The sequence below is a fragment of the Perognathus longimembris genome, chromosome 23 (assembly GCF_023159225.1).
Source record: "Perognathus longimembris pacificus isolate PPM17 chromosome 23, ASM2315922v1, whole genome shotgun sequence".
Taxonomy (NCBI): domain Eukaryota; kingdom Metazoa; phylum Chordata; class Mammalia; order Rodentia; family Heteromyidae; genus Perognathus; species Perognathus longimembris.
Window position 1 is genome coordinate 25,392,175 of NC_063183.1, and position 287,772 is coordinate 25,679,946.

At 39.6% G+C, this 287,772-nt stretch overlaps 1 protein-coding gene and 2 long non-coding RNA genes across 5 annotated transcripts; 1 reads left to right on the forward strand and 2 right to left on the reverse strand.

Moving 5' to 3' along the window:
• The first annotated feature begins 219 nt into the window (after positions 1-219).
• Wdr72 (WD repeat domain 72) lies at positions 220-162,760 on the forward strand. 3 transcript variants are annotated; one of them, XM_048333018.1, is made up of 20 exons: positions 220-389; positions 14,453-14,626; positions 18,578-18,684; positions 22,147-22,225; positions 23,738-23,909; positions 24,652-24,728; positions 25,858-25,977; positions 26,807-26,952; positions 27,335-27,431; positions 32,336-32,477; positions 32,962-33,207; positions 37,116-37,336; positions 40,607-40,802; positions 62,700-62,902; positions 95,126-95,943; positions 98,855-98,946; positions 101,893-101,972; positions 103,017-103,212; positions 157,478-157,582; positions 162,670-162,760. In XM_048333018.1, exons 2-20 carry the CDS (start codon positions 14,474-14,476, stop codon positions 162,723-162,725), a joined length of 3,306 nt encoding a protein of 1,101 aa, XP_048188975.1. In that variant the 5' UTR covers positions 220-389; positions 14,453-14,473; the 3' UTR covers positions 162,726-162,760. The 3 variants fall into 3 exon arrangements, with proteins under 3 accessions (XP_048188975.1, XP_048188976.1, XP_048188974.1); XM_048333019.1 differs by lacking the exon at positions 220-389 and adding an exon at positions 4,160-4,610 and having other exon boundaries at positions 24,655-24,728; XM_048333017.1 differs by lacking the exon at positions 220-389 and adding an exon at positions 4,162-4,610.
• LOC125341031 lies at positions 76,446-78,246 on the reverse strand. The gene is made up of 2 exons (XR_007208865.1): positions 77,083-78,246; positions 76,446-76,776 (listed from the first exon to the last, which is right to left on the reverse strand). It is a non-coding gene; the product is annotated as an uncharacterized LOC125341031 (long non-coding RNA).
• On the reverse strand, positions 80,549-103,009 carry LOC125341030. Its single transcript, XR_007208864.1, has 3 exons — positions 102,466-103,009; positions 80,905-80,915; positions 80,549-80,560 (listed from the first exon to the last, which is right to left on the reverse strand). It is a non-coding gene; the product is annotated as an uncharacterized LOC125341030 (long non-coding RNA).
• Positions 162,761-287,772: the final 125,012 nt, after the last annotated feature.

Sequence of the window (287,772 nt, forward strand, 5' to 3'; positions counted from 1 at the left end):
AGAATGGGCGTGGCATGGGCGATAGTGGGCGGGGTTTGGGCTGGGCCCGGACGAAGATAGGCGTGGCATGGGTGGCAGTAGGCGGGGTTTAGGCTGGGCCCGGGCGAGGATGGGCGTGGCATGGGCGGGACCGGGGGGTGGGGGCAGTAGGAGCAAGTTCTGGCTGCCTGGGGCGGGGCCTGAAGACCCTGAAGGCCACGGGCCGCTGACGGTCGCGGGCCGCGGGCGCGCGGGCTGAGGCGCCTCTGCTGCACTGCGGTCGGGCCGCTCCGGTGAGGCGACGACGCCCCTGTCCTGGGCACTAGGTCCTCCGTGGTCCCCGCCGCGCTGGCTCCACCTGGGGGCTCTCTGAGTCCCCAGAGCCGGGCGCCGGAGGACCGGACAGTCAGGTGGGCGCGCGGAGCAGTTGCTAAACTTTTTTTCCCTGTGTTTTCCCCGTTCAGGCCATGAATTTGGGGGGCGCTGGGGATGGTGGTGAGAGCGCAGCTCTTGGTCCTTGTGGGGGGAATCTCTGCTCCTCAGGTACTTTTAGGGACCCACCCCCCACTTTTTTTTTTTAACTGTTAAACAGTTTCTGGGACTCAGGCTTCTCAGTTCGTAGGGGTGAGGAGGGGGGCTTGGGGGGGGTCTCCTGCTCCCCGAAACAGCTGGGGCTATGGGGGGGGAGGGATGGTCAACTTGCTGCACACCTGCGGGCCGAAGAGCCTTAAAGACGCTCGTTACTTCAAGGCTGATTGAGAACGGGTTTTTTTTGTTTTTTTTTTTTTTGTAAAATAAAGTAGGGAAGGGTGCCCTGGGGGAGAAGAGACTGGGAAAGGTGACACACTAGGATAGAATATTCTTTTCCAGGTGCTTCTTTATCCCGCCTTCCTCTTTGGTCCCAGCATTGTGTATACACAGTTCACAAAGGTCTAGAATGAGGATCAAGTTTAATCTTTCTCCTCCTCCTGGTCCTCCCTGTCCCTTCCCTCTCCCCACCCTTCCCTTCCTCCCTCTCCTCCTCCTCCTCCTCATCCTCCTCATAAGTTGGGGATATTATTGCCTGATGGAAGGACTGAGAAACTTGTCTTTGTTCTTTTTCACTTCTCCAAAAAAAGACTGCAGTTCTTTTTTTTTCCATTTTCTCACATGCTCTCTGGTCATGCCAGGTACTTGTGGTGAATTTGGTCTTGTGGCCTTTTTTTTTTTTTTTTTGTAAACATCCTTTGTTCCTTAGCCTTCTTTGAGTTCCTTCCACAGGGAAACGCGCCAGTCATGTTTACTGTAAAGCATGCAGAGGGCTGAAGGAGAAAGAAACTGCCCTTGAAATAAACTACTGATTTCTTTTCCCCTAAAGCCACCAAGAGCCACACTGTGTTGAATTCCAGTATTCTCACCAATTTTGGGAAAGGTGTTTGTTTTTCAAGATATCAGCTGTTGAGCTTTTCGTATGTGAAATCTTCTGTTTATAATAGTCTCTAATGGAGGGCCTGGTTCTAGAAACCTGAGGTTATAGTTTATAGAAGACTACCAGAATAGGAGAATATATTTAAGTTATTATGTGATAATAATGGACTTTGAAAACACTAGTATCAGGAATATTTCAGGTTTCATGACTGCTGGATTCAGCTGTCTTTTGGGCATGACAATTTACTTAGGTTTTCTGTTATTTGTTAATGATAATATTCCTTAATATTGCTCACAGTGGGTGGCCTTCCTTATTCTGGCTTGAAAATTTACACTTTTTACTATTGAGCAATACTAATCTTAATAGTACTTAATATTGTTTACAAGTAGATGGCATTCCTTATTAATAATTCCATCAGTCTATTATAAAATGTATTTTTCTAGAGCTTTGTTTAATAATTTTTTTCTAGTTGTAAAATTTCTAGATTCAGTTCATGTCTAGGCCAAAATGGTATTTGGGATCTTAATTAAAAGTGTTTAACTGCATGCTAAGTTCTAGTCTCAGATCAGCTATGTAGTCTTTGGGATCTCAGCAAGTCCTTTAACTATTGTGTGTCATTTTTTAATCTTCAAAATAGGGGAATTGTCTCTGGTTGGAAAGGACATGCAGTCCCTTGGATCTCTTCCTTAGATCTTATCTTAAAATGTAGGTATTTACATTTAGAGTAGGTATCATTGTTCTAGGAAAGTTTTCACTTTTGTTGACTCTTATTTCCAGTAGGTGTTCTACCCTCTGGACACTACTCTTGCCCTACTTTAGTATAAGGCAGTAATTAAGAGCTCTGGATTGACAGGTCGCTTTCTTTTCTAGATCTGACCTTATGTCTCATTTACCTTGAATCTAGGATAATGTGTAGGTGCTTTCAAGGATCAAATGAAGCAATTAGGTAATACAAGCAGCACATAATCCACAATTTAATAGTCAATAATTCTTAAATTTTACATGATGACTTTTTTGGTGTGTGTGCTAGGACTGCGGCTTGAACTCAGGGCCTCATACTTATTAGCTTTTTGGTCAAAGCTTGTACTCTACCAGTTGAGCCACATCCTCATTTTCAACATTTTGCTAGTTATATAAGAGTCTCGTGAGCTTTCCTACACAGGCTTAATCTGTGATCTTCATCTCAGAAGGGTGAGTTAGCTAGGATTGCAGTCATGGGCTACGGGTGCTCAGCTTCTTTGTTTCTTTTAATAAGATGAAATTTAACTCAATGTAAAGTCTGACATAGAAGTGTTTTAAAAATACAAGATAGAGTTGTGATCTCTTAAACCAATTGAGCTCATGGTTAATTGATGGACTGCCCATGAGTTAACTGTAAATGGTGAGGGTCTAGCAAGTTGGTGGGATTTTTGATGACATTGGAGAACTTAGAACGCCAAGGATATTTTCCCATCTGCCCTTCACTCTGTAAACTCCACAGCTACACTCTTACGATGAGTATATAAACTAACCTGTCTGAAGAAGGAGAAAATATTTTTGAAACTAAATTATCTTCATTCAGAGCTAATATGTTAATTCTCTGACTCCCTTCTTGTTCTATGTAAAACTCTTTGCCAGAGGATTCAAGTGGAGAAAATGGACAGGTTATACCATCAAAGCACCGGGAGTAAAGTTCAGTTAGTACAAATGGCTAGAGGAAGGGGGTAGGTACTCTAATAAGGAAAGGGAAGGCTAGACGCTGAGAAGCATCAATCAGGGAAGGCTCAAGGGGACTTAAATTTAGTTCCACTTTTCAAGAGATCCATTTTGTAGGCATGTGCTCGGTGGAAATACTGTACTGAGAAACACCCTAAGCCAAGCAAAAAGTGTGAGGTAAGGTGAGAGTGTGTGACAAATTCAAATCTTGGCAAGTTATTCCTGTACTGTCCCATCCTGTTGTGGTGATGGAGAGATGCTGGCTAACCATTTTACTGCTGAGCTTTGGTTTTCTGAAATGTGAGCTGGGGGTCTTGTTATTGCTTTACATAATCAGGTACTGATTTAACCTTCAACTGTGTCCTTGGGGCGGGGCTGGGGGTGGGGTGGGGAGGAACTCCCTAACATTGTGGGAAGACAGTTTTATATAAAGTACTCTCCTTCCCAGTAGGCCCTCAGCCTGTGTGATATTCTCTCCTTCTCTCTTGATTAGAGGCAGTTGGTAACCTAGACCTGAGAACTGAAGGAGTTTATGATTTTTATTCTTCATCAAAAGCAGACCAAGAGCTCTTTTAGCTGTACTGTTGGCTTAGAATGACCTATGGGGATTCTATATGCTGTCATCCTTCCTTAACCACTATGGGCTTTCCTTCCCCCACCCTGTGTTAGTAGCCTATGTTTTGGCTCTATGAAAGAATCCCTCCCACCCCCATTGCCTCCACACACACCTTGAGTGTTCTCTGCTGGAAACAGGTCTACATTCCTACCTGTACATGATAGGATCTCTGGCCATTTTACACCCAGCGTATGTTTCAGTTATTGCCTTGGCTTGAGCTATTGAAGTGAGTCTTAAGAAAAAAAATTATAATTATTTTAATTTTTTGTTGGCAGTTGTTAGCCTTGAAAGTCCTTCTAAGTTATGATGAATGCGCCTTGAAATTCTATCTCCCTTGCCAACATTGTACAAAGTAAAAAAAATGGATACCTTTTGTCTCTCTTTCTTTATAGATTTTGAAGAAAACACAGTTTTGTTAAGAAAACACAATTTTGTTTTGTTAAGAAAACACAATTTTGTTGGAATGTCCTGCAATTTCTTTTTTGGCCAATTTAATGTTTCATTAGTTGTTCATGTCATGAAGTTTACTGAGATTGATTCAAGTTCTGTAGCCTCTGGTGTGAGTGTCTTTGGAGAGGAAGCCTAAATTCAAATTCCCGGACTCTGTCCCTAGAGTTTCTAACTCATTACACCAAGTGTGGAGCCAAGAAATTTGCCTTTCCATAGATCTTTGAGAGGATGTCAGTCTGATCCTGATGAAACTTCTCCTCCTAATACTCCTCTGTTTTTCTTTTGCAGTAATAGTGATTGAACCTAGGGTCTCGTGTTTGGCAGGCAGGCAAGACTCTACCTCTTGAGCCACACCTCTAGCCCTTTTGTTTACATTTTGTTTTTGAAAGAAGATCTCATCAACTTTTCCTGGACTGGCTTCAAACAGGCTAACTTCCACCTCCAGAGTATAAGAGAGTACAGGTATGTGTTACCCCAGTTAGCTGCTTTGTTCAGCTTTCAATCAGAGGTTTTTCTGCGGCCTTAGTGTACACATTGCATGGGCACTTAGGAAAACAAGATTATCTCGCTGTCATGTCAGTGGCTTCCAAGTAAAGATGTTGGTCCTACTTATGTGGGGAATACTGATACACATCTAACACCTGTGCACTTGTCAGATGTGTGTATGTTACAGTCCTGTACTGAAATGTATTGCTTGTTGTAGAAACTAGATCATAATATAATAATTGACTCTTGTAGGTAACACTTTTACTTGCTTTTAAGGTTAAAAGTAAAAATAAGTAAAAAGAAATGACCTGTTGAGTCCTGTGAAGTCCTTAAACTTCTTCGTGTGTCAAAATACCTAATTTCTTTATTTCCACCTTCTTATGTTAGGAAGTACAAAGGATAGATGATTTCAGAACTAGGAATGTAGGAGGTTTGGTTTCTAGTGATTACCTCTTTTATTTTACTGAGACTTTTTTTAAGTGACAGTGATAGCCAATTTTATTTGGAAAAGAATACACTTTTATTAGACAGAAAGCAATTCATCTCTACGCTGAGAATAAACACTATATTCTTTTTTTAAGGTGTGGATATAAATAGGCAGCTGGACATTTCAGCCTTTAACAGGCCCTCTGGACCCCCTGTTAGGAAGGCAGGTACAGCACAGTCCTCTGCACACCTGTGAGAAGCAGGCTTCAGGCCTTGTGCCATAGGTTCCATGGCCTCAGCATCTTGGGGCAGGGGTAGGTCCCTTCATTTCAGCCTCAGAGAGCAGAGTGAAGCATAACATACATATTTCATATAAATTTACCTTCTGTTATTATTATTATTTTTTACCAGTCCTGGGCCTTGAACTCAGGGCCTGAGCATTGTCCCTGGCTTCTTTTTGCTCAAAGCTAGCACTCTACCACTTGAGCCACAGCGCCACTTCTGGCTGTTTTCTACATATCTGGTGCTGAGGAATCGAACCCAGGGCTTCATGTATATGAGGCAAGCATTTTACCACTAGGCCATATTCCCAGCCCTGATAATTTTACCTTCTGAATGACTGTTAAAGCAGAATTCCCTTCTTTTCTTTTCTTAATTTGGCCTTTTCTTTTATTATTATTTTTTTTTGTTGTCAATGTACAGAGTTGCATACGCAAGGCAGTAAGTACATTTCTTATCAAACTTTTTACCTCCTCTAGAATTCCTTTATTTTCTGTAGCATATTTTGCAATTCTTCCTCTCTTTTAAACGTTAAAAAAAAAACCCTTTAATTCCCATACTTGGTTTTTGTTTGTTTAGTTTTGGGCCTTTTTTGGCCAGTCCTGGGCCTTGGACTCAGGGTCTGAGCACTGTCCCTGGCTTCTTTTTGCTCAAGGCTAGCACTCTACCTCTTGAGCCACAGCGCCACTTCCGGCCTTTTCTGTTTATGTGGTACTGAGGAATCAAACCCAAGGCTTCATGCATGCTAGGAAAGCACTCTACCGCTAGGCCATATTCTCAGCCCTCCCATACTTGCTTTTGGGAAATACAAATGTATTTAGCTGCAATGATTACTTCAAAATTGAAAATAAGAGGGATGTTTTCTAGCATTGTTTTACTTATTTATTGAAAAATATTTAAAATTATCCTTAAGGATATCCGAAGAGGTTTCAATTCCATATGTCAGTTTGTGAATGCAATGAATGCATTTTGAACCCTGTCACCTTTTCCATCATTCTGCCTCATCTCTCCCAACCTCACCCATTCCTTCAAACAAGGACTATGACTTTGTAAGGCTTATTATCACACACAAGAAATAAGTAATCTCTCCTCTTCTTGAGGTACTGACAGGACCATTAGATGCTTCCTCATTATCTGTCTTTTGACTTCCTATTGAAAAACAACAGCAGAAGCTTCATTTTATTTTTTTTCCAGTGAAATCACAGGGGTAAACCAAATTTGAGTGACTCTTGAATTGTTAATGAATGTTGGTTGCCTGCAGAAGGAGAAAATTATTTTCTGCCCTCCATGTCTGTGTGTATCGAACATGTGTTCTGAGTAGTTACTCTCTTTACTGCCTCTCTTTCCAGTTGAGGTGCAACATAAACTATTTTAATTAATACTATGCCACCAAAAGGGATTGAAATAGCCAATTGAATTCTGCCAAGATAGAGTCTTTTGATGAAAACATATCTTTATTGATTGTGGATGAAGAAAATCATTCTTAAAATGAAATCCAGAGAAAAATCATATCCCTCAGAGAAAATTTCTGAGTGGCAGGCTGAGATTAACATCATAAAATTGAATTTGTGCTGCAAGCCTTTGATGTAATCAGCAGCTGGGAGATGGTGTTGCCCTTGCTGTGTTCCTTCTGATTGTGGTGAATTATTGTGTGGAATGAAATAAGTGTTTCGGGTGTCCCTCCTCCAAGAAATACAAACAAGGTATTACTAGGTAGTTTCTTCCTAGTTCAAATGGGTTGGATCAATTCCAGGCTTCTTAGATTTTCATAGACCTTGGAGTATAAGAGTTGGGAATTTAATGCCCCAGGGACAGAGTTTCTGGTTAGCACTAGATACTTACTTGTTCCATAGAAGCCTAGCAAAGCAGGACAAGAGGGATACTCCTTGCCAGGGACTGTTTTGGAATAAGCAAAGGCTGAGGTGTATTAGAAGGTACACAAACTGTCTGGTTTCTGTTGGCCAACAGATCTAGCTAGCTTCTCTCCCTCTCTCTCCCCCCCTCCTTCTCTCGCTCTCTCTCTCTTCCCCCTCCCGACACATACTGTATTGAAATCATCTCAGAATGAAATTTTCAGTTTGCATGCTGACTTGTTCCATGAAAACAGGATCACAATGCACTTTTTGCTGTTTTTTTGTGAAGTTATTATGCTTTGAAAACATGTCTTCCCATACACATATACATATATCTGTATATATGTATATATATATGCTTCCATACATGTAATTGGTAGGCTATGTACATTAAGTAGTGAAAACCTACTTACAGACTTACTCTTAGACTATTAAGTTATGGGCACCCTAACAACCCTCCCCATGGTTGAACTAAATTGTGTTAGTTATGCTTTGTTTCACATTCTTTACAGAAATGGGTGACTAGCTTGCCTGTGTGGAGTGCAAACAGCTGATGGCATCATCCTTATGTGCTCTCACTCTCAAACCCTTTGAAAAGTAGGAAAGGCCTTGAGTAATCAGTACTAGCAAGGGACTCAGATTAGCCAAGCCCCCTTTCCTAATGGTACTAGTGGTAGGTGAGCCACTGAAATGAGAAAATGCACAAGGAAGCTTCAACACAGTAGCTAGAGCATAGCTGACATTTAGCAAAGACTTGGTGAATGGAATTTGTGATACTGTGCCTTCAGACCAGGAAAAAAGAAGGACATACAATGAAAAGAAGGACATGCGGAAGTAGAGACATGTTCTGAAATAAGAACAAGTAGGAAGAGCCAGGACCAGGTAGAATTCTCTGGTCCTGCAATGTGGAGACTATGAAAAGGAAGCAGAGCTTGTCTTGGCTGATACCAGAAAACCACAAAGATAAGAATGGTTGGCTTCTGGGCACTAGTGGCTCACACCTATAATTCTGACTACTCAAGAGTCTGGGATCTGAGGATTGGAATTTGAAGCCAACCTGGGCAGACAAATCTGAGAGACTTTTTATCTCCAGTTAACCAGCAAAAGATTGGTTTGGAGGTATGGTTCAAATGGCGGAGCACCAGCCTTCAGTACAAAAACTAAAGAGAGTGCCCAAGCTCTGAGTTTAAGCCCCTGTATTGCTGTGCATGTGTGTGTGTGCACACATAAACACAAAGAGCTGTAATTGGTTCACCTCTGTGTTTTCACTAAGTGCTAGAATGGGCTGGGGTCTTGTAAAGTCTTTTTCAAAACTTGAGCATTCCAGTCAGGCTAAGATCCATTTGGATTCTGATGTTCAAGTGTTGGTCCTTCTCTACTCTTCTTAGAGAAATGGGCCGGCGATTGTTTTAATAAAAGTTTCCCTAGAAGATGTTTCTGGTTACTAAGTTGAGCCAGAAAATACTAGAATCACAGATGTTAGGGAATCTTCTCCAAACAGGTCTTGTCGACACAAGCCAGTATTCCTACTAATGGGAAAGCCTGCCATCTGCTTTCTCTGGAAGGATGGACTTAATAGCAGTGGTCTGACTTTCATTGTTGGTTCAGGGTTGAGAGAAGGAAAGTAGAAGTCTGGGCTGAGGAGGAACTAACTAACTCCTGGAAAAGCATAATTTTTTTTCATGACCAGTCAAGTTATAAGGGGTGAACTGTTGGTAAATTTGGGAATGAATCCCTCTTCAATGCTGTACCTCAGAACCCTAGTGTTTTCTGGCCCAGCTCAGCAACCAGAACCCTCAGGCCAGTGCATTGTACACGCTTAGGATCTGATTCAGAAGAAATCTAGAAGGCAAGACCCTGTGTTTTTTTTTCTAAAAATCTTTCATTAAGTAGGGTCTACTGAGTGAATAAATGAATATATTCTTCCTCATAGTGTGGATAGAGATTTATTTCACAGTAGAGAATAGAATTTGGTATGTGACCAATTGGGTAATTCAGATTAAAATTTAAATATATGCTGCCAGAATTAATGTAATTGTTAATATGATTTACCTTCTGATGAGAAACAAAATCTCTCAAACTGGGTGCTTGTTTGTATAATATATTACCACAGTCTGAGTGGCTTGAATAATAAAACTGTACTGTACAGCTTGGGATGGTAGAGGTCAGAAATCAAGAGGTGGGTAGGATTAGCTCTTTCTGAGACCACAAATCTGTTCCTGTCTGACTTTTCTCTTAGTGATTGGCCAGCAGTCTTTTTGCCATCCAAATCTAGTTTGTAGAAGCATCATCCTTGTCTCTGCTTTCATCTTCACATGGCTTTCTCTGTACGTGTCTGTCTTCACCATTTCCTATGGCACTAGTCATACTGGATTAGGAGTTGCCATGATCCAATATGGCCTTATCTTCATTGAATGACACCAATTTTTAAAAGTCACATTCAGAGGTATTTAAAGTTTGGAGCTTAAATGTTATAAGAGGTCAGGCCTAACTTGTGAATAATAAAATGAATGTAAATGACAAGGATTTCACTGATCTTGTTACTGTTTACTTGGCAGGATTTCTATACAATGTTTTGTGATTTTAAAAATCCAGTTTAGTGGTACTCTGAGTATAATCTTAGCACTTGGTAACTGGAAAAAAGCAACATCAACTAAGGACGTCATTTATTTTAGTGGTCATTTTGAATATTACAGCCAGCAAGCACTTCAACTGCCATGATTTGGACACTCATGACTCCAAAGATACCATGATTATCACTCAAAGTCCTGGAGTTTGGTTCTAGTAAGAAGTCACTGTGCTTGATTTAAATACATATGATGGAGTGTGTATGATGATCATATCACCAAAGTAGGAACCAGAACATGCATTAGGACATAGGTTAATTTATTATTTACAATACATTAATCTGAAGAGATGTATTAGGCAAAGTTTTTCTACATTGTTCTTGAACACAGGAAAAACAAGTGACTCAAAGAGTGCAAATATGTTTATAGCATTCACACATACCAAAAGACAATTGCTTGGCCAAGAAACACAAATATTTAGTTAAAAACAACTACAAGGTGACTCAGCTATAAGTACTCAGAGGACAAGAGTTGTTTTCTCCTCTGCTCTCTTCGGCCCACCCCAACATCTTGTTTTTTGCTTGGTTCTCAGTAACTATTTGTTGGATTTCATTAAGACTGGATTAGATAGGTGGTTTTGTAGATATTAAACACTTTAGGTAACAGCAATGGCTTTCATTATAAATTCTCAGAGTATAAATAGAGTATAAAGTAAACCAAAAGGCCTCATAAAGCTTCAACACTTGGAGGTTTGGAATACGGAAAATGTAGTCTCATGACACTATTGGTTGAATATACATTCATACAGGTGAAGATTCTGCTCAAAAAGAACACTTGCCTTCTCATACTTTTCTCATTACTCTTGTTCATCTCTTATGTAACTATTCATGGAGCACACTAGGCCTTTGGCTGATTAGCTCTGTTGCTTTCCAGCCTCATAGGCAAGGAAGCAAAGTTCGAAGGTAATACTTTGTGAAAATCTTCACCTCAAACAAAGCCCTGGAGAACTTTGAACATCCAGATTATAATATAGCCTCCCTCCATAACAAGCTGATCTAATACTTCCTGATCTTTTTCCATCCACATAGTACCAAGCAAACACAAGAAAGGTAACACACCATTCCAGCTCCCATCCTCCTGCCCCCTGCCTTCATCTTCTCCCCTTCACAATTTGTTTATACTTTTCTGACTTGTCTGAGGCCAAAGAAGGAGTATGATACAAATGTGGTTTTGTGGCTAGTGTCTGCTGGACACACCTGGTCATAAATAGCTTTGTTAAGAGACACACCCAGTCATTGCTTTGTCTCACTGACCATAGGCAAGACAAAGTACTAATATTAAATTCTTCAGAAAACAAAATATGAATTTTAACAATGAAGTAAACACCCGTGAAGGAAGTAAAAAAAAAATAGACCAGCTAATAAGATGAGTCTTGGGACAACAATAGAGACCGGAGTTAGGCTCTCACACAACTGTGTGCCTTCTTGGAATTCTGTTCCTTAAAGAGCAAAGAATCCTGCCTACTTTCTTCAAAACTAGCCACTAAAAGAAACAAAAGTCACTTATCGCATGATTCTTCTCTTTGAGAAAGATAATTTGGTTATGGCCAAAGGGATTCTTGTTCTTAAATTTTGAGGTCAAAGATTAAAAAGGGTTAAGTGTTCAAATCCTTGGAATTGTACCCTTGAAATGGGTACACTTTGTTGTGTGTAAATGATACAGGTGTAAATCTGAAGAAAAAAGGGAGAGAAGAGAGAGACTAGAGAAAATGCTTAGCTCTATTACACAACTAGCTATACCATGCCAATAATTTAGGAGAGGGCAAACTATAGTTCTAGGAAGGAAAAGAAAGCTGAAGAAAGTAAGAGGCCATTTGCATAGACCCTACTTGAAAACTTAACTACTTAATAAAGCAGAAACCCAGGAAAGTTTGTGCAGCTGCCATGCGCTCAGCAGAAGTTCTGCCCCTCCAAATCTGTCTATTTGCAGATGGTCCTGAAGAAAAAGTACTTATCAGTACACTCTAATCAGACTACTCCTTAGGCAAGGTAGAAAATGGATTCTGCTAAGTCAAAGGCTCCCAAAGCATATATGAATAACACATGAAACTCTGTTTGAGCTGGTCACCAGTGGCTCATGCCTGGAATTCTAGCTACTCAAGAGGCTGAGATCTAAGGATCATGATTTGAAGGCAAGACTGGACAGGATAAGTCTCCGAGATGCCTATCTCCAATTAACCAGCAAAAAGCAAGAAGTGGAACTGTGGATCAAGTGGCAGAACACCATGCTTGGTAAAAAAAAGCTAAGAAACAGCACTTAGGCCCAGTTGCATGCACAAACACATTCGCATACACACACACACACACACACACAGAGAGAGAAATAAAAGTGGTCTACTGGAACACGATTATTTCAGAATGAATCCTTCTTGATTAGTGTTACCTCTGTGGTGGGTTCTATGCTAATGAGTAGGAATGGAGCTTTGCAAGGGTTTTCTTCACTGATAAATGAAAAACCCATAAGGGTTCAGAAGGTGGTCAAGGATCAGATGCATGGCACAAGTTGTACAGCACCTGTTTAGCAAGCTGGAAGCTCTGCATGCACTCCTCAGTACTATAGAAAGAAAATATCAAGAAGGAAGGTGATCAGGCATTTCCCATTATTAGCAACAGTAGACTATTGCCATTCCAAATTATTAAAGATACATTTTCTTTGTTTGAGAACCATTTGGGGACTAATGCTGTGAAACTCACTATGGGAGGCGAAGATGTGGTTTTGTAAACTCTGCAATGATTTGACCCCTCCATAGCCTTACATTATTCATGTCCCTAGGCATTTTGATCCAGTACCTCCCACTCTTCTTCACATCAAAGCACAAATACTGAACATGGTTATTTTGGTACACACAGAGTTGAGAGTTTCAATTTCTTTCACACCTTTGTATAAACCTTTCATGGCCTTTATGTTATGTGCCAGGGCCCACTCCTGGGAGCTCCAATTTAATTCCTATCACAATGGACAATTGGTTTCTTGTTGAAATCTTCTGTGGTAAAAGAAGAGTAATAATTCTGCAGATTTCATTACAAGAATGAATCCTCTACCTGTGGGGTACATTCATTATGTCACAAAGTTTTGGCCTCGTTTGACAAACATCTGAATGTCAGTATATTTAAATGTGTGATAAATAAGTAGTTTAAATTTAATATTAAAAATTCAGTTATATGTAATTATATTTGTCTCTATAATTAAACTTGGTCAAAATTAGCTTTGTAGTATGCCTTTATTATTAGACCTAATATACCTAGAATTATTATATAAGTATTTTCCTTAGTGTGCTCATGATGCCATTGAAAAGCAGCACAATTTTATGTATATATATGTACATGCACACATTTATGAAAGAAGATTTTGTTCTTTTTTTTTTCTGCTGTTACTAGGGCTTGAATTCAGGGTCTGGAGTTCTTGATCAGATTTTTCACCCACGACTGGTACTTTACCAGCCTAACCTTCTGTTGGTTAATTGGAGATGGAATCCCATGGACTTTTCTGCCCAGGCTGGCTTAAAACCATGATACTCTAGGTCTCAGATTCCTGAGAAGCTAGAATTACATTTATAAGCCATTAGCATCTTGTTTCTGGGTCTCTTTTTTTTATGTCTTTTTTTCCTTCTACAACAGAAGTATTGATTTTAAATTTCATTTAAGTAACCTAGATCTAAGAATCATTGAAGGATGCACCTTTACCTACAAGCTGTTTTTTCAGACATTACAAAATATCATTAGGTGGTAGAATGTGAAATAGAATAATTATAAACTAAGGGCTATAAAATACAGGTTTGCAATCCCTTGCAAAAGTTTGGAAACTTGTCTAGACATATAATTATTTGAAATAAGATAGAGACTTCACTTTCCCTTGCCACAGTGATTTCACCTAATTTGAGATGCTATAATTCAGTTTTTTTTCTTTTTAGGTTTATTTTTGACTGGAGAATTCTGGAGAATTATAAGGGATATCAGAATACACAGGTTTTCCAGGTTGATCTGTTGATGGCAGAGCCCTAGCTTCCTGGAGTTACTCTCTTGGATTTGACTGCAAATAATGATACAAAGAGAGAAAATCTGATGAAAGTTGCTTCTGAGCTGTTATTTTGAGGGCAGTACTTGAGTATGAACTTGGCCTCCTGTCTGCTGGGCTGGTGTTTTATCATTTGAGCCTCATTTGCGCCTGGATAGAATATACCTATAAATCTATAAGTAAACATAGTGGGTGATATACAAGTAGTTTACAATGAATTACCCCAAATATAATAATCACTATGGAGAGCTCAACTAGTATAACTTTTTAGAATGACTAAATCAAAGCCCAACAAAATTAGCTTCAGAAAATGGGTCCATGAAAGAGGGTAGGTGGGGCCAAGGGGAAATGGGTAGAGGAATGAAGGTGGGAGAGAAGAATGCAGTTAAGAATTCATTTTATGTACCACAAAATTAAAGTAAGGGCAAGGGTGGGTAGGTAGGGCATGAGAATGTTGAAGAGAGTGACACCTAGCAAGATTCATTGTATTCATTAATTGCTTTGTTAAATAACACCATGTTTGTACTTAAAGATAGTAAAAAAAAAAAAAAAAAGGAAAATCCACTTTATAAAATGATCAATTCCCCTAACCATAAGAGGACTCTTTTCACCTTCCCAGTGCATCCAAGGTTCATGCAGCATGCGGCCTTCCATGCAGGCAGTGGCTCTCTGGGGAAAGAAGGCCCCTCCCCACAGCATCACAGCTATCATGATCACCGACGACCAGAGAATGATTGTGACCGGCAGTCAAGAGGGTCAGCTCTGTCTGTGGAATCTCTCCCCTGAACTACAGGTTAGTTGAACCTTACTGGTTTTGAAACAGACATCCAACTCCTGGCCTTTCCTACTTGCAGTGACAGAGGAAGATATGTGTGATGCTTATAGATGCTCATTAAGTAAATTAATGATATTAAGATAAATTAATGGGTTTTACCTAGGAATTTACAGAAAGTCAAGTATTCTATGCTAGATCAAGATCATATTTGAAAATTATGGATATGGCTAATCTTAGCTATCAGCTAAGTGTTATCATCCTTTAAGCTTTGCTGAGTTTTACTATTTTATGTCCTGAATTATATGTTTAAGTAAGTGAACTTACAGACACATAAGTATAGTTCTAAAAATTATGGCTCATTAATTGAAACAGAGGGTACTTCTGAAAACCACTCTTAAGTGAGTAATATCTTAATTATCTGGGTATTTCTGCTGGTTTTGCCTTCTTGCTTTTCTTTAAGTCTTTGCTTTCCTACGACTTGCCCACCCCCCAGCACGTCAAAATGCTCCAACTCCAATTTACTATTGTCTTCGTATTCCCCAACCTAACCTCACCTAGGATTCAGCCCATCAATTAGCAATTAATTGTCTCTGTCCTAAGTCATAAACATTTAACATATTGGAATAGATATTTGCTTAACTCTAGAAGCCTCTACACCCAATTTGAACATTTTAACTAATGATGTACTTAAAGTATACTGCTCTCATTAAGAACCCTTTTAAAGATCAAAGACTATTTTTAGCCTTTAAAGTCTGTCACTTTAAAACCTAAATTAACAATTAATTGTAATTCTATTTTATAGTGTAATTAATTAACATCCCTTATCACTGAATAGTTCTACTGCAAGACTGCCAAGAGCTGCATAGCAGACCAGCTTTGTTCAATGTTTAGGAACATCATTGAAAGAAAGAATGAGTGTTATGGAAACAGCTGTACTTTGAAAATGGTTGGCCATGTGTATCTGTAATGTTTTTCTATTATGGTTTCAATGTTTTTGTGTCTATAATGGGGCTTGAATTAAGGGCCTGGGCATTGTCCCTTAATTTTTTCTCTCAAGGCTGGCATTCTACCACTCTACCACAGCTCCACTTCTGGCTTTTTGTTGGATATTTGGATATGAGTCTTAAGGACTTTCCTGCTAGGGCTGGTTTTGAACCACAGTCCTCAGCTCTCAGCCTCCTGAGTAGCCAGGATTACAGGCATGAGCTACCAGTACTTGATTGCTTTAGTTGTTTGGTGTTTTTTTTTTTTAATTTTTCTGCCAGGCTAGCTTTTCTTTCTTTTTTTTAACCAGTTCTGGGGCTTGAACTCAAGGCCTAAGTGTTGTCCCTGAGCTTCTTTAGGCTAGCACTCTGTCATTTGAGCCACAGTACCATGTCTGGCTTTTTCTGTTTATGTGGTACTAAGGAATCAAACCCAGGGCTTCGTGCATGCTAGGCAAGTACTCTGCCACTAAGCCACCTTCCCAGCCCCTCAGGCTAGCTTTGAACTGAGATCCTCAGATCACAGCCTCCTGAGTAGCTAGGATTATAAATGTGAGCCACTAGCTGGTTCAAATCTAACTCTTTAATGGCTTCAGATGTTTTGTTAATTTTTTATTGATAAACTATTGTTTTCTGGCTGGAGTAGCTGCCTAATAAAATTTCTGTCACTGTAAATGACAAATTTACAACCAACGTATTCTTATCTTTTATGATATGTTCCTAGTATTCAACATGTGAGTCTTTTATGTGTGCCAGTACTAGAACTCAGGGCCTTGCACTCTTCTTTGGCTTTTTTGCTCAATATTGGCACTCTACCACTTGAACCACAGCTCTACAACTGGCTTTTTGGCCGTAGTCTTGGGTATTTGTCTGCCAGGATTGACTTTGAACTGTGATCCTCAGATATCTCAGCCTCTTGAGTAGCCAGGAATACAGGAGCAAGTCACAAGTGCCAGGCTCAGCAGGTATTTTTAAATGTGTATTGTCTACTAGTTACTTGAGTTGAAACATGAATGAGAAGTCGTCTTCTGGCTTCCCCAGAGGGTGCAGTATAATAGAGGATGTAGGCTATTATGGTGCAGATACGTTTGTAAAACAGGGTACTCTATGTGGTAGTGGTCTGTACTGAATATTCAGTGGAATAGTTGGGCCATGTTTTTTTTGCCAGTCCTGGGCCTTGGATTCAGGGCCTGAGCACTGTCCCTGGCTTCTCTTTGCTCAAGGCTAGCACTCTGCCACTTGAGCCACAGCACCACTTCTGGCCATTTTCTATATATGTAGTGCTGGGGAATCGAACCCAGGGCTTCATGTATACGAGTCAAGCACTCTTGCCACTAGGCCATATTCCCAACCAGGGCCATGTTTTTCTTAAGAGCATGTCTTTGTTTGGGATTAGAGCAATATTTCTATTAAGAAAGCTATCACGCAACCTAAGAAGCAACTGGTAACAGCTGCATACATTTTTGATTGTAAAAATTGGTGGGGGAGGGGGTTGGCATCTACTGGGCAGAAGCCAGCATACTATAAAATCATCTATCCCTATGACAAGGAATTTGCTCATCCAAAATGCCAATAAATTGTGTAGTGGGAATGGGAACCAGATAAATAATGGTACAAGAGAGCAAATCAATCTGTTAAGGAAACATATTATGCCTGCAATAAAGTGAAGAGATGTAGCATGTGGAAATTAGATGCCAGTGAATACTTCAAGCAAAGAAAACCACTACTGGGATCTAAGTTGGGGATAGGGTGAGATTTGTGTTTTGGAAATTAACCATGAGATCTTTGTGAGAAACTAACATAAGATAATGGTATACATTTGACATTTTTATCTCTTACGGATTTAACTACTCTGTATCACTTACAAGTGGAATCACACAGAATTTGTTACAAGCTTCTTTCACTTTCTTTGTTACAATATTTGTTACAAGCTTCTTTCACTTAGCATAATACTTTCAGGATTCATTTATATAGCCTGTAGTCATTTTTCCTTTTTTATAATCTTGGATAGATATGTATTCATATGTTTGCATGCACATTTATATGCTATATTTAGTTTATTCAGCCTTCTAGCAATTAAAACTTAAGAGTTACTTCTACCTTTTAGCTATTGTAGATGCTGCTGCTGTGGACGTAGATGTGCAAATATGTGTTCACATCACTGCTTTCAGTTCTTCTGACCATATACGTAGAAGTGATTGTCAGTTCCTATGGTAAATCTGTGTTTAATTTTGCAAGAGAGTCTTAAAGTGTCAGTGTTATTTTACATTACCACCAGCTGTTCACATGAGTGTAGAGTAGTATATATGTATGTGAATATATCTATAATATACACACGTGTGTATATATGGTTACTAGGCTATATGATCATTCTATTTTTAATTTTTTGAGAAATCTCCATACTGCTTTTCAAAACTGCTGTATCATTTTATATTCCTACCATGGTTAAGGTCTAGACCAATGGTCTATCTAGATGATAGGATGATTTCTCTTGTATTATTTTATGAACTCACTTCATTTCTGATGTCTGCATAGATTTTTATTCTGTTTTTGACATAAGGTCACACTATGTAGCTGACCTCAAATTCACAATCCACCTGCCTCAGCATCCTGAATGCTGGGATTACAGGTGTGACCCACACATTCATGTGTTACCATCATCTGGAAAGTTATTTTGTACATAATAAGCATGAATACTGACTTATTTGTGTTTAAAACCTAGATGCTATAAAATAGGTCTGATAGTCATCTAGGTGTTTGTGGTAGGCCAAAACAAACAAAAAGTATAGACCCCAAACAGCATAATTCTGTCCCCTAGAAAGGTACTGTTCGGCAGATTTTAATATATCACATAATGGTTTTCTAAAACATGTGTCCCACAAAGGCATAATATATAAAAGGATTTGTTAACCAGAAAATATAGTATTATGCGTTTATTTTTTACATCATTTGTAGTTGTTTAATAGCTTGTTTTCACCATTTTCAGATTTCAGGTAAAGAACTCTTATTTGGTCATTCAGCTTCAGTCACATGCTTGGCAAGAGCAAGGGACTTTTCTAAGCAGCCCTATGTTGTCAGTGCTGCTGAAAATGGGTAAGTACGATGTGTGGAACTCGTTTCCTCCCTTTCCTTCCCTTTAAAAAATCACAATGGGATACAATTTCAGGGCTGAAAGACACTTTAAAATCAACCTGCACCTTTTATCTTTTTTCCTTTTTAATTTTTTTCTGAACTTCAAGGTTGTGCAATTTAAGACCATCTAAGAGTTCAGTGCTTCTTGATCAGAATAATCAGAGTTGTCCCTTAGCCTGTTCCTTTTATGTATAAGAAAAAGCAGTTTTGAATGGTTGTATATTGTCTCTTGATCTTAAGAAATATAATCAGTTTTGTGGCTCTGAACATGATACTCATTTTTTGCTGGGTAGCAGGCATGATAACATCCCCATGCTATATAAAGAACAATGACAAATGCCTAGTATAGAATTGGCAATGGAAAATCCTAGTTATTTATCTTTAATCATTAGCAGCTCTTTTTGACTTATTAGGCAAATTCTTCATAGTTTATGAAACAATTCAACAGTCTTTGTGTTGTTCCTTAGCCTATTGCTATTGTAAAGCTTACTGAAGACAGGACTTAATTTGTGAGTGGGATAGTGAGAGAGAGAGAAGGGAAAGGAAGATACATAGTGATTTGGGTGAAGTTCCATGTAAGTTAGCGTGCTAGGGTGAGGGAGAACTTAGCTGTAGGAAAGAGTCCATTGATGGATTAATCAGAGCTTGTTGGAGTTACTTGCAAAATTATATTATGTAACTGTGGAATTGCTTCATCATGTATTTGTCAATGAAAGATTTGAGTTGTTGGTTGAAACAAGATAAACTGCTTTTGTTATAACTCAAACAGATATTATATATGTGTGTATATAAGTATTTATATGCCTCTAAATTTTGAAAACTAATAGAATACCGAAGAGCCAAATAGCATACTTGCATAAACAAACAAGTTTATTTATTGGGAGGATTGATATCATAGAGGCACCTGGTTATCTTCCCTTGGTTTATACTAAAGCAATAGTAGGTTATCTTTAGAGAGATTGAACACTGGCTAAATCTGAAGTGAACTATCCTACTATGTTCAGCTTTAACATTGACTTGAAGCTTTCCCACACATGCTGAGATATTGATTCCTGCTCTGAAGCATTTGGAGGATGGTAGAGCCGGGGTTTAGAGATGCTAGTTTAGAGATAGATCAACTGCTCAAGAGATTTTAAAAGCCACACATGACAGGACCCCCCAACAAGATCTATGAAATTGGAATCCCTGAATGTAATTTTTGAAATACTTGTCAATGTATTTTAGCAAGCATTGAAAAAGTCTAATACCTTGAAGAACTAAAAAATTATTTTTTTCCACTGGCTACTTAAAGTTTAATTTCTTTACCTGTGAGATGTATTTATTTACATTATAGGTATATCGTTAGCTGCCTTACCTCTGGGATACATTATATCAATTTCTACTTGGCCTGGTTATCTTATCTTTTCAGTGCATGTACATACACACACGCACACACACACACATACTTAAATGAATATACCTACATATACTCACAAATGTTCCCTCCTGTTTTATGGAGCTACCTGCCTTTTCAGGTTACTTCAAATCTTTTCTGAAATAAAGTTGAACATAGAGGGGGAAAATGAAATATTTTCTTTTCCTATAGAACATGTTTCTTTGTTTTTTTTTTGTTTTTTTGGCCAGTCCTGGGCCTTGGACTCAGGGCCTGAGCACTGTCCCTGGCTTCTTCCCGCTCAAGGCTAGCACTCTGCCACTTGAGCCACAGCGCCGCTTCTGGCCGTTTTCTGTATATGTGGTGCTGGGGAATCGAACCTAGGGCCTCGTGTATCCGAGGCAGGCACTCTTGCCACTAGGCTATATCCCCAGCCCTAGAACATGTTTCTTAATCTCAGTACCAGCCATACTTTGTAGTGGGCATTTCCTTTGTTGGGAGGGACCTACTGTAGAAGGCTTAGCATCTTTTCTGATCTTTCCCCACTAGAAGCCAGTAGTGTGTTCCTAGTTGCGACCCTAGTTGCAACACAAATACTCCAAGTACTGCTAAGGACATGCCCTTTTAAAGTGAAAAAGTGGGAACAAAGTCATCTGAGCTTAAGAACTGTTGGTTTAGAACATGGGGTAGAAAACTGAAAAAGCCTGCACTAAACCACTAAAAATATGTTATTTATCATTAGTAGTGACTATCTTTTGAGGCTGGCCTCTAACTCATGATCCTCCTGCCTCTGCCTCCCAAATGCTGGGATTACAAGTGTGTGCCACCAAGCCTGGCAGGCTTTGTTTGCTGTGTAATACAGCATTTCCCTTATAGAATTAGGAAACTTTTGATGTTTTTCCTATGGACATTGTTGTTTATGTCTTGTAACTGTGAAAACTGAAAAACTGGGGGGCTGGGGATATAGCCTAGTGGCAAGAGTGCCTGCCTCGGATTCACGAGGCCCTAGGTTCGATTCCCCAGCACCACATATACAGAAAACAGCCAGAAGCGGCGCTGTGGCTCAAGTGGCAGAGTGCTAGCCTTGAGCGGGAAGAAGCCAGGGACAGTGCTCAGGCCCTGAGTCCAAGGCCCAGGACTGGCCAAAAAAAAAAAAAAAAAAAAAAAAAAAAAACTGAAAAACTGTACCACACAACTCTGAAACAGTCATGCTAATAATTGTGAGCCAAAATGCTATTAATTTTAAATACCTTCTCATTGGTGTATTTTGTAACTGCATCTACTAGACTGCATCCATTTAAGCACCAAATAAGAGTTTTTCAAAATGATGGAGAGGGTTCTAAATATTAAATTAACAAGGATGATTTCAGGATTTCATATCGCAGGTGAAGAAATGAAGTAGTCAATTTATTGTGTAAACCACAAAATTAAGAAAAGTAAGGGATGCAGTGGGTCAAAGCGGGGTGAGAATGTTGACCAGGGTGACACTGATCAAGGCGCATTGTATTCATAAACTATTTTGCTAAATGGCACCTCCCTTGCACAACTACTTAAAGATAGTAAATTTAAAAAAGAAGAAATAAGTGGCATGAATGAGAGACCAAATGTATCCTCTGGGTGGCACTGTTTGCTTTTATAAAAATAATACCTTACTCTGGGAGAGGCAGAGCTTGATGCATTATGCTTTTCAAAATATGTAGTTTAAGTTCACTTTAAAGAGGAGGCAGTTTCCATGGAAAGATTGTTGGACTGTCACTGTCATGGGCAGTGATCTCTGTATCCCCACAATTTCTTATAGGCCAGAGTGGCCCTAAAGTCAGATTTGCAGGCTGGTGGCAGGGTATAATTACCCAAACAAAAAGATACATATACGGTATGTCAACCCTGCTAATGACCACGACATTTTCTTGCCCAGTAATCTGTAACAAAAAGCCATATAAACGATCAGGTTGCATTTAAGTGCAACGCTCAAGAAAAACTTGGTGGCACAAAAATTATTCTAGCCAATTGAGTGGAAATGACAGCAAATAATATAGAACTATCTCTTCTAGAGAGATGTGTGTTTGGAATGTCAGCAATGGACAGTGCATGGAGAAAGCCACACTTCCCTACAGGCACACTGAAATCTGTGTAAGTACACCCATTTCCTGCAGGATATTTCTGGATATTGCAACACATGTACAACATCTTTATGAACATTGAAAGAAATAGCTTTGAGGGATATTATTTTCTTGGTTTTTCTTCTTCTTGAGGGTAAAAATATTATCAGTAATCACCTGCTACTTTTGTGTTCTTTCTCAAAGATACTGTTATTTTTTTCCCACTGATTCTTTCCTTTCTTTATCTTAACCTTTTGAATGACCATTTTGTTCATTTTCCTTAAAGACAAAAACCAGACAAAAACACGTAAACATTTGGCTTTAATGATGTGCTATTTTATAAAGCATAAACTCCCCCCACCCCATTCAGTTTTAGTTTTAGACCTATTCTTTTGGTGGATAGATTTTTGTTGTTGTTGTTGTTGTTGTTGTTGTTTCTATCACTACTGGCATGTAAACTCAGGACCTCTTGCTCTTGCTTGACTTTTTCTGTTCAAGGCTAGCATTCTACCACTTGAGTCTTATTTCCACATCTGGCTTTTTGCTTGTTAATTGGAGAGAAGAGTCTCCTCAGATCTCAGCCTCCTCCTACCCATTTAGATAGGCTTTTAAATTTCCATCTTATTTACTTACAAACAGAGAACAAGAGGTATAACAATAACCTTTTTAATAACCTCTCAAGTTTTAGTGCTGTTTTCTTATTCAGTTCTGGGATTTGAACCCAGAGACTCACACTTGCTAGGCAAGTATTCTACCACTGAACTATGTTTCCAGTCCTACTTCCCAATGTTTAAGGTAGGATTTGGCTTTTATAGGATAAATTTCAAGCATGTGGAAGGTATGTCAAACACATAAAAGGTAGGTGCACAATTCCATCCACTGGTCCTGACAGTATCTTTTTATATCTTATGCATTGCTTTTATTATTATTATTTATTTTTTTGCCAGTCCTGAGCCTTGGACTCAGGGCCTGAGCACTGTCCCTGGCTTCTCTTTGCTCAAGGCTAGCATTCTGCCGCTTGAGCCACAGTGCCACTTCTGGCCATTTTCTATATATGTGGTGCTGGGGAATCGAACCCAGGGCTTCATGTATATGAGGCAAGCACTCTTGCCACTAGGCCATATACCCAGCCCCCACTACTTGATCTTTATAAGGAGCAATTTCAGAAATTTGGCACCAAAACTTTTCAGTTGTTCTTTCATATCTACATGTAGCAGTATAGCTGGGGTAAAGAACCAGGGTTTTGTGTTTAACTCAAAGTCTACAGAAATAATATACATGTGAACTTCCCATTATTTGAAATGATGTTTCTTCTTTCCAAAAGATCTCCCTTTCTGCAGAAAAGTGATGAAATAAAAGTATATCTGAAGTATAAAATCCACACATTGCACGAGTCTAAAATAAACTAAAAGTAATTTTAGTTCCTATCCAATTTATTAGCGTAGAGCTAAAACTAAAACTTCAGAATAGTCCTCCACACAGCTAAAAGTTACGTTAATTTGGTCATGAATATTAAATTTTTCTTTGAATTCTATTTGCACAGTATTACCATTGCTCGTTCCGGATGACAGGAGAAGGCTGGCTTTTATGCTGTGGAGAATACCAAGACATTCTTGTCATCGATGCAAAAACTTTGTCCGTTATTCACATGTTCACATCCCAGTCTCCTGATTGGATCAAATGTATGTGCATTGTTCACTCCATGAGAATTCAAGGTAATGGTAAAAGGAAGAGAATCTACGCTTCCATTCCCCAGCTCTGCTTGGTACTTATAAGATCATCAGGCAAGTCTTTGCCTGGAATAGCAGGACTCTCGAAGCTTTGGCCTTACTGTGTTTTCTGGATATTGGCATGTGAACTCAGTTTCTGTAGTGACTCATGCCAGAGGGACGTGGGAGTAGTTCCTTTCTTACTTTGGAAGGTTAATACTACCGATATGTAATGGATAACATAGTTCTTTCAATGCTATTCTCTATATGTGCAGAGATCACATTGAAATTTCAAGCAAAGTTGGAATCAGACTGAAATGTTTATTTAAAAAAAAACACACTCAAAGTCTACTAGGTGTGGTGATACTGAGTAATCTCAGATACTCAGGAGGTAGAGATGTTAGGATTGTGGTTTGAGGCCAGCCTGGGTTATAAGGTTAGCAAGACCTTATCTTAAAAACAGGCCCAAAGTGGTTGTGCATAGCACTAGTTGGGACTACCTTGGGAAGTGGAAGTAAGAGAATGAAGGTCCAAGGCCTGCCTGGGCAAAAAAACTAACTGTAATAAAAAAGCAAAAAGCAAAAGCACTAGAGAAGATCACTCAAATGGTAGAGTGGTTACACTTGCTAAGAAGTTGAGTATTTGCCACCCACAGAGACCTGCATAATCCTTAAATGATTATGAAACAAATTTAACACCAGCAAGTTATGGAAATAGTTACCTCATGTGTGATCTGTTATTTTTACAGAAGATTCTCTTCTTGTGGTATCAGTAACAGGTGAACTCAAGGTTTGGGATCTCTCCTCGTCTATCAATAGCATTCAGGTTGGTTGGTTGGAAACTATTCCTTTTCTTTTTTCATTTCTGTTGAAATGTTTTAAATTATAAGATTGTGACTATGTACTCAAGTGCATGATTAAAAGTTCAAATGATATAGAAGTATATAAATAACTCTATTTCCCCCCCAACTCTTCCTAGAGAGGGAGGGAAAATGTGGAGTTGGATTGTATCCTTCCAGCCTTTTCACCATGCATATATAAATGATGTTATCTACACATGCACACAAACACACTACATTATTTACTTTAAAACTTACAGCAGAGGGGAGAGGGGAGGGAAATGGGGATGGAGGAAGGTGGGAGAAAAATGAGGAGGGAGATAACAAGTTGGATAAGAAATGTATTTACTGCCTTACATATGAAACTGTAACCCCTCTGTACATCACTTTGACAAATAAATAAATAAATTTAATAATTAAAAAATGATAGCAGAGTATCTCTGTGTCACAACATGAGAAGACCCTCTCTTTTCTAGGAGTATATAAGTAATTTCAGGGAGATGACCATGGGGGAAATCACAGACCCTGAGCATATAGTATATTCACATTTCCTGTCATTTGGCTACAAGTCAAAGAAATGAACAAAGGAGCAGATCCCGTATTTGTATTGGTGACAAAATTATTCAGGCTATTCCAAGGAGCTCTTGATAGAGCTCTTTCTTTGATGAGGAAACCTAAGATATTGAGCTCAAGAAATGCCCCACCCAACATCATCAGAAACTTATTGAGATCCTATTATTATTTGTATCTGTGCTGCTTTCTCATGTCTCTTTTTTAAAAAAAATAGCCATTAAGATACTCCAGGTTTAAAAATATCTTGCATATTTTGTTTGATGTTTGTCTTATGTCTGAAAGTCAGTAACATAATGATTGTATTCTCAGCATTTCAGCATTCCCCTCCCTCAGAATGATTATATAGAAATAAGTTCTCAAATCTACTAGGATTTTTCTACTCAGAGTTTTTTTTTTTGAAAGTATCATATTAGTTTAAAACACTCCAAAGAAACTGGGGTACTTTGCCTTTTATAATGGTGTGACTTATGACAGGCAGGTTATCTTGTGGTTCCATAAAAACTTCGTGGAATTAGTACTAATGTGTTTTCTTTCTTTCTAAAGGAGAAGCAAGATGTCTATGAAAAAGAATCCAAGTTTTTGGAATCTTTGAACTGCCAGACCATACGATTTTGCACATACACAGAGAGACTTCTGTTGGTGGTGTTTTCTAAGTGTTGGAAGGTATTCTAAAATAACAGTAAATGGCAATAATGTGCAATGTGATTTTTTTTCTGGTCTTAGTACAATTATATGATGTAATTTATGAAACGGTTTATGACAATATCATTAAAACTTAGAATGACTTACTTGTCATTTATACCTGATTAACCAGTGTCCAACTTCATATATATAGCTATTTTGCTTGCCAAGAGATTACATCTATACATTAGTATATTCTAATTTTATCAGTAACAATACATCATAACAGCATTTGTCTCTAAAACTATTTTCAAAAACTACCTGTACAGTAGTATCAGAAAACTAGTACTTTTGACTAAAGTAGGTTGACTTTTATTTTTAGATTTTTTTTGTCTTTTTTCCATTTTGTACCTGCTCAGTGTTTATTTGGAATATATGTTTTTTGCTCTAGACATATTCACTGATGTCTCTTAAGAGTAAAATAAAAGCTAACTTGCCATCACTGGATGGCACTTTCTTCTCCTTACATTTTCCATATAAATGATTCAGCAAAAGTATGCAGATAGTACATTTATGAACAAAGATTTAAAGTATATGTTCTAAGGACTTCTGCTATGCAAGTATTTTATGCATATCACAAATTTTCGAATGTTAAACTTGGACTACATATGAGAAAAATAAAATTAGCTAAGTTTGGGATTTGGAGTTTTTACATTTAATAAGCACAGTCTGGCAATGAGACCACCAAGCTAGACTATTGCTGCATTGTTAATATTACCTAAATAATCTTGATCAGCATATTTTATATTTTCATCTCACTAGAGGATTATATTGTAAGCGTTTGTTAATGAGTGTCAACACTGTGTTCTAGGTCTATGATTATTGTGACTTTTCCCTTCTGTGGATGGAAGTAGGCGGAAATGGACAATTTTTTGCCGGTGGAGAGGTGCTTGGGGCTCACAGAGTCCTCATCTGGACGGAGGATGGTCACAGTTACATCTATCAGCTGCTGAACAGGTGGGCTCAGATGGGAGCAGCATACAAAACACTCAGGTAGAAAATGAACTTTGGGAGGTTTATTATGGAAAAATCCCTGCATGCTGCCCATGATCAAAAACCAGAACAAAACAACTTTGGCACTGGAAGATTTACTGTGGGCTTGGTGGGCTTCGGCTTTTGTGTGGAGCAGCAGGGGACGGAGGAATGAGATTAACCATGTATAACTTGTACAGCTGGTGCTAGGTTTTCAAAAAGTCACTTGTAATTATTAACCCAACATTTTCTAACCAGAATTTAGAAACTTGAATGGTTCCATCCAGCTTTTGAAAGTGGAAGAGGGAAGGGGGGAAAAAACCTTCAAACTTCTAAACTTGGCTTTTTAAAAATTTTTCTTATGCAGTGGGCTTTCAAAAAGCATATACCCTGCTGATGGAAAGGCGCTTAAAGAGACAATTTATCCTCATTTACTGTGCTCCACTTCTGTAGGGGAGAACAAGGTAAAGCAGAACATGGGTGGCTGCCTCAGAGCTGTTTCTTAAGCGTGGCTTTGTAACGCTCTTGAAAAAAATTAAATTGCATCAAGTTGTTAATGAGAAAAATCAAGCTTGTGAATGGGGTGAAGAGAAAATTCTGCCTTAAAACTGTTAGTGCTCTTTGGTTAACAAAATAATTTCTAGTTACAATATAAGGTGAGTTGCAAATGTTTTGGGAAATAGAGGTAAAATTCAAATTTCACCACCACAAATAATTGCTGTGAATTTAAAAATTCATTTCATGTGTTACTTATTGCAGTTGTTTGTTGTAGTTGGAAAAATTTTAAGTATATAGAATGGTTATGAAGATTATACAGTGATTGCATATGTTTTACCTAGATTCACCAGTTATTAATTTGTCATATTTCTTGTCCCTCTCACATACAAACCCCTTCCCCAATCTCCACACTTGAAAAACAATGTTCTCTCTGGTGGGTGGTTTGGCAGAACATGGTTAACATTTCAGTTTATCTACTCCAATTTTAGAACTTATGAAATGGTTTTTATACTGATTTTTAATTTAACTGGATATCAAGATTACTTTTACATGTACATAGCTGTTCTTATGAGTAATTTTCTTATTAGAATAAATATAATTATGATTTCGGTTAGAGAATTGGAAATATAATTGTGAGCTTGTTACTTTGCTGAATTATACCGTTGATACTCTATGAAGTCTGAACATCTAAGCAGTTAGTTTATTTCAGTGGTGTCATACAAAGTAAGTGAACTTTTTTTTTTAAACTTCTAGACTTAGTCACCAGTTAATTACCCAAAAAACATATTTCATGGAGTGAGGAAGAATTTTGAATTATTGATTTTTCAGCCATGAAAGTGTGTTACTTTTTTTTTTACAGAATGATGGTTTGCTTAATTAGGCATCAGAGTGACTGGACATCCTATACCTGGTGATGGTCCCTTTAACATATCCATGAAGAATCCATAAGAAACCTCCATAAGAAACGGTCAGCCAAAAGAACCCTAGGTGCCACTGGGGGTAAACTTTACAATAATGACATGCACCCAGGGCTATTTCTAAAATTATTTCTGGGCAGAAGTGAAAATGACATTTTTAGTTATTTTAAAGGATCTACTGTTCCCTACCTTTTAGTTCCAGAGTGGTTTGATTTATTGAATGATTTTTTTTTTTTTTTACCAGATATTGTTTTCCTAAAAGCCAAATGGAAGTTGTGCCCTGCAGGAACTTGTCCCCTACTACAAATGTCAATGATAGGCATGGCAACTTAAAGAAAATTAGGACACGGTTTTGCTTTGTTTCTCAAGACTTAAATTTGAGAAGCTTCTAACTAAGGATTCTTGTCCAGACAACCATCATTAATTCTATATCTTAAAAGTAAGGAGTAGATAGAAGCCAGTGATGTGTAAACAGAAAAGTGTGAAATTGAAGGAAGTTTATCTACCTACTCTGAGACCCTTGCTTGCTCTCTATGCAGTGAATAAAGTCAGACATTCTCCTTGCTCAGTATTCACTGAACATAATACTTCAAAAGTCTCTCTTACAGGGGGCTGGGGATATAGCCTAGTGGCAAGAGTGCCTGCCTCGGATACACGAGGCCCTAGGTTCCATTCCCCAGCACCACATATACAGAAAACGGCCAGAAGCGGCGCTGTGGCTCAAGTGGCAGAGTGCTAGCCTTGAGCGGGAAGAAGCCAGGGACAGTGCTCAGGCCCTGAGTCCAAGGTCCAGGACTGGCCAAAAAAATAAAAAATAAAAATAAACAAAAGTCTCTCTTACAGATGAGGAAATGATGGAGGCACTGTGGCATGATAGGGAAAATAGGGTTGATAGATGCGGTAACTATAGAAAAAGTTGCTGTCTAAACACATAATCTGGATTAGATGATACCATAGAATTAAAATCTCCAGGTTTGACAGGTACATGTTTTGAGTGTTAGCCTTTGCAATATATGTGAACATACTAAAACTACTTAGGCCTGTGACACAGGGCTTGTTGAGTTAAAGACCTGAACTCAATGTCTCTGCTGATATGGGAGTAAGTCTTCAGTACGATGGTGGTGGTGGCTGTAGTAGAAAGAGCCTGAGAAGAATAGATAAGGAATTTGGTAATATGAACTAATAGAGATGATGAGGATGATGAGGATGATGAAGATGGTAGATAACCTCTGTTGAGTCCTGTCAAACATAAACATTGCCTCATTGACTTCAGCTGCCAACAAGATGCCTTAGGGTGGACCTGCTGTTCAGAGAAGTTTATTCCTAGATGTTAAACAAAGGCAGTCAATCTTAGATAAGAAATCTGTTAGAGTAAGTTTATCAACTGTTCTGAGAGAAAAGAAAAATAAGAAATGGTTACTACTTATTGAGTAGGTACTAAATGCTAGGCATCATTCTAAGAACCTTCTCTTTCTCCACTCATTAATTCTCACAATAAACACTTCCCCTTACAGAAAATGCTTTTATGAGCCCTTTTCACAGTTTGAAAAGGTGAAATAGAGAGGTTAGGTCAATTTCTTAAATTAAGAAACTTGCTCTTTTTAATAGAGCTACAGGAATGGAATCCAGCTGGGTCCAGCAATTACAACCATGTGTGTGCGTGCGCACGCGCACACAGGCCAGTTCTGGAGCTTGAACTCAGGGCCTAGGCACGGTCCCTGAGCTTTTTTTCCTCAAGGCTAGTGCTCTAATACTCCCACTTCCAGCTTTTGGAGGTAGTTAATTGGAAATGAGTCTCACAGACTTTCCTGTTTGGGTTGACTTCAAGCAGTGATCTCTGCCTCCTGAGTAGTTAGGATTATAGGCATGAGCCACTAGCGCCCAACTACCAACTGCAATCTTAATGACTATTTTATTGCCTCTTAGAGGAATGGCATCCTCTATGATTCCTGAAATGAAAAATCAGAACTCATGTTGGTAAGGGCCTGTGAGGGGTAGAAGTAGGTAAGAAGCAGAACTAGAGAGGAAACTATTGGCAGGAAGGAAGGAAGGTGATCAAAGGGCGGAGGACTGGGTATGCCCCAGTGAGGACTGGTGGCATGGATGGAATGGGAGGGTGTTGGACATGGCAACAATGGGGAACCTTGTCTGTAGGAACAGAGCAATATATTAGGGAAGATGTGCTGCCACCAACTTGTGTAACTCACAGGCCCTCTGCAGCCTCATTTCCAAATCCAAACCACAACGAGTTGGGATAATTCTAGTCAATTCAATGACATTTGAAGGACACCGTTTCTCTACAAAAATCATACCTGTACAATCAGACCGCAAAATGACTTCTGAATATCACACACATGTACACACTCTGACTTCACTGGAACTGTTTACATTGCTGTATTTCTTTGGGATTTAAAAGTAAGCCTATCTTGGACTTGGTTTGTTTTTTTATTATTTTATTTTTAAATTTATTTTAAAATCATTATAAAGGTGATGTACAGAGGGGTTACACTTACGTAAGTAAGGAAATGAGTACAATTTCTGTCAAACATTGATACCCCCTCTCTTGTTTACTCCTGCTGTTCCTCCCCCCAAGTCCCCCCACTTCCAAGTTGTAAACTTCATTTCCAACATAGTGTCTTGTAAGTTTGCATTTTTGGTTTGTTGTTGTTGTTGTTTTTAATTTTCTGTGCCTCAGTTCCATCACAGTGATCCTAGCAGTACTTAATTCCTAGCTTCCTAGCGGGGATTTCATGTAGCACTGTTCCGGTCCTCAATATTCTCCAGACCTAAAAGCATGTCAAGGAATGGTAGCCTCCTCAGCTTCTTTAATTCTGGCACTAGCAGTTGGCTTCCTTTTAAATATGCCTTTTATTTGGTTTTGGTTTTTTTAATCACTTTATTTATTTTATTCTTGGGTCTGCACAAAGAACAGCTGCCCTGCGCTGTGCTGCATTGTGAATGGGAGGACTCTAGACATGTTCTTTGATTGGAGAACAAGATGCCTAAGGCTCATAAACTTCTCAGCAGGGCTAGCATATGTATATATGTATATATATATGTACATATATGTAATATACATATATACACGTGTGTATAATTTGTTTACAACACATGTGCATAATGCACACATGTATAATATAGTACATTTTATATAATAGGTAATGCATATTAAATATAAATTAGGGACACACTTTTCTTTGTAAACACTTAAGACATTGAAAGTTATACATGTGAGAATGGTCAATAGATGGTAATAAGCCTATTCATGACACAAAATTACCCTATACACATTGGCTGTTGTTACTGTAACTTAGATCCAAAGGGACTATGGAGAGATTAGAGCTCCTTAGGGGAAATCCTAGAATTAAGACATGGGCTCCTGAGTCAGATTTACTAGATTTGGAATCCATTGCTGTCTCTATCACCCTTTCATGTGGTTTCCTTATCTTTAAAATGAACACAATGATAGCCTTAAGTTCATACACCTACTCTGAGGATTACTTAACTATGTATAAAGCTTCTATCAGTAATTACATGTAGATAGTGTGTGTAATCCATATTCAAAAAAGTTAGTGATTAGTTACTCTTATCAACTCCTGAAGTCTAGTTCATAATTTTTTTGCTTATTTTATGAAAATCATCTTTTGCAATTCACTTGAGAATTTTGGAAGCAGTGGCAAATAAATCACTTAAGATCTAGTTTAATATATGAAAATGGGACCATGTAACTTGAGAGGACGGGTGGGGAAGAATGATGGAAGGTGTGACACTGATCAAGATGTTTTATACTCATAAACTGATTTATTGAATTGAAACCCCTTTGCACAATTACTACTACTACTAAAAGTTTTAGTTCATCTATGAAGTCTTGATCCTCTATTTAAAAACAGTGGCTGTCATTGTACAGTTAGAACATTGCCTATATAAAAGTTCCAATTTTTGTTTTGGCACAGAGCCTCCCCTTTGTTATGGGCTACATGAATGAAAGAAAAGAGCCTTTCTATAAGGTACTTTTCTCTGGAGAAGTCTCAGGAAGGATTACTCTGTGGCACATTCCAGATGTCCCTATATCTAAGTTTGATGGCTCACCCAGAGGTAGGATGATTTCTAATCATATGACTTTTGAGAAGTAATGTTTTCAATTTCTTTTTATAAATTAATTTACTTTATTGTTATTATAAAGGTGATATAGAGAGAGATTACAGTCACATGAGTACATTTCCTTTTGTACAGTGTCTTTTTCCCTCACTCTCCCTCAGTCTTTCCCTCCTATAATTTGTAAGTCAAGATTTTTCTGTGTTCAGTTACATGGGGTTATAACCAAAAAAAGTTTTCTCATGACCCAGTAAGTATTAGATGCCTCTATAAAAGTAGGCATGAAAATGAATCTTAGAGATCAGATGCAGTAGTACAGCTATCATGATTCAACATCAGTTGATTAAAACATAAGATAAATGTTGACAGTATGAATGTGGGTTGAGCTGTTGTACCATATTCCTAGTTTGAAAGAGTTGATGTCTTAATATTATCTCTACTTAGTATGAATGGGTATTTTTCATTTTTGTGTGTTTTCCTTTAGAGATACCGATAACTACTACCTGGACCCTTCAAGATAATTTTGATAAGCATCAAACAGTATCTCAAAGTATCATGGACCATTTCTCTGGGTTTAAAGATGAAACAGGTAGTGTGATAGTCACATCATCAGAATATGTGCCAAGTCTTGATAAGCTCATATGTGGCTGTGAGAATGGGACAATTTTCATCACCCAGGCTTTGAATGCTGCCAAGTCAGGACTTCTAGAAGGCTGTTCTTTTCTAAAAGGTAACTGAACTTTATTTGATCCTATTTATGTTATTAATGAATCTTCAACTTCAATATGCTTTACTAAAGAAGAGGCCAAAAGGAATCTATCAGTATTTGCTGGAAAAGTGTGCATATTTTAATATTAAAACGAAATATACCCTTAAGTTTTTTCTCTTTCTTTTTGTGTGTTGGTACTGGGGCTTGAACTCAGAGCCTTATGCTCTAGTTAAGCTTTTTCACTCAAGGCTGGTACTCTCCCACTTCAGCCACAAGTCTACTGGTTTTCTGATGGTCAACTGGAGATAAGAGTCTCCCAGACTTTCCTGCCCGGGCTGGCTTTGAACCATGATCCTCAGATCTCAACCTCCTGAGTAGCTTGGATTATAGATCACCTGTGCTTGGTTTAATGGGAAGTGTCTTTCCTTATTTAATCCTCCAGCTCCTTTCAACAAAGGAAATAATAGCTTTTATATTCTTTTTGAAATTTTATGTATATATGTACAAGCACACTGGCATTGCAGTATATTCTTTTAAATTTAATTTTATTGTTGAGGTGATATACAGAGGGATTACAGTTACATACATAAGGTGTTGAGTATATTTCTTATCAAACGTTGTTACCCCCTCCCTCCTTTTACTCCCACCTCCCCCCCACTCTCCCCCTAAGTTGTAGAGTTTATTTCCAACATATTGTCTTGTGAGTATCACTATTGCATTGGTTTACCCTTAGTCCATTGTCTCATATTTTGTTGTTCCCTTTCCCTTCCCCAATTCAGATAAATGTGTATACAAGGCACAGGATACCAAAATGAAATACAGTGGCAACAGGGGATAAACCAAAGGGGGAAAAAAAAACAAAATAAAAAAGAAATAACTTCACATAGTACATTAAAAAAACAACAAAGATAAACCTTGTTTCCATGCAATTTATAATCTTTAATTCAGTTACACTACTTTAAATATACCATTTTCTCTCTTTTGTGTGTGTATGTGTGTGCACGCGTGTGTGCACTAAGACTTGGGCTTGAATGTCCCTGAGCTTCTTTTGCTCAAGGCTAGCACTCATCACTTGAGCCACAGCTCCACTTCTGGCTTTTTTTTTTTTTTTGGCCAGTCCTGGGCCTTGGACTCAGGGCCTGAGCACTGTCCCTGGCTTCTTCCCGCTCAAGGCTAGCACTCTGCCACTTGAGCCACAGCGCCGCTTCTGGCCGTTTTCTGTATATGTGGTGCTGGGGAATCGAACCTAGGGCCTCGTGTATCCGAGGCAGGCACTCTTGCCACTAGGCTATATCCCCAGCCCCCCCCCCCCCTTTTTTTTAAAGCAGTTTAATGGAAATAAGAGTCTCCTGGCCTTTTTTGCCCAGGTTAGCTTCTAACCAAGATCCTCAGATCTCAACCTCCTAAGTAGCTAGGATTATAGACATGAGACTGGCTGTAAATGCACCTTAATAAAATGTTTTGGTGTTACTGTTTTATGAGCTTGTTATAAATGACCACCTATAATAAAATATTAATTTTTAAAAATTTCCATTAGTTGGTGTAGATTTTTTACTCTTTAGCTACTTTGGATATACAGAATTAATTAGCTTTTTCATATACGTGGACATACCTGTAGGATTACTCTCCCCAGGAGTAGAATTACTGGAACAATAGTTGTTCACATTTTTAATTTTGGAAATGTATCTAAAACATTCTGTGAAAAATATGCTTCAGTATACATGCATATCCAAAAATAACCTGTGAAATTTCCCCAAATTTGCTAAAGTTTTGCTACTAAACTTTTTAATTTTGCTAAATTTTTGTGCTACTAAAAATTTTAAGTTTTGCCAACTAGGAATAAAATATATCCTCCTAGTTTAATTTTTGTTAATGAAATATATATATATGTACTATATCTTTGTCCATTACAACAACAGATATCTATGATATGAATCCTATTTTGCAATAAGTTTTTTTATATTGGAAATAAATCTAGGAAGAAAATAGAGATTTTGAGGTATGTAGAAAAATGTCTATCATTTTTCAACTAAATAAGTCCCATTAAAATGTAAATTCTTTAAGAGTAGAGACTAAGCCTCAATTAAAAAAACAACAACCAAAAAAAAAAGCTGATGCTGGTGGCTCATGTCTGTAGCCCTACCTACTCAGGATCTGAGATCTGAGGATTGCAGTTTGAAGCCAGCCCAGGCAGGAAGCTCACAAAGACTCTTACCTGCAAAAGGCAGGACATGATTCAAGTGGTAGAGTGTCAGCCTTGAGCAAAAAAGCTAAGCAACAACACCCAGGCCCTGAGTTCAGGGCCCAGTACTTGCACACAGACACACACACACAACACACATACACACACACACACACACAAACACACACCTTTCCTATCAAAGTGTCTTTTTTTAATGTCTGCTTTTGCTACTAAGTAAATGCTACCACTGACTCACAATTTAGTGATTGAAGTAGAGGAGTAAGTGGTAATGAGCCGAGGAGAGGTAATGTACCAGTATACAGCTAAATGGTTGCTGTAAAAGTCAAATAGTGAAAACCTAAGCATTTATTTAAATCTAGGCTAATGTACCCTGATCTCCAGAAAACAAGCAGAAACATACCTCTGATTTTTAGCATCTGGATTAGTACTCATTATGATTTCCTAGGGAATAGAAAGCAACGATGAGCCTGATAGATGAGAAGTAACAGAAATAAGGAATTTCTGGAACTTATTATGATCTCCAGTTTTAAGGAGGTTAATGTTGAAGGCAGAAGTAGTTAATGGGAAAAGAAATAACTTATCAGTACTCCTGTATTCTAGTAATAGATACAGTTTGAAACACCTATGTGTCTACTAAGTGCCAAGCAGGGTGCTGAGAAATATTTTATTCCACTGGACAGTCTCTTTGAAATAAAGATGACAGTTATCCTGATCTTTCAATGCAGCATCTGTGGCTAAGAGGGGAAAGGCAACGTGTCCATGGTAAAAGCATCTAGTCAGTGATTGACCCAGAAATAAAAGGCAGCTTTGTTTCATAGCAAAGTTATGCTTTTAAACATTAAGGCTGAGTTTTGACGCTTGGAATGAAGTGAGTTAATCTACCTGAGCCTCTGATACATTATCCATAAAACAAGCAGGTAGAGCTAGGTAATCTCTAATGCCTTTCATGGAAAAATGTTCTTTGAAACTTGCTTAAGTTTTCTACTTGATCAGTTCAATTAAAGAATGATAGAAATAATATTAGCTTATTTGGTAGAGGTAGAGCAAATGAATTGTCCACTCTTTTAGAATAGTGTTTGTTGTTTCATGTATCCAGGAGTTGTTAACTTACATCTAAGAGAATTAGACTTGAACAACGGCTTAAGTGCTGCATCAAAAACAAGATATAGCTTCTGATGAGGTCTTTGCCTGTTCAGGTAGCCTGAGGGTTGTTTACTCATTCTTGTCCAAGTGTTTGCTAGATTAAAAATTGACCAAAGAAAGCCAGGCACTGGGTGGTTCATACTTGTAATCCTAGCTACTGGGGAGGCTGAGATCTGCAGGATTATGAACTGAGATCAACTGAGGCCAAACAATTTCAGGAGACCCCCTTCTTCAACCAAAAGCTATTATGTTATACACCTGTCACCTTAGCTATATGGAGGCTAAGAACAGGAGGAATGTAGCAAAGTCTGAAGCTAGGTGTGATAGTATGCACTTGGCATGCCAGTTCCAATTGGATACAAAAAAATGGGAGGGTCATGGTCTAAATATACTCCTTAACAGGAAAGAAGACCCAACTTCAAAAATAATTAGTGCATGTAAGGGCTGGAGGCAGAGATCAACAGAAGAGCCCTTGCCTAACAACAAGCACAGGCCCTGACCTCAAAAGAAAAATCATAAAATATCATAATTTGTTCTTGACCAAAAATAACTTTGTGCTATTTTATGTTGGATTATTTTTCAGATTCTCCCTCTAATAGAGTTCTTAAAGGACATCACCAAAGTGTTACTTCATTACTTTACCTACATAGCATCTCTTCAAAATTAGACCAAAGTTGGATGGTGTCTGGGGATCAAGGTTCATGTGTCATATTGTGGGATATCTTTACTGAAGAAATATTGCACAAGTTTTCTTTGGAAGCTGGTCCAGTAACAAGTCTTTCGATGTCACCAGAGAACTTCAGAGTAAGTTGAAAGAGTTAACACATGATGTGATCTGAATGTTATGTAACATTACATAATATGAAAAGAAAACCAAGGGAAAATAGCCCATATACTTGGTAAAATTTTTTCTGTATATCCATATATGATGGGATATTTTTTCCTTTCTAATCATACACATAATTTTATTCTAAAGCAAATATGTAAGCAATTCTAGCTTCCCCAAAGCCATTTAATTATTTCTTTGAGTACCCACCCATTTTTCCTCTCTAGTTCTAATATGAGATTTGAAAAGTCAATGTAATGTACAAAAATGTCCAAAAATAAAGTCAAATAATGGGTGGAATCCATAAATTAAAATTCAGTTTTGTCTTCAATAATTTTCTTTAAAAAATATTTATGTTTTTCCCATGTGGATTTTTATTTGCGTATTTCTTTTCAAATATATTATTAAGGTGGTATTCAGAGGGGTTACCATGTCATAAGTCATGTAACAAGCATATTTCTTTTCTGGTTAATGTCACCCCTTCCTTCACTTTTTCCCAATTTCCTCTTCCTGTCCCGGTGCTTCTTTCTTTTTTTTTCATGTAATATTTACCTTAAATTACCTTACATATTTTGGCCACATAATTTACAACTTACCTTCTCTACTTGAAACATTTTCTTTGAGAAGTTGGCAAGAAGTACCACCATCAATCACACATACATAGTAGTTCCACAGTTTTGTGTTTCTGAATAGCTGCTTAAAGATAAACCTGAATTATAACTTAGTCTGTCTTAGTAAAGAATTCAAAAAGTCTCTATTTTCTCTATCTTGATCACTTTTAAAAGCATCTGAACTTATATACCAACTATACAATGTGAGAAGTGTTAAATATTTGACAATTATACACAAGCCACACAAAAATACCTTTCAATAAGTAAAAGGAAGATTTCAGAGATAGGGAATTCTAATTAAATTGGCATAGTCAAGCCCAAACATATAGACATTGCTTCTTCATTTCAACCATTGCCTTTAACAGGTTAATGATCGTAAATTGAAGCAGGTTAATCTTGCTTGGTTCTAAGACAGTGAAGGGATTTCCCCAGTGGCTATTTCTCATTTGTAATTTTTTTTTTTAGATAATCTATCAAATCTTCTCTTTCTCCCTTATTCTTAATGCCAGTGAAGATCATTTTTGCTCCAGGGATGTACTTTTTGGGATTCTCCACATTCTCCATTAGTGTCTCATATCCTCAGGTGATGCCTTTGTTCTTGCTGGCATCTGCATAAGAGAATCCAACTGCTTGACCTGCCTGTTGACCAAACAGATCATGGAGATTGGGCCTAGTCTTGTGCTTGCTTCCCTTTTCAACGGTGTGGCACTGGGCACACTTCTGAACAAAAAAATCTTCTTGACTTTCTCAATATCACCCATTTTGAATTCGCTCTTTCATCAGTAGCACTAGAAAGATAACAGCTCCAAAACCAGGCACCCTGCTCTCTAGCCCAAGGGCATGCTGGCCCTCACCTATGTACCACTGTGGGTGCAACTGCACTCCCTTGTGATTATTTCTTTAATAAATATTGAGCTTCAGCAAATTCATGAGCATCAACTTACCTAGAGTTGGGCTACATGAAACAGGTTTATTTTCTCATGAAATGTCAATTTAAATTCAGCTTCCATAGAGCTTATGAAAATATAAAGAAAATATATACTGTGTTTTGTAGTAAGACATAAGAAAAACATTTCAACAATACAAATGATTTTTTAAAACAACAAAATGATGGTGAGTCAGTGTTTAAAATATTGTTATCTGATTTGGAACACCTTGATAATATCTTTTATTCTTGAGTCTTTTTATTATTTATTTTTTTACTTTCTGCTCCAGGGCAGAAGTCCAAGTCAGTTTCAGTCTTAATCCCTTTTTCTCTTGATTTGATTCTAAGGCTCAGGGGCCATTCAGCCCACATTATAAGGTGCTTGACTGAAGGAATAAAGCAGCAATCTTTTGAGGCATTCAAGACAATCAGGGCCCAGTGGAACTTGAACGATAAATTCACCAACTAGGGACCTGCACTTCAGAAGAATATGCTTTTCTGTGATTACTCCCTTCTCTTGATTATTCCTATGAATTCTTTCACTTTTCACTTTCAAATGCTTAGAAAAACAATCTGATTGGCCTAGTGTAGGTCCATCATGGGTATCTACTCCTAGTCATAAGATTTGTATTCTCTGCCTCTCTGTCTCTGTCTCTGTCTCTCTCTGTCTCTCTGTCTCTCTCTGTCTCTCTCTGTCTCTCTGTCTCTCTCTGTCTCTCTCTCTCTCTTTCTCTCTCTCTGTGGAGGGAGGAAGTCAGGAAAGTCAAGGAAAATATGACACTGGATTTACAAGTCCAACATCCTATGTAATTTTTTTCCCTCCGTATTTCTGTAGTCTTTTTAAAGAGAATTTTTCAGGGAAGAAATGTTCCCTAAAGCTCCACAGGTGGGAAATAAGAGTTCTAGGAAAATCTCAAGAGAGCTCAGCTTTAAATACAGAAATTGAAACTATGGGTAGATCAGCAACACCCAGCATGGATGGGCTATAGTTTCATATAGGTCAGATAATGAGTACATTCTTTACAAACAATGTCACCCCCTTCCCTTGCTCTCTCCCAGTTAAAAAAATTTATTCAAGATTGTTGTCCTGAGAACCTATTTTTGGTCCTTGTATCTTTGGGGCTGTACATTCAGTTGAGCTACCTAAGCCTTACCCCTTTTAGATTGTGTCTACACTGAGTTTCCTGTTTGGATTAGAATCTGTATAGTTCTGGGAACACTACCAAATCACATTTTGAGGCTTTAAGTGGAAACTATCAGCTCATGATACCCTTGGGCCTAAGCTTGTGTCTGCAAATAGCTTCTTTTTGCGGCAACAAATTAGTTCTGGGGTTTATTTTATTCTACATTATTTCCGATGTCTGCCTCACCACCTGAATTTGCTGAGTGACGATCAAGTCCTTCATTTATCTTCCAAGTAGATCTAGCCAAGAATTTTCCCTTCAACTTCTGTCTCTTGACCTTCCTAAGAGGTTGTTGAGTTTAACTCTACTCTGTATTTAAAGGCCCTCCTTAAGAGCACCACATGAAGAGTTTCTCTAGAAAGTAGAAATGTCAAATAAAAAATCAAACCTCCCCAAAAGTAGAATTTTTTACTTTTTATATAAATAGAGTTTTAACCAAAGTGACATGTTACTAATGGGGAAAAAGTTGATTTCGTCATAAAGAAACCATCTGATTTTTATGTAGACCCTCCTGTTGTCTTTTCACAGTTCAGAGATGATCGGATAATCTGCTGTGTGTGCGGTGACCACTCTGTGTCTCTCCTTCACTTGGAGGGGAGGAGCTGCCTCCTGCGAGCCCGGAAACACCTTTTCCCTGTGAGGACAATCAGATGGCACCCTGTGGAAAACTTCTTAATTGTTGGATGTGCAGATGACTCTGTCTACATCTGGGAAATTGAAACAGGTAAGTTGAAATTTTGCTCTTGTTTATTCTTTTTTTTTTTTTTTTTTTTTTTTTTTTTTTTTTTTTTTGGCCAGTCCTGGGCCTTGGACTCAGGGCCTGAGCACTGTCCCTGGCTTCTTCCCGCTCAAGGCTAGCACTCTGCCACTTGAGCCACAGCGCCGCTTCTGGCCGTTTTCTGTATATGTGGTGCTGGGGAATCGAACCTAGGGCCTCGTGTATCCGAGGCAGGCACTCTTGCCACTAGGCTATATCCCCAGCCCCTTGTTTATTCTTTACTTATTTATGATGCACCAGCATTTAGCTAGGTAGAAAGCTCAAGAGATTACACAGGATTGACTTGTTTCCTTTAATCTTTGGAGGGGCTTTATCTATGTCTTCTATTGAAGGCGTGTATGGAAAATAAAGTAGAAGCTTAAGTCACATCCTGATAATCTGATGGTTAGCTGACAGGGCAGTGCAAAGGAATGAACCGGATATTTCTGGAAGCTATAAATAAAAATATAAGTTATCTACTTTAATTATTAACAAGAGAGAAATTTAGTGTCCTACTGGTCTCAAATTATCATTAAATTCTGCCGTCTTCAGCATACTCACTATCTCAGCAACATTTTGAGCTAATTGATCATCAGGAATAATGGAATATAATTAATTAGAAAACTCAAAAGAAGTTGAGTCAGGAAAACTGAAAACTAAGTGGCTCAATTGAACTTTTCATATCGTACCACAGAGAAAGGAGAGTTTGAATTGTAATGTTTTTTTGTTTAATTTGCTATATATATATGAAACTAGAGATTGAGAAGAATGTATTTCAGAAAATTCTGAGGATGTATCAAATAAAGTGAGGTAATTAATGAATGGGAGTCAGGGAGGTAAGCTTTGGAGTATGTTTCATTAAAAAGATCACTTGGTTCTTATTGATTAATCAGTAGTGGTTTTACATTGAGGGTTAATATTCCAAATAGTTTGTAGTAGTATATTTTGGAGCTATGCCTCATCAAAATAATAGCTATTTTCTTTACATTGGACTACCCTGTATTACTGATGACAATTGATGTCCTCATCATTTCAAAGGGTCAGCAGAGTATTGTCCTTCATTTGCCAGCTCGTTTTGCCTTAGAGTTTTGATGTCTTTCATGTGTGTTAGTTATGTCATTTGTTTTTCACACTTTCTAAGATACCATAGGAGAAGTATTATTAGCATTTCATTGATGGAGACTTGCAGATCTGTATGTAGATAACCAAGAGTTCATAGCTCATAATTAGTGAACTAGTTGGACAATCCTAGTGGTTCTCCAAAATTAGGAGAGTTTCAGGGCTGGGAATATGGCCTGGTGGTAAAAGTGCTCACCTCATATACATGAAGCCTTGGGTTCGATTCCTCAGCACCACATACATATATACAAAAAAGGCCAGAAGTGGCGCTGTGGCTCAAGTGCTAGCCTTGAGCAAAAAGAAGCCAGGGGGGCTGGGAATATGGCCTAGTGGCAAGTGTGCTTGCCTTGTATACATGAGGCCCTGGGTTCAATTCCTCAGCACCACATATACAGAAAATGGCCAGAAGTGGCACTGTGGCTCAAGTGGCAGAGTGCTAGCCTTGAGCAAAAAAAAGCCAGGGACAGTGCTCAGGCCCTGAGTTGACGGCCCAGGACTGGCCAAAAACAAAACAAAACAAAACAAAACAAAACAAAAAGAAGCCAGGGACAGTGCTCAGGCCCTGAGTTCAAGCCCTAGGACTGGCAAAAAAAAAAAAAAAACCCACAACAAAACAAGGAGACTTTCGGTAAGTCTTATGCAAGTGACCATTGAATTTAATGAATTAAAATAGGCTTTTAAAACCAAGATTGCCTCCAGGACCTGCTTGTGAAGAAGTATATATGACCTTGGTCTAATCACATGGTTTTTCTGCATGATAATTTTCTTCTCTGTGAAAGGGGAGTCATAATCCTCTCTGCAGAATTAAATAAGCTACTATGCACAAAGCTTGTAAATTAAATGAACTACTACTTACTATCTATAGGCAGTAAGCTCTATGATTATCATAGAGTACAGTGAAATCTTCTGCTTGTGAAGTCCAAGTCTGAAACATGCATAATTATAAATGTGCACAGTTGCCTGTATAATTGTGAACACTTTGTCACTGAACGTATTTCTTATAGGTAACATATTTCTCATAAAATAAAAGTATCTGGTCACAACCAAGTGTTCATGATACTATCAGGATACTTTTAAGTAATGCAACATTTTATTTATGTAATTCTTGATGTAGGAAATAGAGGAGGGAAGACAACCCACTAGTATTTCTTGAGATTAGATTTCCATTTTACATTTAATTTTATTATCTTTTATTTCCCTTAAATACATAATGAAATGTTGTAGACATCTGAAAACCAAAAAGACATAAATGAAAAAATAATCCTATCCCACTACTTAAACATAAATGGTTAATATTGTGATCTACTTTCTGTCAGACATCTTCTTTATGTTAGTAAGTAGATTTCTGTATCCTATTTCAATCAGTCCTGGCAGGAAACCGCATTCAACTCCGATTGGTCAAAAAATGAAATTTCAGTGAAAAGTATATTTATAAGGCTATGGGTAATGATTAGAAAAGCAAGAGCAGATGGTGAAGTCCTCAGCACCTAGACCCTGGCAGCATCGGGAAGTACTTGCTACCTGTAGAGCTGAAAAAGAAAGAGAAGAAAATAAAGTGCTAAAACCCAGCAAGAGCTGATATTCGGGGAAGTAGGTTCTCCTAAAACCATAGAGGAAAAGCAGCTTTAGCCCGATCCACAGGACTGAAACAGACAGTGTTGAAAGATAATGCTTTCACTTCCTTGAGACACCTCCATTCATTTAATCCAGGAGTCAGGGGTGAAAGGTGTTCCACTGTGGGCATCAGCTTTGTTGTCCCTGAGGTAAGACAACTGAAAGGTCAGAAGGGATAGAATGTACAGGAATCACAAGAGAGACTGTTAAGAAGATCATGTCACGGTTTAATTCATGAATCTCCCAGAGCTGGATTATTGGCAGTATTTTCTATGAAAAGGCTGGTTTTAGAATTGGCATGTTGAAAGTGTGTATGTCTAGTATCCAATGTGTTCCAAATGTAGTTCCTGTGAACTACATTGATGTTTTGTTTTGTTTGGTTTGGTTTGGTTCGTGTTCTGGGGCTTGAACTCAAGGTGTGGGTGCCATCCCTTAGCTTTTCCCCCCAAAGCTGACACTCTTCCAGCTGAACCACGGCTCCTGACTGTATCGATGTCTTCATAATGGTGACATACTCTTTCCCAAAACATTACCTCATTCCTTCTAAGTGTGTGTTCTTCCTCTTGGTCTTGTGTCTGGAACTGTCTTTGTTACCAGTTGCCTTTAATCTCTGCAGTTCCAGTTTTGCTTAAAGTTGAACAAACTACCTTTTTTTTCCCCCTTGTGTGTCTTTGTTACCTGTTTTTTTCCGGGGCCTTTGCCTCTTATTCTGTACTAATAGATATTCTCTCTGTAGCGTTCAACACTTGCTCCAAGCATGAACTGCCTTAGAACTGTGTTGTACTTCTTCAGTATTCTGCCTTCTGAAAATAAATGGATGTGAAAGTGGACATCAGATCTCTTAGCCAGAGCTTGTGCAGAAAAAAAAAAAGATGTCATTGGGATAAAGGGGAGGAAGGACACTAGAAAGGAAAAGGAAGAAGACACCGAACCAGAAATACTAATTTGTATCTGTTTTCAAAATCTTTTTTTGTGTATGTGCTGGTCTGAGTGCTTGAACTCAGGACAGGGCACTATCCCTGAACTTCTTTTGCTGAAGACTAGCATTCTATCACTAGCGCCACAGTGCCACTTCTGGTGCTAAGTAGTTTATAGGAGATATGAGTCTCATGGACTTTTCTGCCCAAGCTGGCTTTGAACTGTGATCTTCAGATCTTAGTGTCCTAAGTAGCTATGATTACAGGTATGAGCCACCAGCACCCAGCTAGGTGCACAAAGTATATGTAGTTGATGGATGGGTATGGATAAGGCTTAGAATCAATTCCTGTGCCACCTCTCCCTTCAGGTGTGGAGGATGCCAGTGAGGCCTTGTCAGTCTTTCCTAAATACTTCGTTACCGGGGCTGGGAATATGGCCTAATGGTAAAGTGCTCATCTCGTATAGATGAAGCACTGGGTTCGATTCCCCAGCACCACATATATACCAAAAAAAGGCCAGAAGTGGCGCTGTGACTCAAGTGGCAGAGTGCTAGCCTTGAGCAAAGAGAAGCCAGGACAGTGCTCAGGCCTTGAGTCCAAGGCCCAGGACTGGCAAAAAAAAAAAAAAAAAAAAAAACAACAAACAAAACAAAAAAACTTTGTTACCATCTCCTGGTACTTTACTCCTGAGACTCTTTGATAGAATGCACTTGTATCTTAAAGTCACTCCTCCCTCCATAGCTTTTTGTGTCTTAAAGTGGCATGAGGGCTATCTTTCAGTGGCTGGTGTCATCATTAGATGCATTCTGGACAAAACTGGGGATTCTAGGTGGGCATCTAGGTGAACATGTGCATCTCATGGAAGTGGCAAAGGACGTTGGCAAGTGTTCATGCTAACACCAGGGGCCTTTGTCATGGCAGAAAAGTCAAGGATGCCAAGTTGGGAGTGATTGTAAGCATCCAGTTTTTCTTATTGATTTCCTGGCTGCCCCGTGATATTCAGGTCTGATTAGGAAGGGAGAGAAATTGGAGATGTCATCTTGATTAATATTTGCACTCCCCCAGTATGTTTGGCACTGACGATGATGGGTAGATCTGTGGCCCGCATTTCTGTAACACAAAAGGGACAATGTAATACAGATTTCCCCACTAAAATGCACCCTGAAAATGACTTTTAGCAGAGTACCTTGTCCTTTTATATATTAAATTTTAAATTATTCTCAGGGTTTTTATGCTTGCAGTAATCAGTTTACATAGCAAAACTTGTGAGATGACTTCCTTGTGTGCTCTGAACTTAATGATAACTCCTAAAGGACATCTGTCTGTGTTTTGATGTATGCCATGCTAAGCAACTGGCTTGTTTTGTAGTCAAATGAAACTTTGTTTGCTTGAAAATAAAAAAAATATAAAGATTTTTTTTGATAAGATGGTTCAGTGAAACTCTCTACACAGGATTGGATAGTAAATATTTTCAGCTTTGTGAGCTAGAATGATTAAAGTATTCCATTGTAGTTCAAGAGAAAATATTTGATAAATACATAAAGAAGTAGGCTGTGCTTTAGTAAATCTTTTTGATAAAAACAGATAGCAGACAGCCTTGGCTTCTAGGACTTTGAGAATGAAGATGATTCTTCTCTTCTTCCTTCTTTTTTTGCCTTGGCTTCTTGAACGCTGGGATTATAGGCACACATCACCATGTTCAGTAATTTTTTTTACAGGAACATTGTTTTTATAACAGGCCATGTTCAAAACAGTTTATAATTTTTAGTACTCCATTCCTCTGTGCCATGGTGTGGTAAGCAGGGTGATGTGGTTATTTCCATCTTTGAGGAAATGGGCCACAGATAGGTTTTTAAGTCTGAAAGTCCCCAGGCCAGGTGTTTGCCCTTACAACAGGACAGATGTCTCCTCCTCCCTCTCTGGTGTGTTCTCCGTTGTGTCTCACAGTAAGAACACCTCCTGCAGATGGGGGCCAGGTCTTTTAAGACTGCCACGCGGGGAATTAGATAAGAAAAGCTCTGAGAAGAAAGGAAATGGCTGCCAAGAAGCCTGCTACAAGCTCTTTTGAAGAAGGGTCTCTGGCTATCTCTCAGAGCTTTGACTCTTAATTTACACAGAGTTCTAACAGCCCTGGTCATCTGATTTCTCAGATGACAGATTAGAAGCAGCAAATTACAATTGGGAGGCTGTTAGTGGCAGTCACTTCACTAGCAGAAGGGACAGCTGAGGAAGGAGAGAGGAGGGAAAAGCTATGCATCACTGCTCTGGGCAGTTTTTCCTCAGCTCATAGGAAGAGCTGCCAGAACCTAAGTGCTGAAATGGTTTCTCCTGTTCAGGAAGCACATGCATAACTCCATTGCTTCTGTTGGAGAAGAGCGGGCTTTCTCCTTGCCAGATACTTCCGGGCTCCAAAAGGCATATTGAAAGGTATTGCATTCAATGGATTCCAGATCTGAAATCTCAGAAACAGCTTAGGTAGGACCTCGAGTTCAGAGTGAACTCTGACCAGTGAGTGGGAGGAAATCAGGGTCCATGTGAGTCTATTTTAAATCCTTCCAGTTCCAGCTCAAGTAAAGTGGGCCATGTGATCTTGAGCAGAAAGCTTTCTATCTACAGCGTGGCTTTGAGGATCCAGTTCGTAGTTATAGTGTCTGTGCAAAGATATGCTCCAGCTATGAACCACTTTATAAAGAAAGCCTATTAATTTCAGTACAAAATTAAGAAGTAAGGAGTCTAGTGCCAGTAGCTTACATATGTAGTCCTAGCTACTCTGGAGGCCAAGATCTGATGATCATACCAGCCCCGGCAATTAACCAGCAAAAAAAAATGGAAGTGGAGGTGTGGCTCAAGTGGCTGAGCACCAGTCTTGAGTGAAAAAGCCAAGCAAGAGCTTAAGGCCATGAGCTAAAGGCCTAATTTAGGAACATACACACACACACACACACACACACACACAAACACACGCACGCATGCACGCACGCACGCACACACACACATACACGATGAAGAGGAAAGGAGGGAAAGAAGAGAGGGATGGAGAGAAAGAAAGGAAGATGGATTAAAGAGTAAGGGAAAGATAACATATTCCAGAGCTATTTTCACCCTGTACATTAAGTTTTTTAACTGTTAATTTTTTTTAATTTGTATTTTTCTATTTGTTACAATACTGGGGCTTGAACTCAAGGCCCTGTTTTTGCTGTGTTAACACTTGGGCCTTTTTCAAGGTTATTTTTCTGTTAAGGTCTTGTTTCTTTTTTTTTTTTTTTTTTTGCCCACGGCTGGGTTCAGACCATGATCCTCTTATTTCTACCTAATACATAGGGAGGATGACTAAGTAATTTTATTTTGTTACTGTAGTTAGCAGTGCTTAGCCAGAAAAGGATTCAGTCTGTAGTGATGGAATATAAATGAATATATTTGTCTTTTCCATGGTTTCAAAACACATGATCTAAATTTAAAGTTTTTTTTTTTCAGAGCTTAAGGAAAAGAAAATGAGTTTGGTCAACTAATAGCTAGTAAGCTATATTTTAAACAATACCTAGTTTAATCATCTATCGCTTTGAGTTTGATTTCATTGTTCGCAAGTGAAGATTATGTACAGGGCCTGATGTTTGTTGATGGTTCGCATCTGTCATCCTATCTTTTTGGGAGTCTGAGATCTGAGGATTACAGTTTAAGGCCAGCTTGGAGCTCAGGCTCAAGTGGTAGAATGCCAACCATGAATGAAGAAAAAAATGAAGGGATAGTGCCCAGACTCTGAGTTCAAGCCCCAGCACCAACACAAAAACAGAAAAACAAATAGAATATATTCAGGGCATAGTTGTGTAGAATTATAGTCATATTTTCTCCAACATGACACAATCTTGTGGTTAAATTCTTGGTTTGCTGTAAGGAAATGTCTCAAAAGTTTACCATATGGACAAATCACTTTCTAGTCTGTAAGATCTACTTGGCCACTTTCTTCTGTAATCTATAATGATGAGAACTGCTTATAAATATAAACTAATTTAAGAAAATTACCCTAGTGACAACCATATCATTCTGAAGGCCAATTTTACTTGGTGCTCCTCAGGGTTACTACTTTCTAGAGAAAGGATCAGAGTTACATTGTCTTCACTGACGAGTGTACAACTCGCACCGCATGTGTGTTAAAGGTAGGTGCTGGGTATGCAGCGTCTTGCAGATAATAGTCTCTCTAGTATGTCATTTTCTCAGAGCCACATATTTTGCTGGAGAAGATTACAGATGAAACCCTCTTGGGATGATTGTTTTTAGAAAACAAAAATAGGATACATTAAAGTACAATGTGGGATTTTTTTTCCTATATCACCTTTTCTAAGCTCCCTTTTCCTTTACAATAATATTTACTGATGTTATTTACACAACACATACTTTTAGTTTGCACTCTATTTTCTAAACCTTCCTGTCTTCCTTGTTGGCCCTAGTTATCATAACAACATTATAATTTGCTATTTTGGTTTGTGTATTGTCCTGTGTGCAGTATGAACATGTTTTGTGTGTATATGTACACAGTTGTGGGGATGAACTCTGAACTCTGTTTGAAGTTTGGCAGCTAAATATTTGCACAGTGGTCCAAGTTAAATCTTTTATGTAGGAAGTAGTGGACTTAAAGAACAGCCTTGAGAGTCAAATTGCTAAGATTAAATTATTCCATCATTTCATGTCTGGACTTCACAAATCAAGTTTTACCTCCTCAAAGTGGAGTTAAATCTCCATAGCAGACAGCATGCTTTAAATGTTAGCTATTATTTATTATAAAGTCTTTGTAAATTTCCACCTTGTTTATATATGAGGTTTCATTGCCTCTGATTCCTTGTTACACAGTAATTATAAAATACACACACGAAAATATCCTGTCACATGCTTACCATAATAAACGAGAGGAACCAAAGTCAAATAATAAATCAGAATTTATAAAATCAGAAAGCTTTTGTGCATCAAAGCATCCTATTAAGAATATGAAAAGTTCTGGTGCCTGTGGCTCCTGCCACTAGAGGCTGACATTCAGAGGATCACAAGCCAGTTTTTACTTCAAAGCACACTAGACTTCATCTCCAAAATAACCAGCAAAATGCCAAGAGGCATGGTTTAAGCAGTGGAGTGCTAGCTTAGCAAGCTGGCCAGTGAATGTGCAGCCCTGAGTTCAAACCTCAGTACTGGTGTGGGGGAGGAGAGAATATGAAGAGTTTACAGAATGGAAAAATTATTTGCTAGTTACACATCTGTTAATGGCTGAACAGAATACATACAGAACAACAAAACCACCCAATTTTGATAAAGCCGTAAGATTTGAATGTATATTTATCCAGTGAAAATTTGTAAACATTCAATATGCACAGGAAAGGCTTATCATCGGCCTCCAGAGAAAATCAAATCCAAGTCACAGTGAGATTAGATAGTGCTTCCCATTAACCAGGATGCCTTAATAGAAAAAGTAGAAGGTAGCAAGTGCTGACAATGAGGCAGAAAGTAGGAACATTGGCATGTGGCTAGTGGGAACGTTAGTGCCATTATAGGAAACAGTGACATAACCTCCAAAAACCGAAAACATAGGGTTATCATATGACTTAGCAACTCTTGCATACACAAAAGAAATGTAAACATACATCCACATAGATAGGACCTTGGGTACAAATGTTTTGTCCTGTACATAATGACCATAAGGTGGAAACTGCCCAAATCCCCGTTGACAGAGAAATGGATAACTTGTGGTATATACATTCACTGAAAGATTAGGCTGCCCTGAAAAGGAAAGAAGCGCAGGCCCATGCTACTACTTGGATGAGTTTTGAAAGCACCTATATGAAACACACAAAATATCACATAGTGTGATTCTTTTATAGGAAATACCCCAAATATAGTCAAATCTACAGAAAGAGCATGATTGACAGTTGTCATAATGGGGTTAAGGAAGACTGGAGAGTAGTCATTACTTAATGGGTACAGGGTATATTTATGGGGTAGTGAAAAAGTTTCAGGAGTAGAGTGAGGTGGTGCCTACACAGCATCGTGAATGCAGTAAATACATCCTGTGTTGTCTAGCAAGTGCATGGTATGTAAATTCCATATCAAGGTCAAAAAAATCACAGACATTCAGGAAGTATTCTAAAGACATTTTTTTAAGACAATAGAAATCCCAAGTCCCAACATTTGTAGATAACCATGATTAAAGATTGGTATAGTCTACTCTCAATGACTTTTCTTTTACATAGTGACATTTACAGAGCAATGCCCATATATTTATGTGATGATTTTAACATCATAATGATTGTCTTTCAATATAATTAATATCCTTTATAAGCCTATGCATCTTATTTACATTCCAAATAAAAGGTTTATTGGCTCCCCCCAGATGGATGAAGTAAGATTCATGGTGTAAGTAAGGGCTAAGGGTTCCTGTTAGACTAATGCCTCAGAGTTACTCAATGGGCTCAGTCCAGTTGGGGAGGGGAAGTCAATACCTGTGTTATTACTTGGCAGGCTGTCTCCATTTGCCTTTTATAACTTAAAAAAATTTACCAGTACAAAAATAATAAAGCATTTGCCCCCATTGAAAGCAATTAAATCTGATAATTAATACTTCAGCACTGGAGAGAAGCAGGTAAGTTTCATGGAATGTGCGTTTTTGCTTCTGTAGAAATCCTCAGTGCTTGTTTTGATATGCACAAGCAGGTAAACATATTCTGTGCAACAACATTGTCATGATATTGGACTATAATTCTACCTGGGGAGCAAGAGCCCACTTTAGTGAAATTATCTAAACATTCATTTGATTTTGTAACTGCACACATGCCTTGACATCACAGGAAGTTCCAAGGATGGAGTAATGCAATGATTTCCATGTGTATATTTTTTTGCTATACTGTTAATAATTTTCTTTCCTTAAATCTTGGCTTGCTTTTCTGTCAGTCTTGATTAGATATACAAATTTGAAGAGTTATGGAACTATGGCTAATGCTGTATACAGAACTACAGAATGATAATTTAGGTGGACATTATTCTGTTTTCAAGTACTAATAACTTAATTTTAAATTCCAGATGATGTGATTAACTTTTTTTTTACTAAAACACAGAGGCAGCTTTCTGTGCAAACATTTTAACTGATGTATTACTCAACTCCATCTTTGTGTGTGTGTGTATGTATGTATGTATGTATTTGTACAGGATGTTACTCAGGCTTGAACTCACAGCTTGAGCACTGTCCCTCAAGGATGGCACTCTACCATTTGCGCCACAGCTCCACTTCTGGCTTTTTGTTGGTTAAGTGGAAATACTGTGTGGGTGTCACAGACTTTCCTGCCTGGGCTGGCTTCAGATTGTGATCCTTGGCTCTCAAGCATGAGGCTGTTATTCTCCATCTTTTTTTTTTTTTTTTTTTTGGCCAGTCCTGGGGCTTGCACTCAGGGCCTGAGTATTGTCCCTGGCTTCTTCTTGCTCAAGGCTAGCACTCTGCCACTTGAGCCACAGCGCCACTTCTGGCCATTTTCTGTATATGTGGTGCTGGGGAATCGAACCTAGGGCCTCATGTATACGAGGCAAGCACTCTAGCCACTAGGCCATATCCCCAGCCTCCATCTTTTAATTAATGTACTTATGTACATTACTAGGAAATGAACTCAAGGTCTCCCTCTCCAAACTCCACTTTTGTTTTTTAATTTTTTTTCCTCTCTCCTGGCATCTTAATATACATTAAGCATACATTGTGGTATTTTCAGAATGTCTTTGTAACATTTTGTATGCTCAGAGAAAAAGTAGGAAAATCAATACAATCTCATCTGAATGATAAAAATAAATGTTCTCTGGTCATAAAATCACGTTTACCAATTAAGTCCCACTTTTTGCTGCCTTATTGTTTCCTTTGGCTGTTGCTGTCTTCCTGGGTTTTCCTTTGGTGAAGAAAGTATAGCTGTGATTGTTTTTAGTGATTCCTGTGGTCTGATTCCACTTGAGGATCGGCTGCTGGCTGTGCTGGCCGAGCAGCACATACCGTAAAAGTGTGTTAGGGGACTGTTTGTTACATGTTGACAGTAGATGTGTAATGGGGAGGGGGTGCTTCCGCAGCCTTGAGAGAGACATACTTCAGGACGGCTGCTCTGTGGCTGGCTGCTCCTTAGCTAGGCCCCACACATGGTATAGGGACACTGGGAACATTAGTGGATCTCCCAGCTGCAGTGCAGAGTGGAAATAAGCCCAAAGGAGCCATCTGCCCTCCCCACACTGCCTCTTTTCAATTCCCTGGCAACTTCCCAGTAGCCAGCTGCCACAAAAACGACCAGAAAATAGCAAGACTCAGTGGACTGTAATGATTGTTATTCTCCGGGAAAGTAGGTTCTCTGACTTGGCGGAGAGATAAAGGATATTGAATGCACTCGATTCATCTCAAGGTATCAATAACATCCGACTCCTACCATCAACTCACTTACTGTTGGGATTAGATGGGAAAGGTCTTTTGTGTGTCTGGGGATGAACCAGGTGAAAACAAATCTGAAGGTCAAGTCCTTGGCATGGGAGGGATGAGCAGAGAATGTTGTCAGATTTTATCTTGTGTGCTGCAAATAATGTTGGTTATTAATCTCAGACTTATCAATAAGCCCTAGGTATAGAGGGGCTCAGTGGCTTTCCAGGCCCTTTTCATACTTGCATGAAGCAAATTCTGTTGACTTAGATCTATAGCCCAAGGAGACCTGGGTCCTGCTTCTGCTCCGGTCTCTGGAAAGCATCAGAGCCCTGAAAGATCAGTGAGGACATTATAGTTCACCATTGTGAAAATTCATCAAAGGAAGTGAACTTTATGCAGACAGATCACAATTGGTAGCTATGAGTTGAAGTTCTAAGAAGAAAATGGCAATACAAAGACTTAACACTAGTTTGGTTTGAACCCAGAGTCTCTTCCTCTTGAGCCATACCCTAGCCCTTTTTTCCCCCTATAGTTATTTTGCAGGTACGGTCTTGAAGTTTTGCTCAGGGTTGACTTCAGACTGTGATCTTCCTATCTATACCTCTCACATAGCTATGGTTACAGATGTGACCCACCACTGCTTGATTTGCCTTGATTTGAGTTGTCACGTTGAGAACTTGTTTCCTTGGATAGCCTAAACTATGATCGACTCATCTCTGCCTCTCCAATACCTGGGATTGCAGGGGTGCAATCCCATATCCTGTCCCAACAGTTTACTTTTCTTCTTTTCTTCCTCTTCCCTCTCTTCCTCATCTTCTTTCTTCTCAACCTCCCCTTTCTTCTCCTTCTCATATTCTTTTTAGTTTTTGTAGAGTGAAGTATTGAACCCAGGGCCTTGCACATGCTAGGCAAACTATCTACCACTGATACATCCCCAGCCACCGACCAGTTTACTTTAAGCAAATAATTATTTGGTTCTGCAGATTTTTCTTTGATCGGAAGTTTTCTTCTAAAAGTATCACTGTCTAGTTTTTTAAAAATCACATTGTTGTATATCCTTTATTATATGCTTTGTTTTTTAAAGTTCTTATATCTCTTTGTGACCAACATGAGAGTTCTCACAAGATTGATCTGTTTGCAAAGATAGCCTTCATCAATGATTTTGTAAGGGAAGTTGTACTTTTCATTTTAAGGACTGAACTTCACAGAATTTTCAGGAGGTTATAATCTAATAATCTTATATGGCACAGACCATGCGGTTAGCCGAAGTGGGGGTTTGAATCATATGACAAAGTGTGCCTGTGTAGGATGCTTTTACAATCATTCTAAGGATTTGTTAAATGTATGTTCTAATGTCCAATGTACAAAACTGAGCATCCCACTAACTCATTTCAGTCTTTGTGTCTTTGCCAGTGAGGTGTGCCCCAGCCACAAGATGTACATACACCTTAGCACTTACTTTTCCTTAACCTCAGTTTCCTTGGGCTTTGCTGAAATGACTTCAGTAGGCTTGAAAATACCCAGTTAGCAGCAGTTGATGGCAATTTTGGTGATGATTACTAAATAGTAACACGAGAAGGCAGTATTTTACATCTTCTGTATGATGCCTTTGGAAACAGGATGCTTTCATAGGATTTTTTAATGACATATTAAATAATCATCTCTCCTGTGTTTATTTCTTTATTCATTTAATTATTTCAGAGGCAAGAATTAACGCTAAAGGAGAGGATGGGGAGGGAAGCTGGGAGGGGGGAAGGTGGGAGAAAAACGAAGGATGAGGTAACAAGTTTGATAAGAAATGTGCTCACTGCCTTATGTATAAAACTGTACATTACCTTGACAACAAATTAATTAATTAAAAAAGAATTAACACATAAAATAGTGAAAAAAGATTTGAATTGTAAATACAATCCAGAGTAAAATATGGCCATTTCCTGGTTGTATTGGCTTCCTGTTTCTATATAATAAAAACAAAATTAATAGCTTGAAACAATATCCCTTTCATATCTGTTTTGTAAGGGCAAAGTGAACTGGGTTCTTAGGATCTCACAAGGCCAAAAGAAAGGCATGTGGGGATCTTACAGGGAATCTCTAGGGAAGAATTCACTTCCACACTCATTGATATCCGTCGCAGGACTGACTTCTGTAATAGCCGTAGGTCTGAGTCCTTGCTGGCTGAGGCCAGATGCTGCTCTTAGCTCATAGTGGCCACTCCCCGATTCTTGTCCATGGTCTCCTCTACTTTCCAAGCCAGCAGCAGCATACCAAATTCTCCTTACCTTGTTACTCTTTCTGAGTTCCCTTTGTTCCAACAAATAGACCTCATATCGAGGCCTCAACTAATGAAGACTGACCTGCTTAAATGATCTACTTCTTTTAAGGTCAATTGATTAGAAACCATAATTATATCTGTAAAGTCCACTTTGCCCTGGGACCTGAGGTGTTATCCCCTGATATGCTCAAGGGAGGTAATCTCATTTGAATGAAAACCATTTGGGATTATTCTTAGACTTCTACCTATGATGTTGGTGTTTGGGCCAAACAGTCTGTAGAAGATCCCATGGATGAGTGTGAGTCATGAATTGAAATGTGAAGGAATGGGCGAACATTTCTGGGTCCTGTGGTGCAAACCTGATTCAGGATTGACTCTTGTGCGGGTATGCCGAACCATGGTGCTGTCAAAAGAAACTTAACATGCCCACCGGGGCTATAGCCACCCATATTTATTTGCCTGACACAAATAGTTCCCATGAATTGAGGGAAAATTGATGTCAGTTAGAATGCTCCATCCTCCTATCTCCACCCTATCTCCTTTTTTTCAAAAAATAAAAAAGGAAAAACAAGACTCTCAAGACTTGGCATCTATCTTCATCCCTTGCCTAGCCCCTTATGTGGAAGACTGTACCTCAATCTTCCCTTTCCCAGTACTCTTCCTCTGTCCAGTGAAAGCTACAGATAACTCAGCAAGATAATAACCTAATTAAATGAATTGGTGCCTGAAGTGAAAAAAATAATAAACTCAAATCTCTTCAAGGAGACCATATCCAAGAAATAATCTAACCTTTAACGAAGGGCAAGGAGGCTGAATCAATATACTTGGTATAAAAATTCAGACAATACACAGCAAATATTTTTATAGTACACAGAAGCAGGATAATTTTTTATGTTCTAGCTATGACAGATAATTATTACAAATATCAGCATATTCTTTGCATTGTAATACAAAACGTACTTTTAAAAAATTCTCTTTAGTTCCAGAGTAAGGTTACTGATGAAAATTTAGTCATAGTAGATAGATGCTCTGTTGCTCACGTGTTAGTTTAGCAAACTTTATCAAGAAAATAACTGAAATCTGTTGAAAGTTAAGGCATTTTATGTAATTCTTCTGTATATCAGCAATTTTAATTCTCAATATGTTTTCTTTGCTTTTTTTTTTCTTCTATCTCCCTTGCCACCCCTCCCTTCTGTTGTTCTTGTGGTTCGAATTAGATATGTGGGTTGAGCATTCCTCTGCTGATGAAAGCCAATGTTCTGAATATCTTCAGGCTGTGGCAGAGCCAAGGGTTTAGGTCAGTGGCTAGGGACTTTTAAAAAATGTATTCTATACCCTTAAGGTATAAAAGGTTGATGTGAAGCCAGTCATGAGTTTGTTAGCACATCATGGCTAGTGTAAAATGAGCCCAGTCTTCAACATTCTGTTTTATGGCTGAATTTATATTCAAATATGGTTAGGAATGAAAATAAGTACTTTTACGCTTAATTTGGTCTTTGTACATTCAGTCCTTTTCCTACACTTGCATTTCTTTCTAGTTGGTTATCTCCAGGACTCTGATCAGTTATATATTTTCTAGGGTAATATACAGTAACTGGGAAATGGTTTTGTTAGGAAGGGGGCACTGGGTGGATGTCTACATACTGCTGCAATCAAGGCAGTGAACTTCATGTGCAACTGAAGATAAATGATAAATTTCATGAGACCCAATGGTCAGATTCCTTGAAATGTAGAATTTGATTATAACTACCAGTCCGCTGTTGGGTTGAAGCCTGCTTGTATGAGTTTGACTACCAAATGTGCTAGTTAGATCCCTTCTTTAACCTGCTCTATTTTATAATTAATTGGAAATGTAGCTGTTCTTAGATACTGCCCAGTGATCAGGTATATTCTGTTAGAAAATGCCTTCTAATGTGGAAAAAAAAATCTAAATTTATAACAGATCTGTTCCATGTTCTTTTTGCTAAGCTTTGTTTATGTAAATAAGTGTTTATTTGTAATCACATGATCACAACATTTAGGAAATTCTGATATTTTCACAATAAATAAAAATATTTAAGTGACTGGGCTTCCAGCTTTGCATGATACAAATTATTTGAAATGTGTTAGGTTGCCATAGATCTGCTTTTGGTAGGCTGGGAGACTTTTCTTTCCTGTAGTAGTTAGTGCTTTATCTAAAGTATTCTGAGGAAACATCACTTATTGTTTCTATTTATTTATTTATTTATTTATTTATTGGCCAGTCCTGGGCCTTGGACTCAGGGCCTGAGCACTGTCCCTGGCTTCTTCCCGCTCAAGGCTAGCACTCTACCACCTGAGCCACAGCGCCACTTCTGGCCATTTTCCATATATGTGGTGCTGGGGAATCGAACTGAGAGCTTCATGTGTAGGAGGCAAGCACTCTTGCCACTAGGCCATATTCCCAGCCCCTTATTGTTTCATTTTTATTTATGTTTAACATTTAAATGTTTCTGTACAATGTGGCCAAGTGCAAATCCCCATTGGCAGTGTTCTGGAATATCAGTTATCTGTAGAGTAGTTCACCAAGGGACTTTTCATTTAGTTTTAAGCCATTTCTGTCCATATGGGGGAAAAAGCTAAGATTTAGAGCATCTAGTTCTTAATTGACAGGAGGAAATTTGAAGGGGATAACTACCACCTAAATATGTACATTAATTGATAATTTGTTGGCGGTGGAAAGCAAATACCAATGATGTTATAAAAAAAAAAGTTTAAGTAGAAGCACACTGTTTAAAACGTTTGCATTATTAACAGGAAAATCAAGTGAAAAGAGGAAGTGTTTGGAATGAAATTAGAATGAATGTATTGCAACTTAACTTTATGTGGATATTAAGGACTATTGCATCTACAAGTCGTATTCTACAGGTGGTCGTCTTATTCTCTACTTTTGTACCAAGTTCTGAAGGCAGGATCTCTTGTGATAGATGAACATTGCTTTAGGTAGAGCGATACTTCGCAATCAGATCTCACAACAGGTATATCATAAGGTGATTATTTGCCCTGGTGTTTTGCACTCTCACTCACTCTCACTGGTTTTTTCCACACAAGGCTGGCACTCTATCACTTGAGCCATACTTCCACTTCTGGCTTTTTTGGTGGTTAATTTAAGATAAGAGTCTGGGACTTTTCTGCCTGGGCTGGCTTCAAACAATGATCTTTGGATCTCAGTCTCCTGAATAGCTAAGCTTACAGGAATAAGCCAGCAAGTCTCTGCAATTACTTGCCCATGTAAAAACAAAACAAAAACAATCAGGACCCAGTGAATATAGACATTCCTGATGCACTGACAGTGCAGCTTGGTTTTATTCAGGATATCACATTTAGTGGTTTAGGAATCACCTTCCTTTCTGTTCTCCTTTTTTGTGCAGCTATTGTTTGAGCTAGACTCTTAAACATGTCACTCCAGATTCCCTATTTCCTTGGGATTTAATCTTTGCCCACCCGCTGGCAGTGCCTGGCCTCTGCCTTTCTGCTGAGATTTCTACGTGGAATGCTGCATGATGTATATTTCAATAGCTGTTCTCAGACTTGTTCTGGACTACAGTGGAAACATCTCCGTCTTTTTCAGGGCCCATTAGGTAGCTAACAGGCAGTACGAGCCTGTTTTTCAATCAGACAGAGGTATTTATAATAAGTCTTCAGAGATGTGTGGCACAGACCTTAACAGTCATTAGGAAGGCAATAGAAACAAAGCAAGAAAGTTATAAATCCCCACCCCTTCTTACCCCTTCTCTTATTTCCTCTCTGCATCCCTTTACTCGCTCATGCATTTGTTATTTATCTCTCTTTGACTAGTACGTCTGGTTCCTCAGTCCACTGGGGGAAAAATGGTGAATACTCAGGTCAAGTTAGCATGACCTACTCAGAGACTGACTTGAATGTCTCTAGTTCACAATTCTTGGGGCATTGGTAATGACTGGCACCACATGCAGCTGGGAGTTGGGCCAGGTATCTGGCTTGGGAGTCTAAACACCACCTTGCCCTGTGTTCACCTTCTCTGGGCTCTAGGTCCAAATGTGTTCTGATAACAGTTGGTGCTAACTCATGTGGCACGGAGACCTTCTGTGTTCTGGATCCTTTGTAGCTGCCCCTTCTGCTTCATACATGAAAAGGGTAAAATTTGATCAATCCACTCATTAAGGTACCATTTATTGGACCCTACTTTGTTCCACACAGAAAGAACACATACTTGTCAAACAGGGGTTTGCACTGGGTGTGGAAGGAAACTATAGTATGCCAATGAGGAATGTCCTGTGTGCTGTAAAGAAACTGAGGTAGAAAGTAATGCAAGACAGGAGAGGAAACTGCTTTAGAGGAGCCTATTCTGTGGAGGTGAGATTTGAAGCTAATATCTAAAAGATGAGATGGAGCTGGTAGGAAAGTATCTGATGGTTTTTAAGGAAAGGAAAAGGAAATCTCATTTATAAACATAGTGAGAGAAGGGTGTGGAGAAAAAAAAAGGGGGGGGGTGAGAATAAGACTTGTAGGTCAGGAGTTTGGATTTAATCCCAGTGTTGCCACAGTAGAAAAAACATCATTAGTCAAGCTGCTGGTGTCATATTGCCCATTAAAGAGTCTTATCTAACCTTTAATTTACTCCAGACCCCATTCTGGTTTACAGAGAAGGATTAGAAAATAAGTCAAATCTATAATTCAACTTTGATTTTGATTATCACCTCGCCTTGGAGGTCAGACTGACTATGGAAAGTGAAGCCTCAGTTACAAGGCAGTTGGGGGCTCCAGGTGGCCAGAGGATCAATGACCTTGAGTCTAGTGATCAGTCACATGCCAGAGCTAGAGAGCCATGGATATTTGTTAAATAGCTCCCAGGGGGCTATGTAGTACCTCTGCCATGTGTGCCCAAACTCAAAGCATTGTTCAGATGGTGGTTCAAGTCAATCTTTAGCGACACCCTGAGGTAAAAGTTGTGATCCTCATTGTTCAGACAGAGACCTAAATAACCTTGATGGAGGCCATGCAACCAGTAGTAGTGAAAACAAGATTTGACACACAACCCTCTGTTGGGAGAATCGGCTATGACCCATCCCACAGTGAGGCCACCCTGCCGCCATCTTGACAGACAGGGACACATCAGCTGACACAGGACTGCACGCATGGTCATAGAGCTCTGGCTTCAAGAGGTTTAATTAGGGATACTGTCAGACGCATTGCTTTGATAGTAAAAACAAGACACACACATGAAAACAATGTAAAAAACATTTTCCATGTGCTTCTAGGAATCCACAAAGAGAGATCTTGGCTGTTCCTTGTTCCTGTGTACTGACTAGGAGGCAGATAAGAATAATTCTGGGTCAGACAAATTTATTTATCACTTTCTATCAGGATATTAGTTGCCTAAGTACTTCTCATGATTCTTACACTTTTCTCATGATTCCATTATTTCATGAACCAAAGGTTAGGAATCCCTTATTTGAAATGAGAGATACCTTTCAAGTTTCAGATCCTGAAGTGTTTTTTAATACAGACTTCACCACCTCAGCATCTTAATCTAAAAATCTAAAATGTTTCAAAATCTGAAACTTTGAATGCCACAGACTGCAGAATAGTGTACAATTATTTCATAACTCACATGAATAAAATAAGTGGAAATGCTATTTAATGAAAGGAATTTATACAATTAAGTGTTTCTTTTGTTTGCCTTTTTTTTTTTTAAATAGAATGTGCATGTTGGTATTGGGGCTTTACCTCAGGGCCTGGATGTTGTCCCTGAGTTTTTTTCCTCAATGCTGGCACCCTACCACTTGAGCCATGGGTTGTACTTCTGGTTAATTGGAGACTTTCTCCAATTGGAGACTCAGACTTTCTTTCCTTAGCTGGCTTTGATCCTTGATCCTCAGATCTCAGCCTCTAGAGTAGCTAGGATTATGAGCTTGAGCCATGGGTACCTGGATAAAGATTTTTGAGTGTGTGATACATTGTGGTATTTGTTATACATGTACTTGGAGGAAGCTTTGGTATTTTAATTTTCAATACTATTTCACTCATGTTTTGCTACACCTCTCGGTTATGGTCAAACTGATTGAAAGTAAATAGTTGCATAAGTACCATTCAACAAGTCAGTTTATGAATATAATGCATCTTGATTGATGTCACCCCTTTCATCAATCTTCCTTCAATTTTCTTAGTATCTTAGGATATGCATTGAATTTTATGACTGCATTCTCCCCCCACACTTTGCTCTCTTTATATTCTTGATGGTGGTAATTATTTTTGCATTTACTTTGGAATGCAAAAACTATAAGTTCAAGTGATTTTAAAAAAATCCACACTTTTTGGTCTTTCTTTAATATCAGAAAATCTTAGAAGCATATGTTTATAAGTTTTATATTCAGAGATGTCCATTTGTGAATGTGTAACAGAAAATATTGTGAGGACACTCAAGACTAAAGCTCTGCCTCTGTTTTAGACTAGTAGCTGTTACTGCTTCATATCCAAACTACCAACTAATGGTAATTTAGTTGCTGTAAAGGAAAGAGAAATGGAAAAGTGTTGAATAGTCATGATCTGCCTATCTGTCTTCTAATCTGAAGGCAACGTACTCTACACATTTGCTTACTGTTTTCTTACTGTAATGACTTCAGTTGATCTTCGCTTAGTAGTACAAATAAGAATTAATTAAGAAGCTCTTAAACAATAGTTTTTTCCTCATTGGTAGGAAAAGAATATGAAACAAATTCAGTATTTTAGTATTATAAACAAAGTTAAACTCCCTTAAACTCCGTTGTATATAGGTTATATCATTAACAATACAAATGAATTCATAACTGATAGAATGATTGTAGTGATGATTAATTCACTCACTGAGATGTCAGTGATTTAAACCACTTGACTATGAATTGCTTTCTGATAACTTTTCTCCACTTGATACTTTTTAACTTCAAATTGGGCTTTCTGGCAGAGTGCAAAGCATTGTCCTCTGATCTTCTAGTACCATAAGAAATAAAAGCCAAGGTTGACCATAACCACCAACAAAACAAGTTATGACAAGAGGACAAAGGACAGAATCAGCAATGTTCTTATCCTAATCGTTAAAATTATATCTTACCAATAGAAACAGTTAAAGCTGGGTCACAGAACACTATGGCTACTCTGCTGGTTGTAAGTTGAAACACTAGGTGACAGCACTACAGTATTTTATAGTTGTTTGTTATTGATCATTGCATACTGCATAATAAGTAAGAGATTTTACTGTTAAGGACTATTGAATGCACTGTTGTTTTCTGTGGGTCAAAGAACTCACAAGGAAATTGAGCTTTTCAAATCCATAATTTCAGCCTTGATAAAACAGTGATTTAAATAATTTAGCAAAAGTTCCCAGGCTGGCTCTTTTGTTTGCATATTTATTGGTTTATTTATTGCTTTCCAGAGGATAGGCATGATAACTAAAAGGATTGTGATTTTTCTGTTAAGGGAATTTTATTCTCTTATTTGTAAGAATAAATATTTTGCATGCAATGTTTATTTGTAATCTTATTTTCCAGGTACTTTGGAAAGACATGAGACAGGAGAAAGAGCAAGAATTATTCTTAATTGTTGTGATGATTCAAAGCCTCTGAAGCTTGAACCAGTTCTTTCAGTTGCCTCAGAAACAAATAAGCACAAAAGTCTAGAACAGAAATCCTCCAGCTCCCACCAGCTTGGGTCAGTGTCCTGCCTGGGTCTGCAGGTGGACTCTTCAGGTAAGGTAAGTTCAAATCAAGCTGCTGTATCCCAAGAATATTATCAACTGGTTTTCAGGATATCCCAAGATGATTATCAACTGATTTTTCAAAGAGAGGATTGTATCCTGTACTATGGGTTCACTTTTGCTTTATTTTATTTGACCTCTTATAAAAATGCTTATTGAAAAGAAGCAAAAAGGTATCAGAAAAATTCAAGCATTGGGTGGACAGTTGTCTTGATTTGGTATCTATAAGATTTGCAGCGTTCTGACTCTGAGTTACATGTTGTGAGATAGTCTGAATTTTTTCTTATGAACTGGAGTATCTAAATGAACAGAAATGGGAATTAGCTTTTTTAAGTTTTCACCTCTAAACTTGATAAAAGAATCTCATTCTTTTCCATCTTTTCATCGTTGTACCTCCAAGTCCCCCCTAAGCATTTTGTACCTGTTATTGATATGCATATGCCAAACCTTTTTTCATGGAAACATTTTCATAATATTGTCCTCTATGTGTAAATTGTATTTTAATAGCTGAATCATACTCTGTATTGTGTTCCTACCACTGCTGATAGATAGTACTTTCTTGTAACTATGTTTCAGTTATGAAATTATATGAATTATATGAATAACACCTTTATGAGCCTAAAATTGTTAATCAAATTTTTAAAAGACATGTTAGCAGAAGTTTGAAGTCAAGCTTTGGCTGATTTTTAAAAAAAATTTTATTGTCAAACTGATATACAAAGCGGTTACAGTTTCATACTTTAGGCATTGGATACATTTCTTGTACTATTTGTTACCTCCTCCCTCATTCCCCCCTCCCCCTCCCATGAATTGTTCAGTAGATTTACACTAAACAGTTTTGCAAGTATTGCTTTTGTACTCGTTTGTCTTTTTTACCCCGTGTCTCTCGATTTTGGTATTCCCTTTCAGTTTCCTAGTTCTAATACCTGTATATACAGTTTCCAATGTACTCAGATAAGATACAGAGATAGTGCAGGCACAACCACAGGAAGGGGATACAAGAGGATCATCAATAATAGAAGCTACGGTTTCATATTGCATGTTGAAAGTAATTACAACAGTGATGTAGCAGTCGTTTCCATAACATGGAGTTCATTTCACTTAGCATCATCTTTTGTGTTCATAAGGGTATAGCTATTGGGCTCTTGTGATCCTCTGCTGTGACTAGCCTAAACCTGTGCTAATTATTCCCTATGAGGGAGACCATACAGTCCATGTTTCTTTGGGTCTGGCTCACTTTACTTAGTATAATTTTTTCCAAGTCCTTCCATTTCCTTACAAATGGGGCAATGTCATTCTTTCTGATAGAGGCATAAAATTCCATTGTGTATATGTACCACATTTTCCTGATCCATTCATCTACTGAGGGGTATCTGGGTTGGTTCCAGATTCTAGCTATGACAAATTGTGCTGCGATGAACATTGTTGTGCTGGTGGCTTTAGTGTGTTCTTGTTTGTGGTCTTTTGGGTAGATGCCCAAAAGTGGGGCTTCTGGGTCATAGGGGAGCTCTATGTTTAGCCTTCTGAGGAATCTCCATACTGCTTTCCAGAGTGGCTGAACCAGTTTATATTCCCACCAACAATGAAGTAGGGTTCCCTTTTGGCTACATCCCCTCCAACATTTGTCATTGTTAGTTTTCTTGATATAGGACATTCTTTCTGGGGTGAGATGGAATCTCAATGTTGTTTTGATTTGCATTTCTTTTATGGCCAGTGTTGTGTAGCACTTTTTCATATGTCTCTTGGCCATTCTCATTTCCTCATCAGAGAAGTCTCTTTTTAAGTCTTTAGCCCACTTTTTGAGGGGGCTATTGGTTCTTTGTGGTTTTGTTTTGGAGGAATGTAAATTTTTTAGTTCTGCATATATTTTAGATATGAGGCCTTTGTCCGTTATATGGCCAGTAAAGATGCTTTAGCTGGTTTTTACATGTTAACATTCTCCATGACAACCTGGTTTCTTGAAGACCATTTAAATGTCATTATTAAGGACATGAAATCAGACTTTATTTTATCTCATGTGTACATTTAGAGTTAGAGGCAAAATGATAGTATTTTCATTAAAAATTTTTTCAATTAAAGCCAAATGTAGATCCACACACCTGTTTATCCTGTCACTTAGGAGGCTGAGGTGGAAAGATCACAACTTCTAGGCCAGTTAGGGCAATTTAGCAAAATAGAAATGCAAAGAGGCTGTGGATTGAGTTTAGTGGGAAAGCACTTGCCTAGAATACTTGAGGATCTGGCTTCAACCCACAGCATCAGAAAACGTCACCTGGTTGCTCCAGCTACATGCCAGCATAGCTGGGAGCTGGGTGCTAGAACATAATCTTCAGGTTGTTAAGTTTAGATATTTTAGTTTTAAATCTTTAGATTTTACCAGCAAGACTAGAATTTTCCATCCTTTTGAGAACTGAGTCACCTTAACCAAACACCTAAAAACCTGAAGATAAAAATTAGACATCTGTTTATTTTACAATAAAGAATATGATCAGAATGCTGTCAGTCATTCATCCCATTGTCACAGTTAGCAAAGCTGGAGGGGAGAGATCAGAGCACAAACCACAGTGAAGAGTTCTTTGAAGGCTATGAAAGTCGAAGAGAAGGATATTCATTCACTAAGCTCTGAGAGACAAATGCAGTCAACTCCCAGCCCCTTTGGCTACCATCTCCCTGATTCAAGCTGAAATACAATGAGAGATTTCTTCTAAAAATTTAATTTGTCATTTCCCATTCTGTGTAAGCTACCTGCTTTTGTTTATACCCTCCTCCTTCAGATGATAAAACAATGATTAGAAAATAGCTTTCCCCTTTTCTCATTTAGTCAGTTGATTTTTAGATAATCAAAAACAAACTTTTTTTTGTCATGGAGTTGAACTCAGGGCCTGGATGCTGTCCCTGAGCTTTTTCACTCAAGGCTAGCCTTTTACCACTTTGAGCCATAGCAAACTTCTGTTTTACTGGCGATTCATTGGATCTAAGAGTCTCAAAGACTTTCTTGCTCAGTCTGTCTTTGAACTGTGATCCTCAGATCTCAACCTCCTGAGTAGCTAGGATTATTGACATGAGCTACTAGCTCTCTGTTAAAGGTTATTTTCAAAGATTAATCATATACATGCAATGAAATTTTGAAATTTTAATTCAGACCACTGAGCGTAAGGTGGGAAATTGAATCATGCATGGTAAGGGACCCCAGCTGACTCCTGTGCATTCCTCCAAACATAGATGTGTATGTGGCTCTCTGTTCATACAGAGTGTGATTGGGTATTAGAAAGTGTGGACTAGAGTGGTAGATGACAACTGGATGTCCTTTGGCCTGTCCAGGTCCTTTGGCCTGTCCAGTTTTAATGCTGGGGTCTACAGGAATGAATCTCATTCATCAAGTGCCACTTTTACTGGTTTAATTCCCAGAGGGCAAAGTGTTGCTATTTCCTTGAATTCCTTGGAGAATCTCAGAGCTACTCCTTAGGAAATGATTATATTATATATACATTTCATTTTCTGTGTATAATTTTCTTTCTTTCTGTCTTTCTTTCTCTCCTTCCTTCCTTCCTTCCTTCCTTCCTTCCTTCCTTCCTTCCTTCCTTCCTTCCTTCCTTTTTTTCTTTGTTAGTCTTGGGGCTTAGACTCAGGGCCTGAGCACTGTCCGTGGCTTCTTTTTTGCTCAAGGCTAGCACTCTACCACTTGAGCCACAGCACCACTTCTGGCCTTTTCTATATATGTGGTGCTGAGGAATTGAACCCAGGGCAAGCACTCTTGCCACTCGGACATATTCCCAGCCCCTGTTTCTTTCATGAGTTCAGGAAACCATAAAATGTCTGGGTCTTGTTTGCCTACTTGTAGGTTGACTTTGACTTTATTTTCAAGTTGGTACTCTTAACAATTTCCATCCATTCTTTTCTTTCCTTTCTTATTTTTATTTTTTGATTCATTTTTATTAGCACAATTAATTGTTCAATGTGAGAGGTTTATGGATATTTCCATACATACATATAATAATTTGTATCACATACACCCCTCTATTATTCTTATCAGCCCTTCTTGTCCCCTCTACTCTTTCTTGCACTTTTAAAAATGTTTCTGTTATAACCTTTTTATACATGCATAAAATGTACTATTATTGTATTCTCTCCCACTCTTCTTTCTCTTTCATGGGAAAGCGCTAAATTAGACTGCCCCATCATCTCCTTTCATGTATGTCCTCTACATCTATTGTTGAATTTAGTGTTACCTACTGCTATTTTTATTTGTGCTTCTCAGTTATATTTTTGCCAGTTATATAGTAGATTTCTTTATTGTCTGTTAGATAGGTTTTTATCTTTTCATGTTATGAGTATTGAGATTATGTTTATCTTTATTCATTTACAAATTTGTTAAAAATAAATTTGAAAGATGTTTATAAATCCCTTCTCATTATGTGGGATAGTAAGCCTGTGGAATTTAGAATATCTAAGATCTGTGTTTATATCTCTGTGTGTGTGTGTGTGTGTGTGTGTGTGTGTGTGTGTGTGTGTAATGGAACATGAAATATTCCCCAACAATAACATAAATCATGTAAACAAAATACCATATTATATCCATACAGTGAGCTCTTTGTGTTTGTCCATCCTTAGTCCTCTTGGAATAGGGTATTCTCTTTTACTTCTTGCATTCAAAGAGTGCATACAGATGCAGGGAAAGGTTTAAAAGAGAATAGAAAATACAGTGAAAGCATTTGGAAAATGGGTCCAATTTGAAATGCTAGAGGAATCGACACGCCACAAAGAAAAAAAAAGTCTTCGGAGAGTGGGAGAGGAGGGTCAGAGTCTTAAAGGATTTAAAGGAATACAATATTATATTGGTAATGGGGAACTGCTTTTCTTAGGTTCAGCTGAGGATAAAACAAGATAGAACCTGTTTAAATTGCAGTGGGATGAATTTAGCTTCAAAGCAGAGAATAAACAGCCTCGCTGAAATCATTTCTACATGTTAGAAGTCTTGGCAGCTCATCATATTTAAGGAGAATGGCTTATTTGGGCTATTGGTTGGTTTTAAATTTTTCTGAGTTTTGTGTCTGTAAAATGAGTTAAAGGATAAGGAGGATCATGAGAACTTCCGCCACTTAGGCCTGTTGGACATTCTGGGCATGGCCCCTTCCTTCTTTGTGGCTGATTTCCTTTAGAATGGATCTTCTAGCAGCTCTTCTGTGCCTGGCTTATTACAGCTTCTTTGTCTAAATCAACAGACCTTTAAGCACAATTGCTTACTGAGCACTGGAACTATGGCAGAACTAACTGTTTGTTGAAATGAGTATGTTTGGATATACCGGGCTCAATGAAATATTACTTTCTTTTTATGTTTTATTTTAATGTATATTGGGCAATTTAAATTATAAATGTGATTTACATTTATTTTTGTATTGGACAATGGTGAACAGGCTAAGGGAATGTAAATTTTTTTAGTAAAGTGCCAGAAACTAAATATATTAGGCTTTGCAGGTCGGATCTTTGTGATTGTACCAGTTTATTTCCCCTATACTAGCAAAACTGACAGTCTCTCTTAATGGAGTAGCAAGGGAAAATTTTTACACAGTGATTCTGAAATTACAAAATGGGTGTTACAACCACTTGTGAAAACCATTTGGGATGATTGCAGTTAGCACTGAAGAAACTATAGACAACTTCTCAACAAAAACAACTCCTGCTAAGGAAAATAGGAAGTGGGGCCAGAGCTGGTGCACTGGTAAGTTTGCCCATTAGGGTTCTAGATAATTCTCTCTGGACTGAGAGCTTAGGAAGTACTAGCAGGACCTGGCAAAAGAGTGAGTAACCCCTTCTTCCCTCCCTCCTTTTCTGAAATTAATAAAGGAACTTATTCTAATCTTTTATGCACTAGTTGCAATGTAACTCAAAAGACCTTGCATTCACACTGGGCACCAGTGTCTCACATGACCCATCTGAGGATCATGATTCTGAGCTAGCCAAAGCAGAAAGGTCTGTAACAGCCTTACCTCCAGTGTCACAGTCTTATCAATCCAATTATCCAGCATAAATCCAGAAATGGAGATGTGGCCCAACTGGTAGAGGGATAGCTTTGAGTGAAAAAGTTAGCCAAGGGCATGAGGCTCTATGTTTAAGCCTTATTACAGGTGCGTGCTCACCTGTAATGTGCTCACACACACACAGACACAGACACAGAGATACACATGAAACTACCTTGTACCTAGTGAAAGTTTGCATGTCACTTTATGGGTACACTGCACATCAATCAAGATGTATTGTGTTAATACATTGACATGTTGAACTAAAACCCCCTTGTAAAAACTTATGGATAATTTAAAAAATTTAAACTATTATAGTTTTTGTTAGAGAACCTACTTGCTGCGAGGTCAATTAAAAAAACAAGAATTTGTGGTAGGTAAACTATCTTTTGTATAAAAGCAAATTTGTAAATTATGGCTCCCAACTGAATTGTGTTGTTGCTTCAGTTTTAAATAAAAAGGAGTTTTCTTTAAGTAGTATACTTACTTGTACATCTTTATCTAGATGTATGCAATTGATTACAAATAAAAGAATACAGTTGCATTTATCAACCTTTTTAAACTTCTATCTGACCTTAGGGTGATATCTTTTTGATGTCATTTGCTGAAATATCTTAATAGAAATTTATGCTGCTATCTCTTGTCAAATTCAGAAGGTGCCCTGTTTGATCATCGGCTGAAAATTGGATCCCCACAATTACCTATACTTTATCAGAATGAAAACTCTCATAATTTATGACTTGTAAAGTAACCAAAGTAGAACTCATGAAGTTCCTAAATAGTGACATTTGAAAATACCACCTGAAAAATTACATGGTGGCAATATTGCATGCTATCAATTAACTCTATTTTTTAACCTATCTTTATTCACTTATCAAAAGTTTATCAGTTCAAAAATGAATAAATACTTATTTGGAAATAATTGCACTACATCAGATTAAATGTTCCAAGACCAATAAAAATTTTGACATTTTCTAATCAGGAGCTAATTAAATTGGGCTTCATGATTTTCTTAAATAATTAATGGCATATCACTTTCTTTGTGTAAAATGTGTTGCCTCATTTTTACATAATTTGGGGAGAAATGTATTTATTATTAATGCCAAAAGCATTCAAAGAAAATACATTGGTTTCCTCTGTAAACACTAGGTAAAATGTTTTTCTTTTGAAGATTGATTTACTTAATCTCAACAAGAAAAAAGCACCTACACAATACTCGTTCTATTAAACAGAATAGAACACAGGAGAGAAAGGTACAAGTCAATTTGTTTTCTGAACACAGAGTGACACAGATTGTTGACAGTAAATAACTATCTCTCTTTAGCATTATGTATGTCATTTTATCTACTGCAAGTTAAGCTTTTAAAATAATCACTTGATGAAGAAAAACCTTTCTTTGTCTCGGTGGCCATTAAACTTTTTTTTTTTAATGCAAAAGTTACCTTCATCATTAGGAAAACTGAGAAGCATATCAGAGCTTTGTTGCAAACCTAATTTAGGAGGTCTGATTCTAATGGCTCCAGCTGTCCGCCTTGTCCACAGAAGCCGCTCTGAATTTCCTCACAGAACTTCAAAGCCTGGCTTGTATCTAAACATCCGTTGTCCATGTAAATCAGAGGCACAAAAGGAGAATGCTGCCTCCTATTTCATGGTGCACGGCTGGCGTTAGTCCTGCATTGTGCTACACGTGCCAGAGGGGAGTGCCAGCCGCAGAAGGACACTGTCCCAGACTTGTGTGACAAATGTAGTTAACACCAGATCCATATTAATGTTGTCAAGTTCCCTTGATGTATTCAAGCAGATTTTAATTATTTCCAGCATCCATGGGGCCTGGAATATATAGCCTAATAGCTCTTCAAAGGAAGCCTACTTAATGTGTGAATGTAAACCCTCTCATAAAAAAATGAAACTTTTATACTGGTCTTAGTCATTGACACAGGTTGTTCATCAAGTCAGCAATTTGTGTGGCAAAGTGCCATTTGAATAGTGTATTGTTAGGATACTTATGGTCCACTTGACAAGGGCTCTTGCTGTAAATAGTGCAATTTGACTCCAGCTGTTCAAGAGTGCCTTTGACAGTAGCACATTGAATGGAGATGCTTTACTGCACTGCTGGAAAATCAATATTGGGTTCTTGTTCATAGTAACCTGTTCTTTTCTCTTCTGTAGATTTATAAAGGACGATCAAGGGTTTCTAAGTGGAAGTTTAAATATTGTTTTAAACGCAATTCACTTTGAGTCTCAAATTAAGACCTGTGATAAATGGTGTAAAGGTGGCGTTTTGGGGGACAGGATTTCAAAACCGTGATTCATGGTTTTCGTCACAGTGACAGTGAAGTTGATTTTGGAATCTCTACACCCAGTAGAAAAGAATTAGTGTAAAATATGGGCTCTTGTGTGTCTATTGTATATTGCCAGCTCCATTATGTCTTGGTTTTGATTTTTCTTATCAGTTTCCCCTGTGTGTCCCGCCCATCTTCTCCGTGTGTATACCTTTTTGTATAGAGTGCTTTGTGGTTGTGCCCATGGCAACCCCCACAGATGTTGACAGCCAGTTCCCTCCCCAGTGTTTCTCAGAAGCCATCTTGCTGGTTTTGAAGAGTCTTCTAGCACTTTTCAGCAATGCAATGTTGCTATGATGCCTAGCTGGTGGTTACATACATTGCATCTGTTAATTAACAGTAACTACACGTAGGGCTCTTTCTTTAAATTCATGTTTCTCTACTGTTGCTAGAGGTTATGTTTAAGATATAGAAGAAGAAGTGAAATTATATTCTTGAAACAAGAAAAAAGTGTTTCAGGGTAAAATTGAGCCATAAGAGTTTTTTTTTGTTTTTTTTTAGTTAAAACATTTTAGCTGACTACTGATGTCCTATGATTGAAGATAGAATTTATTTAAATTATTTCCAGTCTTGACTGAATATAATTTTGAAGCTTCATTGTTGTTTATTTGATATGTCTAAGTCTTCTTCTTAAGTGTACTGAGTGGAATTTGAAAAGGCTATCATTTTAAACATGGGAAATGAAAATGCCAGTGCAGTGTGTACTTTCTTAACTGTGTACGTGGTTTTTTTCCCCCCATGGAAGCTGTTAAAAATAACTGTTTTGTGATTACTGAAGGACTCAACATTTATTGAATTGGGGCTGAGATAGCAACTTAAAAATTCATAAAGTTGATCATATAATTGTGAACAAAGACCTTGCAGGCTGATTCAAGGTCAGTGTTATTGTTTTTGTAATTGCTGATAGGCGATTGCGATTCCTACCAGAGAGAGGGTTTGTTCAGCTTTGATTTTAGCTGATTTCCAAAACCCTTATCTCTTCTGTTAATGTTAAAGGAAGATTTTTCAATGAATAAATGTTTATATCATTTCTTTAGTGCTGGATTTAGCCTAGATCTACCTCAGTTTCCCTCCCCCACAATATTTCATCAACCCAGTTGGAGATGTGGAAATCTAGAATTTTAATCTTTTCTGGAATTAAATTCTGTTTGTAATAATCATTTTACTTGTAGTATGGGGGAAAAAAAATCTAACATTGAACATGGAGAAAAGACAAGTATATCAGGCATTTGAATTTTGTGCTTGGCCTAATCCAGGGAAAGTATTAATGTAATTTATAAAAGCATGCCTTAAACTTATATTTTAGTACATAAATAATTTTATAGATACATTATAAAATATGAATCTTGTGGTGGTCATACCACATTATCTATACCTACATTTAACCATTTAGAGGCTGTTTTTCTCCTTCATTTTTTGTTTTTCTTTCCTTTTTTCTTCCTTTCAGTTTTTGAAACTTATCTGTTACTGCCTTTACATAGTTGTCCAAAGGGGTTTCAGTTTAACCTGTCAGTTTGCAAATACAATATATCTTTTCATTTGAGATGGTTGCTGCCTTTGTGAGAATCTGTGACTTTTCAAAATTTGTTTATCTTCTTCTTAGAAGGCCCAAAAGATGGACAATGCAAACTTACTTAAATTGGCCTATTGCTGAAGTAAAAATTCACCACAGTGGATCTGGTTGTTCTGTTATCAAGCAGTTTTCTGGTTCTGAGTAAGAGATCATGATACATGTTGTTTCCCTTTTAAGAAACTTGGAATTTTGTTAAGTGAAACCATTCTCCTAGGAATATCTTGTACCTGTAACATTTTTTATTTTGTTTTTGTACTATTACCTCACTAGCTGATATTATAAAGAATAACAAAAGGTCTTTGGAAATTCAGATGTTGATGAACTTATCACAGAAAGGAAGAGGAAGAGAATAAACATCTTTCTTCTTGAAAGCTGGTAATATCACTTATTGACTGAGCGTACCATCTGGACCCATTTACAGAAATCCTAACAGGAACACTGCTGTTCTCAGTGACTTATGTGGGAACAGGCCCTGAGAGAGCAGAAAATGTAAAAAAGTTACAGGAAGCAATTCTCAGAAAAGGAAAAGCATTTATTATCATGGAATATTCCCTCTATATGATTAAAAATAAAATCTACTAACACTTTCGTATTATTTATTGGAACTAAGACTATGAATGTGCCTTAACAGAAAAATATATTCAGCCAGTGACTCATTTTTCGGAATAGGATCTTAATAGTGGTATCTTGAAAGTTTCACTACTAATTTATAATATTCTTCACACCACTTAGCTACTACCAAAAAATATTTTCATCCTACATTAAAATATCCTGTGTAATGTTCTGGTCCAAGTATTAGTACTCCTACTAGGTATAAAATGACCCTAACAGGCTGTAAAGGGCCTCAGGGTCTTTTCTTATGCACACACTTAGTTCAGTGCACAAATAGGACTGTTGTTTATCTCCACATATTGTATAAGACCTCGTGGTTTTTTAGGAAGTGTTGTGAAAGCTTATAAAATATAAAACTCCTCTTCACTACTTTATTCCTGTCTCCCACTAGAGGTCTCTTGTCATTATACAAAACTAAGCTTTCTTCAGCTATTTTCTCGTGGCAAATGCTTTGTCTTCCTTTTGTCTTTTTTTCTTCTTTATTTGTTTCTTTTTGTTGTTGTTGTTTCTCCAGCCAATCTGTTTTACAACAACCACCACAGTATAAAATATAGAAAGAATAACGTAGGTCCTATCGTCCTATATGAGTATTATGAGAGTGAAATGTGAATATTGTTTGATTCTTGATAGTTCTCCCCACATCTAACAAGATACTCAGATATTATCAGCCTAATATTTTTAGTTACTAAGGACTTTTTTGCCTTTCTGTCTTTGATGTTGACATGCTAATAGACCTTCAATCTTTGATTCTACCTTCATTCCTGGTGATTAATCAAGGTTGAAATTAGTATAATAATAGCAGAAAACTAAAGGTTTAGAGTGTTTTATGACCATTTTACTAATCTATAAATTATGCTCTAAAATACGCACCTCTCTTTAGTGATCTATTCTAACCTAGTCAAGATAGCAGTGGAGATCTGATAGGAAAATCACTGAGTTACACACTAATGCATAGCAATTCCATCAATTGTTGGTTTTCCTGCTTTTGTGAACCTGTGACCAAAGGCCTATCAGTGGACATACAACTTGATAGTTAATGTTCTATGCCAGTAACTCTGAATCCAGATTCTTGTGTTTTAAATCACTATATTATTATTTTATTATCATAATTCAATTTGTAACAAAAGTAACAAGTCAATATTTGTTTATCCTTCACTAATGAATAAAATCTAAGGATTTGGGACCTCACTATATATCTGTAAAAAGGTCATAATAAATGGCCACTTAATGCATAAACAAGTTATGAAGTCCAATAAGACTAAGAAATACCATCTACTGGTCTCATTATGTATGAATGATACATCATAGCTTTTAAAGCTTTTGCATCCCTCCTGCGGTTACCTGTCTTCTTGATGAATCATTTAATATGATTGCTTTTAATTCCCATTCTCAGGACATGCTGAATTTCATTCAGAGTAAACATGCAACAGCAGGTTATAATTACAAGTTCTAATTGATTTTTTACTGTCCACTGGTAACTTTTTATTTACAATTTCTACACCCATGAATGCATGTCAAAGCCTAGAAAAAGACTCCTCTTAATATTTCAGGATGCTCATAAACTTGAATTTGTTAGTCTATAGTATTAAAATGTAAATGGTTTTTTTTTTCTCCAGTGAACTAGGAATTAAAATTAGTGTTCTCTTATCAAGAGTACATTCCGATGTTTGTTTCGTTTTGTTTTTGTGCCTGTACTGGGTATGAAGTCTTCCCAGGCTTGCATTCTAGCCCAGCTTTGTACATGCAGGGTTGGCACTCTTACCCTTTAGCCACAGCTCCACTTCCAGCTTTTTGCTAGTTAGCTGAAGAGTCTCTTGTATTTGTCTGCCTAAATTGGTTTCACCATCCTTGGATCTCAGCCTCCCTGAGTAGATAGGATTATAGCGTGAGCCACCAGTGCCCAGCCCTTCTGAGTTTTGTTAGGTTTTGAATATTAGCAAAAGAAGGTAGGTGCAAATGTCTCATGAGGACACGTACCTTCAGTCAGAAGAGTTTCCAGTCTGCTCACCTCAGACTGTGCTTTATGAATCTTTTTAACTTCCACCAGCTTGGATGGGATAAAAAGAACCTAGAAAAATGAACATTCAGATTTTCTCAACCTGGATTATATTCATTAAAAAAACACTACAATGTACATATGGAAAATATTTAAAAATGTGAGCTATACTTGTGAGACCATAGATATAGTATGCTTTGTTAAATGAACTCACATTTCCAGCATTTGGAACCTTGTGCAGATAGTTTTTCTTTTTGTTTTTGTTTTTCAGGTGCATTTTCTTGCTCTTCAAAACTAAGGTCAAAATCACTTCCTCCTAATGTCAGTAGGAGCCCACTTCTATTACTTTGTTTCTCCGCCTGCTTTCCATTTGTTTATTTTCTTTTTCTCTTTCCTACCTTACAGTGTAAAGTCAACTGTATTGTTGACCTGATTTAAGTCTCTCAAGATATCCCATCCCTTGTGACATGTCTACTATCTCCTGTTCAGAAATATTTCTTGCATTAAATCATGGACTGACAATGCCTAAAGTCTAAATATAAAAATATAGACAATAGGGGCTGGGGATATAGCCTAGTGGCAAGAGTGCCTGCCTCGGATACACGAGGCCCTAGGTTCGATTCCCCAGCACCACATATACAGAAAACGGCCAGAAGCAGCGCTGTGGCTCAAGTGGCAGAGTGCTAGCCTTGAGTGGGAAGAAGCCAGGGACAGTGCTCAGGCCCTGAGTCCAAGGCCCAGGACTGGCCAAAAAAAAAAAAAATATATATATATAGACAATAAGAGGGCTGGGAATGTGGCTTAGTGGTAGAGTGCCTGACTAGCACGCATGAAGCTGGGTTCAATTCCTCAGCACCACATAAACAGAAAAAGCCAGAAGTAGCACTGTGGCTCAAGTGATAGAGTGCTAGCCTTGAGCAAAAAGAAGCCAGGGACAGTGCTCAGGCCCTGAGTTCAAGCCCCAGAACTAGCAATATATATATATATATATATATATGGAGAGAAAGAGAGAGAATAAGAAAGGAATGGATACTTTCTTTTTTGGAATAATAAAGGAAACAGTTCAAATACTAGAAAAGAATGTGTGTTTATTTTGCCAGTTAATTGCTTTCCATCTAAATTGGTCTTTGTGTAACTTGATTTTATAGAGCGGATGACCTCATAGAAAGTATTCGATACCCAGATGCCAGTGGTTCATGAATATAATCCTAGCTATTCAGGAGGCTGAGATCTATGGACCACAGTTCAAATCTAGGGCATACAGGAAAGTCTGTGTGAGACTCGTACCACCAAAAAAGTAGAGGTGTATCACAAGTGATAAGATTGCCAGCCTAGAGCAGAAAATGATAAGGGAAAGCATGAGGCCTAGAATTCAAGGTCCAGGACCAGCATAAAACAAATAAAATCATATATTCAATAATATATGATTCAATAATTCAAAAATTCAATAATAGCCAAACATATCAGTTATTTTGAGCATTTAGATACAATTCTCAATGAACCCCAAAGTTTATTAGGTATATGGAGTGTTAAACCAGTCTAAATCATTTTAAATGTTTATAAGAAAATGTTTATTAATCAAGGGTAATGCAATGTTTAGCATATTAGGGAAGGGTGCGTTACCATAGGAGGTGAACTTAACAGTGAATAGATTAAGACTCAGACTAATCAGTAATGTGGTTAGAAAGGCTTCTTTCACCAGGAAAGTTTTTGTTACTATCTCATTTACTTACCCGTCTCAACTTCAACTCCTTTTCTTCTAGCAGTAAAGTTATTTAAAATAAGCACTCAAAAATAGCCTCAGGATTCTATTGCATATTACAGGTCCTCTACTTCCCTAGCATAATTACTTTACTAAGCCCTCACCTTGATACCAGGCCCCTGAAGCCAGCAGCAATCTAACCAACAGGTTTGTAATAACTTTTAGAAATGTAAGTATAATAAATATGAAGAGGCCTTATTTATGTTTCATTTCCCAAATGCAAAGACTTTGGTAAAATTTTACATCCCTCTAGTAGCTAAACATTGCTTCCTGCTTTTGTAAAAAGATGATTTGAAAATTGTTTAACTCCCTCTCATGAGGGGATAAGAAAGAGCTGGTTACACTCTGGTATATATGACATTAAATACTTTTAGATAAATCATTGTTTCGACTTAGGGTGGTACTGGATTAGCTATCCCCAGAGGTCCCAAGCCTTATGGGATTGATCTCTTCTTTATTGTCTCTTATTATCCCATTTAGATCCCAGTCGTGTGGCTCACAGTAATTTCCACTAAGCCAATGATGCTGGAGCTGCTGATGGGTCTCCATAGGTCTCTTTCTTTCTCAAACCAGATTTTCTTCACTCAGTCTGGTCAAGTCCTACCCATTGAACATGCACATGTTAATTAACTTGTAAATTACCTACGGATTGCCTAATTATTTTATGAACAGTAGACCTTAAGCTTCCCCAGTAGACCTTAAGCTTCTTGAAAATAAAGAATTACTGTGTGTGTGTTATAAGCTTATAGTGCAGAAGGCAAAACAGGATATCCATTCAGCAAGTATTTTGTTATGTGCCAGAAAGTCTTCTTGATACTAGGAATTTAGCAAGACTTGCCACTCATGGTGTTATGCTTACATTTCTAATGAGAAGGGCTAGATAATCACTTCAAAACCATTCCCCTCACTCTCTCTTTCCCTTCCTCCTCCCCCAGAAGTTAGCAGACTTTTTCTCTAGAGGGGTAGACAGTAAATTATTGATTTATTTGTTTAGGTAGTTAGTGCTGGTCCTTGAGCTTGAACTCAGAGCCTGAGCACTGTCCCTAAGCTTTTTTCCTCAAGATCATTACTCTACCATTTGAGCCACAACACCACTTCCAGCTTTGTGTTGGTTAATTGAAGATCAAAGTCTCACAGACTTTCCTATTTGGGCTGGCTTAGGCAGATCTGACTGGCAAGCCATGGTATCCTGCACCCTCATCAGGCAGTGTTATGGTCAGCTCAGGCTGTAACCGAGGGGAGTAGGCTACCAGAAGAGGAGAGGTTTTCCACTGGAAGATGTCTTCTCTTTGTTATCAACAGATTGTAATATTCTCTTTCTTCATTTTTGAGTGAAAATTATTTTCACTGAATTTGAGAGCACTAGTTTGTGAGCTCTAATTTGGCTTGTCTCATTCCCTTCCTTTCTTAAGTTATACTACAAGTTTCATCTTGTGCAATTCTGAGATAGGTGACAAGCGACAGTAATTTGGGGGCAAAAGAACTCATGTCCTCGGTTAGGCATCTCATAGACTTTACATACTTTTTAAGACAGCATGCTCTCTAGGTATTGATTTCAATTTTAAAAGTTCTTTATTGAGCCATATATCATCTAAAATGAAACCTAATTAGAAGCCAGGCTCGGTTGGCCCATGTTTGTAATCCTAGCTACTCAAGAGGCCGAGATCTGAGGATCAAAGTTTGAAGCCAGCCATGGCATGAAAGTCCATGAGCCTCTTATGTCCAATTAACCGCCAAAAACAAGGCAGTAGTGGGGCTCTGGCTCAAGTGGTAGAGCTCTAACATTGAGCAAAGGAAGCTCAAGGACAGCATCCAGGCCCTTAGTTCAAGCCCCAAGAGGGACATACACATACCCACAAAAGTGACACATTTAATTGAATGGACTAAAATGTCAGGTGGCTATTTGGAGACACATATCCCAAATTAGCATCATAGCTGTTAATGCTTTGTGTAAATACACATGAGAATCATTCAAAAGACAAGGAACACTTTGTAAAAATTTGTCCCTTGATCTATTGGGTAGTAAACCATTTCTGACTAGGTTGTATTTCCTTGAGACCTACACCTATCCTGACCTCTTGGCCATTTATAAGCTTGTTGGTCTGATGTTTAGAAAACATCAACAAGATGCCAGTTACTTCAGCATCCTCTTTGGCAGCAGAAGTGTCTGGAGTAAGTAAAATCAGTATATCTATAGCACATCTCTTTAATTGCTTTTCATCTCTAGAGGCTGAGTTCAGAGTCATTTACCAACACATGCTTGTTATCTTAATTGACAATATACTGAGAAAGAAGTGGAAAGAAATTTAAAGAGTTGCTTCTTGTGCCAAAGGCACCTGCTAATTATATTTTTTGTCTTTCCTTTTTTTGCTGGTCCTGTGTCTTAAACTCAGGGCCTGGGCACTGGGCATTGTCCCTGAGCTTCCTTTGTTCAAGGCTAGCACTCTATTACTTGAGCCACAGAACTACTTCTGACTTTTTCTCAGTAGTTTATTGGAGATAGGAGTCTTATAGACTTTCCTTCATGGGATGGCTTTGAATCATGATCCTCAGAGCTCAGCCTCTTTAGCTAGGATGTAAGCCAGCCACCAGTGCCCAGCTTCTAACTAGATTTTGTTTAATAGGATGCAGAGTAGACCAATGTTAATTCTGAAAAATCTGTCCAGATGGCTGGGATCATCTGTGAGAACTGGGTGAAAATATTATTCTAGCTTTCTAGTACTTTTATGGGAAACATGAGATAGGTCATTTCATGTGGTAGAGCACTGGATTTGGAGTCATCAATTTGTGTTTTAATTTCAGGTTGTCACACACTTAAATGAATGAATGATATTAAACTAGTCACTGAGCCTCTGTGGACTGTCTCTTGTATATTTGTCCATCTGTTGATATCAAGTTGAATAATCCCCAAATGTTGCAAGCTTACAAACAACCTAACTTTGCGGATTGTACACTACGTGTGCCAGTCTGGAGCAAAATTGGACCTGTATTGGGCATGGGCGGCTCATGTCTGTAATCCTGCATATTGAGGAGGCTGATAATCTAGGGGATAGTACTTAAAAGTTGGCTGGAGCAGAAAAGTTCACTGGTCTCCATCACCAAAATAAGCAGCACAAAACAGAATTAGAAGCATTGCTCAAGTGATAGAGCCCCAGTCTAACAAGTATAAGGACCTGTGTTCAAATCCAGTACCACCAAATAAAAATTAGTAGGGAGATGGTCTTTGTAGTCACACAAAGATCAGGATGAATCACCAGAGTCCATGTGTTTGGAAAGGTAGGAAAAATAGAAGCCTGTGTAAGCATACTAATACCATACAGATAATGATTTCTAAGATTCCCCTCTCCCTCTCCCTTCCTCCTTCCCTCCTACCTTCCTTCTCTTCGTCCCTTCCTCCCTTCCTTTTTTCTTCCTCGAGCAATGCTAAGGTTTGAACTTAGGGCCTTGGCTTGCTAGCTAAGCACGCTACAACTTGAGCCACACCTCTGGACATTTTGCCTCATTAAACTTTAGGTACAGTCTTGGCACCATTTCAAGGATCAGCCCTAGACCACAATTCTCTCATGTAGTTGGAATTACAGGCATGCAACATGGTGTCCACCCTGTTTTTCTAGATAAGGTCTCTGTAACCTGCCAGTATTAACCTTCATCCATGAGCTCCATCTCCCACATAATGGAGATTATAAATATGCAACACCACACCTGGACCTACTGAGCTTGAACTCAAGACCCAGGTGCTGTTCCTGAGCTTTTCTACTTATGGTTAGTGCTCTACCACTTTGAGTCACAGCTTCACTTCTGGTTTTCTGGTGGTTATTTGGAAATAAGAGTCTCACAGACTTTCCAGCCCCAGCTGGCTTTGAACCACAATCATCAGCTCTCTTCCTCCTAAGTAGCTATTGGATTACAGGTATTTGCTCCCATTGCCCACTTCCTAGGATTCTATCTGTAAAGTTTGTGAATAAGCATGGTTTCTCTCCAGATTTTAACTTCAAAAAGTTAAGCATCTCCCTAAATGTTGTGATTATGAATGATTTAATTTTCATTGGCTTATTTTTTAAGATTATATAAACACTAATAGTACTGTTCGTCAAAGGCAAAAACTTATTTTAACTTTAAGCTCTTTCAAATGTATTTTATTTGTATTGACTGTGTTCTCCCCTCTACTCATCCTCATTCATCTACCCCCTCACCTTGGCCCCTCTCATCCTTTTCAATTACCTGCTTCCTGGTTTTATTTTGTTGAACTGTTACTTTGCCTTTCTAAGGAATTACGTCATTTGAGTTCTCCCTCAATCTACCATATTTCAGTTAATACAATTTCATACATTTTCTTTTTTTTTTTGGCCAGTCCTGGGGCTTGAACTCAGGGCCTGAGCACTGTCCCTGGCTTCTTTTTGGCTCAAGGCTAGCACTCTGCCACTTGAGCCACAGCGCCACTTCTGGCCATTTTCTGTATATGTGGTGCTGGGGAATTGAACCCAGGGCTTCATGTACACGAGGCAAGCACTCTTAGCCACTAGGCCATATCCCCAGCCCAATTTCACACATTTTCATAACACTCAACATGTTCATTATAATTGTAATTTTCAGAATAGTTTCAGGTTGTATAATAGAAACACTGGATTTTTTAAAATTCTTTTTTCATTGTCTTATGTCTTTAAGAAAAGGTAACTTTGCATCCACATTTACTAAAATCTTGGCTCATACCTATTGTTCCATTGTAATTACTAATAACATTCTATCACGCTGGGCACTGCTAGCTTTTGCTTATAATCCTAGCTATTCAGGAGGCTGAGATCTAAGAATTGTGGTTCAAAGCCAGCCAAGGCAGGAAAATACATGAGACTCTAATCTCCAATTAACTACCAAAAATCCAAAAGTGAAGCTTTGGCTCAACTAGTAGAGTGCTAGTCTTGAGTATGGAAGCTCAGGGACAGACCTTAGGCCCAGAGTTCAAGGCTCAAGATTGGCACCAAAAAAAGAAAAAAAAAAGTAGCCTGCTTTGAACAATGAAAATGCCTGGTTACTTCATTTAAAGGAAACACACAGCCTTTAATATAAGTGAAGAAATACATATACTTTCATCCTTAAGGCTTAACTGTCAATTTCAAAATACTTTAGTAACCACAATGATATACTAACATGGGGTGATCAATATATACAAAAATAAAGCTGACCCTAATAATTTTCCTGTTACATCCAGATAGCCAGAAGTATGAGAACTCCTTCCAACAGGTAAATGATGCAGTGAAAGAGACGAATTGTACATTCCTAAGGCAAATTAAAACCTTCCTTTTTACTTCGTTCCACACTTGCAGTCTTAATCTTCGCATGACATATCTGCCTTACTTCATCATCAATTAAGAGCTAGTATGCATGACAAAACTTAATCTGCATTTTAAAACTGGCTATTATATTAGTTAGCCACTTCTCAAAATTCTGCTGTCTCAGACTGAAAACAAAACCTCCAATTAAAAAGAAAACATGCTGTGTTTGCCCATTGATCACTTTCAAACTGGAGGTTTTGTAGGACTCTGTAATAACATTTTATACTCATAAGCCAGTTTGAAGCCTGAAACACATTTTCATTTATCTTGATAATTCTAAGCTTTATAGGGTCCTGGAAAAGTGTCCATCTGTTCAGCTGAGATTGCCTGAAGTAGTGAATGGTCAGAAAGACTTAGATGAGAAAGGTCAAAGGGGCCTCTTGACCCTGGGGTCCTTGCCAAAGCAGTGTGAGCATAGGGGCTGATATATAGATATATAGTTAGATACAGTTTGCAAAAGCAGGCTCTACTTTAATAGATAATGATAGCAGGAATACACAGTAAAGTCATGGCAGAAAGAAAACAAAAAGTATCCAATATAGTAATTTATTACCAGTCAGTGGGTTTCCCTCGCTGGGTTGTTTTACCCCTGCAGTGGTGAGAGAAAGCAAAAAGGTACTCTAACACTTAGCTGAAAATGGATGCCCTGCTGATACCCAGATGTGTGGTGGCCCAGAGATTGCCTGTGCCATTAGCTTGATAATGTCGCCTCTATTGTAAACTCAGCTCCCCATGTTCTTCTCCCTGTATATCCGCCTCAGATTGAAGGCTTTCTCCTTTGTCTTCTATTTGCACTGCCAATCATGCTGCTCTTCACCTCACCAGATGAAAGAGATGGTTTTCTTGCCAACAACTCTCTCCAGCCAGGTAGGGCTCCAGGAATCTCAAAAGAAGGGCCCAGCACTTTTCATTTGCCCCTGATGGTTTGATTTACACATAGAAGAGGTAGGTGTTTCTTCCTATTGGTCAACTGCTGGTCCCAGGTTTCTTCTCCTAGCTTTGTAAGATATATGCTGTTCACACCCGTGCTTCTCTATCTGTGACCTTTACCTATGAAATTATGGATGTGAAAGTGTATTTGGTACAATATGAGCAAAGCTCTGTATAGATCTTTCTCATTTGGTTAAGCTTTTTTTTAAAATCCTTTTTAAAAAATAGTTGTTGTCAATGAAGATAAAATTCCTATGGAGAAATATAAATGAGCTCTTTGAACATGGAATTTTTTTTTTCCTAAAAATAGGTTAAGATAGCCAGGTGCTGGTGCCTCACTGGCACCTGTAATCATAGTTTCTTAAGAGGCTCAGATCTAATGACCAAGTTCAAAGCAATCCCAAGCAGAAAAGCCTCTGAGATTCTTATGTCTAAATAACCAGCAAAGAGAGTTGGAAGTAGAGCTGTGGCTCAAGTGGTAGAGCAAAACCAGCCTCAAGTGAAAAAACCAAGTAAAGACATGAATCCCTGAGTTTAAGCCCCAGTATCTGCACACACACACACATACACACACACACACACACACACACACACACACACACACACACACACACCACCGCTTAAGCTAAACTGTGTAAAAAAGAAAGGTTAACAAAAGATACTTTCCTAATTGCAAGTGCAGACATGGTAAAATAAGTAAATGTTACTTCGTTGACAAAGGTAAAAGAAAGGTTCAGTTGGTGTTTTTATGGTTTGTGTTTGTGCATTAAAATGGTCTCACCCCTACAAAAGGAGTAAAAGATCAAATCATTCTTACGCCAAAAATCTGTATCTGATATTTCAGTGAAAATTGTGTGCAAGTCTCTTAGCACTGGATGAGTTTTGGTTTATCATTTAATCTGTTAAGAATTCTTTTGCTTTTGTTTCCAACTTGTACTTTCTACTTTAGAATCTGAAGCGGGGCAACTTTCTACTTTAGAATCTGAAGCGGGGCAATGAAGTAGGCAAGGGGGAGCTTGTTTGTATTTGTCGGAAGCATGTATCTTGTCAGGAAAAAGAACTAGTCTTAGGAAAGAGGTAAACCGACATGGGACACTCCATCTGCTAATGGAAACTCGTGTTTTAAGGGAAATAGTAGATTTCCCAGAACAAGGTGAATCCCAGTGGTAAACAGCCTTCAGAGACAAGAAGGTTAGATAGGTAAAACAGCATTTAAGTTGTACTTTCCATGAAATTTTTATGTGGTTATGTGTATTAAATCAGTTAATGCCTTGATGTATTTGAGGGGGGAAAATGTAAAAGCATTCTCTTTTCCTGGATATCATGTCAGTAATCCATGCGGCCACCTGACTTTTCAGGTATGGCTATGTTGTAATTTAAGACTTTCCAAAACACAGTGTAGCAGTATTGGTTTTCGTGTATCACTAATGGATCAAGGCTGAACTTTAGGAAGTAAGTGCTTGACAGTACTGAGAAGACCCTGACATTTATAGATAGCAAAGAAACCTCTCTCACTCTTCAAACCACAGACATCTGCTAGCCTCTGTTACTTTTTTTTTTAAGTGTATTCATTCCTAGAGCATGAAATATAAACTTATGTTGGTCTGTGTGAATTCCCTTTTTACATAGAATAAGATTGTTTTACAGGATTGTTTACAGGATTGTCAGGAAGTTGCTTTTAGTTAAAAAAAATTGGTAATATCTGGGTGTGAACACAAATGCTCATAATGCTAGCATTTGAGGGCTAAGGCAAGGAGATCACAGGGTTAAGGCCATCTTGGGCCACACAGCAACATCCTGTCTCAACAAACAAAAATTAAACTTAAATCCAAACAAAAGTTGAGTGGACCTTCTGTATCAGTCCATTCAGCTGAACTCTGGAGAGGCATTTAGTCATATATCCAGAAATACTACTTTAGTTTTCTCCATCGGAAAATCTTTAATGGATGAAGTTACTCAGGACTGTGGGACAATATGAACATTACTCACTGTATGTGTGTGTGTGTGTGTGTGTGTGTGTGTGTGTGTGTGTGTGTGTTTGCGTGCGAGCTGGTACTAGGGCTTGAAGTCACATTTACTTCTTTCTGCTCAAGGCTGAGACTCTACTACTTAGTCCACAGCTCCACTTCTGGCTTTTTGCTGCTTAATTGGAGATAAACAGTATTATGGACTTTTCTCTAGGCTAGCTCCAAACCTAATCCTCAGATCTCAGCTTCCTGAGTAGCTAGGATCATAGGTGTGAGCCACTCCATGCCAGCTCATTTATACACTGTTAATGCACAAATGGACATCAAACAATAGAAATTAATGAGGAATAGTTAGTTACTCATGTAAGTAGGCCTAGAAAAATGATTCCAACTTACTCAGAATAATACTAAGGACACATATAAATCAATTTTTAAAGCAGCAATATATTGAAATCACAATCTCCCATTCTACTACTTTTTAACTGTTTTCCTGGAAAATTTAGCAAATGCTAAAAGATAAGAGAAAGAAAAATGGGTAACAAGTGTGATAAGAAATGTACTCAGTACCTTATGTGACTGTAACCCCTCTGTATAGCACCTTGACAATAAAAGTAAATTTAAAAAATGGAAACAAAAAGTTCCCTTTATTTGAATATAATAGGAGTGGAAAATCTACATAAAATATTAATATAAATAATAAAAATGCTAAGCAAGCTATATTATGCCTTAGAAAATATAAAAATGGATGATAAAAATCTAAAGCAGGTCCTATCCAGGTATAGACATTTATGGGAGGAGAGAAGGTAAATGGAGAACATCAAAGAGGTATAAACATGGCAAAAATACTTGATGAGCATGTGTGAATCTTGAACAGTGACACTAGTTGACATTGGAATGAAGAAGAGGAAAGAAGGGAAGTGACAGTAATGGGGTGAGTCTGATTAAGGTACATTGTATGCACATATGAACAGGTCACGATTAAACCCCTCTCCAACTAATTGATGATAATTGATGTAATGGGAAAATCCAATGTAATTAAAGTTCAAATCATAATATTAATAAAAAATAAAAAGTAAAGAGAATATATTTTATCACTGCAAGGCCTATACAAAACTCTATTTAAAATATGATTAAAAGTCATGAAAATCTTGAACTCGGTAGTCTCAAAAGGAAAACACTTTAAAATGTTCTATACTCACAAATCTGTTAATTTAATCATCATACATTTCAAATCTCTCGGGAAAACTGATGTATTGAACACAAAATTCTTCTGGAAAAATATTTATATAAATCGAGACAAGAAAAATTAGAAAATAGGGTGATAGGGATAAATATGATTGAAGCACTTTATGTGAATATATGAAAATAGAATAGTGAGTGTTATTAAAGGGGGGAAGGTAAGTAGCAGAATGGGTGAAACTGATCAGATATGTCAAATATTTGATCAAATATGACCAGGGGTATAACTAGTTCTTTGGAACGATAATACTTCATGTCAATGGTAGAAAGACATCACTTGGCTTTTGTACAATCAGTTTGTAATGTTTGTATAAAATACAAAGTTGTGACCCTGCCTTGTACAAAATTAAGCTTCACAACCATAGAAGATTACTAGAAGAAAGTATTTGATATTATTTTCAGTAATTTGCTTATAAAGGACCTAAAAAGAGGACAAAATTTCAAAAAGATGCATTAAAATTATTTTTAATAAAGATCAAATATATTATAAACACCTGCAATGTAAATTAAAAGCCTAATGACACTTGAAATAGCTTTGCAGTGTATTCAATACAGGAGTCATATATTTAGTTGTAAAGATACTCTTAAAAACTGATGAGAAAATGAAGTAGTTAAATAGAAAATTAGGAGAAGATTAGCATGTAAATCACACAAAAAATACAAGTAACTATGAAGTATTTCTCAATGTAAACTAGTAGTGTAAGTTTCAGATTAGATTATTAAGTAATAAAAGAAGTGCTAAATTCTCCAGTGGTATGGCAGAATCATAACAAACACCTGTGTTTACTCCAATGCGTTCTGAAGCAGCATCACTAGAAAATTCTAACAATTTACTCAAGACTTTCACAGTACATATCACTCTGAAATTTCACTTCAAAGATTTCAAAGGGAACGTGGGACATATTCAATGGCCTCCTGTACACGTATGTTCAGAGAAGGCTATTTGCATTCTGTAGAGAAACATCTTACTTAGCAAAACTCTTGTTCTCTATATTGCTTTGCCTTCCCTAGCAGTAAGATTTGGAAGGGAAATAATCTGAGCAGTGGCATCAGAGACAGACTCCTAGGACCCAAGAGTAAGTGAGGGCTGGCTGAGGGGAGCTCTGGAGAGATGGGGCCATTGGTGCTGACACATCGGTTACAGAGCAGGTTGACTTTTGACAGAACTGTAATTAGGTGCTTAACAGGGCTAGTGTCCAGAGACACTTATTTTTCACTTAGGTGACAGTTTCTTAAGTGAATTCCTCTGGTCACATAGAGGTTAGAGATGGACTTATGGTAATGTGTAGGACTAATGCTTAATGGCTGAGTTCCAAGTTAATGAAAACAAAAAAATTATCTAGGATTCAATAGCTTCCTCTATCAGGTAGGACCACTGAAATCTCCATTGGCCTTTCCTAGAGATCCTGATTTAGTTTGTCTTCAGTATGATAAGCTCTCACAAGGTAAATTCTAAATCTATAATTAATGAAGATTAGTCAGGTGAATTAAAAGTATTTAATTGCATAGTTACATTTGAGGGCGGAGTGGGGTGGGGTGGTCCTGGGGCGTGAACTCAGGGCCTGGGCACTGTCCCTGAGCCTATTTGTGCTCAAGGTTAGTGCTCTACCACAGCACCACTTCCGGCTTTTTCTAAGTAGTTTATTGGAGGTAAGAGCCTCAAAGACTTTCCTGCCCAGACTGGCTTTAAGCCACAATCCTCAGATCTCAGTCTTCTGAGTAGCTACAATTACAGGCGTGAGCCACTAGCACCCAGCCATAGGTATTAAATTATAATATTATAGTAATGTTTGTGGTAGATAAACTATGGAAACTATGGTAACAGACTTGATGGGGAAAATCCATCCACTAGATTTAATTTTTTTTTTTTTTAGTTTCAAAGTAGTTTGGTTATTCATTTCAAGGTTTATTCAGAAGCTTAATTTAAAAGATCGTTTTGCCTTTATTATTAGTCAAAGTAAACCTAAATGTACATTGGCATGGTAGACAGGGTTATGATTGACACAGTCAAGCATCTTATTAGTTTTAATAAGCTGTAGGTATGTGTTTCTAAGAGAGAAGGAGACTGTTCATCCTAGGGTTTTCTATATGTAAGATAATGCAATCTACAAATGAACAGTTTACTTCTGTCTTTCCAATGTGATTGATTCTCATTTGTTTTTCCTTTATAATTGCCTGGGCTAGAACTACCTCTACAGTGGTAAACACAAGTGCAAGGGAACATATTTTTGTCTTTTTCCTGAGCTTAGAGGAAGAGCCTTTTTTTTTAATTCCCTTTAATTATAATAGCTATTGGTTTTTCATAGATGTATTCCATTAAGGCCAGAGGCCCATGGCTCACACCTGTAATACTGACTAGAAACCTGAGATTTAGAGAAGTAAGTAAGGTTCAAAGCCAGCCTAGGCAGAACAGTCCATGAGGCTCCATCTCTAATCAGCAAAATGCCAGACCCAGGTGTAGCTTTTCCTATCTTATGGTGTCTTTGGCTTGAGTGTTAGGGTAATACTGGCCACATGGCACGAGTTGCAAAGTGTTCTCACAGTTTTGTCTTCCTTGTATCTCTGTGAGTGCCATATCTCATAAAACAAATACTTAACTCTCAAGGACCCTTTCATATTTTAGATATAATAAGTGGGACAATTGTTTTATTCTTGGAGGATGTTACAGTAGAGAGAGTTTTCTGTAGAAAAGTTGAGAAAAGGAAACAAACTCGAGAATCCTAGCTTGGCTGTTTTCCAAATAAGTCACTTTGAAGGAGTCATTTCCCTTCTGCCTGTCATTTCCTATGATGACTCCTCCATAAACTGAGGAGCATGTCTAAATTCTTTGTTCTCTAACATAACTAAGTCCCTAGTGTGTTTTAGCATCTAGTATCTGTATGTTTTTGTCATTATTTAAATATTTATAGGGAAGTGTTATTGCACAAAGTCATGAGTGTGAGAAGATAAAAAACATTTTCCTCAGCAGGTTACATACAGTATGCTTGTGGTTGGGGTTGGTTGTACCGGTCAAAGCCTTTTGTATCAAAATCAGTACGGGATCTGATATATCTTGAGAGTGAAATTTTATCAAAACATGTTGTTAGAAAGTACATTTCCATGTTCAAAGGGAGGGAATAAAACCAGTATTGTTTGCCTATTTTGTCTCTTTTGAATCTGGTAGAAAGGAAGAGGCAAGCACTGAACAGTGGGAAGAAGGGAAAATTAAATCAATGCACACTATAAAGAATACACATTTAAAGGTGTACTTTTACCTTCACACCTATTATATTTTGCTTCAACCTTTCCGGTCACTTATTTTTCTTTATTATTTGTGCATCAGGTTGTTTCAAGATTGACTTTCTGTTGTTGGCATTCATTTCATCATTTACTTGGGGGTACTTGTAGGGAGAAAAAGAATAATTTCTGCTCGTTCGCCATCTGGGCTCCTACTTCACAGACTTTCTGACAGACTTTTTTTTTTTTTTTTTTTTTGCTGAGAGTCTGTGTGGATTTCAGACAAAGAAGGCAGCCCAGTGTGCCTCATCCTACTCCCCACCTGCTGCTGGAGCTTTCACATGTAGATGTGTCTGCTTGAGTTTACTGTTAGCCCTTCCAAAGCTCAGAGGATGCACTGTATTGTTCTCTTGCTTTCCTCATGGAAAACAATACCTTGCTCCTGGCTCAACCTGTAACTCCAGAGAGTGGGATTGAAAGTGCTGTCTAGAGCCTGGGAAGCACAGGATGGGGAATTACCAGGTAATCCCAGTGCATGCTGTTAAGCAACAGGCCAATCAGTAACATGAAATTTTCATCTGGTAACATAAAATTCGTATCTAGCCCTCATACTTCTACAGTGGCCTATGGGATGATTGAATGATAGACCTTTTGTATTTAATGGCTTGTTGCAGACTCTTTTTTTCTTTTTTCTTTTTAAACAGATTGGTAAATCTTTTCAAAATAATTTTGTTAGAATGTTTTTGGTGTCTTTCATCGTTCTAAAAATTAATATGTTTATATTTTAATCACATCAGTCATGAGTTCACATGCTACTTTTTAAAAATAATTTTTAAATGGCGAGAGAATAAAGTCATTATATGCAATGCATATCTTATGAAACTGGGGAAATTGAGGGGAGAATTTGGGTTGGGAGGGATGGGAAAACAATGAAAGAGGTGATGTTCATAAGAGGCATTGTACTTATGGACTGATTTGTTGAGTGGTAACCCCTTTGTACAGCAACTTGAAGATAATACAAAAATAATTTAAAAATAAAGAAACTTTGAGAAATATACACAAGTAATGTAAACTAGCTGAAAATTTACTATAGCCATTAATATCATATTTGCCCCGTCTGTAATGTATGAATTACTAATGTAAGCAGTGAATATCACTTTTCCATGTTACTTAGGTATAAAATAGTGGCAATTATATTTTCAAGGACCTTTGGTAGCAAAACTTTATGATTATCCATAAGTAGCTGCACAAAGGAGTTTACATTCAACATGTCAGTTTGTGAATAAAAGGACTTTAAAAATATGCTTCTAGCCAGGTGCTGGTGGCTCATGCCTGTAGTCCTAGCTACTTATGAGGCTGAGATTTGAGGATCTTAGTTTGAAACCAGCCTAGGCAGAAAAGTCTGTGAGACTCTTAGCTCCAATTAGTCACAAAAAGCTAGAAGTGGATCTATGGCTCAAGTGATATCCAGCACAAAAGCTCAAGGACAGCACCCGGGCCCAGACTTAACAGCCACAAGACTAGCACCCATGTATACACACACACACACACACACACACACTGTAAAATTTTACATGGTGATGATAGACTATAGTTCTTTTTAATGATAGTACATTATTACGTAGCAATGATTTCTAATTATCTAATGAACTTAATTTCAAATGAAACCAACTTTGCTTTTGGAATAACATTGTGGATTTAAAAGAAAGTATCTAGGACTTCTTGAGATAAGGTGGTCACATTGGGGGGATACAAATTTAGGATTTCTGTTTACAGGTCAGTGGGTTTAATATGGCTGAATGGATCACAAAATAAAAATATTGAGAACAAGGACTATGTCAGATTGCTAGAATCTTTGCAGAGTTCCAGATAAATTTTAGATTTGGGAAGTAAAATTGGGAAGAGGGCAGACAGACATCTGTCCCCAGCCTGTGTGATGAAGAAGCTACCCTAACGAAAACGTGGAAAGAATCCGTGAGTGCAAGAGTTCCTAGCTTAAACAACCACCTCAAAAGCAACAGCAAGGGGCTGGGGATATAGCCTAGTGGCAAGAGTGCCTGCCTCGGATACACGAGGCCCTAGGTTCGATTCCCCAGCACCACATATACAGAAAACGGCCAGAAGCGGCGCTGTGGCTCAAGTGGCAGAATGCTAGCCTTGAGCGGGAAGAAGCCAGGGACAGTGCTCAGGCCCTGAGTCCAAGGCCCAGGACTGGCCAAAAAAAAAAAAAAAAAGCAACAGCAAAGTTGATGGGAAGAAGCTGAATGCTAGTTAATCCCTGGGAATTTGTACTTTCTATTTTCACTACTAAACATTAAAGGAGACAGGTCCAAGGCAGAGGTAGGAGCCTGGGAAGACCACTCGAGGGTGTTATGCTCTAAGGCCTGTGCACTCATCGAAAGAGGACACCAGATCCAGGGACAGGTTTCACAAAAAGACAATGAAAGTATTTATATTTGTTGGCCTTGGCACTACTTAGAAGGTTAAAAAGATTTTTTTAAATGCTACTTACCAGGTTGGTAGCTCATGCCTGTAATCCTAGCTATTCAGGAGGCTGAAATCTGAGGATTACAGTTCGAAGCCAACCTGGACAGTAAAGTTTAAAACTGTGGGACTCATCTCCAGTTAACCATCAGAAAATGGGAAGGGGTGCTATGGCTCAAAGTGGTAGAGTGCTAGCCTTGAGCAAAAGAACTCAGGGACAGCACCCAGGCCCCAAGTTCAAGCCCCACAAACACCACCACCACCACTAACAAAAATATTGATATTATTAAGGTGTTATACAGAGGAGTTAGCATTTCATAAGTCAGGTGATGAGTACATTTCTTTTCTGAACCATGCTACCCCTCCTTCGCTTTCCCAGAGTTTCTCCCCCTTCCCAACCCTACCCCACAAGTTACATAAATCATTTTTGACATAGTGTCTACTGAATAGTGTTATTTCATTTGTTCACCTTTCTTCCCCCATTTCTGTTCCTCCTTTGTGCCTCTTAAAGAAAAAAAAATCTAAGCAAAACCAAACACTACTACCACCAACAGGGACAAAGGTTTTCGTCTGGACCTGGGGGTCTGCATTCATAAGAGCTGCAAGGATTGAAAAAAAACTTTATGCTGAAAATCTGTTTAAACAGGGGCCTGCTGGTAGTGCCCTGGGTACCAGACAGTGACACCGCTCTTGAAGAATGTGCCTTCACGGCTCATCACTTACGAAATTACACACACTCACACACACCTCAACTACAACAAGACACACAAGGAAAGCACCAGCAAAGCACAAAAGCAGAGTCATTGCTAGAGAGATTTTGGAAACTGGAGCTATAAATACAGGATATAAATAAACATGTCTTAAAAAAATGAAAGAAGGGGGCTATGCTACGAGTAAGAAATGACTGGCTCTAAGATGACTATATATTTTTTAAAGGACCCCATGTAACTTCTAGATATAAAAATAGGTAAAAATCAAAATTACACACTTGGTGAATGGAAGTAGTAGGAAGGGGCATATTAGAGAAAAGTGAAAATGAAAATTGCAAACTAAAAGAAATTTTCTGAAGAGATTGTGCAGCATGATACACAGAAAGACAAAGAAGGAAAGCTTGGCCAAATGTATAAATCAGTGCTCCTGGAGGAGATGGCAGGATAGGCAAAACACTCCAAAAGATAAGTCCGATTATCTCTGGCTCATTTGGGGAAAAACATCCATATCCACAAGAATCATAGTTTGTTGCAGAATATTGAAGACAGAAAGGATCTAATGGGGAAAAAAATGTAGAGAGAAAAGACAGATGGAGTGACAGTTAGACTAGCAGCTGACTTCTCCAGTGAATGAAAGGAAGCCAGAGACTGCAGAATAATGCCTTCCAAATTCTGTAAGACAGTAAGTCAAGCGAAAACCCTATACTCAGCAGAGCTGTCTCCAGAAAAACATGCCACTTAGAGGCCAAACAGAGTTAAAAGTTGATTCTCTGAAAAGAAGATCAAAATCGACAAACTTCTAGCAGGATAGAGACGACAACAACAACAAAAGTAATGAGAAAGGATTCATAGTTGGCTCAGAGTTAAACAATAAACCAATAATATAGACATTCTTATGAACAGTTTAAAAAACTATCAGATGAAATTAAACATGTTGTAAGTCGGTGAGAGATAGAGTCTGGAAGTTCAGATAGATGTTCTCAAATGCCTGTGAAAGAGTAGAAGACATAAGTAAGACCAAGGGAGGGAAATTAATGTGACCAGGTGCTAACTAAATCTTTTCTCAATGTCATTGTACAATTTAGTGTTCTGTAATAATAGATGCACTGATGGGGCACCCTTGGTAGTCAGATCACTGAGAAAAAGACAACTGGCATGGAAGCCATTGGGTATCTAAATAGAAAAACACAAAAATTATTCCATAATGCAAGCCAAACACAAAAATGAAAATCAAGGGGCTGGGGATATGGCCTAGTGGAAGAGTGCTTGCCTCGTATACATGAGGCCCTGGGTTCGATTCCCCAGCACCACATATACAGAAAACGGCCAGAAGTGGCGCTGTGGCTCAAGTGGTAGAGTGCTAGCCTTGAGCAAAAAGAAGCCAGGGACAGTGCTCAGGCCCTGAGTCCAAGGCCCAGGACTGGCCAAAAAAAAAAAAAAAGAAAATCAAATTACATGAGTTGTACAAATCTGTAATTACTGTGAAAATGCAAGGAAATATTCATATTTCTACTGGTTTACGGATTTTTTTCCTTCAATGGAAGACAAAAAATGTACAATCTGTAAAGTAAGAGTTTCTTAAGCAACAGAATATTAAAAGACAAGCTATGTTCATCAGTAAACACTCACTATGGTTATGTGTAGAATTCTGTGATAGATCTTTGGCCTTACATGTATACAGGGAAAAGAAGAGATGGTTGGATGTAGGATATTTTCTTTTGCATATACTATAGTAGGAAGATGTGTATTTCAGAGGATATATAAAGCTTGTGCCATCTTGTTCCAGAGGCCTAGTTCAAATTTCCTTAGAAAGTAAAACTTTTAGGAAAACCAGAATAGTTTTTAAGGAACATTAGATTATAGAATATTTAGGAAGGCAAAATCTGCGGAAACATTTGTCTTTAGTTGAGCTCAGCATTACTTTGCTTTTAAGTGTAACTCGGTATTTTCTTTGTAGAACACTTTGACGTCGTGGAGTCTTTAATACAATTGCTTAAAAACCAAAATGAGAATTTTGACACAAAAATCCTTTTTCCCCGTAGGTTACTGATGCCAAGCCTTTCCCAAGACCTTTTAATGTCTTGCCTGTGAAAACGAAATGGAGTAGCGTTGGCTTTCATATTCTTCTCTTCGACCTGGAAAACCTTGTTGAACTTCTGTTGCCAACTCCACTTGGTGATGTTGATCCTTCCAGTTCCTTCTATGGTAGTGACATCCTGAGGAGAGCCAAGAGCACAGTAGAGAAGACCACACTGACCATAAAAAGAAATAAAGCTTCCTGCAATTCCCTCCAGGCAGAGACACAGGCCAAGTCTACCTGTGACAGCCCCACCCTGGGAGATAATACCCTCAGATTCTCTGAAGAAAATGATAGCATTAAAAGGCAGAAAAAGATGAAGAACTCCAAGAAGATGAACCCAAAGCCATCAAGAAGAGTGGATGTCAAGGTCACAATAGACACAGCGAAGTTGTTCCTGTCCTGCCTGTTGCCCTGGGGAGTGGATAAAGAACTTGACAACCTCTGCATTAGGCATCTCCACATCTTGAAGCTGCAGGGTCCCGTGTCTTTGGGACTTGCTGCCAGTGAAGACCACTTCTCACTGATGCTCCCTGGCTGGGACTTATGCAGCTCGGAAATGAAGAAAGAGACCTCGAGAGTAAATTTGTTTTCCAGAAAAGTTTTGGACTTATCTAATAAATACACAGCTGCTCTTCCAAACCAGGTCACTGCACCAACAGGATGGGACAATAATTATGATTCTCTGTCAGAGTCAAATACTATAGTCTATTTGTTGAGCAGACTGTTTTTAGTTAATAAGTTAGTCGACATGCCTTTGGAGTTGGCCTGTGAACTTGACAGGTAAGACATGCCTAGAGATTTTGACTATACTACTTAAAGACATTAAAAAAGCTGTTATTTCTGTATTCTGCTATCTCCTCTTCCTCCTTCCTAATGAGTAAGGCAGTTACATGACTTCTTTAAAATATGAAAACTTTAGTTTGAGAAACTCTTCCTATTGGAAGATAATTTGGCAGCACGTCTAAGTATTTTAAAGTTTACAAATATCCATTGTTCTCTTAATGTGTGCTCAGAAAGACTTAGTGCTGAGTGCTAACCATTAGACTAATAACATATCTAGAAGTACATTATATATTGTTATATTGTACAAATTAAGTATGAACAAGAAATACTTATGATGTAGCTCATATATGATCAAAAAAGGGAAAGATGAAATTTTTCTATCTTAAATCATGCATTGAGCTTATATTTTGATACACACACACGAGCTTATATTTTGACACACACATATGTCTATGCTGTTCTGAGCACTGTCCCTGAGCTTTTGTGCTCAAGGCTAGCACTCTACCTCTTGAGTCACAGCTCCACTTCTGGCTTTTTCGGTGGTTAATTGGTGATAAGAGTCTCATGGACTTTCTTGCCTAGGCTGGTTTCAAATCACAATCCTCAGATCTCAGCCTCCTGAGTAGCTAGGATTATAGATGTGAGCCACACTGATGCCCAGAATGATATACGTTTTAATGGCAACTATCTAGTACTTCATTATAGAAAGTACAGTTTAGCAGTAATAACTATTGTTTTTCAAGTGTTTAATATTTGCTAGTCACTGTGTAATCCCTTTACCTATATAACTTAATACGCATAACAGAGCTGGTATACAGATAGTGTTATTTTGCAAGTTGTACAAGTGAAGATACTAAGGTTGTAGAAAGAAAGCTAATTCAGCTCCTGACCATCTAAGACTGAACACCAACCTAATTCCAGAGAGTGATTAACTAGTTGCCTCAATTCTCTGTGCTTTTTTTTCACCACTGATAAATTCCTGTTTAATTTTCCACAGACTGATCTTACAGGATTGAATTCAGTTCCCCAAATTAAACCTGTTTCCTTAGCTTATGACCTACAGAAGACATAGAAAAATAAATTTTAAGGTTTGGTTAGTAATGCATTCAGATGATGAAAATACTGCTCATGAAGCAAGTAAAAAACACAGAAATAAAAGAATAAGGCAAATATTTGTAGTTTAAATAAGTAGCGTAGATGATGGGAAGCAGAGAAAATCATCTGTGTATGTTGGAAAGCCTTTTAGGAGAGACACTGTTGCTTTCACCCATCACTGGGAGGTAGATGGTGCTCAACCTTTCTGTTCTTTGGTAAGAATTCAAGTCTGGTGGAATTCTATGGTCCTTAGTGTTAGCTTCTTTCTTCTAATGCGTTTGTAACATGGGGCTTTTAATGTTCAGTTTGTTAAGTCTAACAATAAAAAAACAGTGGCTGGTAAATTTCTGTGGCACTTTACATAATTTCCCTACCTCTTGTTTATTTTAAATGCTCCAATATATATTTAAAAAGAATCTTAGATAAGACTTTTTAACAAACACACATACATCGCAAAAGTATGGTAGGAAAAAAAGGCAATCGATGTGGAGCCTAAAGACCAAGGGATAAGCCCTAGTTTTGTTGTCCCACTAGCCATATGCCTGTGGGCTAAGCATTTAGTCTCTCCGGGACTCATTTCCTCATTAACAAAATGAGCTGAGTGGGATAGCTTAGTGCTAAGTTTTCTCAATTCCTAAAACCTGGGCTGCTAAGAAGTGTTTGTTGTCTGCTTAAATGTGAGACCCACAGGGCAGAACTGTTTGACAAGAATTTGTTTCTGACCAAGAGCAGAAGATGGAAAAGTGGACTGGTGTCCTGTGGGAGAGCTTACAGATTTTCCGAATGCTTTTCCTGGTGTTTAAATGGTTGCCAAACATGGTCTTTCTTTACAGCATCTCCATCAAACATTCTAGAACGGGAATGGAGGTGTCAGCATTACACTGCTCCTCTAAATCAGTCACTCCAAATCTGATCTATTATCAGAGTCTGGGTATCTTTTATTTCATTTTACATTTTTTTTTGAGAAATAAAAATTGTGTGTTGGATTTGTCACACCAAATTCTTCCGCATTTTGAACTATTTAAGTAAATTGTTGTGAAGGCGGAGAATCGCTGAATGCTTAAAATAAGGTATATAACTCACCTGATTTTTAAGGAAATGGTTATCTGCCTGCCTACAGAACATCCCTGGTGGTGTCTAAAGACTACCGTGACAGAAATCCTGGCCCAGCACAAAATCTAATGGCACCTGGGGAGAATTCTTTGACAGAAATAAAATCTTAGGATCTGGTGTAGGGGCACATGCCTGTAATTCCAACTACTCAGGAGGCAGAGTGCACGAGAATCATGGCTCAAGCAGCCTGGGCAAAAAGCACGTCAACAAACAAGCTGTACACAGAGGGAGGTATATGCCTGCCATCCCAGATCCATAGGAATCAGAGATAGGAGGCTCATAGCCTGAGGCCAGTACAGACAAAAGTGTAAAACCCTAGGTAAAAATAAAAAACTAAAACAAAGGGCTAGGAGCATGACTCCCAAAGTAGAGTTCCTGTCTAGCAAGCAGGAATCCTTCAGTTCAATGGTGGTAATATCCAGAAATCCTCTTTTAAAGAGTTGGTCACAATTAATTCCAGCAAACTTAAGACTCCCCCCCCCCCCCCCCCCCGCCATTCAGTTGGGAGTTAAATTTTAAGTGGTTGATTGGGGGAGGGAGGCCTACAGAAGAGATGAATGTGGAAGGTAATGCTTGAAAATAAAACTGGGTCTCAGTCCCAAAGTTGCTAATCAGTAATACCTGTGTCTGCAGCTTGTTTTCTCAAGTTATTTTTTCATGCGTTTAAAACAATATCTTTTTAATCTTTTTGTTTTAACAGATCCTTCAAAACCGAATCTTTACATAATAAGATGAAAAGTCCTGGGAGTGATGGTTCAAATTTTTCCAGCTTCTATGGTTACTTAAGAAATGGTGAGTTATATGCACAGATATGATCAGACTTGTTTTTTTTCCTGTGACCATCCATCATATCTCTATAACTGGATAGAAATGTTTAAAATAAGTAACATCATTAAAAAAAGAAAATATGGGCTGGGGATATAGCCTAGTGGCAAGAGTGCCTGCCTCGGATGCACGAGGCCCTAGGTTCGATTCCCCAGCACCACATATACAGAAAATGGCCAGAAGCGGCGCTGTGGCTCAAGTGGCAGAGTGCTAGCCTTGAGCGGGAAGAAGCCAGGGACAGTGGCTCAGGCCCTGAGTACAAGGCCCAGGACTGGCCAAAAAAAAATATATATATATATATCAAACTTTAAAATGCCTGAAAAGTCTGAAACTTTTGAAACTTTTGAATATTAAATTGAGTTAAAAATGGATTTTACAGAGCCAAATCCTGAAGAACCACGTAATGCTATTGGTGCTTATTTTAAAGGATTCACAGAAACCAGTACGCAATTATGTAAGCAGAAATAGTGACTGAGTAATATTGGCGAGCCTGGGATGTTTTTATCTATCCCCTGAAGTTGCAATTAATTCCTTAACTCACTGACATTGCCAAGAAAAGTTGGCTCTCATTTTCTATCCCATATTAAAATTTTAATATCACATTAAAGTGTGCTCTGAAGTGCCCCATGATGCCAGTAAGTAGTTAAGGTTGAGACCAATCTTTAGCTTTGATGGTTGAGTCCCCCGGTCAACAAGATGAGAGTGAAAGAAAGAGATCAAAAGATACTTTTCTCTTTCCTTCTGTGCCTGTGAAGAAATGGGAACTATGACTTCAAAATCGCCGTGCCCTGTCATATATGTTTCATGCCCTGGATTTGGTTATGTCAAATTCATAGTATATACTTCTTCAGAAAAACATGGCATTAATTGTTACAGTTTTCTCATATATTCCTTTTATGTTCTTTGTTTATATTATATCTAATTGCTTCTGGTACATTTTCCTTGATTGTTAAGATGATAAAACAAATATAAATATGTGCTATACAAACATAGGTTACTATCTCAAGTGAAGATATAATCAAAAGCATCTTGGAAAAATACTAATTTAAATAGTTGATACCGGAATGGAAATGTATATTAACATGCTAATTTAAATTAACAGTTGTAGTAACAATTTTCCTGCCTGCAAAAATCCTCTCCATTCTTTCCTATCTCATACCTAGAATCAAACACCAAGGTAATACATATTAGTGATCAAAGAGCCTTGATTCGTGGACTTGTCATCAGGATGATTATGTGTACATTTTCAGTGAATGAAAAGGCACTTCATAAGTGCTGTTTTTTTTTTTTTGTTTTTTTTTTGGCCAGTCGTGGGCCTTGGACTCAGGGCCTGAGCACTGTCCCTGGCTTCTTCCCGCTCAAGGCTAGCACTCTGCCACTTGAGCCACAGCGCCGCTTCTGGCCGTTTTCTGTATATGTGGTGCTGGGGAATCGAACCTAGGGCCTCGTGCATCCGAGGCAGGCACTCTTGCCACTAGGCTATATCCCCAGCCCCATAAGTGCTGTTTTTGAGTGAGGAACTTTGTGGACCGATTTGAATAGAACAAGCCCTACCTCACTCTTAACATTTCCACTGAACATTAAGAAAAAGACAAGAAGGACAATCAAGAGGGAAAAATGTAAACCATACATAGCAAGAGAAGCCAAACTGAAGTGTTAGTGCTTTGCCTATTGATCAGATTGGAATAGCTATGTAAGGATAAATCAAAGGAAATAGTTTATTAGGTTTCATACATGATAGGTACTGATTCCTAGAAGGATTGAATTTCACAAGCCATTTGTATAAGGAAGCAATTGTTAAGTTTGGTGGTTCATCTTAGGTTGGCAAAGAGGCACAGAGACATTTATTTATTATTTTATTATGTGGTTGTTGAAAGAGATTTTAGTTTTGTAAGTGAGGTTATGAGTACAAAGCATCTTGGCCCAAATCATCTTTCATCTTTCCCCAATCCCTTTTCTACCCTCAAGTTATGTGGTTCAATTTTTACATAATATACATTGAATATAATGACTGTTTCCTTACCCTTCTTCCATTCATGTACCCCTCCCTATTATTCCCCCAACATGTTTCCATTTCCTGGTATTCATCTTGTTAAAAAGTTCATTGTTCAGAGCAGTTTCACCACTGGACTCATCCCTTAAGCGTACCAACCTTTAGACACTTTGTTGGCACATATATGCATAAAACCCTGTATGTATAATTATGTTTGTATTTTATACCTAACTTCCACATATGAGAGAAAACATGCACCATTTGTCTCTCTGAGCCTGACTTACTTATCTTAGCATAATTTTTTTCTGGGCCCATCCATTTCCCTGCAAATGACATAATATTCTTTCTGACAGATGAGTAAAATACTATTGTACATATGTACCACATTTTCTTGATCCATTCATCTATTGTAGGGCATCTGGGCTGTTCCTGTCACTTAGCTATCATAAATAGTGCAGCAGTGAACAAGTGCCTTTACTGTACAAGTGCCTTTATGTATCCTGGCTTGTAATACTCTGGGTAGATGCCTGCAAGTGGTATCGCTGGATCAGAGTAGTTCTACATTTAATTTTGTGAGGAATTTCCACAGTGCTTCCCAGAGTGGTTGTACTCATTTCAAAGACATTTTTAAAGCATACAAAGGTATGTGACATTTGACATGAATTTGTGTTAACATAATCATTAGCAATACATATAAATGTGTGTATATGCAGTTCTTGACTCTGGCCATACATGAGAATCATCTGAGCTGATTCTGCCCTACCTTCACCAGGATCAGCCTGTGCCTCGAAGATTGCACCTTCCATTCACGTTTGTAAAAGCAAGCTTCTGGATGATTCTCATTTGCAGTCCATGTTAAGGACCATTAAACATCATCATTTTTAATTCTCAAGATGTGTGTGTGTTCTGTGTGTTTGTAGGTAAGCATGAATCTTGTACACCTGAGGCCGATCTTTCACTTTTGAAGCTGATCTCCTGCTGGAGAGACCAGTCTGTGCAGGTATGACATAGTCCAGGTTTTCATTGTTACTGGAGAACTTTCCTGCTCAGAAGTGATAATCCACTGTGAGGGAAACCATAAGCCCAATGACATATGGCCAAACTACCTCTTCTGCGGGCTATCCCATGGGTCTGGCCATATTGTGATCTAAGGCTACCCCGATTTATAGGCCTGGGCTTTCATCTTAATTTCTCTTTCTTTTATAAGTGAGCCCACAAAGGTCAGAACACATGACTTTTCCAAAGGTTACATTTAGGCTGGGCACTAGTGGCTCTGGTGGCTCATGCCTGCAATCCTAACTACTCAAGAGGCTGAGACCTGAAGATTGTGGTTCAAAGGCAGCCTAGGCAAGAAAGTCCATGTGACTCTTATCTCCAATTAACCACTAAAAAGCTGGAAATGGAGCTGTTGCTCAAGTGGTAGAGTACCATTCATGAGTGAGAAAGCTGAGGGACAATGACCAGGCCCCGTGAATTCAAGCCCCAGTACTCACACACATATTGCATTTATTGTAACTATGACAGTTGGATCAGAAACTCCAGCATCTACTTTGTGACCCATAGTCCTGTCTACTACCTCGTCCACATCATGGAATTAGTATTGTCAAATAACATGTATGAGGCCAGGCTGGTGGCTCAGGCCTGTAATCCTAGCTACTCAGGAAGATGAGATCTGGAAGATCAAGATCCAAACTCAGCCCTGGCCAGAAAGTCCACAAGGCTCCATCTCCAAAATAACCAGCAAAAAGCTAGCTAGAGGTGTGGCTCAAGTGGTAGAGTGTCAACCAAGCAGGCATAGCCAAGTTCAAACTTGGGGAAAGACTTAAAAGCCTCCTAGAGTCTTGTGTTTGTAAAAGAACAGTTTGTCCATTTTTACTGCTCACATTTCAGTCATTTCAGGCACTACTTCTAGCAGTGTAGGACAGTGACATTTCTAAAAAGCCAGCTCAAACCAAAATCCTGAGATCTGGATTTTTTTTTCTTTTAGGACTATGAGTTTCTAGTATCACTAAAAGTAATTCATTGAACAAAATCATTTTTCCAGGTAGCTGAAGCAATACAAGCAGTTCTCTTGGCTGAAGTTCAACAGCACATGAAGAGTCTGAGAAAGACGCCAATCAACAGCCTACCAGAGTCCGTGGCTGAGAGCAGTAGCTCTTTGATAACGCAGACCCCAGCCAGGATGGAACGGGCTGAAGAAATGGAGTTACAGTGTATAACAAACATTTCCCCTCCACAGAGTAAGTACAAAATCTATAGGATTGCTCTTTCAACAGATTTTTCTTTTTTACAACTTATGAGGGTGTTTGAGCATATGCATTGACAGTAGATCATTTCTGCCAGATCCTAGCCAAATGCCCTGTTTCTGACCTAGTCTGCTATCAATTTCCTTTTATAATTGTAAATATTAAAAAAACTTAGATTCTATTGCAATCATAAATACTTTCTTGAACAAAAAGTACATATTATACACAACAATGTTTTGAAGGTAAGTGATTAAAAGTGAAGACAAGGTGAACAGAAATTGCACAAAGGAAATAGATATTTACATAAGTATCTCCTAATAATAATGAGTGCTTAATTTTCATTTTAGACCTTCCTAGTAGTCATATGCAAATTTTTCTTCTTTGGAAACATGTAACATATAGAAATTAAATTGCTTTTATACTTGAACTATTTGATTTTATAATGAATTTTATCTACAGAAGAATAATGTTCATGGTTTTTGACTGACCGGATCTAAGTTTATGCTGTAAATTCATGGGTGCACAGGTGGCTCATGCTTATAATCCTAGCCTACTCATGGTCAAATGAAATACGAAATGAGTTTTGCTGTCACATGACCGACTCATGTTTGAAGTTTCACCAGATTGGGGCCAGTTCTCTCCCATTGATTCTTGGGCATAAGGACTGTAGAGAACTGTTGACAGAATGATCTGTAGCTATGCCTGCTTAGATTTTAAATTTGGCATCCACTGTGATTTTGACTGGTTGTGAATGATCCTTTCTTTGCCAATGGTAAAAGAAAATTTGGGTTATTGTGTGATTAAAAACTGAGATGCCAAAATATTAAAGGTACTTCATATACTAGTGGATGAAATTTAGAATATTTTAAAGAGTGATCACATATTCACAACATGTTGAATGTGTGTTTTCTCAAGAAGTGCAGGAAAATATTAAATCCAACTGCAATTAAATGAAAATGCAGAGCAGGTTTGGAAAGGGGACTCCCCAAGGTCATAGTATTATATCAGGTTACTACCAGCCTTCTTCCCTGTGGGAAAAGACTTTATTTTCTCAACTATTCAGAAGAACTTAGTAAGATTACAGGAGATGGTTTTAGACTCTCATTAGAGTGGTCTACAGTATGTAAAGGTATTTTCAAAACAAAGGAGTAGAGCTGGTTTCCTTATGTGCAGAGACAAGAGTCCAGATGTTGGAGGGGCTGATTCTCTGATGCAGTGATGCCTCAAATCTCAGTGCCCCTGTAGTATGTAATGTATCATAAAATACTCTTGTGATAAATGGTGTTTGTTACTGAACGCCTTGCTTAGTGGTGCCTTGTAAGCTCCCTCCACCTTCAGCTTTCTCCTCAATTTCTCTCTTTTTTTTTTTTTATTCTTGGTGATACATCTCATTTGTGAATCATCTGGAAGATAAATGGTGATGGTTTTGTTATGCGCAGATAACACAGGCACGTCCTTTGTGCTGAAGTGGAATGTATTGGGCGTATTCAATATTAGGATAATATGGTAATAGTAGATCATAAGAAAAAGAATACCAAGAATTATTGACTTATTAATGCGCTCCAACACTGTGCAAAGTACTTGGGATGCTATTTTACCTTTTGCTTTAATTATCATACGATCAACATGAACCCAAGGACTCTGCCGCCTCCACACCCCGCCCCCCGAATCCTTTGTTCAAATGAGCTTATAATTTTTTAATGTCTGTATTTATGGACATAAAGTTTCCAGGTGTGACCCAAAAGAACTATTTTCTGAGAAAGATAGATTACCTTGGTGCTACCTAGGTTATTGCTGAGCTTAGTACCTTTATAAATTTGACATTGACATACGAAATATGTATGTCCATCACACTCACTGAAAATTGAGTGAAATTAAATGTAAAACTTCAGGTGCATCGCCACCACACACACACTCAGGTGCAACACATGGTGAGAAGTGGTGAGATGTACACACTTGGACCTGTACTTCCTGTGTCTATTCCACTTCTTAAATGATTAATCAGCTGAGACTCAAATCGTGCCTCGCCAAATCACTCCAAATAGAAATGCAAATCTTCTTAACTACTTTTATTAACACGTGTTCATTGAACCAATTAATTTGTTTCACTGTGACATTTCCATCCATGCATTCCAGGCATTTAAGCACTGTACTCCTACTTTGTAAGCTGTGTTCTTTATACCGGCACTAAATAAGCTTGATCTAAAAATTGAATAATTTATTGACCGATCTTTCTTGGACTATGCTTCTCTCCTAAATCATATTACCAGAGAAAAATACAGAATGTTCAGTCATTGTTGTCTCAGCCTCTCACTAAAGACAGTCTCTGGGTTTCTGGAACTATTTGTACAAGACGCATCTGGGAAGCATTGAAAGTCAGATGATGTGAGAGTTGAAGCATGTATGTTCAAACTTTACAGTTGTGTAAACACACAATTTTCCATGTTTTCACTTGTTATATTTCATTCGCGGATTGTATCTGAGGTCTTAATACTCGTGTATCAGTAGGTTTTTAAGTTATTATTATTATTAAATTGTGTACAAAGGGATGAGAATTCCGTAAGTTAGGTTATGAGTACAGTGCCTCTTGGCCAATGTCACCCCTTCCTTCTTTCTCCCACATTTTCCCTTTCCTGCACCTATCAAGTAATACAGTTCATTTTTAATATAGTATACATTCAGTATAAGGAAAGCTACATTTGTACCAGCGTTTTGAGAATGGCAGATTTCCTTTTCATATTTACAACATCTTTTAATAAGAAATTACAGAATAAATATGCTTGAGGCTAAGATTTGTGACTTTTAAAATGCATTTAAAAGGTATTTCCCTTTACTGTAAAATTTTTTAAATTGTTATTATAAAGGTGATATACAGAGGGATTACAGTTTCCTAAGTCAGGCAAAGAGTACATTCCTTTGTAAACAAGGTCACCCCTTCCCTTGCTCTCTCCCAGTCCTTCCCTTTACTTACTTTTGCAGTGTCATTTGGATCACTTTCAACAAGTAGTTTAAATTGTTGCAATAAATTAGAGGCTTTGTAGATAAAGCTGTCCCTTTGGAATTATTGGCTGGATGTAAAATGGTGAATACTAGAAATGCACAGTATTTCTATGTGAAGTAGTAGAGCTGCACTTATATATACTAGTTGAAAAGGATAACCATTGAGGATGCAGGAAGAATAGAAGCAATCTAAAACCTCATGTTTATAGACTGAATTGTCAATAGGCAATCTTATTTAAATACCTAGATGCTCCCGTGTCAGCTGAAGATTGATACAGCATAAGCAAATACATTATTCTGCACCTAGCAACCACTCCATATTTTTCAAAAAACAGGTCGTGATTTGAGCTTAATGTATCTCATTTTTCGATCCTTACCCAAGTGACAGAGAAGGTTCATCGTTTCCCTTGTGTCCACATAAACTCCTCTGAACTTCACTGCTGTTCTCCCTGTGTCATCTTAAATATGGCCATGCCTTGCAGAGACTGATGGAATTCACTGTCCTTTCTCCAAAAGCCATTTCATTTTTCACAGAGATTGAGATTGATGATTTTCATCTTGGCATATGAAGAACTAAAGCATTTCATCTTTTTTTTTTTTTTTGCTGCCTGCACAATCGGAATGCAACCTGGCACAAACTGCACAGGGGATGGTAGCATTAAAGAATTGAGTTAAGTATTTCCTTGGTAACAGTGTGCAAGGCCTCACTTTATTGATTATTATCTACAACCCATTTAAATTTATTGACAAAGAAAAAGTGATCTAGATTCTGTTGCTGCAATCAATGTGCTTTGGGCTATTGTTCTCTCAAGCGGAGTCTGCCCTCCTGACACTGACCCTTCAAGGACAGGAATGGCGCCTATTTATCTTTTCTACTCCCAGCACCTAAGATGGTCTTTCACCTAGTAGCTGGTAATAAGTCTTTATCGAGTGGGCGGATAAATGGATGGACAGTGGGATAGTTTATACTGAAGACTCAGCCAAGTCCCAATTAGTTAAAAAAAAAAAAAAAGATAGGGCAAATTGGCCGACTGCCGTTCGTTAGCAGCCGTCAAACAAATGCACTCTGAACTTGAAAACATACTGAAATTTGCGTTTTCCATGAGTTACCCTTGAGAGTTGGGCAAAGTAGACATGGCAGCCTCACACACACAAAAATTAAAAACAGACACACAGAAGAATTGAGTTGATAAACCCTCCACAAGTTAACTTTTTGGCTTTTCACCCCTGTTTTTGTCACGATCTGCTTTCAGGTTGATACTGGAGTCCCCCAGCCTTACCTACAGCTCCTCTTTTTCACATTCAGCTACACCGTTCTCCATGGAAGTATTTAAGGAGCTGTTGTCTCCTACATGTTCACACATGTTCACAGCCCGGAATGACCTACCCTTCTCTATCGTGATCCCCTCTCTACTTCTGTGAAACATTTAGTTCCTCCCATCAATTGCAATTCCACAGACCATTGTTGCGAATGTACTCCCAGCTCTGCAAACAACTGTGGTATGATCACCGTCTAAGAAGAATCAGTACAAGAGCAGGGAGTTAGTGCACACAGTCTTCTCAGCAGAAAGCATAGTGTCTTGTATATGACAACTGATGGAGAGGTGCTGGCTGAGGAGAAATGATCCGATAATCTCTGTGCTCTTGAAATAGCCTGTGCCCAACAGAATGCTGGGTTTTTGTTTTTGCTAGTGAGAAGTCTTATCGTTCCATTTTAGCTCTTTCAGCCTGGGAGCAATTTGAAAGACATATTAAGGTTCAATGTACCAGTCACACTCTTTTAAATTAGTATAGTTTACATGGCACCCTAATTGTCTGCCTTCTCTCCCCCACCCCACACCCCACTGCTCTGAAGTTGAAAGTTAATCTTGTGTTGCTATCAGCAAGTGTATCCTATGGAGCCTGATGAAAGCTTGTTGAATTTTTGTTGTGGATGACTGATAGGTGACAATATGGACATTTATCAAATGCAGAATGGACAAAAATGTTCAATAATATGTGCTAATCATCTATAGCTAGTGGGAGAATGGAAATGGACATTGCAGGGATAGAAGTTTTCTTCTGAAGTGTTAATCCAAGGGTGCTTTTATTTCAAATGTATCTATTACAAGAGCAATGTATCAATCTAGATTCCCAGTGACTGCTATTGGAAAGCAAAAATTAAGGCAGAGTATTCATTGCCAGCTACTGGGAATAAGATGCTAGAAATGATGACAACTAGTTTACTGGGGAATTAATTGTTCCTTTTTTTTTTTTTTCTCCTTTGTGCCCATGCTGGGGCTTGAACATCAGGGCCTGGGTGCTGCCCCTGAGCTATGGTGCTTAAGGCTCGAGCTCTACCTCTGTACCGCTTGAACCACAACTCCACTTTCTAGTGGTAACTGGAGATGAAGAGTCTCATGATTTTTCTGCCCAGGCTAACTCAGAATCTTCATCCTGATCTCAGCCTCCTGAGCCATTGAAATTGCAGGCATGAGTCACTGGCAGCCTGAGTTGTTCCTTTTTTTCTTTCATCCGCATCTATTGAGCATAGTTGTATCTAGGTAGGAATACGTGTCCTCCAGCCAGCCAGGCTGTCAAGCAGGACTTGGTGTGATAGCACTCACTGGTAGCTGAGTATCCGTGACATGTGTCTTTGTAGACACTACCCCAGCTTCTTCTCCTTACAATGCGATAGGTCTTAAAATTTTAGAAAATGTAATCATAGCAGCTCCCACTTTGTATTTTAATGCCCTGTTTTCCTAAAATGAAATTCAACAGGAAAATAACCCAGCTGCGCCGTTAGCCACGGCCCTTCCCCGGCTGAGGTGAGCCAGCTGATTGCCATCTGTCTCCTCCATCAGATAAAGGACTTCTTTTCTTAGTCGCTCACTGTTGGGTCCATAGTCTCAAATTTAGATTCAGAGTTAGCAGGGATAAAATTTTGGCCAACCAGATGAAAGCTAGGTATTACTAACCACTAAGCCTTATTCCAGAGTATCGTCAAATGAAATTCCACAATGTACAATTTCATTAATATTTTATGATGTAGAATAAACATAGCACATCAGTCAATTTAGAAATCAGGGGAAATATTTCCGAACTGTAAACTGAAAGAAAACACTGGAGAAAGTAAGGAGCAGCAATTTATGTAATTTATTTATGTAATGTGATTTATGATTGGGATTGGATTAAGGATTGGGAACATAATTCCAAACTTTTGGCTTAGGATATTCTAATTTTTGGTATATCTTTAAAGTCCAAGATGAGTCTTTAAAGCATATTAAGATTATTTTTCACGAACTATCCATTTTTCAATTTACATGAATTTTCAAAATACATTAGGACCTCTCTCCTTCCCAAGCTGTGTTCTAGAAATCTGGGAAGAAGTTGACACAGTTTCCCCTTTTTAAAGCAGAGATCTGTGAGCCCAGTAACAGTGGGGTGTGGGATACTGAAGTTCATGTTGCTCTAGAGGCACTGACTGCTGCATCACGTGGGAGTAGATGTGGGCATGTACTCTGGGAGCCAGGGAGCGGGGAATGATACATGGGAAAGAACGGCTTTCCCCACTCCAAGGAGGGAAGCTCTCTCTGATGGCCTGTAGGGTCTGTCCTAGAACTGGAGCAGGGGTCACACAGTCCTTGGGACAATGGCTAAGTAAGACAGTGAGAAAACAAAAGGTTTAGCTGTTCTCAACCCATGCAGACAGTCTACACTGATGTGGGCATTTCCAGGAGGCTGGTAGAAACCTGGGCAGTTCTGCATGGTGACAAGACCTCTACTTGTGGGAGCCTGGGTTCTGTTTTTCTGCTCTCACAGGTGTTAGTTAGTGTTAAGCTTTAGTGTTCCTAACTCCTTTTAACATCTGCTTCTGGAAGGACCCGACTGCTACCACTGTGAAAGGGGATTTCAAAGGAAGAGAATGTTCCAGGGAGAGACATCGGCTAGCCAGCATGCCTGGTCAGGAGGACTTGGGTGAATGTGGAGGGAAGACAGGACCCAGCGGAGACGCCAGGGATCAAAAGGTTCTGCTGTAGAGCTATTTCCTCAAAGATGCAGAGAGCCATTAAAAATTATTTTCATAGGAGCAGAACATCGCCAGCAGGAGATACAAGGAAACCTAGTTTCCAAGTTTTGTCAGGTATCTTTCTGTTTAATTGTTCACTTATAAATCAGTATTCTTTTTTATTTCCTCCCGAGATTTCTCTTCTATCTCCATGAACCTAGGTTGCTTCAGTAGAACATGTTCAGTAGAACATGTCCAACCCAAAGACAGTTTGTTCACATTCTTTCCCCGAGGAAGATTTTGCTTCCTGCTTTTAGCTTCAACCCCACCAAAGTCCTCAGAGTTCAAGTCATCATTACTGACACTGAGTTGTTGGAGTCCTTGGTGCCAATCTGAGGAGCTCTTCATTCTTCTTCAGTCGTCTACTAATCTTTCAATCTTTTTTTTTTTTTTTTTGGCCAGTCCTAGGCCGTGAACTCAGGGCCTGAGCACTGTCCCTGGCTTCTTTTTTGCTCAAGGCTAGCAGTCTGCCACTTGAGCCACAGTGCCACTTCTGGCCATTTTCTATATATGTGGTGCTGGGGAATTGAACCCAGGGCCTCATGTATACGAGGCAAGCACTCTTGCCACTAGGCCATATCCCCAGGCCTTTTCAATCTTCTTGAATCAGTATTAAACCTTTCCAATTCCTATAGGTTAATGATTTGACTTTTTTTCCCATCTCCTTCTGGTTTGTGATGTTCACCATTTAGTGACAAGCTTAGAATTCGCCATGCATGTTTTGTCCGCTTTTTTTTATTTTATGGACTTAGGCGACATTATTAAACTCCTTTTCTTAACAAACCTCCTTAATTGAAGCATTAAGTAAAATCAGGCCTATTAAGTTTTTGCTATTAGACATATTCCAGGAATAGGATATATTATTTCTCTTGACCACTTGAAAAAAAAAAAACTTGATTTAATGGATAGAATTTAACAAAGCAAGATGACATTGAAGTGTGCTTTTCTATGTTTTTATATTAATATCCAGTGACTAATTTCAAAAGTTCAACTTCATGATCCATTTCTTTCATCCATCTACTTAATTCCAGAATCATTACATCACCTGTTCCTGTCACTGATTTATGTTTCTTTCAACCTGCTGAGATTGGACGCTATCATTTATTTTCTGTGTGACATACCCTGCTCTATGGAACAGTTAGAGGAGGTAGTGGCAAAATACCTGTAAATACAGTGCAGGATTGCCTGCTCACCTTTGAGGATCACCAAGATCCATACTGAAAGAGAAGGACAAGTTGACCTTGTTTTCCTGTGGTAAAAATGTCAGGCACTTTTCACGGCAGTGGCTCTCACATGCCCACCGTGTGTTGCTGTGTTGGTGTTGGCATTTAATGCGGAGAGATGCTGAGCGGTGACAATTTCCTTAGGGGTTTCTTGCTTCCAATTCCCAAAGATAAAGGAATGGGACTCTTTGCAAATGATTATCATGCCCTCTCTGGTTCTCGTGTAGCACATCTCTATGCCAACAGTTTGACTGTCTCTCTCTTGTTGGTTTTTTTTGGGGGGGGCGGGTTTCAGAAATCAAGTGAAAGGATTTCCTGTCCTCCTCAGAGGAACATAAAGGCACAAATGGATAGGCAGCTTTCCTAAGCCTCTATGACTTGTTGGGTGTCATTACACTGCATTGCACGGGTCTGTAAGCCAGTCCCGGGTTCTTTTTTGTGAGCAAGGCATTTTTGTGATGGAAAGAATGGCATTGAGAAGAGAGTAACCTCATTTATTTATGAAAAATGATGTATTTCATTATTGATAAATTTGAGCCTTTCCCTGAAGAGAATATTACCATTTTTATATTTCCAATGGCTCCTTTTAAGGGAAAATATATTACTTATTTTAAAAATGAGTTAAACTATTTCTGCTTGTTAATGGCATTCCACTGTTATAATATTCATATTGTAAAAGCCAACTATTAGTAAAAAAAACAGAACTTGATGAATGTAGTATATTTTTAAGCTGAGGACAGTCATTTCATTTTTTCCACAGTAAATTTGCTTTAAATATTAGTTTATTTTTATATATGTTGGCTTGTATTACAAATATTTCCAGTAAGCAAACACAAATCATTTTTATATTCAGTGTTTAAAATGTATCTTAACATGACCGTTAACTCATCTATTAAATATTCAATTGAAGTGTTTTTTTTTTTTTTTTAAATTAGTGGTCAGGTATTCGGGGAAACCAGCTCGCCAGATATGTCTAAAACACAATCCACTTCATTTCTCATTCTGTGTATTTTGTCAGAGAATGCCCTAATGTAACAGAAATCAGATTTGGTGTGTATTTTTACACCAAATCAAATTGTGCAGGCGCCACCCTCAGCCTTCTCCCAAGCATCGCAAAGGATAAGATTCCACCATGATGTAGCTTAAGCAGGCTGCGGGGGCCCTGGACCAGAGCCATGCGTGGACAGCGTGGCCGCAGGAGGCCTGGCTGGAAAACCACGTGACCCCTAACAGCACTGCACAACCGGACTTACCACAGTAAGCTTCCTTCTGTATGGGAAGCATATGGTTTTTAATAGTTGTTCTTAAGGCATAAATCAAGAGTATAGAGGGGCTGGGGATATAGCCTAGTGGCAAGAGTGCCTGCCTCGGATACACGAGGCCCTAGGTTCGATTCCCCAGCACCACATATACAGAAAACGGCCAGAAGCGGCGCTGTGGCTCAAGTGGCAGAATGCTAGCCTTGAGCGGGAAGAAGCCAGGGACAGTGCTCAGGCCCTGAGTCCAAGGCCCAGGACTGGCCAAAAAAAAAAAAAAAAAAGAGTATAGAAGGTCCTAAAGCAAGCATGAAGACGGAATACGGTAGTGACCCCGGTGAAAAGCACTTGGATGCCCCACTCCCAACACCAAAGAGAGGATAACAGCCATGGCCTGCCTGTCCTCCTCCTCCCTAATCCTCACTCCTCCAGATTCACAGGCCGTAATTGTCATTTCCCCACTTCCCATTACTTAAATCTGTAGCCCCTCTTCAGAACGATGAATACCTTCAAATCTAGAAATGAAGAAAGTCAAGTAAACCTCCGTGGAGTCTTCTTTCTAGCCTCAAGAAGTATTTTAGGTCACAGATTGTAAGTGCGTGTTGTTGTAACTGTGTGCTGCTGGAGAAAGGCGTGTGTGTGTGCTAGTCCCATAATCAAGTGCTTAAATATCAGGAGGATAGCAAAAAATGAGTTCACTATCAAGTGACCTTGATTTAGGGGTCTTCTCCTCAGCTAGAATTGGGAATACATAGGATAGCAGGAAACTGGAGCCAAGATTCATGAGTAACTTCCATCATATGTATGGAAAGAGCAAAGATTTGTACCACTGAATAAGTTTTTTGGTTTTTTGGGTTTTTTTTTTTTTTTGCTTTTTGAAGTTGATCTGAATTTGTGTTTTAAAACATTTTTTTTTCTTTTGTGGAACTCAGGACAGGAGCTCTACCACCTGAGCCTTTTTTACTTTAGAGATTTTTTTTTTCCAGATAGAGTCTCATTTTGTTTTTTATTTTGTTTTTGGGTTTGTTTGTTTTTTTCCTGTATGGGTCTGAACTTTCATCCTCCTACCTGATGTCTCCATATAGCTGAAATCACAAGTACACAACGTGACACCAAGTTTGTTCTTTGGGATGGGGTCTCACTAACTTTTTGGCTGGCCTCTAACCATGATCCCTCCAATTTCCATGTCCTGAAGCTCTAGGACTGTATAGGTGTGAGTCACTGCACCAGCCCTTGCATTTTAAAATTTTCATAAGCATCTTTCATAACCTTTTGTAAAAATGAAACAGCCAGCAAAGTAGATAAACACTAAGATCAGGGGGCACTTCAATGAAATATGTGAGATATGAAAATGGAAGTCATAAATACTTTTATCTCAACATTGAGGTCATTTTGATAAGGAAGCAGCTCTGGGCACATGGTGTTGAGAGATCGGGACTTATCCTGGTGATCAGGAGAGCCACTCTATTGCCCTTGTTTGTCGATTTTGCATGAGCAAACCTGCTTTGAACTAATATTGACCATACATGCACATAAACCTTCTCTAATAAGTGATGTACTTATGATGATCAGTTTTTAATAAAAGCCCAGTGATGCTTGGATTCCCTGGAAAGTAAGTTAGAACCTTCTAGATGGGGTCAGAAGGATGGAAGCTCTTATCATTTCTTCTGTAGATACCCAAGCATCTAGTGCAAACTGCAGCACTGGAACAGAATATTTGCCTAGTAGCCCCTATTTCTGTCAATGGCCACTCTTAGTTGTGCATTTACAAATGGAGGCTGGTCTTGTAATTTAGATAATATGACCTGTTCTAGTTTCAAGTCACAAACCACCTTATCGCCTACAAGTTCTGCCTTGCTAGCCCTGCCCTAGGACTGTGTGCCCGTTTAGTACCAGCTGTGCCAAGCAAGCTGCTGACTAGCAGAGAGGGATTCCAGGAAGTCTTCAGAGTGGGCTCCTTTCCAACAGTGCTCCCTGGCACGGACTCAGCGTTGGGCTCTTCAGCAAATGGCTCGTACAAGTGAGGTCAGAAGAGATTTCCTAGAAGTACACGCAATTCTTTTCACTAAAATTTCCTACTCCAAAACTTTTTGTCAAAGTGGAGCTTTCCCTCTGAATTCTTAATGCAGTCTGGTCATACATCACTGCATTTTAGTGCCCCCGGCCCAGGGAAGTACTTAAATCCCTTGGAAACATGAAAATTATTGTAACTGTGTATCATTCGGCTTTAGATCTTTGACTTAACTTATTCTAGATTCTTATGTCTCCAGATGGTTGATAAACACAGGGTACTAAATTAGTATCATTATTATTATTCCTTCAACAGCAGCCACTGAGAGTTAATGGTAGGTGACTGACGAAGGGAGAGCTACGCCCCCATGCAGCTCTTCTGGGGTGCTTAGAGTGGCTATGGCTACGTGGACTGCAGCACAGCCATGCAAAGTTGGAAAGCACAGGATGAACTTTTGGGGAAGGCTGTGATCCTGTCGCACAGGGTGAATGAAGTCTGGGTGCAGGGATATAACGCATCTCAGGTTCAACATGGTCTACAGACTGACTCCAGTCTTGGCTCCCAGCCCCGGATCTTTCTCTTCATACCAATTTGCTATTTGTGTGATCTGGGATATCTTTTATGGAATGCTTGCATTTAGTATTTGGTATGAGGACAGGACTCCCAGGGCCTTTGATCCTGTGCAGGTCCTTGAGTCTGTGCCTTTTGTTTTCTTCTTCCCAGGATCCTGAGGCTCGGGAGGCCGGCCTGGTGATGTCCTAACATCACGCAACTGGTTAGGAGTGAGAAAGTATTCAACCTGAGCCTTTCTAGTATTTGCTGTTTTATTTTTAAAGGGCTGGTTAGTCTTCTTTTACTATTTCTCCTTTTCCCACTGGCTGTTCTTGTTTATCAGCTCTGCATAATAGTGTTTTCTCCAGCAAGTGGCTGATGAATCACATACCAAAATACATGGAACGCAGCTGACACTCCTGATGTTCTTTCCCCTTCTTTCCTTGTTCCAGCAAGGCTATTAACAAATCCTCATTAAAGTAGTACTTTGAGAAAAGAACCCTAGAGGAATGTGCCTTCAATGGCTAGAGACATTCTAGAAACCAGTCAGCTCATATTAACCCTCCGACTTGCAACCACTCCTTCTCTGCTCGGCTAAACACTGTGACTTGTCCTGTGACGCATAGCTTGTCTGTAGGCGCACCAGGCCCGTGAGGCAGGGGGCTATGGAAGTCACCCTGCTTCGTAGCCCGGTGGCTCTCACAGCAATCGCATAGGTCTGGCTCTCCAGGTCTGCTCGTAGGGAAGAGCTGAGCTACCAGATCAGATTTTTATGGTTCTAATATGTATGGTCTTTTCTACTCCTGATGCAATTCATCAACAAGAGCTAATATTGATCCGCGTGGTCACCTTGAGATTTATTTGATATTCTAGCCGGTAAGAGTTAACCAAAGATCAGTTCTTATGCAAAAAGGGGGAAATGTTGGTCTAAAATGTGTATTTCTTGCAAGCCTCGCAACGAACAAAAATAAATAAATAAAATTTGTATTTTGTTAAAGAAATACAAGCCTCCTCTTCTGTGAGATAAAAAGTGCAGATTATTTGATTCCTCATACTTAACTGGCAAGTATAAGTCACGCCCCTGGTCCCTTTTTACTCTGTTCTCAGTTGGGGTCTCATGTTGCCCAAGGGTAGTCTCAGACTATGATCTTCCTACCTGTATCTCTGGAGTAGCTTGGATTACAGGTGTGCATCACAATGTCTGCCCTAGTAAATACTTTTGTTTTTTTGTTTGTTTTTTTTTGGCCAGTCCTGGGCCTTGAACTCAGGGCCTGAGCACTGTCCCTGGCTTCCTTTTGCTCAAGGCTAGCACTCTGCCACTTGAGCCACAGCGCCACTTCTGGCCGTTTTCTGTATATGTGGTGCTGGGGAATCGAACCCAGGGCCTCATGTATACGAGGCAAGCACTCTTGCCACTAGGCCATATCCCCAGCCCATAGTAAATACTTTTGGATTCCTCCAAAGCACCTATGGTTTGTGCTGTGTTGTCAGCCTTCACACTGCTGTCCTACCAGTCACTCATCTATTTACAGTGCAAACACGGAGCAAGGCCCTGAGTCCACAACAGTGAGAGAGCCTGGGAGGTGTCTCTGGGTCCCGTCAGAAATCCCTTTCCCTTTCCCATCCCCTGCTTTAGGCTCTCTCTAGTAACCCTTTCCTGGTCCCCCGTGTAGGTCAGGTGGCCTGTATCCCAACCCTGACCACCCGTGCTGACATGGTCCGAGGCTGGCCCACTCCCCCACCCCCGCTGCGCTGTGGAGGAAAGGACTGAAGGAAAGGACTCTGTCTTGTTTCTCATCATCCTATCAGCAGTACTAGGTTAGAGTCAGTTACCCAGAAAATATTTGGTAAACATTTGATAAACAGGTAGATGATAGGGAAATCTAGACTTGTGATAGGATTTTAAACTATAAGCTATACTTTCAAATATAGTATTTCAGGTCTCCTTATAGCTAAATGAAGAGGTAATCTGGAAATAGACAATCACCAAACTCTGTGACTCTGTGTGTGTGTATGTAATATATATATATATATATTTCACTTATTTATTTCTTCTTTGCCAGTCCTGGGCCTTGAACTCAGGGCTTGAGCACTGTCCCTGGCTTGTTTTTGCTCAAGGCTAGCACTCTACCACTTGAGCCACAGCGCCACTTCTGGCCGTTTTCTATATATGTGGTGCTGAGGAATGGAGCCCGGTGCTCTATGTATACGAGGCAAGCTCTCTTGCCACTAGGCCATATTCCCAGCCCCCTCTTTATTTCTTAAAAAAAATTAAAGTTATACATAAAGAGGATAAAGTAAAGAAAGTGGAGCGATTTCCATTTGTCAAAAAACAACATTGACTTTAGTGAAGAAACAATGAAGGAGCTTCAGAACCTCAGAAACAAATATGAGATTCATATATTGAAGTAACATCCTTGTGACTAACACGAGAACTTGCCTGTGATCAGCGCACCCTGATCCCCGCATCTGCGAGGACGGGCATCCTTACCTGAGCTGCTCTCCTGGGGCTCACCGCCCGCGTTCCTAACTAAAAAAGCCAGAGTAGTGCCTGCGACCAGTCCTCGAAAAGGGACAAAATAGTCTCTTTAACATTATCCTGCTATAAAAATGAAAGGAGATGGTAATGAGTCATGCTCAGAAGTCTTGCCTTTGACGGACTGAGGTAATACGGTCCACGACGTTACTTTTTGATGGTCTGAGAGACAGAACTTGGAATCGTGCAGGAAAATGGATGGTCAGCATGCCCATTTAGGCTTTTTCTAAAATATCAAATATCCTAAATGAGCTTTGGAGAGGTGCTGGACCATGTTCAATTTTCAATCAAATTCCTTTAATGAGGTTTTTCAGAACAAGAAAGCCAAAAATGTATGAGTCATGCCTTGCGTGAGCGTGAGATTGCTGAGCGGAGGAGGAAGGGACGGATGCCCGGGACTGCTGAGTAGCGGGCGGGCTCACGTTGTGGAAGGGGCAGCGGGTCTTTTCCAGGGCAGATGAAAACGGTCGTAATTCCTACAGACTGTCAAGTCTCTTTGGTTCTATGGCCGAGGTTTCACCCTTCCCTCTGCATCTGGATTCTGTTTAATTTACATAGAGTAATTTACGGAAAACACCAACAATAACAACTGTTGGCAGTTTATTTTACTGTCAACAGTCTCCCCACTGTTCATCTTGCTGAGATCCCAGGAGGTCTATGAAAGATGCTCACAGCTGAGACTCCTTTCAAGTGTGATTATCTTGAAAGATGGGGGGGGGCGGCCATTCATTGGTTGACTTGCCCCAGAAAAATATACATTGAGGAGCAGTCCTTTATAGACAATCTAGATGGGGGTTTGGCCACCTGATCAACAGAGGCAACACTACAGGGGCTGTTGTCAGTAGAATCCGATACCTCCTGTGGGAAAAGGCGGGGAGGGTCAGCTTTCAAGTTGGGGTGGGAACAATCTGGATAGTTTCATGTACCATACTGTAAGTACCAGAACATTCCCCATCATTGAGGTTGTTCTCAGGATGGCACAAAGACAAAAGAAAGAATGGGGTAGAAGAGGAAAACCACTTGTCTCGGTGGGCCCCTGCATACGTAGCAGGAAGTTAGCTCTGTGCTCCGAAACTGGAATGCGCTGATTGACTGCACGGGCCCCACCTCAGCCGTCCAGCCGCAGACAATCTCTGCCGTGGGCACTGCGAGCACTGTGAACTCGCACAGGTTCCCTGGTGACGGACAGCAGAATTCAAATTCAGACCATTTTCCCACTCTCCAAGCTGGGAAGCACTTCAAAATTCCATGTGTCTGATGCATATTATCTAATGTTATTCAATATTTTTATTACACGTTTTTGTATAAAATAATGGATTTCCGTACAAACCAATTTTGTACAACATGGTACAAAAATTATACATGATAATTCCGTGCAAAATAATGGGTTGCACTGTGACATCGTATGATTACCTAGTTCATCCTCCTTATCGATGAACGATGATATCATTTATACATAAGGAAACTGAATGCACCTCCCTCCTACAATATCTATTTGCATAGAAAACAAAGGGTAAGGTTGTGCCTTATAGCTTTTTAACATTTTAAGACTTTATTGTCATTGTTACCTATCCTGGGGCTTGAACTCAGGGCCTTTCCTGCCCCAGATAGCTTCGAACCACAATCCTTAGATCTCAGCCTCCTGAGTATCTAGGATTACAGGCATGAACCACTGGTGCCCAGCACATTTGAAGACTGTTAAACACTCCTTTCATTTTTTAAAAAAACTAATAACGAAGCTGCATTAGGGGATATGTGGAGTTTATTTCAGTGACAGAGCATGTAGCAAATAGTATTGACCATAGCCTAATAGGTAAAGTGTCAGCACCCAGATATACAGTGGCTTATTGAAATATTGTAGACACTGGCTGTGAGCCACGTCTTGCGAACACTGAAGTCCGTATTTCTCATGGGAGTACATCCTCACTTGGCCTTTTGCAAATGCAATTAGTAGTGATCCTCTCACTGAGTATGGAACAAATAGTACCTTAGAAAATCTACTGCTAAGCTCACGACATTGCTTTCCAAATTCCAAAATATGTATCAAAAACATATACCATACAGAGATCATTATATATATACATCTGCAAATGAACTTAAGATGCATCCATCTTCTTTCAATTTAGAGATCTGTTTACATTCCAGGTGAGTCTCCATTGGACTAGTTTCTCTCAGTCACACCACACACTGGCAATGCTACCGAGAGGGCTCAGCCACTATTATAGGAACTTAGACCCTGTGGCCAACAGGTCTTCTGCTTGTTTCTTAGAGTTGGGGAGAGTGGCCTACTGGAAATTTGTATATTGAACCCATCAACTGACTGGTGGCACCTACATATTCTTCTCACCAAGCAGTTACATGGTACGAGCAGCACATTACACAGTCTAGGCAGCCTCATAAAATCTATACTCATTTCTCCATTCCAAATGTGAAGGTCCCCCCTCAACCTGGAGGACTCCGGGAAGGATTTACAGAGAAAATATAATGAGCCTGATTTTCCAACATGTGTTGGACACACAGCTGACATAAAGCTCTGGGCAGCCCTCTACAGATTTATACGAGGTGGTCCAGGAGCGTTCTTGCCACCGAGTGAGACTCTTAGCTTCTGAGTTATGTCAGGTACGTAGGAATCACTCCCACACCGTCTCTCAGGACTTCAGGCACTGCCTTTAAATCCTCCATTTGACACTTTTCTGCATGGTTATTAGAGCGTTAAAGAAATGTATCAGGACTCTCAGTCAGCTTAGGGAAAGTGTTCTTCCCCTGGACTATCATGCCTGCAAGACAGTGTGTGGTGTAGATGTCCTAGCAAACCACTCTTCCCTGGTCTTATGGGAACATTTCATGAATGTTACTTTCTCAATTTCTTAGAAATGAGTTTTTTTTTTTTTTAAAAAAGCAGGTATTCACAATTTCTTAAGTAGTTCAGTGATTTAGTGTGGCTTTTTGAAAATCTTGGTTTGGGGATAATGTTGTCTCCTAGTTTTCTTTGTTTACTTATCTCTTGCCTTCCTCTTCATGGCTTCTGAGTTCTTCTCACCTGGAGCCTATTATATCATTGTTACCTAAGGGAGCCATCCATGATGGTGATTTTCACGTCTCCTACCTCACCTCTCCCTGGAACCTCTGGCTAAAAATGTCCATTTCTCCCTAACTACCCATTGCTGTGTGATTGTAAATCTTCCTGGGTCTTGGCTTGCTCTGAGAGTGCTTGCTCTGAGTTTACATTCCCCTAGATTTTTTTTTTCATTTAGATAAATATATGAGCAAAGGCACCAGACCTTGTGATTGTGCCTTTGTGTTCCACCCCTAAGAATATCCTCCTTTGCTCTCACTGTGTGTGCATGCCTAGAGTCCTGTATGATTTATCATGTCCCATTGTAGATCTAGCTTCCGCCTACGAGAGAAAATGTGCCATTTATGTCTCTGAGCTTGGCTTACCTCACTTAACATGATTTTTTTCTAGGTCCATCCATTTCCCTCCAAATGACATATTCTTTCTAATGACTGTGTAAAATTCCATTGTGTATAGCTTGGGTTTGGATTTACGCATCTATTATAGGGCATCTGGGCTGTTTCTCCAGCTTGGCTATTGTGAACAGTGTGGCAGTAAACACGGATGTATCCTGGTCTACATCATTTCCCTATTTGACATTGCTGTCGTTTAGGTCTTTAGTGTTCCTGCCCTGAGGTCTGCCTGGTAAAGGGTTGCTCCTTAGATGGTACTATGGGGGTGGTGATGGAAAGTTCAAAGGCCCACTGGAGGTCTTCACTGGGGCATGTCCCTAAAGAAATTGTGGTACCCCAATTCCTTCTTCCTCTTCCATTCTTCTGTTTTATTTCAACAGTACATCCCTGCAATAAAGTTTTACCTCATTCGAAGTCCCAAAGTAATGAGTCCAAGTGACCCGCAAGTCAGGATAAACCTCTTCTTTCTATAAGTTGATCATCTCGGGCATTTATTATATAGTAATAGCTGAGTAACACGGCCGTGTGCAGCCCACGTGAACTGGGATTTGTAATTAAGTTGGGCTTTTCTTTTTGTCTGAAGTCAGTAATGGTTATGATAACTACTGACTTAATGCTATTGTCAGTGATGCATGAGACAAGAACCAGGTGGAAGCTGGGGTGCAGTGCGTGTTCAGTCACCCCGTCCTATGGGGAGGCCTCCCTCGGCAGCTGCTGCAGAGCTTTCCTGCTGCCGTTGTTTGCCTCCTGCTCTAACCACCCCTTCTCCGCCTGGTGTGTGGTGTGTGCCACGCAGCTTTCCAAATAGAAACCTAACCGGGGCATGCCTCCTCTCCAGAACCCTCTGTGGGGAATAAAGAAGCTGTTCTTATACTCTGCATATTAATACAGCCTCAGTGGACAGCAGGGAGGCAAAATCTACTAACATGTTTAAATACACCCTGTGACATGGAAATTATATTTCTTGAAGTCATATGTGTGCATGTGTATATATACCTATCTATGTATATGTATGCGTATATACACACACACTCACAGACTTTGAGGCACAAATTAATCCATCACTTGTAAGAGAAAAAGATTGGAACTCTATACCAGTAGATGTCTAAAAGAAAATAAACCACAATGTGTATATATAATGAAGTACTTTGTGTTTGTTCCAACAAAGTATTAGAAGATATAGGTCAATATCCAAAACACGTGGGAGTAGTGTATCCTATTTCCTTTATTGAGCTAAAAATGCTTACCTATTAATACAGTCTTGTGGTTATGTACATATCTATACCAACATGTACATACATGTACACAGTCTCTGTAAATACCCACTACAGCCTTTTCAAAAAGAAACGGGAGGCTGGGGAGAGGAAAAGAAAGAGTTCTATGCATAAGTGTTCAAAAGATAAACTACTAAAAGGAGAAAGTGAACGTCTTTCATGACAGTTCCAACTTCTTACAGCGCCATTCTTGTCTTTGTCTCTAGAGCTTTCTAAATACATCTGCCTGGGTTTTTGGAGTGCTGTCTTCCTCCTGAAGTTCCCTTTCTGGGGTGCTTTGTCTGGAATCTTTACTTTCTCGTACCCATATTATGTTTGTGAAGCTTTATTTCCCCTGGACTTCTTCCAACATTCTTCTCTGGGCTTTTAGGATTGAACCACATGTTTTGCGTTCTGTATGTCACAGCACCTTGCCACACTGAGGAATGTCCTTGTCACCTGGTCACCTGAGCCCAGCCCACGATGTGCTGACTGAATCTGAGCGGCAGCCCTCGGGATTTCCATTGTGGGATGGGTTTTCGGCACACTCAGCCTGCTATTACACTTGCTCATTTTCTGTCTCTCCTCCCCCTAAGCTGCCAGCAGGAGTTGTTTCTGTCCTATTTTATGTACTTAGCTGTGTGACTAGAAAATAGAGGTGTTTAGCAAATGTTGGAATGATGAAGGTCATCCCCCTAGATAAGACTCTGAATAAGCCAGCAAGTATTATTCTCACAGTAATCCACACAGATGCTGATGTGAGAAAGTCATTTAACTTGCCTAAGGCCTTACAGCAAATGTATACACAGAACCCCCAACCAAAGCCAGGCCTCCTATTACTTCTGCTAACTCTTTTAGAGCTGTGTAGTTGACCAGAAGATAGTTAAAAAATTTAAATTTGAATATAAAATTGAACTTTAAATGGAAGCATTTTAACTTTAGGAAAGGACATCATACATAGGATGTCCACCAGGTAATTTATATAATATCTTTACATACAGATACAACAAGGAATTTTAAAATATTTTAATGCAAAAACCATAAATCATTAGGAACAACTAACATTTCAAGTTTGTATTCCTAAAAATATATAAGTCTTCCCCATATAAACCTAGCTGCAAAAATTAATTATCTTATTGGGCAATTCTAGCCAGGCCAAGGTGATAACCATTAGAAACCTTATTTATTAAGTTTTGTTGCAGATAAAGGTGCCAGAAATAAATTAACGACTATTACAACAGCTGGGCTTTCTTGTTACAAGAAAAATATCTTGACATATTTTTTGGCTCTGTGATTGGTCTACACTTCAAGAATATAAATTAATCTTCAGAAGGCTCTAAAGAATATCTTCCCTGGACACTTCACTTATACATCAAGTTGGCCGTGTTAGCAATCTAATCACAAACCTGTAATTCAGTGGACAACAATTTCTTATTGTGAACAGCATAGCAGCTTTTACTATCATTTAGGTCAGCCCAAGATTGCTGATGCACCGTATGTTTCAGGCCAGGGATGATGGATGGTGAGTTCTGATGCCCATCCCTAAGTGATTGGAAAGATTGAAGACACACAGTTCACTTAAGCTTGCTTACTATTACATCAAGTAATCAGTGTGATAGGCTAGCCCACGCTCTCTGTGTCATCCCACCAACTTTCTGCTGGAACAGTCTTTCACATCGAAAGTAAAATCTGAAGAATGGTGTTCTAGCTGACATTCCTATTACGAGATTAATCATGTAGCCAACAGCTTCACCTCAGACTTGGAGGGGTGGTGGGAGGTGGGGGTTAATGATCATTTTCAAACTGTCTCTCTTAAGCAGGCAAGTCTTCCTTTTCTTCAGCAACACAAAATGTCAGAAGGGAGAGATGCAAATTTTGTTTGTTGTAGACTTAGGCCAGAAAGAAAAAGAAAAAGACTGTTGAAATAGACTTACTGTGTGCTTCAATCCTAATAATTTACTTGGTAACATCAAGTTCTAAATATGTGACTTTGCTGAAGCTGATGGACTCAATGCCAGTCTCTGACTAATGTCCAACACAAACAATTAGGGCCGTCTTCTTAGCGAACGCCTCCGTTGTGCAGGTTTCATTCCAAAAGTCAGGAGGCAAACCAGGTATATCTCTTAAACTGCCAATTTTGCAGTAAGCACATAAATCACTGAGAAAAATTCAACAAAATCCTCTTGCTCTTATTGTTTCAGATGCTGTAATTTATAACTTAAGCAAAACATTTCATTCATAAACTAATTAAATGTATCTTGATATGATTTAAGTAACGTAGGGAACAGGAAGCAGCGACCTTAAGGCTGTTCAGCTTTGCTCATTTATTTCCTAAGCAGTGTCATAATGTAAATTTCCTTGATTTTTACAATACTTTCATTGCCTGTCACCAGACACCAGGTCTAATTTTAGATTTGGAGAGAAAAGCATGCCCAAGCCCATTTATCTTGTGGGGAGTATCTTAGCAGATGATTAAAAAAAAAAAATCCTTACTTGAAGTTTTGTTTTCAATTCAAATTAACATAGTTTATATACCACCGTTCTCTCCCTTTCTTCATTTACATATGACTTTTCTCTGTTTAAATGAATGATTTGAGGAAGTTCAAAGATCAGTAACATAATTACCTCCATTACAATTAATCTGCCCTACTAATTCATGAAGCCTAATTCTGGTACCTGAGCCACCATGAGCATGACCTAGGAAATTCTTAGAAGTACAAACTCCTGAGCCTGAGCTCAAGACCTACTATGGTTTAACAAAGTCCCCTGTAGATTATAGTCCACACTGAGCTTTGAGACCCACTTCACCTTCTAGAATCCAAACCAAAGGCAGGAAGTGAGACACACATAGGATGGGCTACGTAGTCATCAAGAGAAATGAATCCATGGGTTGAGAAAACAAGAAAAACAATGTACAAAGTTGTTCTGAACGTGAATATAGCAAAAACTTGATTGTAAGCTCTGTAATCAAACACAGAGCATGTAGGTTTATACCTGGCTTGATACATTTAACCCCTTCTAGTCTCAGTTTGCTATCTTGGAAAATAGGAAGAATAACATTGCTTTGAGTATTAAATGAGATTATGTATTTTCAAAAGAATTTACTGGAATGCTAGCTGAGGAGTTCAGTCTGACTTCAAACCCTAATACCTATTTTTCTCTCTTTCTCCCCTTCTCCCTCTCTTTCTCTCACACATACACACCTTACCACAGTGAAGCACTGGTGGCTCACACCTGTAATCCTAGTGTCTCAGGAGGCTGAGATGATAGGATTATGGTTCAAAGCCAGCCCAGGTGGAAAACCAGCAAAAAGTAGGAAGTATAGCGGTGACTCGAGCGGTAGGGCCCCAGCCTTGAGTGAAAAAGCCAAGTGAGTGCAAGACCCAGAGTTAAGTCTCAGTAGCTGTGTGTATACACGCACGCGCGCATGCACACACAGTGAGTACCCAAGAAGATACACAGGGAATTTTTAACTTATTTCATCTCTTAAGATAAAACAATAGCCAGTATCAATTTATCTGGAAGCATTCCTGTTGACTAAGTTTCCTCGTGGCTCCTGTAGGTGCAGACAGCAGGTTGCATAGCTTTGATTGTGATGACACCTCCACCCCTGGGCGCACACATGTGAATCAAACCCGTGGAGCTTCTAAAACCATCCCAGCGCTTTTCCCTACTGGCAGAAATTATCCTGACTTTTCAGTGGTCTGTGGTAGACCCCTGACATCTATATTTTTAAAGAAGACATAGTTTAAAAATATATGCTTTAAAGCAGAGCTTGTCAAAGTTGAATTTATGTAAAAATCACGGTGGAGTTTATTAAAACACAGGCTCTTCCTCTCACAGGACAGCTGATAGTCTATGCAGCCCCTGGGTAACAAGGAATTGGGGTATTGAGAAACGCACCAGTTCCTAGGGAAACACAAACCACTTTCCCCACCTTTACTCGGGAGAGGAGGCAGAACCAGAACACAGCAACACATGGTCTTGTTTTGTGTGGGGGAATATTCTCACGGCTGAGTCAAAGTAAAACTGCATTGTTGGCTGTGGGTTTCTTTTTGTGATTACTTTTCCTATTTTTCTTTTCAAGTTATAGATTTGGGTTATTATCAGAAATAAAGGCAGTAGAATATTTATCTTCACTCTCAGCATTTAAAAATAGATTATAGAGTCAGGCACCAATGGCTCACACCTGTAATATCTGCTGCTCAGGTGGCTGAGATCTGAGCATCATGGTTTGAAGACTTCCAGACTCTTACCTCTAGTTAAACACCAAAAAAGCTGGAAGTGGAGCTATGGCTTGAGTGGTAGAGCACTAGTGTTGAGCACAAGAAATCAGGGGAAGTGCCCAGGACCTGCATACACACACAGAAAGAGAGAGAGAGAAAGAGAGATTATAGTTCTTAAAATCTTAATGTTTGGGAGGGAAAGACTAGTCTTATGTCTTGATGTATTAGGAATATAATTTCAGATGATGTCCTTTTTGTTGAATGTGCTATAGCAGTTTCCTCATGCATTTAAAATTAAAAGTTCCCAGGACTGAACAACACTATTTATGACACTCAAAATCAAATGCAACGTATCAAAAAATAAAATAAATAGACCTTAAAGATGATAATGTTCTCATTTCAAAAACAGGGATTGTGGTAACAGGGATAGTGAACTGTATTGGGGAATACTAGGAAATAAATATAGCCTTATGTTACACCTATGTGTAAGGAAAAAGTAAAACCTTTTTCAAGATTTTAAAATTTTTCTTCTTTCTCCATTCATTCCCTCCCTTCTTCCCTCCCTCCCTCCCTCCCTTCCTCCCTTCCTTCCTTCCTCCTTCCCTTCTCTTGTGCCTGCCTACCTTTTCCTTCCCTCCTCCTTCACTCCCTACCTCTCTCTCCCCCTCCTCTCCTCTCTTTACTATTTTGATTTCTTTCTCTTTCTCTGGAAGACAAAATAAGAATAATGCAAAGAATTATGCAAAGTTGTATTTAGAGATTCATAAGTTTCATGTATAACAAATCAGCCAGAAACAGGTCAACACATTATATCGTTTCCTATTAATTCCTTGGAAAAACAAATTTTCATCACTGAAATGCACTAAAAGAAATCACAAGGCTTCCAAGAGACCCCAGGGTATTCATGCCCCACCTACGAGTCACTTCCTGTTTTAAAGCACACACTGCTAATGGGAACAGGCGCCGCGCGGTGGGGTCCGGGTGCTGCCAATGCTGCCCAGCCTGGGAGCTCATGGCCGTGCCCTTGCTCTGCATCATAGCTGGTATAGTAGAGTTCCTGGTCAGCTTGAGTAAAGAATCTGAGTTTTTGTTGTATTTTTTTTGGTGCCAATCCTGGGGCTTGAACTCAGGGCCTGGACCCTGCCCTGAGCTCTTTCTTTGTTCACTGCCAGTGCTCTACTGCTCAAGCCACCGCACCACGTCCAGCTTTTTGATAGTTAATTGAAGATGAGAGTCTCCCGAGGCTGGCTTTGAACCACAGTCCTCAGATGTCAGTTTCCTGAATAGCAAGGATTATAGGTGTAAGCCACCCGCTCCTGGCCTTTTATTTTATTCATCATTTTTTTATTATCTTTAGTTGTACAAGGGGGTTTCAATGCAACATATGGATTTATGAGTACAATACATCTTGAGCATTGAATCCGAGCTTTTACCCAGTGAACTCTTCCATCCTGCACAGTGAACCTGTTTTGTTGTTCTTTTTCCTTCACGGTGAAGATGGTCGACCCTCCTGTTAAATGCAGTAGCTGGCTGGGTCAAGTCGAGTGTGTGTATCAGAAAGTTGCAGAGTGCAGAGGGAGGAGTGACCTCAGGTGGGGCCATGATATAGTAGCTGTTCATCTGTGGTCAGAGAACCCCATGAAGGACCTTGAATTCCTTCACTTTATTTTGCAGGAAGCCAGAAAGCTTTGCATCCTCTGGCTCTATCCATCAAGGGTCTCAGCCACTGTGCACTGTTTGGTGCTGAAAGCTTTCCTGTTTGGCTCTGTTTTTTATTGCCAACGGCTCAATAACTTGTCTGTGGAGCTGTGATGAATGCGCTATGTGCTTCTAAACTGTCTCCTTAGTGCCGGACTGCATTTCAACTTGAATGTTTGTGACTAATTGTGTATTTCAAAGGCTTTTTATTTATTTGTAATGATCAGCCAATAGGCTGGTCATTTATATTTCTCACTTCTCTTCATAAAGTGGTTTTACTTGAAAGTTGCATACACAGACTATCAGCTAACTCCTAAAGCAGCAACTTCATTCAGGTCATGAGCTGCAGAGTTAAGAGAACATAATTGGCAGGCCATACTATAGAGCCAGAGTATGTGAAACTCCTAATGACTTTTCTCTTCTTCTTTTTTTTTTGTGATGACCACGAATTAGCCATAGTTTTAAACATCAACTTCATGGCTGCCTACTGTGGCTGTCGGAAGGGAAATTTCCTAGTGGTTTTGTGCTCTTGTACAAGAACAGCAGTCACAATCACAAAACATTCTTATTTGGGCACAATTGCTAGTTTCTGCTAAGGAGGCCCAGAATAGAGCTATTATTGTCAATGAATAACTTCTCATTTTGAAAGAAGGTGGTTCTTTCAGATCAAGTTGAAGGTCAATGACGGGGCAAGGAGAGGAAGCTCATACTGCAGCTGTCTGCAAATGAGCTTTTCGTACAGATACTGTAAGGAAAAATAAGTCTACTGGGGAGGCTAATCTTTACAAATGTATTTTAAAAAATGAAAACCTGCAATTTTTTCATAAACTTCTAGTCTATGGCTACAAAGTAAAGGAATACTATGACAGTTCTGTCGTTCTCTTTTTTTTTTTAATGTCACCAAGATTTCCTCCATTTATTAGTGAGAACACCAATGAGATGGTGGAGCTGGTTCCAAGAACAATGCATGCAGTAGGTATTTATAGATATTAATAAAATAGAATATTAGAATAGGGCTATGTTAGATGCAAAACTGACTAGTGCCATACACTAATGAAACCATAACCTTTGAGATTATCTTTCTTCCCAGACAGAAATAATCTGTAAGTTTATATATAACTTCACAGTTATTCTCTGAGCTGTATTCAGATAGTCAACAACAAGAGAATGAAAGGATTCTGTTATGTAATGCTCCTAGTATGACATTCAAAGAATATATCTCCTTCCCTTTGCCTTATTTCTAATGGTTTTTGTTTGTTGTTGCTGCTGGTCCTGGGGCTTGAACTTAGAGCCTGGGCTCTGTCCCTGAGCTTCCTGTGCTTCTATTGGTCAAAGCTACTGCTCTACCACTTGAGCCAGAGCTCAACTTCTAGTTTTGTTAGGTAGTTAATTGAAGATTAGAGTCTCATGGACTTTCCTGCCTGGGCTAGCTTTGAACTGCAATCCTCAGCTCTCAGCCTCCTGAGTAGCTAGGATTAGAGGCAGGAGCCACTGATGCCTGGTTGTTGTTGTTTTTTAAACAAATAGCTACCAATTGCAGAAAATATGTTGTATATCAAAGCGTTATTCAGTGTCTTACTGAAAAATATATGTTCTACCAAAATATTTAACTGATGAGCATTTAGTAAACAATTTAGTTCAAAGGTGTGGATAGGGTTGAGAAGACTCAAAAAAGAGATGATAAAGTCTGGCAGTTCTGTCTTTTTTTTTTTTTTTTCCAGTCCTGGGCCTTGGACTCAGGACCTGAGCGCTGTCCCCTGGCTTCTTTTTGCTCAAGGCTAGCAGTCTGCCACTTGAGTCACAGCACCACTTCTTGCCATTTTCTGTATATGTGGTGCTGGGGAATCGAACCCAGGGCTTCATGTATACGAGGCAAGCACTCTTGCCATTAGGCTATATCCCCAGCCCCATGGCAGTTCTGTCTTTCAAGACTAAAAAGTACTCACACTCAAATTGAGAAACATATTAGTAAGTTATAACAAGTGACTGTTTAAAGTTGCTTTCTGATAGCATATGTCAACTAATGCTTAACCATGAGATTCTAACACTCAAAGAATGTGGATTACAATTAAAATCCTATGTAAATGGAATAACTGAAGAGGTAGAATGTACTATTTTATGAAAGGTCAAAAAAGTTTCATTAAGATACTCTTAAGCTAAAATCATTTCTTGCTTCACTGTAATTTTCTTCAAATCCTGTATAGCAAATGAAATAGAAAGGTGCCATTTACTGCCATAAATTAGAAGTCACAAACTTCATTCATTGGTTCAACTGGAAGGAAGAAGTTATACATAAAATCAAGAAGTGATCTATATGAAGTTTTGGAATACATTACAGGATCCTAACTTATACAGGATCTTATAAAGACTTTTAACTTTGGGGAATTTATGAATTAGGAAACCAATTCACTATTGCATTAAACCTACTTTAATAGAATGTTGAATTACTAAATCATCATTTTGAGGGAGAATCAAATAATCTTTGCTCCTCTTTCACTCTATCCCTAAAGTATTTCCCTGATGATCAAAGATAGAGGGTAGTATCTGTAAAATACTATTTCATGAGGTTTCAATTGTCTAATGAAGTTTGATGCATAGTGTTCACTTTAGAATGAATTACTTCAGAATTTGGTTTTGACTTTTTTAATATATCGAGGCTACCTCTGTCTATATTTTAATTGTTTGGAATAATCCTCCCAACTCTGGCTGGGGGGTAGAAAGAGGCAATAAAGACTTACATGTCATGGGTAATATTTAAAATGTGGTAAAGATACACTGTTACAGGGGAATTGCCAGTAAGAGTGGATAAAAATGAAAGTTAGTATTAGAACTACAGATTTAAGGACATGTTTATGGTAGATGTAGAGCCTGTTACTTGGCGTTTGTGAAGGCAGAGGACAGCACCCTTCCTCTGACCTCTCTCCTACTTCTGTCCTGTTTCCACACGATGTGCAAGGGAGGAAATCCTGTGTGCTCACAATTACCACGCCAGAAACCACAGTGCAGACGCTGAAGCGCTTCCTTCCTTCAGCTTCCTACACTGGGACTGTCTGTGCCATCCCAACCAGTTGAAGCAAGTCAGAAACTGCCTTTCCTAATGTTTTCACACATGAGGACCCTGTCCTTTTGTTTTCACAACCCACAGAGCAGAACAAGAGGTCTGAAGGAAGAGGGCATCTCCTGCTCCCCCGGCATGGGCAGGGGCGGGGTCTCTGATACTACGGAGGAAGTCCAGGAGACAGGGCCAGAGTCCCACCAGCTGACTCTGATAGGGATGCGGTGAGGAGTCTCAGCAAGAAAGGCTATCACCATGGACAAGGAAGGGGGGGCAGGGGGCCCTTTAAGGAAGAAGGGAGGGGATTAGCAGGTGACAATCTCATAGGTGCCAAGGAAGGAAATATATTTAGCATGTACAATATGTAGAAGGCAGTGTGTTGGTTGGACAGGAACTGTTGGAGTCCCAGCTCCATTATTTGTATCATCTTGGCTTGGCCTCTTTGAGCTTCAGTTTTCTACCTCAAAGTTAGTAGTGACATGAGATTATTATACAGAAAACACTGTTGAACTGTAATATTGCTAAACAAACATTCCATATCTGTAAGCTACCTCCAGGTCTCATAAGAGCCTTGGAGATTAAGAGCAACCCCTTCATTCAGAGGTAAAGAAACTAGGCCTCACTTTCCCCTCAGGTTTAGCCTTTGATCTCGCTTGACCTTAGCGAAGAACTCATTCTACAAGGTCACAAAAGATGCTATGACAGTGAGCTGCCTCTTCAGTCCTAGCATTTTAACAGACTACTCAGTTTGTTCATTTTTTCTTGGTGGGTCCAGAAACAACATTAGAAATCTCTTGAACACTTCCTTCATTGTGTATTTTCTTTTTTTGAGTAGTCTGTGAGACAAAACAAGCATCTTAAAGTCAGAGGAGCCTTTAAGCTTAGCCAAAGTTGACAATACTATGCCCTGCTCCAGGTGTGCTTATATCAAACTGAAGGTAGCAATTTGTTTCTCTAAGCAAATCTGAACGTTCAGGAAAAATTAATATATGCTGTACATAACACAGCTGTACTCATGCTTTTCACTTAGAAGGCCAGAAAAATATGTCCTAACCTTATAAAATTAATGTGTAATGGCATTAAAACTCCATCTAGTTGTTCATTTTTGGCCTGCTTGCTATAACACTGTCTTCTGGCATCCAAGCTCTCTGGATAGCTGGATAGCCTCAGAACTCATTAAGTAAACTACCTCATCAGGCACAGTTGGTTATTCTGGGCAGTTCCACACTGGCAATAACCACTGTTTAATTGTTAAAGTCAAATTACTACTGTTGAGGAATTTTTATACACTTTTTGTAATCTATTCAGAGTTAAACTGCTTTCCATTCATTCTTCTAATAACCTGAATTCTTTACTTAGGAGTGTGTGTGTGTGTGTGTGTGTGTGTGTGTGTGATATGTTATGCATGTGTGATATGTACTACATGATATGTAGTACTAGTGTGTGACCTTGCTACATGTGCTCAAAAGCTTGGTATCATGGGTTGTTTTTTGTTGCTGCTGTTGTTGTTTTTTGAGCCAGCTTATGGACTCACTGGGCAGCAGTCTGTGTTCTTGTGTCCTGAATGACTTAATAAGCCTGCCACTGTGGATTGTCTCCATTCAACATACTGCATTTTGAGTCATCAAAAAGGATTCCTCATGGGTTCCCAATGCAATTATATCTATTCTTTGAACTTTTATCAGTCTGGGCAGTTTACTAGGCGGGCTTCACTGGATAATTGCCAGCGTGGTGCCAAGTCAGCTGTTTGCACATGGCTGACTTGGGTGATAGGGTGACAGTTGATGAGCCAGTTCCATCCATCCATGTAGAGGAACACCGCTGAATGTCACCCCACGTTCCCACAGCCCCTCACAGGCATCTGCTCCTGAACTCTGTGAAGTAATGAATTGGGATAAAGAAGTGACTTCATGGCAATGTAAAGAAAATGAGAACAAAGGATGAAGCCTGAGTCCTTCGTTCTAAAATGTGGCAAGTTGTGCTTTTCTCTTGGCTGAAAGTTTAGATGGGTTTTCATCATTTTAATACATCCAGATCTTGATATTCAGTTCCTCAATCTCGTTAACTGCTGGTAAGATGTTTTCCCTAAGGGATGGATATTATAGGGACCTCATTTCCATGTTTTCCTCTGAGATGCCTCAACTGAATCTTGCAGAAGGAGAACCTGGTTTTCCCTATTTACCTCCCAAGGACATAGTGTCTAGTTGATAGTTTGCTTTGCAAAGTGTATGATAGTGGGAAATACCATAGAATAATAATGTGCAAACACATAGAGGCCTCAGGTCATTTTGCTATTTCTTGAAGAAAATTATCTCATTACTTTCCGCCTTCACTTACCTTAACCGAAGTATCAGCCACCTCCTCTGAAGGACTGCCGGAAGACCTCTTAGGTGGCAGGTATGAGACCTTTTACCTCCTTTACTGAGTAACAGTACAGTTGGGAGGCTGGGAATTTTTTTTTAACTGCAATCTGCAGACTGGGCAAAAGTAAGTCCTCTTCCTCTGTGACTGTGTCTTTGCTCCTACTGTCTCTTCCCTTTATGTCTGCCTCTTGACTGTGGGCTCCATTCCATGGTTCTAGCCCAACTCTCTCATCTATGCCCTTGCAGAGTCTATAGTTTCCTTACTTCCTTGTACTTCTATTTCTTTTGTCCTAAATGGCTCCACAGTGTAGAAAGTGGAGAGGAATCCCCAGAACCTGGTAACACTCTCTGGCCCTTGTTCTCTTCCTTGTCAGCTGTTTGTCTCAGATGACCCCTCGGTCCTTCCCTTTCCCTGCCATTTCCACGGTGGAGATCAGGATGTGTGGCTCACATGGAGCCATGAGATGGATTCCCCAGCCCTGGCTCATGAGACGATGCGTGCATTGCTTCCTGTGTTCAGGGACATCCACGTTACTAGTTTGGAATTAGTCGTGGTGGATGTATTCTCATGCATGAAAACTGAAAAATGGGACAAATCAGGTTTCTGGTTTTCGTTATCTATATAATTACACTATATTAATAAAGCAGTGAGGGCTGGGGATATAGCCTAGTGGCAAGAGTGCCTGCCTCGGATACACGAGGCCCTAGGTTCGATTCCCCAGCACCACATATACAGAAAACGGCCAGAAGCGGCGCTGTGGCTCAAGTGGCAGAGTGCTAGCCTTGAGCGGGAAGAAGCCAGGGACAGTGCTCAGGCCCTGAGTCCAAGGCCCAGGACTGGCCAAAAAAAAAAAATAATAAAGCAGTGAGGGTAAAATGAAAAGGACTTAATGGATCAAAGAAATGCTCCACAATACCCATAAGACAATGTCTTATTTTCTACAAGCCTATGAACTAATTCCTTTCTCTCGTCTATCATACTTCAGCTGGTGAATAGAAGTAGTCGTCCAGGGCACTAATTAGAGTGTAGCCTCACCATAAGTCTAAGTCAAGTGCTTTTATTTGGCAAAAGTTCGGTATGCATGGGCAAAATATTTCCACCTAATACATCATTCTTTCCAGGATAGTGTAAGCCAAACACGTACAGTATGTATTTGAATAATACAAATTGAAAAGGCTTGAAAACAATTGAACAACACTAGCTATTTTCTCATTCTCTGTTGGGAAGTTTTGAAGAATTGTGTGAATAATTTGTTTTTCCAATTTATGTTAAATAAGAAAACACTCCCTTCTCATTTGCATTATTCAAGACAACATAATATCTTATCAAGTGGTAAAACAGGAATTGATAAAAATTCAATATGACAGGTAATGAAGAGTATACTCAATTGAAAGCTGAAAGGAGACCTAGAAAGATACATTTAATTAGCTAAACTGAAATTTGGCCTCATTCCTGACATTTTCAATTTAAAAGAATACCAAGTAGACATAGATTAAATGCATGGTACATATTACAATGTCTAAATTAGTCATATTATGGGATATTAAAAGAATGTAAGCATTTACCAAGGTGACTTTGTAACAGATATCCTTTCCAAAGCAATATGAAATTTTAAAATGCTGAACTTACAAAGAAGGACACTTTAATCTCAAAACATGTTTTCAGTTTTTGCTGAAAGATATGTAAGTTCTACATTAGCTTACTGTGTTAAATAAATACTTAAATTAGCACATTATAAAGATTCTTATAGCTTAACACCATATACATGGAAATCCCTTATTTACCACAAAAGAGCTGTTTGTTGTAAAGTGAAGAGCAAGAAGTCACCTCTGTTAGAGAGAAACAGGCTTAATCATATGTTTAGAAAATTCTCATAAAATCACCAGGTTGATGATATACATGAAGTACATATATCAAAAGGGACTTTTATTGTTTTGCAGTGAAAAAATAATGAAGCAAATCAGAACTGGGTGAGAAAGCTCAGAGAGTGGTTAGGCTTCTACTAAACTTAGCACGAATTTAATAGAAACAGGAGAACCAGGAAAGAAGTCTCCTTAAAAGCAACAATAGGGATAATTTTATAAATATCGCTTTCAGAACATATTCCCTCTTGTGCTACATCATGCTGAAAAACTGCAGTACCTACCCTGTGGCCGTTCATTAGCTGGGAGGTGTGTGTGTGTGTGTGTGTGTGTGTGTGTGTGTGTGTGTGTGTGTGTGTGTGTGTCTGCCATCAGCATCTGGCGAAAGAAGAAACACTCACCCTGCCAGATTTGGGTCATGAGGTCAACAGGTCTCATTTATTATTCAGAATTGCTCCCTGACCTTTTATCTGCTAGGTCAAAGGATGTTGTATTCTAGTTGGTTGAATTTTTTAATGATGAGGCCACTATCTTACCAGATAATAAAATTCCTCTCCCTGCTAAAAACCATGAGTATCGGAATCACTGGCTGTGAAAAGGACTTTTAAAGAAAGCCATTTATTTTAAATTTTCCTGTTTTGTTTTGTTTCTTTCATACCATTTCTGGAGATTCAGATGCTACATTGACAGTAGCTGAAGTCATGTTCTGGGGTCTGATTTGAGCTTTACATCTCCCATTTGGGATTCCCTCCTTGCTACAGAGCTTCTGCTCTGTACAGAAACTCCTCCTTGCCTCGCTGATGGCCCCTGGTGTGAGGACTCCGAGATTTCTGCAGCAAAAAGTGAAATCAGGTGGAGTTAGGTTTATCCTGGTGAATATTTGCTTCAGGAATGGAAATGACAAACGAAACATGTCTCCCAACACAGAGGAGGCTTGAGAAGGTTCTTTTACTCTTCTGACTTTCATTACCAAGAAAAATAATTTTCTAAGCACTTCTCTATTTTCTGTCTCATCTCATATAACAATGAAAGAACAGTCTTAAAACCCATTTCAATGAGGAATACACTTGAAAATATTCAGACATTTACCTCAGTACTATAAAACTAGCTATAAACATTTAACAAGCAGTATTGCAGAAAATTGAGATTCGTTCATAGTAGATGGGGTATTAGACAAGTGGACAATATTCCTAAAGAATGATTTTATCCTTTATGAAACGAAGTCAAAGGTCATGCTGACCCTGCTCTTAAAACAGACATCTGAGATGTGGCCATGTGCTTTGTGACGCTGAACATGATGAACACCTTTTACAAGCTGGTAAACAGTGCCGGAGATATACATCTATCTGTCTGTCTGTCTCTCTCTGTCTGTCTATCATCTCTCTATCTCTCATTTATCTACCTACCTACCTACCATCTCATGAGCCAGCAGGGCATTGACACAGTCTACAGCCCAAGTTATAACTCTGATCTTAGAAATAGAACTCTGGCACCAATATGAAATTACCTGATATTTACTGAGTATCTCTGTGCATTTACATGTAATAGTACACATGGGGAGATGTAGAAAAATTCAGTGTCAGATGACACTTGCAAAGCATTCTACACTGCCCCACTTCTGTTCCCCAAATATGCTCAGCAGCAGATGGCCAAGAGGTCACTTCTTGCCTCCCCCCACCCCCCGGCTGTGCAGGACTGTGCACTAAATGAACACCAACTGTCAGGCAGCACAGAAGCTCCCTGCCCAGCAGATGTGCGCGTGCGGTATGGATTCGAAGGCTCCTTCCATAAGTGGCCACCCTACATCTGCTTTCACCGTCGTCTTCTCCTACCTTCCATTGGATTAGCAGAATCCTCTTCAAGAGAGTTTCTACCTTCCAGTTTCTTGTTTTGTTTTTTTCTGGGGGGTGGGTTGGTGCGCGGGGAATATAATATCTTCTGTTTGGTCTGAGTCCACTATTTCATAGTTACTCTAATCCATCGGTGTGGCTGATTTTCTGTTTGATTTGCACACATCACTGGCACCGTGTTTGCGCGGGAGGCAGCTGTGTGGTGATCACCGTCTCAGCGTGTTCACGGGCACGGTGAAGCTGAGGCGCCCCACACCCACACCCTGCTCCTCGTTCTCAACACAGCTGAGCAAAGGCTGTGCTCAGAGGCGGCTGTGGGAGCATGAAAGTGGAAAATGGATTTGATCAAATTTCCCGTCCAAATTAGGTTTCGCATAGTAGGCGAGAGTGATTTTTTACGTATAGACACATGCCCTTCCTCGAGTGAAGCACTTTCATGTTTTCTCATGGAATTTAAGCTACAGTATGAAACCCTTGGCAAGGTCCGACATACTTGTGGTTTGAGCCCTCAGCCTCTCCAACCCCATTTCCTGCCTGCCACCTCTCCATTTTTGTGCCTTGCCCATCTCGGAGCCCAAGGACTGGCCTTTTTCTAGTCCCCAGCCAAGCCAAGGTCCTCCTTGCTCCCCAAGTCTCACAGACCTCCATCATGGCAGCAATTGAGGGTACCTGTGGCCTTTCCCAGTGTAGACTCTTCACCCAGCCTCGACCCATCTGTCAGTGCTGGCTATAACAGTACTGTCCACTGATCGGCAAGCATCATCCTTCTTTCTCACGGTCTGCTGTGATTTTCCTTCTCATCATTAGTTTTCACGTGTAGTTAGTGACTTTATGATAATGCAGTCAGATGCTGAGCCCTGTGGTTGTGGAGGACATGTATGTTTTCCTTGTCTCTCCTGAGTAGAACCTGTTCATGGTAGGTGCTCAATAAATGTTCCTTGAATTAATGGTGCCATCATTCTCTTTCACCTACAGCACTTTCAATATGTATACGGGCTACAGGCATGAGCCATCATACATGGTTTTATTAACCTTTAATATATTGCACCTACTTAAAATGCCCTTCCCCCCCCCGTCAATGTCCTTCATCCCTTTGAAAACTCTTCAACAAGTACATTCTGTTTTCATAATACTAAGGACTCAACCCATGGTCTCACACTTGCTAGGCAGGTGCTCTGCCATTTGAGTCATGCCTCCAGCCCAAATCAACTTGTTTTTCAAGCTGGGTTCCATTTCCATCCTTAGAATTTATACCTTAACCATCATAAGTCAATTCTCTCAACAATAAGTGGACAAACACTTCGCTATTCCTCACATATGATTATAACAAGATGCCTGATGTCTCTTTCCTCTTAGGCGAGTCTGTGTGGACATTAGCCTCATCTACCATTCTCTATTGGTGCCCATTTGTGGCACCTTGGACAGTTACCTAATGTGCTACGCTCTCCCAGATATTTACATGGCTGTATGACAAGTTAAAAAAAATTAAGATTCTAAGAAGGGATAAAGTAGCGTTTTCCATGCTTAACTGCTTCAAAAGATTCTTCCCTACCTGTCTGTCCTTTAGAAGTGTGGCACAGATGTCTGTTCTCTTTCTGCTTTACATCTCTCCTAAGTTTGCTCTGCGCCTTCTTGCCTGCTGTCCTCAGCATTCTGTGTACTGGTATTAAGATGTTCCAAAAAGCTCCTATGGACCCTGAGTTCTAAAAGTGTCTTCTGTAGATAATGATTACGTATATGCCCCTTTTAGCAAAGGGCTCTTCCATTTTTAAGTGATCAAAACTAAATTTTGGTTTTGTTTTTGCTTTTTTAAACTGACCTTGGGACTTGAACTCAGGGCCTGTGCACTGTCCTTGAGCTGTTTTGCTCAAGGCTAGTGCTCTACCACTTGAACCACAGCTCCACTTCCACTCAACTTTATTTTTAAGTAGTTAATTTGAGGTAAGAGTCTACAGACTTTCTTGCCCAGGTTGGCTTTGAACTTCAATCCTCAGATATCAGCCTCACTAGGATTGTAGCCATGAACCCCCAATGCCTGGCCAGAACTAGTTTTTCTTAATTTTAGTTTTTTAAAAAAATTTTTATAATCACTTACAAACTACTCAACAGTTATACCTTACCATCAACCTATACTTCCCCCCCCCAAACTTCACAGTTCAGTACATGATCAAGGTATCATTACAATTCACACCAGCTTTTACTTTTTAACCTCACCCCAATTCCCATTCCCTTTATAAATTAGTAAGCAGAGCTTATCAAAGATTAATGTCTTGCTTTCTCCTTTTGGTGACTAACTATCTCTCCTCAAAATCACTCTCTTTGAAGTCAGCTGAAATTCTAAACATGGTCCAGACGCACGACAGGAATTCCAAGCTCACTGTGTGAGTGCTAAAAATGAACCACGGTACACTGTAGCCCTCACAACTCCTATCAGGCCTGCTCCACTGCTCTTTAGGGAGAAGGTGGCACTGACTATTTCTCCTCTGTTCAGGAAGTCTTACTATGAAATTTACCTTAGCACAGGCACATGTAAAATGAAGTCAGAAATATAGTTCATTGCTACCCTACACTACTTTATTGAAAGCAAGGAAGATTTAAGTAGTGATTAGCAGAGCCTGAATTAGCTCTAATTCACTATAAGGAGTCAGCAGTGTTGATAAATATTCTTCATCAGTTTCGTACCTGTTCTTTTTCCCCAGATAAGGTGGCTTCACAGTCAATGTACACTCATGCAGCAGACAATTCCAAGTGGTTCGTTACAAAGAAGCCATGAAGCTTTCTTTATCAGCCTTTAAAAATCAGAGATTTGCTGTCCATCATCCATTGCTGCCCTGTAAACACCTCCATTGTCTTTTGTGCATTCCTACAGAGACAATAAATTAATTCCTCCACTCACTTCAGATGCGGCAAACATGACTGAAGCATCAACCACCAGATCCATCCTATCATTGCCACCGCATGGCCACAAGATGAACAGGTTCCTGAGCCCAACCAATCATTCCCTTCCAAGGCTCAGAACTGACAGCTGAATGAAACACGTAGAGAACAAGTGGGTGAAACCCACTTATTCCAGGTGCAACCGTCAAAGGTATTTTAGAGGTTTCCTATTCTTGTCACCACATGGTGAGCATCCCCCATGTAAATAAAGGGCCAATGCTTTCTTTTAGACCCACTGAAACCTGGAACACCACAGGGGTTATCCATCGCCACTGCAAACCCCGCACTTCACACAGGGCCTGTCACCTCACTCACTGTCACGGCACTCACTGTTTAGGTAATAAATGAGACATTAATAACAACACTTAGGTTATCCTACACTCTCATGGTATCTCATACCCAGGAAAATCGTTTCTAATGGAAATGAGCTCTGAGCTTCTTCAAAATACTCATCTAAATTTTGTATTAAAGACAAACATATTCCTTTTTATCTAGTTAGTCACAGTAGATACGTTTTTGGTAGACTGAGTTTAGTTTCTTGAACATCAGATCATGAGTTCATCTGTTAGGCCATGTACCTCATCTAAAATAGGGTCCCTGGGGAACATCCTTAAACTACTTGGTTTTGGTTTGGTGAATGTCATTATGCCATCAAAATAATTAAATTGCTTGCTCAAAGTTGTTCCCTATGAGAATTAAGTACATCTTGCCATTTGTTCGGTATGCTTTTGCTTATATACAGTCTAAGATAGCTTTCAAGTTTTCTTCCTAATAGATTTGGGAAATTGCTTAGTTTTGTAATTATACCATTTTAATTATAATTATTATAAAAGTATATCTTCTAATTTGATTTGTTTATATCTTGGAAGGCTATTGATTCATATACCATACTGCTTCCCTTAGTTCTTTTGCTCACCATGGCTCTTGTCTTGCAAAGGCTCATTGCCCCTTTAAGGATCCTAGGTGTGTAACTTTTTTTTTTTTGCCAGTCCTGGGCTTGAACTCAGGGCCTGAGCACTGTCCCTGGCTTCATTTTGCTCAAGGCTAGCACTCTACCACTTGAGCTACAGCGCCACTTCCAGTCATTTTCTATATATTTGGTTCTGGGGAATCGAACCCAGGGCTTCATGTATACAAGGCAAGCACTCTTGCCACTAGGCCATATTCCCAGCCCCTGTAATTCTTGTCCTTTATCTTACGATGCCTCTAACTGTTCTCATTTGACTTCATTGTATTAGTAAATGTTTCCAACACAGTGTCAAATAGTAGTTGGAAATAGTAGGCATCCTTGGTGATGGTTTTCTTTATGGGAAAATCAGTGGTGTTCCTAAATTAAATGTGATACTGGTTTTGGAGCAGATATAATGTCTACTTTGTCATATGAAAGAAACACCCAGAAACTCAATTTCCTTAAGTATTTTCACATAAATGGGTGTTGAAATTATGTCAAGTGACTCCTCTACCTTCCATGCTTCTACTGTGGTAATTATTCATTTTCAACACTATCAATTTTCCCAGAAAATTATTTAATGTAGATTTTCTAGCTAGAAAATTTGTATAGAGTTAGACACTGTAATCAATTTCATATGACATAGGAAATTTCCTTCCTATTGATAGTATTCCAACCTCCTTTCATCATCTATTTTGAATGTGATTTTTTTGTTCTTAATTTGGTTTACTAGTAGTTTGTTGGTTTTGTTTTGAGTATCATAGTTCCTAATTCTTCTGTTTTATTACTATTTTCTAAATACTCATCTTTATAACTTCTTTCCTCTTGGTTTCTTCTGATTTATTTGTAGTGTATGTTATCTTTTGAGTTGATTATCTAGGTCATTATTATTAATTTGCTTGTTGATGCTATGTCATTTCCTGACTGTATTAGTTGAAATAATTGTGTAATAATTGTTTTTCTTTTATTTTCATTGCTGTAATTCTGAATAGGTTTTTCAGTTTTGTATTGAGTTTCTCTTTGGAGCTAAGAGTTACCTAATAAGCTATTTGAAATTTCCAGGTAGAGAGAACCTTTTATTGGTTACCTTATTAATTTCCAGTTTTATTGCATTGTGATCAAGAGAATGCTGTTTATGCTGGTTTTAATTCCTTGGAATATTGGAGGGATACTTCGGAGTTTTAAATGTGGCCAATTTTGGAGAATGTTTTGTGTGCTCCTAAAAAGCTGTGCTTTCTATTATTGGCACTCAGAGTTTATTAGATCTACCTTATTGATTTAGTTGTGTAGGTTTCTGTAAACTTGTCAATATTTTGTCTGTATCTTCTGTCTTAGATTGAGACTGATACTAAAGTTATCTTTTATTAGTTTTTATTTCTCTTTGCATCTCCTGTAGTTTCTTGCTTTATTAAAGTATCTGTAATATTATATGCATGTGTATTAGCCACTGGAATACCTTCACTGTGAATAGTAACATGAAATGTTCTTCCTTGGGTCTTTATTACGTGTTCTTTGGTTTGTATTCTACCATGTTTAATAATTTTGTGGCTACTGAATTTTTCATTTATTTACATCCTGTCTAACCTTTGTGTTTAGTCTTTATTAACTCTTTATGTTGTGTCTCTTTCACCCAACATACTGTTAAATTTTGTTTTCATAGTCTTGCCATCTTTTTTTTCTAACTGGTGAATTCAGCCATTAGTATTTACTGATAATATTGGCAAGTTTATACACATTGCAAATGTACGAAAGCATATTTTTTTCACTATGTGGGCTGGTTTATTGAATTTGTTCAAAATCTCTCTCCATTGCTGAAATTTTTAGGTAGGGTAAAGGCTATAAAGTAAAGTTTATTTTGCATTTCAATGCTTATCTTTCTGCTAAAATCTTTACACAATGATTTTTTAAAGACGTATATAAACATTTGCTGGTATTTGTTATAAATACCAATAGCAAGTCTCTACTTGCTATCAAAATGTATTTGCTGAGACCTTGCCAACCACCATGTTTGTAAGCCAGATACTTCAACTGCTTTCACAAAGGGCTGATAACAGTGATTCTGTGCTCATCTGAGTGTACAGATGTGGACCGTGGCAAAGAAGTATCTGTGTTAAAAACATGGTTTTGGCTATGGCTGAAGTTATATATAAAAGTAGTCTTAATTTTCCCTTTCTTACCATTAAAAAACCCTACAACATTTTTAATAATAAGCCAAAATGAGCACTCCTTTTTCAGTGTTAGGATTTATGATGAGTATAAACATGTTCTCCATTCACCCCAAGGATAACTAAATGTTCAATGGAGAGTTTTTAATTGTTATTATTTCTTGTGGTGGTTTATTGTGCTTTTGACTGTGGAAATGAGAAAGAAGAGGACTGTGTCTATTTCAGTTTTATATGTTACCAGTAATGCTTTTGCTGTTGAGGGGGCCGAGATGAATCAGAGTTTCACTTTGAATATTAGCATTTCTTTTTTAAATTTATTTACCTAATTTGGCAGTTGCTGAAAGTTGAAGTCAGAGCCTTGCACCTGCTAAGCAGGGGCTCTCCCCCTTCAGCCATACCCTTGGGGCCAGCCAAGTCTTGTTTGCTCCAGCTACTTCTTTGCCATATCCCACCTCTGTACACTTATCACAAACATCAGTGGATCACTGGATGGTACATGGTCCTCATGTATTTTTTTTTCCACCAGTTGAAAAGGGGTTTCCTTTTCACATATCTATTTATGTATACAGTGCCTCTTCATCATCCCCTCTTTTGTCCTCACCAAACCACAGTCTCACTAAGTTCCCTTGTTTGGTTTTCACACATGCAATAATAAAATGATTTTAATTTCTAAATTCAATCGATCCTCTAAATCCAAATCTTCTGATACTTGTTTTCAGTATTGAGACTCAAACTCAGATCCTTACACTGTTAAGTGATTTACCACTGAACTACATGCCCAGACCTCAGAGCAATTTCTTTGTAAGAGCCATTAATTACTGTGTTTCATAAAGGATATGAACATGCCATGTCTGTTCAATTTAAGTTCTGTTTAATTTATTGGCAAGAAAGGAGCTATGTAGAATAACTTACCAGTCAGATCCCACGTTTTCTGATCAACATTTTCAGAAACCAGTTTTCTTTCGTCTACTTTTGGTACTCTTTATAAGGAAGGGACAATATAGATGACTTCCAGCAAGATTTTATTTCTTTGAAGTTACTGATATTGAAGAGCTACAAATACATATGCCTCCGCATGCTGTTAAAAGAAGAGCAACTCGGGCTGGGAATATGGCCTAGTGGCAAGAGTGCTTGCCTCTAATACATGAAGCCCTGGGTTCGATTCCCCAGCACCACATATACAGAAAACTGCCAGAAGTGGCACTGTGGCTCAAGTGGCAGAGTGCTATCCTTGAGCAAAAAGAAGCCAGGGACAGTGCTCAGGCCCTGAGTCCAAGGCCCAGGACTGGCAAAAAAAAAAAAAGAAGAGCAACTGCTAAAACAGCTTCTAGATTTCTACAATTGTAAGTGAAGATCCAGATAACAATCCTTAAAATAGTTCTTATATCACTAACCAGAGATTTTTAAATATTATGCCATTGCTAGTAAAACAAGACAAAATGCCTCATCTGGCTGCTGGAAATTGTATTGCTGTTTACTTTTTTTCTAGACAAAGGCAGATATAAAGCTTATAGTCATGATGGGTTTATTTGGACCTCCTACACTTCAGCTCTTAGTCTAAGCACCAACACTGTGACTGTCTTATACATGAAGAAACTTCAGTTAAGCTCAATGAGGTGAACTAACTTAATCAAGCTCATTCAGACTATGGTCAAATAGTGTTTGAATTTGGGTATTTTAAGAGCACATTGACAAAAGTCCCTAATGGTAAGCTTGTCTTCCATTTGTGAAAACTGTCCTTTTCTGCTGCCCTAAAACTGAAGAGTGATCTTAAACAGTGTTTGTTGAGCAAAACTCTTGTTAAAAACTGACCAATTAAAAGAGGGAAACAATACATTTAATTCTTTAAACATCTAATCATACTATATCATTAAATTGAAATAACACTCCCCAAAGTAGAATCCTTGTATGATCATGTACAATTCTTTCCAACTGTCTAGACACAATCATGGGATTTAAAGATTAGTCGTCGCATAATAAAAGATAATGACCTAAAATTAAGCACAGCAACCTAGAAAGCCTGGACTGCCACGCTCAGTGTAAGTCAGCAATCTATTAGATTTAATGTGAGATTAAGGAGCTGGGTAACCTGCAATTATTACACTGTTTTTCATTAAGAAAAACATGACGGTGGTTCTCAGCAGAATTCCACCCTCTATTTACCTCTGTTTAATTGGATTTGGGATTGCCTGAACCAATCTTTGCCTTGGATCTTACAAAAAGATGATCCCAGCTGTTTTCCAAGCTTGGGGCACAGGCAGACAACAGAATCATACAACTGGCTCATACAAAAGCCGTAATCCTACTTTTTCCCCATCCACCAGCAATTGGCAGCCCAGTGTTTAATCTTCTAAGTACTAAATGTGCTTTGTCACTGCTTGGGTAGATTTGTCACTAAACTGTTACTGTTTAATGCTGCTAACTTAGGAACCATTAGTAGATCTCAATTCCCTCTGCCTTTGGATATTGACCATGTTACTGGCCAGTGGTTCATTATACTTCTGAAACAGAACACTGACCTCTGTTTTCATATATTCATCCACCTACTTACTTGCTTGACAAATATGGAGCCTTTTGTTCTTTTTCCTGAGCTCTACAGTAGGGCTGGAAGAGCAAATACAAAGGCACACTTTCAGATTTTTTAAAGGTGTAATTGCTCTATTCTGGTTCGTGGCTTCAGAGATATGAGTCAGTTGTGGGAAGGAGAAGATGGTAGAACAGAGCATTTTACATCATGGCTCAGGAACTCAAGTAAAAAAGGGATATAGGCGGGGGTCAGGGCAAGCTATGCCCTCCAGTGACCTACTTCCTCCACCTGGGCCCACCTTCTTTTCGCCATCTCCCAGCAATCCCCTCATATTTTGAATCCATCAAGCAATTAATCCATTAACTGGGTCAGAGCCCTCACAATCTGATCATCTCTGGCAGTGCCCCCAGACACACCTACCAGTGTGCTTTACTAATCTCCTAGACTTTTCTTAATCTAATCAAGCTGACAATCAAGATTAGCCATCACAAGTCCACCCTTTGTCAACTTGTCTCAATTAAACCCTAACATACCCACTCTGCTGCTTCTAGAGGCTCACATCCTTCTCATCGTGCAACATGCATGTGGCGCATGAGTCTCTAGTTTAACAGTTCAAACAATGTCCAAAAGCCTAAGCTCAAAGTCTGTTCTGACACTCAAGGCAAACTCTTAACTCTTGAGTTCCTATAGAAATAAAAAATAGCCCAGCACTGGTGGCTCATGCCTGTAATCCCAGCTACTCAGTAGCCTGAGATCTAAGGATCTGGGTTTGAAGGCAACCAGGACAGGAAAGTCCAATAAACTACTCAGAAAAGGCCAGAAGTAGCTCAAGTGGTAGAGCGCTAGCCTTGAGCAAAAGAAGCTCAGGGACAGCGCCCAGGCCCTGACTTCAAGCTCCAGGACTGGCAAAAAATAAACAGTATGCTCTCAACAAACACAGCTGTTCTAAAAGGGAAAGACCATATTTCTTGTGGCGGGGAGGGTGTGGCAGAGCCAAACTGTTCATACCATGAGGGCCAGGCGGGGGAGAAAAAGATGCTCCCTTCCTTAAAGTGAATAGATAACCTTTTTCTGCCAAGGCCCACTTAGATATTTAAAACATCATTTGCAGGCCATACAAAATTATCAGTATAGGTAGACAGCCAAGGCCACTGAGGCCGGAAGCCAGAAGCATGTCTGTCCCGTCACGTCTCAAATGATTCCCCAGGGCCATTGCGGCCTTCGGGCTGGATGTCCCCCACCCCTGTAAGATGGTAAATGTCCAGCCCCCACAATCGTAGCATTTCCTCTCAGCTGGCTCTTTGGGTTTCACTGTTAAAACCAAATTAAGTTGGAGTTCTCTTTTACTTTTTCTCACGACTTTATGCCTATTCCAGCTATCCAGCTTTAGAAGTATCCTTTGCGGTTATGTCAACATTAATAATATCATAGTATTTAAAGACTAAATGTTACATGATCAAATCAGCTGTCTTTGTGCTATTTGGTGGTGTCCATCTTACCCCCTTCCTCTCCCATCTCTCCAGGAGAGATAAGGGAAAAGGAAGATGGCTCTCTGATTTGTCCCAGGGCCGGTGAGCAGCCAGCAGAAAGCAGACACAGTTAATGCTCAGCTGCTTCAAGCCGTCAAGCAAGCTCCCAAGTCCCAGCTGTGCCCCTCGATGTTTTCTGATTGCACCTACTCCTCAATCTGTGAACTGTTTTCTGGACTCAGATTCATCAAGCACTGCCGCTTTAAAAACGCACGCAGGCAGGCATCCTAGGATATGCCATTATAAGCTGCTGCCAGGGGATCTTCTAGGAGATAAATGGAATCTGTGTGAAGTAAATTAGTGTGAACCAGTCAATCTGAGTGTCAGCCTTGAGCTACTTCCATGGATAACTAGGCGGCTGAGTGGAGGCCAGGCTCTGGTGCCATAGGTGGGTTGGAATCTCAGATACTGTTTCACAGGATAAGGGGATTTGAGGGCTGTTTAGTATTGGAAGAAGGCCAATTTGATCTGCTTTAGATTTGTCAATGAAATGGACTTCTAAAGCAGTTTTGTTTACCTCCCTCCTCCAGCTACACTGAATGCCCCTAAGTTGGACAACTTTCTTACTGGGGGAAATAAGAGAAAGATACCCAGGAAATGACCCCTTACGCCTGGCAGAGGTGCCAGGGTTTAAACTCCAACCATGCTGGGCCTCTTATGACTTTCCTATGTAAGATCCTTAGGATTTTAAAACAAAATAACCACAATTTGATTTTTAAAAACGGACCTAAATCTCTTTTCCCTATTTGTTTGCTTTTTGTGTGTGTGGAATAAATCCATGCGATCTTTAATTCATGAAGGGAAGGAAGGTTCTATGCAAAGGCAGGAGATCATGGTTCCCTGTAGATGCCCAGCATGGAAAATAGAATTTTGGCCATTAGAAGAAAGAAAAATCCCTTCTAACAATAGAATGAGAAAAACCTTTTAAAATAGTTTAAGTATTCCTTGGAAAGAATTTAGAGACAAAGCATATGAGGCACAAGAGCTATCAGAATCACTGTTTCATATGATAAAATGGTAAGTAGAGATGGCTCTATTATGTAAAGATCGTGTTTCCATAATTCAGTATTCCTTTAGAGCTCCGAGTCTGTCCTTAAAATCCCAAGAATTCATTTTATCTGGTTAAATGATGAACAGTCATCTTCATTTCTTTTTCCTTTTATTACATTAATAAAAATTTTATCACCTTCTTCTATGTAGAATGAAATACCAGTGATATGGCTAAACATAGAATAAAATGTTAAAATAGAATATTTTTAGTCATATTTGGAGGAAAAATTTTTAAACATATTCTCTCCTAGCCCTGAGGAAGAGATTCTGCCTTTTGTAGAAAGGGAAAGACATCCATTTGGGAATAGAAACATAGGCAAAACAATAATTGTTTAAACATGGAATACATTTATTTTTCATTTCTGGTCACCTTACCTAGAGTTAAGTGGCCCTATGTTGCTTCTGAGAACATTACATGAAGAGATGTCTGTGATGGGGTCCATGGAGAGAGATTTTATATACAAGACACATTTCAGTATACAGAGTTATCTGTGGATGTTAGATAGCACAAGTCATAGCAAAGATCAAACCAAATGCTTTAAAAATTGAGTGACCCTTTCCTTGAACGAATGAAACAAAAATGGGATGTCCTGTGAACAAAATTTGTTTTATGCCTCTACAGAGAACTGAAATCCCCAAGGCAAATTTAACTTTGTGATTTGTGAGGGTAAGGAAAAGAGTGGAAATCAGTGGCTTTTCCCTTCTTTTGTAGGGGGGTAGATGTAATGTTTTGCAATGTGTGAGTCTCACTTTCATTCCCAGAAGAGTAGGGAAGTAAATGTTGTATAATTCATGGTTTGGCCTAGAGATCTGGCTCAGTATGTTCTACCCAGTGTCTGAAGAAAGACCCAATGTGGCCCAAGAAGACTTCCTCCCAGTGCTGCCTGGAAGGGACCTGTCCCAGGAGCAGGAAGTACAGCATTGTGTGAGGAACCAACATCCACTCCACGCACTTCCAACGGAGACAAGCTAGAGAAGACAGAAACTGACAGTGGGGTCAGGCCCCTGTTTTCTTAGCCCTGTTTTCTGGTTGTCCCACTAAAGGTTCCACTGTAATAGTGAAGTCGCCCTCCCATCATCAGCCTCCAAATTTAATGGTGTGTCTAAAATTCCTGTCCTGGCAGCGTACCCAAGGAGGAGACGTATAGAATATGATTAGAAATTCAACACAGGCCAGGCAAGTATGAATAAAGGCAGGAATAGAAATATTAATTTGTGGGTTAATGAAGATTTGACAGGAAAAGTAGAGTTTGAGCTAAATATTATAAAGACTTGGGAGCTGGGGGTGAGAAATGGTATTTATAGGCAAGGAGCTGGACAAAAGCTCTGCTTTATAAAAGAAATAACAACTTATGTCCAGGGGACAAGTGTTCTCATCTAACTGAAGTGTGTGATATTAGAATCTAACATTGAGAAGTGTGAGAAATCATCCAGCATCAGTTGACACTCTGTTGTGAAATGTCTTAAAAAACACTGGCTCCCAGAATTCCCTATTACTGGTTGAATGGAGATGACTGATTTTCTACATAGGCGTTACGAGATCAGATCTTGGCTTTAGAGACCTGATATGCCTCAGTTTAAAGAATGACTGAAAGGAGACAAATCAAATTTCAGGCTATTAAAATAGTGACTCTGGTAACGAAAAAGTAGAGGGAGAGTATAAGAGTCATGACAGCTGAAGGAAGTGGAGGTGAGAATAGAATTATTGGTAACAACTTAGCAAGTTTACAAATACCATTCATATTATTCTTCAAATTTACTTCCAGATTGGAGTTTTCTGGAGATACTCTCACATTGGCTAATAACTCTTTTCCCTCTTACTTCCTCCTCACCTTGCTGTCCTACGTTTTATTGTGTTCTGTCTGTTCTTCAATGACTAGGGACACGTGCAGTGTTCAAAGGGCTCATGAGCTCACTTGGCTCTGTGGCTCATGTCTGGGTGATATGTTGTGCCTCTCTTCCCTTTCCTAAAGCTCCAGCCTGTAGTTAGGCACCTTGCCTACACTTCTCTGTGGGTACAATGTCCATTTTTATGTCTTTTCAATAAAAACAAATCGCCTTCAGAGTGACCACGCCTAATGGTACAAAATAGGGAAACCAACACCTTTATTCCTTATATCCTACCTATTATTGACAAAGGACTAGAAAACTAAGGAATGGATTAGATAATTTGATCTCCTTGTTTTCCATTTCCTGCCTGGGAGATGGAGCTCTGTCAATTGAGTCACTATCTGAGACAAAGGTCTTCCCTCTGAGGGAGAGAAGGCTATCCGCTGGGAATCGGAGCCTGCCTCCCAGCCAGTCCCCCAGGCTGACGGTCTTGTCTTAGGTTCAGCCTGAGGAAAGAATTTCCCACTGCTCTTAAGGTTTTAAATGCTAGTGTAAGTTGACATCTTCTTCTTTCACTGACTGAAGACAGGTAAATGTTTCTGGTACTTTCCCTCATGAATAACTGTAGAATTTGCTGGGGGTGACTTGCCTTGTGCTGTGATTATCTTGCGTTCATATATAATCATGTTTATCTCTAGTCTCAAATGCTAGCTTGATGCTCCTCTGATTGAATGGTCTTTTGTCTTGCTGGCCTTCTTCTACATTTTAAATCCAAGCAGGGAAGTTTACCATAAATTTCTCTTGCCATCCCCCTTTACTGACTGCTCCTCAGTTTGTCAGCACACAGGGATCTATTTGTTTTCTTCTTTTGAATCTATTCCTGATTTTGACTTTTCTCCTACTAAGGAGTTGTAAGCAAACCACAGGATTTGGTCCTTATGAGAAAGGTCCCATGACTTTTGCAGAACCTAAATGTCATTTTACATTTTAAATCTCACTCATCATCTCTACTTCCCTGTGGGGTTCAAGTGGTCCTTTAAGGACTTAAACACTGTTATCTCAAATAAATATCAGAGTTGGTCCAGTCCAACTCCTTCATTTTTAAAAAGAATCTGAGGCCAAGGAAATGACATACATACCCAAGGCCACCTGATTAAGGTCAGAGGTGAGATTAAAAACCAAATATTCTGACATCTCAATCGTACTCAGAAGCTCATCTCGATAGTGAAATCATTTATATTTTTGGGCCATTAATACATATTTATTTGGGTACTAAATAGTGAGTAAGTATATTCTTTTTTTCCAAAATAAGGCAAACGTGATCTTTCATATGCAGGCTGCCTTTTGTCCCCGCTAATCAACTATTTGCAATGCTTGGGTAAGCCTAGGGTGTAAACTTTAAGCGTGACTTTTGGAGTTGGCAAGCGAAATTAATCTTCACTTTTTTTTGTTCTTCAGAATCCTTATTGGCAGTTTCCTCCTAGTCATTTGATAAGTTCTCTTAAGTACTTGCCTGGTGCCTTGCAATACACCAGAGGCAAAGTTCTTACTTCTTAGCAGCCTTACCAAAGCAGCTTACTGCTCAGATATCTGGATAACAGAGAATTCTGACATTTGAGAGCAATGCAGCAGTGTTGTAGATTTGGTAAACAATGGATACCTCTTTCTCATTCACAGTTTTCTTCCCTCAAATTTGTTGAGTGATTCAGCTAGACTCCTCACTTACAGAAGCAAGCTATAGGCATATTATGGACAAATCAATAATTTCATTTCTGTATGTTTGAGTAAAACAGCAAAGTTCATACAACTAGGCAAGGTTGCCAATGTAATAGCCACTGCTCACATTTTTCAAAGTTCATTTCTTGTTAAAAAATACATAATCCTTAAGCAATTCATACTACAAAAATATCAGCTATCAGATAATATTATATCACATATACTTTCATGATGGCAAAAACTCTTATTACTTAGTCATAAAGATGCATTAGATACCTAATTTCATTTTTGGCATCTCTTCTTGATTTCTTTTTCCAGTTTACAACCCAAACTGAAGAAGACTGAAATCTGGCACAGGAGGTAGCTCTTGCTATTTAGATATGATCAAAACATCCTACCACTTGATTATCTCAGTAGATAGATACTGTTTAAAGTAGGGGTAATATGTACGTAATTATTTGGCTAGACATGCTTTGCTGATAAGAAATCTTTCCAGAGAGAAGCCACTTTGTAAACTAAATTTGGGGTCTGTTCAGATGGCATCCTCTTTGTTTACAAACTTGTTATCACTTAATTCTCTTCAAGGATTATACTGCCCTCTAATTTTAAATTATTTCAGAGTTTGTGTGTGTGCTCTGCCTGTTTTGTGTCAGCATTAACTTCTACTTGAATTCATTTTCTTTCTTTTGCACCTCTATGGGAATACAGTTTTTAGTGTACTTAAGGTTCATATTCAGATTGGGAAGAGACATAAATTTTCCAGTAGGAAACGTAGTCAGCTCTTGCCACTATTTTAAGTTAGAAGATTTGAATGCAGTTCTTCCATTCCACGGGGCCTGACCTCTGCAATCCCTACATTATTCTCATGCCGTTGATTAATTAGTGATTAAAATTTCTGTCTGACCTTTTTCTAGTGCTAGGGTGGTTTACTCCATTCATTTTGCCAACTTTCCTAACAGTTGTTATCTTTTTGTTAATGATTTTTCCATAAATATCCCTGTTAATTCCAAATGTCTTTACCTATAATGATGGGATCTCTTTTAAATCATTCATACATCATTGGTATTGATAAAATTATTTGGAGCTCCAGTTTTGTTTTTTTCACTCTGTGAATTCTGTTTGACTATCAGTGACCGAGGTCAAAAATCATGTGCTGAGTGTGAAAACGGATGACAACTCTTTTCCAGTGGCTTTTCTCTTGGGGATATTTCTTAGTCTTTGCTGGCTAGGCCTAGCCATTTTTAAAAGCAAATACCATCTTTCTACAAATGCTGAAGAAAGGAAAGAGGAATTTTAGAGGATAACTGAGAAGGAAGCAAAGGATCATTATTACTGGTCCTGCCACCACATTAAAAAAAAAAAATCCTCAGAATCTTTGTGAATGCTCAGAAGGCAGTCGTAGATACAGTCTTAAAAATACTGAGCCACTTATGATCGAGAAGAATTACATTCTAAACGTTTCATAAGCAGTCGTCCATAAAGCACATGAACTCTAGCCACCGAGGGTACTGAGAGACGTTTAGAGCCCTGGCCTTGCGGGTGCTGATGCTGTCGGGTGTGGTGAGAGAATGGAAGGACCAGCATGGCATCACTGGGAAAACTGTCAGGAAGATTTTGACTTTCTGGCTCCCTATCCTGCGTAGGTGGACCGTTTCAGGACCCATTACCGATGAAACGAACAGCGGATTTCAGGCTCAAAATGAGCCTAACAGCCATTTGCACTGTATTGATGTCAAAAAATACCTCTCTGCCAACCTCTGAAAGTACCTTCAAAAACTTCTGAAAACACCCAAGAACTTTAGTGATGAGCTACAAATGGACTTGGGTATTGATAAATAAAAGTCAATATGTATAGTGAAAGGACAACTTACTGTGATAAATGGGCCCACCATCAGTAAAGATCACATTATTGACCATCTAGGACCAGGAAAAACCTGTCTATAGTTGACTTCCACAGGTGAGAACTGGCCAACAACATCAATTCTGGAAAAGCTGAAAGAGACGAGGGGGATTCATTAAAACACATACCAAGTAGGCAGCATATACATATCCATCTGTGCACCAGCATATACATCTGTGGCACTAGGCCAAGAGATTCCTTTAGCCATGCCTATGTGCATTTATACCTTATTCTTTAATGTAGATGAGTTCTCTTTGGGTTTCCCATAATCCCTCAAAGAGGCCCAATTCAAATTTTATCTCCATACATGTCGTAGAGAGCTCCCCTCTGCCAAAAGCAAATGCGTGTTGTTCTTGGAATGTGATCTCTAGTGCTCCTATTAGTTAAATTCATTGGTCTTCCACCTAGATCGCAAGTTGTATGAGGGTACGTTAACATTCCTTCATTTCTTTCTCCCTTGTGATGTAGCAAAGCGCTCTACCCATAATAAGCAGTAGATCAATATTGGTTGATTTCACCAGTTTTGAAATGATTCATTAGTAAAGCCTTGGTCACACATCATGTCAGAGTTAATGATGAAGCATGACAGGAAGCCACCCAAAAGAACAATTGCAAGGATTAGCCTTTCGAACATGCACGCCACCACCACCACCAACAAAAAGTAGAATGGCAGTAATTAACCACTCCATAGCCTATACTCCCACGTGACATTGTTTCATGGTTTCTTCTATAGTGTTTAATTGAATGCTTTATGAGCTGTAGAGTAAAAAGGACAAATGCACTATTTAAAATTTGAAAGCTAACCTGTAATTTAACAAGATGTCTGAATGACCCTCTCCAACACTTCCAAAAGTCAGAGATGGAGGCAAAAAAAAAATTCATGTTATACACAGCCATGAGAGTTTATGGCTACACTGACATCTAATTTTGTAGCATTCTTGAGAGATTAGATACATCCTTTCATCCTGCATCTACTTTATTGCCATTAGAAATGGTTACAGGCATGTAATTTGTTATTTTAATACCATATTCTCTTCCCCTTTGAGGACTTGGATTTAGGATAGTTCTTTAAATATTTGGTAAGTATTAGGAGGAATGAACAAATGAATGGGTGGAAGAAAGTGTTAAATTATGAAAGAAGAACGTATTAGCTGACAAGTAGAATGCATTTGCTCAAATAGATAGAGGTGCTACGCCATTGGCTTTTAGTAGAAGATTTAGCTACGTAATTGATTCCCTATTATAATTCAGAAAATGAATAAGAAAGATATATGGAGATAAAAAACCATTAAACAAGCCAGGAAATTTTGACCACTATCATAGTTTTCTGCAGCTTTGATGCATTTAACTCTTCCACTTAAACATCCCACAAAAATCTATGGATTCCAAAAATGAATCTATAAGTATGATTTAAGCTGAGGAAAATTCAATTAAAGGCAGCTATATCCATGATTACTTAGGCCCTGCGTGCCTCTCCTCTAAATCACAGACTAAAGCACATCACCATTTACAAATATGCATCTGCGGCGTTAAGTGAACAGATCTAACAGAACCATAATTGAAAGCACGTATCCTCTTGGGTTAGCCGGACATCTAGATCCTCTGCTTTAGTCCTTTGTTAATTCATTTACCTCTCAAATCCTCTGAGAATAGTTGCTGTGGTCCAGGCCCTGGTAAGCACTGAAAAATGAAACAGATGTAACATCTATTTTTGTTTTGGAAATAATTTTTTAAAGAATTGTATACATATGTGTGTGTAAGTACTTGATCAATACTTTTGCTCAGAATTCTCTGCAATAAGTACTTCTGCATAAGTATATATATATATGCATGTATGTATACAAATACATGTATAAATATGATATTTCCCTCCCAACAAAAGGCTCCTGAGAAGCAATGAATGCTTCGTCTGCTCACTTCCACCAGACAAAGTCGTTTCTGTGTCTCATGAGGGCTGGTAATTCCGTCCAGAGGGAATAATCGACCAGGAGTGTCCTCTAAATTGTGTCCGTGTGGACCTCGGGGTACGACTACCAGTACAGTACTGCTCCTGCGCCATTACACAAGCAGAGGCGTGTGGCAGGTGTGAGCACGGCGGAGGCACGTCTGTGTCACTCGTGGCGTGAGGCAGCACCGCCTCCAGCCGCCGGGCTGCTTCTCGCATCTCCTAATGGAGATTCAGTAACAACGGCCCTGTGCCACCAAACGTATTTCCTATCCTGCTTCTATAAAGGCGTATTTGGGTTATTATATGTTTATTACTTATAAATATCGTTGGTGTGTGTTATCAAGAGCTCAAGAGATAGTGCTGGTGCTCACTACAGGAACTTAGAATGCATTGACTTCCACCAGGCTCAGTATGCAAGTGTGTGTCCCTGCCGGCTTCACGTTAGTGTGACATAATATAGATGACTAGAGGCCCATCTTACCTGTCTTGATTCTCTAAAGTCCCTAACAAAGACAGAGCTTACCTTACCCAACAGATTACGAGAAAAAAAATAATCTGGAAATATGTTACTTCTGGACATAATTGAGACTGACCATGTGTCACACCCTGTGGTAAATGCAGAAGAAATTAGGGCCTGTTCCTTAAACAGTGCGAGTAATATGTTTAGAGGAAAGTTTAGACTCCTGTGCTCACTTTTGTTTCAGGACATAATTCCCACTTGGGAAACACCACCACATGGCAAGTCGCTGAAAGACATGCAGTTCGAAATCCTAGCCCTCTGCATTCATCCTGAATTCTAAGATTTGCTTCCTCTAAGATTTCTTTGGTGTTTGGTACTGTCTTTAATGCAAGAACCAAAACGAACACCAAATGTTCGTTAGCTGTGATTTGTGCCACAAAAGGAAGCCTTCTTTGTCACCAGGGTGGAGCTGATCTTTCTAATGGAAGAGGCTGATGTTTTCTCTGTGTCCTGTTGCCATTAATTGACTATATTGTTTTAGATTTATGCACTAAAAATTACGATTTCTATTTCTGAAGGCATCACTTTGTTACGTGGTAGCTTTTAAGCTGATGCCATGGACTTATTTTTCTTCTAAGATAAAGTCACATTTATAGATTTTGCAACTAATTACATGTCTGCCAATAAATACTTAGAGGATACATTTTATTTCAATTTATTATTTGTGTTTACATAGCAGGCCTCTAGAAACAATCTGTGGGACTGAACTGTTCTAATGGTGCTTGCTACTACTTATTCATCGTTCGCTTTCCCTTTCCCCTCTCTCTGTCTTGTTCTTTTTAATAGCTCTAGTCTGTCCGGTCAAGCATGACAGCAACTCAAACTCGGCAAACTTCCAAGATGGTGAGGACATGCCTGACAGATGTGTCTTAGAAGAGTCGGAGAGTCCAGGTGAAAGCCATTTAAAAATAGTCAAGTATAAAATGATAAATTTGACACAAGCTTTGGGGTCCTCGGGAGGGTGTTGGGGAGAGAGGACATTGTGATGCTGTTTTCTCTTAGCAGCTGCACTGTCAAATTAATGGTCCCCTCCAGAGGTCACGGCGCGGAGCTGTTATCTTTTCCTCTTTCATCAAGAATTCAGTTGGAAGAAGTACAAAGGCTTTATGACTGAGAAGGGAAGCTGACACTATTAGTTCATTATCATCAATTTTAAGCTTAACTGGTTAATACACGCAGAGATCGGAAACTAGAGAAATGTTGCCATTTTTACATGTTTCAACTGACGAGATCTAACGAGACTCGGGCAGACTCGGGCAGAAATGGAGAGAAGAGAGAAACTGTGTCAGCATTAGAATTTTGCCACTCTAAATACAAACAGGGGAAACAGCACTTGGGCTGGACAGGAATGGATGTTTTCAAAGAAGAGAAAATGGCAAGCCATGGTCATGCCATAAAATGGACTCTATGCCAGAGTATGTTTCTATTTCCTTTGTGGAAAGAACAGACAAAAACATTCTGGAGGGAGGCATCTAGAAAGATGTGAACATGGATTGTGTTGTTGTTTTGAAGCCTAATTTTAATAAGCCATTAGTTGTTTAAAAAAAAAAATCTTAGCAAATGCTGTTCCTGAATCATTACCAAGCCCAAAGATGCTCAGCAATCACCATGAAGGACAGAGTCTCAACATCCACCCCAAGCACAACCTTGCTCTTCCCAGCGCCATCTGCCAGTTGTGTACTCTCTACCTCTCCCATCTTTGTGTGCTGATCCATGTATCATATTTTTGATTCATCCTCTCGGCGGCCTGTCAGCTTAGTTAAGAGATTTCCAAATCTTGTTGCCTTTGCTGACAGGGGCAGCTGCAAACAGTCCCCCGATCCTTCCCCAAGGAGAGCTGCTGAGATTTAATTTTCAGTGAAAGGTGCAGCCTGCAATCTATGTCAGGTCCCCTAAGTCATCTTAGAACCCCAACAGACCAGGGCTGATGGCATTGTGTATCAGTCCCCTCGATGCCACCGAGACTTCTCAAAAGCTGGGCCACTGCTGGGTGCCCCTGCTCAACGGGACTTCTGCCTCAGGCCCCCACGGCCCAGAGATGTTGAGCAATAACACAATTTTTAAATGAACAAATCAGCTCCTATCCCTGCCATCACAGCCCGAGAGCATCGGCCCTCTCACTGGAAAAGTGAGAGGGTAAATAAAGGTAGAAATAAGTTTCTATAATAAAATTTTTTTTTAATGACTTTCAGTTTTAAACTTAAATTGTCAAACTAAATCTGACTAGGTTTTAAAACTGTCTTAGGGTAAATCTTTCCTATCAACAAAAGCCATGAGTCAGGTGTTTACCTAAATGCTTGTTGTTGTTTTTTTAACAAAAATAGACCAGCATTAAACCAGTTCAAAAGTAGAATACATTTCCATCTCCTTATAACATGGGTAGAGTTGGGTTCAAGAGTAGCACACTCTACCTGACTGATGCAAACAAAAGGACACATCAGAAACGGAAAGGTTAATTAAAAGACATAGGTGCTGATAATCATAACTTAAAAAGAAGAGAGTATTCTTCTATACATCGGACATCATTAAACCGGTAATAAAGAATGAATTACTCTGGCTTTTCCCTCTGTCCATTCCTGCATTTTAAGACATCTCGCCTTATAGGCCTAGAAACCTCTGGAGGGTTCACTACTGGTCTCACTGCCTTCCACTGAGAATTTGTGGCTTGGTTGTCATGGAGACATCGTATTTCTCCAAGAATTGCTCATATTGATCCGTGGCCAGGCGTAAATGGCCAAGCGAGTGTGAGGAATAAAGGGGGCTGGGCAGTCCTATAAAAATGACCAGGGCTTGTGGGTTGGAAATAAGCTCATAGCAAACACTTAGGTAGAAAGAAAGAAGCAGTTTTGTTTTGTTTCAGGATTCCTTTCCGCACTTTGGACCATTGTCTTCTTTCAGCATGAACTGAAAGAAACTTGTTAGTCACTTGTCATGTCAGATCTCGGGTGCGTGTCCTGCCTGACACAGCTGTCAGCCTTCCAGCTCTGCAGTTCAGGGACACACAACAAAGAGGCAGTGACATGAATTATTTATTGCTCCTTGTGTGGATAAAATTCTGTGATAAGAAATTAAGACACTTCTGACAGAGGTGCTTGTTTAGTAAGAAAGATTTTGAAGAGACCATGCATTTCCCTGCAGTAGAAATATTCTGAAGGCAGAGTTCTCAGAACAGAACGGAGAGGGCACTGTGCTTTGTGTCTCGTGTTTGAATTTGGTGGCATAGAGGACTTTCTTGAACTATAAAAATAGGACTGCTCACTTTTTAAGATCCAAAAACATCAATTCATTTACAATTGTAGGGGCTCCAAAATGCTAAGCATTCTTGTAGTGATTTAGTTACCTCTGTTTATCACAAGTGAGAGGGGTTTCTCGGGAAAACATCACCTTCCTTTGGGAAGCTAGTAGAGGTGTTTCATTCAATAGCTAAAAAAAATTGCATTAGTGTGTTCTTTAGCATATCCATTTATCTATATAGAAAAGAATGCATGCAAATGTAAATACATAGTTCTTAGCATTTTCAGCTGGAATCTTACCACTTCTTTAAAACTCCTTGTAACATTTTTACAAACAGGCAAAATCCCCTAGTTACAAAGTAGATTTATCTATCCAGTGCTAAATGACTAACATACTAAGCACATCATTTTAAATAACTACATGGATTGAACAGCACACAGAAAATGAAAACAAAAATCATTTTTCCGTTCAAACACAAGAAAAGTACTTCTTGTATTGTTCTTTCTAGCTTTTCCTTTGCACATCCTCTAACCATTATTTACTTTCGTTCTATCTTCATAATGAAAATGTCAGCTTACTTTCATACACAGAAAGCAAGAGAGACACTGAAGCATAGAAGCTAAACTAGGTTTTTGAAGAATTGATGCTAATATTTTTTAATGTCTATAGTTTTTAACGATTAATAAAATCACATTTTTGAAATTCGTATAAAATAATGAGATGGACTAGGTGAATTATCTTTGAACACAATGGGTTTTGAACTCACTGGAGAGATTCTTTTTGCATTGACTTCACTCCTTCTCCAGCACAGCCCTGACCAGGACAGTCCATTTGTGAATAAGCTGCAGTCTGCATATAGGTCACAACTTAGATGCCTGGAGGAGTGGATGTTCACCTGCTCTCTAGAGTGCTATACCTTATTCACATGCCATTGTGATTGCTTTATTGGTTCAAGCTGTATACCCAGGTGAGCGCCTGGAGTCCATTAAGGTTGGCAAAGCACCTTTAGACCAGAGCATTCCTGTTACTTTGACCCTGCTAGTGAACCTGGAGGTCTTATCTGATGGGGGAAAAGTATCCCTCAGCCGTGTCTTTCCTTTGGAATAATTCATTAGCAAAGAGTTTTGACTCACAAGTGAATCCCAGATTGGAGTTCTTTCTTAGACTCTCTGAAGTCTGCTTGCTCCTTCGCTGGCATTTATACGTTCCCGAAACCCGAGGGAATAACGGATGTCTACTAATAGAAGAACCAAGACAACATCATGAACTTTAAGCTCCATTTGTATCTCTGTGTGTGATTTTAGTGCCATTTGGAATTTCTTTTCTTGGCTCTTGAAAGCCTTCTTGCTTGTAAGATTGAAAGATGTCTTCACAAAAAATGGTCCAGTTGAGTCAACAGCTTGTTAACTGTTTGCTATAGTGTTTCAAGTTCAATCCTTCTTCTCCAGAATAAAGAACTCTGTGTCCTTTATCTTTGCATTCAAAGTGATTAAAAAACCCATAGTGCAACATTTCATATTTATGCAAGTATTGATGAAAGACACTGAGCTTTTATTACTTTATTAGCTTGGAAAATTAAGACGATTTCCTACTGTTCTAGGGACATGCATTTAAACTTCAGCTGAAATAGTAGTGGAAAGAGAGAGCTTGGAAGTAACAAAAAAACCTACATTCATATAAGTTTTCACATCAGTTCTGAAGTAATTGATAACCAGTATGCATTCTGCCATGAAGAGAACATTTTAGTGGCTTTTACGTAGCACGTTATGTGCATGGACTTATTATATACATCATTGTCAATCAATACTCCATTTGCATGAATCTGATGAACAAAACTAGATTTCTCAGAATTTCCAGAGTGAAAGGCCAGAGTGGATTGTTTTTCCTGTTACTCTTCTGGCTCATGAATCACCAGCAAAAACCAGGTAACAGCAAGTAGGACAGATTTGGGACCAGACTGCTGGAGATAGCTGATGATGATGCATGAAGCAGAGAAATGTGGACTGTGTGAAGAACACATCAATCTCAGCCATCGAGAACACACTTCTTACGGCTGGTGCTATTTTTTAAAAAAATGTTCCAGAAGAAGAAAATTTCAGTAGCAGAGCATAAGGTCTTTCCTCTGATCATATTGAGCAATCATTATTATTTAACAATATCATGATTTTCGATTTCAAGGGAATAAAAAAAAATTCTAGACACACTCATACACATACAAATGCACCTATTTCAATTTAGCTTATGGTGGAAGTGAATTAAGTCACAGTGCTCCAGTTAGTCTGATAGTCTAATTATTTTATAGCCAAACATTAATCAGCCAGAGATAGGTGCTCCAGCACTGAGCCAACGCCACTACTTCCAACAAAGACAATCACCCAAGTAGTCTTGAAAATAAATGCCTTCTTGACCATTTAACTCATCTAAAAATAACATTTGACTAAAATGGGAATCATGGCCTTCTTTGAGAACGACTAGAATATTACAAATCAAAAGTCTTGTTGCAAACGGTCATCTTCCTTAGCAGATAAAAACAGCATGTTAATAATGTGTCTAATTAAAATGTATTTTCCTAGTGCACAAGACAAAGAGTGTTATTTTACTTCAAGAGGGAAAATAAATGTGCAAATTCTAAGCTATACTTTAGTTGTTTCTGCCTTCCTTTCCTCCCTCCCTCTTTCCCATCACTCAACTATCCTATAGTTCACCACAGAACCCAAATAATCTGGCTTTTCTTTTCTTCCTAGATCAACCAAGACGCCACCCCTGGATAGCAAAGTTGTGCTCCTGCAAGATGTGCTAAGTGGAACTGCGCTGTACACTCTGGATCCAAACAAATGAAAAAACTTACACATGCCATTTGTTTATCGCAGAATAAAAGCAATGTTGTCACTGTTCTGTAATAAAACTGATAATACGTTAGTCAGAATGAGTTTCAAGAAAATACCCAAATTCTAACTCTAGAAAATCACAAACATTTTTCAACAAGAAATGCCAGTCCACAAACACAAAAAATCACGACTGTAGGTTCTTTCCCATTGTGGAGTTCACGAACCACATAATAAGCAACCTACAAGCCAGTATAACATACATTCCATGTAATGTTGCTTGAGGGTATTTCAGTTAAAATTCTACAGTTTTGATTTGTTAGGTTAGGACATTTTTGTCTTGGAAAGTGCTTTAATTCAGACCAGTCACTGTACTCAATCTCACCCCTAAGCATGAAGTGTTGTCAACAAATACGCAGCTCCATTTAGTCATCAATTAACCCAAATAAGTGACACACAGGGTAACAGTAGCCAGCCTTGAGCAGTCTCATTAGTTGCACTTCTAATGACATTGAGGCTGATGTCTTTAGCTAAAGGGTGATGCTATTGGCCATATAGATGTGATCTAGAGAAGGGAACCTACTTATAACATATCACAGTTAATTCTTATTAAGTTTAAACTCTTGTTCTTTTCCCAGAAAGAGTCTTGACTAGCAGGAATTCTAAAACTAAAATATGCGCAACAATATAAATAGGAGCTGACATAAAGTGCTCATTTATTAAGGCCTTTGGTAACGTATTTTCTGGAATTTATATTGTATGGTTCCTCAATTTGTAGAAAAATCAAGTACTGTTAATATAGATATATTGTGAATACAAGTATGGTCCTAATCCATAGGAAGATGGAAATAAGATGTTAAATGCATGTTATATAGCTCTGTCTACCCAAGGTAGTTCAAATCACTTTAACTCAATAAACGCTCCTAGGCCAGGGTGCAGGGTGGGGGAGGGGACAAGTTCCATAGTGACAAGTGTGAAAGTCCATAATGCTCTTTCCCTCTTCACATGCCTCCTTCTCCCTTTCTCTCCGTCTCTCCTCCTCTTCCTTTTTCTACTTTTTATATTCCACTCTAACAGATTAAAGAATTACTTAAGTCTCTAACATAGAGAAGTATGTAATGGAAATATACTAGAATATAGGTTCCTTTAAAGTAGATGAAAAGGTTTATGCTCTTTGTTTCCTAAAATATAATGCCCCTGCTTGAAGTCATTTGAGTTATATGTCGGAAATGATCATGCGTTATTAATAGGAGTAACTGTGGGACACTGGGATCCTTTGGAGATTGGCACACACTTTCCCCTTTGGGAACTAGCCAAAGCCACCTGAACCATCAGGAGGCCATCAGTGAGGAAGGGCAGCAGGTTTCCTTGCACGCCATGAGCTAGCTGTCCTGCACATTAGAAGGAGCCTCAAAAACCATTCTGAGTGATGGCAATATCAAATAAGTATATGTTCCCCAAAGTGTGAATTTTAATGGGTTAAATTCCATTTGCATTTTCAAGTTCCACTATGCTTATTGAAAATAATCTTTGCTTGCTTGACTGGTGCAAGTCACACCTTTAGTCCTGTGTTTGGCTGGTTGTTTTTATATAGGATCTCATGAACTTTTCTACTAAGATGCCCCCTGAGCAGGTAAGATTGCAAGTGTGAGCCACTGGTGCCTGGATTAACAATATTTTTAACCCTTCTTAGCATGATTTTCAGGTTTAAGGTAACCAATATTTAATCTCTATTATTTTATGATGTCACTAGTGATAGGAAATTAGAAATGGAATAACCCTGACTTTACTAAATAGGATTTTTAAGATTTTTCAACATATTTTCATATGTGATCACATAAAGTCACTCAAAACTTAAAACTTACTAAAGAAGTTTTATAGTCTGCCTTTATCAGTATCAGTTCTGAAGGCCAACGCCGTCTGTCACTATCAAAACATTTAGCTTCTAACAATATGAGTTTAAGAGATTCAAATTATACATCTCTATATACAAGTGTGTTTATGACACAAATCTACTGATCAGTTTTAAAATGCTTTCTTTTGTGTATATTGCCTTATGTTCAACATATTTCATGAATGTGTCATGGGGAAACTTGAAGCAGCGAGCTGTAACGGATCTAAGCAGAACAGACCGTGGTGCACCACAGCTAGAAAATCTGAAGCGACTTCTTGGTCTTGGTGCTTGCCCGTTTGTACATCCACTCTTACATAACCAATGGAGGAATTGTATGTAGGAACATGTTTGCATCCAGTTTTCCTGTCATTTTAATAATGAGCTTATTAAAAAAAACTCTTGGGTTGCTTTTTGGTAATCATCCTGGTGGCATTTATAAATACATCTGCAGAGTGTCTATCCTAAGCAATTTTCCAATTTGTAAGCTTGGGTTCTGTACTTGCGGTCACGGTGAGTTTGGTTCTGCCATATGCATAAAAATGACTCCGGAAGGCACGCGGGGCTGAGGCCGGGCCTTCCTGTGTGTGCCCAGGTAGCGTGGCCTTCCACGACTTTTTCTCATCCACATTGGACTCTCCTCATACGGGCTATCCAAGACGGCTTACTGACAGCACAGTAAACACGCTAAAATACCTCAGCTGTAAGGTAAATAGATTTTGAATACAATTAGAGAAGTGGTCACAGGCCTCAAACATTCTCCTCCTATTTTCGAAACTAGAAGAATGATATTTGGGACATACTACTGTTAGAAAAATGGTAGGAATTTCTAGCTAAGTATTACTCTTCTACCTTTAGACAACCACATTTGAGGTGATACCTCAATGTATTCTGTATTTTATAACCATTAAAAACATTGGAAGGGGCTGGGAATATGGCCTAGTGGCAAGAGTGCTTCCCTCGCATACATGAAGCCCTGGGTTCGATTCCCCAGCACCACATATATAGAAAATGGCCAGAAGTGGCGCTGTGGCTCAAGTGGCAGAGTGCTAGCCTCGAGCAAAAAGAAGCCAGGGACAGTGCTCAGGCCCAACAACAAAAAACATTGGAAATGGCTTATGTGTTGAATTGTACAAAGGAGAATGTTCAACCTAAATGCTTCCTTTGATATTCTTTCTCCATGCCTTTTTTTGTTACACAGAACATGTTTTCCAGCCATCAACTGTGGAAGAAGTAGTGATGATTTTCTTTCAAGGTTGCAAGGTTTTTAGCACCAAAGCAAATTAGTCCATGTTTAACACAACCTGTATCTAAAACTGCAAAGTGCCAAATGCCAGCAAAATGCCAATATTCATAACATTATGTAAAGGCAATAATTAGTTGGCACATGCTTCCCAAACCCATCATTTATTCACTTAGCAGTCATTTTAATTGCAATTATCTGTAAAGTCATCAATCGGTTTTTCGATCTTGTCTGTGTATATCTAGGCAGAAGGTGTTTCACTCTGCCTTAGGAATGGAAAATTGGGGCCTCAGATGAAGCCTTCTAAGAAGAAAACTTATGATGGCTCTTACATCTCAAAAGCTTCCTTTAAACTTTTAAAAAGATGCCCTGTGAATTCTGCTGTGTCCACTACAATGCCTAGGTGTTACTGAGATACTTCCATCTCTGAATACTTACATCTGAAATTCTAACAGCTCTTCTGCATTGTATCAATTGATAATTACAATCGAGAAGGCATTCTTTTCCTTCCTTTCCCCTTCTGTATTTTAGAGTCTGCCAAGGAATACAACAACAATTATAACTCAGTTAGATACTTACTCACCTTTGTCTTTTCCCCGAGACCCAGCCTTGGGGATCAAATTGCACTAGGAATTGTTTGATAAGGAAGATTTTCAATGCTCAGCCTCTATTTCAAATAACCAGTGTATTTCCAATCTAAAGCAAAACCATTTGGTGTCATCTGCAAAGAATTCAAGACAGAAAGTGAAAAACTGGCACGTGTCACTGGGATAGTAAGGAATGAGTTTGGGGGGTTCTGGGGTGTGTTTCCACGAGCGCATGCTGTTGCAGCGACTATTGGAGCAGGGGCTGGTTTTTGTTTGGTTTTCCTGCCATGTAGGTGGCAGCAACACACAACACTAGACATTTTCTTTCCTGTCCTCTTAGCTCCCGTCCAAAACACATTTTTACTTTAAAAAAAAAAAATCCTTGCGGAAGAGAGGTTTAAAGTGCAGAGACAAATCTCTGTGTCTGCACCTATCTCTAAAGCACTATTTTAAGGTTATGCTTAAAACAGTTCCCATAATGTAAAGACATTCATCATTTCCTTTAATACAAAAGTCATATTCTGCTCTTGTGCACACTGGTAGCATTAGGTTTCTGTTTACTTACTGCAACCTGACTTCTTTACTGTTCCCTTTTCTTCAGAAAAAGGAAGTATGCCTACAACCTGAGCTTTGGGGGGAAATTATAAGGCTGATATTTTTTTCTGTAAACATCTAAGAATGCAGGGTATTAGTAAATGTGGAGAAATATTCCCTTAGTGTTGGCAATGAAGCCATTTTCTTTGATTGTCTTAACTAGAAGTGACGGAGCTAGTTCCATGTGCAAATCAAATGAAGTGACTGAGCTAGTGCCCTGTGCAAATCTAATGAAAGTCAGGGCCACTCAGCTCCCCAAGGGCACCTGAAAATGGGGCCAGAAGACCTGACCTTAGGACATATGGGCTAAATCTGAGGGTGTTGACTGTTGGTGCAGATGTGGGAGGAGCGTTCACTCCAGTGAAATAACAGAGTGTGCACCGTGAGTAAGAGCTTCCTCCATATGTTGGAAATTAAAGAGCAGTAGGGTTTCCCTTGGTGTTTTGCTAGAACTGGCACAACTCGCAGCAACCACGGCAGCTTCGGTGAAAGCATCTCTCGTCCCTGTTCTATAGGCTCAGTCAGTGTATGTGGGACTCAGGAGAGGTGAAAGGGATTAAATCTCAAGGCTAAAGAGAGGTCACAGAGTGGCTTGGAGGATGGAAGGAGGTCTGTCTCTACTTCCTTTCCATCTCATTTGCACCCCTTCTCACGTCTTCAGTTCTTCTCCATCCTTGATCTCTCCCCACACTGCAAGGTGATGCAACTCTTTCGAGAAATAGATCAGGCCTTATAGCAGGATTAAGAAATACATGGTTAACAAGCCACCTCCTTCACTTTCTTACTGGCTATTTAGTATAAACACAGTTTAATGTTCTAAGCCTTGATTTCTGCATCTATACATGGGGTCTAATAATATATACATAATATTACATTAATATAAACAGTCGAACTTGGATACATGCCAAAAATGTCTAGTTGGAATCTTAATTATGGACAACCATAACACTACTTCAGAGCTTTAGACAAGCTGTATGCTCAGACTGAAAAGCACATTTTAGTATATACATAAGCTATGCCAAAGTGTTAAACTAATGATTTAATAAGAGGAACTTCTCTTGAACGCTTCATGAGAGCCTTGCACTCCCAGGATTGATAGCTAGTTTCACAGGTTTCTCCTCCTGTTTAAAGTCCAAGGTGTTCATCAACATAGTGGGTATCAACAAAGAGCAGCTAGTTATGCTTCTCAGTCCTGAAAGATGACCTTCCAGGAATGTCTTACATCAGAATAGGACAGGCTACTAAGTAGTTCATCTCAGGTTGTTCAAATCCACAAGGAAATTCCTTTTTGAGTGCTAAAGATTCACGTAGCAAATAATACTTTAAAAAGGCACATTTTTAGCCTTTCTAAGAGTATGATGAAAAAAACAAACCAAAACACATACACACACCTGAAGAAATATTCTAAAACCCTAGAGAGTCAGCGAGTTCCTGGTCATTTTTTTGTATAAATCACAACTGTAGAGCAAATTCATATTTCCAGTGAGGACGCCGTGTACTCGCGTCTGACAGTGGATCAGCTGGGCGGAGCGGCTGCGTGGTGTGCCCTGGGGACTCGCACACCAGAGACCAGACCCGGAGAGGGAAGCTCGGCCTGATTTTAATCAATCTCGGTCAAATGTTTCCTCATCATTTTGCGTCTGCTGTATCCTCATCTCCCTCTCTTTAGTGAAATAAAAGAGTATTAATTAGGAATAATAAAAATGGCTGAGGATTTTCACTGAAAATGGGATGTTAAGGCACATATTCGCCTGAAGCCTCATTGAAATAATGGGACAAAGGACAGAAAGCTAGATGAAGAAAAAAAAAAATAGAGAATTGAGAAAGGAGGAAGGGAAATCCTAGAGAGTGGAAGGCAGAGAAGAGCACGGTGGATGACAGGAAGAGCGCCAGGGTGCCACATGGCTCCAGAAGCTCAGAAGCCAGGGTGGACTGTGACCGCTCCACCGGGTGGCTGGATCAGGAAGGAACTCGCTTGGTTTCCAGGCAAACAATTGTCCTTCCCTCTGGACAGGCTCAGCAGGATCACCAGGTCCCACTGGAGGCAAAGTCCTCATCTTGAAAGAAAAGGGACAGTGGCAAATCCGCAAGCTGACGATGTCCACAACCTTTAGCCTCACTTCCCTTAGCTTTGCTTCCAAAATCGGGTGACCTTTTTAGTCACTCTAGAAAGGGATCAGCTAGATTACTGTTTTCTCATGCAACAGCCAGCATGAGGCTGAGGCATGTGAAAAGATGTTCAACATCACCAATCATTAGAGAAATACAAATTTAAATGGGACTCACATCCATAAAGAGTGACTCATCAACAAAAAGCAAAAACAAAAAGAGACCTTTGTGCACTGCTGGTGGAAATGCAAAAGGACAGATCCTTCTGGGAAACAGTATGATGCTCCCTCAAAAAAAATGCAGAAAAGAATTATGGTATAATCCAGAAATTCCAGTTCCAGGTAGTTATCTAAAAGGACCGAAAATAGGGTCTTAAAGCGCTGTGTCAGTGTTCATAGCAGAAATATTCCCAGTAGCCAACAGGCAGCCCCAACCTAGGTGTCCGTGAGGGATGGAATCAACAAAAACTGGTCTCACGCTCAACAGGACATTATTCATTTTCAAAAGGAAGAACATTCTAATGCATGCTACATGGTGAATCCTGAGACAGTATGCTGACTGAATTAAGACAGTCCCAAAAAGACAAAGAAGAGTCTACTCTCAGGTAGTCCACATCATAAAATTCACAGAGACACAACCTAGAAAGGTGCCTGTCAGGAGGGGAAGGAGGGAGAAATGCCAAATTTCCGTTTAACGAGGACAGTTTCAGTTCTGGAGTGAGAGAAGGCACCCTGGAAATTAAAGTATGTGATAGCCTTCCTTCATTCAATTTGATAAATCCATTTTCTGTTTCTCCTGTATGTCAGTCACTGTGCTTCAGACTTTTAAAAATGTCTAACAGTTATTTAGCAAAGCATACATATATACCTTCAAAGGCAGACAATTTTTAAAAATGTTTGTGAGCTATAATTGAGGAAATCTCACAGAAAGCAGAAAAATTGGAGACATAAAAGTTTTGAAGATCAATTCCATTAGAGAAGGTCCTATATTAATATTAATGAGCAGTCCAGAAAGAGTGCTCAGTGAAGTCCAAGAGAAATAAATTAATATAAAAATAAAATTTCCAGGAATGGTAAAAACAAATTCCAGATTGAAAGAAAAAAAAAACCATGATGTGCTCAGCAAAATACAAAAGATACATTCCATCAAGACGCGTCTACACAAAGCTCAGAATATTACAAAGAAATGTTCTTAATTTTAGAAAAGAGAACTTCTGTCCAGTGATAAGGAATCAGGGTAGCATTAGAACTATTGAGATTCTGAATGCTAGAAAAAAAAATGGGGCAGTGACCTAAATAACCTGATAAAACCATTTCCATAATGAAATTCTATATTTAGCCAATCTATCTCTCTCATGACCTCTCAGGAAAGTACCAGAGAATACAATTCACCCAGAAAATGGAGTAAAGCAAGAAAGAGCAGCATGGACAACATAGGAAAGAAGAAAAAACCCTCCAGAAGGCGAGCAGTAGGCTTCAGGTCTAGTCTGGTGAAGGAAGCATTTTGATAGGGAAGTCTCCAGAGTGACAATGAAGCTAGCCGATGCCTGCTAGGTGTGACAGTACCGAGCCTGATTCTGTGCTGGGGACGGGCTTGGGGAGGAGTTCGTGATAAGTATTAACTCTACCAAACACTAACAAAATGAAGAAAACAAAAAAAAGAGGAAATGTACTAATAGTGTATACATAGTCCAGCTTTAAGCAACATAATAATTACAAAGCAATTTATTCTAACCAAAAACTATGTGAAAAATCATGCAATCTCAGTATCTACATGCCCTTCCGAAAAATGGAGATCAGTTAAAGACTCGTTGAAAGTGACCATTTAGATTCATTTCACAGTGGATAAGTTCTGTGCTACAAATTCTGTTCTAGAAACTGTTTGCATGTGATATGAATTAACTTACAGAGAGAGTTCCGTGGGATCATGTAGTCCTTGCACTGTGTAGAGCCCTTTACATTTATTTCTTTGTCTTTTATTGGTGGTGGTGGGATTTGAATACAGAGCCGCGTCAGGCAAGTGCTCTACCACCTGAACTATGCCTCCTAACACAGTTTTTCTATTTCTCTAGTTGGTTAGGCCCATAACTCAAGAAATTATCCACGTAGCATGCGCATGCGTACCCATACCATTCGAATAGCTAACGTTCAGTGAACCTGTGCGAGCCGGTATTTACCATCTCAGTCCGATTTTCACGCAAGTGACAGGTTTCATTTTCTCTATGACTGGATAATGCTCCATTGCGTATAGAAAAGGAAACGTTAATTTTTTTTAAACCTTTATTTTTGCTTACAGTCAAGCCACAATGGGCTGGCCTGTTATTTTGAGACCTTACTGGCGGGAGAAGCTGTGCCCTTGGGGCACCTCTGAGCCCCAAAGACCTAGGACCCCTGACCCCCAACAGGCTCCACCCCCCTCAAATTCCCACCACTTCCCAACCCGGAGGCCGTCTGCACCCACCACACTTGGGCAGACCTTCAGATGACAGCCTAGCCTCTGGACCGTGAGCTGTCTAAATAGTTAGAATCCGGAAAGATCAGCCATGAGATTTTTTTTTCCTTCTGTAACATTGTTAAACCAGAGGTCAAGGGTGAGGGAGAGAGGGGAAAATATTCCTAACTTTGCATTTCTCTCTGCAGTACCTGGCTGCTTGCTGGCTCCGCGGTATTAATCAGCTGTCAGGAATTACCTTCCACACCTGCCACTCCCACCCGGCCAGGCAGCCTCCTTGCCCGTGAATGATGGGATAATGGCTAGCCCCCATCCATCATGCATTTTGATCAGACTGTCATTTCTGGGGAGCACACATCTCCTCGCTGGGCCTCCGCTCCGAAGATGTCAGGTCCAAAGCGATCGCTTGTGAAGCTTGGGGGGGAGATCCCCAGCAGACTGGAGGCCATCAGGATCGCCGTATGGCCGCACCAGGTGGCCCGCCGCGACACATGAGCCCGGCGCCCATCTGAAAGTCCAGCACAAGGATGGGGCGGGCTGCGCCCACCTCTTTAGCATAAGGACGAGTCTAATTGGAAAGGTGCTCAGCTGTGCCTCCTCCGGGGTCAAGGGCAGGTCAGGGAAGGCCCAGATTCTAGACTCGTAAAGAGTGACTCAGAACATCTCCTGATGCCAATCTGAGGCACAGAAAGAAATAGAAGCAGAAGAGACGCTTTCTATGGCCCTGGAGACTGAAAAGAAAAAAGCCATGTAGAAAGATTGGGAGAGTTCAGTCATGACCTCGATTTCAGAGGAAATAATCATGTAGAGTTTGCATTACACTCTGTAGGTATTTAATTTTCGAATTCAAAGTCAGTAAAACCCTCTGTGATGCAGAAGCCCCTCCATTTTACAGCACCCTTGTCTGTGTTGGTGCTTTGCTTCCCTGCCTTAGGACACTCTCCGCAGTCACTGCCTAAAAATCCCTCTCCTCCTAAAACCCCACCAAGCCATCGCCACTCACACTGGCGCTCTCCATCCGTGGGACACACGGACGGTGATAAGATACAGCGCACAAGCCACAGTGTACATGCAGACCATGTATATCCTGAAACATGGACGTCGACCTATGGAGGCTTACTGGAGCAGCAGGTTTTCTAAGCCTGCTCCCTACATTTATAGTTGAGCTTGTATTAGCTCCTGGTTGATTATCAATCACATCCTGTGCATCTGGGGTGGATAACACTCCCACTAGTAAGCTCTCTCGCACTCCTCGCTGATGGCTGGGGTTCGCGCTTGGACACCTGACGCAGAAGACTGCTTGTCCAGAAGCTAGGCCTCCCTGGCAGGTGGGGAGAGGGCGATGTCTTGTTACCCAGCCTTCTGCGGGCCACGTGTGCACACAGGCCACTTTCATTCTGCAGGTCAGCGTCCAGAAAACTGGGCTTCATGCATTCCTTGCAGTTGAAAGAGCGTCGGTTTCAAATGCTGCTCAGGAGAGATTATAATAACACAGGGCTCGGTCTCCACTGCAGAGAAATGTGCTAACTTTCCCGAACGCTGTATTTTCTGTATTCTCAAGTAAATTTCACTTTCTTTACAGCCTCTGCTTTAGAGCCTCTCAGCTGGAGAGTAATTTCTTGGGAATATCGCCAAGGTTAACAGAGGACCCTCCTTCCATTTTTGAGTTTGATGCATCATTTTCTCAGTTTTTCCTAAATTTTACCACCAATAGCATTCCATTCATTCTATGCATTTTCTCACTTTTACTCACACATTCATTAAATATCAACTATCATCATGAACTCTCCTGCCTTTTAACCTTTAATGCTTATGCATTTATATGATGCTAAGATTCTTTGTGACTCAGTTCTCTCATCCATAGGAGGTATAATGCCGCCTGCTTGGAATGGCTGTCACAAAGCTTTAACCTCTCCCTCTCTCTCTCTCTCTCTCTCTCTCTCTCTCTCTCTCTCTCTCTCTCTGTGTGTGTGTGTGTGTGTGTGTGTGTGTACAATGCTTGTTATTTGTACCTTCAGGGAGAACTATGCCAAACCCAAGGTAATGCTTACTTTCTAGCAGTTTTTCCTCTCCTCCCACACTGAAACGTGAGCAGGTGCACGTTCTCCAGACATCTTTTATCGTACCTCTGGCCCTCATAGTGCTTCCTGCTCAGCCAACAGAATAAAGCAAGAAAGACCCAAGAACTCGGCATAAACTCAGTGTCCGTAGAACCCTTGCATGTGTGTTGATCTTCTAAACTGCCCACTTTTAGACAGTTCACAAATAGCTCTGTTTGTGACGATGGTTTCCTCCTGGGCTATAGGAACAGATGATCAACGATGCAGAAGGAGGCAAAATTACAGCCAAAAGTGTTGGGTCAACATTTTTACAAACTCAGTCCTGAAGAATTCTTGGACTATTATGTAACAAAACAAGAGTTCCAGCACGGACATGTTTGGGGGCAGTTAAATTGTGAAGGATATTGTTTCCTCTTGCTGCCAATCCTGTTGTAGGCTTAAAATCATTTCTCATTTGTAAGTGTTGAAACCACCCGTGTGGGCCTTCTGCTTCTCATCGTCTCCTTCTAGTTCAACCATCCTGTTCTTGCCAAAAGACCTTCTCTAAGACTTAGACAGGATGACACTTGGATTTGAAACCATTAATAGTTTTAAATGCCTATCACAGTTCTCATTCCACAGACCCAACTTTGTTTGGAACCGCATCTTAGAGAGTATGGAGAATCTGAAGTACAGCTCACGCCTCGTCTCTCCTGCCTGTGCGCTGGGCCGAGCTCGAACCCGGCGCCCGCTCCTCGTCACGCGCGGTCCCATCCCCACGCTTGCTGCCACACTGCCTCTGCCCGGAGGGGCGTTCCCATGTTCACACTCGCTCATTCCGTTCCCGAGTTCACACTCGCTCATTCCGCTCCCGTGTTCACACTCGCTCATTCCCTTCTCACCGCAACACTATGGGAAACAGACCTCCATTATCCACTTTACAACTAAGTGAATAGAGGAGAAGCAGGCTGTTAGGTAAATTTGCAGAAGTTGTGCATGTCCTAAAGTAACTGATTAGCGCCCAGTCCATGCAGCTCAGGGGCAGTGCTCTTACCCTGTCCTGAGAACCTGATAAAGCAAAGTAACAAACTCTACTAACAAACTCAAGCTGACCTTCGGCCATTCTTCCTAGAAGAACATGTTTTCTTATTCTGTTTCTCCCACCACGCATGTTCTGCTATTTTCCATGCATGCACATTTTGCATATCTGCACAACCTCAGGTATAATTCTGTCAGCCAGGTGCAACGCCCGCCGTGTGTTAAGATTAGCGGGGGTGCGTTAGCGCGAATCTCCTTGGTGTATCGGGCTGGGGTGACAGCTGGCTGTGCGTTCCGTCCAGCAGTTCCCAGCCGTACAGCCGATCAATGCGAAGCCCTCGTGTGAACGACAGTGTCCGCCGCACGTTATGCCGCAGGTGAGTGTCTCTGACCTGTAATTGTCCCAGCAGGTTTGGAAATGGAACTCAAAGTATTTTTGAAAGAGTCCACCTTGGTGGAGAACTCCTTCCTCTGAAATGGCCTTGGAAAAAATCAATGTGGTTTCCTGTCTGAGACTTCCGGATCACTTCTAATGGACACAGACACAGCTGCTGTGCCCTCGCCCTTCCACGGTCATTTTCATAGGAAAGCCCATCCCAAGCACGAGACTTGGAGAGTTCCCAGCAGTCCAAAGGGTCCAACTCACGGGTATAACTCACCTTGAGCTGAGGGTCTAGACATGCACAAGACACAGTCTCTGTCCTATAGAATGTGCAGCAGCAAAGAATGCCAAGGAGCAAGTCGACATGATGGTGTGTTACAATGTGGTAAGGTGAAGGTTGCTTAGAGGGCACAAGAGTTCTAGAATTCTGTGGGACTGACGAGATACTTGCTTCGGTTAACCGCTAACAGAAGTCCTCAAAGGGTGGGGAACTGGTGACAAAATTTAACCAGTAAGTGGCTTAACTTGTACTACGTTTTTACATTTTGTTCCACGTCATCTATGTGAGAAGTAAGACCATGGGAACTGGACTGAAACTGTCCAGTGCCTGCCCAGGGTTCTGGAAGATTCTCAAAGAAATGATATTTTTTTCCTATTGACCTAAACACAGAAAACCTTTCTTTTTGGCTGCCAATTGCTAACTATATCACTGCTTTTATTTTTCATCCACAGGGGGATCATGCTGGAAAAAAAGGAGGAAACGGGGCAATTTCTGATCTTATTGGTTAAATGGCGCCATGAATTTAAGACAAAGTGTGACCGTTGTATACCATTCTCTGCCTACCATTCCCACCTGAAACATAAGAAAAATTTATATGTAATCATTTGTCACTTTCACTCTCTGACAAGCCCTTTCCATATTTTTATTACCAAAACACTGTAAAGTGTACAAAATGCACATGATATAGTGAAGTTTTTATGTCGCTTTCCAATTCAACTCTATTGCAAAAGAACCAAGCAGGCTGTCTTCCAAGATATATTTGTAAAAGGATTGGTGTAACATACAATATATTCTACATTCTCCTGTCATCCAACCCCCAGCTATGGGACCAATGGGGAGCTTTTCATTATTTGAGCTGGAAATATCCTTTTGATAAATTTGTACATGTTTAAGCTTTACTTACAAAAGGCATCTGCTTCAAGTATTTTCTCAGAAATAGCCACGTGCTGAATTCGAAAATGTTTTTTTCCACTGGGAAAAAACATTCATCAAAAAAGCAACTCACAAGAGACTCATCTTATTAATGCACTAAACTGGGTTTCTTTCTATCTTTGAAATGTAACTAGTATAGAGTAATTGAGACGTGCTATCTATAAAAAGCTGCTTTTTCTAAGACCACACAATAACAAATATCCTACCACACCATTTTATCTAATTCCTGATAATAAATTACATGTTTTACTTAAACCTCTTACCCCAAATTTTTCTAATTCTACTGTTTTATTTTCTATCAAATTTACATAGAATTGGTGTTTTAGTTTTAACGTATTAAGTAGAAGATGAGTTTTTTGGTTTTTTTTGAGAGTGAGAAGCTACCCTGGAGTTTGAACCTAGGGACTCATGACAACTGGGCAGGTGCTCTACCATTTGAGCCAAAAAACCAGTGCTGCATTGTTATAGTTACTTCTCAGAGAGACTGTACCACTTGAGCCATGCAACCAGTCTTCTTTGGTTTGTTATTTTTTTTTTTTAGATAGCATCTCGCTTTTGATCTTGGACTGTCATTCTCTTTCCTCTGCCTTCTGAATAGATGGAACTACAGGCACAAACTACCATGCCTGTTTATTGAGATGAGGTCTTATTAACATTTTCCCCAGGCTGGTCTCAAACACAAATTCTCTTTTTCTTCACTTCTTGCAGATCTAGGATTATAGGTGTGAGGCATCATACCAAGATTTTATTTTAAGTTATAGCTTATCAGCTCTAAATAGTGTCTGTACTGTAAACACTGCTCATACTTCTAACATCCCTATGAGAATCTAAATAGCTCTACCAACTTCTAAACTGTGTCTCGAAGCAGGACTTAGGGCAATGATTGGGGGAAATCCCTTTCATGGCCATTATATAGCTCTGGTTTCTGTTGTTGCTGTGGTTGGTTGGTTGGTTGGCTAGTTGATTTGAAACATCATATCATATCTTTGACTTTATAAATTTATTTCAGGCAGGGTCTCACTATGAAGCCCAGCCTGGCCTTGAACTTTTTGACTTTCCTACCTTAACCTCTTTAGTGCCGGCATTACAGGTGTGTGCCATGCACCAGTCTTCATCTTTATTCTTGATTACTCTATCAGATGAATGACAGAAAGACCTGACTGCGTGGAAAGCTAGAGAAAGCCAGTGTCAAAGCAGGAACTGCGCTCGGGTCTACTGAGTGTGTGAGCGGAAAATGCACTTTAGTTCTCAAAGGAGGAGGTTGAATACATCAACCGACCAGGGAAGGCAAGGTTTCTACCTTTAGTACTATGATTTGTTCGGGGAGACTTGAGCATTGATGCGATAGAAAACATTTGCCTGAACCACAGCAGTTCCCACCAGGTAGCTTGGTGTTTCCATCCACAGGGAGAAAGCTCTTCCCGGGGGCGAGGCTGAAAGGGGGAAGTGGAGTGGGGGTGGGCGAGCCCAGACTTCGCTTTCCACTCTCATTTTTCAAGAGCAAACCTGTTATTGTCAAGTAACTCTGAAATTCCACTTTGAGATGAAACTGAAATTGAGCCCTGAAAACCTCCACTGAAGATAGCCCCAAATTACAGGAGAATTTGTGTTTGAATACCAGCCTCACTAGTTCTATCATCATTCTTTGTGGGTGAGGAGGAGGAAGTATGTGTGCAGAATGGGGGAGGGGTGTCTCTCCCATCCCCCATCTTGTGTCAGGACCACATCAATGTTTTAATGTCATCACGGCTCCTAGCCCGTGAACATTTTCTACCATCAATCAGGCTCCACCTGAAATATCATATTTAACCTCACTTACTAAAATGGAATATTTCAATTATTTTCAGAAGATGATGTCTATGTTTTACTATGGACCTCTAAAATGAAAGTAAAAGGTTTATCATAGATTTTCCCATCGAGGATGGTACCATATGGGTACTAAGAAACTAAGAAATCTGTGGCTTCAGAGAACAAGCCATTCAATTCTGATCAAGTTTTTTTTTTCTTTTCCTTCTTCTTAGTCCCTTTCCTCCTCTGTGTGTGTGTGTGTGCGCGTGCGCATGCGTGTGTGTTTACTGAGGATTGCTCCCAGAGCTTCCTGCAAGCTAGACACTCACTCTACCACTTATGTCATACACAGTCATGGTTGGTTAGTTTGTATATGTGAAATTGAATTTTATTAACTTTCCCTTGGCTAGTCTCTAGTTCTCCTTCTTCCTGCCTCCACCTCTCAAGTATCTGGGACTACAGGCATATACTGTAATGCTTGGTTATAAAACTTTTTTCTTAAATGGAACCAAATATGTGCTTATCACCAAATATTTACTGTTGATACAGGTTTAACTTTACTTAATGTGAAGATTGGGCTTCTTTCACAATTATGACTGCTTTGTTTTAGTTGATGTTTCTATGTCTATAATCCAGAATGCTAGAACAGAAGGACAGACTCCTTAGAATACCCACTCCCAACCGAGATATGGTGGTATACTCCTGGTAATCTCAGCGACTTGGGAACCAGTGTTAGGTAGGATCAAGTTCCAGAGAAGACTATGTGTAAAACTAAAAGCAAAAGGGCCATGGGCCTGGCTCATATGGTAGACTGCTTGTTCTGCAAGTGTGAGGCACAAAAAATGAATGGAACTGGAAATCATCACGTGAAGCAAAACAAGCCAGCCTGAGAAAGATGCAAATCACACATTCCCTTTCATGCGAAGAATAGATAGGTCCCATCCCTCCAAAAGAATAATATAGGTATAAATGAGGGGGCTAGGGAGGGGAGGGTGAAACCAATGAGGAGGCCAGTGAATATACTCAAGTATTTCATACACATGTACGAAAATAGGATAATGAAACTTTTACAAATTATTTAAAAGGGAAGGGACATTAGGACAGCATTAAAGGGGTAAATCTGATCAAAGTACTTTAGATACATGTACAATGAAGCCCTTTCACACAAGCAAAAGACACTAATCATCATTTTCTAAAGAAAAGAAAGATAAAGGCAAAACCACATAAAGGGGCTGGGGATATGGCCTAGTGGCAAGAGTGCTTGCCTCGTATACATGAAGCCCTGGGTTTGATTCCTCAGCACCACATATATAGAAAAGGCTAGAAGTGGTGCTGTGGCTCAAGTGGTAGAGTGCTAGCCTTGAGCAAAAAGAAGGCAGGGACAGTGTTCAGGCCCTGAGTTCAAGCCCAGGACTGGCAAAAAAAAAAAAAAAAAAAAAAAAAAAAAAAACAGGTAAAAATAAGAAAGACTCATTGTAGTTCCCATAGCAAGGGTGTGACTGAGTTTTGCACTGAAGTTTCATCTGGAAACTACACTTGTGGAAATCCTTTAAACTTAAGGAATTCACAACTTTTAAATCTGGCCCAGCCTTCACTGTTCCTCTTTTTTTTTTCCTTTCTAATGTTTGATACACTAAAGACCATGCGGCATCCTATGCATTCCCCAAATGCCTTACTCTCTCCTCATTATTCCTTCCCCAAACCCTTCCATCTGCAATTTATGAATAGTTATTTATTAGGTATGCATTCCAAGTGTCTTTTGTGATTGACAGAACATTGGTTCTAGTGCATTCTATTTCCAGGTCAGAGGAAATCAAAGACTTTACTCTTTGTTGTTGCTATAGTTCTGAGTTTTGAACTCCAGGACCTCACCCTGGCTAGATAAGCGCTTTACTCCTGGGCTATGTGCTCTGCTGGCTTTGGATTTTGGTGGAAGGAGATGTAGAATCTTGATTGGGAGGCATTTCTGGTTGCCACACTTCCAGAAATCTGATGAAAAGTACTGACAGATGAAGCAAACACCTTCTAGGCAGTATGATTAGGTATTAATTATCAATTATCATTCATCAGTCTGTTAGCTCGATTTATAATTTTCAAATACTTGGGCCATGTTAAATGGAGCTTCATTTCTACTGTGGGCTGGGGTGTGTGGGGGTTGACAAAAAGCTTACGAATGTGGAGGACTGACAGGAAGCCCCAGAGACCAAGAAACAAAACAGAGTTTGTTTTCAAACAGTTAATGGCATGTTCTCAAGGCTCCGAGTAAATGGGCATTGTAATCCGATTATTAACATCTCCCTCCATATATTATTTTGGCCATACATTTGCTAGCTTTCTCTGGACAGGAACTCTATATAAGGACAGACATTTTCTGCATCAAATCTGTGTCCTTAGATGTTAGACGCTGCGCTTGGCACATAATGGTCACTTAAAAAAGAAAGAAAACCATCATCGAAAATTGGCTGGATTAAAGTTCAGAGCATCTAAGAGTGCAAACAGGTACGTTCCTCCTTTGGGAATGACACAAATGAAATAGCTCAAAAATATACACTCATGCCTGTTGGGTGACAGTGGCTCACATCTATAATCTTATCTATTCAGGAGAACTGAGATCTGAAAATCTCAGCCCAGTCAGAAAATCCTATGAGGTCCTTATCTCCATTCATCAGGAAAAAAAGCTGGAAATGGAGGCATAGCTCAAGTGGTAGGGGACTACCATGAGCAAAACTGCTGAGCATTGAGGCCCTGAATTTAAGTTCTAGTACTGGCTGGTGTGTGTGCGTGTGCACACACACACACACACACACACTATTATAAACTCATGTTCATATATATGTTTGGTTATAAATTTGATTATCAATTGAAAGGTTAGCAACAGGTACAAGTTTTAAAAATCAAAGCACTTGATTAAGACCAAGTCTCTGAAACGTTTTTCTTGAAGCATCAGATGGTCACTGCCCATTTTGTTGGTAACTATTTTGGTATTTTGTAGGTAACTGATGCCAGCATTTCAGATGAAGATGAAACTTTGGGTATCTGCTTCAGTGGCTATGATCAGTTAGCTCTCAGTTTACCAATTTGTGTTCCACTGAGTTGAACAGTAAAAATCCTAGGTAGTTTACCTGAAAAGGCCATGAAGATGACTTATGGGCTGTAGCGCGCAATATTTCTTCTCTCTACTTTATCTAGACAAATAAGTGCTTATAACTCTGGATTCACGAATGACTGTTTATTCTTCAGAACTGACAGTCCATTAAAAAGAAAATAAAGTAAGCATCAGGATCAGTTCCCTAACTTTCCATCATGCCTTCCACCAGGAGTGTCAGTGTGTTTTCCCCTGTCAGGAGCTGACACCCAGAGCACAGTTTCTACAGGAGGTAGTATCATACTACTCTACTCACCTTCCCCTCCTCCACCCCTGCCCCCACGTCCCTTACAATACTCAAGTCTTATCTCCTTAAAATAATAATAAATAAAATTAAAGCTCTTAGAGGATAAAGGCCATAGTAGAACCTTTAGTAAAGACTCCCACTCTCACCATCAGGAAGTAGCCATCCATTGCTATTAAAAAAAAAAAAAAAGAGGGGACATGAGATATATTTAGACCGAGACTGGTGTCTTGCTTAGGTAAGAGTTAAGAGAAAACAGAAAAAAAATGATAGAATACTATTCTCTAATGCTAAACGAATTTCCCTAGGATAGCCAGCTTGATATCATTCCCCACCAATCAAATCAGCGCTTTTTTGTTATCACTCCTGTCAAAGGAAGAAATCAGGAAAACACTAACTTATTGTAGTCCAGAAATTGTACCCAGTAAAATTTCTAAGGTCTAAGATCTAATTTTCAGGAGAAAAGAAAATAGTAACTTGGCATATCAAATGGCCTAGTCTGCAGGCCTGTGAAATGGCGCTCGCGGCTCCGGATGCTGTGAGGTTGGGTGGGGCACTCTGCCATCCACAGTCACAGCAAGGACGATAGGACCGGAATGAGCATGCGCGACTCCTCTGGAGTCGGTGCCCTCAGGATCCTAAACTCCACTAGGGGTGGATTGGCAGCTGGAAAGCAACTAGGGTTGAGTTCATAAGGTGACTGGCAATTGGATGATGGGTCCTTACAGGCCCAGGCACACTGGCTCACACCTCTGTGAGTCTCTGTAGTCTCAGAGAAGCTGGTAGATGAGTTCCTCTCGATTCTACACATTTCCTCTTTCAATTTAGATTGAGCAATGCTTTTCCAGTTTGGGGAGGAAATGTCTCCCGACATGCTCTGCAGATGAAGCTTTCCTGTTGAAAGGTAGGTAAGATTATGGCGGACACTCACTATGCTGATGAGTTCATAGGTGAATGGACTACAGGATGCGACATCTAGTTGAGAAAGTGGGTCACTGGGACATGCCTTTACAGTGTATATTTGCGTATATACTTTTTCCATATTTGCATATCCTGGGCTCTTCCTCATTCTCTCTTTTGCTTTCTGGCCGCCATTAGGTGGGCAGCTTCTATGTGCTGGTCAGTTATACCACAGACCACAGGCAAGGGAGCCAATTGCCATGGACTGAAACCTCTGACACTGTGAGCCCCTTTAAGTTGCTTTTCTTTGGCATTTTTCTCATAGCTTCAGAAAGTTAACACTGGACACTCAGATTGGACATTCACTATTTGAGTGAACACTTCCATTTTTATGAAGAGTTAACTAAGGCACTGAAAGAGGACACTGGTGATAACTACTGAACTACCTAAACTTGTTCTTTCCATTGAACAACATAATATTTAAGAACAAAGTTGCTTCCCTTTGGAGACTGAACTTGGTGCTTGGTTTTTACCTAAGGGCATTTGGAAACAATGTTTGAAACAGGAAGCCCAACAATGCATTTCTGGTTCACAGGCCAAGGAATCCATCTCCCCCACTGGATCCTATTGAATGATCTTGTCTTACCTTTAACTAGTAAGGAGTATTGTGGGCACCTTGTTCATAAAGGTACCCGTTTTTGCTTGGAAAAATGTAGATGTTATTATACCAAAGTATATTATAGGAAAGGGCTGTTATTTTTAATTGAGCTAATTTCAAATGACTAAGTATGTTTGCTTGTTTGTTTGTTTGTTTGTTTTTTGGAGAGGAGGGGACAGTACTGGGGGTTAAATGCTTCAGTGTTAGTGTCAGATACAGGTGGTGAAGTCTCTGTACGGATAGTTCTGCTAACAAGAACGAAAACTCTGAATCGGAGACTCGGTTACTTCTCAGTAGTTTCACAAATAAAACAGAGCACTTGCAGCACAATGCACAGGTCACTGTGCTCTGAAGATGGGCCGCGGATGTGCGGGCTCGGTTCTTAGTGAATTTACAGGAGACAGAATTCATTTACCACTCGTGTCTCCCAGCCTCAGTTTCTTCACTTGTAACATGGGAATGACCATGAGTAATTAAGTCACTAGGAAGATCAAATTATCTAATGTTTGTGAAGTACAGAGCAATACTCAAGTATAGGATCTGAGAGTGCAGAAAAATACTAATAATAGGCAAACTTCATGTTTCTATGATACTATAGGCTTAAGGGAAATCATGTTAACTTGCTCAAATACACGCTGTTGAATTTGTTTCCTGCTCTAATTTATTTTTCTGAATTGCTGGTATACAAGAGTCAAATGTCAAAGTTCTTCCAATTTCCCTTGCATTTTGTCATCGAAAGAGCAAGGTAGCTTGTAGATATTCAAACTCAGAATTGCCCTATCTAAAGGATCAGAGCTATAAAGCTGTACTTAAATTAACAAATCATTTGCCCAGTGTAGTAATCCAGTGTATTCTTATGATCTTGACCACACACTCCTTTCTTGAAGACCCCTTCCCCTAAGCTTGTCACAGGGATTCCAAGCGCATTTTCCTAGTACTCACTGTGTCTACAGAGCCAGGCTCAGAGCAGACTGTGCAGCTCCAAAGACAGGAGCTTCTTACCTTGTCACCAGAGAACTCAGTGATTCTATCTCGGGAATATTTTTTTAAATACCAGTCCTCCTCTGAAAACTCTCATTGTTTAACAAGTTCTCTACCTATTTGTTCTCTATATTTCAGAGATGGAATTTCAACAAAGTGAGCTTTAAATATCAAATTGGCTTTTTGTAGCAACTCAACTCATGAATTGAGAAGTTTGCAGTGTACAGGAGAGATCGGAGCTCCACCAGACAGAAGAAAAAGCTCCTTTCTTACAAAGGCAGCAGGATCCCAAACAAGGAAACAGCCCAACACAGAAGAATGGTTAATGGCAGGCTGATTTAGCTTATTTTTATGGTTGTAAAAGCAGAAAAAAAAACTTCCTTATTATGCTGTTTGAAGGGCTCAAGTTGACTAGGTCTTGTTTGACTAGGTGCTATGGAATCTACCAGATTTGGAGAAAGCTGGCTCATTGGGGGATTCGACTCTCACCTCCTGATTTCTCAGAAGGTCAAAGCTTACACGCAAGCAGCTTAGGTTGCAATTTGGTGAAACAGAACTCCAGAATATACCATTGTATTTTGGGGTTAGTCTATCGAGGCCTACCAAAGAAGCCTGGGTAAATCAGTTCCCTTCTATCAATGTCATTGAACACATTCTGTAGCAAAAGCTTTCAAGCAAAATTTTAGTCTTAGAGAAGTACTGGGAAGTTCTTAATGTAAATGTACTGAGAGATGCATTTCCACAGGGAATTCTCCTCTGTGCCTTGTCAGCTCTCCCCTCAACAAGTAACAGCATTATCTTTTTCTAATGGAAGTTAAGTGCTAGTAGTTAAAGTCCCTCGCAGGAAGCTTTTGGACAGGGAGAAGCCCTGGTTACGATGCCGCAGTGCCCAGGCCCGAGTCATTCATCCAATACCTGGCCACCGATCAGAGGCACTGATCTCCTGCCTGGGGAAATGGCATCTTCCTTTCTCACCTCCCTTGTTCTTGGCTCAGAGTCCCACCTGGAGTTCATGTACATGGAGAAGAGTTTTTCAACAGATGCACACTTGTTCTAGCACATCCCTATGAGAGCTGTGGGGTGTGTCCACACAGCTTAAGAGAGTGTGACTCAGGATAAAAAAATGAGTAAAAACAACTATTTTGTTTGCTGCATACAAACACATGAAAAGGAGAATATTTAGAGGAAAGTGTTTTAAGGCAAACAGAAGCCTTAAGAAACTGTACTGATCCGTTATCTCCTAAAGCAAAACAGAAGTGAAACAATCCATAGCTAAATGCCCTAGGCAGAGCAATGTAGCCAAAAGACTAAGCTAGCATTTGCATGTTTGTCCTTAAGTCATTAGTTCTTCACAGGGAGTAGGTGGCAGGTGGAAAAGAAGACTTGAGAATGGTTAATTTGGGGTCAGTATTGGCTACTGACCAAATGTTTGTGTCAGGAAAGGATTTAGCCCTACATGACTTGCAGAGGTGCCTGAGGGGCTGTGAAGTTCTGAAGGAAACAAACCAATGGAGGATTTGCGTTGCGCTCTATCAGTCTGAACCTAGGAACTTAAGGAGACGCTTGTAGCACTATCTTCTTTCTTAGCAGAATTTTTTTTCTTTTTCTTTTTTTTTTTTTTTTTGCTCTGAATCATCACAACATGTAAAATCCTGACACCTAGGATATCCCGAGGGGCAAAGCAAGAGAGTAGGATGTAATTGTGCCAATTCATCTGTCCAGGAGAACTCTGGGCACAATGTCCTTTGGGCAGAATAAATTGTTATTTGGGGACCTTGTGTTGATCATTTTGGCAGTAGTATCCTGGAGGGACAAATCCAGAGTTGAAGAAAGATGTTTGGGTGCCTGGGGCAGGAAGTCAATTAATTCGAAGACTTTCCATTTTCTTACCCATATTTATACAGGGTGAATATCCATTAAAGCTCCAATTTAATGAATGGAAATGGACTTATATTTTATTGTCTAATTTTAAAAGCTTATGATGTAAATAAAAGTAATGACATGCAGTATTTAACACACAGCAGCATGCTGTCGTGTGTGTGTGTGTGTGTGTGTGTGTGTGTGTGTGTGTGTCTTCCTGGCCCATAGATAATTGAAGTCTTATAAAATTCAAGTTCTGGTTCCCTCAATTTATCTCCTCATACTTGAAAAAAATCATCTTCAATTGTATTTTAAGAAAAAATATTGTTTGTTCTATTTCAGTAAGGCCATCTGGGCCTTATTTCCAATTACCCTTGCAAAGTGGGGTTTCCAGCTGCCATCCACCTTCACTGCAGAATTAAACACAGTTCTAGAATGCAAGGGCTAAGAGAAAGAGTCATGTAAACACTTTCAACTCTGAAGGGAAAAGAAATAAATGCTCTATCAATATGCTCTGCTTTAAAATGTTTCCCTCCTTTTCCACCTCCCTCCTTACCTTTCTTCCTTCTCCTTCTCTCGCTCTCTCTCTCTCTTTTTTTTAATTAGACAGGACCATTTTATGGCCCCCAAACCCTCAGTCCACTCTAGCTACATATTAGGCTCCATCAAACCCACTCCATTTATGCCCAGCTCTGCACAACACACTTGGCCCAAAAGAGAAAAAGCAGCCAATAGCATGCAGGGCCCAGGGTGAAAGTGAACTGCAGCCTCCTGGGGTGTGAAACTCGCCAGAATGAATAGACACAGGGAATAGAATATTAAGGTTCTTCTAACTAATGCTCTTCTTTTTTTCTTTTTTTTTTAAGACCGCCCTCCATCTTAAGCTTGCTTTTTCCCTCCTCTTTCTCTTTTACTTCCTTCTTCCTCCTCCTCCTTGACCATCTCTAATGGATAATCCCCTCTAAGGGAGATACTTATGGAGGTCTTGACTGGTAAAGTCCTATGCAAAGACAAATACTGTCTCAACTGGGGAGGTGGAAAGATAATTGAGTTTCTACTCCCATAGAACCTAGTGAAATGCCCTTCCTAACAACAACAAAGAGAATGGAGTTGGCCAAGGGAAGATGAGACTATTTCTTGTCTAGAAGTTTTAATGCACACCTTTCCTATGTAATCGGTGGAGACCAATGATACGTGCCTCACATTTTGCATTACATAATAGCTACTTCTTCTTTTATGTGTTTAGAAAATCTGAGCCCTTGTATAAGCTGCCTATACATTTTCTGTCATCCATGTAAATGCTGACCTTTCACCTGAGCTACCCCGCTTCTCGCGTGACCCAGTCCACGTGTCACTAGAGCATCTCAGTAGTTAAATTTTTACATGAGGAAGAATGCATCATTGAAAAGCAAACATTTTTGAGATTTTTTTGCATCTGTTTTAAAACGGAGCTTGGATATTATCAGATTTCATATGTTTACACTGTGCTCTGTCCCACGCAACTTGTAAATATTTGATAAATGTGAGCTTTTAATTCCTGATAACATTATGAAAGTGTTAAGAAATGCTACGGCTGATAACCTCTTTCTGAGACTAAGATTCACATTTACCATGTAGAGTTATTGATTGACTAGGGCAAAATGATCTTGTTTTCAGGGAAACAAAGTCTCTCAGAGGCCACATTCAAACTTTCCCTTCATTTACTTGTATGTTTTTCAAGGACAGAGATAAGATATATTTTTTTCCCTGCTGTTTCTCAAGCAGGTCAACCTGGGTCTACCAAGACCAAATATTTATGGACATGTGTGAGTCTGCAGTTTCCTAATGACAAATGTGTGATAATATGTCAGGCTGAAAGATTTTTGGGACAGTTATGTTGACTGTCTGAGTGGGTCATTTACTTAACTTAAAACTGGTTGCTGGGAAGCAAGTGTCTGACCCTTAGTCAAATAAAGCCTTTTTTTTTTTCTTGGTGCTGGGGCTGGGGCTTGAACTCTGGGTCTGGGTACTGTCTCTGAGCTCTTCAGCTCAAGGCTAGAGCGCTACCACTGAGCCACACCACCACTTCCAGTGTTCTGGTGGTTAATTGGAGATAAGAGTCTCACAGAATTTCCTTCCCAGGGTGGCTTTGAACCATGATCCTCAAATCTCTGCCTCCTGTGTAGCTAGGATTACAGGCGTGAGCCATCAGCTCCCAACTAAATAAAGTGTTTCTTAATGAATATGCCCACATTCTAAGGTATAACCTCCAAGCTAGGTAATATGAAGGTACCATGTGAAACAGTTTTTTTCCCTGAAGTACTCAAGAGCATTTCCTCCCAAAGCTATGCTTTACACAAAGTAACTTTTGTTGGTTTCATTTAATGAATAAAGCATCAAATAATAAGTTGAATTTTGACAGGAAAATACACTATATTCTTTATATTCTGGAATTTATGTAAAACATAAGGAAAAATTCATGCTTTTTGCATATAAGATTTTGGTTATTATGAGAAGTGGTGTCATAAATGTGTTGTGCACATATATCAATGACATATATGATCATTTCCCTTTCAATTTTCATATCTATTGTGAATGAAGATTATATATGCACATATAAAAAGAAGTGCATATATTCTATCACTTTTCATTCTACTCCTCTTTAAAGAAAAATGCATTTTCTTTCCATTTCAAAGGGATCTTTGGAATGAATTTATTTTCATTTTCCTTGAAGTGGGCATAGGCGCATTTACATTTCTTAAAGAAATCTCCGAACGACATCCAACCTCGATTTGTGTAGCTGTTCACACAGGGAAAATGTCTTCTCCCTGTAGCCCCCAGCTTTGAGCTTCCTAAGGCAGGCAGGGTCATGTCATGTTTATGCCCTAGAAGCCTGGTATATAGTAGGAAATCAATAATTATTGAATCATGCAAAAGATCGGCTAGTGTAGGATTCCTGATAGTCCCCAGCTCTGACCCAGCCCCAGTCTCTTCAGTCTCGTTCTATTAGGCAGTTCATAACACTAGGTGTAAAGGGAATTTACACCGTGGGCTACAAAGCCCAACCATTTCCGCTGTGACCAGGTTACAGGATGGGCAGAGATGCAGCCTCAAATCGGAAGGTATTATGCGAGAGTGAGGAAGGAGCTAAGGGCAAGAACTGAGGAACTTCATAGAATGAGATAAACAGCACCCAGCATAATAACAATGCGAAACAGTGCAAGTTCAAAGTGCAATGTCACAGCCAGATGTCTCTTTCGGTCAGGACTAGCACAGGTACCCCTCTCAGAGGCCTGCCTTGAAGACAGGATTACAATATTTACCAAGTAAATTATGGCTCAAGTGCTTGTTGTGTGCTCTTTTAATATCTCAGAAACTCTGTGATTGAGGTAATGTTTCATAGATGAGACTAAAGCTCAAGGAGTTAAGCAATTTGTTCTCTGCCACCGAGTAAATAACAGAGGTGCAATTCAAACCTAGGTCTCTCTGGCTGACTCTCCATGAACTGATAGATGATAAAATTCAAAGGAAAGGTTCTCTAAAATAATTCCATGAAAATTCAGAATTGTTCTCGTAAATTTTAGAACTAAAAACAAACAAACAAAAAAAACACCCAACTGACACAGAGTATTGGAGTCTTCTACTCCCTCCCCCCCCACCCATGGTAATACACTGAACTGACAAGCTGGGCAGTTAAGAAACTTGCCCAAGGCCACACAGGTAATAAGTGCCTCCCCCCGCCCCCCCCCAGGACCTATGTGCTTAATGTACTGAGGACTGAAATAGCTTTTCCCTCTAGAGTCAGCCCTGGTCAATGGGTAGTACTGAGAGGGATAGTGAACCCCATGGGAAAGAAGCCTGGGATAGATGAGCCATGCTACTTACTTGCTATCCCAGTTGCCCAAACTGACTTTGCTTATATCCCAGGGGATCCACCCATATGTAGTTGTCACAAACCTTATTATGCTTCCCAACTTGCCAGGCATGCATGCATAGGAAGGTCACACGCTATTCAAACATCTTTTATATCTGCCTGCCACGAAGACACCAGATCCATTCTATCGCCAAGCAGCAGAAGCAGAGGTTGGTAATATGACTATTTGGGCTTTAATCGCAAATAAGACCTCTGAATGACTAATGCAAGCAGGGACTAAAAGTATTCTTCATGGTGTTGGGAATATGGCCTAGTGGTAAAGTGCTTGCCTCGTATACATGAAGCCTTGGTTCGATTCCTCAGGCCCACATATATAGAAAAATCCAGAAGTGGTGCTGTGGCTCAAGTGGTAGAGTGCTAGCCTTGAGCAAAAAGAAGCCAACGACAGTGCTCAGGCCCTGAGTTCAAGCCCCAGGACTGGCAAAAAAAAAATTCTTCATACGGTATCAGTTCACCAATTATATACTTCACCTCAAGGAATATCTAATCTAGTAGGGAATAGAAAAGGTGGCAAGCTAGAGATTATTACACATAATAAACATTTGTAAAAAACAAAGAGTTATACATGACTATGAGGAAAAATCTTGGGATAAGTGAAATGCTTAGAAGTGGAAAGTTAATCTAGAACATGGGTTCTGCAGATAGAGAAAGGCACCGAGAGAGGCTTGTTCTGCCCTTCCTGGAGAGCTGATTCCAGCCCACACCCATGCTCCTGCTCCCCAATTCTGACTCTGGAATTTCAAATTTTCTCATTCTATCCATTTGGGAAAATAATACCATTAGACTTGCTGAGGGCACAGAGGACAAAATTGTATCACACATATCAACAGGCTCTGAAGAGCTGAAAATTAAAAAAAAAGAAAAAAAAGAAAGAAACATGGAAATTGCGGCACTAGTTTGATGGCACGAGGAGGGAGGGACGGGAACTAGATAAGGCAAGGGAGACGCCCGGGGCGTAAAATTACAGCCGTGAACCCTCACTGTCTGAGGTCAGCCCCAAGCAAAACATGAGACCTTATCCAAAAAAATAATTCATAACACATGGGCTAGAAGCATAGTTCAAGTATCAGAGAGCCTGCCTAGCAAATACAAAGTCATGTGTTCAAACCCCAGTACCACCAAAGGGGAGGAAGAATTAATGAAATCAATGAAGAACTGATAATGTGCACATTTTTGCTTCAGTGTGTAAGATGGTTATGGTGGAGATTGGCAGGTCACTCGGGGCACAGAAATAAAATCTTATGTATGATGTGGCTACTGAAATGGAAAAGAAAGCATTTGGCTAAGCTGTTAGTCTGAGCATAGTAAGTCTTGAAATGGAGAACTAGTTGGACATGAACTTGGAACAAAGAGTTCAGTGTCCACATGTCTAATGAAAACTTCATCTTCTTTCTGTTCTGCTGAAGGTTGGGGACAATCTTACAGGGTCATAGAGGGGTAGAGACATAGGAATTCATTTTGGCCTGTGATAAGGAATTTTCTTGATTACATCTTGGCTTAACTAACAATGGCTTCCAGGACTACTGTCAAATGAAAGACTCTGGAGTTTCTTCCAGGCTTGACAGCATAGATGATCAGTTAACTGTGTGCCATTTTAGGGTCCTAGTTCTGTTTTATTAGTGATAGGGTAGGGCTATAATAGAGGAAAATGTAATCAAAGCCACACAGGTCAATGAACAAGTAATAAATTGAAGTTGTCCAAACCAACACAATTCTGTTCATGACTTCCTTCTCTTTAAATAAGTCAGAGGATATTTTTACTTACAGGATTTATTCAGGACTATCTTTCTTTTCCTTCAGAAGCTGCATTTTAACTAAACTTTTCTATCTAGTGATTTCATTTCTTCCAATATTTCCCTATCCCATAAACTTCATTTGCTTTGTAAAATATGTTATGGATTATCTCTTACTTTTCATTCTTAAAAATCTTATATTTGAGTTTGTGTTTTGCATTTTAGGGTATATGAGAAGGTTTGGTATCTCAGGGTAACATTTTTCTTCAAGATATTGTACTCTATCTCAAACCATGTTGTGTTTGGACTAGTGTACTGGAAATGCAGAATACTGCTGAAGATGAAGTAGAATCCTAGAGAACAAGCACCCACTGATGTATTTTTAATACGCTTTTACTAACAGATAGAAAACGTTCTCTGAACACCTCTCTCATGACCATTCTAATCCAATAAACCAGCGAGCGTGGCAAGTCCCAACACATGGTCCCTGTTACAGTGTGGCGAACTGAGAGCCTTGTGAGGACCATGCTAAGGAGACAACAGCAAGCTAAGTCCCCTGAGCTCCCAAGTGGCATTTTCCAGACGCAGGGCTTCTATCCACACCTGACATAACCCCTCTTTTGTGCAGTATGAATGAGAAAGGAGCTAGGATCTGGATTTCTCAGATAAGTCTTGATATTTCAAAAAAAGAATCCCACAAAACAGAAAGAAATAAACCCACGCATGAGCGTGCACATATCCTATGTCTATGGAAAAGAAGATTTGGGGTAGAAGTTATTAAAAATTAGCTTTCCCTATCATTGTAGCTGGGCATGATGCTGTCAGATGTCATTACCCATCAGGCTTTGTCTAAATCCCATGCCATGCGGGGTAGTTGAAGGTAAGCTGGGGACAAGCATTAGGCACTGATGTTAGGACCAAGGTTAGTGGTCTTCTTTGGGCTTCTCAGGTCTTACTTCTTCTAGATTTCTTAAAAATATTGTTAATTTATTTTTTAAATCAATGTAATATCCAAATTAGTACCAGTTGGAATATAAGGAAATATGTATTTACCTTCAACACCGCTGTAATATTTAGGTATCTAATGTCTTCTTGAGCATATATTTTCCCATAGCCATTAGTAGTAATTAATTATTATTACTGCATGACTATGCTATTTACCTAAGTCCACAGTATGTAGTTTCTCCCTATGTAGTGTTATTTCTGATCACTGAATAATATACTATGCAACACATGTACCGTAGTTGATTTTTTTTTTCAGTCCTCTATTGCTGGGAACATGGGTTATATCCAGTTCTCAATAATACTTCTCTGGGCATCTTTTTGTTTTGTTTTTTGCCAGTCCTGGGGCTTGAACTCAGGGCCTGAGCACTGTCCCTGGCTTCTTTTTGCTCAAGACTAGCACTCTGCCACTTGAGCCACAGCGCCACTTTGGGCTTTTTTCTCTATCTATGTGATGCTGATGAATAGGACCCAGGGCTTCATGTATATGAGGCGAGCACTGTACCACTAGGCCATATTCCCAGCCCTCTCTGGGCATCTTTGTACATGACACATTAATCACACCTGGGCACTTCCTCAGCCTAGATTTCTTCCTCCTCGGCTTCCTATCTCCCTTTCTCCCTTCATTCCCAAACAAGCAGGTTTGTTTTGTGTGCAAATAGTTGAATTATTAAAGTTCTGCAGCTATCCTGTCTGTCTGCTCCCCCCTAAGTACGGCCTTGGCCTGAGTGAAACCAGCTTTGGTTTCCAGCAGCGCCACATGAGAGAGCCCCATTTGCTGTACAGGGGAGGCCATGGGCGGCTCTTCTTTGAAGGGCAGCAGTGACATCCTAGGTACAACGTTCTTTTGTGCTGGTGGCCTCGGTGGGGACATCGCCAAGAGGCCTGCCTGAAATAAAAATGGCACTTTTATGGCTATGGATGTGTTTGTCCAAAGAACATTTAATCACTCTGAAGGGTTTTCCCCCCTTGTCTGAAGTAAGCAGCATTTTGTAACTGTAGAGTTCTGCTAATGCACACTTCTGCCGGGAAGCGTCCCAGGGTGGGGCACAAAAGATGCTAAGTGGCAGCGGGGGAGACAGGGAGAAAGCCATTAACACTCCAGCGGCGGGGTCAGATGTGATGCTTCCTATTGTTTGCAGGATCCAAATGAAGAAGCTGCTTCTGTACTTTCCCTGTTGCCTCCCACCTAAACACACTCTTGGGTCATCCCACTCTGGTCACATCTTTTGACAATTAGCCACCCATTAACAGGATGATTGAAAAGAAGCCAGAGTGGTTTACACATAAAGTGCTTACTCTTTTCCAGGAAAGAACATGTATCCCTACAGTTTCATTAAAGCTCTGGCTGGTTAGTACACAAAATACTTATACTTCTAGATAGCAAAGGGAAGAAAGTAGGATGGGGAGAAGGAAAATTAAATGACAAAAATAACCCTTGGAGGGTTTTCTTCTGCCTTTTTTTTTTCTTTTTCAGACATGCCTTAAAGGGGGGAGGTGTTATCTTGCTTCTATCTTTCTCCACCTTTAAAGCCAGTATTACCAGCCATTTTACTTGTACTTTGCTATTATTATCTGTTTGATGGCTGTGACATGTTGATCATATATGGCAGTGAGAAAATTGATTTCCCTCAACAGAAATGCTTCCAATTTTCCCAGGGCCATAATTTTATGTCCACAACAAAATAAAAGGGTCATTTTCCTTAAGATGAGGGGAATTGAAATCTTTGATAAAAGCTATGGTAAATGTTGTACTTTTGATTGCGGGAACTGCAGTTTGCACAAACATCTGGCCTTGTCTGATTTGGGGGTGTGGGCTGGGGAGGGGGCAGGGAAAAGGGGTTTGAAGGCCAAGAATTGTTATCTTTTCTTTAAAGAGCTGAATTTGCTTTAAGAAAGCCCTGTAGTCCACTCCAACTGTTCATATTTCCATGAAAGTGGAGCTACAGGAGTTGTGCTCTGAGCTCTACTTGCCAACCAATAAGAAACCTTTTTAAAGGAGACAGAGATGCGCCTTCGCAAAGAAGGAGCCCAGGTGGGAACTGAGTTGTCGTGAGCCTGGCGCAAATGTACCAGTAAACTCGTAAATGCTGCTTTGCAAGCCAAAGGAAGATCATACCAAAGAAAGAGAAGAGTCGCGTGAGGCTGAGGACAAACAGACCCGGCATAGGCACAAGAGGAAAGAAAAACAGGCTGTTTTCTGACTCCTGTCCTAAGTGCTTACTGTTTGGTTAGCAGGCTTTACCCAATCTGTTGGAACTGATTTCCAAGAGCTGATGGAGCAACGTTTACCAACAAATATTTAGAACCAGAGACCTTTGCTTCACCCTGAATCTACATGCGAGGTTAGGCTATAAGCGTTCCAGCCAAAGAGCTAAGTTTTTCATTCAAAACTTCACTTACTAACAGAAAAAAAAAAGTTTTATATAATGGCTGTAGACATACAAAAAACATTTCTTGATTTAAAATGATAATTGTACCTGAATTAAGAGTAATCTATGTTCATACATCTTTCATATAGTCTAAAAAAAAAAGGACAACTTGGGTAATCAGAAGTACTTGTTTTTGTTATAGTTATCTATTTGTTAGAAAATGAAGTTTACAACCTTTTAGGAATCTAGTAGTACTCTCCTGGGGCGAAACAAATAAAGAGGAAAAGTCTAAGTAAAATTATAGTAGTCTTTCTCAAACTATAGTTATGAAAGAAAATAAAAATGTTTCTTGTTTTTTCTTCTTGGATATTCTCTAACTTGACAAAGTAAACTCTGGAATTACTGGTATCTACACATTGCAGTAAGTGCTCTTATGTGTTTTTATGTTCCAATGATCTCATCCAAGCAGATGAAATGAGCTGATGTTGATAAAAAAAAACTCAAAAATGAAATATAAGCAAAGTAATATATGTCTTATTTCCAAAGCTATGGGTTAAAATAGGAATTAATGAAGTTACAGCATGATCATGAATTATTTTTACATTTCAATTTGTTGAAAAACGTTAAAAAAACATGATGCCTTGTTGCATGTAAAGTTATATGAAACCTAAGTTCCAATGCTGTCCACAAGTGAAAATTGACAGATATACTCATAGGTATGTATTGTTTCTGGCTGCTTTTATACAATAATGGCAGGACTTATGGCAGACCTTATGATATTGGAAACTTGAAGTGTTTTCTATCTGGTCTTTGTCTTCCTTTACCTATAGGAAAATTGGTAAGAGGATTATTTGAAGGCATTTTACATATAGACACACCAATAGTAATTACTGAGATATAGGCATGAATTCTATCTCCTGATAGACACAAAGCTCACTTACAGATGTGGGATCAATAAGAAATCTTCCCATCCCAATCTGCCATTTGGACAAAGTAAAGATCTATGTATCTCACCACTGTGGTACCAATAATGTTTCAGTTTTACTGAGGTATTAGCTTTGAAAAGTGAGCGAGAAATTTTCAAGGAGACTCTTCAAATAATAGAAATTCCTAGAGCCCTTAGAAATGTGTGCACCCTGAACAAGTCTAAGTGCTTGCACTCAGGCAGCCAAGAGCATTGTACACATCTATTCAGAGATGCGGGTAATAGAAGAAAACTCACTTTACTTCTTAGGAGCTGTGCTCTTTGAATGCCCTGCTGGTGCAGGGTGGATGTCAGCAATTACAAATGGCTGAGGTCACTGGACCCGGCAGGTTGAGGGACAAGCCAAAAGTGAGTGACATTCATTTGAAGCCACAGTCCTGCCTCTTTAGCACAGCAAAGTCCCTACATTGAGAAGAGTAACAATGAATTGGAGAAACTTGACTGCATCATTAACATGTGGTCTATCTAGGTAAATCAATTTGGAGGATGTCAACATATTTAATCCTTCCCAAGGGTGATTTGTGGCTTTTTCCAATTTGTTGACCTTACAGCTATGCCCAGAAGAGTTTCCACATCTCATCTCCAGCCTGCCGTGGATACCGAGAGAGTCTATGGTAAACCAGGAACAAGACTGAGTCACTTTGCACTTATTCCAGCACACACAGTGGATCAGTGCATACTGGAATACCAAAGAAGACACAAGCATCGACTTAGAAAATGCCTCACAGCGCAGTGAAAGCACCCATCCTTCCGGTCATCGTACTGCTCTTTGGTGTTGAATGAGCCTCTATATAGGAACTCTATTTCTTAGGTGTTCATGTCTGAGAAGTTAGAGAACAGGGTATGTCTTTAGGACAGAAAGATATATGAGTAAATTGTAATTTTGGGAGGCCCAATGAGTTTTTCAAGATTGCTTGTTTACAATATCCTGAGTTGTGTTTTAGTGAGTGTGAGTGGCTATTTCTTCAGATGAAAATTACTCACACTGTAAGGTCTAGCTTCTTGGCCTAAGTTCCCACTTGATGATAAATACATAATGAATGCACTGACCAGAAAGAAGTCAGGTTCTTACATTTCCTTTCCCCTTGAGCATGCCTTGCTCAGTAGCAAACAGTAAACATATCATGTCTTCTAAGTACTACTCATGGTAAGAGGCGGGCCACACAGGGTAAACGTGTTGCCAGGACAAGGAAGTTTGGGAAATGCTGAGTTAAATAATATCAAACAAATTTGTTTACTATTTCTAATTATATGCACGAAGCATCTTTAAGAGAACAATATTATGAGCACTTCCTCAAATTATATGGCCAGGAACACTACTTGTAATCAAATAGATTTTCATAGTACAAAGCTTTTTAAATGCTGAATTAAAGCTTTAAACAGAAAGGTGAAGCTTTCACTGTAAGTGGGAATTATCTAACCTAATCTATCAAGGCAATGTCCAAATTGAAATGGATCCTACATTTCTAACTAAAAAGTTAATCAGGGGGCTGGGAATATGGCCTAGTGGTAAAATGCTCACCTCGTATACATGAAGCCCTGGGTTTGATTCCTCAGCACAACATATATAGAAAAAAAATGGAAGTGGCGCTGTGGCTCAAGAGATAGAGTGCTAGCCTTGAGCAAAAAAGGACTGGCAACAAAAACAAAGCAAATAAACAAAAAATTTATCAGTCTTAGGCAGTTCTCAAATCTGAATGATATCTCAGTGTTGGCAATTATATTTGCTTATGTAGCTTACATATATGGGTATGTATAATATTTAAAAATGTCAATTGGTTCTGTGGTTAACAATGGGTACGTTTATTTTAAAGCACTAATGAATTCATAGAAATATTTTGCCTTTTACAAACTAATAGTATAATACCATTATATGACAGCCAGGGTTATTGTTGTAAGGAAAAAGGAGTTCTCTTACTCCTCATTCTGTGTACAAAGGGATTGACATCTGTCTTACTATCAATGTAACTAGAATGGTTCCCTCTGGATTTCTTCATAATTTCTGTTCTCTTTGCAGTTGGACTAGATTTGATTCAATGGATTCTTTTTTTTAATCAGTAAGTAAAAGAAAGGTAGAAGTGGTTTCCAGCCCTTCATGGGAAGACTGTGGTATCAGTCTAACAAAAGAACACACTGCGAGCTGGTTCCTGACTTCCTTCTGTAAGGTGGGATTGGATTTTTTTTTTTTGGTCAACCATATAGATGTCTGTGCAGTTTACGTACAAGCAGAACAGTATGCATGGGACGTCTTTAGGAGGTTGGGAATGGCTTAAGACAAGACTCATGGTGCATTAGAATATCCTGTCCACAGCCAGTACTGACCAGGTGGAAGGTACTAATATAAGCAAAGAACGTGAACCATTAAATAAACAACCAAATAGATATTTTTCATATTGATGTTAAGGTTAACTCTAATTAGGGAAGATAAAAGGAACCCCAAATTTACAAAGGCAGTAAGAACTGAGACCTTATATTTAGGAATAAAATTCTCAATTTACTTAAATTGATTAATTTTGAATAAAGTCAACTTATGGTGGCATATGCTTGTAATCTCAGCACTGGAAAGGGTGAAGCAGGGGTAGTGTTGAGTTGAGGCCAGCCGGTGCTACAGAATGAGACTGTGTCTCAAGAAGCCAAAAGGAATAGGAGGAAGCAAAAAAGGAGGAGGAAGAGGAGAAGGATAAAGAAGGAGGAAGAAGATGGATAAAGTAGAATAGAATGTTCTTAGGAATTCTTAAATTTCCTGAGATGACAGCAAGGCTTGGCACAGAAATCCCCTTGGGTGATTTAAGTCTCAAATCTTCAATAAATAAGAAAGGAGACCAGAAGATGAGCATGACAAGAAGTCAATGGCTATATGGTCAAATATCGAGAGCAGAGGACGCAGAGATGTTTACGCAGGGATAGAAGGGCAATACTTCTTCACCGGTGTGAAGAGCTACCTCCCATGAATCTCACATGTAGCAGCAACCCTGAAGAATGTTACTGTGGTAGAAAAGTTTGGATGGCTGGCAATGAAGAGAGAACTGTAACTCCTTTAAAACACCAATATATAGAAAACCCTAGTTTGCCATAGTGCATTTTTTTTTTTTTTGGTCTGTGACCAGTACTCAAACTCAGTATCTGGTGCTTGTGCTCAAAGGATAGCACTCTACCAACTGAGTGACCTTAAAGTTATTTGTATAACATCATTGTGGTTTGGATCTGGAATGTTCCTCAAAGGCTCATGTGTTAAAGGCATGGTTCCCAGGGTGGTGATAGTGAAAGGTGCTAGTGGGCCCAAACAGAAGGTCTTATGATCACTGGGGGACATGACCTCAAAGGGGACAGTGGGTCACAGGTGTCTTCCTCTCCCTTTATTCCATCCCAGCAGTGAGCAGTTTGCTCTGTGGTATGCTCCCTTACCACAGATGGCAAACTACAGGATGAACTGACCTTGGGCTGAAGTCACCGAAATGGTAAGGCAAAATAAACCTTTTCTTTTTCAAAGTTGATAATCTCAAGTACTTGTTACAGAAATAAAAAGCTAATACAAGTCTGATTACATATGAAGTAGAACCAAAGTGTTGGACGTCATGGAAACTTCAGTTTAATTAAGAAGCAATTAAGAAATTAGTACATGTCTAGGATAGTCCTACCAGAAGATCACAATAGCTCAATAGCCAGTACATATGAACACATAAGATGATGCTAAGCAAAATGAACTCCACGTTATGGAAATAAGTGGTTTATCACTGTTGTTGTTGTTGTTTTCAAAGTACCATGTGAAATTATGCCTTTTTTTTGGTCTTTCTTCCCCAGGGTTTTACCCCTGATGTCACTGTAACTGATTTTGGTACCCTGAGCATTGTGTATACATTTATCGGAACTAGGGAAGGGAAGGGGAACATCAAAGTGGAAAGACAAAGGGTAAAAGGTGAACCAATGCAACAGCAATATTTACCAAACTATATGCTGTAAACCAACTGTACAGCTTGAGAGGAGGGAATTGAGGAAGGGGAAGGTGGGAGAAAAGTGAGGAAGGAGGTAACAAGTTGGATAAGAAACGTACTCACTGCCTTACATATGAAACTGTAACCCCTCTGTACATCACTTTGACACTAAATAAATTAATTAATAAAAAAAAGAAGCAATTAAGGTCTAGCAACATAAACAAGGAGAAAAGAAAAGAAGAAGCAATTAGTAAGAATTTTCAGTGAATCTTTCTAGTAGGCCTAAATTCCTTAAAGAGGAAATGAATTTTAATAATAAAAACAACAATAATGAAAAGGAAGAGGAGGAGGAGGAAGGGGAAAATAGAAATATCTGGGCTGAGGTGTGGTTTAAAGTTAAGAGGAAAAGCAGGGAGAAAGATGGCGCCGAGACAATAGGGAGGCACCCCGACTCGCACCAACTGAATAGCGAGCTGGGAACTCCAACACCCAACACTCCACCAAGAACCCAGCAAAACCAGCATCCAGAAGCAGTGGAGAAACGCAGGAAAACAAAAAGGAGCAAAAAAGAAGAACCGAAAACCTACACGGAGCCGGAGATTAATCGGGGCACCCTCCCCCCACCAGCCGGCCCTGGCCCAAACAGGGTCAGGCTGGGAAAGGGAAACCCGGCGATCGGCAGACAGGTTGCCAGGAGCGCAGAATCCATATAGCGGGAGACCCCACGGACACAAAGCAGGGTGCGGACCAAGACACACCCAGCAGCGACGAGAAGTTCGGGTCCACACCGGATTCGGACAAGGGAACCCAGCGCGGCAGAAAGAGGGAACGGGGGAGCCACCACGACACTTCGCCAACCCCTGAAGGGCCAACGGCGGTGCGGGACACACACACAAAGCAGCAAAAGTGAGTCCCCCATAATCCCTTCCCCCAACGGGAGACCCAAGCCCGACAAAGACGATATATCTCCCTCCCTCCCCCTCCCCACTCCCGTGGGAACAAAGATTCCCCAAATCAGGCGGGAAGCTCCCAGCAGGCACTGGGAAGCCAGTCTAGCAGGGGAAGGGCGGAACAGCCCCAAGCCCCCAAAGGTTCCTGAACTGGCAGAACCGGCCCCGTCCCCTTCCCAACAGGGGCCAGGGACGGCCGGCAGGGCAAGCCCCACCCGAGGCGCCTAGACCTTGCGGACTCTTACAACTAAAATCACAGGCGCTGGTGGGCAATACCAGCCCAGCAGGGTCACCTGAGCCTGATCTCGTTCCCCCTCCTCGAAGCGGAGGCGAGGTCTGAGGGTGCCAAGCCACACCCGGACAGTCGATCCCACTGGGCCCCACACATACTGCTTCCCCCCCCCAACGGACTCGCGGGAGGGCGCAAGCACAACCCAACAACCCAGGGCTCGCTCTGGGAGGCAGACCCCACTTAAGTGCCTGTTGTAGGGGACTCACAGTGCACAGGAGGGCGGGGCCCCGGCGAAAGCGCCCGCTCTGATAGGCGTGCCCTGCACTGGTGGGCGGGGCCACAGCGACAGCACCTGCTGACGCAGACACGCCTACACAGAAGGGAGGGAAGATCTACACAGACTTCCAGATGCGCAAATCACAAAGAAACATAACTCAGTTCATCAAAGGACAAGCCAACTCGCCAGCTCCAAAAAGCAGCACGACTGGAGAGGAGATGGAGAATAAAAAAGCAAATGAGGACATGTTAACAGGAATGATCGAAACCGTCAGAAATGAAATCAGAAAACAATTCCAGGAGTTTAGAGCGGAAATCTGGAAGGACACCCAGGAAGCCAAGAAAGAAATGGAAGCAAAACTGGATACAATGCAAGCCTCGTTTAAAGAAATGGAAGCAAAAATGGATACAATGCAAGCCGCCTTTAAAGAAAATCTCCACACCCTGAGAATTGAAATGCATGAAAAAATAGATTTAAAATACAACTCTTTAAAGGAAGAAATTTCCACGATCAGAGCTGATATGACAACCATGAATAGCTCTCTGACATCCATAAACTCCGCAATTGAAACCATAACACAAAGAGTGGACCATATGGAATCCAGAATCTCTCGCCTGGACGATGAAGCAGCTGACAACAACCAGAAAATGACCACACTCCAAGAAAAGGTGAAGCTTCAGGGAAGATTACTCCAGGAACTAATGGACAAAGACAAGAGATATAATCTGCGTATAATTGGAATAGAAGAAGGAGCCGAATATCAGAGCAGAGGGCTTAATCATGTTCTCAATAAAGTTATTGCAGAAAACTTCCCCAATCTCACAGGGGACCCCATCCAGGTAACCGAAGCCTATAGGACACCTGGCAGGCCAGACCCCAGGAAAACCACCCCAAGGCACATAATATTCAAGACTACAGACCTCAAGATTAAAGAGCAAATTCTGAATTCAGCCAAAGCGAAGAAGGAAACTTTTTTCAATGGGAAGAGGATTCGAATAACATCCGACTTATCCACACAAACTTACCAAGCTCGAAGTGAGTGGAAGAACACCATCCAAGTACTTCAGAATAACAATTTACAACCTCGGATCAAATATCCAGCGAAACTGGAGTTCACATTCGAAGGGAGAACCAGATCTTTCCACACCAAAGAGGAGCTAAAGGAGTATGTGAATAAAAAACCAGCCCTACAGCGAATATTAAGAGGGGAAGCCCACCCAACAGAGATCGTAAAAGACACACAGACAGATTCAGAAAGAAACTTCAATAGCCAAAGTCCAGCAGAAACCCAAGCTCACTAAAGACAAGAAGAAAAAAAAAAACAACAGGAAAAAACAGCCCAACAAGAAAATGGAAGGAGAAAAAACACCCTTATCCTTGATCTCTTTAAATATAAATGGCTTAAACTCCCCGATCAAGAGGAGCAGACTGGCAGAATGGATCCGCAAGCAAAAAGTTGACATCTGTTGTCTACAAGAGACCCACCTTACAGCAAGGGACAAAAACAGGCTTCGAATGAAAGGATGGAGCAAGATCTACCAAGCAAATGCTCCCACCAAAACGGCAGGTGTAGCCATCCTGATCTCAGACAAGCTGGATTTCTCTTTAAAGTCCACTCAAAAAGACAAAGAAGGACACTACATATTGATACAAGGAAAAATCCAGAATCAAGACATCACGGTGATAAATGTATACTCACCGAACAAAAGAGGCCCGACATATGTCAAGCAAATTCTCACAGAATTACAGAGCAAGATAGATGCAAACACAATCATAGTGGGTGACTTTAATACTCCTCTCTCTCCAAGAGACAGATCCAACACCCAGAGGATTAGTAAGGGAGCTGAGGACCTAAATAACACCATTGCCCAAATGGATCTAACAGACCTATATAGAACCTTCCACCCTACAGAGACCCAATACACCTTCTTTTCAGCAGCCCATGGATCATATTCCAAAATAGACCACGTCATAGCCCACACAAAGAACCTCAGCAAATACAAAAGAATTGACATCATCCCATGTATTATATCTGATCACAGTGGATTAAAGGTAACCCTCAACAACAAAGGATACCACAGAGCCTATACACACTCTTGGAGGCTAAACCCCACGCTGCTATCCAACACTTGGGCCACAGATCAAATTAAAGATGAAATCAACGAATTCATAAGCCACAATGACAAAGAAAACACATCACAAAGAAACCTATGGGACACAGCTAAGGCAGTACTGAGGGGCAAGATCATTGCACTCAGTACCCACATTAAAAGAATGGAAGCAGAGCAGGTGAATACCCTCACGATGAAACTAAAACAACTGGAGAAACAAGAAATGACAGAATCTAAAACGACTAGGAGGGGAGAGATTACAAAGATTAAAGAAGAGATAAATCTGATTGAAAATAGAAAGACCATTCAACAAATAAATAAGACTAAAAGCTGGTTCTTTGAGAAAATAAACAAAATTGACAGACCCCTTGCAAGACTCACAAAAAAAAGAAGAGAAGAGACTCATATTCGTAAAATCAGGGACTCCACAGGAAAAATTACAACAAATACACACGATATTCAAACAATCATAAGGAGCTATTTCCAAAACCTCTACTCAACAAAAAACAATAATTTTACAGAAATGGATCAATTCTTAGAGAAGTACAAACTGCCCAAACTGAACCAAGAAGAAATAAATCAACTAAATAAACCAATAACTTACGGTGAGATACAGGAGGTAATCAAGAACCTCCCTACTAAGAAAAGCCCAGGCCCAGATGGATTCACCAATGAATTCTACAAAACCTTTAGTGAGGAGCTAATTCCAATACTCCTCAAACTCTTCCGCGAAATAGAAACGGAGGGAAAAATCCCGAACTCATTCTACGAAGCTAATATCATACTCATCCCCAAACCAGGCAAAGATCCAACAAAAAAAGAGAACTACAGACCAATATCACTAATGAACACAGATGCAAAGCTCCTCAATAAAATATTAGCTAACAGGATCCAGAAAGTGATCAAGAATATCATACATCATGACCAAGTAGGCTTCATCCCTCAGTCACAAGGATGGTTCAACATCCGTAAATCAATCAATGTAATTCACCACATAAACAGAACTAAAATCAAGAATCACATTGTTATCTCAGTCGATGCCCAAAAAGCCTTTGACAAAATACAACATCCATACCTATTAAAAGCTTTGGAGAGAACAGGAATAGATGGAACATTCCTCAAAACAATAAAAGCCATATACAACAGACCAACTGCTAATATCATATTAAATGGAGAGAAACTTAAATCATTCCCCCTAAACACAGGAACAAGACAAGGATGCCCACTCTCCCCACTTCTGTTCAACATAGTACTGGAATCCCTAGCCATAGCAATAAGGCAAGAGGAGGACATCAAAGGGATCCACATCGGCAAGGAAGAAATCAAGTTATCCCTATTCGCAGACGACATGATCTTATATCTCAAGGACCCAAAAAACTCAGTACCCAAACTCCTACATCTAATAAACCAATTTGGCAAAGTAGCAGGATACAAAATCAATCCACAAAAGTCAGCAGCTTTTCTGTACACCAGCAATAGACAAACAGAAAAGGAAATTATGGAAACGATTCCATTTACAGTAGCCAAAAAAAGAATAAAGTACCTAGGGATCAACTTAACCAAGGACGTGACGGACCTATTCAATGAAAACTACAAAAATCTAATAAGGGAAATCAAAGAAGACACAAGGAGATGGAAAGACCTCCCATGCTCATGGGTAGGCAGAATCAATATAGTGAAAATGGCCATACTGCCCAAATTGTTATACAAATTCAATGCAATACCTATCAAAATCCCAGCCACATTCTTCACTGAAATAGAGAAACCAATCCATAAATTCATATGGAACAGCAAAAAACCTAGAATAGCCAAAGCAATTCTAGGCAAAAAACATAGTGCAGGAGGTATCACCATACCAGACTTCAAGCTCTACTACAAGGCCATCATAACAAAAACAGCATGGTATTGGTATAAAAACAGATCGGAAGACCAGTGGATTAGAATTGAAGACCCAGAAATAAAACCGCACTCTTACAGCCAACTGATATTCGACAAAGGAGCTAAAGACATACAATGGAATAAACATAGCCTCTTCAACTACTGGTGCTGGGAGAACTGGGCAGCCATATGCAGAAAACTCAAAGTAGACCCAAGCCTATCACCATGCACCAAGATCAACTCAAAATGGATCAAGGACCTCAACATCAGACCTGAATCCTTGAAACTACTGAAGGACAGAGTAGGAAAGACACTAGAACTTATAGGCACAGGAAGGAACTTCCTGAATAGAGTCCCAGGCGCACAACAAATAGGGGAAAGACTCAACAAATGGGACTACTACAAATTAAAAAGTTTCTGCACAGCTAAGGTCATAGCCACCAAAATAGAAAGACAGCCAACGATATGGGAAAGGATATTTACCAGCACAGCAACAGACAAAGGCCTGATATCTGTCATCTACAGAGAACTCAAAAAACTAAGCCCCTCCAAGCCCAATAAACCTATTAGGAAATGGGCAAAAGAGCTAAAGAGAGACTTCACAAGAGAAGATATAAAAATGGCAAAGAAACACATGAGGAAATGCTCAATATCCCTGCTAGTAAAGGAAATGCAAATAAAAACAACCCTGAGATACCACCTCACCCCAGTTAGAATGGCCTATACTCTGAACTCAGGAAACAACAAATGCTGGAGGGGCTGTGGGGAAAGAGGAACCCTTCTCCATTGTTGGTGGGAGTGCAAATTAGTACAGCCACTTTGGAGAACAGTATGGAGGTTTCTCAAAAAGCTCAATATAGACCTACCCTATGACCCAGCCATACCACTCCTAGGCATCTATCCTAAACAGCAAAACCCAAGATATCAAAAGGACATTTGTACTTCCATGTTTATCGCAGCACAATTCACAATAGCCAAAATTTGGAAACAACCCAGATGCCCCTCCACAGATGAATGGATCCAAAAAATATGGTACTTATACACAATGGAATACTACATAGCGATTAGGAATGGTGAAATATTGTTATTTGCAGGGAAATGGTCAGAACTCGAACAAATAATGTTGAGTGAGACAAGCCTAGAACACAGAAAACAAAGGGGCATGATCTCCCTGATATATGACTGTTAACAAAGGGAGATGGAGAGACAGTAGAGACCAAGTCTGTGAACACTGTATATGTGCTTGATACATTGTATACTGCATATGGGTCTACCTGACCTAGACAAGGGATGGGAAAACAGGTTGTAAGATATCACAAGAAATGTACACAATGCCCTACTATGTAACTGCACCCTCTTTGCACAGCACCTTGTAAAAAAAAAATTTATGTTCAATTGATAATAAAAAAAAATTAAAAAAAAAAAAAAAAAAAAAAAAAAAAAAAAAAAGTTAAGAGGAGAGGTGAAGGGATATTTGGACAGTAGGTTTGTTGTGAATTCTAGCAATAAATATTGATTTAGCATAACACAGTCTCTGGCTTAGGAATTCAGTCATCATGATCCTCAAGCCTGTGATAAACCTCTAGTCACCATCCTCAAGACTGTGTTACAAAGTGGGCAGAATGTCATGATGGTAGGACTCAGAGAAGCATAATCTTGTTCTGCTCAATTTGACAACTGGATCAAGACAGCTTACATGTAACTTGACATCACAGGGTCAGAAGTTTCTGGAATCATTGCATGTTTCTCAAAGTTGTAGCTTGTTAAAGAAGGTGAAGAAACTCTTAAGAAAACTTTGAGTCAAAAATCTGCCAAAACCAATTGGTGTGAACCAACTGTACAACTCATTTTGGGGAAGGGGACTGGGGAGAAGGGAGATGGAAGAAAAATGAGGGAGGAGGTAACAAGTTGGATAAGTATTGTACTTGCCTTACATATGAAGCTGTAACCCCTCTGTACTTCAGTTTGACAATAAAGAAGGGAAAAAAAAAATCTGCCATCTTTGCTTTTATATCAATTACAGCAGATGATGTAATTCCTTCTTCAGAAGCCATGAAGGACTAACATCAGGCAGAGGGAAAGAAGCCTAATTGCTAGACAGACAAGATGCTGAGTAAGAAAATTATGCCTCAGTGGGAAGAAAGAGGCCCAGAGGTTCTCAAAAAGGATTTTGAGCTGGGTGTCAGTGGCTACACCTGTAATCCTAGTTACTCAGGAGGCTGAGATCTGAGGATTGTGGTTTGAAGCCAGCCTGAGCAGGAAAGTCCATGAGACTCTTATCTCTAATACACTACTCAGAAAAAGCTGGACGTGGTGGGGTGGCTCAAGTGGTAGAGCACTAGCTTTGAATACAAAGAGGTTCAGGGATAGTGCCCAAGGCCTGAGTTCAAGCTTCAGAACTGGCAAAAATTATTTTTGATGCATTAGTAATGACAACCTGGAAACTGGAAATTAAGGTTTATACAAGCTGGCCTGTCCTACTTATATGATATCCTTGAGTGGACAAATACTTAAGTGTTACTGGAATACAGGTAACAGAACTGAGCAAATGAGGCATGAAAATGGCCTATTCTACCTTATAAAATATAAATCCACTCCAGAGTACATTCTTTCCCATTTGAACATCAACTAGGCTGTAAAATTATCATTGGAAGAAGGGGAAAAGATTGAACTTTATAGGAGCAAGAATTTAATTTACATAATGGTTAAATATTTGTAATAGCTAAATCTAAGGTGTTATTTTAGACAAAATCAATGTATTTTCTCATGTCTGTCATATACTCTCTCTCACCCCATTATCTTCAGTTTTCTCCTCAGTACCGGACATAAAAAGAAAAAAGTATTGTAGTTAAATATTTTTGTATGGTTTCACAATTCCCTTCTCATATCATTTAACTTTATAATTCTGTCACAAGTTATTTGCACTCTCTGGGAGTCTTGGTTTTTTCACCTACTAGATGACACCAATAATGCTATTTAATCTCAAGTACTATAAAGATTAAATGGGATAAAGTGCTTAGAAGACTGGGATATAACAGCTTTTCAATAAAATAACAATTGCAATTATTATTTTATCAGCTAATATAAAATGTAATAGAAAGAACACTGAACTAGGGAGTAGATTTAAGCATTAATTCCCAATGCATTACTTTTTAATCTCCTCCCCCCGCCCCCGTTTTGGGGGGCTTAAACCCAGGGCCTGGACACTGTCCCTGAGCTTTTTCTTTTTTTTCCACTCAAGGCTAATGGCCCTACCACTTTGAGCCACAGCTCCACTTCCAATTTTCTAGTAGTCAATTGGAGATAAGAGTCTCATAAACTTTCCTGCCCAGGCTGGCTTTGAACTGCAATCCTCAGATCTCAGCCTCCTGAATAGCTAGGATTACAGGTGTGAGCCACCAGTGCCCAGTTACTTTTAATCTTTGACCATTAATTTTTTAGATAATAATAATGATATTCTTGATAACAGATATCCACAGGCTTATTCTGTGGATGAAAAGAATTATGAGTATTTTCATTTATAAAGGATATTTAAGTATAAAGATATGGAAATGTAATCACAACTTTATTTCTATGCCCAAAACTAGAATAAGAACAAGCAAAATGTATTATCAGTTAGTTGAGATCTTATCTAATAATAATTTATTAGATAAATTTCCAATTAAGTAATTTGTTCAATTGATAGTAGATAATTTTCAAGTAATAATTTGTCATATTAATAATAATTCAATAAATAGTAATTTATCTAATGGAAATCTAATAACTATGTTCCTTTAGAAATTTTCAAATCAATGGAATATGCCTGTCTTACGTCAGTCTTGGATTTAAAAAAAATACCTTGAAGCTACATTTATTAAATTGGCTATTGATAATATAATAAAATTCAATGGATATTTTAAAATACCTACTATGTACCATGCATAATCTAGTAGTAAATGTTAAACGTGGAGAGTTAGGACTCTTGAGTTGTATCTCCTGTAATAATTTGCAGTGACACTGACCTTATAATGTATGTGTTTCCGTCGAGTCATCTATTAAAAGACTATTATGATACTTATCTACCATGCAAAGGAACTATAAATTGGTTTGAATGTTAAGCTTCACTCAGGAAAAACACTATCTAAGCAGAAGCCCCCACATTGTGTCATTCTTGCATTTGATGCCATGGTTAATAGATGCAAAGTACAAACCACTGAATTATGCATTTGCCAGTACAATTCTGCTCCACAGCAAGGTCCTATTGGAAAGCAGCCCGGCAAAGGGCAGCACAAGAAGGTCCAGGTTTTGAAAACGGATGAGAAGAGGACATGGTAGGGGACAGCTAGCACTCCCAGAACACCACACTGGGAGGCGGGGCCACTCATCTCCCGCCATTGGTGAGCCGGTGTGAGTAACCAAACTTATTGATTGACGAAGAATGCTAGCAAGGTGTCTCACAGGAACTGCACAAAGACAAACACTTCAGAGAGAGGGGATTTGACCAAACGTAAGCAAGCCATGTGGGGATAGAGATGAACAGAGGGCTCAGTTTTGTTCACAAACATCTCCACTGTATGAATGGAAGTCCTAACACAGTGAACACCAACAAATGCACTCAGGAAAGCTCTTTCACAATTTACATTTATCTTTTATTGGTCCAAAAGTTCAGAGAGTTTTGTACGCATCTACCTTCTGGGCCAACGGCAGAAAGGAGCCTCTGTCACAGATGCACCACAGACTCACTCTGCTTTTAAGTCAGAGAAACTCCTCCATGAGCTGTCATCCCTCCCACCAGCCTGGCCAGATCATGGCCCTCCATTCCTGTTAGCAGACAGGATGTCCTAGGGCTGCATCCTTCACACCTCCAATTTATCATATGCTCCATTTCACACGCCTTCTCCTTCATAGAGGTGGCAGGCCTCTGTGACTCAGCTTCCTGAAATCTTCAGATTACCTAAGTTCCACTGACTTGCTCAAAAACCAAGACTTTGAAGAAAAGACCTTTTAGCCCAAACCTTCTGTGCATGGTAGAAATCCCCTCTCTAGCATTGGCTGCTGGTCCTTTGGCCTCAAAGTGAATCACTACAGTGAAAAAGGCAATGCCTGATTTGCAAGGAACCCTTTTTAGCAGGTAGCATTTTCCCTTATGACCACAGGGATATTTCCCATCCCTCTTGCTCTTTTTTTTTTCAAGTGACTTTGAGGCTTTTTCCTGCTGAGAGTACAGGCCACCGCTCCTCCACTTGATGCTGGATAGGGTATTGCTCCAATCAAGAACCTAGCAGAATGATGGATATGACCTCTGAGGCCAGCTCACAAAAAGACTATAGATTACAGTTGGCTTACAATTTCGGATGTTTGTTCCAGGGGTGCCAGCCATTGTGCTGTGAAAACCATATTTTAGATTACAGGGTTATAAGAGGGAGAGTGCCTCGTATCAAGCCTTCACTCTGTATCAGGGGACAGTAGTACAGAACTCCAGTTGTCTGTGAACTCCTAGCTGGAGGATCTCAAGATGTCTCAATGGCTTAGGACCTTGGGAAAGGCACATGAAGTGAGATCATAACTTGAAATCTAAAAGGAAAAACTCTAGGGATCCAATCTTGCTCTGGACTTTATGATTCTAAATTGCCCTTTACTCATCCAAATACTCTTTGTAACTTGTTACTGGATCAAACATAGAGCTTATTTCCAAACTAGAAATCTCTCCTCCAGCAGGTATATTCATTATTTGCCTCTTAGTTTCTTCTAAACCATTCTCTCTCAGCCCTTATTTATACTCTGTTTGAATACAGATTTTTGTGTGTGTGTGAAACCAGTTACATAGGAGAGGAGGAAACAAAATTCTTAGAATACAACAAAGAAAATAGGGGATTGTATGTGCTTTCCTAACAAATATAGTACTGGCAATGCACAAAATTGATTCTTCTTTGCAATTAACCCCTTGGTTGGCAAAGAAAATAGTCTAATTTTCCAGAGATCTTTGAAATAATATCCTTTGCCAGAAAAGATTTACACTTTCAGGCACAAAGCAATATTCTCAACAAACTAATTTCCCATCTAGAGATTTAAAGTATAATTTTTTTTCCCCACTTGAAATCTCACATGACAGAAAGAAAGAAGACTGGCTAAGTGTTCTGTCAAAATTGAAACAGATCACACACCCCTGCCATCTGAATCTAAAATCTAAATTATGAAGCAAAACTTACAAATATTGTGAATGTTAGGTTCCAGAAAAATCCTATTCTTTTTTATGAATAAAGTATTTAGATAAAGAGATACCTTGTTGTATGCTGAATTTACTCTCCAAGTAAAGAAAACACAATTTCACTGGGCTACATGGCTTCAATTTACCAAATAAAATTGATACCACATTCTAGATGAGGAGTTCTTGGGCCTTCCTCCTCCTCTTTCTCCTGACCAAACCTCCTTTCATTTCCCCCCATTTTTTGCATACCTTTAGCCTTCTCCTCTAAAGACATATCTTTAAGATATTGTTGGGTTTTCCCCTTAAATTGATCATTTTGATGTCAGGTCATTTTAGAACCAGTGATTAGTGAATACGATAAATCATCAGTAGCAGGTTTGAAATTTTGATGCATTAGTTATTTCCAACAGGAAAAAATGTAACTCTGAGCAACTTTCACGTCTAAATCTCCAGATGGAAAACTGCTTTGTTAAGAGTATTGTTTTGTGTTTGCAGATGAAGGTCCTTTATATTGAGAAGACTAAAAAGCACCTGCTATCTTTCAAACTGTTTTAGACATTTTTCTCATCAACATGTTTATTCAGCCCCAAGATACTTTTTAGAGTTTAAATCATGTCAATTTTTACAATTCCGTGTCTCATAAATTTCAGGGTATAGGCATAATACATTCTATCCCTTTGTTTGAGAAATGCCTGTGATACTGAATCATTTCTTAGAGGTATGCTCCAAAATTGGCAGGTCATCTGTCTCTTTGTCCTCATCTTATTTAGCCTCTCTCTGAAAGGGTCTTTGGACAATGGAGTTAACAAACTCCACATAAAGCTAGCATCTATCTATCTATCTATCTATCTATCTATCTATCTATATCTATATATATCTATATATAACTCTCTCTCTATATATATATATATATTCTGACTCTACTGGTTCCACAAATATTTTAGTGTTGCTGATTATAGGCGTCCCTGTCTGAGAAGGCTTGTTTACATGAATTCCTCTTTGAGAATACACATGGACTCACATTAGCAGCAGCAGTAGGATTTTCAGGGGACAGAATTTCAGGACAGTGTACAGCATCAGAGCCCCAGGGGTCATGACCTTGCCTATTGATCCAGTCTCTCTAATTTCCACAGCTTGCTGAGGCTTGTTCTTCCAGCCTGCTGGTGTACATTAGAGCAGAAATCCATAACATGGCCATGTTCATCGAAGCACAGGAAGAAACTAAATTAAATGTTAAAAAACAATCTGAGGCTAGAGTTGGAGACAATTCATCATGATCCTAGACGCCAGGCAGGTGGGATGACCAAGGATTCTTCAGCCGATAGACCCCCAAATGGAATATGGAAGGGCCTTGGTGCCTCATTTGTCAGGTACAGAGTGGGGAGTCTGAAAACTCACGAGGTCAGCTCTTTCAGCTGCAACATATTTTTCCTCAAAAATGAGATATTACACATCTGAAAAGTGTAGGTGAAGTAAATTAGCAGAAGGAATGGGGAGATACACATAGAATTCCTTAGGAAAAACATGTCAGAGGCAGTGTTTTGGTCATTTCCAAAGGCAGTGATGTTTCTACTCTTGCCTGACCATTATTTTCATCCCACTGTGTTCTGGGTGTAGCTGCTTAGATTTATGTTAAAGGAAGGAGAAGATTTCACCACAATCATGGCCTTTCTTTTGAGTGACAGAGAGCAGAACAAAAGCACTTCTGGCACCTTGAAATGGAGTCTGTGTGAAGGTAAAGGATATCTGATGTCCTGATGTTTCCAAATTTCTGGAAGATTCCTTTCACTCCACTTTCCATCTGCTGTGTCACACCAAGAAGACAGAGCTGAACAGGGCAATGCTTAAGACTTTGGACAATGCCAAAGGTGTTCTTTCCCGCTTCTTCAGTTGATCTCATTTATATTGGACATGGGGCTCATGTCATTTGTTTGCCATTTACTTATTGATTCATCTAAAATGTTTAACCTGAAGGAAGCATCACAAATGGCAGATTGTTCTGCTTGGAGCTGCTGCTAATTCTGGGATGCCATCCTCAAAAGGTATTATCCAGGTAAATCCCACTCAAATGAAGAATACGACTGGGTAGCAGTGCCATTTGTTAGGAAATCAACCCCTGTATGTTAGGGGCTCATAACAATGATGACAAAATTGCACAAAACAACAACCTTCTTCAAGAACAAAGTCAATACTCCAAAAGGCTGCACTCCACCTACCAATAAAAGAATGGGGGAGCTCTGTAGCTCACAGACGAAAGTTCTATTGTATGTACTAATATCGTAATGGGCTGTCTGAGGGAATGTTTTTTTTGTTGTTGTTGAGGGGAGGGGAAGAAAAGAAACAGAGAGATGCATGAGCCTATCAGCAAGTCTAGATGAAGAAGAACAGGAGAGGGAAAAGATTCTAGCAGGAAACAGGCTCCAGAACAGCAAAGGGCTGGCCTTCCAGGTATACTAGTCCAAATAAATCACACAACTTCCTAAATAAATCCGATTATAAGCTCTCCTTCAAAAGTCTGCATCTGTCTCAATGGCTTAATCCCTTCCCTGGGTAGGTTATTTGTCTGCACTATACATTTCTGTTCAATAAGGTGTGGATGCTAATAGCATCCTCACAGTGTTGTATTAAATGAGATGACATTTCCACAAGCCTATACACAGAGCCTAACACGTCCTAACCCCCCCACCAGATAATAATATTCTGCACTGCTATTTCCTGTGAGATCCTCTATCCCTGCATATCTTTCATTTATCTATTCATTTCAGATGAAAATGTCCATAAAGGAAAATGTTCAAATACTAAGTATAATGTGACAAATTCCCAAGTTGAACACAACCACTAATCTCCATCCAGGTAAGAAACGGAATTTTCCCAGAACCTCAGAAGTGTTTCGTATGCCCTTCACAGACATCAGCTACCCCAACAAGTGTCACTATGAGTCAAATTTCTTTCATCATACGTTAGTTTTGCCTGCTTATCAACTTTATATAAAGGGAAGTATGCAGATTTGATCTTTCGTACCTGGTTTCATTTTGGAGTATGATGAGTCTACACTCGCATTACTTGTAGTAGCAACTTGTTCATTCCTATTCTTTTTTTTTTTTTTTTTGCCACTCCTGGGCCTTGGACTCAGGGCCTGAGCACTGTCCCTGGCTTCTTTTTGCTCAAGGCTAGCACTCTACCACTTGAGCCACAGCGCCACTTCTGGCCATTTTCTATATATGTGGTGCTTGGGAATCGAACCCAGGGCTTCATGTATACGAGGCAAGCACTCTTGCCACTAGGCCACATTCCCAGCCTCATTCCTATTCTATATATATATATTTATTATCAAACTGAATTACAGAATTACAGAGAGGTTACAGTTTCATACATTAGGCATTGGATACATTTCTTGTACTGTTACCTTGTCCCTCACTCATTCCTATTCTTGAGATACTGTTTTCCTATTGGAGACTCATGGAACACATGGAGTAATTCCTTACCTAAAATTAAGTTCCAAGGCTATTATTTACTTGGAAATTTTATTTTATTATTTATTTATTTGTTTGTTTGTTTTAATATTTTTTACTTTGAAATTTTATTTAATGATTATTAACATTTTGATCTAAAGAAACTTCATTCTAAAGTCTTGTTCATGTTTCCTGAATGGGGGAGCAGTGGGCTTTCCAGCGGGTACCTGGCCATCTCCAGAGCTGACACTGCGTGACCACCAATGATTTGCCATCTTCAAGCAATTGATAAACTGCTCTAATCCTCTGGGCATTGTGAGATATGGGTGTGCAAAGGAATTGCTTAGGTGAACACACCTATGAAGGGTATGCACTCAAAATGTAGTATAAACCACTCAAAGAGCCCAAGTCCTCTTTCTCTAAATGGGAAAACTAGGTTCCAGAGGAAGCAAATTGTTCCCCCAGGATCACAGAAGCAGTAAGTAAGAATGTTAGGATTGAATGGAAAGCAGATAAAATGTAGAGGAGTTAGGACGGGGGTTTTAGCAGGTACAACAGCATGGCTACCTTGAGTCCTGCCTCTTTCATTCTGCGTAAAGATGAGTTGTTCCCTAATAGTGTGAAGTATCCTGAGCCTGTCGGTATTCATAATGGAACACTTGTCTGCTTGATCATTTCTTTCGTTTTAAGACAGGGTCTTGTTGTATAGCCTATGCCAGCTTCCACATCCTGATCCTCCTGCCTCGGCCGGTGCTGGGATTTCAGGTGTGCATCACACGAAATACAACGAAACATTTCTTAACAAATTGTCTATACTAGAAAGGCTCTAAATATCCATTGCCACTTACATATAGTTTGAATTTGCAAAAGAAAATTTGATATCTGGCCAAATCAAACAATTATTTTCCACAAAGAGAAATGTCATCTGATGACAGCACTAGCATTTGTCCTTCTACAATGATAGAGGAGGTTTGTCAAGTGCCTGAATTTCATTTTAGGGGTCAAGATTTACTCATTAGGTTCATTAAGAAGTAGAAGGTAATTCGGCTCTATAACTTCACTACAAAGTTGTACTATAAGTTACAGTGTGGTTCCATTGTTCCAGTGCATCTATTTGGCATGATGTAATCTAATCCCAGATTGTTCAACAGGGTAGAATTTACAAAGAAATTTTCTAAATCCCAGCCTCAAGATGAAGAATATTGGAACAAGTATCAATGGGATGAAGCCCTGCACCTCTGTCAGGTAAGCAGAAATCAAATCCCTTGAATAGAAGAATTTTCCTTGCTCCAAGTTCGTGGAACACAACAGGGGATGGGAAAAGCTGTGCTCCCAACCTGGCTTCATGAGTGGATGTCGTCCAGTGTGAAAAGATAACTGCAAACTACTTCATCTCCTTCACTTCCCAACAATCCTACTGAACTTCTCTACAATCCCAAATCCAAACTGGAAAAGTATATTTTTGCCCAAATGTATACCTATTACTGACATAATAAATAATTTCTATTTTTTTCAGGCAGAGAACTGAAGTATTAGTACTCTACTGCCTTTAAAATGTGTTTACTTCATATATTTTCATTTTTTGTACTTTCTGAACTTATTCTATACTGCTATTCTATGTAAACTTTACTTTTTATATGAAATGGCTTCTTTTTCCTATAAATTTCTATAAATTTACTGCTGTAATGTAACTTCAGGCTTTGAAACCATTTTATTCTTACAAATGTATAATTTTGTTCTAGCTGATATGGTAGGAGCCTATATAAAATTATACAAATATACTATTTTAGTCCTACCAAGAATAATATGAAGCATATTTTTGGAACTGTTAGTGTAAAACACTTTCTTTTTAAATTAATTTATTTTTTGCCAGTCCTGGGGCTTGAACTCAGTGCCTGGGCTCTGTGAGCCTCTCTGTGCTCAGGGCTATCGCTCTAGTGCTTGAGCCACAGCGCCACTTCCAGCTTTCTTCTGTTTATGTGGTGCTGAGGCATTGAACCCAGGGCTTCATGCATGCTAGGCAAGCACTCTACCACTAAGCCACGTTCCCAGCCTGTAAAATACTTTCTTCTCTGAATAAGTAGTGGACTAGACGTATCCATACCTATTCAATCAAGGCACAACCAGAAAAAATACAAAGAATTAATTTTAAACCTCACATGAATTTTTAATACATGTTTGTTTATGTATATGTGTGTGGCTGGTTGATGGATAAATGAACTAAAAGTTGCAAACTGAAGCAAAACGGGAAAAACAACTGAGTCTGAGAATCACTCTGCATGAATATGAGCTCGTGAGTGGCTAATCCCACGTACCTGCTAAGGAGCACGGGGTCACCGGGCATCATGGCCCATCTGTCTGGACTTGGAAAAACAGGTGCTTGCTGTGAGGACTAAAGTGACTGTAGCAACAGCACAGCAATGACAAGTGTTAAAAATATGGTATCCTGGGCTGGGGATATAGCCTAGTGGCAAGAGTGCCTGCCTCGGATACACGAGGCCCTAGGTTCGATTCCCCAGCACCACATATACAGAAAACGGCCAGAAGCGGCGCTGTGGCTCAAGTGGCAGAGTGCTAGCCTTGAGCGGGAAGAAGCCAGGGACAGTGCTCAGGCCCTGAGTCCAAGGCCCAGGACTGGCCAAAAAAAAAAAATATGGTATCCCATTTAGATATGGTGAAGTAAGAACCTCCCATGAGCTCACTGAGAAAAAGATTTTCAGTCCTAAATTTGTGGCAGGCTCTGTTCTCCATTCTCCATCATAGATACACATTACATTTCTGGATTATGGCTCTATTTAGGAAGACTCATCCTTTTAAATTAAGAAATTGTCAGAAAGAATGGCATTGCCCCTTTCATAAGGAATTGGAAAGACCTGAAAAATGCTATTAAGTGAAACAAGCCAGGTCCAAGGAAATGTAGGTTGCATGGTTTCCTTCATGTGCGTAATAACTAGAATATGTCTATGATATTCTTAGCAGGGGATCACTATAGCCCAATTGCTAAGTACATATATAATGAAGCATATCAAAATGAACTCCAAGAATCGAAAACAAGAGGTTCTAATTATGTCCTGTATGCAGTTATTTCTGTTTTTTTTTTTCTGCTTCAGTTTTCTGTATCATTTGTCTTGTCTATAGGTTTATCTGATCCATGGAAGGGAAAGGGAATCTAAACAGCAGGACAATTTATGAACTGATACAACAACAATGCCCACTAGACACTATGTTGGAAACAAACTTTACAACTTGGAGGCAGGGAGGGAAGTGGGGAGGGGTAAGTGATAGAAACTGAGGGAGGAGGTAACAATGTTTAAAAAGAAATGAACCCAGGGGGCTGGGAATATAGCCTAGTGGCAAGAGTGTTTGCCTCATGTACATGAAGCCCTGGGTTCGATTCCCCAGCATCACATTTATAGAAAATGGCCAGAAGTGGTGCTGAGGCTCAAGTGGCAGAGTACTAGCCTTGAGCAAACAGAAGCCAGAGACAGTGCTCAGGCCCTGAGTCCAAGGCCCAGGACTGGCAAAAAAAAAAAAAAAGAAAGAAAGAAAGAAATGAACTCATTACCTTACTTGTGTTAACTGTAATCCCGCACCCCCAATGTATCACCCTTACAATAAACATTAAAAAAAAAAAAAAAGAAAGAAATGGCAATGTCCCCTGAGACCCATTCAGGTCATACCTGAAAGGCACGCTTATGACTTTATTGATAATTTCCCAATCAAATAGGCTTTTTGGTCATCATAAGGACTGATTTCCATACATGGCCAAACAATCAATGAGATTGATGTTACTTCAAGCACCTTAACAACTGAATTGGATCAACCATGCATGTGTCCATAGATAATTGATTGGCCATTATTGTGGCTGATAAAACCAAGTGAACTGGAAAAGAGCTCTTTCAACCTGGCCTTGTAGACAAACTTTAAGTCTTTACTGTGGAACTATCCAAGATGATTGGCCCTTTGAAGTGAAAATGGGCATAAGCCTAAAGAGATTATGACCATAGGAGGGACAAGCACAGAGATTCCAGTCAAACAGAGTTCTAGCTTTTGTAAATACATTCAAGAAAATATTCAATGATTGACTAGAGCTGAACTAATTAAACCTACAAATATTTGATATTCTTCTGTTGGCATGACAGTCAAAAGACAGAATAGTCTTCTCTCACAGGGATGAGGTATATTAATGAAGTAATTAATCCAAGTGAATATGATCTTCCAAAACAAACACATATTTATTCCCCGTGACTCAAAAGATGTTAACTTTCAAGAGAGAGAAACTCGGTGTTTGTTTTGATAAGCAAAGGGCAGAACATTTCTTTCTAGAAAAGAGGGCATGTTCATGCTCATCTATAATATGAAAAGTATTATATGTATATATTCCAGATATTCTTAAATGCTCTACATATAATTTATACTCACCTTTTTATTGTCTCCGTTTTACACAAAAGCAAGGTAAGGAGAGATTAAGTAACTTGTCCAAGGTCACCTAGCAAAGTAAGTAACAGAAATGGGGATCTCATGGAGATTAGGTGAGGAACATCAGAAAACTCTGGGAGTGAGAAGGGTCTGAAGTGGGAATTTTGAAGACCTAGCAGGAGAGGAAAGACATCTATTCTGAGGAAACCAGAAGTGAGTTGCCCTGGCACAAACACCAATTTTATCTCTGTCCTCACAGTGGTAGGCTGGTTCAGAGTCACTTTATAAGGAAAAAGACCTAGCTGTAAATATAATGTGTACTTATGCCATTTTTTTGAATCATGACCTAAGGAAAGCCTAATCTACAATTTTGCTTTATCTTGACTGCTGCAAGTTCAACAAAAAACATATTGAGGAAGTTCAATATGTCAAAGTTTGTGTCATGGATAAAGCAAACATTTAAAAACCTAAGCTACTCCTGAATGGTAGTGAGTGTTGCAACGACAATGAAATGGTATTTGGCAGAGAAGGAAGTGGACACTTGGGTTGACAGTCCTCATCAATGGCCTCACGGAGGAGGAGAGGACAGAAAGCAGGGCGCTCTGAGCAGCAAACAGTAACAGGCTAGACAAGAGCCAGTGGAGCACCTCAAGCAAGGGACACAATGGCCCTGGTGTGCTAACAGAGAGCCTACGCCCAAAGAAGAATAAGTGGAGACCATCAGAAAGGAAGCCAGGGGGCACACAATGCAAAAATCTTGCTTTTCAGAAGAGCTTTAGGGTTATAGATAAAATTGAGTGGAATATACACACATTTCCCACATATCACTTCTCCCCCTCTAGTGTCACCGATTACTGACATCTTGCCATAGTATACTTTCCTCCTAGTTGATAATCCAACACTGACACATTAGCTAAAGTTGATAGTTTAATGAGTGTTGACTCTCTGTGTTGCATGTTTCATTGGTTTTGACCAATGTACAATGTATGTGTCCACTATCATAATACCATATGGAATATTTTCACCCTTCCCCTGATCCTCTAGTCCATACATACATCCTAACCTCCCTAAGCCCTTGGAAATCATGAATGTTTGTTTTTTCTGTTGTCTCTATAGTTTTACCATTTCCAATGTCATACGCGGGAACTCATCTACTGTGATGCCTTCTCACACTGGCTTCTATGAGATCGAGAAGCACGGGAAGGTTTCAGGTATTATTTGGTAACAGCTTTAAAAGATCCCCAGGTTGCTTTATAAAGGAATCATTACAGGAGAGTGAGTGGGAAGCTGGGGTCTCTGCCTCTGGATGAGGGGGAGGGAGGCTAAATCCTGGACAAGCTGGGGGGAACATGAAGAAACAGACATGGTATGTATTTTAATAGTGGGTTGGATTTGCTAATGAATTAGATGTAGCAGGTGAAAAAAAAACAGGGGTGTGCAGGTTTTTTACTTGAGAACCTAAGTGTATGTGATGACATCAGTTATGAAGATGGGACATTTTTAAGGCTAAACAGCAGAAAAGCTGAGGGGGGGAAGTGTTGAGAATTCTATGTGTACATTCTAAAATCTGAAATAGTTGTTGAATATCCAATCGAACCAATCAATTAAATTGTCAGATGTCCATGAAACTCTTATCTTCAATTAACCTGCAAAAAGCTTCAAGTGGAACAGTGCCAGCCTTGAGTGAAGAAGCTAAGAGACAATGCCTGGGCCCTGAGTTCAAGCCCAGTACCAGGCAAATCAATCAATCCATCAATCTTAGGTTGTCTATGCTGCTGTAACAAAAAACTCAATGTACCCAGTTTATAAATGACAATTTTTTTTTATTTTTCACAGTATGGAGATTTGTAAGTCCCAAATCAAAGTGCTAGCGAATTCAGTGTCTTATGAAGGACTTATTTCTGTGTCTCTACCCAAAGGAGGGGTAAACTAGCTATTTGGGGGGATTCTCTTTTATTAAGATACTAACTCCACTTCTCTGGTCATGACCTAATTATCTCCCAAGTGACCTACTTCCTAATACCATCACCGGAAGGGGTAGATTTTAACATAGGAATTAGGAGGAACACAGGCATTCAGAACATGGCCACTTCTGATAGCCGCAACTTCCTAAAAACTTCACACTGAACTTCTAGCTAGCAGAGAAAAGCTTTGTGGGCAGAGTAGTAGTTGAATGGTGCTACCCCGAAAGGTATTCCAAAGCCTTACCCCTAGTGCTTGTGAATGTGATCTTACTTGGGGGGAAAATGGTCTTTGTGGATATACAGTAATGAAGAATTGCAAAGTGAGACCATCCTGAATTACTTGGATGGGCTCTAAGTCCAATATTAAGGATGCTTATTATAAATGGCACACGAAAAAGGCCATGTGAAAAACTGAGATAGAGGCAAGTCACGTCTTCCTCAAAAAAGGGACACAGGGAGCTGCCAGAAGTCAGACGCTTCCTCCCCTAGAGACTCCAGAAGAGTGTATGCCCACCCCACCTTGATTTGAGATTCTTGGCCTCCAGGAATGTGAAGGAATCTATTTTTACTGCTTTAAGCCACTAAGTTGTGGTAATTTGTTACATCAGTCACAGGAAACCAACACAGCCCTAACTTTCAAGTCTTCTTCTCCCTGCCTGATCTAAGCTCCCACAACAGCTCAAGGGAGCCAAGGCCTCCAGAAGCCATGAGGCCTCATCACCAGGCAACCAGAGGGCTTCCAAGTCAGGAACACAAGCACTCAAAGTTCCAAGTGTTGCTTTTGACCACTGGCCTTGGAGGGAGTTAGGAATTCCAGGGGGAATTCAGAGTAATGTGACTTGTCATCTGGGAAAGCGACCAGATGAGAAGTCACCAATTATGGACTACCTTAGCAGAGGGAAATGAAAAATAATTGTTGGAAATGGCACAAAAGCCATTTCTGGAGAGAAACATCGGGGTTCCCATTTGTCAGACACCAGTCTCTGGAAGAGATTCTGTTATAAAATTGCTATGCCAAATAGTAGTAGAAAGATCTATGTTCTTTGTTCTTCAATCCAATGTCAAGGAAAAATGGCAAAGAGAAGTTATGTGAGTTTTGTGTGGCAGATTTTTTCATTCATATTCAATACTATCTACAATAGCTCAAGTATATAGCTGTTTCACATTAAGCCTCAATTCAGATTATTATTACTTATATCCGAAGAGCTTGAAGCAAAGTGATTAAGACTAATGCTACTGAATCAGACAGTCATGGGTTTGAACATATAGGTGAACAATGTAATAATGAAAAGAAGCACTCAGCCTTAGTGCTATCACCTTTAAAATGGGGTAAAAACAGCTGGGCACCAGTGGTTCACACCTGTAATCCTAGCTACTCAGAAGACTGAGATGTGAGTATCCCAGTTTGTAGCCAGTTCAGGCAAGGAAGTCTGTGAGACTCTTGTCTCCCAATTAACTATTAAAAAGCTGGAAGTGAAGCTGTGGTTCAAGTGGTAGAGCAGTAGCTTTGCATGAAAAAAAACACCTCAGGGGCAATGCTCAGTCCCTAAGCTCAAGTCCAGGATCAGCATCAAAACAAAGTAAGTGATGGGGGAGGGGGGAGTTAAGAGTAACAACAGTACTACCATCCAAATCAGAGGTTTGTTAAGAGATGACAGGGGTGATATAATTCACATAATACATGACACATGGTCATAAACACTGAAATTTAGAGACTAAATTTCATGTATTCATTCATTCAACAGTCCTTAGTACATATATGTCGCAGCAGATGGTGGATGAGAGTAACTATTCACAAGTGATTACATGTTGGTGTTTCCTTCCTGTCCAAAAGCACCATCAGTGTTGGTCAGCTTTTCATTGTTGTGACAAAAGAAGAAAAGATGATTTCAGTCCGTGGTTGGCTGGCTCCATTATTTGGACTTGAGGTAAGGTATAATATGGCAGGGAGAGCACAAAGTTCTGTAGGCTGCCCACGTCATGATGGCGGGGAAGCAGATAGAACAGAGAGAAGTAAAGGGACCCAGAACAAGATAAACCTTCCAAAGGGCACAACCCCTGTGACCTACTCCCTCCAACTAGGCCCTAGCACCTAATAGTCCATTCAGCTGGAAACTCATGATGGATTGTCCACTGGTGAGGTTCACAGCCTCGTGATCCAGTCACCTGTCAACAGTTACCAACTGGGACCAGAAGCAAGGGGCAAAATTTCATATGCAAACCATGATACCATTCCCCACTGACTTCCCTAGAACACAGACAAAACAAAACTCAGCAACTTGTAAGTTTGGATGTCTACAACCTTTGGAGTATGTCAGTTTCCCACTGCCATGCTTCTCTTTGCTTCTGTAATTTGAAGTGGAGAAACAAGTAAACTTGGGGCATCAGTGAAACAGCCCCATCATTCCATATGCTTTCTATTTCCTCCAGCCCTGCTGGCTTAGGCAGGCAACCCCAAGCTTCTCGTCTGACAGGTAGACAGTACCAGAGCTGTGTTCTCATTTTCACTGTCTGGAAAGGACATAAAAACTCTCCAGTGTTCAATTTTTGACAATTTATAAGAACATCTCTTCTCTGTCCTGGAACTTGTTTATAAGTTATATTGTGCTCTGTGGCCTTAAGAGAGTCAGCTTACCTCTCAAGGACTCTCAAGAATGTCCAAATTATACAAAATTTAACTCATACTTCTATTATGAAGCTTAAATGAGAATAGCATATAGTAAATAAATCACAAACTGAAAAGGGATATCAAAATCTTGTAGAGATGAAAGCCAGCACAATTTGGAAGGCTTGCTATAAGAAAAACAAATTGAAAGTTACTAGGCACATAATCTTTCAAGGTGTCTAGAAAAGTGGGAGTCTAAGAATGGTATGTTTTGTGGCAATTCTACCTAGAGGAAAGTAAAAACATCAGGTAATAATCACTGTAAAAATTATTAGCACAGACAAATCTAGTCTTACTAGAAGGAGAAATTCAGACCAGGCTGCAGTTAATCAGATAAAGAGAAAAGAACACTTAATATAGGCTTTGCTTCCTGAAGATCCAATATACTCAAGCTGACTTTGACCACAGGTTTTCCCCTATGTGGAAAAGACCAGCACAAAGGTCTTAGGATATGTGTGCCTGAAATTGAATTGGTTCATTTAAGTGCATATACACTCCAAGAAGATCCTGTGCTCTTCACTGTGAAGCTGGGATACAGCAAAATCCTCCAGAAGATGGGCAGAGGGTCTGCATCCAAAATTTGCAGTCCAGCTGAAGAGGTGACTGCCATCGGATAAGCAGAAAACATGAAGTGACGGTGTTACAAATCTGAGTCCTGACAACGTTATTCTCGTTCGCAGTCCCCTTTTAGGACAATCTCGAGTCACTCCTGGAAACTGCATCCTAACCACTTGGTGCTCAGATGTTCAGTCTACTCAATTCCTATCATACTTCAGCCATGGGGGGCCAACTGGCCTTTATGGTATCCTCTCCTATGAGAACTCTAGCATTCTTGTTAGACCATATAATTAAGTATACACTGTTATTTTTGAGGATGGTGATTCTCCTCAACAAGAGGACAAATTATTTGAAGGCATTTGCTTGCGTATGATTCCCAAGGCTGTAGTCTGTCAAGTTAAATGGGAGAATATGTGTCAAATGTTAAGGCATAACATTCAGTGAGATCCTAAGACACAAAAGGAAGCCAGAGAGAAGAAATTCCAGTCAGAGATGCTTCAAGAGGTTTTCAGGGAAAAGGATGTGTGCTAAGCTTTTATGAACTTCATTCCTCAGAGTTAAACCTTTCCTCTTCGCTATACAGTACACAATTCCTACTTACCAGCTTCATATGCCTACTTGGATTTATACAGAGATTTTTAAAGAGAGCTAGTGATTTGTTCACCTGAAGAAAGAAGTTGTTCATAGCATGACTACAAGAAAATGGCAAAGATAGATAGCTATTGGAAGATTCTAGGAAGAAATAGAGTTAGACTATGGGTCCATGAATGATAAGGTATCAGAAGACCTGTGGAGAGCCTATGCCATTAATGTGGACTTAATAAGGGTCCACACCTGCAAACAGCACCTACACGGAAGAGAGATGAAAGGACTAAACATACAACAGCCACGTTGGGGATTGATGGTTGACAGCATAAAGGAGCACTAAAATGAGCCATAGCTATCCATACAGGGGTAAGAAATGTCCACATGGCGTGTAAAGCCAACAAACGCTTTCAGTACATGATGAGACACACGCATGCCTCTTGTTTGCTTCTCATTGCCTGCCTGTGGACAGCCAACTGCCTCTATTGATCATTTTGTATGGCCTACAAATGAAGTTATAAATATCCAAATGGCCCTCGGCAGAATAAAAGTGCATCAACATTTCAAAGGGGAGCCTCCACCCAGCGACTGTTCCTGTCTGCTTCCGATGGGATTGCACCCCTCCACGAAGCATAGTGTCTTGTTTATCCATGGGCTCTGCGGTAGGCTGCCCTTGCACATTCTCAAGTCGGAACTAGAAGTACCCATAAGCTGACACCCGAGACAAGCCTGGGAGCGCAGCCCACCATGGGGTTCTGAGTCCTGGCCCATCTGAATCCTAGCAGGGAAAACAGAAAAGCACAGTTCCCTCAGCCTCTCCCTAGGAATGACCCTTTTCGGTCATGGAATGGTGACCTCTTTGACCAGTGCATCAATCGAATAAAAGAAAGGGCCACTAACTCAGCCAGGTAGACAGGCTAAATAATTAATCCTAGCAAGAATGGCTTGACAAACAATTCTACAGCATGAACTTCCTATTCCAGCCTAAGCAGCTATACCCTTTAGATTTGTATATATTGCTCTCCTTAGGAATGTGATCTAAATATCTAGAAGTTTAGGCACATAGTATATGCTCACCAAATCCTTCCTGAATGAACTGACAGAGGGTGTATATATGCTTTTACTTTCCCTTAGCAGTCAGGTGAGTCTTTGTTCCCAGAGGTTCAATATCCCAGGGTTCCATTGATCACAAAAGCAGATCTTGTCATCCAATGCACTTCTGTCTCTCATATTCCTTTAGCTTTTTTCCAACAACAAGACCCTAGGGGTTGGATACAGGATGGGCCTGGTCCCTGCTGTGGGAAGGATCCAATTTCTCAACAGTTTGATTTGTTTTTCCTGTGTACAGAAAATGCAGCAGCTGAGACAGAGCCTCCTCTTATAACCAGGGCAGACAAAACTAAAGGCCACTTCAGAGAACCCGCCTCCACAAGGGCAGAGCTGTCATTAATGAAGCCCCATTTGGCACAAGGTAGCCCTAGACATCCCTGTGCAGTATCTCCCTGCTCTGACTGTGCCTTCCAAAAGGACCGCTGGGGACTGCACAAGACCACTGCAGACAACCGATAAATGCAGTCTTCAAAGCCACTCATCCATTCTTAATGGACAGCCCGTTAATTTGAGGTCTGGGTCATGAATTTGAATGCTATGCACTGAACACCTCTTCAGGAAGAAAACCTGCTTTTGCCTCAGGGTAAATGGTGATTCATTAATTATAATTAAATTAGGACGGTGGCTTAAACTAGATGTGACAAAATGAAAATCCCCATATAAAACCTGAGATGCATATCACAGGCCTTCTGTCAATAACATCTAGTTTTTGTCTAAGTGGATTTAAAGGGAACAAGATACTCTTCCCAAAGAAAAAAAATAAACCACCTCAGTTAAATAGAGAAATAAATAACTTCTGAATGTTTCTCTTTTCCACGCAAGTCTAGGCATAGAAACCTGGACGGATGAATAATAAGGGTGTTTAGTGTCTCCTGAGTATCTAGGAGTCACCCAGTCCAATGCTAGCTTCTGTTTCTTCAAGGTTGGCTATGAAGCTGGCTTATACCCCATCCCACCAGTCTTGGATATAACATGAGTTCTTTTTAGCACAGACAATATCTCTGTACACAGTAAGTAATAAGTGGGCTAAATCTTTGGCTAAAAGTCTGGAGTCTGAGCTCTCATTGAACCTCCTTCAATAGCAAGATGTTAACTCTCTATTGGCTCAAGTTTCTTAGCTGAGAAACAGGGAATTTAGACATGATTCTTTTGGGAACAAAAGACAAGTAAAGAAATTCCCAACATGAGCTGGGTGCCAGGGGCTCACACCTGTAATCCTAGCTACTCAGAAGGCTGAGATCTGAGGATCATGGTTCAAAGCCAGCCCAGAGCAGAAAAATCCCCATGAGACTCTTATTTCCAATTAACCACTCAAAATCCACAAGTGGCGCTGTGGCTCAAGTTTTAGACTGCAAGCCTTGAGCACAAAGAGGCTCAGGGACAGTGCCCAGGCCCTCACTTCAAGCCCTACAATGAACAGAAAGAAAAGCAAAGAGAGAAGGGAAGAGGGGAAGGGAGGAGAGGAGGGAAGGGAAAAGAAGGGGAGGGGAAGGGAAGGGAAGGGATTATCAACATAAAATGGGCAAACATAAAGTTTCTCCAGGTGAACAGGGTGGAGAACCCTCAGCTGGGAGGTGCACAGTCCTACTTCTGAGCCTAGGAAGGGGGTGTCAGAGGAAGCTGAAGCAAAGTGTGAAAGCTGTTCAATTGGATACTGTCTCCAAAGTAGATACACCAACGAATTCATGAGGGACACCAAGATGCAATTAGCCAAAATCAAAGATAACTTTCTTTCTGCATTTACAAATATTGCACCTTTTCGTATGTATGCCAGTCTAGAATACCTTTTTTTTTTTCTTTCCTGGGGTGGGGAACTAAGGTTTGAACTCACAGGTTTCGTGCATGCTAGACAGGTGTTGTTCTGCACGGAGCCATGCTCCCAGCACTTTTTTTCTCTGGTTATTTTTTTTTTTATCTTTTTTTTTTGGCCAGTCCTGGGCCTTGGACTCAGGGCCTGAGCACTGTCCCTGGCTTCTTCCCGCTCAAGGCTAGCACTCTGCCACTTGAGCCACAGCACCGCTTCTGGCCGTTTTCTGTATATGTGGTGCTGGGGAATCGAACCTAGGGCCTCGTGTAGCCGAGGCAGGCACTCTTGCCGCTAGGCTATATCCCCAGCCCCTTCTCTGGTTATTTTTGAGATCGAGTTTTGTTTTATGCCTTAGCTGCCTGGGACCGTGATCCTCCTATTTACATGTCCTGCTGTAGCAGGGATGACAGGCACCCACCACGGTGACCAGCTATTGTTGGTTGAAATGAAGTCTCACAAATTTCTTATACAAGCTGACTTAGAACCAAGACCTTCACAATCTCCACCTCCTATGTAGCTAGGGTTACTAGTATGAGTCGCTGGCACCTTGCTTAGGTTACATTTAAAATAGAAAGGCACAGGGTATTTTCTTTTAGAGACTTCTGGTTATTTACTATTTGTTTCTCCATTTGTCTCAAAGACTATTCTCCTTGAGCCTATGAATAGTAATCACTACCATCATTGCTATTTTTAGCACTTCCGTGGTTTGCTAAAAACTATCTCTTCTAGTTCCTATAAGTAGGCAATGATGTGATTCCCATTTTACAGTTGAAGAAAGGCTCACAATTTGAGGAGAAAATATAGGTAGAAGAACTGTGACAGGAAGCGCGTGAGAAGAGCTTCGAGTGGATTCTCACAGCTCATGATTGACAGAGGCAGAGTTAAACTTTCTCTTCCCATGAACAGAAAAGAGGAAGCCCTTAGACATACATATGTATAAACTTTTAAAATTAGGCTTATGCATTTTCATTGACAAAATAAACTGGCGGGGCTGGGAATATGGCCTAGTGGCAAGAGTGCTTGCCTCCTACACATGAAGCTCTCGGTTCGATTCCCCAGCACCACATATATGGAAAACGGCCAGAAGGGGCACTGTGGCTCAGGTGGCAGAGTGCTAGCCTTGAGCGGGAAGAAGCCAGGGACAGTGCTCAGGCCCTGAGTCCAAGGCCCAGGACTGGCCAAAAAAAAAAAAAAAAAAAAAAAAAAACTGGCTCTACCCTTGGTTGGGGACTAAATGAGCCATGTTCTTCAGTCACATGATTTCCCAAAGGCATTAAAGATGTTCGGAAACTGGGTGGTCTCTGAGAATAAGGGGCAAACGCTAACATGCCAAACTAGAAACAGGACAACTGTCTACTAACTGCATAATTTTAGCATAGCAATAAAACTCTTGCCTCATCTACAAAATGGAAGAGTAAAATTGATCTCACAAGGACAATGAAAGCAACGAACAATAAGCAGCAATGGTGGCCTTCCACGTTCCATGCTGGATGCCATACTTGCTACTGTAGGGCTGTAACAAATCAAAGAGCCGAGCATCAAATCAGAATTAGAGTGAGTCCAAGTGCATGCACTGGTTTGTCTAGGGCACTCCTGGTTTATCGTTGTTGACAGGGTGTCCCCTTCCATTTAACACTATTGGACTCTCAAATGTGGCCTGAGTTTGAACAATAAATTATATGGGAACAAAAGGATCAGAGGGGAGAGCAAAATCAGTCTATTACCAGGTGCAAAAGTCACCTGGTAGCTCAGTTTGCACTCTGTTACCCTTCTCCCTCTAGAGAACTAAACCAAAGTGAACCAAACCAAGATTATGGATTTCAGAAAGCATGCAAAGCCAAGAAGGAATTTACACACTGTCTGGCTGATTTCCTACCACTCATCAGTAGGCCAGACCTGATGGATAGTGTATGTTACAAAATAGCAAAGGCTTACAAGGTATGACTAAGAGGCAGGCATCATTTAACAGTGTTTTATATTGTCAACACTTTTAATCCTACAGAATCCTGTAAGGCAGGGTTATCAACTGCACTTCATGGACAAGTAATTGAGGCAGAATTAAGAACTGCTATGGTTTGGATATTCTTTCCCTTTGCCCAAGGATTCACATGCTAAAGGCTTAGTACTCGGGGTGGCAGTACTGGCAGCTGATAGAGTCTTGGAGATATGTCCTTGATCACTGAGGCACTGCCTTCAGAAGAGAATATTGGCCTCGAAGGGCAAATTCGGTTAGGAAAATTTGCTCCTAGGTCCACCAGCTCTGAGTGGCCATGTGATCCCATCTCTCCCACCTCTGTCATCTGCTTTGATGAGACACAGCCAACAACTGAGCAGACACAGACATCATGCTCTTGCAAGCTAAATAAACCCTTGGGCATTTCACTGTAGTAATGGAAAACTGACTAATGTAAGTACTTTCTCCAAAAAAATCACATGGCTACTATCGACCGAGAACAGATTTTGAACACGGATGGATGGGCTTCGTTCGGAGTCTATGTTCTGTACATTCTGTTATGGGTCTCAACAAGCACATGCGCAAAGTCCACTGTGGGCAGTTCAGAAGGACAGAAACTCCTTCCCCTCCACCCAAGGAACGTATGGCGATGGCCTGCAGCTTGTGAATGTGTGTGATTTTGAGAGTGGGTGTTTTCTGCTAATGGACGTGATCTTCCCTACCAGCATCTGCAATGTGCTGAGATCACTTGACTCAGCCAGCATTGGCACTCAGTATTGTGATTGTCACGACTTGTGAAGATCATTTTTCATACTATGCTGATGGTCTGCACAGATAAATTGCATTTTTAATGACCATCGGTTAAAAACTATTCTGACTCATACCGTATCTTTTGCGGGCTTGAAGTTAATGGGCTAGGAAACCTATGTTTGCTCTGTCTTTTGTGGGCTTCCCACCCACAAACTCATTCTCTAGCTTTCTGAATGCCATGTGGTGTTCTACAATTCATTGTAATCTGAATACGACCTTAGCTTGGTGAAGACCCCCATGGGCTAAGTGCTCAAACCCACAAAAACAAGATGAGATCTATCAGCTGCTAATCACAATTCTGAGTGACCTATGCTTCTTATACTTCTGACTCATGGACTATGAAGTTGAAGGTTGAAGAGTCCCACAACCCTCCCCTGCTTAGGTACAATAACTTGGCCAAATGGCTCAATAAAACTCAGGAAAGTGTGTGTTCTACCTACTAGTACTAATTTGTCATAAAGGGTTTGACTTTGGAACAGCTAAATGAGAGAGGCAGAGGCGGCAAAACATTGGGGAAAGGCCGTGGCTCTTCCCTATTCTCTTTCCACACACTCCTGGCACCTCTAGGTATTCAATAACCAAGAGCTCTCCAAATTCCATCATTTAAGGGTTCTGATTAATATAGTCATGGGACACTTTTCCCAGAAATTGGAAACAAAGATGAAATATGCATTTCTTTTTATATCAAAGTGACCTACTGCTTATTGTATAGAAGGGTCTTTCAGCAGGAGTGAGACCATTGTAAGTAAAACAAGAGAAGTAGTCTGGTTAAACTTAAGAGTCACAGAGTCAAGACACTTGGGCCATCTCACATTTGGGACATGAGGACATCCGTGCCCTGCTGTTGCTCTGGGTCACCAAGCTCCATCACATATGCTATGGGAGAATGACGGAAGCAATGGCATTGATCAAAATGCATTATACTCAGAACCTGTCTTAAGGAATTGCAACATCTTTGTACAACTACTTAGTACAGAATTTTAAAAGGATACTATACTCATAAGCTGACTTATGAAATTAAAGCCTATTTGTACAATTACTTAAGATTTAAAAAAAATAAAAACTTCTAATACTCCTTCAGTAGTGCGTTGGTGCCTCTGTCTTTGACTTATTTACTAGGAAGTAGAACAAGTCACCATAGTTTTGGTCAGTGTGGGGTACAAATGAAATGTTGATGGATGACTGTCAATCAAGGGAATATACACAGTTATATCTTTGTGTGAATTTTGAGAAAAGTCTCACTGCCAGGGAGTTCACTATTCTCCCATCTCCTCCCAGCGCCCTCCCGGCAGAGGCCCCTGCAGGACATGTCAGAATCCTGGCTGCTCGCTGATGAGGCTTGCCAAGGCCAGCGCGAGCTGCATGCGCCCAGGTGTGTATGACGTCCTCTTATAGCAGCTGTCTGTGACACGTGGGGAAGAGCAGCTGCCTGCCTTTTCCTTGCTAATTTCCCTTCCCCGCTGAGGTACACGGGGGAGAATAATTGTCTTCACTCTGAGCTCTGACATTCCCACATTCGAGCACCTGCTCTGCCCCTGTTCTCCCAATAGGAAAACAATTTCTATCACCCTTGGTGTCTCCTTCATAGCCAACCTGCTGATTAGAGAAACACACTTTAGAAGAGGCAGTTGGAAGCCCGTGAACCTGGCCAGGGCCAAAGCAGCACTTTGGAAAGCTGGTTGGCATTTTCTTAACACGGATGTGAACATGGCAGGAATTTGACAGAGTGAGTTAATTGCTTTAGCCCCATCCCACTTTCCTGTAAGCTCCCAGCGCTGTCACTATAAACTAAGCAGGAGATCCTAAGCTGGGGGGAAGGGGGCAATCAAGTCATAGTCATTCAACAAACTACATCAAATTTATCACTCTTTCTCCAAATACTCAGGGTTATTTATTCTATGACTACTAGAGATTTGGAAGCCACAAGAAAATAAGCTATGCTTTCAGTCCTGGGAAAAGCTGCCTTCTTTTTCTGCTCTTCCCTCAGTTTACCTTTTCTCATTAGGAGAGCTAAAGTGTTTACAAGTGCAAAATTAGGACAGGAGAGCACAGTGCCTTGCCTCATGTTTGTAATCTCAGCTACTTGGGAGTCCTCTCTGAGGCTAGCAGTGGGGAAAAATGGGAAATAGAATCTAAAATAGAACTAGTCATGAAGGGGCTGCAGGTGTGGCTCAAGAGACTGAGTACTTGTCTAGGAGTACAAGGCCCTGTGCTGAAACCCAGCTATTATTATCATTATAATAATAGCAATAATGAACCTGTGGGGGAAATCTAGGTATGCTTCCCACCTGGGTAAAGAAGTGCTGCACAGCTCAAGGTAGGTAGGCTGGGATAATGGGGACCTACTGGGGTGGGGATTGTGAGCCAAGTTCCTCTGTTCCAGGGATCTATTAGCAGGATGGTCCTTGGAGGCAGCTGAGGGGGAGGCAAGTTCCTGGCTCCTCCCTTGATACTTCCTGCCTGAGACCCCCTAGAAGGCTAGGGAGGAATAATATGAAAGCTTAGAGGAGTTGAAAAGATCGAAATAGTGGGGATGGAAGAGCAAATAGAAATGTCCTGCCATGAGCTAGATGTTCTATATCTTTCTTATGGATCAACAGCTTTTATTATAGAAATGTTCGGACATACAGAAAGGAGAGAAGCTAGTAAGATGAACCTCAACTACGCACCTAGCTAGTACAGCTAACATTCAGTATCCCCTTATGATCTATAAAACAATGCTGAGAGGTGGCTGTCGCCTTTTCCCCTGCTAAACAGGTGTGGGGACTTTGGTCCCCAACTTGAATAAAGCTACCAAGCTAGTAGCTGGTGACAGAAGAAAAAACATTCTCTTGTCTCTAAATCCCAAACTCTCAATATCCTACTGCTTCCAGAAAAGGCTTTGCAAAGGAAAAAGGACCTAAATGGGCCAGAAATGTCACAGAAGCAAAGGATACTTCGAGAAGGAGCAAGAAAGTGAATCAGAGAGATCTGGCATGGCTGTGGGAGAACCTTCTAGATTTCATGGCTGTAGTGTTTGGAAGACACACCCCTGCCCCTTCTGGTGGAACCACAAATGTAGCTCTTCAGCTGGATCTACTTACCATGAGGCTGCTTGCTAAGTGGTTCACCCTTTGTTTCAGGTAGGTAGAAAATGACATGACTAGACATGAAGCCTGAGTGGATGGCCTTGCTTTGCTGTCCTGAGGTTGTATGGAAGTGATGTCTCATCAACCGGCTTAATTTTATTTCCTTTTCTTTTTTTGATCCCGGATTGAACACTGCCCAGCCATCACAGAAGGGAGCCCGCTTCTGCCGCTTCCTACTTTGCTTATTATTGAGTGCTTCCAAATAAGGAACAAGAGTCTATGGAAAGAAAACGATTCTCTGAATCTGCAAGAGGATGTTAGATGTCTTCAGCAATTTTAATAATAGCTTGGGAACAGATGCCCATATGGTTTGAAAACGATGAGAAGTGAGACCCTAAAAAGCTTTATAATCTGAGGGAAGATGGACTTAAAGTTGGACAGGAGGTCCTTAATAGGAACGGAAATCGAAAGCTTGCTATTGTGTTGGCTTCATTAATTCATTAAGTGAATTAGACATTAAATGAGCACATATATGTCCACTTTTTATTCTAATACTTATATTAGAATAGTTTGTGTACAATTGATATATCTGTCATTTAAAAAAATTGGTCATATTGTAATATTAAGCCTAGATATGTCTGAACTTTTAATGCATAGGGAGAAAATGTTTAACATAAAGTTCTCTTACTTTCTAAGTTTTGAGATGCAATTGTGTGCAACATAAATCTTTAGGTATACATTTTAAAAACCTCTCAGATCAGCTCATTAGTAGCACTAATATATATTATTAGTTACCTACTGCCAGCAAGTTTAAGTCACACTGAAATGTTTAAGTCAGTTTCTACAGTCACCTACCTTACTCATGGATTTATTACAAGTACTTTTGACAAAGCATGATCGAAACAATAGTAATACAAAAAAAATTCAAAACCCTTTTAATTCACACGTGCATAGTACATGGCTCAGGTGATGCAAATAGTCTCTAGTGTGATTTGCTGAGGGCTTGCTTGTCTCCTTGCCCTAAAAACCTGCCCTCCTCCAAAGCAAATGGAGGCTTAAATGCAAGGTAAAAACTAGTACGTTTAATGTAAGTAATATAGTAGAAGACTGAGACTTTTTGAGAGACAGCATGTCTTTAGTGGAAGTTGGGTGCTGTTCTGGGAAAAATGAAGCCCTATAGTGCAACACTGAACTCTACGCATCCTAAAGCGTGTGGTTTTTCCTCTATGGTGGCTACCTCGGAGCCACAGACCTACCAATACCAAAGCTCTACTACCTGGAAACTCTACACACACAGCTAGCCACCTACAGAAATGTATATTTTGGAGGAAAGTGTGAATATTTCCAGCAAGTGAAAGCAGCCTCTACTGATACTGAGGGGAGGCCAACAGCACAGACAGAAGTAAGTGTCCTACAGGGCCAGGACTGGGGCCCAAGGTCGAATAAGACACACATGGAAGAAATACACAGTGTGCGAAGGAAAGAAAGATAATGTCTGCTGGTAAGTTTCCTTCTTTGAGAAGCTCATGAGCTTTTAGGCATGTTCTTTGCTCTATACAGAGAGGAAGAAGATGGATGAAAGACGGTACTTTTTCATGGCAAGATTTTGCTGTTGCTGGGGCATTTAGGGACTGTGTTTGTTCTTCAAGAAGACCTTTTCATATATCCCTCTAAGGACAGAAAAGGAAAGATGACAGGCTGTGTAAAGCAATATGAACCAAAATGACCCACAGGAGACAATTTAGCATCCGGCTTATAGGTTTCTGGTGGGACCAAGAGATTTGATCAATCTATACCAGACACGGCCACAAGGGACCAGCATGAATGACTTTCCCTCCCTCTGCTCTGAAACTAAAAAAAATCTGCAGCTTAAGAACATTTGAACCTTTCCTGGCCTGGAAGTCAATGGGCTCATCTGACAACACAAACCCAAGTGCATCCAGAATGCTCCAGGAGCTTCTGGCTCAGTCGACTAACCCCAGTATCCTTAGAGAAGCAGTATCCCATCTTTCATGAACTGTTCTTTAATCTCACTGCAAATAGCTGTGGTGTCGTCTCCCTGCTGTTTCAGAGTTGTTGTGACTGTGAATCAAGCCTTAGAATGGTGGATATTGTGTGAAATATAAAAGGCTGAGATGAAGAAGGAATTCAAAGTTAGAATTCGATCCTTGCTAGGTTACAGAACTCTACTATCAAATAACAAATGTATGAGATCTGTTTTCACTGCCTATACCTTAAAGCACAAAGAAAGAGAAAACTTCCCTTATACAGAGCAAGGAAAGGGACTCAGCAAGGATCTCATTCATTCTTATCCTGAATCAACTAGTCCAGTGTAAGGCAAAAAGGACTTCCTAACTTTTGCTAAGTTAACTTTGGAAGAAGATTCTAGTCAAAGTATAGCATGCTACAAGACCTGCATGTACTGACTGAATGCAAATAATCTATCTTCCTTCAACACACACATCTTTATTCAAATAATCAGGATTATTTATTCGATTCTATTCTTTATTCAATCATGTTTTAGTCTGTCCTTGTTGAGATTATCATTGGTTCCTTAGACTATACTTGAATGGTTATTATACCATTGCTTCCCAATTATTTTGTAGAATGGATTGTCTCTGTGCATTGCTTACTTATTATCAGGTGAAAAAATGCACATTGTCCTCATTGTTATGGGGTTTGAGGGAGGAGATTCCACGTCTGTCCAAGAGTCTACCACTCAGAGACAGTCTCAAGCAAAAAGATGGATTTATTGCGGAAGCAAAAAGCGAACTGACCGGCCACGGTCACAGCAAAGACTCAGGAGCTGAAACTGTGACCCCCAACAGTCCTCGAGCTGGGGTTTAAACAGGTAAAAGTGTAGCACAGATGTAGGGGGTTGATGCAGGGGTAGAGCAAGCAACAAACAAGCAAGCCATTTACAGAAGAAGAATTTTGCGGTCAGGTTGACCTAATAGAAAGGCAGAAGAAACAATAAATAATGAGTACCTTTCATGTCTATTATCTCAGCTTTTAATAAAAATGTTCTCATATGTACTGAGACACATGCCAAGGGCAAGTGGGATCCTTATGTATGACAAACAAATTCAGACACAAGATATAGAGGCCAAAGAAATGTATATTTAGCAATTACCTTTCATCTGTCTTCACAAGTGAAGGACTTAATGGAATTACTTGCTAAGAGCAGAAAATGAGGTATTAGTATATACATAGATTATTATGAAAATGGTCATGATAAGCTCAAAGTGTTACTAATGGATAAATTACTGCCTTATTTTTCCTTTTTTCTTCTTCCCCTTATTCTCCCTTTTCCTCCCTCCCTCCCTCCTTCTCTCCCTCCCTTCCTCCCTCCCTTCTTCTTTAAGATAAGACCTCATTATATAGTTAAAGCTGGCCTGAAACCCCATGGTTTTTCTTTCTCAGCCTTTCAAGTACTGGATTATAGGTATGCATTTCTCTTCCCAGCAGAGTAATGTCAATTGAAAATATTTAAGTGCAAATACAAATTTGAAGTTGCATTAAAAGAAATATAGTTATTGCTATTCTCACAGGGGATTTGTTGCTTGAATATTTGAGCTTGCTGCCAAAAATAAAAAAATAAAAACAAAACAGCATACACATTATAAGATCCCATAGCCAAAATCATCAAATAAAGCTGGGTGCTGGTGGCTCATGCCTACAATTCTAGCAACTTGGGAGGCTGAGATGGGAGGACCAAAGTTCAAAGCCAGTCTGGGAAGGAAAGTCTGTGTGACTCTTATCTCCAATTACCCACCAGAAAACCAGAAGTGGTGCTGTGGCTCAAAGTAGTAGAGTGCTAGCCTTGAGCAAAAATCCTCAGAGACAGCGCCTAGGCCCTGAGTTCAAGCCCTACGACTAATTTTTTTTTTTAAAAAAAATCATTAGAATATCAGTGCTTTTACTGGATAGTTCTCACCCAATAAATTCAAGAATTTACAGCCTAAGTTCCCCAAATATCCCTCTATTTTTTTCTGTCAAGTGTGCTACTGCTATGTGGATTTATTCTAAGAAAATAATTCCTCTTCAGTAAAATCAATATATTAGCATTCATTACTCAATAAGCTCTCAGATATGAGCCAGAAATGATTCTTATTAAATCCCTCACATTTTCCTGTGTAAATATTCAAATGATATAGATCAATTTCTCAAAAGATTTTTTTAACAGGAAATAAGCTTCAATGATGAAGATACTAAACCTTTTTCTTATGTCTCAGAAAAAGACACAAATATTTATTTTATTTTTTGTTTTGTTTTGTTTTTGTGCCAGTCCTGGGCCTCGGACTCAGGGCCTGAGCACTGTCCCTGGCTTCTTTTTGCTCAAGGCTAGCACTCTGCCACTTGAGCCACAGCGCCACTTCTGGGTGTTTTCTATATATGTAGTTCTGGGGAATCGAACCCAGGGCTTCATGAATAGAAGGCAAGCACTCTTTTTTTTTTTTTTGGCATTTTTCTTTTTTTTTTTTCTCAAATTTTTATTATCAAACTGATGTACAGAGAGGTTACAGTATCATACGTTGGGCATTGGATACATTTCTTGTACTGTTTGTTGAGAAGGCAAGCACTCTTGCCACTAGGCCATATTCCCAGCCCCAAATATTTATTTTTATTCAGTGCCTTTTTGCATCCAATACCTTATTTAATCCTCACCACTCTGCAGGAAAAATTATAATTTTTGCTATTTTATAAATATTACTGAGATGTGGAAATATAAGGTTATTGTGCATGGTCACCGCTAGAAAATGTCAGTCTGAATTCAAACTCAGGTTTCACTGCCTGTGCTTTTTTTTTTTTTTTTTTTTTTGCCTAAAAGGACAGTTTCCTAGACACCATAAAAATTGTATATTCTTTTTGGCTGTGATATCTCCCCATACTCCTTCAAAATTTATCAGGCATTTCTATCAGCAGAATATGTAAGGCTTCCATTTGTGTTTAGGGTGTAAGTGTTACCTCAGGCTATCTATTTACTGTTTACCTGGTATGTTTTCATTGCATGTGCCTGAATATCTTGTTCCTATTATCGAAGTATAAGTATGGAGACAAGCATGGAAATTAAACCAGTATTTACTGATCCTCACAGAAGCATGTTGGTAACATAAATGGTATTAATATTTCTGTTCTTCAGATGTTAACTTTGACTTAGAGAGATTAAATACATTTTTCCTGCTTTTTTGGAAGTTCCAAGTAACACAAGTCGAATACACCCGAATTCCAGAAGGACTAACGCTAGGGCTTCTCCCAAGACTAACATGTGTCCTCCCTTTCCCTCATAGCACCCCTACCTGGATGCCTCGTGCTCTTCTCTGGGTGATGGTAAAATGTCTCATATTCCACATGCCCAGTCACGATGCCCCAACCTTGCACTTTTAAAAGCTTTGACTTCTGGCACTGTTCACCTAATGGCCCAATTTCTCTGCTGTCTCTCAAATTACATTTCTGCAAGTCTGATTTACTTAGTTCTTTGTTGCAAGCCAGACTATAGGGTTTGTAAGTCATTCATTTCAAGGATGGGGCACTTCTCAGAAGTTATCCCCAGTAGGACTGGGTGCAAGAAAGACAGTACAAGTGTTCCAGTTCACCACTCAGGCTCTCTAAAAGGAGATACTTGGAACAGGAACCAAGAACCATGTCTAATGCTCACACATTCAAGTTCAGGTCTCCTTCTTCATAGGAGCACTTGCTTTTCTCTCTCCTTCCTAAAGCACAGAGATAGGTCAGTTCCTCATGACATCTCACTGAATTTCAGATATTCTCTGTGAGGATACCAATGAAGGATATGGGGTCTCTTTGTAAAGTAAACGGTAAAGTCATAGAACCTAAATAGGAAGTCTTGATTTAAAGGACTTTAGGGGAAGACATAACTGTTACATAACCTCGAGTTTACTCTGGAAGAGTGAAAGGAATTTCATGCCATACTATTACAGATCACCTCAACTAAGCATTTGGCATGCCATCTGGACTTGTCAAACTGGCCCACGCTAACTTGAGAAACAGAATGCTTTCCCATAGGTTGAATTCAGTCAGGGAAATGTCTGAAAAAAAGACACTCAAAAAACAAACAAACAGGGGCTGGGGATATAGCCTAGTGGCAAGAGTGCCTGCCTCGGATACACGAGGCCCTAGGTTCGATTCCCCAGCACCACATATACAGAAAACGGTCAGAAGCGGCGCTGTGGCTCAAGTGGCAGAGTGCTAGCCTTGAGCGGGAAGAAGCCAGGGACAGTGCTCAGGCCCTGAGTCCAAGGCCCATGACTGGCCAAAAAACAAACAAACAAACAAACAACTAGCTATCACCCCAAAATTTGGAGTGATGTTAGCAACTGAATTGGACAAACTTTGTGTTTATCTGTTGCTATCTGAAGATATGTCTATAGAAACTGAATTTCTTTCTCTAGGACTTTAATCATTAACTATGTTATTAATACAATAGTGAAGTAGAAAGGTCTTAACACATCATGCTAGCCCAAAATGCACATCTCACATCCTTCCTATATTCAGTTTGCAGGTCCATTACTGGCTATCTCTGACAGCAGGTGTAGTACAAGTTTATGGGCAGTCTTCATTTTATAAAGCCTTCCATCTGAAATATTAGAGATCAGGGATTAGAGATTTCATAGACACAGTTCCATCATTCATAAATTTTTTATCTTAAAATTGGAGGTATATTTAAATGTGTTCCACAAATCTTTCTTGAGACTAGAAGGTCATTTATGTACTGTATGCAAGGTGACTAGACTAAGTTTTGGGGCCATTAACTCTAGCTTTTGATTTTTTTCTTCCTCAAAAAAAATGACATTTTTGGATGTTTTTTGAGTGTGATGGGAAAATTGGCTTCGATGTATTTTGTCAATGTGGTCATCGGCATAGGTCGCAAAGGTGATGGAAATCTCTCAGCAGGCTTTTAAATATTTGAAACCAAAAATATTTTAGAGTGTGCCAAATGAGTAGTGCTTTAATTTTTATTTATATTCGATTTCTGGTGGTGGTGTGATTATAACCTCACCAAGACCGGTGATCAGTAATGAATGTGTCCTGTTGGCAGATCCCTCCAGGGCTCTGATTCAATCTTTTGAGTTATGGGATGAGGACAAAATGAACTATTTTTCAAGCTTGTAAATATGTGACAAATGACAGTGCAAGAACTATTGATTCCAATCACAGTGATACAATGTTTCATAGTCAAGATGGACTCTGGCTTTACAAATGGCTTGCAAGTTGAACAGTAAACCCATGTACAACCTGCTTCAAACTGGATCAATCATTAAGAATATTTGTGTCAGTATTCAGCTCCAGTTTGAATAAATTCCCAAATTAAACAGACTTTCCTCCAGTGTTTCATATTAAAGAAGTACTGTTTCGTTTCCCCCATCTTAGAAAAGACAGCAGACTCCTTCCTCATAAAATGTTAAGCGGCTATACACATCTTTATCCTCATTAGTTATGTAGTAATAAGCCAAATATAACTGAGAAATATTTCTCAAGAATATGAATCTTGGAACAGCTACAAATTCAAATCCTATTTAAATATACCTAGAGACAAAAAAATATTGGTTAGCATTTGAGATACTCTAAATACTGTGTTCCTCTGGATCAGCTTATTTGGGGGGAAAGATCCTAACACGAAAGTAATTTATTAATATATGGAGACAGATACCCTTAGAAAACCTCCAGACTTTGATCCTGAGCATTCTTGTTTGAGAAAAACAAAACAAAAACATCCTATATTCTAAGTCCACAAACAAATAAAATACACTCTAAAAGGGCAGACATCAGTGTTCCAGCAATTGTGAGAAGGAGCACATGCACACCCACCCGCGTGGCTGTGGAGCGCCATTTTGAACTTGGCCTCAGGTTGTCGTGGGATATTTTATGCAGGACTGACCTTAGCAGAGACTCTGCATGCTGATGTATTATTGACCTTCTTCCCCACTGCTTACTCAAACAGGCCATCTGGGTACCAGGATGGCGCAGGGAATACGTCCAACTTTCCAGACCAAGACAAAAACAAATACAATAAGGTGGGCTCGGACGGGATGAGGGAAGGCTGGCTCTTTAGTGGGTACTGTAGCTTCCTTTATTCAGACATAATTGGTGTGGAACTGGCCAAGACACTATTTCATTCTTTGTCTAAGCTCCTAGCCCCTCCCCCTACTGTTCAGTTTCATCAAAGTGTGATGAGCCACTAAGCAAGAAAGAAGAGAAGAAAGGCAGGAAGGCTTCCCCTGGCCTCTCATTATCGAGTCAGGCTTCTGGCCAGGGTGTGTCTGGGTGGCCAGTGAGGCTCAGCAGACCAGATCCTAAGCCTACCCACCCTGGTGAGTCCTGTCTTCCACCCAGCCTTCAGCTTTGCCCAGTTATGGGAGGGTCAGAAGATCCAGGTTGTCACAGCTGGAGGAAAGCATTGCTTGTCTGCCAGGTACCCCTCAGCTCTCACCTAGTTGAATCACAAAGAAACTAATCTTGCCCAAACATGCCAGGCACATTTACAGGTTGCCCAGTGACATTTTTCCCAGGCTGGAATCCATTTTTACCAGCTTCACTTAAGTGATCAACAGTTCCTGTTCAATGGTGACACTGACTTTGGAAACTGGCTCAGAATGTCAGGTGCAGACCATACCAGACTATTCCCTGGGACCCAAACAAAATGGCAAATTCTCCATGCAGCATAGGAACCCTAGAAGGGGGACAAACAAGTGGCCACTGAACTGGGATGCTAGAAAGAATATGTGAGTTAAAAGACCCATGAAATGCTCAGCCTAGTAATGGGTGCAGGTTTAGGAGTTTAATAAATAGTGAGTGACTTCAAAATAGCAAAATGGATGAAAATATGAAAATCTTGGTTACCTATACAAGGTAAACAAAAATTACTAAGAGTCTAAGACATGATAAATTATACATGACTGTAGGCATTCACACACAGAGGGATCAAAGGAGGATACTCTTCGGAGAAGAACACAATGGCACCCAAGACCTATGCACATCTGATCATACAAAACAGTATTTATGAAAATGAACTTTGGGCTGGGAATATGGCTGAGTGGTAAAGTGCTTGCCTCGTATACATGAAGCCCTGGGTTCAATTCCTCAGCACCACGTACACAGAAAAAGCCAGAAGTGGTGCTGTGGCTCAAGTGGTTAAAAAAAAAAAAAAAAGAAAAGAAAGGAAATGAACTCTAAGAAATGGAAACAAGAGGTATTTTCATGGTTGCTGTTTCCACTTTTTTTTCTTTTTGTCTTTTTTGTTTATTTATGTCTCTAAGAAGAGGGGCACAGAAATGGAGAGACAAAGGGTAAACAAATACAGCAGTGGCACTCACTAGACACTGGGTTGAAATGAACTACACAACTTGTGGGTGGGAATGGGAAGGAAAAATTGGGAGAGAGCAAGGGAAGGGTTGACACTGTCCAAAAGAAATAAACTCTTAGGTAACAGTAGCCCTTCTGTACATTTCCTTTGTAATAACAAAAGAATTAAAGAAAAAAATACTAAAAGTGACCACAGGCAAGAGAAAATACAAAATATAAAGGAGATTAAAAATATCTGTCTAATGGTACTATCTAGTTATTATTAAAATGTCAAATATTGTGATATATATATATATATATATCCACAATAAAAAATCTGCACAATAAAAATGCTTGGAAAACTTGACCAAGCAATGAGCCGGCTGATCCCACCTATGGCTCTAAGGTCGCCATTCACATATTCTACCAGTTCTCCTTAACTTGCTGTGTTTCCTCATGAACAATAGCATTTGCCATCGGGATGTTTCTGAGACCTGAAGTCAAACCACACAATCTAATATTGGTTTGGTAAATACTGACTTTTTACTTGGAGGAAGATGGTAAGCAGGTCAAAGAGAGGTTCTAATAACCCTGAGGTTAAGACCAAAAGACAAGGTATAGAAGGCTGCAGAAAGAGGGTGAGGCATTATCCTCGTGGGATGCTGGAAACTCTCCCTGTGTTCGAGAGGCTTAAAAAGGAGAACCAGAGAGTTGTCATAAGTAGTGCTCAGCAATGTCTAAAGCCTTCTTGGCAAAGGTTTACAGTAAGCACAGGATGTACAGTTCAAGTGGGTCTGATTAATAACACTGATCTAGAATACCAGTGCAAGGACAAGAGTGGTGGGAAATCATCCACCAGGTGGAATTAGGTGGAGGAAATAGATCACAATCTGGGTAGTGAGTGTGGCAGCATTGGAAAGACCCTTGGCCAGTCTCCTCTCTCTACTTCTAAGCCACCATATTGAGTCTGCTTCTCAAATTTCATTCAAACCGATCATGTAAAGAAGAACATCTTTGCTCTTCACAGTCAAGTTTTTGGGATCATTTTGTATCCTTTCCTATCATATGATATCTATATTCAACAAGCTTTCATTTAGATGGCCAATCCATTATTTGTATACTTCACTTCATACTACAAAAATCTGTGCACTGTCACCTCCATCCTCTCTACCAAACTCCTCATCTACACCCAGGTCATGTTTCCTCTGGTTGGCCTCTGCATATTCTCTTTGGGGCTTTTTATTTGTCAAATACCATTTGAGGAGCAAAAATATTTGCTCCTCATTACCTTCTTGCTAATGCACAAAGGATGTAGAATTTTAAGGCCTGATAAAGGCTTTAAAAGTCATGTAGCCCAGTAGTCAGTTTACGAAAGAGGAAACTGAGGTTCCAAGAGGTAAAAACACTCGGGAATGTAGAAAAAAAACAAATCCATGCAAGTGCTCACACACTATGTTATATTATGGTCTTGTGTAATTATACTATATGACAATTCTACTCACCAGCAAAACACAAAAACAGGCCCTGCAGAGCTAGTAGTAGAGAAAACATACTGCCTAATACAATTAAGAAAGTAAATTCCTCTATGTCTCCAATCCTAGACAGATACTTCTTGTCTTCTATGCATTACAGCCTGGAACATCAATCCAAAAAATGACCTGGACAGAATAGAGGAGGGAAACTACCACCCAGGAGCCAAGCCAGTCAGCTACCTGCCATTGGAAATAAAGTCTCTTAGCCACCATTTACATTTGCACTCCAATGGCAGATCTGAGTAGTTCATTGCATAAACTACAAACTCTAAATCATTTGCGATGCAGTAATTTTACAGAAGGTTTTCTGCACCTTGGGTGAGGGTTTTCTTTGAAAGTCATCAAGATGGTAGCTGGCTGGCCATGGCGCTCATCTCCCCTGCCATTGGTTTCTAATTGTTGAACTACATTGATGCCAGCTCAACCAAAGTACCTTCTACCTCTGCAGGCAGAAGCACCTAGGTAGAGCTCCACCCACCAGGACTCCACCATTCCCTGGTAGTATTCCAACAGGTTCCTCTGTCTGTAGCCCACAACCTACAGGCCACATCCCATGCAAGTGTCTGTGCTCCTCAGCATGGGAAAGCTCTCAGGAGACTCTCAGCCAGCCAGCCTGCCCCTCATGCATTGTCAGTGTACCCACGGCTTAAGAGAGATTACTGTGCCCCAAGTTCCCATTAGAATCCTGGGGTGTTTCATAAAGCACACAAGTCTAGGTCTTACCCTAAAAGAAATCATGTAAGAGCCAGGCATATACATGCTTATTATACTATAACCCAAGCTACTCAGGATGCTGAGATCTGAAGAGTGAGGTTCAAAGCCAGTCCAGACAAGAAAGTCTGTGAGATTATCCTCAATGAACTTCCAAAAAGTCAGAAGTGCAGCTGTGGCTCAATTGGTACATCAGTAGACTTACACTCAGGAACAGCCCTGAGTGCCAGGCCCAGAGTTCAAGCCCCAGGAAGAGCACTTAAAAAAGACCAACCTAATCTGAAAAGTACTTCTTTCCTTGTATGGTGCCTGTGTATAAAGACATACCTTCCCTGCATTGTCTGAAGAAGAATGTCCCAGTGTTCCCTACCTATTCCATGTGAGTGCCCTAACTTACTTCCTTAACAGTATTCATTGAGAACGAACACAGTATCTTTATTATTTCAGCTTTCTCAGGGTGTGGACTGGCCCCGATCAGGCTTCAAAGCTATTTGTGTGGACACTGTTCCTAGCACGGTCCAGTATTCTCTCTGGTTTACCCATCCTGCTCTCAACGGTCCCGTCCACACGCAGGATCCTTACAGTGGCTGCACCCTGCGCTGCCTGTGGGTTGTCATGTCATCCGTCCCACTGATAGATTCTTCTCTGACTCCAGTGTCTTCTCCCTCTGAAATGCCTAGAGGCTCATAATTGTTCCTGTACCAGGTACTTCAAAGATTCCTCTCTCTCTAAGCCAGAAACGTAAAGGTGCCCTTTCCCCTTTGAGCCAGCAAAGAACTCCAATGTGGTGCTTACTTTCCACAGCAAGTCACCTAACTAAAGGCTCCTGTGGGCTTTGATTTTTGTACTCCTGAATGCTAATACTAAACAATGGAAATAATAGACCCTAAATCAATGAACAGTAGGTGGAAAAAGAAGGGAAAGACATAAGGGTAGAAAGGATGAAGAAAGAAGAGAAAGAGGGAAGAAGTAAAGGAGGAGAAGGGAAAATGAAGAAACCACTTCTGCCATGCGGTGTCCTGCACGTTGCTCGCGGCTAGGTGTAGGCTCAGCCAGCTGGACCTTGGTAGCAAAACTAAGAGCAGCCCTGTGCCATGGTCCGCTCAGGGGTTTCTTTTGAACCTCGACTGTTTTCATACACACACAAAACAAAAATGTTCACGGTGGTGCTAAGAGGACGAAGGGTTGGACCTTCTTAACTAGATGTGATACTTTAGAAACTTTCCACTTTGGGATCACAATCTTAATACTGTGTTAAAAACAGAGCACAGAAAAGAAAACTGCCAGCAGGGGCTGAAAAGCTTCAAAATGACTAGCTTTACATATGTGTTTCTACTGTTCCTTTGCTCTTCTCTAGGGTGTATCCCACATTGCCATCTGTGGCATGATGTCTTTTAAATACAGGTTTTAATCAAGGTTTTATGACACAAATATAATACACAAAGAGGTTAATACAGGGAAAATTTCCCTCCAATGAGGAAGCACTGTAGAGCCATAGCCTCCTCTGGTAAGCAGGAGTTTTTACTTGGGACAGAGATTTGTCTAAAGGAGAAGAGAGACTGCTAGGGAAGAATTTGCATAAAGTCAGAAGAACATTCTTCATATGGGCTATTCTGATTAAATATCTTTAAAAATATAGCTCTATTATGGATGCATTTCATTAGTTAAAAGGGTGACATTTCTCTATATTAATGAAATAGAGTTAAGTTCCAATCAGATGAACGTGCCATAAATATCCAATTCTAACTGATAGAGTTTTTACACTTTCATTGATGATAAAAAATATGGCTTCCTGATTAAAAGAGAAATTCTAGCTGCTTCCTAGAAAAACAGCTGGAAAAGAACAGAAGATAAAGATGTATTGCAGAGCATAGCAAAGCTATGCAAGTTTCACATTTTTCTTAAATGTGTAGGTCAGGGCCCCAGTGGGAACTCTGGGAAATAATTTACAGCAGGCGAAGCTAAGGCTCAGATAAGTTAATTGAACTTTCCCCAAGTCATTCTGCAGATCTGTGATGAGAATGGGATTTGAACCCAGAGCTACTGAGTTATCATGCTGCTGTTCACCTTAGGAGGGTTCATGTTTTGTAGAAACACTACCAATGTTATTGTAAAACTTAGCACCAGAAAACTGGACTACAAAAGTTGAATTCTGTTGCTAATTCTACTAGGCCATCGCCCACAACATCCTGGTAGTCTACTGGGTTGTCTACTGACTATCAGTAGTTATTCTTTGTACAGATGTACAATGAAGCTGCAGGGTTTCTTTAAATGTTGTTATATGTCCTTTTTTTTTTTTTTCGCCATGAGACTTTTATCTCCAAGAAATTACCAAAAAAGGCCAGAAGTTGAGCTGTGGCTCAAGTGGTAGAACACTAACCTTAAGCAAAAAAAAAAAACCAATGGCAGGGGCAGCTGAGTTCAAGCCCCAGGACCAGCACCAAAAATAAAATTCAAACAGGAATATCAAACAGGTTTTGTTTGGGATGAGGGTACAGTGGGAGGGGAGAGAACAAATGAAGAGAGTAAAGGAGGGGGCACAGGGTCAAAATCCTTTATGCACATGTGTGAAATGGGAAAACGAAGCCTCATGAGAAGGAGGAGAAGGAAGGAGTGACAGAGGGCACAAGCTCCACCAAGGTCACTGTGTGTATAGATAAACATACCAAAAGGAAACCCCGTGTGCAACTAGCTGATACTAACACAAATGTGCAAAAAGGAGAGCATTTGCCATGCAACTTAGTGTTTCTTGCACATCTTGGAAAATTTGTATCTGGCTACGATAGATTTATAATTCCACATGGGATAAAAGCATCTCTCTCCGAGTGGCAGCCTCTCCGGTATCTGCTGGGCCTTCCCCTGCTTCCTGGGTAGGTAGTTATCTAGCTCCTGCAGGGATCTGAGGAAAGCATTCTGAGTGAGGCTAGTTGGGGAATGTATAAATGCTCATCTCTTAACTTTCATGAAACATGGTCTTCCCTATCCTGTAACCTTCTTTCAAGATTACTGATTGCCACCTTTGACATTAAATCACAAGATAAGATCACTACGAGCAAGGTCCTGGAAAACACCATTGACCAACACAGACACATTATAGATCACAGGGCTGAAGGCGCCTGCCACATGCTTTCCACACGGAGCGAGTGCATTGTTGTTGCCTGTCAAGATGGTAAGTTGACAAATATCTTTTTCAGCCACCAGACTGAGCACTTACGATGTGCCCAATTCTGGGTTAACAGCATTAAGTATTACCTTATTCAATGATTACAAGAAGAGCACAAAATACATTAACATCCCCATTTTATAGATGCAGAAACTTACTCAAAAAGTTAGGAAATTGCTCAAGGGCATGTAACAGTAAACAAAAGAACCCCAAATGCAAACCCAGTTGGGTGACAGCAAAATCCTGTGCTGTTTGCTATCTGTGCACAGCTCTCTGTGTTCTGGAACTATCTTCAGCAATAGACATTGCTTCCTAACTTTGCTCTTTGCTGACAATGATGTTATAATTTCTTAAGCATGTAGAATCTGACCCATGTTCATACAACAGCTGCCTATTCTATTCTCCTCCCTTTAAGAACCTGTCTTCCTTATTTTTGTGCCTTTTTTCATACCAGATTAATTTTTCAAAGGTTAATCACATGGCACTTACTTTAATTATGCCTTTCTAGTTGCGACAAATGACAGCATTTGACTTCTTGTAGCCTTCCTTTGTATTGTGTGACCAATGAGATTATTAATAAATGCCTTTTTATTATGTAGTCATGCTGTAGGTGTCCATGGGGTATGGACTGGCTTCATGTATTTTATTCTGGGTGCCGTGTCAGCAGGGCCTTGTGGATTTGCTAATGAGCTAAATCCGGTTAGTGCCACATGCCCTAGACTGCCACAGATCTTTTAAATACATCATTGCTCTCAGAGCCTCAGCTGGGTTTAGTTTGAGAGAGATTAACTTCTCATCCCAATTAGCAGCGAGTCACACTGCTGGACAGAGGCCTGCTCATGTATCCCCAACTCCAGAACCTTCTGACTGATGAACTGACCAGTCAACAACAAACCCATGCTTATAAAAGGATGGCCTCGAGAGAGGATTTTTTTTTATTATCATTATTTGTTTTGTGTGTGCCTTGGAGGCCACCATGTTCTTAATGGGGTGGGCTGTTCCATTTCCCATGTGGACAGCAACTGAACAGAGGAAATACATTCACTTCGATCTCAAATGCTGAAAGTTAAAGCCAAGGAATAAAACATTTAAAATATACTTGAAACCAGGCATTAATAAACTTTGGCAATACTTCAATTCAAAATGTCAGGAATGAATGCTACTTTAAAGCTAATATTTGAGCCTTTATACAAATAATGTTAACTAATAATTACTGTGATTTATATGGTCTGGCAATCTTATAAGTATTTTGTGTATATTAACTAATATAATCTTCACAACAACCCTTGAACAGATAGAATTACCTTCCCTCATTTTACTGCCCCAAACAAAATTAGTAAGATAATGCTCCTGTCTTGTGTTTTTTTCTCTTTTCACATCTTTTTTTTTCTTGAGTCAAGTTAATATTTTAGACATACACATCATGGTCTTATTTTTTTGTTCAGAGGGTATTTCAAAACTGTCTGCTGTATAGAATGAAAGTTAAAAAGATGTAAAGAGAAAATAGTTAGATCTAACCCTAATTAGGCATCTAAAACATAGAGAAAAGTAGGAAAATTTCACAGACACACACAAAGAAGTAAAAAAAAAAAGTGTTTTTAAAAAATGTATTTTCTGATAAGAAAACCAATGAACAAATAAAATACTCAGCCTAGAAATCAAGAAAAGGATATACCTGAATATCTTCCTTCCACTTAAGATTAAAAATGAGTCAGAAAATAATAATCTAAAACATGCTCCGTAGTGAAGTAAAAATACAGTGTTTAGATGAAAATGGTCTCACCATAACTCACCACAGTAAGGCAAGTATACCAGTCCATCTGAGGAGAACTCTGAGGTATTCCTGAATAGCAATCAACGTGTGTACCCTAACCACAAGTCCATCTAAAAATCAATGAGGTTTTAGAAAAAAAGAACGTGTTTTACAAGAGAATGTATTCTTCGCAAACTATGAAAAGCCAAGGAGTTATAATTAGGAGCGTTAATAAATCTTTTTTCCAAAAGCAGTATCAATCATTTAAAGATCAAGTATCATAATCCTTTTTTGTTGTAACAGAAGCCCAAGATAAGAAAGGATTACAAATGTATAAATGCCTTCTAAAGCTATATTTGCACATACCCATTGTGCACACGTGTGTGCATGCACGCGCGCTCACACACACACACACACACACACACACACAAAGGTTTTAAAATGGCCTCCCCATCTAGAGCAGCCAAAGGCAAGACTAGGGGAAAAGGGTTTGAATGGACATGTAAATTGTCTATAACGCTTCTTTATCCTTAATGTCTGCTTGGGAGTCAGAATGGTTTATCCTAGGACATACAGCAGAGCAAACAAAGGGTCCACTTGAAAAACATCACGGGAGAATTGATGCGTGTATGCTTACATATGTGTGGAGTGCTTTTGAGTGGTAGGTAAAGGAGAAGAGTACAAGCACCAACTATCTAACCAACAAAAATCCTCCAGTCTCCCTTATTCATTCTTGGAACAATAGCTAAATTTCGTGAAGGTAGCCTCGTCTTCACGTTATTTCTTAAACGGCACTTAACTCATTTTCTGTGTCCTATGGGGGCACTTTTTTTTTTTACTTTTGTCTTCTTTTCCTTTTCTTTATCTTCTCTTCCTTTTCTTTTCTCTCCATCCTATCCCTTTTTCATTCTTCTTTGATTATAAGGTGGCGTAAATGCAGAACCTCACTCACTCTTACTATACAGGCACTGACTATTTGAACTACATTCCTGGCTCACTTCCTTTGTACTTTAATAAAAGCATCCTCAGAAGGATTCACCAGTGAGCTGTAAAACGGTATCAGTTTTGTGACTGGAACTCTCCCTTAACACACCAGCTGCCTCATCTCCTTAAAGTAGAACACTGGACCCTATTCACACTGCTGCTCTGGAAGCACAAGTGATCAAGAACTACCTTTGGCACCTAAAAATTCACATTAATCTCAATTTTAGTCTCAAAGGCCCAAACAAGGTCAAGACCAAGGACAGGATCTTACTCATCTGTGTCTTCCCAGACTTGATACCACATGGATCTGATGTAGATGCCTTATGGTTAGTAATGCTTGGCTGTGTATAGCTAGATTCTGGTTAACTTCTTAAAATGTGCTGATCAGACCTAGCAAAAAGGAAAGCAGGAGTGTCTATAGTATCTATTAGGCTACATAACTTTATCTTTTGAACTAGGATCAATGTTTTCCACCCAGAGAGCAAAAACTTTAAAAACATTCCATTGTCTAATAAAACAAACCTCTAAGATATAAGTAATATGCCTAAAATAATTAGCAAGAAAGTGCGGGAAAAGGTGTCTTTGATGTCTTTAGACTCTGTCTAAAATCCATAGGCGAGCAAATAGCATCTCACATTCTTGTCTTCTCATAGCTTTGCAAGTCTAGAAACTTCAGATTAGAGCCTTCAAGGGAATAACAGAGCTCCAGAATTTGTGGTTGTGATCATCAAACTTACCTAACACTAACTAATATCAGAAAGCAAATGTGCAAGTGATCCCGGACTTAAAATGGTTCAAGTTATGATGGTGCAAATATGATATGCATTCATTAGAAACTGTACTTCAAATTTTGATTTCCCCAGGATTATGACCTGTACAATATTCTAAATGATGCTGGGGATGGGTAAAGAAACCTAGCTCTCAGCCACCCACATAATCACATGAGCAAGTAATACAAATAACTCTACACCATACTGTGTTGTTAAGCTGTACTGTTTTGTAGGTTAGATATTTTATGAGGTGAGCACTTTACCACTAGGCCATATTCCCAGCCCCGGTTAGATATTTTAGATAAGTTTTAAACGTACTATATTCTTAACTTATAAAATGGCTTCATTTGGAAGTAACCTCACCCTAAGTTGACAAACATCTGTACTAGCATACAGCACAATAACATCCTTCATTTCAAGTTCCAGTATATGTTGCAATCAATTGGACAAGACAGGTTTTCTGTCTTTCACAGGATATTTAGTCTAGTGAGATGCAGAAATGTAAATGGTCATCTTAGGTTCTCAACTTGTAGTCTTCACATCAGCAATATCAACATTACCTGAAAGACTAATAAAGAGGACTGCTCCTATCCTTGGCCAACTAAGTAAAAAACCAGTAGTTCTTATTTCAAAGAGTCCCTGGAGGTCTTTCCATAGTAACTATACAACTTTCCCTTTTGAGTTTGATCTCTCTATTTTGGAGCTTTTCTACTGTTCAGATGATCTTCCCATTCTGAGAGGAAAATAATAATCAGTAGTTGTAGAATTATGAAGCCATATTACAATATAAGACTGCTACATGGAATATATTGGTAAGTCTATGAAGGTCAGCTACAATTCAAGATTAGCTTTGAGCTGGAATGATAACAAGTAACAGTGTTAAGCCTGGTTATCTCATTGACCAGATTGTATTAGCATTTGAATATGTTATTTGACAAATATGAAAAATGTATGAATGATCAGTAGACACACATCTTTCAAAACACTGCATTGTTGGAAAGAAATTAATACTGTCCTTGGTAGTTAAAAAAGTGAAGAAATGCTGGAGTTAGGAGATCTGAGAAACAAGAGTTGTTCTGGGAAAGTAGGTGTGTATAGGGGAATGAAGAAAGTACTGGTTAAATACTAAGCCAGAGAGAAAGAAAGGATTTTCTACCATAACCTTGACCGTCATGAGTAGGAGGCGACTGGGGCTCTTGTGGACCTGACCAATGCAGAATTACTGGGCTGGAATCCAGTTATAACAGCCTTTTTCCTGAGACTTTATTTAGCCAGTCCTGGGCCTTGAACTCAGGACCTGGGCACTGTCCCTGAGCATCTTTTGCTCAAGGCTAGCACTCTACCATTTGAGCCACAGCGCCACTTCTGGCTTTTTCGGTGTATGTAGTGCTGAGAAATCGAATCTAGGACTTCACACCTGCTAAGCACTCTATCACTGAGCCACATTCCCAGCCTGAGATTTTTTTTTTTTTGCCAGTCTTGGGGCTTGAACTCAGGGCCTGAGCACTGTCCTTGGCTTCTTTTTGCTCAAGGCTAGCACTCTTCCTCTTGAGCCACAGCACCACTTCTGGCTTTTTCTGTTTATGTGACACTGAGGAATTGAACCTGGGCCTTCATGCATGCTAGGCAAGCACTCTACCACTAAGCCACATTCTCAGTCCCCTAGCCAGAGCTTTTAAATGCAAGGTTCCAGGTGGTAGTTCCTAGTACCAGTATACCATAGGGCATAGGATCTTGAAGTACACCTTTAAAAGTAAGGAGAATATCAACAAAAGCTGAGGAAATATGGCTATGACATTAAACTTAGTCACACATTCATAATTCCAAGTAGTTCAATGATGGATTTTGTATTAAAAAAAAAACACGTAGGCAAAGTCCTGTGTTTTTTTCACCTCTCCCCAGATCTGGCTGAGATAGAGAGTGTATTGATTGATAGGAGTTCTCTTTCAGAGAGCAAAGGGAAAGAACCAGAAATCACAGTTTCAGAGCTTCACTCATATTTCATTGTCATGGAGATACTAAAATATGCCACGGAAAGGAAATGAGATTCTAACTCTTCAGTGAAATATAATGTGAAATGAAACTTACATCCTCCTCTTCAATAACTGTAGATCTACTGCGTCTAGCAGGAAGAATGTTTTCCAGATCTGATGCTACTATTTTTTCTGATGCTATTATTTTAAGACATTGTTTGAAATTTTACTTTCTTTCTTCAAATCTCTCTCACTCTCACTATTAAGAGTTTCCAGTTACTCACATTTGTAACTCACTTTGTAACTATTGCTGACATCTCACTCCAACTGAGGATCCATCATCGTTTTCAAAAGAATGCCACAGGCTGAGGAATAAAGTAAAGGATCTAATTATAATTCAGGAATGTCTTTACTCGGGTGCCATTAAAAGATTTTTTTTCTAAAGGAAAGTAAAGAAGTTTGGAAATCTTTGCTATGAGATTAATAAAGCATCAAGTATTTGATCAAAAAGATTTGTGGCCAAATACAATAAGGTGAAAGACTTAACTCACAATCTCAAGCTTTTGAAGCCATAAAATGTGACACAGGATTAGATTTTCAACCCAGTTGTCCAAAGAGTGATTTCTTACTGCAAGTGATGTGCTACAACCTCATGGAAATGAAGGGGAAAATACTAAAGTCAGTTTCTTTGCTCTCACTTTTAAGCCAGTTTGGCAATAAATTAATCCCATGTTTGGCCTTTTGGTAAGTTATCTCCAAGTCAAAAGAATGAGGGCTCTTAAGTGCGGCAGAAGTGCCAAGGGTCCATGTTTAAAGGTCCGCTTGTCACTAATCTTTGTGGATCTGGAGGTGACATTACAAAGCACTCATGCCTGCCCAAGGCAAAGCTCTCATACATCAACATCTGCGGTAGAAGCGCAGCAGCAGGGAGGCCTCCATGAAAGGCAGGTTCACTGTAGAAAAGACAGCAATTCCATGAAATGAGGGGTTTAAAACTGAAGGTAGGGGCTGGGAATATGGCTTAGTGGCAAGAGTGCTTGCCTCCTACACATGAAGCTCTCGGTTCAATTCCCCAGCACCACATACATGGAAAACGGCCAGAAGGGGCGCTGTGGTTCAGGTGGCAGAGTGCTAGCCTTGAGCGGGAAGAAGCCAGGGACAGTGCTCAGGCCCCAGGATTGGCAAAAAATAAATAAATAAGACTGAAGGGAACTGAAAGCTGTTCATAACAGACTTGACTGTTTTCCACTTCCTATTTCTTTTCATTTTCCCACTTGTCTATGGAATACCTTTCCATCCTTTAAGGCTGGGATGAAATGTGACCAATCCAAGAAGGCTTCTCTGTTTTCTCAGTTATGCCCAGTTCTATCTTGTGGCTCTCTCAGAGCTCCTAGTCTTTCTTATTCAAATGAAACTTAGTGCCATTCATACCTGCTGCCCACAATCAAATGTAAGCATCTTGAGAAGTATGTGTCATCTTTCAATTACCTCAATGCTTAGAACGCTACTGACAGCAAGACTGATTTTCACTATATGATGCTCTTTCTTTTATTATTTCATGTATAAGTAGAACCAGACAGCCTACTCTTGATTCATTTGATAAAGATCCTCTCAAGGATCTAGTTGAAAACTCAAGCTATAAGCATGTCATAATGTGTAAGAGCAGATGTCCCTAAATTTTCTCTCCTATGTCTTACTTCCCAATATAATCCTTAAAGTATATGTCCAGGATGGTGCTAGCAGATGATCACAATAGCTTAATAGCTATGTACATATGATCACATAAGATGGCAACAAAATGATCACCCAAATATGGAAACAAGCAGTTTATCACTGTTATTTTTAATGTACTATGTGAAATTATTTCTTTGTTCTTCTGTTTATCTTCCCTATGATTTAGCCCCTGTTGTCACTGTATTTGATTCTGGTACCCTGGGTATTGTAAAAATATTTGTCTAAAATAGGGAAGAGAAAGAGAACATCAAAATGGTGAGACAAAGGGTAAAAGGTGAACCAATGCAACAGCAATACTTACAGGACAATATATTATAAACTAACTGTGCAACTCGGGTCAGGGTCAGGGGAATGGGGAAGTGGGAAGGTAGGAAAAAATGAGGGAAGAGGTAACAAGTTTGAAAAGAAATGTACTCACTACCTTATGTATGTAACTGTAATACCTCTGTATATCACCTTGACAATAAAAAGACTATATGTATGTATGCATATATATACTTAAGACATTAGTAGAGTCATTAGAAGGTAATACCTAGCACATTTAAAATTTCAGTTAAGAGAATTGAGTAACTTTTGATCGTGCCCCATATCTATACATTCGATCAGCATCATACTGAAAAATATATTAATGTTCTTTCTATTAAGTACCAGGTAGTTAGGCTGACAATCATTTGGTCTATATTGAGCACATGTAGACCTTGTTTTCATTATTATTCCCTAAACAACACAGACTGGCAATTGTTCACTTACTATTAGCATACCCAGTGTTATGAGTAATCTAGAGATGACTGTAAAGTGTAAAGGAAGATATCCACAGGTTATATGCAAATACATATTGCAGCATTTTACATAAACGATTTGAGTAGCTACAGTTTTTGATACCCACAAAGGGTCCCACAGCGCATCCCTGGTAGTTAACAAGAAAAGATGGTAAAATAATATGTACTCATTTTCCTTCTTGAGGTTTGCTTTTGTTCTTGGCCCCTTTCTGATATTGGTGCATAATACCACAATAAAAGTAAAAATCCATTGATAAATGGATAACTGGATGGATCTTTACATTTGACTATAGTCCTGGAAAACAAGACTCCAATCAATGTTCCTTCTCTAAATATGAGTACTATTCTGATTCTTTTCACTACAATTCAGTTTGGGGTTTTTCTTAACATGATAAAAATTAGTAACTGTGTGTTGTTACTGTCTGAGCTTAATTCAACAACGCAAAATCCATTCATGTTGTATGCTTTCTCTCTTTTTTTTTTTTTTTGGCCAGTCCTGGGCCTTGGACTCAGGGCCTGAGTGCTGTCCCTGGCTTCTTCCTGCTCAAGGTTAGCACTCTGCCACTTGAGCCACAGCGCCACTTCTGGCCATTTTCTGTATATGTGGTGCTGGGGAACCGAACCCAGGGCCTCATGTATATCAGGCAAGTACTCTTGCCACTAGGCCATATCCCCAGCCCCCATTCATGTTATATATAGCTGATGTCACTTCTTCCTCCATGCTACATCATCTTTCTTGGTGAACACATCAAAATTTTCTATCACTTCTAGTATTTTTATTAGTTTACTAAGATTTATTTAGTTAAGTTCCTATTGACAAACATTAGATTATGTCTAATCTTTTTCTATAATAAACAATACTTCAGTTAATCCTTTCATACAAATATCATTTCAACTATGCATTTTCAGAACAACTTCTCACAGTGAAGGTATTAGGTTAAAGAAGGTATTTGTAACTGTTCAACATTGCCAAATTCTCTCCATTGCCTTTGTCCCATTTTTGCATTCTCTTCAGCAATATATCAGAAAAAGTAGAAGTTCTTAAACTTGAGTTCATAGACTTCAAAATTTATGCAATCTTTTGGGAAGTTTTTTTCATTGAGTTTTTCCAGTTTTATTGACAAATAATTGTCAAATAAAAATTGTATATGAAAAAAATTGTATATGTATATCAATGTGATACTTTCACATACACATATAGTATGAAATGACTGTTTCAATCAAGCTAATTACCATAATTAACATGGCCATCATCTTACCTGCTTACCTTTGTGTGTATACAGACTACTTAAAATTTATGCATAATAATAATTTATGTAGATGCTAACAGTTTTATTCAAAGAATTTTATCACCTTTCACTCCCTCTAGAAGCAGACACAGATTCCATTTTTCTCCATTAGCTTGTCAACTTGCTAACAGTTGTTACTGCTAATTCTTTGTATTTTAGCCCCTGAGTGATGGATTATACAACCATCTCATCATGGTTTTAGCTTTAAAATAGCAAATTTTTTATCTGTACATCATCTATATGCATACCTCTTGTTTTTTTCTTTTTAATATGAATGTTCAAGAAAGAAAGGGTTAAAAAGTTGAGGAGAGACTAACCAGAGTACTGTGAGGAGGAGGAGGGGATAAGGGAAGAAATGGGGGAAATGGCACGGAGCTCTGGTCACAGATTCCCTTCACTGATCTCATAGAAGCATGCAAGGGACAATTTTAACTTAACTTGTGCAACGACAAGCATGCATGACCACTTGTACATAAAGCTCTTGACACCCGCCGCCCTCCCCCAAGTGGTGTTATAATAGTTGGTGCAATTTCAAAAAGAAAAAAAATAAGGCCTAAAGAAACGTTCCTAGATCTGAGCAGGTGAAGAAGGTTGAACAAATCTTCAGACAAACATTGTAGATAAGCTTCTGGAATGAGAAAGGAAGCAAGACTGTTTACTTGCCTGGTATTGAAATAACTGCAAGGAAAGAAAATATGGTGAAAGAAATAAGGTTTATTAACTACACTGGCTCCTATATAATCTGGCGAAAGAACATAAATTTGCATAAATCCATCACAATGGCTAATAACACCTTGGTGCATGTAATAGCTACAGTGAAGAGAAGCAGGATACAACATTGAAACCAACCAAGTCTTGTTTGTCCCAATATCAAACTTTAGTGCCACACAAGCTGCTGTAAGTTCAGGCCAACATGCGCTCCTGCCCCTCACATTCTCCATAATATGACAAATAACTATAGTTCTGTTTTTAAAAGCAATGCAGTTATGAGATGACTCTCAACTGGAAAAATGTCTGCTGGCCTGTGTATAAGTAATTAGGCTGATAACCCCTGAAACAAAGACAAGCCATAGCTACTGAGTTCTCCAAGGCCCAGAAACATTTGGCCCTCAAGGGTAACCATTAAGTCTCCTTTCTTTGGCTAGATTCTATTTCCTACAGAAAGCTCTGTATCAGGATGCCCTCCAATAGTTCAGCACAGCTGTTAAATTAAGGCTGTTGACGGTTATTTCTCAAAACCTTTTAAAGATCTGTTCCCTAGTGAACAGGGCAAATGTCACCCATATCATATCAGGCAATAGGTTACTATTTTTTTTCTCAATTAAACACAGATAGTCCTCACATTCCAATTCCATGATGCACCCCGGGGTAGGGGTGAGAGAGCCCAGGTCTCCCAAGGAAAGGGACAAATAAATATCACTCCGTGCTCCTGAATGAAGCTTGGAATACATTCATTGGATTTCTCTACCTCTGTGAAGAAAAATGTCAGCTAGTTGCTAGTATTGTTTCTTTGTTCAAGATTATTGATTGTGTCTTTAAAAATAAAGCAACTTCTATTCAAAGCAAATGGACAAATGAGATAATCCTAGGTATTTTTCCCCCTTTAGCAGCAGAAGAAGATGCAAAAGAAAAAATGGGGGGGATGGGAAGCTAGGGAGAAGTGGACCTTGGGAGCAGATATAGCTAATTCTGTCAGTTTTGTTTTGGAAGGTGTTCACAGTGCTAGCGTTGAAACTCTGAGCCTTGTGATTACCAGGTAGGCAATATACCACTTCAGCTTTGCTTGAACTTTTATGCTCTGTATTTTGGATAAGCTCTTATGGGGTAAAAGCCCCAGGGCTGGTCTCAGACAATCCTCCTACCAGAAGCCTTCCAGGAGCAGAATTACAACTGTGTTCCCACATGCTGTGTGCAGTCTAGCTAAATTTTTGCCTGTTAGTCTCAAACTACAGTCTGTCCCATGTCTTCCTCCCAAGTAGCTGGGATTACAAGCATGCACTGTCATACCTGGTCCTGCTGTGGTTTTGCTTCTTTGGAGGTTGAGTAGAACAAAGTCCTCAGGAGAAGTTAGATTTTTAAAGGGACTCGAAGACATATTTACTAAAGAAGTAAATGACATCTTGCTAAGAAGAGAACAAGGTTCCTAAAATTCGAGGTGGAAAGCTTGGGACAGAAGATGATTGGATGGAGGTCCTGTGTCCAGGTGGCCAACTTGAGAAATGTGGAGCAAGTTGAGTCTATCCAGACCGAGGCCAAATAAAATCTGTGCACATCCCACCTCTGTGGGACAGCAGTAAGAGATTAAATCCCAAGTCGAAGAGGTGATCTCAGGCTTTCTCTCAAGATCTGATCACTGGAGTGAAACCCAGGGAGAAAGCTCTAGCCTCTCTGGTGGAGCCGACTTCTTCACTGTGGTGAGCAGCCTCATCTGAAGGTAAAGAGGCTTAGAGGAAAAAACAACATGGGGGTAAAAGCCCAAAGGTTTATGCGATCTGAAGAGAAAACAGTATAGGAAGGAAGGTGGGAGAAAAATAAGACAAGAGGTAACAAGTTGGACAAAAAGCTACTCACTACCTTATGTTTATAACTGTAACCCCTCTGTACATCACCTTGACAATAAAATTTTGAAAAAAATAAAAAACAACTTGGTCACAAGGGTCTAGGAACCGAGAGAATAACCTGTACAATCAGCTGCTAAAACCTAGTGAGAAACTAGTCTTTAAGCTACCAGTAAGTATAAGCAAAAAAAAAAAAGTTCAATTAAATTTTGTGAGTAAAACAGTCTTTTCTATCTAGGTATGTTACTTAAAAGTATTTGCTTTGGTCCAGTGTCTTGGCTCTTGCTAAGGAAAAAAGGAACTGCTCTGGGAAAGAGAAGCGTTTCTTGAATGTAAGGTTTTGTCTTAACTTGGTTTCTTTTCTAGATGAAATTAAGATACACCCCAGATTGTTCGAGAAATAGCAGACGGTATGGGTATATTTTAAGATTACTTGTGTACAGTTAATAGTATTTCAAAGTCATCTTACGTAAGTACATTTTGCCTTGTTCCAACTAGCCAATTACAGGCAGATTGTAAACCTGACCTCAACGAATCCGAGCCGCTCTGTGGGCTTGCTTGCCAGATTTTGGCTGATGGCACAGCCTTCTGCAGAAGTAAATTTTGTCTGACTGAGACAATTCTTTACTTTCATACCTATTGTTGTGACTCTGGTATTTCTGGGAGCGCATACTGACAACAATTTTACCTATAAAACCAGGTACTCATAGTTCACACCTATAATTCCAGTTACGCAGGAAACTGAGATTCAAGGCTCAAAACCAACCTGAGCAGACAAATCTGAGAGATTCATCACCAGTGAACCAGTAAAAGAGACAAGGGCTTGAGGCCCTGAGTTCATGTGTGTTCGGGTGTATGTGTGTGTCTGTGTGTGTGTACAAACACACAATTGCCCAAAAAGACAAAAAATTAGTTAAGAGAAACCTAAGTGATCTCAATATTAAAAGCAGATGGATGTTTGTCATATGTGCTCTGGATGAGAGAAGTGTGGGGAAGCAGGAGCACTCGGATGTCCAATGAGGCTCTCCACAGAGCATCTCACAATGTTGCCAGAGCATGTAGAGAATACTGCAGAAAAGATGAGAGCAGCTTATGAAAGTGAGTTCTCTATCAGAGTACTCCACCTCAGCCTGCAGAGATTTAACCTATGACTCTATTCTCAGGCCATTGGGTTTAAAAGAGACAATTTTTCCTCTTAAAATAACAGGAGGAAGAAATTTTAGCTAAAACAGCAGAAAAGAATTTAAATTCATCGTTGGATCAAAAAGAATACGAGTTGATGAATGAATAGATTAAATGTAAGTCTATTGGCAATCAATTAGAATGAAAATGATATCATAGCTCAAGTTAAAGGGAAATGGGATTTATCACTTTCATCAATTCGAAGTTGTGTATTATTTTCTAATTTTAATATCTCTGAAATTAGACTACCTCTTAAAATCAATGAAATCTTGCAAAGAGTAGTTGTCAGCATGGCAGTAGGTTGGTTGAGATTTCTTAGGCCACTGGTACTAAAAGTTAGTCCCTCTCCTTCACCATCATCATCACCCAGAAATCTGTCAAAAATACAATTTCTTTTTTATTTGTTTCATTTTCGTTGCCAGTCCTGGGGTGTGGACTCAGGGCCTGAGCACTATCCCTGGCTTCTTTTTGCTCAAGACTAGTTAGTACTCTACCTCTTGAGCCACAGCTCCACTTCCGGCTTTTTCCTATATATGTGGTGCTGAGGAATCGAACCCAAGGCTTAATGTATTACACGAGGCGAGCACTTTGCCACTAGGCCATATTCCCAGACCCAAAAACACAAATTCTTGTATCCCACCCCATCCTTACTGAAGAGAAGGAGAGGGAGGGAGGAGGGGAATCAATAGAGGAGGCAGAGGAGGAGAGGGAAGTTTTATATTCTCCATTCATTTAGCAGCACAGAAGATAGTGGCATATGGAAAATCATAGTAAGAGATGACTGTACACACACAAAAAATTCAGGTATTTATTTCTAAATATGGGGATGCTTCAGCAGTATATTCACTTTGTTATGCAAACGTAAGAGGCAGAAAATCAACAAATTAATGTCTAGTGGATTCTGAACAAGCTTTTATGCACATTTAATTCAACTCCAGGGAGATAGTAGGGATGGGTCAAAGATTGAGAAGCAATGATTCTTGGGTAATCAAAACAAATTTTCCATGTCTCTGTTCAAATCTTGGCCTTATCATTAATTAGCTAGGAGATTTTGAACCAATTGCTAAACTTCTCTGATACTCAATTTCTTGTCCTATAAAATATGGATAAATGTTCATAGAGTTATTGCAAGGGCTGAGGTAGACAATTCATAAGGAGTTTTACAGAAAGCCCAGAGCATTATAAATACTCAGGGATAGAACCTAATAATTGTCTGTATTGTGCACTGTAACCTTCCTTATAAGTATTTTTAGTGCAGCCATTGAAGCGGGGGGGGGGGGGGGGTCTGCCCACAACCACGAAGAGGCCCTGAGTGGCCAGCTGAACTGAACCTGTGTAGGAAGGCCCAGCTCTGTGTTGTGACCAATGAAGCGCTGAGAAAAAAACCAAAAAACCATTTTAAACCTTCAGAAAGTAAATTAGTCTTTCAAGTCACATACTACATTATCAAGATGAAAATATTTTCTAATTATGAAAAAGCCTTTCAGAAGTTATCATTCCTATTGATGGTATTTTTTGAAGAAAATGACTAGTAAGAAACAAACAGGTTTCAAATGCACTCATCTAACCTGAATTGAATCAACAAGGAAATTATTTCTTTCTTTAACTGCTGTCCAGATCATCACACACACACAAAAAAACTGTATCAACAACTCAGGGAACCTCTTCCTTGATGAATGATGTACTCACAGAATAATAGAGAGACTGACTAGAAGGAGTGATGTCACACAGGTGTAGGGTTTATTCTTTTCCTCTTATGCTAAATAATGTCAGGTGATTACAAACTCAGAGTTAGGACTCAGATCTAAAAGACAAGACATATACATTCCTCTAACCAAACTACTTGCCTTTGTCAATGATGTAGAAAAATCTCTGTAACAATAATTTAAAGTCTATAAAGTCAGAAAGAAATGTACGTAAGTAAAATACACCTCACACAAAATAGACAAACAGACTGAACTTCCAGCACTTTGTGTGACCAGCTTTGCGAACAGTCTTCAGTGAATTCTCATTTCAATCCTACGTTCCCTGGTCTCACCATTTCCTGTCTTGTTTCCTTATACTGCCTTATAATCAATAGTAGTCATTATGGAAAAATAATTTCACTATAAATCTAACTATGATGAAAAGCCTTCTCCCCAGAAAGTTAACATATTCCAAAGTCAAATAAAGACATATTGAAGAGAGAGAATGTCGTGGGCTTAATGACACTGCTAAGAGGAAGCTGATTGTGCTGTACTACAGTTGTGTTAAAGAGTGAGATGAGCTTCAAGTGCAGGTCAACATGAGTCCAAACTTTTCCCTCAGCTTTTCAGGCTCAAAATCCACATCTGTTCCACTAGGAATGAGCATCTCCTCAATGTTATGTTAACCAAATTCACAAGTGGCTGATTCATAACCGCAAAATGTTTATCACATGAACATCTTTGTCAGAGACCAGAATCGCTGTACCAATTTCCCTACAGTATCCCTATTTTCTGTGTTAAAGTGTCCTACTTACAGAATATCAATTTCTATGTTGTTTCTATTTGATAAAATTAGAGCAAATATCACTGGATAACATTAAGGTGTTCTATTTCTTTTTATTCCTATCATTCTTCATCTAGTGGTAACAAATACCCACCATTTGCTTTGTTTCTGATCCACCAAGAACATATCTATTAAACTATCTTCCTATGTCAAAAGTCACCACTGCTGATTCCTGACATTCTTTCTTATCTATGTGTTCAATTTAATTTCAAACCGTTACTTTTTCATCCTGTTTGAATTTGGTTTCAAATACACTAAGACAATTAAGTTTATGTGTCCATTTGACTGATACTATTTCTGGGTGTATCTGTGAGGATGTTTCAAAAAGAGATTAGCACCGCAATTATTAGATTCAGAAAAGAATTGCCCTCACCAATTTGGGCAAGCATCATCTAAGCTACTGAGGGCCCACAGAGGACAAAAAGGCAAACTGACTTTCTGTCCTCGAGCTGGGATATCTATCTTCACTTCCCTTTGACATTGGAGTTACTGGACTTAGTGTATCAGGACCTCACCTCCTTCCCATCAGTACTCAGGCCTAAGCTACTGAGATGGAGAGATGGAGTTTCTTCATCAGTTCCTCTGGTTTCTTAGGCCTCAGGACAGCCTGAATTCCTCACTGAATTTTCTGGTGTCTTGCTTATGGATAGCAGATCACAAGACTTACCAGCCTCATAACTACATATGATAGTTACTGTAATACATTTCTTCATAAACGTACAGAATAAATGTGCAGAATAAACACACACACACATACATACACACACAATTGCCTACTGTTTCTCTGGAGAACTCTAATACATCTCCTATATAATATCCCTAGTACAGCTTATGCAGAATCTTAGAGCCAGATCTTCCCTTGTTGGAAGAGATCCATTTTTTAAGATCACTGGGTGCAACTTCTTACATTCTATCCAACTTACATGCTCTGTGTCATGCTAGTGTTCAGAGACATATTACTAATTTATGCACACTTAAGGAAACCAACTTCATAATAATTTCATATTTCTGTTAACCAGGAAAGCCAACAAAGACATAAACTCAATCAAAACTACATTGCTCGTTACAAAATGATATCCTCACCATGAAGTCTCTGTCACTAGTGAAATGAGCTGACAATCACAGGATCTTTCCAGTTACTTTTCTTAAGTTGGTTTGTTTTTTGTCAGCTATTCTAAAAAGAAAATTATCTAGCCACCTATATTTCCTTTCTGAAATTAAATCCATCTGATGGAAAAGTAAGTGCTTATTCTGAGCCATAGAAGCAGCCCAGTCAACTCACTGGGTCCTGGGAGAGGCTTGGATTAAGGATAAACAGGATGACCTAGGAGGGAGACTTGTATCCATCCACCAAGGAACTAATGTGATCCTTTGCAAACAGCACAGCCCTAGAGCTCTCTGCCTGAAGGCTTACCTAAGAGACCTTGAAAACAGTGTAGTTCCGTTCAAGGAAGGAGTACTTAGATGTTGGGCATATGGATTATTTAGAACCACTTTGATTTCTTAGATTGACATGCTGTTACAGGAGACAGAAGCGAATGCAGATGAAAAAGCAGATGAAAGTGTCAAAATCAGAACCTACTGATCAGCAGGGGGAAAAAAGATGGGGCGTTAGGTTGGAGAACTACAACTCTCTTGCTTGCTCTCTCTTTTCCCTCAGATCAACTAAAGAAAGCATTTTGAAAAGTCAAAGGAAGGATCCATCCATATTTAACATATATCTGACTCTAGCATACTGGTAGCTGACAAGGGAACTGTAATCTACACCAACTAGATGCATCGAGGGGGAACTGTAATCTACACCAACTAGATGCATCGACTTAATATATAAGCTTCTGTTTAATATATGCATACTGGGCAACAAGTATGAACACCAGTTTCCCCTGAGTAATGGAGATACAAAAGTAAGTAAAGTCAGATTCCTTCCCTTAAGGAGATGATGGTCTAGCTGAGAAGGAAAAAGTGATGGGAAAGAAATGAACAAAGACAAGGATCTGTTCTTTCTTACCTACTTCAGATGTTCAGCACTAAGCTGGCCTTGGTGGAGGAACAGCAACTTTTCTTAAGAGACTCCACTATTATACATTTTTGGGAAGCATTCTTTTAATTCAATACTGTGCTTGTGACTTACAAGTGACACATTCTATTTACTTCCAGTGAGCTGTAAGTTGTGTTAGGGGGCAGAGCAGGTTAGTCACAGTGAATCAATGGTAAGTAGAGTGGTGAAAAAACAAGCAGAAAGTTCTATTTTGATTACATCAGGAGTTGTGCTGGTTCAACACAATTTCACACAAACGGGTAAGATGCATAGTTTAGATTATGTGTCAATTAGGCAAAACAGAACATGGTACTTAGCATACAACTGTTTCCCTACTATATCTGTTGTTTTTTTTTAGGAAGTCTGGTTATGTAGACATCCTTATTGTCTATAGCCTACTCTCATGTTTTTTGAAAAACAATAGGGTTCTATAACAGAACACACTATATTTTGCTCAGTATGTCTTTCCTGTGACCTTGTTTCTAACCCTGAATCCAAGGTAGGTCCTCCTCAAGAACTCAAGGTGACAAAAACATCTGGAACCTTTACTGACCAAAACTTGTATGATGTGATATTATAATTGTGCCTGTCTTTCCTAGCAGACTGGAAGTTCCTCAATGGGAATAGATCATATTTTGTCCACTGATAGATCTTAACATGGTGCCTGACCTTGAATAAGTACTTAATCAATATTTATTTAAATCAAATATTGCTTAAGTAACTAATTCACGGTCAAATGAAGTATAATTAGGTGTAGCCACTCGCTTACCCCCCTAAAGGTCCTCCACACTGACTATAATGCAGCCCAGGGGGGAAGAGGGACAGAGCAGCACAAATCCACTCCTTTCCTGAAAGCCAGAAGGTGCTCATTAGAACCCTCCTCAGAGTCAGCGTATCGACAGAAGATGGATCAGCACACTCCATATTCCACCGAAAGTCACACGGAAGCCTTTCCCCCTTTAGCTGCTCCTCTCTTTCTAAAGTGAAGTTGGATAAGGCAAGTAAGTTCTCTCTGTGCCTTTGAGCAGCTTTAATTGATGTGGATCACTGACTGATTGATGTGGATGTAGCAATCAGCATCAACTGGAAGGCCGCTGAAATAAGAGGATCAGCCATCCTGCAGTCAGGGCTGCCAGCCCCGTAGAGCTAGAGCCCGGACAATTGATCTTTGTTGCTTTAAATGATCAAACTGCAACCTATTCAAGATGCATATGGTTTCAAAGGCTCCCAAATGCTGATGTTGGACACTGCTAAAAGGGGAATAATGAGCCTAGCACCATTAAAGTTGGAGTCAATTAGCAGAGTCAGGAGACTGACATTGTGTGTTTCTAAGTATAATTTGCATCCTTTGTATCTATAATAAAACTTTAGTGATTTTCCTGTAGGATGATCATTCCCTGAGGAGTGGAATTTGTGGCTAGGTAGAGCAGTGTATGAAGAGACTTGGGCAGCACTGTGAAGCTTCTGCCCCCTGAGGTTTAATGTCATCCCTAAGCTTTATCAGCAAAGTACATTCTCTGGTGCAGCTTTCCAAAAGGATATCTGAAACATTATTTCCCTAGGAAGAAAATATGACATGTGTGTTGGGAGGAGGAATTCTACTGGCCAAATAAGTATAGGAAATTCAGTGTTCGAAAAAGAGATCTTTTGACTTCAAGACTTTTCAGTTAATGTGTTTTATGTGCTATGAAATATATGTCCATGTGTTGGGAATGTCAACACATGTTGAAATTAGGAACAGCACCTCCTAAACATCTAAGTAATGAGCATTTTTTTATTATGAAGCAATTTATTCCTTGCATGCTGAGAAACAGACTTTAAGAAATGCCTCATTGGGGGCATAATCTAGGGATGGCATCGTATTGGGATCTCAGATTTTTCCTGTGAAGAAGTCAGCAGCATCTTTCCCTCTACAAATTTTAGTTGTTTGAAAATATCCCTTAAAATATAAAAATATCATCTTAGAATAGTTTTATATTTATTTTTAAAAAGTTTCAAAGGTAGTAAAGAGATCTCCTAGGTCTCACAGTCAGATTCTCCTAAAATATCATGATAGTACATATGTCAAAAGTAAAAGGCAATATCAGGATTGTGGACGCCTACTTATTATTTGAACGTAATCATTTTTCCCTATTACCCTTTTTCTGTGTTTCATGTAAGTTACCATTTTACATTTAACCATCAATAGATGCCCCTTTTGGCATCCCCACCTCTGTGAAAGTTTCTCAGAAGTCTTGTTTCCAGTGACCTTGGTAGTTTTGAGAAAGATGCTTTTTAATGGCAAGAGAAGTCAGGCAAATATAATGAACCTAGAAATCTTGCAGGAGAGGAAAGGATGAAGGAAGTTTAAAGGGGCAAAAAAAATGCATGAAAATAAAAAGACAAGAGACAAAGCTCAGTGACTCTTCAGTTTTACGAGATCAACCCCAAACATAAACTAATTTTGTAGAAAATACATATGGGGACGATAGATGCAAATCGCATTTAAAGTTTTTATATCATTCATATATCAAATCATTGTTTTTGTCCAAAATGTTGTTTGTATAGTTCAAAAAAGGCAAATATCAAACCAAAAGAAAAAAACTAATACATTTAAGACTAAGAAAAATGAAAATGATTTGAGATGGCCAGAAGGAAAGTGTTTGAAGGTTTGCAAAGCACTGAAAGATTTTTCCATCAGGAGGACAGCCTTTTGACATGAGTTGGTAGCTTTTGAAGCACTATCTTTTGTTCCCTCTTTCTTTGTTCTCAAAAGCAGGTAATTTTGAAACTCAGAAACAGAAAAAAATTTTAGGACTGGCTCTTTGCTTCCTGGGTTTGGGTTGAGTAGAGGGAAATGATGACTCCTAGTCACTCTTTTTCGTTAGAGAAACAAAAAAAGAACATTTTCCCTTCTGAGCTGAGGACACACTTGGAAGTCTCTAAGTAAATATGACTAGGGAGACACAGCCATCAATTAGATCCCCTATAATTATGTATCACCAAAACCATGGTGAGGAGCATGACCCACGATACCATTATCTGGGCGCCAGTGGCCAGCTAGAGTTTCCTCAGGCATGTGATGGACTTAGATTTGTGGATGACATAGGGTAGATATTATTATTAATTGCTTGTGGTGTTTAGGGTACGCATTAAGCTACTCTAATGAAGACTAAAATATGTGACCTGTCAAAAACAAAAAATGATTGATTTCCCCTTCACCTAGTAGACCAAAGTGGGAAAGCCATTGAAAATGATTAGTTCTACCATGTTTAATGCTCAGGCTAAGATAGCTAAGTTCCTGCTGTTTCTCAGCTAACAGGAAGAGGGCAAAAACCTAGGCATGTGCTTCACCAATTAAAGCTACTCGATATCAATAGTTTGGGCAAATCATGTGGTAACATCAAGTCACTAGGGAGACTGGAGAATGTAATCCTAAGGCCCACCTAACATTCTATTCCTGTGGCACACAGCAAGGTCAAGTACTCTGAAGCAACCTGCCGGCCAGCCATTCTCTGCCTTCCTTTTGTTTTCATTTAGTGGAGATCCAATATTGCTTAAAGAATCAATGCACCCAGCTAATGGTTGACTTCCAGATCCCACTGCAGTTAGAAGAGGACATGTGGTACAGATCTGGCCAATGAGAAGTCTGTTTTCAAGTAGAAATCTGTTAAGATAAAGTCTTTGTTCACTAATAAGGAAAGGAGGAGAGATATACCAGCTGCTGTCCTTCCCAATTCTTCTTATATATAATATAGATATGATGGCTACACCATCCCTCAGAAGACATTGTGGACAGGAAGTCAGGGGCTGAACGGCCAGACTCCCTCTGGAGATTTGGGGATCCTGCTATGAACTAAATTGTACCCCTTGAATTCATATATTGAAGCTCTAATCTCTAATGTGACTCGATATGGAGACAGGGCCAATAACTGAGGTTACATGAGGTCATAAAGATACAGCTCTAATAACTGGGTTCGTATAAGAAGAAGAAGGGGAAAAAAGCCTACTCAATCCCACAAATAACAAAAACTCACATGAAAGTTCAGTGAGGAGAATGCTGCCTTCAAACCAGAAAGTTAGTCCTCATCATAACCAACCCTGCCTGGCCTCTGATTTCATATTTTCAGCCCCTAGAACTGTGGAGAAATTAATTTATGTTGTTTAAACCACCAGGGAGGTGGTATTTTGCTATGATAGCCTGAACATACTACTACTACTATTACTACGACTACTACCACCACCACCACCTACTCTGGTACTCTTTCTACTTTAAGAAAACAATAAGGGGCTGGGGATATAGCCTAGTGGCAAGAGTGCCTGCCTCGGATACACGAGGCCCTAGGTTCGATTCCCCAGCACCACATATACAGAAAACGGCCAGAAGCGGCGCTGTGGCTCAAGTGGCAGAGTGCTAGCCTTGAGCGGGAAGAAGCCAGGGACAGTGCTCAGGCCCTGAGTCCAAGGCCCAGGACTGGCCAAAAAAAAAAAAAAAAAAAGAAAAAGAAAAAAGAAAACAATAAGACTGAAAAGAGGAAGGAGATGGAAACATAAAGTAGATTAAGGTCCATAAAAAGAAGACGCTACTGTATAAGCATCTTTGGAACTGGGTAATGACAGAGAGTGGCTGAGTTTTTAGGTACATTCTAGGAAAGGCCTAACTTGGGTTGAACAGAATGTTGGTAGAAATGTGGATGACCAAAGCCATTCTGGTAAAACGTCAGATGAAAATAAAGATCAGGTTGTTTAAAAAAAATAATAATGGCTCATTTCACTTAGTATAATTTTTTCCAAGTCCTTCCATTTCCTTATGAATTGGGCAATGCCATTCTTTCTGATAGAGGCATAAAATTCCACTGTGTATATGTACCACATTTTCCTAATCCATTCGTCTACTGAGGGGTATCTGGGTTGGTTCCATATTCTCGCTATGACAAATTGCGCTGCGATGAACATTGTTGTGCTGGTGGCTTTAGTGTGTTCTTGTTTGTGGCCTTTTGGGTAGATGCCCAAAAGTGGGGCTTGCTGGGTCATAGGGTAGTTCTATGTTTAGCCTTCTGAGGAATCTCCATACTGCTTGCCAGAGTGGCTGAACCAGTTTACATTCCCACCAACAATGAAGTAGGGTTCCCTTTTGGCCACATCCCCTCCAACAATTGTTATTGTTAGTTTTCTTGATATAGGACATTCTTACTGGGGTGAGATGGAATCTCAGTGTTGTTTTGATTTGCATTTCTTTGATGGCCATTTCATATGTCTCTTGGCCATTCTCATTTCCTCATCAGAGAAGTCTCTTTTTAAGTCTTTAGCCCACTTGTTGAGGGGGCTACTGGTTCTTTGCGGTTTTGTTTTGGAGGAATGTAATTTTTTTAGTTCTGCATATATTTCAGATATGAGGCCTTTGTCCATTGTACGGCCAGTAAAGATCTTTTCCCAATCTGTGGGCTTTCTGTTTATCTTGCAAGTTATCTCCTTTGCCCTGCAGAAGCTCTGCAGTTTGATGCAGTCCCATTTGTCTATCCTTTCTTTGATTTGTAGCATTTCTGGGTCTTTGTTAAGGAAGAAATTATACTAAGTGAAGTGAGCCAGACCCAAAAAAACATGGACTCTATGGTCTCCCTCCTAGGGAATAATTAGCACAGGTTTAGCCAAGTCACAGCAGAAGATCACAAGAGCCCAATAGCTATACCCTTATGAACGCATAAGATGATGCTACGTGAAATGAACTCCATGTTATGGAAACGGCTGTTATATCACTGTTGTAACTACTTTGAACGTGCAATGTGAAACTGTAGCTTCTATTATTGATGATCTTCTTGTATTCCTTTTCTGTGGTTGTACCTGCACTATCTCCATATCTTATCTGAGTACATTGGAAACTGTGTATACTGGTATTAGAACTAGAAAACTGAAAGGGAATTCCAAAATCGAGAGACACAGGATAAAAAAGACAAATGACTACAAAAGCAATACTTGCAAAACTGTTTGGTGTAAATGAACTGAACAACTCATGAGAGGGTAAGGTGGAGGGGGTGGGGAGGGGGGAATGAGGGAGGAGGTAACAAACAGTACAAGAAATGTATCCAATGCCTAATGTATGAAACTGTAAACTCTCTGTACATCAGTTTGACAATAAAAATTAAAAATAAATAAAAATACTGGAAGAAAGAAAAATTCATCTTAGAAAATAGCAATGAGCCTAGCTGACCCATGTTCTACACCTCTCTGTAGAAGACAAAATTTCTTATGAAACGTGAAACTCGATCGTCAGCTGAGAAGTCCTCTAAGCAAAAGGTTGATGGGGTATCATGGGTTGTCCTGAATGCTTACTGTAAATCTGAAAGAAGGGAGCTGAATTGAAGAAGTAACTATTGGGCTGGGGATATGGCCTAGTGGCAAGAGCGCTTGCCTCTTATACATGAAGCCCGTGGTTCGATTCCCCAGCACCACATATACAGAAAATGGCCAGAAGTGGTGCTGCAGCTCAAGTGGCAGAGTGCTAGCCTTGAGCAAAAAGAAGTCAGGGACAGTGCTCAGGCCCTGAGTCCAAGGCCCAGGACTGGCAAAAAAAAAAAAGAAGGAACTATTAAGCAAAAGGTCATCAGAACTTCTACATCGCAAGAAGTTAAAGTAGACTCAGAAGAAACCAGTGTGGCTGGATTGTCATTGATAAAGAGATTATGGCATAAAAACATCCAATTTTAACAGAACAGGACACAGATGAGCCAACACAAAGCAAGGCTGTTAGACTGCTGGTTCTCTACAGGATTCTGCAGCTATTATGCAGAATACAAGAAGGGAGAATGAAAGATGACTTGGAGATCTTTAGGGCAGACAGCAACTGGTCCTTCCCCTCTGTTTCCTAATCAGTATCAGTGGGTCAGAATGGCAAACCCAGAGTCTCAAGTGGGGCCTCTCCTACAGAGTTATAGGGCTGGCCCCGCCACCCCAGTAAGTCTGAAGAGAAAAATATTGAACCAAAGAGGATTATTCTCAATACTTAAGATCTAATGGAATTTACCTTAGTAGGTGTGGTGTTTGCTTAAGACCCACTGCCCCTTCTTTATTGCCTCTTTCTCCCTTCCAGATTGACAACGTCTATTCTGTCTAATCTCACCAACGTATTTGAAAACACAGGTTTCACAGGTTCATAGTTGGAAAGTTTACCTCAGAATAAGTCACCGTCCAGTCTCACATATAGCTGATTTAGTTCTTCTTTCTCTCAAATAGGTTCAGTCATGATTATCTCTTCTCTCAAAGCCTGAAAAGTGCCCCATGCATCTGGAGGTGAGGGTTCAGAAGTTTGGTTTAAAACCTGTCTCATTACACTGCCACGGGACAAATCATGTACAGAGGCAAGCAAGGTGAAGAGCCAATTACTTCTCTTCACTTTTCTTCTGCCATCTTCTTTTTCAGGACCTGAATCACCTTTGTTGTCCCCATTTCCTTTTTCTCCCAGCCTCCTTTGTCTCTTAGAGAAGAAAGAGTACTAGAGTAGTATTAGGATTTCTGAGTCCTGACCTTAGCTATGCCTAATTCACATTCACTGCTTGAAACCTGTTTCCCTGTTAGAGGCAAAGTGAAGTCTCTAATTCTAAACCTATTGGTTTAAAGACTTAACTTTTTCATTCAGGCATTCACTCATTTTTCTTTGGTATTTTTCAACATCAATTAGAAGGACTGATTATTATTACTGTTCTAATCATAGGGAAAAAATAGCTCAGAGCTTCAAGCAGGACAGGATGTAAAAACTGAGAAAGTCCAGGAGAAGGTATCAATATTTATGGGCCCACAGCCTTCTACATTTGTGCGGGCCTCAAACCATCTCTCCCTTCACTCCTTTATGCCGTTTTTACTTTGGCACTACAAAAGTCCAAGCCTTACTGCCAGAGCTGCCAACAATCAATCTCTGGCTGCCTTGTTACCAAGGCTTCGGGGGCCTGGGCTATAGTGAACTATGTGTCTGAGTAATTAATCTTCTCCATCTTGAAGCCCATATATGTGCACAGCTGCCACCAAAGCCAAGAGCGATGTTGCAGATTAGTTGTTTAAGTGTAGCCTGGCAGCTAACCTTCGAGGGAGTGATGCTAATCGAACCCTCCACCCTCGCCATAGCCATTGCTTATCAGAAGAGCCAGTGGTTAATTAGGACCTTAGGACCATTTCGGAATTTGTTGATTAACTCTAGAGGTGTTGATTAGTTCTTAACATAGAAATGTCTATTTATTTGGGGGGAAGGTCATGTATTAAGATTTCTTTCTTGACTCCTGGCATTTTATATTAATAATTGGGTATAAGGAAAATTACTTGATGGTAAATACAGAATTCTAAAGAATTAAACCAAGTGACATTTTTCAATAGAAATTATTATTTTTATTATTATTGAAGACTCAGATGCTGAAAATAAAAAGAATGTGTTAAATTATTTCCTATCCTAAGCAGAGAGGCATATTTTTTACTGACCTAGTTTCAAGCATTATTCTTTTTGAATTAGAATTGCATGCAAATGAAATGATTTTACTTAAATTTGATTTTTTTTCCCTCTTGCAACACATTTAATGTAATAATTTAACTACCTGAGTGGCTGGTAACATCTATAGTAAATGTACTAATTATGTAAAATCATTTCATTATGATGTGAATAGGGGTCTAGACTTTATCTGGGGTCATTATTTAAATTCTTATGCAAGTTACATTAACATTTCTTTCCTGTAGCAAATTTGCTGCTGTCAAATTTAAGAATCCTTAGAAATGAGGAAACAAGTAGAATGAGCTAGGGAAATGTGTGCTCTGGAAGTAATACTTGAACAAAGCGCATTCCCAAAGAGGAACAGTTTTCAGTCTTTTTTTTTTTTTTTTTTTTTTGAGATTTTCTGACCAAGTTCTACAGAACTACTGTCAATCAAAGAGTTCTAAATTCTTGCCTTGTCTGTGTGTATGTGTTTGTGTAAAAGAGGGTTTTTCAAAAATAAGAAGGTTTTTTAAGTAACACTATCCTCATATAATTCAATGACTTTGTTTACTGTGAAAAAAAAAAGCCAGGCTGCATGGTTTCCCTCATTTGTAAAAACTGGAATGTGCCTAAAAATATACAAGTTAACTCAATGATTAAACAACAATCTAAACATTCACACAGTGAGAACAATGGAGGATATGCTTGAACGAGGATCACAAGGGCTTAATTGCTACATGCATGTGATCATATAAAATGATGCTTATTGAAATAAATTCCCAGAAATGGAAGAGGTTTTTTATTATACTGTTTCCACTTCTTTTTTCCGTTTCTTCTTTTCTTATTTCTTTGGTTTATTCCCTTCTGTCGCTGATTTTTATTTCTGTATCCTGTCTTATATAAAGTTTATCTGACTAGAGAAGGGAAAATAAAGCAAAGAAATAGTGGGACAAAGGGTAAAACCAATTCAGTAGTGAAACCCACTAGGCATTATGCTGGAAATGAACTATCCAACTTTGGAGGGAAGGAAGTTGGGAGGGGAAGAACTCGGACAGAATGAGGGCAAGGGTAACATTGTTCAAAGGGAAATATATTCATTACCTGAATCATGCACTTCTCGCCCCTCTGTACATTACCTTTACAATAAATGATATACATATGCATGCATATGTATTTACATATATATATATGAAAGAATAAGCAAAGAAAATCCAAGTCCAGCTTCATAAGTTATAAGCTGCTTAGACTGAAAGGAAAAGAGGACCAAAGTAGAAATGCTGGTCTTTGATTTAGGTAAAGAGAGAAAAATGTTAAGACAATAGAAGAGGGAAAAAAGCATGTCCATGATCATCCATTTTACTTATTTTTATGTATTTTATTTTTTTCTTATCACCCATTATTTTATTTCATCTTCTCAACAAGTCTATAAAGTAGGGGGTTATTTTCTTGCCATTTTAGAGCTGAGAGTAGTCAAGCTCAAAGATACTACAGCTTGTCCATTTCTACAAAGTAGGAAACGCAGAATACAAACACATCATAGCCTTATAGGGAGGACATGATCTACAACACTACACACCTCCACTCTTATCTTAGACACTCAAAGATGCCTACATGCAGCTGTAATCCTCCATGCCCCCCCCAAAAAATCACAAATCAGAGTGCTACTTACTTGTAGAGTAATGCACGAAACTTTTTCCTCAAGGAACCATTGAGAAATACATTTTAAAATGTTCCCCAAGTGAAAAAGGATACATTCCTCATAACTACTTTTATATATATCAGCAAAAATAGCTTAGAATTGTCTCAGAAAATTTTAGTCAATGACCAAGTGATGAAAGTGGGTTGAAATCTCTCATCGTTAGTTTCATTTGTCATTATTTATGTCATATCATCATTGTAACATCTGAAAATGTTGTTCTTCATGTGAAATGAATAGTTTTACCAGAACTTCATCTATTGAATTAAATGTCTTATTTCTCTTATTTCCTCGATTGTAACATGTATTGTCATCTCAATTTCATAATTTGGTTATGATAGCTTATCTTGTAATCTCTGCTTACTGTATGTTGTTTTTTTTTTCCTGCATGCCTATTATAAAACTGCTGGTACAATTTGTAAACTAAAAAAACATAGTGTTGCTTGGCTCTTCCTCCTCCCAGAACCCCATTCCCATGTTAATTTCGTATCAAAGTTAGTCACCACGGCTATGTTACCCAGTGGCAGGCAAGGGAAGGCACAATCAATGAATCAAAATAGAAGAGACACCTTTAACACCATATATCAAGAAGAGAAAACTTCATTTTTTTTTGTTTTCTTATGGTATTGAGGTTTGAACCTGCTAGATGGGTGCTTTACCATTTATTTGCACTATGTCCAACAAGCACCTTTGTATGGCTACGGTTATTTCTGAGATAGGGTCTTGCTTTTTGCTCTGGCTACCCTGGAGCATTTATACTTCTTTCCATAGCTAGGATGACAGGCACGCACCACTCATCCAGCTATTGTCTGAGATGGAAGCTTGGCTTTGGCTTTGTTGTTTGGTTTGGTTTCATTGCAGAAGGAACTGGCTTGGAAATGTGATGCTCTTGAGTAGCTAACATTACAGGTGTGAGGCACTAACACCTGGTCAGAAGAAAGCCTCTTAATAAATCAGAAATAAACATCATCCCAACCAGTTCACTAGTGGAGACTAAAGCTGTTGCAGCAAACCCTGTAGCCCTGAACCAACAACAAATTTTCAGAACAGCATACTTTATTATGAGCTTTGATTGGCTGAATTACACCTCTGTAAACTATTTGTAAGATTGCATATAATAGTAACTTGAAAATTATTTACAAGTACATAATAATATTGTATGTGTATATATAATATGTATAATGGCACTCCTATTAAGATTCCAAAACATTTGTGTCAACTGTAGTCCATTCTGTATAGCAAAAACATTTCCTGCATGATTACAGGTACTGCCAAGTACAGTAGAGTTAAAACTAAAATGGCTTGCTTGTTTCTAAATAATCCCCTAGGAAACAGTTCAGTCTAGACCATTATCTTGATAGTTCATAATTAGGTTCAATAATAAAGCTTGTTTTGCTGACCTAGGTCAGATCGGCATGTCCACAGCATCTAGGCACAGTGACCTTGCTTTGAGAGGGTATTGTTAGAAAATCCATTATTATCATCACATACACTTCAGAGAAGTGGCTGTTTTGTGAATTGATGGTGTGATGTTGCCACTTTAGATAAAAGAGTCCATGAATTATTGACTTAATGAGTTAATGTTGCTTGATTTCACAACAAAGTCTTTGCAATCCTGATGCAATTTACCGAGCACATAATCACAGCATAGGGCGGGAAGCACAGGTAATCGGCTCTCGGTGCATTTGTGAGCCATACCAAAGCTGATAAAGGCACAAGCCTCACCAAGGTGTCACAGTCCCCAAGGCATGACACCTTGGTCAGTATGTCGGAGGCCAGCTCATGAATAGTCACTGAAGGTGGCTTTCTTCTCATTATTTTCACCTCCAATACTGAGTAGTTAATTGCTTCCCATCCTCTAGATTCATCGTGGGCCCCGTGGTGAGGGCATGCGAGTCAGAATGTATAATTACTTTGGCTGTGCGCAGGGTTGCGGGTTGACGTCCAACGGGAGTGCATAGAGAAAGGCCATCACAGGGAAGAGGCCGCTGCCCTGCTGCTTAAAATGGTAAAAATGGAGGCAAATATGTACTAATGGGATGATACTTTTCTGCAGAGTATGCCAAATGTGGGATAAGCCTTAAAAAGGCCAGCAATTAATGGGTCTTCCTGAAGTGTTTGCTGACTTTGGTTTTGCCACCATTCTTCATGTGCTTATTACATAAGAGCTCTAGCCACAATGTTTTGTCATGTCGTCCCTGAAAATCTCCAAAGTTGGTGTTATGTTCCCATTTTACAGATGAACTGGGACAGGGAAGGAAGGACGTTTCTCACAGCTGCAAAACCAGCAGAAAAAAAGCTTCTGTTCGGCCTGGCTGATATCTGAGCTTGCGTAAATGCTCCACAGTGCCCCGCAGCCTCCTGACCTCCCGTCTTCCCATGCTTTTCATCTGTTTGTTATTTTACAATTGTACATCTCTCAAGCCTGTGGGACCTTCTTCGTAAAAACCTCAAAATCAAGATAGAAGTCCATGGCATTTATAGCTGGCTCACACTTCTAGCCCAGCATGGGTTTGCAGAATTCCCGTTCATCACAGTCTAAGTTGTGATCATTACTTTTGGTCCTACATAGCTTTGTCTGTGCTAACTTGGAGCCTACTGAGGGAAGAAATCATGTCTCGGTCATCTATGTACCTTCAAGATATAGGATCATATTTAGGATGAGGGTACTCAGTAAGAATTAGTGTAATAAATGAGGAGCTGGGTAATGATGCAGACATACTTTGTGCAATTTCCTGAGAAAAGACAACTAGAAAGAGCAGAGAGGCTGCCTTTGCCTCTTAGCCTTTTTCCCTCAAGCTGCCACATCATTTGTATATTAGAATTCAAGTATGGCTCCATCTCATTGACTCCATCCTTGTCTGAAAGGAACACGTAGCCAAACTAGGCAGAATTCCTGCTCCATCTTGGGCAAGTTGCCTAACTAGCATACTCAGTTTCCTTGAGTATATATTGGGGGTATAAAAATACTTCATTTCTGGATATAGCCCATATCTCTATTTGTGTTTCTATTCACATCTTCATATAAAATGGCTTCTCTGTCAGAAAAGTGTCCCACTAGTCCAAGGTCTACCTCTCTTTTACACAACATTGAGAGACAAACAACATTGAGGATGCACAGACACAGCTATTTTGAGCCACAGGCAATTAGCCAGCATGGAAATAATTTGTGAACACAAAGGGAAAGAAGGCCAATTTATATCTTCTCCTTTTTCTAGGAGTCAGAATGATAAGAGCAGAAAGAAGATAGTTTTTAGTCTATTCTGTTATCGGACAAAAAAAATTATGATATCCTTCAGTTATTATCCTTCAATTTCCTAAAATCACATTTTCTTAAGTAAAACAAACATAGGATCCAATTGTCAGAATAAATGTAACCATTCTACTGTACAAATTAAAATAGTTTCCCAAGTATAACGAACATTTAAGCAGTCAAAAATATTAAACAGGGCTGGGGATATAGCCTAGTGGCAAGAGTGCCTGCCTCGGATACACGAGGCCCTAGGTTCGATTCCCCAGAACCACATATACAGAAAACGGCCAGAAGCGGCGCTGTGGCTCAAGTGGCGGAGTAGCTGCTAGCCTTGAGCGGGAAGAAGCCAGGGACAGTGCTCAGGCCCTGAGTCCAAGGCCCAGGACTGGCCAAAAAAAATATATATATATATTAAACAGTTTTTATTTTATTTCACTTCATTTAATTTTTTTCCCTTTACTGTCAAAGTGAATTACAGAGGGGTTACAGTTTCATATGTAAGACAGTGAGTACCTTTCTTGTTCAACTTGTTACCTTCTTCCTCATTTTTTCCCTTCCTTCCCCTTCCCATTTCCCTCCCCCCATGAGTTGTACAGTTAGTTTACAACAAATGGTTTTATACGTATTGCTTTTGGAATCATTTGTCTTTTTATCCTTTGTCTCTTGATTTTGATATTCCCTTTTCCTTCCTTAGTTCTAATACACATATATAGAGTATCCAGGGTACTCAGATGATATACAGTGATTGCAGGGGTAAAACCACAGGAAGGGAATACAAGAGAAAGAAAAAAGGCTACGGTTTCACATGGCATGTTGAAAATAATTACAATGATATAACATTTGTTTCCATAACATGGAGTTCATTTCACTTAGCATCATCTTACATGTTCATCTTGGCATAGTTATTAGGTTATTGTGATCTTCTGCTATGACTAACCTGAACATGTCCTAATTATTCTCTATGAGGGAAATCATAGTGTCCATGTTTCTTTGGGTCTGGCTCACTTCACTTAGTATAATTTTTCCGAAGTCCTTCCATTTCCTTTGGGAAGGGGCAGTGTCATTCTTTCATAGAGGCATAGAATTCTATTGTGTATATGTACCACATTTTCCTGATCCACTCGTCTATAGTTTTTAAATATCCTAATCACTCTCAAAAGCTCACTCATTCATTGGGAATAATAACTGTGCTTATCTTTTATGACTACTATGTTTACAACTTTACTATGTTTTTTTAATGACTTTAAGAAACAGTGATGACAGTGGTTTTAGGTCATGTATCTGCGAGTTACATAGTGTCAAAGAAGAACGCCTCAAAATGTCCCATGTTCTTAAAAGGGTGAAAACCACCAGTTCAAGGTATTGAGAAATGGGAAAAGTGGAACCGGAGACAAAGGGAGAAGGTGGTCTTGTATTTATCCACAAGCCCCACAACTTGTGCTTCCAGACAGGAGCCTAGGAGAGAAGGCCTGAGGCCTGTTGTAAAGTTTTACCATGGACCAAGGATTAGGAAAATGATTACAACAATGATATACCACTTGTTTCCATAATGTGGAGCTCATTTCACTGAGCATCGCCTTATTTGTTCATACAGGTATAGCTGTTGGGCAATTATGATCTTCTGCTATGACTAACCTGAACATGTACTAATTATTACTTATGAGGGAAACCATAGAGTCCATGTTTCTTTGGGTCTGGCTCACTTCACTTAGTATAACTTTTTCCAAGCCCTTCCATTTCCTTAGGAATGGGGCAGTGTCATTCTTTCTGATAGAGGCATAGAATTCCATTGTGTATATGTACCACATTTTCCTGATCTACTGGTCTACTGATGGGCATCTGGGTTGGTTCCATATTTTAGCTATGACAAATTGTGCTGTGATGAACATTGCTGTGCTGGTGGCTTTAGTGTGTTCTTGTTTGTGGCCTTTGGGGTAGATACCCAAAAGTAGGGCTTCTGGGTCGTAGGGGAGCTCTATGTTTAGCCTTCTGAGGAACCTCCATACTGCTTTCCAGAGTGGTTGAACAAATTTACACTCCCACCAACAGTGTACTAGGGTTCCCTTTCGGCCACACCCCCTCCTGCATTGGTTATTATTAGTTTTCCTGATAATGGACATTCTTACTGGGGTGAGGTAGAAGCTCAGTGTTGTTTTGATTTGCATTTCTTTTATGGCCAGTGATGTTGAGCACTTCTTGATGTGTCTCTTAGCTATTCTCATTTCCTCTTCAGATAAGTATCTTTTTAGGTCTTTAGCCCATTTGCTGAGGGGGCAGTTGATTCTTTGAAGGTTTGTTTTAGAGGAATATAATTTTTTGAGTTCTACATATATTTTAGATATGAGGTCTTTGTCCATTGTATGGCCAGTAAAGATCTCCCAATCTCTGATCCTGCTGTTTATCTTGCAAGCTATGTCCTTTGCTGTACAGAAGCTCTGCAGTTTGATGCAGTCGCATTTGTCCAATCTTTCTTTGATTTGTTGCATATCTCTATGATGAGAACTTTGAAAACTTGAACAAGAAAATTAAGGCAGAATTTAGGAAATGGAAAAACCTCCCATACTCCCGGATTGGGAGGATTAACATTGTAAAAATGGCAATATTGCCAAAGGCTATCTACAAATTCAATGTAATACCCATCAATATCCCAATACCCATTCTTTAATGAAATAAAGGAAGCAATCCAGAAATTCATATGGAACAATAAAAGACCCTGAATAGCAAAAACAATCCTAAGTAGAAAGAACAGTGCTGGAGGAATTTCAATACCAAACTTCAAGCTGTATTACAAAGCTGTAGTAATAAAAACAGCTTGGTATTGGCACAAGAACAGGCCTGAAGACCAATGGAACAGAATTGAAGACCCAGAAATGAACCCACAGAACTATGGCTACTTAATCTTTGATAAAGGAGCTAAAAAAATAGGATGCAAAAAAGACAGCCTCTTCAGCAAATGGTGCTGGCAAAACTGGATCAACACTTGTAACAAACTAAAACTAGATCCTTATGTATCACCCTGCACCAAAATCAATTCCAAATGGATCAAAGACCTCGAAGTAAAATCAGATACCCTGAAAACACTACAAGAAGGAATAGGAGAAACACTTGGGCTCCTTGGCATAGTACGGTTCGTTCTCTAGGTCCTCCCAGTTACCTTATACACTCTCCCAAGCCTCAGCGGCTTTATCTTCAGGACCTTGGACAAGTTCTCAAATGGCTGCACCTATGAAATGTCTCAGCTCAACTGTTCCATGGAGCCAGAAATCTTTGTGTTGAGTAGACCCAAGAGGAAAAGTATTAAATGAGACAGGAGAAACAGACTGCTCAAGGGTACCATGCTTTGTTCCACCCCAGCATCTGGGCTCTGATCCCTTCTCATACGCTCTTTTTTTCATGTCTTGGACACAGGTCCAAGTGAGAGACCATCTTCTGTGTGAATTTTCCTCACACTGGTCTTTCTGATTCTCTGTATCTCTTAATAAGCATATGTTTGTAGAAAGGTATACAAAGGGTTGTGGTTTTTTTTGTCTGTTTTGTGTGTGTGGCACAGTTTATCTGTTTGTCCTTCATCTTTCTCGCCACAAATTACACTGTATTTAAATGCCGATCTTGCCTTCCTTTGTCCTCCTCTGCACCACAAAACCATGCTTGTAATTGTTTGGATGTGCTCTCCCCTTTACTTCCTCACCCTCTCACCCCCATCACTTTGAAGCTCAGGTTATAAGTTTCTTACCTCTGAGGAAGTTGAGCTCTTACAGGTAGATCATGATATGATTTCTCCTACCTGCCAAGATGTACAGAGAGGAATTTAGTGTTGGTTGTGGCCTAAGAGCCATCTTCTCGATGCCTCTTGCATTGTCTTCTTAAAATGTTCATTTCAATGGCACCACTGGAGCCCACTGTGGTCTTCCAAGTCTTCTCAGTACCTTTTGGAAAAAAATCATGGAATAGTCACCAAGTAAGTACTACAGCTTCTCCCTAGCTTTTACCCATTTCCTTTGTGCTCTGATTGTTAAGGCTGCTGGTGACTCTGACTCAGAAACACCTTTCCTGGCCCCGTCCTGCCACATTGTCTCCATCTACTTTGCAGTCCCCTTTTCCTGCCTGATTTTCCGACATGTTCCCTTGTCCTCTCACCACCTCTTTTGCATTGTTCCCTCTCCTCAGTTAATCCAGCCACTGCCACGGTTTTCAAACTGGAGAACAATGTCAATGATGTTCAAGTCTGGGTATTGGTTCAGTGTCTATGGGTAACTCAAATACAACCAATTTCACACTAACTCACCTTTCTCTTTTCCCCCCATCTTCTTGGGTTTTGTTAATGGGGTCACCCAGTCCTTAGCACTCTAGACTCAGAACTTTAGCATTTCTTATACTCTTTGCTCTCTTTGCACAAGAGATCAATAACCAAGCCCATTCGATCAGGTTCCTCAGTGTTCCATGTCCCCTGTGCCCATTCCCACTGCCTTTGCCACAGCTTCAGTTTTACTGCTTGCCTACATCACTCCACAGCACCTCATCTGGCCTTCCTGCTTCTAGTCATTTCCATTTTCAGTATGTTTTTGTACTATTCCAGAATCATCTTCCTAAAATGCCTCCCTGTTCAGGTAGTTCTGGGTTCCCATAACTTTGATATCTGTCCATTGCCGGCCCAATAGCCAGATGTCAGCATGCCAGGCAAGATACCTCCAAGAACTGAGTTCCATGTCCACCCTACCCACTGCCCTGTTTCCCCTGCCTTTCCTATCCTTTCCTTCTCCCTTACTTGGATGCATGTCCTTCCTGCTTCATCAAAACCGAACCAAAGTTTCAAATGTTTCCTCTACCTATGCCTTTATCTCAGCCAGTCTGGCCATGTATTCTATTAATACCTTGATTTATCAGAGGTCTCTGAGAGAACTCTGTCTTGCTTTTGTTTTCCTGTTATTTTTATCTATCTGTTCCTTTTTCCTTTTCTCCGTGCCAGCCAGTACTAGAGCTTGGACTCAGGGTCTCATGCTCTTCCTTGGCATTTTTCACTCAAGTCTGGCATGCTACCACTTGAGCCACAACTTCTCTTCTGGATCTTTGCTGGTTAATTGGATAGAAGAGTCTCAGACTTTTCTGCTTGGGTTAGCTTTAAACTTTGAGTCTCAGATTTCAACCTCTCAAGTAGATAGGATTTAAGACGTGAGCCACCAGGGTTCAGCTATCTGTCCTTTTTAATTCTCATCATTCTATGAACTGTATTTTATTAAATTCATTTTGCAGATGGAAAAACTGAGGTTCTGATAGATTAAGTGATTGGCCAAAGCCTTACAGCTACTCTTCACACCACATTCTCTATGCTCTGATCTCTATAGCAGGACACTTATTTGAGGACATTTTTCTACTGTGTCCTCTCTGAAGAGACAGCAATCTGAGGGAAATGATATGACCTGTGGACAGTGACAAAGCAGCTCTGACTTTGGCCTGTCCTCCTTCTAGTTCTTCGCCTGCCTTTTGTTCTGCCCAACCCTCTTCTGATATTTGGTTACTGTTGCCTTTTAAAAGTTTCATTATTATGCATAATGTATTCATAGAAGGGCAGCATTTCCTGTAATTTATGTCTCCTCATTTTACTACTCAGCAATTCCACAGTAGTTAACCTCATAAATTTCCAGTTATTGTCCTATATTTACACATTGCCTCTGCTGAAGAGTTCTGTGCAATTTAATAGCATGTGTAACCTGAAGGGACACTTAGAAGAAGGGTGAACTTGCTGTATATGCCTCTCCTGACAAAGTCAGGACTGCTCCTGAGTAAAAGAAAACAATTTCACCCCTTCCCTTGGATTATCTTATGAAATAACAAGAGGTCCTGATTCCCTTGACTTTCTGGAACCTTCCCTAGCCCAGCCTGGGAGCCTGCACCCACAGGCCAAAGGCCCAGTGTGGCTATGAAGCCTTTTGTATGCTCAATTTCTCCCTCATTCTGCTGGGCTGCTTTTCCTTCCCCCGACAGGCCAAATGGTACTAAAACCTCATCTCATCTGGTTCTCTGTTCTTTGTTTCTCTTATATTGTTTTGTCACTGCCCTAAGGCCAAAAGATCTTTGGGGCAGTGGCCCTGTTTGGTGTTTGGCAAAATTTCATTTACTGAACATCTCTATGTACATTTATGATGCCATATAACTAATAATAAAAACAGGACAGCCTAGGGCATCATTTTTTATTGTCAGCACTGTGGCCGCTCTGGGGGATGGGAAGGCAGAGGATCGAAGTACAGGAATGAAGCGGAACTTGCCAACTCGAGCTGGCCAGGCTGAGAGCATTCTGTGGAGCCACATCTCTGTCCAGTGAACCCTAACCTTGTCAGGACCTTCCCTACAAAGCCATCCATGCAGACCCCCCGCCCCGACCCTCCCACAGAGCTAGCCACACTCCCTAAACCATCTACACAGTGGGAGTGATCAGATTGGAGGGCTTTGCGGGCTACTGGGGAGCTGCCTGGGTTGTGCATGCCACAACTTTACACAGGCTTTGTCTGCCCACCTCTAAGATGTGTGCAAAATGGACAGCAGTAGAGCTCAAGCCGTCCATCACCGCCTGTTGCTGAATTGATGTGGCTCTCCTTGGATGCCATCAGCTGTGCAGTAATCCATATTGATGGCTGGGCTTCAGAGCAGCTGCTTGCTTGCTCTGCCTTCCTCTGTGGCTGTCTGCTCTTGGTGACTGTGGCCTGAGTGGTGTGTGCTCCGGATACTCTGACTTGGGCTTTGGCATGTTGTAAAGGCTATTATGGGTTTTTGAAGCAAACATTTGTTTCTTAAAGACACTGTTAGAAGGCAGGGTAGAATAATGGAACAAACGCTGACTCCAAAGTTAAATGTCCCGACTTTGTGTCTCAGGTCTGCCCTTTACTAGCTGTGCGAACTTGAATAAATCATCCAACATCTCTGAGCCTCTGTTTTCTCTTCTGTAGTTAAGTGATAGAAGGGGAATTATCTACATTAACATATTATTTAAAAATCCTAGGTAATCTTTTTGTATATTGAAGTATATTTTATGGAAAATATATGTGTGGCAGAGGTCATAATTCCCTTTCTCAGAAGAACTTTAACATTAAACTTTCTCAGAAGAACACGTGCAGAAGTCAATGTCTGATACATATATTACTTCAGAGTGTGGTAATGTGATGGTAAATTTTGGTCTGGAAAACGGAGGAGAAATACCCTGCATTTTCCATTCTATATGAGCTCTGCCATGTCCGATGCTCTGGCTGCTTCTGAACATCTGTCATGGCCCTACCACCAGAAAATTATGGCCAACATTCACTACAGACAAAGCAAGTGGCACTTCACTAAGCTTTAAATAAAAATTAATGCTGATTTGCATATCTATTCAGAGTTAAAGGAGCTTATATTCTGGGGGTGGCCATGGATTATATACTACAGAGCACATGGAAAAACGGATTCTGTCCACCTGAATGGCAATGACCATGGAAACATGTGGCCAACTGGAAGCAGCATTTGAAATTTGCCATAACCAAAAGGACTAAGCAGACCAAACATAACAAAACTGTATCAGCAAAAAACAGACTCATGTTGGGTAGGTACTTACTCATGGTGGCAGAGCAAAGGCAAAGTTACATGCAAGGGGAAAACGGATGAACTACTGAGTATGAGACCAATGTGCAAACTCTTGGGAAATTCCCTTAATGATCTCATTTGTTTATGTCTTACATGGGAAAGAACCAATTCTCATCATTTAAAACTGGTTTCTTCTCTCCTATATGTGCACTTCACCCATACCCTGTGCATACTATTTGAGGGAGTTATTCCAGATGAGTTAGCAATGATTTCTGAACTGCGCACTGAATGTTCCATTGAGGCCTGCTGAAGAAGGGGATCAATTCCTCTCATGTGTTTCTGAGGACCTGACAGACAGTTTCAGAAACAGAAGATTAATAAGAAATGTTGAGGTGGTCTGCTTGAGAGACTATTTTCTTTTACCAAAGACTATTCCATATAGCAATTTCGTGACTTCAGTCTGCTAATTTTAATAGAGAATTCAAACAATTATCTGAACTGTTTATCTTTGCTTATAACTGACAAGTCTATTTGGACTTTAAAAAATAACAAGGGTTTAAGAAGGTGTTTCTTGACATTGATCAAGATTCATTGTATTCATATACTACTTTGTTGAATGGCAACGCCTTTGTACAAGTATTTACAGATAAAGAAAAGAAAAAAAAGGAAAAGAAAGAAAAAGAAGCGCTTCTTTAATGAGAGGTAAAAG

Excerpts from the sequence above, each read along its gene's own strand:
- Wdr72 (XM_048333018.1), top strand. The coding sequence starts at position 14,474 with ATGCGGCCTTCCATGCAGGCAGTGGCTCTCTGGGGAAAGAAGGCCCCT. Across the intron at positions 23,910-24,651 it reads TCACTCCATGAGAATTCAAG|AAGATTCTCTTCTTGTGGTA; the intron begins GTAATGGTAAAA and ends TTATTTTTACAG. Across the intron at positions 24,729-25,857 it reads CGTCTATCAATAGCATTCAG|GAGAAGCAAGATGTCTATGA; the intron begins GTTGGTTGGTTG and ends TTCTTTCTAAAG.